The 288,358-nt window shown below is 43.7% G+C and overlaps 2 protein-coding genes across 2 annotated transcripts; one reads left to right on the top strand and one right to left on the bottom strand.

The window, feature by feature from the left end:
* The first annotated feature begins 158,392 nt into the window (after positions 1 to 158,392).
* Positions 158,393 to 219,660, top strand: LOC145361261 (scavenger receptor cysteine-rich domain-containing protein DMBT1-like). The gene is made up of 19 exons (XM_080216892.1): positions 158,393 to 158,430; positions 159,213 to 159,530; positions 159,758 to 160,072; positions 160,431 to 160,535; positions 161,443 to 161,613; positions 193,432 to 193,740; positions 194,208 to 194,516; positions 194,996 to 195,304; positions 198,981 to 199,295; positions 202,495 to 202,641; positions 205,013 to 205,318; positions 206,101 to 206,418; positions 206,504 to 206,560; positions 206,646 to 206,960; positions 207,319 to 207,423; positions 208,403 to 208,501; positions 212,330 to 212,434; positions 213,137 to 213,268; positions 219,563 to 219,660. The coding sequence occupies exons 1-19, from the start codon at positions 158,421 to 158,423 to the stop codon at positions 219,658 to 219,660; spliced, it is 3,843 nt and encodes a 1,280-aa protein (XP_080073018.1). The 5' UTR covers positions 158,393 to 158,420.
* Positions 219,661 to 228,815: 9,155 nt separating this feature from the next.
* Positions 228,816 to 283,077, bottom strand: tacr1a (tachykinin receptor 1a). Its single transcript, XM_080216982.1, has 5 exons — positions 282,435 to 283,077; positions 260,460 to 260,660; positions 237,277 to 237,427; positions 235,619 to 235,815; positions 228,816 to 232,431 (listed from the first exon to the last, which is right to left on the bottom strand). The coding sequence occupies exons 1-5, from the start codon at positions 282,824 to 282,826 to the stop codon at positions 232,137 to 232,139; spliced, it is 1,236 nt and encodes a 411-aa protein (XP_080073108.1). The 5' UTR covers positions 282,827 to 283,077; the 3' UTR covers positions 228,816 to 232,136.
* Between the last annotated feature and the right edge of the window lie 5,281 nt (positions 283,078 to 288,358).

Below are 288,358 nucleotides of genomic sequence, written 5' to 3'. Positions count from 1 at the left end.
GGTCATTTCATGAGATCTTCAAAATTGTTGCTGTCGCGCGACTTTGGTATAGAGCGTAGACTGAAGTTAAATATCTAACTGGTGTATTGATACTGCGTCTGGGATTAAGAGAGGACAGTCATTTAGATTACCGGTGCCTGCGGCCATTTTACGGAAAACCAACTACTTTATACAAACCTGTCGTTTATCGCGATCGAGTGAAGTGGATATTGAAACAGTTTAGTTAATTTGCAGAACCTCGTCTGATGCACCTTGTGATTGATCGGTTCAAATTTAAATTCTATCGTCCACAACTGGGGAAACATCTTCCTTTTCTTAAAAAGAATGCTGGCATTAATATCGCCTTTTAGATGTCACGATATGCCGAACAACTTGACTGTCAAATAGACGCGTCAAATACATTCAAGTCGCCGTATATACTTGAGCACAGTAGGGGACAAGACAATTGCATTAGTTTAGTTTATTTATTAGTGTCACATTTCGTCTTACATTCACATTGCAATGAGGTCACTGTCAAAGTGCCCGAGTCGCCACACTCTGGCACTTGTTCGGGGACACTGAGGAAGAATTAATCGTGCCGAATGCACTTTGCCAGTCTTTCGGACTGCGGAAGGCAGCCGGGGCAATAGGAGCAAACCGGTGCAGATAAGGGAGAAGATGCACCCTCAATGACCCAAAGCCCAACCCGATTCCCTGGTGCTATGAAGCAGCAGTGCTTATTCGCTGCGCCGCTCTAGCGACAGCAAGTTGCAACCACCAAGAACGTGATAATAACCAGACTCGTTTGTTTGTGATGTTGGTTGACAGGTTAATATTGGCGAGGGAAAGCACTCCAGCACTTCTTCGAAATATTGCACCTAGGAGGGCAATAAGGAGCCCATTCAGTAGAGAGAACATCTCCGACCGTGTGGTACGTTCTCAGTTGGTTTACAGGCAGACTTTAAGCTCAAGTCTTTGAAAGGGCACTCGAACACAGGACCTTTTGACCAACAGGGAAACTTTGAGCTTGAGCTGACAAGTAACATGCTTCGGAGAAACTTTTGAGTTTCTAATATTTCACGTTTAACTGTAATATATATTTATATTGACGGTTAAGAGCTGTGACAAACTTTGATTTAAAAGCGAAAGCAAATACAAGTAGCACAGCAGTTTGCTGTATTTTGTCCGCTGTCGCAATGTGCAGAAACACAGTCTCGAAATGAAATTCTCACTGATTATTTGAAGCGAGCATTCGAGGGGTAGTGCGCACTTTTTGGGAGATCAGAGTGCATTTCAGTCTGGGTGTAAGTTAGTGTAGAACACCAGTACGGACTACCGACTGATCTTACACAAATGATTCAATCATACATATTTCTCAGCACAAGCGTTGTCTGAACACCATGTGGTACATTTAATCCAATCAATTTATTTGCGTAACTTGAACAGCCTGGAGAGGTAGCAAGATTGTAGTTTAGCTCGTGACGCAACTTCTTATTCAAGTGCCTATTTAATATTCCTATCAAAACAAATTACTGTGGATGGTGGAATCTGAAACCAGAACGGGAAATGCTGGAAAATCTCGGCAGGTCTGGCAGCATCTGTCAGGAGAGAAAAGAGCTGACGTTTCGAGTCTAGATGACTCCTTGTCATCTGGACTCGCTTTGATGACCTTTATCGCTGTTTCATACATCCTTTCTCATTTATTTATACATACTGTGCCTCGTTTTAATTTGAACTTCCTCAATCGTTCATATTTTCCGCATACATATTTGTACATTATCAAATTCTGTGTTTAATTACACAGAAACATGTTCTTATTAAATTTCCACCGTCTGGATATGTCTTTTTAAGTTGCTCACTCCTTATTAGATTCCGGTCTTCTTTCCAATATGTGCACATTGAACCAATGTGTTTGGTAATGTTTGTTGAGTTTTATATTGTGAAATATGCTGGTGCCAGGAGTGTTCTGCTGCTGCTTCCTCACGCTTTGTGCAGTTATTTTGTCCGCTGTCGCTATGTGCAGAAACACAGTCCAGAAATGAAATTCTTCCTGATGATTTGAAGCGAGCATTCGAGAGGTAGTGTCTGGTTTTTGGAAGCTCAGAGTGCATTGTAGTCTGAATGCAAATGAACTCACTGAGTGTAGAACACCAGTCCGACATATGTGGTTTATTAAAGTACATTATCATCGACTGCCAGACGGTATCTCCCTCGGTTTGAGATTGCACCTCTATTGCTGAATATTGCAATAGAAAGGCTTCCTTGAGTTCAGTCGACTGCTTGTAATGCTGTTGTACACTCGCGGGGGTTAACCATCACGGCAGGCTCTGATACAAGATGAATGAGAAAGCTTAATTTAACGCAACGCAAGTATCAGATGAAATAGAATATATTAATCAATAATATGATCATTTTGAAGATCACTACTAACGAATCAAAAACTCGGAGTTCATCTCAGATGGGTTTATCTTCAATACATGTTGGACGCTATTTTATATTCAAGTGCACCAAATTAAGAAAAAGCAACTGTTCTTCATTTTTGTCACGGTCAGTAAAAATGTGCATTATAGTTGAGGTAATTGAATTTGCACATGAGATTTGCGTCATGTTTCGATTCCCTTTTGAAAGAAATCCCAAAGCGGTTTCTCTTGTTTTGCCTTCAAAAGCTCCGTAAAGGCGAAAGAGGCTGGAGTTAAAATTCCAACTGGCGGCTTAAAACCAGTTGCAAGGTGTGGCCGGCGTTGAAATATAGTGTATCAGAACCAGAAATATCAGGAATAATAGATCAGCACCGACATTACTGAACGATGGAGCAGCTGCACCGACTGCCGACTCAACCTGCATTGAGGATTCTTTCCCCGGAATTTCTCAGTGTGAGTTTAGTGTGAGACAAAGAAGGTACTGACAGAGTCTAAACAGTTTGCAAAGCTTGGAAAATCGCGACAAATATTGTATTGTCTTAACCAGGGGAAAAATATGGTTTCATATATTCGAATTATTCATCGAGTTGATATCAATGAAACGATCCAAAAATCCATTGATCTGATACGGATTTGCTGTATGTGTCTATCCTTTTACGTCAAATTAACTTTGGATGTCAAGCACAGTGTCTTTAGATAGTTCGCGCGTTTGGTCTCTTAAGATCGAAAATTTGTTCGCCAATTATTGGGAGAGGGAGGGCTGCAATGAAGATTTGGAACAGTGAAAAAGCAAGCACATTATTGAACCAGAGCTTGACGGGCCCTCAGGTCTATTCCTCGTCCAATTTAAGTTCTTTCAGCTTCGTTCACATGTTCCATGTTCTGGTCACTTTGTTAACAAATCTGTTTGCGTACTTACCTTTGACAGATAATAATCAGAACAATTTGCAAGGACCCTGTAAATCTTTGATATGTGTTTGGCTATTTTCTAACCATGTTAACGTTTGTGCAGGCACAAGCACAGGAACAAAAGCACAGGGATGTAGAAATGTGGAAAGTTACTGATCGCACTATTTACTTGATTTGATTTACTTTAATATTGGCATATGTATTAGCACACAGTGAAAAATATTGTTTCTTGCCCACTCTACACAGGCAGAACATACCATTCATAGCGTACATTGGGGTGAAGGAAAGGAGACGGTGCAGGAGAGACTGTTGCAGTCTCTAGGGTGGAGAGAAAGATTAACTTAATAGAAGATAGGTCCATTCATCACCCATTTAAAATAGAGTTTCCAAACTATGTAATGCAACAGAGAATATACAAGTTTGCAAATATCTAACCTCAGGGCAGAGCGCAAAAGGTGACAACTCTGAGAAGGAAGTTGGTCGCGCAGAACTGAGAGTCTTGAACCTAAATGCGTGCGGTATACAGAACGAGGAAAATGAGTTGTTGCGCACATTGAAATTGGCCGGTGGATGTTGTGGGCATCAGAGACGTGGTGTCAAGGGGATCAAGCTGGGATCTAAATGTACAAGGATATGTCTGCAATCGAAAGGACAGGTTGACGTGCAATGGGGGTGGGGTTGCATTGTCAGCGAGGAATGAAGTTAAACCAATTGCAAGAGGTGATATAGGATCAGAAGTCACAGAATCTCTGTGGTAGCGTTAGAGGAATGGCAAAGGGAAAAAGACCCAGATGGGAGTTATGTCCAGGCTCCCTAGCAATGGTCGATGTGGGCAACAATTCAGTCAGGAGATAGAAAAGGCAAATAAAAAATGCAATTTAACAAAAATCATGGGGGACTTCAATATCCAGGTGGATTGGAAGAATTCAGGTAGGCAGTGGATCCCAAGAAAAGGAATTTGTGGAGTTTCTAAGTGATGGCTTGTTTCTGACAGCCATTCAATAAGATCATGACTGATCTGGTAGTGGGTTCAATATCACTTCGCCACCTGCTCCCCATAACCCTTCATTCCCTCGTTGGTTAAAAACCTATCTATCTGTGACTTAAACACATTTAATGAGGCAGCCTCTCCTGATTCATTGGGCAGAGAATTCCAAAGATTCACAACCCTCTGGGAGAAGAAGTTCCTCCTTAACTCTGTTCTAAATTGGCTCCCCCGTATTTTGAAGCTATACCCCCAAGTTCTTGTTTCCATTATAAGTGGAAATAACTTCGCTGCTTCTACCCTATCTAGCCCCTTCATTATCTGATATGTCTCTATAAGATCTCCTCTCAACCTTCTAAACTCCAATGAGTACAGGCCCGGACGACTCAATCTCTTCTCATAAGCTAACCCCCTCATCTCCGGAATCAACCTGGTGAACCTTCTCTGCACCCCCTCCAAAGCTAATATATCCTTTCTTAAATGAGGGGACCAAAATTGTACACAGTACTCACCAGTACCTTGTACTATTGCAGCATGACTTCCGGCTTTTATTCTCCATCCCTCTCGCGATAAAGGCCAACATTTCATTTGCCATCTTGATTACATGCTGCACAGGCGAACTGAGTTTTTGTGATTCATGCACAAGGACCCCTAGGTCCCTCTGCACAGTAGAATGTTGTAATTTTTTCACCATTTATATAATAGTCCGTTTTACCATTATTCCTTCCAAGGTGGATAACTTTGGAAGCGCAGCAGAAAGTTATCCTAAGGAGGAGGAAACCTGATAAGGGGATGACGAGGCATCCATGGCTGACGAGTGGAGGCAAGGGCAGCATAAATGCAAAAAATGGATGCAATGAGGCAAGGATTAGTGCGAAGCCAGAGGTTTTTGAAGTATTTAAAACTGAGCAGAGGCCAACTAAATAAGCAATAATGATGGAAAATGAGCGTAAGCCACGTGGTAATATAAAAGAAGGTAGGAAGAGTATTTTTATATTTATATAAAGTAAGAGGCAAAAATAAACATTGGAGCACTGGAAAATGAGGCTGGAGAAATAATAATAGGAAACAAAGAAATAGTAGAGGAACTTTGCATCAGGCTTCATGGTGGAAGACACTGGTGGGATGCCAGAGTTCCAGGTGAATCAGGGGGCACAGATGAGCGTAGTGGCCATCATTAAAGAGACGGTTCTGGGGAAACTGAAAGAACCGAAGTTGGGTATATCACCTGCAGCGGATGGACTAAATCCCAGGGTTTAAAAATTGATAGCTGAAGAACTTGTGGAGTCATTGGTGGTGATTTTTCCGAAATACAGAATCCTGTGGAGCTCATGGAATCTGACCTGCAGTTTTCTCCTGGTCACCATCAAAACTGATTAAGTCATTTTAATTTATTTAGTAATTTTGCACAATTTTCTGTTTGTCAGATTTTGTTGTATCTTAGAAATTATATCTGTTAAAATTTTGATTCTTCTGAATGGACCTGCATTTTCCGATGCACTATTCTAGAACCATTCTGCCTATAAGTGAGGACATGCAAGTCTGGAGGCATTGACCAACTTGTATTCTCACTGGACTATTAATTCGGAAACTTCACTAATGTTCTGGGGACCGGGATTGAATTCCCGGATGGACGCACAGATAGAAATCACCAAACCTGACCTGAGAGTCAGGATAAGGAGGCCGAGGCCAAGACCTATATAGTGAAAAGTGCTTGACATTTTCAAGTGATAGGAAGCGAGGAAAATGGAATGAAATCACTCTGTTAATAAAGGGCATCATTGTTACAGTAACCAGAGAGCAGATGTCGAACCGTTTGAATGGAGATGATAAATAGTAACGGTTAAATATCAGACGTGGGAATGGTACGGAGGACCTTGAACAGTGGGTAGCAAAGGATGCACATAAAAATCAATTAGACTCGAAAAAGAAAGTGCTGCAATAACCATGAGTGAGTGAAATCGACACGTCGCTTGGGCGAATCATGTCATCAAATGTAGTCTGGACTAAGTTCATGGAGTGTTTATTCTAAAAGAACGAGGCCACATTTGGATTCATGTGCAGAATGTTGTCTTTCTTTGCAAAATATGTAACAGTTCGGAGAATGTTCACTCATTCCTGGGATGAGGGGCTTATTGAATGAAGGAAGCTTGGAGATTTTAGACCTATATCCATTTGGATTTAGAAGAGTGAGATGATCTTGAGAGGCTTGGATAGATTAGATGCCGAGAAGATATTCCACTTCGATTCTAACAAGGGGATGCGGTTTAAGAATAATAAGTCTGCCTGTTGAGGCGGAAATGAAGCGAATACTTCTCCTCTCAGAGGGTCGATACGCTACAGAATTCTCACCCAGAATACAGCGGAGGCTCTGTTTAGGCAGATTTCGGATGGGCAAGGCAGTGAAGGATTGTGGATGGTGGGGGTTGCAGACAACAAAATGCAGTTGAAACTCCAATCGTAACAGCCATGGACTTATTGAATGGCGGAGTAAGTTCGACAGGCTGAATGGTTTACTCCTGCTGTTAAGTCCAGTGTTCCTTTGCAACATACTAACAGCATTTTGAAATTGCAACAAACTGCAATCATTAAAGAATGATGATCAGACATCATTAGCATGTTGAAGAATAGGGCAGCTCAGTGGAGGATAGGTTACAAGAGCGACCTGACAGGAGGAATTAATAGGCAGGATTTTATATCTTCGCCCGAGCGAGACCAGAACCTTTCAGCCGAGGGTAACAGACACTTCCAGCACGCACTACGAATCTGTGGTGGGTGAGGTAGTAAAATTTCGGTGAATGATTGCAACCAGCGGAAAGGGAGTCGCGGTGAATCCATCTGATAGGCAACTCCTCTTGTTCACTTTGAGGAAGTTCTCAATTGCCTCACCCCAAGAGCTTCCTGTGTGCTCCATTGTAGAAACTTTCAGCTCCGATTTTACAATCTGGTTGAGCCCGTTTTCTAGCGCGAAAACTGGGTCAAGTCAGTCGAGAGGCGAGTAGCGAGATCCGCGTCTGCCGATGCTCCTGTTCCCTCTTTACTGAGACTCCAAAATGGCTGCGATCACGCCTGAAACCGGCGGAATACTCATGAAAAGGCATTTACATTAATTTCTATTGACTTAATGGGCTGCAGGCCCAACGTTACTGGCATTTCCCCCTTTAGCATTGTGTTCGCCCATCCAGAATTGGCAAAAAAATGAAATGCTGATAAAAATCCTATTGGGGTACTCTAGTTAGTAGGTGCCAAGGGTCCGACAGCTCTGTGCCTGAGATCTCTGCGGGGGTGAGTGGGGTCCGCTGCCACTCCGCCTGAGATCAGTGGAGTGGAAGGAGGGGTGGGCCTGTCGTCGGACTGGGTGGCGGGGTCATGGGATAAGGGGGTCAGTAATGTTGTGGGGTGAAGCAATTTCTGTTAGAACCAGGAGGTGGTATTATCCGGTCCGGAAGGGATGCGGCAGGGGAGTGGTAGTCTATCATGTTCTGTGCATGCACAGTTGGATGTGCCGAATCGAGCTGCACCGTTTAAGGGCGCATTAAGCCCCGCCCACAAGCTTCTGCAGAAAGATTCGGAATCGCTGGTCTTTTTGCAGGCAAAGTGCACCTGGCACTATGAATGAAAATGGTAAAATAGGGCCCCGTGAGTTCCAAGTGGAAAATTGCTGGCATCAAACTTTTTTTAAGTGAAAAGTCGCCAGTCAAAGTCAGAACATTTAATTTAACTTAAATCATGTTTCCATCCCTTCATGAAATTAGGATCGGGATGCTCCAATTGGCATTCACCAATGAACACAGGAACATAGGAATTCGGAACAGAAAATGGTAATTCAACCCTTGAAGCACGATCCGCCATTCAATCAGAGCATGGCTGATCTTCCCCTGCTCTCAAATCCACCTCCCTACCTGAAACCCATATCCACTTATCTTTTTTATTAGAGTAGTTACTGAGATTGCCATGGACACTGCACCGCCTTTAAAATGTACACTTATTTTTCAATGTTATTGGGCAGACTGAGATGGTAACACAGGGCCAATCCCTGGAAGATTACAAAAGGAACAGAACACAAGGACAGAAAGTACTCAGGTGTCATTGTGTATTTGTGATAGCAATTTGATTACATTTTGGCACATTGTCAATGTTGGATTGCCGGAGAAATTGTATTTGTGCTTTCTTAATATGGGGAATGCGAAGCTGATGCCATCATAGATCCCGATATAGTTTCTTCTGAAAAGTATCGGGAATTCACACCCCACATTTGTTACATTTGGATTTCTCTTTCATTTCCTGTCTCAGTGGATTATAATTCTGAACTTCGTATTTCAGGCAGACCTGGGAACAATCAGACTATCCAACCAGGTAAACGCTCTTTATGTTACTCGCTATTCCTGTTATTACTCCATCCCGTTAAACAATCTCAATGCCTTTTTGATCACAGATTAATCTGCTGTCTGGTTATCAATGGTGGGGACTGTGCCCCATTCACTCTTTCATTCCGACTCAGAGACTGCTGCTGTCTCCATACAGATAGATAAAAAATGGGACTCATTGAAGAGCAGAATGTGAAGGATCAGCTTCACTAGTGGGTCTGTTGAATTCACGACCACAGACATTTGTTGAGGCCAAAATGTTGTGCGATTTCACGAATAAATTAGATACAGCTCTTGCGGTGAATGGGAACAAAAGATATGGAGGGGGGAGGGCGGCGGTGTGATCAGGATATTGACTTTAATGCTCAGCCATGATCACAATGAATGGCAGAATAGGCTTGAAGGGCTGAGTGGCCTACTCCTGCTTCTAATTTCTGTGTTTCCAAGTATGTTTATGGAACAGAAAGAGGAGCATTTTCCCCCGATCTTCCCTCGGGAATCACACAGTTGTTGATCCAGTCAGCACTGAGCACAACATACAAGTGATCATTTCTCTCCGTCCATTTCCCAACCGCTGAGAATTCAAATATATTCTGAATCTGTTCCCACAGGTGCAGCTGTGGTGGTAGGATCGAAACTCTGAATCCAGTTTCCCTGTTTTCAGACACCGAACATTCAAATACCCCTCCCCTTCTTTACCAGGTTTAATATTCACTCCGGGGTTTTTTTTAGAGCGGGTGTGGGGTTTGTGTCTGGACACAGTCCAATATTCTCACTGATTCCTCTGTCCGGTGAACGGGATGGGAACGTGCGGTGGGACACTGCGGGTTTAATCCACTGTAACGCCTGACATTATTTCTGACATTTTACAGTGGAGCGGACGCTGAGACTGGTGAATGGGAGCAGTCGATGCGCTGGGAGAGTGGAGGTTAACTACAAGGGTCAGCAGGGGACTGTGCCGGATTATCTTTGGGGTGCGCGGGAAGCCGCTGTTGTGTGTCGGTATCTGGCCTGCGGGACGGCGATCTCCGCAGCGGGCAAGGCTCACTTTGGAGAAGGATCTGGATCAATTCTAACAAAGAGTATTGGGTGCAGCGGGCGTGAGTCCTCCTTGTGGGATTGTGCTTGGATTGACTATACTCCAAATTCAGACTCCAAAGCTGCCGGTGTCATCTGCTCAGGTAAAAATCTTACTGCAGTCTCTCATTTCCCGCCAGTTTCCTTCAAAGCCGGAGGTAAAATAATCATGGATTATTATATTGGGGACGGGACGGCGATGTAGCCTTCAGCACTGCTGCCTCACAGTGCCAGGGACCAGGGTTTGATTCCCGACTTCGTGCCGAGAAATTTTAAAGTAAAACAGACCAGACGAGTAAACTGTTAAATAAATACACACAATCCTCTGGAAATTCCTGGAATCTGACCCATAGTTTTCTGCTGGTCACCATCATTCGCATTCCCACCCCTTCTTCACCAGATTTAATATTCACTCCGGGTTCTTTTTTGGAGCGGGTGTGGGGGATGTGTCTGGACACAATCCAAAATTCTCACTGATTCCTCTGTCCGGTGAACGGGATGGGAACGTGCGGTGGGACGCTGCGGGTTTAATCCACTGGAACGCCTGACATTATTTCTGACATTTTGCAGGGGAGCGGATGCTGAGACTGGTGAATGGGAGCAGTCCATGCGCTGGGAGAGTGGAGATTAACTACAAGGGTCAGCAGGGGACTGTCCCGGATTATCTCTGGGATGCGCGGGAAGCCGCTGTTGTGTGTCGGTATCTGGCCTGCGGGACGGCGATCTCCGCACCGGGCAAGGCTCACTTTGGAGAAGGATCTGGACGAATTCTAACAAAGAGTATTGGATGCAGCGGGTTTGAGTCCTCCTTGTGGGATTGCACTTGGATTGACTATACTCCAGATTCAGACTCCAAAGCTGCCGGTGTCATCTGCTCAGGTAAAAATCCTACTGCAGTCTCTCATTTCCCGTCAGTTTCCTGAAAAGGCGGAGGGAAAATAATCTTGCATTATTATATTGAGGATGGGACGGTGGTTTAGCCTTTAGTACTGCTGCCTCACAGCGCCGGGGACCAGGGTTTGATTCCCGGCTTGGGCCACTGTCTGTTCGGAGACATTTTTATAGTAAAACAGACCAGGCGAGTAAACTGTTTAATAAATACACACAATCCTCTGGAAATTCCTGGAATCTGGCCCACAGATTTCTTCTGGTCACCATCATTCGCATTCGCATCCACTTCTTCACCAGATTTAATATTCACTCTGGGTTTTGTTTTGGAGTGGTGTGGGGGATGTGTCTGGACACAATCCAATATTCTCATTGATTCCTCTGTCCGGTGAACGGGATGGGAACGTGCGGTGGGACACTGCGGGTTTAATCCACTGGAACGCCTGACATTATTTCTGTCATTTTACAGAGGAGCGGACGCTGAGACTGGTGAATGGGAGCAGTCCATGCGCTGGGAGAGTGGAGGGTCACCACATGGGTCAGCGGTGGATTGTACCGGATTATCTCTGGGACTTGCGGGAAGCTGCTGTTGTGTGTCGGCATCTGGACTGTGGGATGGCGATCTCCGCACCGGGCAAGGCTCACTTTGGAGAAGGATCGGGATTAATTCCTCCTTTCAGTACGGAGTGCGGCGGTCACGAGTCCTCCTTGTGGGATTGCACTTGGATTGATTATACTCCAAATTCAGACTCCAAAGCTGCCGGTGTCATCTGCTCAGGTAAAAATCCTACTGCAGTCTGTCATTTCCCGTCAGTTTCCTGAAAAGGCGGAGGTAAAATAATCTTGGATTATTGGGGACGGGACGGCACTGCTGCCTCACAGCGCCGGGGACCAGGGTTTGATTCCCGGCTTGGGCCACTGTCTGTGCCGAGACATTTTTACAGTAAAACAGACCAGACGAGTAAATTGTTTAATAAATACACACAATCATCTGGAAATTCCTGGAATCTGACCCATAGTTTTCTACTAGTCACCATCACAACTGATCAAGTCATTTTAATCAATTCAGTCATTTTGCACTATTTTCTGTTTGTCAGGTTTTGCTGTCAGTCTCTTGGAAATCTGTTAAAAATGTTAGGTTTAAGTCTTGTAAATGGATGTTCATTTTCCAACGCACAATTCTAGAACAATTCTGCCTCTAAGTGACGACATGCGAGTGAGGCTGCATTGACCCAATTGTATCATCACTAGACTATTCAGAAACTCAGCTAATGTTCTGGGGATCCCGGATTGTATCCCGCCACGCCAGATGGTGGAATTTGAATTCAATAAAAATAGATATCTGGAATTAAGAATCTCCTGGCGACCATGAAACTATTGTTGATTGTCCGGAAAACCCATCCGGTTGACTGATTTGCCTTCCGGAAGTAAATCTGCCGTTTTTACCTGGTCTGGCCGACATGGACTCCAGAACCACAGCAATATGGTTGGCTCTAAACTGCTCTCGGGTAACTAATGATGGGCAATAAATGCTGGCAAGTCAGCGGCTCCCATTTCCAATGAATAAAAAAAAACAGACATTAAGGACTGAAATAATGTCTGGTTGCTTCCATGTGAGTTTCCTCAGCTCTTTCACCATATTCCCACTGAGTTTTCAGAAACTGATGACTTTGTGCCTCATGAGTAGTTGATAATCTGTTTTCCATCTCTGTGCTTAAGTTAAACGCCTAAACTTTCCACAGGAAACAGATGTCATTGTGTGTGATATTTTAATTCCAGCTCATTACATTCATCCAGGTCACAGTGACCCAGTGGTGAGCACTGCTGCCTCACAGCGCCAGGGAACTGGGTTCGATTCCCGGTTTTGGTCACTTCTGTGTCGAGTTTTCACATTCTTCCACCTCTGGATGGGTTTCCTCCACGTGTTGCGGTTTCCTCCCATAGTCCAAAAATGTGCCGGTTATTTGGATTGGCTATGCAAAATTGCCCTTTCATGTCAGAGAAGCAGCTCGGGTAAATACATGGGGCTGTGGAGAGAGGGCCTGGATGGTATTGTGTTTGGTGCAGACTCGATGAGCCAAATGGCTTCCTTCTGCACTGTAGGCTTCTACGACGCTTCTTAGTATAATAGTACTTTTTAGCACAACAGTACTGTGTTGTAGTAACTAGATTTTCAAATCAAACTCAAAAGATAAATTGGACTATTTTGACCAAAACGTTTAAAATGTATCTGACCAGATAAACGTGGCATGCTGGCACAGTGTCTAGCAAACTGCCTCACAGCAAGAGGGACCTGGGCTTGGGTCACTACATATGTGGAATCTCCATGCTCTCTCTGTGTCTGCGTGGGTTTCCTCCGGGTGCTCCAGTTTCTCCCACAGTCTGAAAGATGTACTGGTTCGGTGTATTGGCTGTGCTAAATTCTTCCTCAGCATTCCCGAACAGGCGCCTGAGTATGCCGACGAGCGGATTTTCACAGTAACCTCATTGCAGAGTTAATTTAAACCGACTTGTGTCACAATAAATAAACTTTAAAAAAATCAGGAGGCACAGCGTCACCTGCCTGGGAAATGATATGATTGATGAGATGATAGAAAATCTCCTAAACATGTTATTAGATATAAAGCACTTTATATCCTCACCACCTATTGAAATATAATTCTCAGGAAGTACGAAGGCCAGACTGGTGAATGGAAGCAGTCCCTGTGCAGGAAGAGTCGAGCTATATTGGAGTGGAACCTGGGCCACACTTTGCCCTGATAACTCCTCCTGGTTGTTGAAGGATGCGGAACATTTTTGTAAGCAGTTGCACTGTGGCTCTGCGGTAGCAGCGCCACTGAATTCTCACTTTGGAGAAGGATTGGGGCCTGTAATCGGACCGCCTGACTGTGGACACCAGCAGGTCGCTGGAGTTATCTGTTCAGGTACAAACTCAAAAATTACACGAACAAACCAGTTTCATCCGCAAATGTGTCTAGACAAATAGAAATAGATGAGATAGGTTTTCATCTTGACAAAGAGGAAGCGTTATTTAGGGGATATTAAAAGATGTAGTGGACGGCACCGTGTTCTACGCGTGTTCATCTGGACAAGCGTCCCCGATTGTTGGTACAGAGACCTTGCTGAACCTTTCTTCCTCCTCCTTCTGCTCACCGCCAATTGTGCTGCCGTAAATATCACACTGCCTTCAACTAACTGACTCAACACTGATTGGGATTGAAATTCTGACCACCCGCCAAAGGTGGAGAGAAACGGAGTGGATTGTTGTGGATCCTTTTGGAATGGGGATTTTGCACAAATTTCCAATTGAGGACGTTGGGCTGGGGAGAGGAAGGCAGTGAGGGTACCTGGGTGACAGCAGATTTTCAATGGGCATCACTCCAAATCATTGTGGTGAAGTGGCTTCAGAGGCTGTGTCAAGTTTTTGAGACTCTCTTCTGCGGAAAAAGAGAACAACTTATGCTTTCGGGACAGGTTCAATTGGACTTACAGGCTGTGAAATCTATTTTCTGAGAAAGCTGGTAGTTTCCCGTGGGGAAAGAGAGCTAAATGGGAGATTACATTTCAGCCTGTTGTCACAACGGAGACAGGGACACTTGGTAAAACAGTGTTTGTGTGTGTGTGTGTGTGTGTATCTGTGTGTCTGTGTGTGCTTTGACAGAGAATTAAACATACCATGAACGAAAGTGTTCTTGAATGTTCAAACTATTGTGCCTGTGGGAAAGGACCAGTGTGCAGAGATTCTTCCGAAGTTTACATTGTTGATGACAATTATATCTGCAGAGCTCGGTTGGTGTAGGCTGCTTGAAGATCAGATCCTGTTCAAGGAAGAGTAGTTGAAATTCATTGAACTGAATTGATTTATGGTTATCGCATGTATTTGGATAAAGTAGAAAGCATTTTTTTTGAGTGATGCAGAGACAAAACATGCCATTCATAAAGTACATAGGAGAAAAGGAAAAGAAAGGGTGCAGAATGTCGTAAAACAGTCATAACTAGGGTGTAGAGAAAGATTACCTTAATACACGATTGGAACTTTCAAAAGTCTGATGGCAGCAGGAAATTTGCTGTTCTTGCGTGAAGGAAGATAGCTTCTGAGAAAACAATGTGCTCAAAGTATTGCCTCTGAAATCTGTGATGTGTCAGCTATTTAAATTGTAATTTATAGTTGAAGTGGAAAATAATTTGCCAGTGGCTTCGTGTTCAGGTATTGTTGATTTTGGTATGATCGTCACAGCATAAGTTTTTAATGATGAGAGCTTCTCAAACAATTTCTTTCATTGTGTTCATTTGGAAAGTATGATTGTGAGCATAAATGCTGATGTTTCTTTTAAGCTGTAAAGACATCAATGGTGAATCAGTTTTATTTTCAGTTCAGCTACAGAAATTGTTGACATTATTGGCAATATTTAATATTCTCATTGTTGTGATTATAATTATTCAGACCACAAAGATCTCAGACTGGTATCTGGGGATGACCGATGTTCCGGACGGCTTGAAGTACAAGAGGGAGTGCAGTGGGGGACTTTGTGTGATAATTACTTTGGTTTCAAAGAAGCCAATGTGGTCTGTGAGCACCTTCGCTGCGGAGCGGCAATTGCGATACCGGGAGGATCTCACTTCGGAAAGGGAACCAGCCCATTGTGGAAAAAGAACTACAAATGCCGGGGTAGCGAGTTCAGCCTCTGGGATTGTTCTGTTTCATTCATGGAACAGTTTAGCTGCTCACATGAAAATGCTGTCAGTGTCATCTGCTCGGGTGAGTCCTAAAAGTTTATTTATTAGAGTACACCAGCTTTAGATATAGCCTTCGAAATGATTTGGGTTTTCAGAAAACATTTATTACGGTGCCACGTGGCAGGCTGGTTAGCAAATTAGATATGTTTGGAATTGATATATACTGGGCAGGATGGATTCGAAGTTAGCCAAGAGATTTGCAACAGAGGGTAGGTGTAGATGAGCAGTCTCAGACTGGAGACACATTGAAATTGGTGTTCCCAGGGATCGGTGTTGAGACCCTTCATTTTACTGATTTGTATAAATGGTAGAGATGAGTGTTGAGAGAAAGTTCTCTAAATTTGCAAATGATGCCAAGCTAGGGAAAATAATGAATTGTGGGAATGATGCTGGGCTCCTTCAGATCGACATTGATAAGTTGGCCAAATGGTCAGATACCAGGCAGTTGAATTTCAATGCAGTGAAATGTGAGCAAATATATTTTGGTAGAAGAAACGAGGGGAGACAAAACTGGCTTTCTGTTCCAACTTTAAGGGGAGGACAGGAGCAAAGAGATTCGGGGTTCAAGTGCATAATTCTCTGAAAATGCCCAGGCAAGTTGAAAGATGAAAGAAGACATTTCGCATTCTTGGGGTTGTTAATAGAGGCATATAATATAAAAACAAAGAAATGATGCTAAACCTCTCCAAATCAGAGCAGATTTGAATATTGTGTTCAGTTATGGGGGCCTTATTTAAGGAAGAAAGTTAAAGCCCTAGAAAGAGTGAGAAGAAGATTTACGAGAACGATATTAGGCATATTATACACAAGGAAAGACTGATGAAATTGGGCTTATTCCCTTTGGAACAGTATAAAAGGTGACCATATTGAGGTGTCTAAAATATTAACTCAGTTGACAGGGCAAAGAAGCCTATTTTATCTCCACTAGCTGGTATGTCAGCCACTGGACGGGAGTGGCGGGGGGTGGGGGGCGGGGTCGGAGTGGGGGGCGTGGTGGGTGGATAGACACAGTCTCAACATGGTTAGCAAGAGAGATAGGAGTGAGATGAGGACAAACCAGTTTCCTCAGTTGCTGCGATTTCAAATGTGCTGCCTTGGAGACTGTGGGAGGCGGATTCCATAGGAATCGAACGAGGCTGGATACATATTTGACAATAATTAATTTGGAGCACCACAGGGAGAGGGTTGGAGAATAGGAGTAGACAGGTGGCTCTGTCGGGAGCCAGTGGGCCGATTGGCCATCTTCTGTGCTATAAAATTCTGTAATTCTATGACGGTATGGTTAATCTTGTCTGGGTTGCGTTTGGCTGCGAATGATTCTCATTCTATTTAGTACTGAAAGAAATGTATTTATTGTGGCACATTGTTAACAAATTAATATCTGATCTTATGGTGATTTTCCCTATCTGACTGAATACAAAAAAAAGTCAGAATTCAGAGACAGGTTGAAACTGCACAATGGGGACTATGTAGCGCCAGTTCCCGGATATGGATGGGGCTGGCAAGAAAACGTTTTCTTGAGCCCCCAGTTTCTCTTCAATGTGCAGTGGTCAGAAACCTCATTAAATGGCTGCAGTCCATGTGGTTGTTGTCCATCCACAGTGCTGTTCCGAGGGGAATTGGTCAATTTTGATCCTTCAATGATGAACGAACAACAATGCATTGGGATGATTTGGAATTCCTGGGAAATTGGAAATGGCATTCCCATTCCCTTCATCCCTCTGTCAGATGCTTTCGAAGAGGTCTGAGCGAGCTGTTTCACCACATCTCATAGAGTGTATGTGTGACATCGACACTGTGTCAGTGATAGAGTGATTGAATGTTTAAAGGATGGCTTTCAAGTGGATTTCTTGATCCTGAGTGGAATCAAATTTATTATGGATATTGAAGATGCATCCATTCAAACATGGGAACTTCCATCACACCTCTGATTTGTGTCAGAGGGGGCACAGTTTCCAAATAAGGGGCGTATTTTCCACCCCCACCCCTCCCCCCCGAAAAAATAGCAAAGTGTCGTCATAGCCAGAATAGCAGAGAGATCCACACTAGTCTCTCAGGCTCAGTGCACACAGGAATCATGCAGCACTCATTCAGTTTAATGGAGAATGATGAGTTGTGCCCTGGTTCGAAGAATGTGTTTGAACAAGCTGGCGAGCTCAGTTTCAGAGAGCTTGCGCCCAATTTGTAATGGTGGCTGATCTCACAGTGCACTGGGGGAGCCCCCTCGCCGCTTCCCCGCCGTGGACATTAAATCCCCCTTCATTGGCGGCATGTTCCTCCACCCCATTCCCTAACACGGCCCACTGGCATCAGGGCATTGAAACATTCCAGGTGGGTTCCCCCACCATGATGCTTTGTAGAACATAAGAACATAAGAAATAGGAGCAGGAGTAGGCCATCTAGCCCTTCGAGCCTGCCCCGCCATTCAATAAGATCATGGCTGATCTGTCGTGGCTCAGTTCCACATTCCCGCCCTCTCTCCATTACCCTTAATCCCCTTGCCTATCGAAAACATATGTAGCCCATCATGACCTGCGACATGAACCCCCCATAGTCATGACCTTCTGCATGTTCCCTCGTTCATGGCATCTCCACCCCACCCCCCAACATCATAGCCGCCTTGCATAGCATCCCCCCTCCCCCGCCCTCGCCATAGCCCGTTGGCACTGCCCCTGACACACTGGTGGTGCCTAGATGGCACTGCTGGGGTTGTTCAGTGGCCACTGCCGGCATGTCCAGTTGCCAATGCCATTGTGCCGATAGGGCACTGCCAGTGTGCCAAGGATACTCTGCCTGATGGACAATGGCGGCCATGGCCTCGAGCCCCCGAGTCTTCAATGGCCGTTGTGCCTCTGAGCATCATCATTGCACCAGGTCTCTGCTAGTTAAGACAAATAGTGATTCACACCCAGTGTGACCTCCCGCCAGAGAGATGGAAACATTGCAGGACTGGGGGCATTTACATGCTGGAGACACAAATAAGATTGAAATGAATTTCTTGCTGATCAGCCTTGCGCTTCTCCTTGGGCATGATCCGATTTATGCAGGTTGAAAGGCGCCGGAAAGATTGCAAACTCTTCACCACCGGGCATTGAATTTTAGGCCTGCACACTATTTTCCAGGATGAGCAGGATCACTGGGGAGGAAATCGCCCTCAGTGTGTCGGCATTTTAAGATGCAGTAAATAGGATACTGTGGCTTAAGTTTAATCGTCGTCTCAATGTTCTTCACTTTGTAGATGAAAATTGGTTGCTGAGATTGACTGACGGAGAAAGCCGGTGTGATGGGCGAGTGGAGATTTATTACAATGGAACCTGGGGCAGAGTGCAGGACAACCTCTGGGACCTGAACGATGCTCACGTCGTCTGCAGGCAGCTGGGCTGCGGTAACGGGTTAGGCGCTTACAGTTCTTCAATGAGAGAAGAGAGTGTGAGATCAGTTTGGATAACTGATATCCAGTGTAACGGAAATGAAGCGCATCTCCGGAACTGCAGCTCATTGCCATTCAATTCATCTCTCAGTGACAACACGGTCGTCGGAGTTGTGTGTTCAGGTGAAAAAAAATTATTTCTCTTTTCCAGGGCCAATGTCAGAAAGTTTCTAATTTGCTGGTATTTTGGAATTGATCCTCAGTATTTCAGGATATTAAGAAATATGAGTTTCCTTTTTCAGATGTTTCTTTCTGTCAGATAATTTGCTTATTCGTCACAAGGAAGATTAACATCAACACTGCAATGAAGTTGCTGTGAAATTCCCCGAGTCGCCACACAACAGCGCCTGTTCGGATCAATGCCCCTAACCAGCAGGTCTTTCAGACTGTGGGAGGAAACCCACGCAGACACGGGGAGAACGTGCAGTCTCCACACAGACAGCGACCCAAGCCGGGAATTGAACCCCGGTCACTGGCGCTGTGAGGCAGCAGTACTGACCACTGTGCACGGTTCTGTCCCGGGAGTGTCGGTCAGCGAGCGTATGTGGTGTTGCTCAGTTGTCCTCGCTGCCGTTCAGGCAACAGTGTTGGGAGAATGTGATCGATACCATTCCAAGATTGTGATGAGAAGTGTGTTTCGACTCTAAGTGGGTGAATCATGCGTGGAATTCCCTTCCTCAGGAAGCAGTGGCGGCTGGCTCATTGCATTTATTTAAGGATGAGCTAGGCAGGTTGTTAAGAGAGTCAATGGCTGTAGAGGGTGTAGGGAAGGGGATTTGGCAAGACACGAAAGTGGAGTTGAAACTACAATCAGAGCAGTCATGATGTGAATGAACAGCACAGCAGGCTAGAATGGCCGAATGGCCTATTTCCGTTCTTCTCTCCAGATGATAGCAGTTATTCAGCCGAGGGACCACCAAGGGCCGGAATATAAAACCAAAGGACAAAGACAGATGGAAACAACAATGGGGTTTCTCAATTTTATAGCAATGTGAAAAAGGCAAAAGCAAAAAAGAACTGCGAAGGCGTGCAATGAAAGAAAACGGAAACAACAAGGAGTAGAAAACATATGATTAAAACTTCCTCATAGGGGCAGCAGAAAATTAAACATAGGTGATCAGATGTTTCGTGAGGCATTTCCATTCTTAGCTGCAGGGCAACTAAAGGTACGGATAAAAGCAAATTACTGCAGATGTCGTAACCTGAAACCAAAAGAGAAAATGCTGGAAAATCTCAGCAGGTCTGGCAGCATCTGTAAGGAGAGAAAAGAGATGACGTTTCGATTCCAGATGATCCTGTGTCAAAGCTTTTCCTTACAACTGCTGCTTGGCCTGCCAAAATTTTCCAATATTTTCTCTTTTGGAAACGAAAGATATGGCCTGGCTGATGTAGGAAATACCAGAAATTGGAAAAGTGGAAGCTTGCAAATGTTGGAACTGGTGCTGTTTATCCCCAGAGGATGGCCGTGCGAGGGTGGGGCCTGGAATATTAATGCCGCTGAACTTGATGATACTCCCAAACCGCAGGAATTGATGGAAAGGCAAACAATGTCGATCAGCGAGCACTGAGGTGTTGCGGAGTGGGCCTCGCTGCCGATTAGGCAGCAGTGTTTTGGAGTATGTGGTCTATCCTATTGGAAGTGTTGTTGTGCAGCATGTAAACTGAAACCGCCTTTCTGAGACTGAAACTGTCTCAGCTCCACTGGGCAGTATGTAACTCGAGACAGATGTGTTTGTTGTATGTGTAGACTGCTGTCCCATGCAAGAGCAGGGACACACGTAAATGTACTCGAAATTAAATCAGTTCCAATGGGATGAATACAAGATTAAATCGGGAAAAGTCAAAAGGCAGCACACAATGTGCCCAGCGTTCAGGGTGTGGATACGCCGGCGTTGGACTGGGGTAAACACAGTAACAAGTCTGACAACACCAGGTTTCAGTCCAACCGATTTATTTGATAGTAAATTCACTCGCTTTCGGGTTCGCCCCTTCGTCAGGTGAAAGGCTAACCTGAAAGCTAGTGAATTTACTATCAAATAAATTGGTTGGACTGAAACCTGGTGTTGCCAGACTTTTTACCCAGCATTCAGCACAAACATGGGGGGACTGGAATCCGGAAACCATGTCTTCAGATGTTGGAATATGTGAAACATTCATGCACTGTGTATTCGTTGTAGAAATAGAGGCTTTGACATATTGACTCATTAATATATCACAGACACGGTATTAAGGCAGATTTCCGTTCTCCTTCAGAGTATTGAATGGGAAGAAAGTGATGAGCTGAAAATCGATTCGAAATATAACTTGCCTGTATTATGTCCAACAGAACACATGCAGATAAGACTGTCTGGCGGTGAAAGCCCGTGCGCTGGCCGTGTGGAGATTTATTACAATCAGAGTTGGGGCTCAGTTTGTGACGATTCCTGGGATTTAACTGACGCTAACGTGGTTTGCAAACAGTTGGGCTGCGGAACTGCGTTGGAGATGTCACTTCCTGAACCGGGCTCAGGCCCAATTTGGTTGGATGATCTAAAGTGTTCCGGGAATGAGTCATTTCTCTGGGAATGTCCCTCAGCATCATGGGGTATCCACGACTGTAGCCACAAGGAAGATGTGAGCATCATGTGCTCAGGTAAGGATGTGCGGAATTCCTGAGGCTTCACAGGGATGATATTACACTGAATTAAACAGAAACCAGGGCTCAGAATCTGGCCTTTCCATCAGCTAGTCTGTGTGGTACTTGTACTGAACACGAGAATCATCCTGCAATACTCCATTCAAATCTGTCTGCCTGTGCTGACTTCCCTTCTAGTTTCCCCTTGAAGACATTGGTACTGTTCCACTCAACGATTGTAATTGGTCTGAGTTCCACCATCTCACCAATCTCTGGGAAAAGAAATGCGGGTGCCACTGACTTAAATGATTGTATATTTCTGATCCCAAGGATCGAGTCTCCCACTTTCCAAGTCATTAGGGCGTCTACATCACCAGTCCGCTTGACCACTTTCGAAAATCTACATACATTTCAGATGTATCTTTCTGCAACTCCTGAAACGAATGCACCAAATTTCCGAAGTATGACATTCCATGAGAAATCTGTGTTGATTTTTGGATCTCGTTGTTTTCTGTTACATTTCTGAAATAATTATCATAAATCAGTGGGCATAACCAGGACTCTATGTACGCTCAGTTGGCTGGACAACCGGCTTGTGATAGAGAGCAATGTCAACAGCGTAGGGTCAATCCCCGTAATAACTGAGGCTATTCATGAATCTCGCCCTGACCCTGAGGTGTGGAAATCCTAGCTTGAAACCAGCTGCACTCATACCGGATTATGGCGACTTTACCTTTTCCTTTGTGAAGATATAAATCTGGATATTTCTTACTTCTTTGACAGAGCACAGGGAATTAAGACTGGTGAACGGAGATCACCGCTGCGAGGGGAGAGTGGAAATCTTCTATAATGGCAGCTGGGGCACAGTGTGTTCGGACATACTGCGTGCAGATGATGCTAAAGTGATCTGTAAACAGTTGGAGTGCGGCAGCGTCGAATCAATACACTATGATGCTGGGAAGTTCGGAGAGGGATCTGGACCTGTCCGACTCAGCGAGCTGGGGTGCACTTCATTCGAGGCGACCATTTGGCAGTGTGGGCCAGATTCGCAGGGTGTCAAAGACTGCAACCACCATGATGATGCGGGTGTCGTTTGTTCAGGTAACACAGACCAAACCTCTCAATGTACTGCTGTCATTGCAAACATTGCTATCCAATGCACTCAGCAAATGTCTGTTCTCAACAGGGACGTCGGGGACGAAGGAACAGCCCCACAGTTCAATGAAAGGCAGTGAAGAATCAGGTAAATGCTGCTATCTCGATTATCTGATATGTTCCCCGTTCCTGGTAGATCAATTGTAATAACTAATTCTTTTGGACGGATTTAGGGCAGCGTTTGCGCCTGGTGGGAGGAGATACTAACTGCTCTGGGACAGTGGAGATATTGTACAATAACCGTTGGGGCACGATTTGTGATGATTCCTGGGATCTGGCCGATGCTAATGTTGTGTGCAGGCAGTTGGCTTGCGGCTCCGCTCTGTTGGCCCAAGGAGGGTCCCCTTTGCCCCAGGGTAACGGCGGTGATATCTGGCTGGGTGAGGTGAAATGCACCGGATTTGAATCGTTTCTGTCCGACTGTCCCTCCGCATCAGCAGCCCAATCTGACTGTGATCACAAGGAAGATGCCAGGGTGATTTGTTCCGGTAAGGACCGCTCAATATGTGGACATGACCAGTTTCCAAAAATTAGGAAACTCATTTGGCTTTTAAAGTAAATCACCAACATTTGAAGTTCATTAACGTTTGTCCAATATATCCCACAGGGCTCCATTTGTCACCGAATTCTCCTCAGGCCACACCTTCAGGTACTTCGTCTATAATACGTCATTAGAATTCGTGCTGATGTTACAATTCTTCCCAATGACATTGGTACTATTTACAATGATCCACTTCTGCTAATTTCTGAGTAAGGGGTGGTTTCTGATTGATGGCAAAATTGAAAGGGTGCAAGGGGACACTGTGTCTCTGTTAAATGTTTCTGTCATCTTATTATGACGAGCAGATGCCATTCCCATACCCGTGATCGTCTGCATGACCCTCGGAGTGCTGGCAATCTTGGAACTGATCACACTGCTGGCGGTAATACTGAGAAAGTTCAAAAGAAAAGGTGAGCCTCCAATCTTACCGACCAGCTAACACTGAAATACTGATATTGATTCATATCCTGGAGCTGCTGTTTATCCTTTCCAAAGGACGTCAGTTGAAGTCACGGAAAAAATTCTGAACCCATTTTTTGCAATTCTCATCCGCATTGGTAACTGTGAGACTAATTACAGAATCCACATAGTGCGCAAGGAACAATTCTTTTCACTGTATGCTAATGCATGTGACAATAATAAATCAAATCAAAATCTTTCACTACCCAATTTATCTGAGAGTCCAGAAAGACTCACTCGTTTTAATAATGGAAATGAAAGTTTAAATGAACTCTTTCTTAAATATTCTTTTATCTTCTATGTAGCTGTTTTTCTCTCTCATTATCATGAGCCTCATGTCTCGTCGCCAACACTTTTCACCAGATTTTGTGCCATGGTCTTCAGAGACTTGCTGCATTCTCCAGTAATTCTCCATCCGAACACAAATATTTCACACACAGTCCGACAAACAATGCACTGTTGATCTGCAGGTCACTTCTCCCTTGGAAACCATGGCCTGCTCAGTAGCACCTCCAAACTGATGTGACCACCGCAGAGGTCAGTCAATTTCTGCCTAGCTCCAATCCAGTTGAACTCTCCATGTGGCCCGTCAGGAACGGTCTGCTGGGATTCATTTTGTCTGACACTCTGCAGGATCCTACCCATACTCCCCCACCCCTCCCCCAAACTCTTCCTTCGTCTTTTCCGACTTTCTTGCAAATGGGTTCTGTTCTGCTGGAGGTGAACAAACGCCTATTACAAACACAAAAATGCACACTCAGGGATGCACCGATTCGCACAGATGCCACAGCATATCCACATTCAAACTAACTGGCTTTATCTTTGCGATCTCATCACATCTGTGGTTTGTTTTTCAGCCTCAGGCATTTTACTGTTAACCATCTTTGCAATGCAACAACATGCTGATCACCCTGCCCTCCCTTTAACAGGTCCTGTCGCTCACCACTTGGCTTCGCCTTCTGTGTCCGACCAAGGAATTTATGCAGAGATTGAGAATATTGAATCTGACCATAATTCCGGGGGTTCAGGTTTGTATTTCCCCGTCTCTTTTACTCAGTCTTCACAGAACAAACGTGGCTTCTACTTAAATTCCTATTTCAAATGGTCACATCATTTAATGGGGACAAGGGACAGTCCACTGACTTTCCAGTGTGAAATAGCCCCGTCATGTTGTGATTGTATCTGCCGTGAAATGATTCATTGGCCTGGGAGGACACTTTATTTCTCAGAGAATGTGTATATTCGAAAAGAGTGTGTATATCTCCATTTACAGATATTTACAGACATTTCTAGTATCTGAGTTAGTGAACAACAGTCTCATCAGTGGAGAGCTGTCATGTGCAAAGCACCCATTTCTAATCCAGTAGGGAATAAGTGCAACAGGTGAAGATTCACAACCGGATCTTGACAGAGAGAATGGACCAGAGGAGATAGAGGAGAAAATAGGGGAGCAACTAGGCAATGTCGAACTTAATGTCACACACTTAATGATAGTAACTCAGAACAGATTGGAGGAGTGCTGAATTTCAGGAACTGATAATGAACTTGGAAATATTTAATGGACCCTCTTCACAAACAATGATGCGTATCAACAATAGCTAATAATGCAACAGGTTAAAACAAATGAGAAGCCATGGATGCAATGAGACACCATGGAGGGAAAAGGGGAAAGTAAAAGTAGGCAATGCACAATGAAGCAAATATGTGGAAAAGCAGAGATGGGAGCTGGGGTGAGGTGGGGGTGCGGGGCAGTGAATAACATGCTTGGATTGTGCTGAGATATTAAGCAATTGATAATTCAATGAGATGACATTTTTTAAGGAGCATGTCATAAAATAGCTTAATGTTCTATTCGAATGAGAAAAAAGATGCTGAAAAGAAATATGATCAATTATTGAAGGACATGATAAAATCATAAAGTCTCCGCCTTTCCATAATAGGATGGCTGATCTGATTGTGGCCGTGCCTTTCCCATGCCTGTCACACAACACGTGAATTCATCATAGATCCAAAATCTATCTCAAACAGCAAGACAACAATCAATGTGCCTCTTACTAATCTTTGTCAAAGAAAGCTACAAAAACAGGCGATCGTTTGTGAGAGAAAAATCCTCCAAATTTCAAGCTGAAGTGAAGACTCAATACTTTAAAACTGTCCCACGAATAAATAACAAGCAACAAAAGTGAAATGATCAAAGTATTTAAGAATTGTTTCATTATTAATACTGCATAAAATAGCTGGACATGATATTGGAATTTAGATTGATCTAATTACATGAAATTAATACAAATTCAAATTGTAAACGAATAAAGCAGAGAGAATACATCTTCTGGTCTGGAAGGAATTCAACCATGTATTTTAAATGAATCAGAAGAGATAACAAAGGCTCCATGAGAGGTATTTGATAACTGATTGGAAATTAATAGATTGTCCATGTTCTCACAGATAGCTGCTTTTAAAACTCCATGTGAAAAAGGAGCTGTCGCCTATCCAGTTTAACATTCATGAGGGGTGGACGTGAGGGGTGGGGGTTTGGCAGGAATTAACCGAACAAATGCTAAAGGAGGAAGGAAAAAATCAATGAATGATAGAAACAAACAAATAATAATGCATAGTCAGCCTTCAAAATACAATGGCTTGTTTAACCAACATCATCAAAATCCCTGCGGAAGTAGCAGGTTAGATATAAATAACGGTGAAGGTGCAATTTATCATGATTTCTGAAAAGGCATCTCAGAATAGGCAATTGGAGAATGAGAGTTAATCTACAGCGACTGTAGCTTAGGTTGTAACATTCTAATTTCAATGTCCAAAATTTGGGTTGCAAGTCCCACTCCAGAAATAAACTGTAAAAACCAAGGCTGCCGTTTCAATGCAGTGCCGAGGGTTTGCTCCACAGCCAGATGTTCCAACTTGGAACGAGGGATCAAAGTGTGAGGATGACGGGTGAGGTGAGGAGAAATTTCTTCATCCACAAATTCTTGACCACAAGACGTAGTTCAAGCCAAAACATTGGGTGATTGCAAGAAGAAATTAGATATAGCTCTTGGGGTTAAACAATAGATATGGGGCAATGCGGGATCAGGATATTGAATTTGATGATCATCCATGATCTAAGTGAGTGGCGGAGCAGGCTCGGATAGCCAAATGTTCTATTCTTGTTTCTATTTTCTATATTTGGGTGAGACATTAAAGCGAGGACCTCTGTGCCTTCTCGTGTGAACAGAAACATCCCATGATACCATCTCACAGAAATGCACTGAGTATTTCACTGTGTCCTGGGCAATATCACAAAAGCAGGCAATTTGATAATTATCACATTTGTTTGTGAGAACTTACTGTGTGGAAACGGCTCATGGTTTCTACATTGCAACATCGACTACACCTCAAAAGTACTTAGATAGCGAGGAAATCTCTTTGAGACTTCTGGTAATCGTGAGATATATGGAGCTAGAAGGCAAGAAATCACATGACTAACTAGCGGCAAGAAAGCTGAAAGCACAGAGAAGGAGAAAGACTGATTGCTTGGAATGGCAGAAAAAGTAAAATGATGGCCTGCAACAACTAGTGCATAATCATAATTGAGTTTTGAGTCAAAAATTAAATTTTCTAAATTTGTCAAAACCACCAAATTGTGAGGGAGATGAGGAGGGATTTGGAACAGTTTAGTGAATACTGAGAAGAACTGAAACAAATTTCTCGAAAACATTAATAGAAATGTAAAATTGAAAATTGTTGGCAACTGTATTTCAACAACGGCAGCTGTGAAGGAGTATATATACCATGAAGTAAATTAAGGAGATGATAGATTACTCGGAATAAGAAACCATGTGGAATCTTTGAACAAAATGTCCAGAGAATACAAACACAAGGAACAATACAAATATGGGTGTAGGTTCTTCAAGCTATTCAGAACCACTGGCAACTACATCTCGAGAATTGGAATTGTAAAGTAAAGAACTTGTGCCAAATTTTTTTTTAGACATCGCATGTGGTGTAGAGTTTACCTTTCGTTTCAGCGTATCATCAAAAGGACACAGAAGTCAAGAGATTGTGCAAAATATTACCAGAGTTATGGGGTTACAGTTAGCAGAAGAATTAAACAGGCTGGCTCAGTTTCCCGAAAAAAGTGATTCAAGACAAATGCATTTCCAGTTTCTGTAATTGCTGTTGCCTGATTGTATGTTTCTGGGAGCTGGGATGGTGATTCTGGATCAGAGATTATTGTTCACTGTCTCCAAAGTACTGGATCTCGCATACTGTATTTAAGTTTATTTATTTTTCACAAGTAGGCTTGCATTAACATTGCAATGAAGTTACTGTGATAATCGTCTAGTCGCTACATGTTGGCGCCTGATCGGATACACTGAGGGAGAATTTGGCATGGCAAATCCACCTAACCAGCACATCTTAGGACTCTGGGGGGAAAACGGGGGATATCCACGCAGACACGGGGAGAACATGCAAACTCCACACCAGGGGACCCAAGCTAGGAATCAAACCCGGATCTATGGTGTTGTGAGGCAGCAGTGCTAATAACTGTGCCACCATGCACCCCACTGCTCTAATATGTGAGATATTACCAATAATAATAAGTTAAAATGGTGATTATTGTATCTGTGGAGGGCAGGAGCAACATCTATTTTTGCCTTGATTGGGGTGGTTTGAGGATTACAGTTTCCTTCTCCTTGAGCCATTTGTCCGCTTGATGAATGTCCTCCCACAATCGTGACAGATAATAAATTCTAAGTCATTGTCACAGGCACAGTTAAGGTATTATGCTCTTGTCTGCTACATCCAAACAATCTCTCCAATAACTGCCCATTTTTGTCTTCACAGTTTCCATTAACTCCCTCAATCAGATGGAATATTACACCAGTCATAGTTTGAATGACACAGAACCTGGATCAGAAAATTCTGAAGGGAAATTCTCCGGAATTCAATGTGGGTACAATTTCACTTGCTGCCTTCGCGCTTTTTGAACTTCACCCCCTTTAGTATAAAACCCACGTCACACCACCCCGACTTGGAAAAATATCACCGTTCTTTCACAATCCTGGAACTCTCTCCCTAATAGCACTGTGGATGTACCGACACCGTGTGGGCTGCAACATTTCAGTCAGGCGGCTCACCACCGCCTTATCAAGGGCAATTGGGGATGGAAAATACGTACCAGTAAATGGCCCAGACAGCGACACTCAGATTCCAAGAAATAATTTTATAAACTTACTTCCAAAAAAACCCGAAATAGAAAGGAACTATGAAATAACTCGAGCAAGGATCCACAGTATCTCAGAGTAGAGTTACCTTCAAAAAGGATTGAAATACTTCTGATTTGAAAGTCAGTAATATCGATAATAGTCGCTGGTACAAAGCAATGAAAATTCCACCCATTCTGTCTTCTCATAGGGCTTTCTTTACAGACAGTGAAATGGGTCTAGTTTGAATGGGCAAGTGGGAACAGGGGGTTGGGAAAGGTTGAATGTGATTTCAAAACTGGGAATAACCTAACCCAACATGACATGGTCCAGTTATTCCCTGTCCGCTCACCTCACCAAACCACAGTACGCCCAACAGAACCCGGGTAGATTGTCTCACGATAGTATAATCTTTATAATAGCGTTAGAGTTTGGTCTGAGTGAAAATCCTTATTTCCTCGCAGGTCCGGTGCCAGGTGATTATGACTATGTTGCGGCTGAACCCGTTGACGCTCAGGACAGTCACATATTGCTGGACAGTGTTCCTCAGGATCACTTCACATTGAGAGGTGCTGGCGGTGATCTCTCTCCACCCGGTGAGTCGAAATCCTGACACTCCCACAGCCTTACCATTCTCCTATTCACCGGAACCTGTTTGAATTCGATGCCAATCCGCGGAGAATATTGTCATTGCAGTACATCTCAACGCAACAAACAGGGATATCCATTTACTCGCTACAAATTGGCACTGCCAATGGTCCGTAGTACTAGAGAATGATGTTCATTACAAAATATTTGATTTACTATTGTCACATGTACTGGAGTACAATGAAAAGTGTTGTTTCTTGCGTGCTCCACCGACAAAACATACCGTTCATTGATTACACAAAGGAGCAGGAAAGAAAAAATGCAGAACATAACGTTGCTATTGAGATAGAGTGCAGAGAAAGATCGGGTTAATGTATGGAAAGTCCATTCAAATGTCCGATGGCAGCTATGAAGAAGCTGCCCTCAAGTCGGCTGGTATGTGTCCCTGATGAAAGGTGGAAGAGAGTATGTCCGGCATTCATGGGGTCCTTGAATATGCTGGCTGCTTGCCCGGGGCTACGGGAAGTGTAGATGGAGTCAATGGAAGGGAGGCTGGTTTGTGTGATGGACTGGTCTATATTCACAACCCATGGTAGTTTCCTGCAGTTTTGCTCAGAACAGGAGCCATACGAAGCTGTTCCATGGAACACTGGGGACACATACTTCAAAAACAAAATCTACAGTCGCAAGAGCTTCCCTCTCAGCTGGTTGATCAACATCATTGAACTCACACAGAGTCCTGAACGATGATGAGCCTCTCTGACCCTTCGTGCCAGAAGCTCATGGGTGTCTTCAACTGATCAGCTGCCCCGGCTATTTTCCTCTCTTGCAGAGACCATTTGTTCAAACGTCCTCCAAAATTCCCACTTTATTGAGTCTCTGACTTGTCTAATGCTCTTGTTTCTCCCCTTTTTCCCCTCACATTCTCTCTGAATTGAGCTGAATCTTGTTCATGAGATCCACCTGCTGCTCCCACGACATCATTGCTGTTAAAGCATTGATGACCCAATTATCCTTCTTCATCCCAATGCCGTCTGATATTGCAAACAGTTTCTTCTCCCTCTCCAGTTTATCAGCCCATTCTTTAAACTGCCGATGTGAGTCCTGTCGTCTAAAAACTTGCAAACTACTGCTCGATCACTAAGCTCCCTTTCCTCTCCAAAGTTCTCGTACGTCCTGTCACCTCACAAATCCATACCACGTCTTTCCTGCTACTCCATATTTAAATCACTTCAGTTAGGTTTGCGCCCTGCTACAGTACTGAAATATTTCAATTCATTGTCACAAATTTTAATCCTAATCTGTCTACGGCAAAGGTAAAATGTCCTTCCTCTTCCTTATTTTGCTGTGTCACAGACCCTATACAAACTGCTTCCCCAAGGTCACCCATGAACAATGTGTTTGTTGTACGTATGTGTGTGAAGCCTTTTTATTTATTAGGGACTGGAGAGATTGAATTCATTTCACATAATTGCTTTGGAAGTTATTGAAAAGATAAAGTTACTATCGTACATATGGGATACTGAGGGATCAGTGCTGGGACTTTTGTTGTTTGTAATCTGTGATGATTTGGAGGAAAATAAAACTGATTTGATGGTTAGTTTGTAGATGATACAAATGGTGGATTTGTGAATAGCAGTGAGAACCATCAGGGGATACTTCAGGACAGAGTTCATTTGGAGACTTGGATGGACAGATGGCAGATGAAGTTTAATTGGGACAAGTATGAGGGATTGCATTTTGGAAGGTCTAGTACAGATGGGAAATGTACAGTAATTGGCTGAACACTTAAATATATTGTCAGGCTGAGGGATCTGGATGTACTGGTACACAGATCACTAAAAGTGGCAACGCAGGTGGTGAAGATCGTCAAGTAGGCATACAGCATGCATGCTTTCATTGACCAGGGCAATGAGTTTAAAAATTGGCAAATCATGTTGTAACTTTAGAGAACATTAGTTGGGCCCCACTTGGAATATAGAGTTCAAATGTGGTCGCCACACTACCAGAAGAATGTGGAGGCTTTGGAGAGGGGACAGAAAAGATTTACCAGGATGTTGCCTGGTATGGAGATCATTAGCTATGAGGAGAGATTGGAGAAACTTGGTTTGATCTCACTTGAATGGTAAAGGTTGAGGCCCGACCTGCTAGAAGTCTACAAGATTATGAGGAGCATGAACAGAGTGGATAGTCAGAAGCTTCTTCCCAGGGTGGAAGAGTCAATTACAAGTGGCATAGGTTTAAGGTGCGAGGGGCAACGTTTAAGGAAATGTACGAGGCAGTTTTTTTAGACAGATAGTGGTGAGTGCCTAGAACTCATTGCCAGGGAATGTAGTGGAAGCAGACAAAACAGTGAGTTTTAAGGGGCGTCTTGACAAATACATGAATAGGATGGGAATAGAGGGACAGGGTCAGGGGTTTTAGTTCAATCGAGCAGCATGGTCAGTCCAGACTTGGAGGGCCGAAGAGCTTGTTCCTGTGCTGTAATATTCTTTGTTCATGCGTGTGTACATGCGTGCATACATGCTGCCAAAGATTTCTTACACATAAAGATAAAAGGATACTTCTAAACATGAAGCAAATTCACTCTGTCTTGTTCAATCCTGGCCTGATAGTTTCCAAAGTTGAAATATTTCATTGCCTGTATTTGAGGTTAAGGGGTTGCATGATTGTCCATGGATCTCTGATAGTTTCCAGTATTGAATTGCCAGTACTTGCTGTAACAGCTGAGCTCTGGAGATGGAATCAGTGTTCATATGGAGGAGAGAAGCTTTCTTACTGTAGCTCTGCTGGTGTGAAAGTTTTAGATGGCTACTGAGTTACGTTACAACAGACCAGTTGCTGCTTTTGGCAACTGTCTGGGCTAAAAAATGGTTTGAGAGGACTGTCTGAGAAGGCAAAGATGTGCAGGTGAGGTTGATTGGCCAGGCTAAATTACCCCTTAGTGTCGGGGGCTAGCAGGTTAAATAACTGGTGAGAGGGGAGTAGAGCCTGAGCGAGATTGTTGTCAGTGCAGGCTGGGTGGGCCAAATGGCCATCCTCTGCACTATGATTCTATGATTCTATGATGACCAGACTCCTTCACTGTGACTAAATTATCAGACTCGCTGCCGTTCAATAGCCAGAACTAGATGAGCAATCCTTCCCTCCAATCCAATATTGGGCTGACTGAAGACCTGTCCACTGAAAAACAATGTTTATTTTTTACTTACTGACTGCATCTCTCTCTCTCTCTCTGACAACTTTCTGAGCCCGTGCTCGTTGATTGCAACAATTGGTGTTACACTAGACCAAGGGATAATCTTTGAAGTACACATCATCAACATGTGAAAGACCAGCCATTTCCCCAACTGCACAATTGCCCGATTCCACCCTAACCTCAGCGAATTTGCTTTGAAACCTTCATCCTTGCCTCTGGAACCTCAGAAGCTGATTGTTCCAAATCTTCTTCCAATATTATTACTCTCTCCAACTCCTGCTCACCCATCATTCCTATGTTTTCTAACCTACATTGGATGCCACTGTTCATATTTTAAAATCCACATTCTTCCTTTCATATTGCAACAGCGTCTCATCCCAATCTCTGTAAATTTCTCCAGCCCTGCAGCGTTTCTCTGATTCTTGCTTGTTGAACAGACCCGATTGTAATCGCTCTGTTCGTGCTGGTTGCGACTTCAGTTTTTATCCTTAATGTTACAAATCCATTGCCCAGAATGGACGGGGCAAACCAGAATGCATTCCTTGCTTGCTCCAAGAACCAAATTCAAAATGCAATTGAATCCAATTCAGGGTCCCCACAAGGGAGAATAAGAAGATCCAAGCTGACAAGATGAGGCATTCGACCCCATCTTGGGCCGGACGTTTGATCTTAGCCAAAATATTTCTTTGACTCGCCATCCCTCTTCCCAGTTATAAGTCAAATGTTGCTTCAAGATAATCCCATAAAAGCTTGAAATATTGTATTATGTTTGCGGTGCGGTCGATCTACAAGATGATGTTATTGTCTCAGTCCCATCATTAATCCATTCTCCGTTTCTCCCCACAGAATACAGTTCTCAGTGTCACGCTGATCCCGGTTTACCATTGCCTCCCATGCCTGGAAATGATGAGGATTTTCACTCTGACACACTCACAGCTCCGGAGTTTCCGCTGCCAGTGGGCAATGACTCTGTAATAACATCTGCATCAAACTAGTAACTGTGTAATTTTATTTGCGTTCCAGTGTTTGCTATGCAGTGGTGAGAACAGTTTGTAACGTCGGGCGAAACGTTAGTAGTAGTGAAAATTATAAAAAAAAGTGAACACAAAGGTAGCTATTTCAGGTGGGAATTTCTGAGTCAGTGAGAAAAACCCCATTTGATAAGTCGACATGACGGCTGAAATTACTTCAATATGAAAAAAAGCATTTCTTTAACATGTTTGGCGACCATCTGATATCTGAAAACGCTTCACCGCAAAGAGCTGTTCGATTTGTTGTCACAATTCCAATTTAAGACACGGTCCAGCCAACATGTGTGGAGCAAACTCGCATAAACAGCTGATAATCTGTGGTGCGACTATTTTGTTTGAATGATGAATTTTGATCCGTATTCCAGGGGTAACACCATAATAATTCCTCTGTTTGCTTTCTAGATAGATGCATTTACAAACAGCAGAGCAGGGAGATAAGCTCTCAGTGCAACGTATCGTCTGAAAGACGGCGCTTTCGCCATTGTCGGACTTCCTCTGCCCTTCTCGTTTTTTTATTCAATCCCTGAGATCGGCGTTGAACCTGGAGACCCAGAGGTGATATTTCCACTGAGCGATTGTTAAGAACACCTTATTTTCAACGCTTTTCTTTTAAGTATAAACATCAGCAGGATGTAATAGCTGGAAGTATGTCACAGACTTGTTGGAAGCATTCTGTGAGATTGTCCATTCCAGCTGTGCGGAGCTGCGAAATAGGATTTTCTTCACATGAACTTCACTTTATCTAAATAAATTGAGATGTTATATTGTGAAATAATTAGGTTTCATTTCTCTCCATGTTTTATTTGAAACTGTCTGTATTCTATTGAATTAATAGCCGAAGATCGAATTTATTTCACATCATTCTCTGTTTCCAATGTATGCTGCAATGCATGGATGAATCAGCTGTGATCAACGTCAAGATCCAGTGCTTTTCAAGGAGTGGGTATTTTTGTAACCACTTTACGCTTTCATGTCCCGCTAAAGGATCAGAACCTGCGAGGAGTCAATTAATTGATTTGTCTGTTCTGTCGGTATTTACAGGAACTACTCCCTCCATCGCAATAGATTCGCTGTCCAGACACTGCTGCAGACAAGTGATAATGTACAATGTAGCGGGAGTTCATCAATATAAGTGCTTCAATATATACCTTAGCTGGAATTTGTGTCACTATCCGTGTCAATGTCTTCATTCAATCCAGGCATAATCATCAATTCCGACATCACAATACAATTATTTTTTACTGCTGCATTTGGGAGTATGGGCAGAACAATCTGATCAGAATTTAATTTATTTTCGCACTTTAATATGGGCTTATTACGGCCGTTTTTGGCCATTAGAGTAGTTGAGAGGAACATTTGCACCACAGACTGTGGCATCGATCCTTCTCATAATCAGATCAAGCGTTGAACTACCAGCATCAACCAGCAGAGGGAGTTCATTGTTTTAAACGCCGCAACTTCAGCGCAAGCCATTATGTTCCTTCCCTTTCACTAATTTTAAGAAGCACTCGACAACTCATAAGGGCTTCTACTGACTCAGAAAGAACACTTAGCAGTCCAGAGGAACTAACCTGAAATAAATGGACTCTTTCATATAACGCCGTTGATGGGACGCAGGTTTATCCTGCTGCTACTGGGCCGCAGTGACCTCAAAGACGATTTAAGATGTTGAGCCCTGAGCTGGTCTCAGGTAGACTTTAGTGACCCACACAGATTCAGGCACAAAAGCACAAGCAAGGAATGGGACCAATTAGACTCTGTCGGAAATTTCAGTGTAGTGCCCCATTTGTCAAACGGAAGTTTTGCAAGTCGCTTGGTTTCCATTTGGTGGTCTTCCAGCCAATGGACCGCACCCCCAACCCTACAATTCAGGGTAAACGCAAAGCAGGGAAGTCGTTCTTACTTCCACCATTGTCCAAAGAGACAGAGGTGAGAAAGAAACAGCAGGGAAATGAAAGCAAATTGCTGCACTGCTGGACATCAGTAAAATAAACAGAAAACACTGGGAAAACATGCACCCAGCAAGCCTTACAGCATCTGTGGAGAGAGAAACAGGATTAACGCTTCAACTCCATAAGACTTTCCCTTGGAGTTAAGGAAATTGAGCAATGTAATGGATTGTGGAGCGGGTGAAGAAAAGTAAATAGGCCAGGGATAGGTGAGAGGAAGGGTAGATTGGACAAATATGACTTCGGCATAAGACAAAGGACATGTTAATAGTAGTGTTAAATACAAAAGAAGATGCTGATAATGGCTTAGAAGCAATGGGTAAATAACAGAACAAAGGTCAGAGCCCTGTGTATTAACTTTGTATTAACTCCGTTCCGCTTGCCATAGATGCAACTCGTTCACTGAAACATAAAACACAGGTGCAGGAGTCGGTCACTCGGCCATTCGAGCCTGCACCACCATCCAATATGATCAGGACTGATTGTGTAGTTTCGGTATCACACTCCCACTTTCTCTGCATACCTCTTGATCCCTTGAGCCACAAGAGCCACGCTCAGCTCCGTCTTGATCATATCAAGCAAAACAATCCCAACAATCTTCTGCCCTAGATAATTCCACAGATTCACAGCTCTGAGTGAAGAAGTTCTCTTCATCTCTGTTCTGAATTGCTTCCTCTTATTCTTACACTGTGATTCCTAATTCTGCACTTCGCTAACTTCAGGAATTCTTCCCGCATCTCGCTATCTAGTCCCATCAGAATTTTATATGCTTCTCTGAGATCCTCTGTCATTCTTTTCAATTCCACTCAGTAGAAACCCAGTCAATCCAGTCTCTCTTCACATGTCAGCCTTGCCATTTCAGGAGTTAGCCTGGGTTCCCTTCTCTCGACTATCTCAACAGCAAAAATGTCCTTCCTCAGGATCGGAAAACAGAAGTGCGCAATACTCAAGGTGTGGCCTCACCAAATCCCTGTATAAATGCAGCGAGACAGGTGCTATTCTGATTAGCGGTTGGTGACCAGTGGAGTGCCGCAGGGATCGTTGCTGGGGCCTCAGCTATTTACCATTTATATAGATGATCTGGAGGAGGGGGCTGAGTGTAGGGGAACGAAATTTGCTGATGACACTAAGATGAGTGGAAAAGCATATTGCGTGGAGGATGTGGAAAGTCTGCAGAGGGATCTGGATAGGCTAAGCGAGTGGGCGAGGACCTGGCAGATGGAGTATAATGTTAGCAAGTGTGAGGTTATCCACTTTGGCAGAAATAATAGTAGGAGGGATTATTACTTAAAAGGTGAAAAGCTGCAGCATGCTACGGTGCAGAGGGACCTGGGGGTCCTTGTGCAAGAGTCGCAAAAACCCAGTCTGCAGGTGCGGCATGTGATCAAGAAGGCGAATGGAATGCTGGCCTTTACAGCGAGGGGGATCGAATATAAAAGCAGGGAGGTCTTGCTGCAGCCGTACAGAGTACTGGTGAGGCTGCAGCTGGAGTACTGTGCGCAGTTTTGGTCGCCGCACTTGCGGAAAGATATATTGGCCTTGGAGGGAGTGCAGAGGAGGTTCACTAGATACCGGAGATGAGGGGGGTTGGCCTATGAAGAGAGACTAAATAGACTGGGTCTGTACTCGTTGGAGTTTAGAACGCTGAGGTGGGATCTTATAGAGACGTATAAGATAATGAAGGGGATGGATAGGGTAGAGGTAGAGAGATTCTTCTCGCTTCGAATGGATAGCAGGACTAGAGGGCACAGCCTCAAGATAAGCAGCGGGGGCAGTTTAGATCAGAGTTGAGGAGGAACTTCTTCACTCAAAAGGTGGTGAATCTCTGGAAGTGTCTGCCCGTTGAAGTGGTGGAGGCTACCTCACTAAACATATTTGAGTCACAGGTGGATAGGTTTTTGATAGACAAGGGAATTAAGGGTTATGGGGAGAAAACGGCAAAGCGGAACTGATCCACTTCAGATCAGTCATGATCTTATTGAAAGGCGGGGCAGGCTTGAAGGGCTAGATGGCCTACTCCTGCTCCTATTTCTTATGTTCTTATCAGACAAGCTTACTCCTGTGGTCAAATCCTCTTGCTAAGAAGGCCAGCATACAATTAGCTTTCCTCACCACGTGCTGTAGCTGGATGCCAACTTCCACCATGACACCCAGGTCATATTGCAGTTCCCCTTTACCTAAACTGCTACCTTTTAGAAAATTTTTAATTCAACTTTATTTATTAATGTCACAAAAAGGCTTACATTTACACTTAAATGACGTCACTGTGAAAATCCTCCAGTCAGCACACTCCAGCGCCTGTTGGCGTACAGTGAAGAAGAATTTAGCAGAGCCAATGCACCGAATCAGCATTTCTTTGAACTATGGGAGCAAGTGGAGGAAACGCGTCCAAACACAGGAAGATCGTGCAGACTCCACACAGACAATCACACAAGCCGGGAATTGAACCCGGGTCCCTGGTGCTGTGAGACAGTAATGTTAACCACTGTGCCATCAGTAATAATCTCCCTTCTTGTTTTTTGCCATCAAAGTGGACAACCTCACATTTATCCAGATTGTATTATACTTGCCAAGTATTTGCTCACTCACCAGCCTGTCCAATTCACCCTGCACCCTCTTAGCATTGCCCTCCACAACACACACTGCCACCCAGATTAGTGTCATCTGAAAATTTGAAGATATTGCATTCAAGTCCAATGTCCAAATTGTTAATACATATCGTGAATAACTGGAGTCACAGCACTCAACACGATGGTACTCCGCGAGTACTGACTGCTACTCTGAAAAGGGCCCAAACACTCCCACTCCCTGCTTCCTGTCTGCCAACTAATTCTGTATCCACATCAATACATTTCCCCAGTACCATGCGGCATAATTTTCCTCACTAATCTCTTGTATGTGACTTTGTCAAAAGCCTTTTGCAAGTCCAGATGCAGCAAGTCCACTGGTTCACCTTGGCAATCAGCTGGTGACGAACACATCCTCAAAAATTCAAGCTTTGTCAAGCGCGAATTCCCTTTATTGAATCCATGCCAACTTGGACAAATCGTGTCACTGCTTTGCAAATGCTCAGTAACCATATCCTTGATAATTGTCTCCAGCATTTTCCCCACCACCAATGTCAGGCTAACCAGTCTATAATTCCCCAGTTTCTCTTTCCCTCCTTTTATAAAAAGTGGAGTTACATTAGCTACCCTTCAATCCATTGAAACTCCAGAGTCGATAGAATGCTGGAAAATTAATATTTCTAGGGGCACTTCCGAGATTATTCTGGGATGCAGAGCAGCAGGGCGTGGGATTTATCGGGTTTTAATCCCAGCAATTTCGCCAATTAAATTTCCTGAATAGTAAGGATTTCATTCAGGTCCTCCTTCATGCTAAACCCTCTGTCCTCTAGTATGTCTGAATGTTCAGTGAAGACAGATCCAAATTATTTGTTCAACTGGTCTGTCATCTCTACGTTGCGCATTATGAATTCACCGGATTCTTACTGGAAGGGACTGCTGAGTTTTTCCATCAATTTCTGTTTCAGTAATGTGCGCACTTGATTTAGTTTGCCTCAAGCTTGAGAGGGATCATACACAGCAAATTCATCGTCACCCATAGCCATTGACTCTGTCTCTCATTCCTGCCACTTATCAAAGGCAGCCACATAATCAAGGACCCCCAGGCATCCCAGACATAATCTCTTCCACCTTTTTCCGTCGGGAAAAAGATACAAAAGGCTGAGATCATGTACCAACCAACTCAGGAACAGTTTCTTCCTTGCTACCATCAGACTTTTCAATGGACCTACCTCATATTAAATTGATCTTTCTTTTCACCCGAGCTATGGCCACAACTTCATATTCTGCGTCATCTCCTTTCCTTCTCCCCGATGTACTCCATGAACGGTCCGCTTTGTCTGTAAAGCATGCAAGAGACATTACTTCTCACTGGATAAAAGTGACAATAATCAATTTAATCAAGTCATAGCCAGCAGGCAAAATTTCTTGTGATAATTCCGTTGCACAATCTCCACATTCTAAATGCCCAATGCAGCAGGACTGTTTGATTTCAGAAGACTACAGTGAAAGGGACATTGGAGGAATATAATATGCTGATTAGACCAGTTTTTTTTCTGAGCGCATTGCTTTGGTTCGTCATCTCGAAATCTCCCTCTTCATTCGTGAGCGCTGTGCGCCCTCGTCTGGCAAAAGGCTGAACTAACAGTGCAAGCTCAATACCGCAATGTCAACACATAACGTGTCCAGCACCGAAATCAACCATTGAATGCTGCTGGTCCATGCTTTAAATTCGCCCCCTCCTCATCATTTAATTCTGTCATCTTGTCCTTGTATTCGTTTCTCTCTAATGTGTTCATCTAATTTTCCTTTACATGCATCAATATTTGCCTCAATTACTCTTTGCGGAAAGTAAGTCTTGCAATGGATTTAACAGCGGCAATCTTACACTGATGTGGCCGAATTTTGGACTCCATCCGCACCCACCATTGGAATCATCTCCTACATATACCCGTCCATAATTTTTTTGAAAAATATCGATGTCAGGTCACTTTTTCTTTTCTGCAGGACACACCAGCAGAAAATACGATGAACACATTCCAGAAAGCATTGTAGAAAAAATTCGCAATGGAGAGGGAGTTATCACACTGACTGCCAAAGCCAATGACGGAAAGACTCAAGTAATTTTACAACAAAGAACTAGAATGCTTATTACCTCGGTAGCACTAATACTAATACTAAACTAAGCCTTCCGACCTTGGAAGGGCCGACAGTTGCTAAGCACGTGCTTATGTCTTTCATTTATTCTTCACGCCCTGACCCTCTCCAAGCACACGAGAGTCACAGTTAAAACCCTAAGATCTGGAATGCTGTCCTGTTTGGATAACAATGCAATTTTAAAGATTTATATTTGAATTGATAAACATCACAATTAAGGTATAATTTTAAGTGGATTCAGCTCCATGTTTCAGTGGAAGGAAGGGTAAAATCTATAGTTAGATTAATGATGGACAAAAGTAATTGTATGTGTGGAGATTGCTTTCAATTCCAACTATGACTCTCCTGTGCTTCGATCGGGTCATGGCATGAAGAATTAATGAAAGACATAAGCAAGTGGGAGTTGCTTTGCAACTGGAGGCCCTTTTACAGAACGGAGGCTCAAGCATTTTCCACCTTCTGAATTCAGGATCTGTTCTTGATTTTCCTTTCCTTTGGGCATGTCAATGCTCTTTAAAAATGACTGTGCATTTGCACTTGAACAGAATGAAGAGACTGAGGTTTGCTCGGAACATAAATATGGCTTTCATATCCATAGAAACACTTGAAGTCCGGCATTCAGCCTGAACCGGATATCCTAGCACATTTTTGAGAATAATCGGTGTGCAAAATACATTCTCTGACCTTTCCTTTCTGAATCAATGGCATCACAGTAGTAAATACATGGTCAAAAGGTGACCAAGTTCAATCAGGCTTTGTTGCTGCTCTATTTTTTCCTGTTATGTCATCAACGATCTGTACGATTTAAAAATAAGGTGTCCATCTTTTTGAATGTTCAGACCTTCTCTTTGTTTTCTTCTGGGTTTAACAGACTATGAAACACTCATGGGAGGTAATGCCAAGCAAACGAGAAGTGTTATTGATTAAAATCAACTGTTATTGTTTGCAACAAGTGAAAGGTATTCAATCTACGCTGGCAGTATTCTTGATACTATTCATCACCTCAGTTGTCAGCTCTGGGAGAAAGGAAGTTGAGAGTTCAACTGTAGACTCATGGAATAAAGACAGATCTTGGGCAACGTCGTTTAATCTTGAGACTGATTCGGCTTCAGGAATAGATACCTTATACTCAACTTGTTCCTAATTTGGGTGCCAGACTTCTCTGGTCTAATTGAAATTGTCATTGGAAATTTAATTAGAAGTAAAATTGGAATCGCAACAACTTCATACGAAAACTCTTGGTTGCGACCCGTCAAGGAGCAAGGACTATTCATTAATTTTGCTTTAGTTTTTCGCCCGTTTCTTTGGAAAGGCAGTGGGCACTTCCCCTGTTCGTTGTGGAATGTGATTTTGGACGTAATAGTTCATTGGCAATCTCAGAACTGAATATGCAACAAGATGGTCAGTAGAGACGGTAGAAACAGGTGGATTCTACATGAATACTACATTCTGACAATCCGACATCTGCAGGTTGAACTTGGCCCATTCATGTCAAACAGGACGGGAGTCCTGGCAAGTGACAGAACAGGTCAATTGGATCACAGGGCTACGGTCTTGTTGCTGCTGGTGTTGCAAGGTTCATACACGGGCTTCCACTTCTGGTGTCGGGTGCGTGGCAGCAAAGACGTTTAGAGGAAAGAGAAATGTTGGGCAGGGGACAGGATTGGCGGATATCAATTTGGAAGGGATTAGAAATCTTTAAAGAAAACAAGAAATGCCCGTGGAACAGTGGCAGATCATCGGTCAGACACAGCATCTTGGATCCCGGCATGTTGATAATTTTTGTTATATCCTTGGGGAAGTATGTACAGATGATGGTAATTTTGACCTGTGATTCAGTCCTTGTTGCCAAGGACAAGTATATTTGCAAGCATTAAGCTTGAATATATTTCCAGTGATATTAATGATGTTGCCCATATAGATACTGCACTGGTTGCTGCATTTCCCTGTTTCATTTTAGGCGACCTGATTTCACATCCAAGAAACGTCCAGCAACATCATACTAATATTATAGGGGAGCTGCCATCAAAACAAGAAACTGGAAATCCCCACAGCACCAGGTGTTTCCTGTGAGATCAACAGAACTCTGAAATACACAGTGACTGTTCTGAGGCTCTGCAGAATGTGAGCTGTTTTTTCAGATATTAGAATTTATGGGAATCTTTCTTGATTCCAGGTGAAGCCTCCTATAAACCGTGCCCCTGGATGTAAACAAGAGACACAGCAACTCTCGAACTCCGGTTTAACCATGGCGAAAATTCTAAACTTCAATTTACCAGTGAACGTGTCTGTGTGACTTGCTTCTCACTGAATGTTCACATGTTTGGCAAGCTGCCCGAAGAAGTGACGGAGCCCATAAATGTTGTGTAATTCTGCAGCACTTCTCAGGCCCGATTCTGTCTGGCTGCCACTCTACAATAAGCAATGAAGTCAAACTGGGCTACTTCGTCAGAGGTCCCTGAATTACTGGAAATGTTGACAGTTGTGATTGACCTCAACTTCACAGCAGTGTTTGGCCAATTCTGCCGCCAAGGAACCACCTACCAAATCTCATCATAATCTCAGTTACTAGCCTCTCCTTATTGCTATACACATTTCGTCTATGTCTTTTTATTCACCATCAGTTGCATGTCACTTCATAATTATTCATCATATCGCCTTCTTTAAAAGGCAAAATACTGTGGATGCTTGAATGTCAGGAGACAACACCGGCATTATTTATCAGGTCACGCAGAATTTGCAGAGTGATTAACAGACAGGGATAATACTACTCGGCGATAGAGTCATCCAGAAACTCGGCTAATGTTCTGGGGACTTTTTTTTAATGAAAGGAACACCTGGTTCACTCGTGTCCTTTAGGGAAGACAATCTCCTGTCCTAACCTGACCTGGCCTACATGTGACTCCAGAGCCACAGCAATGTGGTTGACTCTCAACTGTCTGCTGAAATGGCCTAGCAAGCCACTCCGATCAAAGACAACCAGGGATGGCCAATAAATGCTGGCCAGCCAGTGGCACCAGTGTCCCACAAATGAATAAAAAATAGAAAGGGATGACCATTTCAGGCCGTTTCCTGATATTTGGAGGAAATGATCCCCACTATTCAAGTCAGAATTTAGCCAGTGGAAGTGGAAACTAAGGGAGACATGAAATAACTAAATAAAAACTCTGGTGATAAATCTGCTCGTCAGAAGTGCATTCCGGCAGTAATAAAATGGATGCAGTGATCAGAACCTCATTTTTTTGAACTTGATTGAATTCCAAAATTAGCAAACTGTCTAATCGGATTATGAGGCGTTGTACCTCAAACTTCATCTGAGCTGAACTGTAACGGTGTTGGAGTTTGAGAGAGACAGATCATGGTGGGAAAGGACAGGGATTAAAGACTGACTGAAGGTCTGCACCTGGTATGCAACTTTGAGGGAGGCGCTCAACAAAGCAATGATGAAGTGTGTCAAGAATAGGGATGAGCAATTATACATTTCAAATTTTGTAAAGAGAGAGCAGATTAGGAATATGACACTGCAGGTGATGGGAGTGGCAGAATTTGATTCCATGAACGTGGAGGCTGTTGGCAGTGGATGTTGGTGAGAATGGAATCCACATTACAGTTAGCAGAGGGATGGGAAGGTGTTAAACTAGAAATGTGTGCAATGGGATAGATATGTTCGAGAGCCTCCAGTAACCATGGTGCAAATGAATCCTAAATTGAGGCAAAGGAAAGTGGATCAGAAACATCGTATGGAAGGCAGGATTGTCCGAATGATAATGGCAGAGATGCAGAATCTAAGAGAATGGAATAGAGTCCGTAGAAGTGTCAGGGTGTGAGAAAGTAGAACGAAGGGAACCACAGGAATCAAAGTTCTTGGAGGGTAATTGATTGACATGGTTATTACTGATTAGAATGAGCCACTGATTCAAAGGGCCAGAATCTTTATGTTTGGGAAATTGATCAATCGCTTGAAAGTGTGGTTCAATCATATTCATCTCCAGTTCGATATTTTATAAGTAGTTTTCAATACTAAGTTTCAGTGATCTCAATGAATTCGAGCAAATGCAATCAGAAACATTGTCCTGGCACTGTATCGGTTCGGCTGTTCAGGGAGACACAATGATTTCAGTTATTGATGTTCCAAGGGCTTCGATTTTCTGGAGAGTTGAAGACCTTCCTGGAGCATAGTTGTGGGATGAAAGAATATTCCTCGTTGGATTAAGGAAATTCGATGAAGAAAAGGCAAAACAAACATCAAAAAGACGTGGTTCCGAGATGAATACATGGCATGGTTAAGTCAACTCAAACTGGCAAAGTTTCAGGAAGTGAGTTGAAGATGAAAGAAGACAGAGGCCAATTTAATCCCTAGATTTAGAAAAATAAATTGGATAAAAGTAAATTACTGCGGATGTTGGAATCTGAAAGCAAAAGTAAAAATACTGGAAAATTTCGGCACATCTGCAGCATCAGTAACGAGAGAAAAGAGCTTACGTTCCGAGTCCAGATAACACTTTGTCAAAGCTGGCTTTGACGAATCCAGCAAAACCTGGAAAAGGGTCAGCTTTGACAAAGGGTCATCTGGATCCTGGAGGGGGCCCGGTAGGTACCAGGGGCAAAGGAATACCGTTACATGGAGGGATTTGTGTGTATCAAGTTGGAGCAGGAAAGCTTGGAGGCCATTCAACAGTTATTTAGAATTATAAGAGACGTTGATTAAAGCAAGAAGATGGAACTGCTTTGCTCCTGCAAGACAATCGGGAACCAGAGTTGGTAAATAGAATATAATTATTAGAAGGGTAAATCAATTCACACAGAAGGTTACTCAAATTTCCTAAGCACGAGCAGAAAGAGCAATGAAATCAGATTCCAGATGAACTTTTGAAAGACGGTTGAGCAAGTTTTTGGAGAGATCTGTATATTGATCTCGGGAAAAGCTGTGTACATGAGAATACTTCACACAGCTTTTTCGAAGAAACTGAACCAAGAAACCTGCTTGCGTACTTGTTTCAATCTGTAGTCTGGGTGCAAGATCGTTGACCCATTTTCATTTCAGATTCTTAACCGTCATTAGTCTCTCAGGATAAGCTGGTGCTTTGAACTTGGGCACAGCACAGTGCATCTCATTGGTGCATTTGACCTGGCTGCAATTGACGTTGTCAACTGTTAAATGTTATTGGTTACTTGGAAGGAAATATTGGTTTGTCTACACGCTGGTATCGAGGAGTTAACTTCCAGAACAGTCAGAAAGTTAAAAGGTGCTGCCCGGCCACTCGGCAACGCATTGGGTCAATCTTCAGATGTTATCTCTGTAATTGACAGCCCGAATGATGTTGTCGTCTTACCTGGCCTTAATTCTATTGCAGCTTTTGAACTGTAAGTTATTGAAAGTAATCACTTCTCTAATGATCATTGACCATTCCGGAATATGTGTGCACTATTGATACGTTGATTATTACTGAACCGTGTGCATTATTGATACATTGACCATGACTGAAATGCGTGCATTATTGATAGATTAACCATTACTGAAATGTGTGCATTGTTGATAGGTTGACCACGACTGAAATGTGTGTATTATTGATTCATTAATCATTACTGAAATATGTGCATTCATACAATATCTGCCTTCACCAACGGAACGTAACGAGCTGACGTGAAATGTAAATAATAATGCTTTCTTCGGTTTTCATTTTGTTGTGGGTCATTTAATGAGATCTCTAAAATTGTTGCTGTCGCTCGACTTTGGTATAGAGCGTAGACTGGAGTTAAATATCTAACTGGTGTATTGATACTGCGTCTGGGATTAAGAGAGTACAGTCATTTAGATTATCGGGCCTGCGGCCATTTTACGGAAACCCATCTACTTTATACAAACCTGTCGTTTATTGCGATCGAGCGAATTGGGTATTGAAATAGTTTAGTTAATTTGCAGAACCTCGTCTGATACATCTTGTGATTGATCGGTTCAAATTTAAATTCTATCGTCCACAACTGGGGAAATAGCTTCCTTTTCTGAAAAAGAATGCTGTCATTAATATCTCCTTTTCGATTTCAGGATATGCCAAAGAACTTGACTGTCAAATAGACGCGTCAAATACATTCAAGTAGCCGTATATACTTGAGCACAGCAGGGGACAAGACAATTGCATTAGTTTAATTTATTTATTAGTGTCACAAGTCGGCTTACATTAACATTGCAATGAGGTCGCTGTGAAAATGCCCGAGTCGCCAAACTCTGGCACTTGTTCGTGTACACTGAGGACGATTTAATCATGCCGAATGCACTTTGCCAGCTCGTCTTTCGGACTGCGGAAGGCAGCCGGGGCAATAGGAGCAAACCGGTGCAGATAGGGGAGAAGATACACACACAATGACCCAAAGCCGAACCAGATTCCCTGGTGCTATGAAGCAGCAGTGCTTATTCGCTGTGCCGATCTAGCTGCAGCAAGTTGCAACCACCAAGAACGTGGTAATAACCCGATTCGTTTGTTTGTGATGTTGGTTGACAGGTTAATATTGGCGAGGGAAAGCACCCCAGCACTTCTTCGAAATATTGCACCTAGGAGGGCAATAAGGAGCCCATTCAGTGGAGAACATCTCCGACCGTGTGGTACGTCCGAAGTAGGTTTACAGGCAGACTTTAAGCTCAAGTCTTTGAAAGGGCACTCGAACACAGGACCTTTTGACCAACAGGGAAACTTTGAGCTTGAGCTGACAAGTAACATGCTTCGGAGAATCTTTTGAGTTTCTAATATTTCACGTTTAACTGTAATATATATTTATATTGACGGTTAAGAGCTGTGACAAACTTTGATTTAAAAGCGAAAGCAAATACAAGTGGCACAGCAGTTTGCTGTATTTTGTCCGCTGTCGCTACGCGCAGAAACACAGTCTCGAAATGAAATTCTCACTGATTATTTGAAGCGAGCATTCGAGAGGTAGCGTCCAGTTTTCGGGAGATAAGAATGCATTTCAGTCTGGGTGTAAGTCAGTGTAGAATACCAGTACGGACTATCGACTGATCTTACACAAATGATTCTATCATATATATTTCTCAGCACAAGCGTTGTCTGAACACCATGTGGTACATTTAATCCAATCAATTTATTTGCGTAATTGGAACAGCCTGGAGAGGTAGCAAGATTGTAGCTTAGCTCGTGATGCAACTTTTTATTCAGGTGCCTATTTAATATTCATATCAAAACAAATTACTGTGGATGGTGGAATCTGAAACCAGAAGAGAAAATGCTGGAAAATCTCAGCAGGCCTGGCAGCATCTGTGAGGAGAGAAAAGAGCTGACGTTTCGAGTCTAGATGACTCCTTGTCATCTGGACTCGCTTTGATGACCTTTAACGTTGTTTAATATATTCTTTCTCATTTATTGATACATGCTGTGCCTTGTGTGAATTTGAACTTCCTCAATCGTTCATATTTTCCACATTTATATTTGTACATTATCAAATTCTGTGTTTAATTACACGGAAACATGTTCTTATTAAATTTCCACCGTCTGCATATGTCTTTTTCAGTTGCTCACTGCTTATTCGATTCAGGTCCTCTTTCCAACATGTGCACATTGAACCAGTGTGTTTGGTTACGTTTGATGAGTTTTATATTGTGAAATATGCTGGTGCCAGGAGTGTTCTGCTGCTGCTTCCTCACACTTTGTGCAGTTATTCTGTCCGCTGTCGCTATGTGCAGAAACACAGCCCAGAAATGAAATTCTCCCTGATTATTTGAAGCGAGCATTCGAGAGGTAGTACCTGGTTTTTGGAAGATCAGAGTGCATTGTACTCTGGATGCAAATTAACTCACCGAGCGTGGAACACCAGTCCGACATATGTGGTTTATTAAAGTACATTATCATGGAGTGCCAGACGGAATCTCCCTCGGTTTGACATTGCACCTATATTGCTGAATATTGCAATAGAAAGGCCTCCTTGAGTTCAGTCGACTGCTTGTAATGCTGTAGTACACTCGCGGGGGTTAACCATCACGGCAGGCTCTGATACAAGATGAATGAGAAAGTTTAATTTAACACAACGCAAGTAGAAGATGAAATAGAATATATTCACCAATAATATAGATGATCATTTTGAAGATCACTCCTAACGAATCAAAAACTCGTAGTTAATCTCAGATGGGTTTATCACTCAATACATGTTGGACGCTATTTTATATTTAAGTTCCACCGAATTAAAAAAAAGGCAACTGTTCTTCATTTTTGTCACGGTCAGTAAAAATGTGCATGATAGTAGAGGTAATTGAATTTGCACGTGAAATTTGCGTCATGTTAAGATTCCCAAAGAAATCCCAAAGCCGTTTCTCTTCTTTGTCTCCAAAAGCTCCGCAAAAGCGCAAGAGGCTGGAGTTAAAATCTCAACTGGCGGCTTAAAGCCAGTTGCAAGGTGTGGTCAGCGTTGAAATATAATGTATCAGAGCCAGAAATATCAGGGATTATCGATCAGCACCGACATTACTGAACGATGGAGAAGCTGCACCGACTGCCGACTCAACCTGCATTGAGAATTCTTTCCCCGGAATTTCTCAGTGTTAGTTTAGTGAGAGACAGAGAAGGCACTGTCAGAGTCTACAGAGTTTGCAAAGCTTGGAAAATGGCGACAAGTATTGTATTGTATTAAACAGGGGAAAATATTGCTTCATACATTCGAATTATTCATGAAGTTGATATCAATGACACGATCCAAAAATCCATTGATCTGATATGGATTTGCTGTTATGTGTCTATCCTTTCACGTCAAATTAACTTTGGATGCCATGCACAGTGTCTTTAGATAGTTCGCTCGTTTGGTCTCTTAAGATCGAAAATTTGTTTGCCATCTCTTGGGAGAGGGAGGGCTGCAATGAAGATTTGCAACAGTGAATAGGCAGGTACATTAGTGAACCAGAGCTTGACGGGCCCTCAGGTCTATTCCTCATCCAATTTATGTTCTTTCAGCTTCGTTCACATGTTCCGTGTTCTGGTCACTTTGTTAACAAATCTGTTTGCGTACTTACCTTTGACAGATAATAATCAGAACAATTTGCAAGGACCCTGTAAATCTTAGTTATGCGTTTGGCTATTTTCTAACCATGTTAACGTTTATTCAGGCACAAGCACAAGAACATAAGCACAGGGATGTCGAAATTTGGAAAGTTACTGATAGCAATATTTACTTGATTTGATTTACTTTAATATTGGCATATGTATTAGCACACAGTGAAAAATATTGTTTCTTGCCCACTCTACACAGGCAGAACATACCATTCATAGCGTACATTGGGAAGAAGGAAAGGAGACGGTGCAGGATAGACTGTTGCAGCCTTTACGGTGGAGAGAAAGGTTAACTTAATATAAGATAGGTCCATTCATCACCCACTTAAAATAGCCTTTCCAAACTATGTAATAGAACAGAGAATATACAAGTTTGCAAATATATAACCTCAGGCAGAGCGAAAAAGGTGACAACTCTGAGAAGGGAGTTGGTCACGCAGAACTGAGAGTCTTGAATCTAAATGCGTGCGGGAGACATAACGAGGAAAATGAGTTGTTGCGCACATTGAAATTGGCCGGTGGGTGTTGTGGGCATCAGAGACGTGGTGTCAAGGGGATCAAGCTGGGATCTAAATGTACGAGGATATGTCTGCTATCGAAGGGACAGGTTGACGTGCAAAGGGGGTGGGACTGCATTGTCAGTAAGGAATGAAGTTAAACCAATTGCAAGAGGTGATATCGGATCAGAAGTCATAGAATCTCTGTGGTAGCGTTAGAGGAAGAGCAAAGGTAAAAAGACCCAGATGGGAGTTATGTCCAGGCTTCCGAGCAATGGTCGATGTGGGCAACAATTCAGTCAGGAGATAGAAAAGGCAAATAAAATAGGCAATGTTACAAAAATCATGGGGAGTTCAATATCCAGGTGGATTGGAAGAATCAGGTAGGCAGTGGATCCCAAGAAAAGGAATTTGTGGAATCGCTAAGAGATGGCTTGTTTGTGACAGCCATACAATAAGATCATGACTGATCTGGTAGTGGGTTCAATATCACTTCCCCACCTGCTCCCCATAACCCTTAATTCCCTCGTTGGTTCAATCTCTATCTATCTGTGACTCAAACACATTTAATGAAGCAGCCTCTACTGCTTCATTGGGCAGAGAATTCCAAAGATTCACTACCCTCTGGGAGAAGAAGTTCCTCCTTAACTCTGTTCTTAATTGACTCCCCCGTATTTTGAGGCTATACCCCCAAGTTCTTGTTTCCATTCTAAGTGGAATAACCTTGCTGCTTCTACCCTGTCTCGCCCCTTCATTATCATATATGTCTCTATGAGATCTCCCCTCAACCTTCTAAACTCCAATGAGTACAGGCCCAGTCTATTCAATCTCTTCTCATAAGCTAACCCCCTCATCTCCAGAATCAACCTGGTGAACCTTCTCTGTACCCCCTCCAAAGCTAATATATCCTTTCTTAAACCAGGGGACCAAAATTGTACACAGTACTCACCAGGACCTTGTACTATTGCAGCAAGACTTCCGGCTTTTATTCTCCATCCCTCTGGCGATAAAGGCTAACATTCCATTTGCCTTCTTGATGACATGCTGCACCTGCAAACTGAGTTTTTGTGATTCATGCACAAGGGCCCCTAGGTGTCTCTGCACAGTAGAATGTTCTAATTTTTTCACCTTTTATATCATAGTCCATTTTACCATTATTCCTTCCAAAGTGGATAACTTTGGAAGCACAGCAGAAATTTATCCCAAGGAGGAGGAAACCTGATAAGGGGATGACGAGGCATCCATGGCTGACGAGTGAAGGCAAGGACAGCATAAATGCAAAAAATGGATGCAATGAGACAAGGATTAGTGGGAAGTCAGAGGTTTTGGAAGTATTTAAAAGTGAGCAGAGGCCAACTAAATAAGCAATAACGATGAAAAATGAGCGTAAGCCAGGTGGTAATATAAAAGAAGGTGGGAAGAGTATTTTTATATATATATAAAGTAAGAGGCAAAAATAAACATTGGGCCACTGGAAAATGAGGCTGGAGAAATAATAATAGGAAACAAAGAAATAGTAGAGGAACTTTGCATCAGGCTTCATGGTGGAAGACACTGGTGGGATGCCAGAGTTCCAGGTGAATCAGGGGGCACAGATGAGCGTAGTGGCCATCGTTAAAGAGAAGGTTCTGTGGAAACTGAAAGAACTGTAGTTGGGTATGTCACCTGGACCGGATGGACTAAATCCCAGGGTTTAAAAATTGATAGCTGAAGAACTTGTGGAGTCATTGGTGGTGATTTTTCAGAAAAACAGAATCCTGTGGAGCTCATGGAATCTGACCTACAGTTTTCTTCTGGTCACCATCACAACTGATTAAGTCATTTGAATTTATTCAGTAATTTTGCACAATTTTCTGTTTGTCAGATTTTGCTGTATCTTAGAAATTATATCTGTTAAAATAGTAGTTTTGAGTCTTCTGAATGGACTTGCATTTTCCGATGCACTATTCTAGAACCATTCTGCCTCTAAGTGAGGACATGCAAGTCTGGAGGCATTGACCAACTTGTATTCTCACTGGACTATTAATTCAGAGACTTCACTGATGTTCTGGGGACTGGGATTGAATTCCCGGATGGACGCATAGATAGAAATAACCATACCTGACCTGACAGTCAGTACAAGGAGGCCGAGGCCAAGACCTATATATTGAAAAGGACTTGACATTTTCAAGTGATAGGAAGCGAGGAAAATGGAATGAAATCACTCTGTTAATAAAGGACATCATTGCTACAGTAACCAGAGAGCAGATGTCGAACCGTTTGAATGGAGATGATAAATGGTAACGGTTAAATATCAGACGTGGGAATGGTACAGAGGACTTTGAACAGTGGGTAGCAAAGGATGCACATAAAAATCAATTAGACTCGAAAAAGAAAGTGCTGCAATAATCATGAGTGAGTGAAATCTACACGTCCCTTTGGCGAATCATATCATCAAATGTAGTCTGGACCATAAGTTTATGGAGTGCTTATTCTGAAAGAACGAGGCCACATCTGGATTCATGTGCAGAATGTTGGCTTTCTTTGCAAAATATATAACAGTTCGGAGAATGTTCACTCATTCCTGGGATGAGGGGCTTATCGAATGAAGGAAGCTTGGATATTTTAGACCTGTATCCATTTGGATTTAGAAGAGTAAGATGATCTTGAGAGGCTTGGATAGATTAGATAACGGGAAGATATTCCACTTCGATTCTAACAAGGGGATGCGGTTTAAGAATAATAAGTCTGCCTGTTGAGGCGGAAATGAAGCGAATACTTCTCCTCTCAGAGGGTCGAAACTCGACAGAATTCTCACCCAGAATACAGCGGAGGCTCTGTTTAGGAAGATTTCGAATGGGCAAGGCAGTGAAGGATTGTGGACGGAGGGGGTTGCAGACAACAAAATGGAGTTGAAACTGCAATCGTAACAGCCATGGACTTACTGAATGGCGGAGTAAATTCGACAGGCTGAATGGTTTACTCCTGCTGTTAAGTCCAATGTTCCTTTGCAACATACTACCAGCATTTTGAAATTGCAACAAACTGCAATCATTAAAGAATGATGATCAAACATCATTAAAGAATGATGATCAAACATCATTAGCATGTTGAAGAATAGGACAGTTCAGAGGAGGATAGGTTACAAGAGCGACCTGACAGTAGGAATTAATAGGCTGGATTTTATATCTTCGCCCGAGCGAGACCCGAACCTTTCAGCCGAGGGTAACAGACATTTCCAACACGCACTTCGAATCTGAGGTAGAAAAATTTCGGTGAATGATTGCTGATCTTCCCCTGCTCTCAAATCCACCTCCTTACCTGAAACCCATATCCACTTATCTGTTTTATTAGAGTAGTTAGTGAGATTGCCGTGGACACTGCACCGCGTTTAAAATGTACTTATTTTTCAATGTTATTGGGCAGACTGAGATGGTAACACAGGGCCGATCACTGGAAGATTACAAAAGAAACATAACATCGCCCACAAGGACAGAAAGTACTCAGGTGTCATTGTGTATGTGTGACAGCAATTTGGTTACATTTTGGCACATTGTCAATGTTGGATTGCCGGAGAAATTGTATTTGTGCTTTCTTAATATGGGGAATGCGAAGCTGATGCCATCATAGATCCCGATATAGTTTCTTCTGAAAAGTATTGGGTACCACATTTGTTACATTTGGATTTTTCTTTCATTTCCTGTCTCAGTGGATTATAATTCTGAACTTCTTATTTCAGGCAGACCTGGGGACAATCAGACTATCCAACCAGGTAAAAGCTCTTTATGTCACTCGCTATCCCTGTTATTACTCCATCCCGTTAAATTTAAAGGCTGGGTCACAATCTCAATGCCTTTTTGATCATAGATTCGTCTGCTGTCTGGTTATCAATGGTGGGGACTGTGCCCCATTCACTCTTTCATTCCAACTCAGAGGCTGCTGCTGTCTCCAGAGAGATAGATAAAAAAATGAGACTCATTGAAGAGCAGAATGTGAAGGATCAGCTTCACTCACACTGCTGCCGGTTCCAAAGGGACTCCCAATTTCCACCTCATCAATCAGCATTGAAGTCGAGATCACATGAATATTTTAGACAGGGGGATACAGAAAGAATGTCTCTGTTTGTGAGGGTGTCCAGAACTCGGGGTTAGAGTTTGACGATAAAGGGTAAGCCTTTTAGGACTGAGATGAGGAGAAATTCTTCGCCCAGGAAGTAGTGAGTCTGTTGAATTCACGACCACGGAAATTTGTTGAGGCCAAAATGTTGTGCGATTTCAAGAAGAAATTAGATACAGCTCTTGCGGTGAATGGAATCAAGGGATTTGGGAGGGCGGGCGAGGTGTGATCAGAATATTGAATTTGATCACAGCCATGATCACAATGAATGGCAGAATAGGCTTGAAGGGCTGAGTGGCCTACTCCTGCTTGTAATTTCTGTGTTTCCAAGTATGTTGATGTGACAGATAGAGGAGCATTTTCCCCCGATCTTCCCTCAGGAATCACACAGTTGTTGATCCAGTCAGTACTGAGCACAACATACAAGTGATCATTTCTCTCCGTCCATCTCCCAACCGCTGTGAATTCAAATATATTCTGAATCTGTTCCCACAGGTGCAGCTGTGGTGGTCGGATCTAAACTCTGAATCCAGTTTCCCTGTTTTCAGATACCGAACATTCAAATACCCTTATCCTTCTTTACCAGGTTTAATATTCACTCCGGGGTTTTTTTTTAGAGCGGGTGTGGGGATTGTGTCTGGACACAGTCCAATATTCTCACTGATTCCTCTGTCCGGTGAACGGGATGGGAACGTGCGGTGGGACACTGCGGGTTTAATCCACTGTAACGCCTGACATTATTTCTGACATTTTACAGAGGAGCGGACGCTGAGACTGGTGAATGGGAGCAGTCGATGCGCTGGGAGAGTGGAGGTTAACTACAAGGGTCAGCAGGGGACAGTGCCGGATTATCTTTGGGATGCGCTGGAAGCCGCTGTTGTGTGTCGGCATCTGGCCTGCGGGACGGCGATGTCCGCACCGAGCAAGGCTCACTTTGGAGAAGGATCTGGACTAATTCTAACAAAGAGTATTGGGTGCAGCGGGTTTGAGTCCTCCTTGTGGGATTGTACTTGGATTGACTATACTCCAAATTCAGACTCCAAAGCTGCCGGTGTCATCTGCTCAGGTAAAAATCCTACTGCAGTCTGTCATTTCCCGCCAGTTTTCTGAAAAGTCGGGGGTAAAATAATCATGGATTATTATTAACTGGGGACGGGACGGCGGTGTCGCCTTTAGTACTGCGGCCTCACAGCGCCAGGGATCAGAGTTTGATTCGCGACTTCGTGCCGAGAAATTTTAAAGTAAAACAGAGCAGACGAGTAAACTGTTTAATAAATACACACAATCCTCTGGAAATTCCTGGAATCTGACCCATAGTTTTCTTCTGGTCACCATCATTCGCATTCCCATCCCCTTCTTTGCGAGGTTTAATAGTCACTCCGGGTTCTTTTTTTGGAGCGGGTGTGGGGATTGTGTCTGGACACAGTCCAATATTCTCACTGATTCCTCTGTCCGCTGAACCGGATGGGAACGTGCGCTGGGACACTGCGGGTTTAATCCACTGGAACGCCTGACATTATTTCTGACATTTTGCAGGGGAGAGGATGCTGAGACTGGTCAATGGGAGCAGTCCATGCGCTGGGAGAGTGGAGATTAACTACAAAGGTCAGCGGTGGATTGTCCCGGATTATCTTTGGGGCTTGCGGGAAGCCGCTGTTGTGTGTCGGTATCTGGCCTGCGGGACGGCGATCTCCGCACCGGGCAAGGCTCACTTTGGAGAAGGTTCTGGATCATTTCTAACAAAGAGTATTGAGTGCAGCGGGAATGAGTCCTCCTTGTGGGATTGTACTTGGATTGACTCTTCTCCAAATTCAGACTCCAAAGCTGCCGGTGTCATCTGCTCAGGTAAAAATCCTACTGCAGTCTCTCATTTCCCGCCAGTTTCCTGAAAAGGCGGAGGTAAAATAACCTTGGATTCTCATTAATTGGGGACGGGACGGTGGGGTAGCCTTTAGCACTGCTGCCTCACAGCGTCAGGGACCAGGGTTTGATTCCCGGCTTGGGCCACTGTCTGTGCCGAGATATTTTTATAGTAAAACTGTTTAATAAATACATTGTTTCATAAACAGTGTATTTAAACTGTTTAATAAATACACACAATCCTCTGGAAATTCCTGGAATCTGACCCATAGTTTTCTTCTGGTCACCATCATTCGCATTCCCATCCCCTTCTTCACCAGATTTAATATTCACTCCGGGTCCTTTTTTTTTGGAGCGGGTGTGGGGATTGTGTCTGGACACAGTCCAATATTCTCATTGATTCCGCTGTCCGGTGAACGGGATGGGAACGTGCGCTGGGACACTGCGGGTTTAACCCACTGTAACGCCTGACATTATTTCTGACATTTTACAGAGGAGTATACACTGAGACTGGTGAATGGGAGCAGTCCATGCGCTGGGAGAGTGGAGGTTAACTACATGGGTCAGCACTGGATTGTCCCGGATTATCTCTGGGAATTGCGGGAAGCCGCTGTTGTGTGTCGGCATCTGGTCTGTGGGATGGCGATCTCCGCACCGGGCAAGGCTCACTTTGGAGATGGATCTGTACCAATTCTTCCTTGGAGTACGGAGTGCGGCGGGCACGAGTCCTCCTTGTGGGATTGCACTTGGATTGACTATACTCCAAATTCAGACTCCAAAGCTGCCGGTGCCGTCTGCTCAGGTAAAAATCCTACTCCAGTCTCTCATTTCCCGCCAGTTTCCTGAAAAGGCGGAGGTAAAATAATCATGGGTTATTGGGGACGGGACGATGGTGCAGCCTTTAGCGCTGCTGCCTCACAGCGCCGGGGACCAGAGTTTGATTCTCGGCTTGGGCCACTGTCTGTGCCGAGACATTTTTATAGTAAAGCAGACCAGACGAGTAAATTGTTTAATAAATACACACAATCCTCTGGAAATTCCTGGAATCTGACCCATAGTTTTCTACTGGTCACCATCACAACTGATCAAGTCATTTTAATTAATTCAGTCATTTTGCACAATTTTCTGTTTGTCAGGTTTTGCTGTCAATCTCTTGGAAATCTGTTAAAAATGTTAGGTTTAAGTCTTGTAAATGGATGTTCATTTTCCAACGCACAATTCTAGAACAATTCTGCCTCTAAGTGACGACATGCGAGTGAGGCTGCATTGACCCAATTGTATCATCACTAGACTATTCAGAAACTCAGCTAATGTTCTGGGGATCCCGGATTGTATCCCGCCACGCCAGATGGTGGAATTTGAATTCAATAAAAATAGATATCTGGAATTAAGAATCTACTGGCGACCATGAAACTATTGTTGATTGTCCGGAAAACCCATCCGGTTGACTGATCTGCCTTCCGGAACTAAATCTGCCGTTTTCACCTGGTCTGGCCGACATGGACTCCAGAACCACAGCAATATGGTTGGCTCTAAACTGCTCTCGGGTAACTAATGATGGGCAATAAATGCTGGCAAGTCAGCGACTCCCATTTCCAATGAATAAAAAAAAACAGACATTAAGGACTGAAATAATGTCTCGTTGCTTCCATGTGAGTTTCCTCAGCTCTTTCACCATATTGCCACTGAGTTTTCAGAAACTGATGACTTTGTGCCCCATGAGCAGTTGATCATTTGTTTTCCATCTCTGTGCTTAAGTTAAACGCCTAAACTTTCCACAGGAAACAGATGTCATTGTGTGTGATATTTTAATTCCAGCTCATTACATTCATCCAGGTCACAGTGACCCAGTGGTGAGCACTGCTGCCTCACAGCGCCAGGGAACTGGGTTCGATTCCCGGTTTTGGTCACTTCTGTGTCGAGTTTCCACATTCTTCCACCTCTGGATGGGTTTCCTCCACGTGTTGCGGTTTCCTCCCATAGTCCAAAAATGTGCCGGTTATTTGGATTCGCTATGCAAAATTGCCCTTTCATGTCAGAGAAGCAGCTCGGGTAAATACATGGGGCTGTGGAGAGAGGGCCTGGATGGTATTGTGGTTGGTGCAGACTCGATGAGCCAAATGGCTTCCTTCTGCACTGGAGGCTTCTGCGATCCTTCTTCGTATAATAGTACTTTTTAGTACAACAGTACTGTGTTGTAGTAACTAGATTTTCAAATCAAACTCAAAAGATAAATTGGACTATTTTGACCAAAACGTTTAAAATGTATCTGACCAGATAAACGTGGCATGCTGGCACAGTGTCTAGCAAACTGCCTCACAGCAAGAGGGACCTGCGCTTGGGTCACTGCATATGTGGAATCTCCATGCTCTCTCTGTGTCTGCGTGGGTTTCCTCCGGGTGCTCCAGTTTCTCCCACAGTCTGAAAGATGCACTGGTTAGGTGTATTGGCTGTGCTAAATTCTTCCTCAGCATTCCCGAACAGGCGCCTGAGTATGCCGACGAACGGATTTTCACAGTAACCTCATTGCAGAGTTAATTTAAACCTACTTGTGTCACAACAAATAGACTTTAAAAAAATCAGGAGGCACAGCGTCACCTGCCTGGGAAATGATATGATTGATGAGATGATAGAAAATCTCCTAAACATTTTATTAGATATAAAGCACTTTATATCCTCACCACCTCTTGAAATATAATTCTTAGGAAGTGCGAAGGCCAGACTGGTGAATGGAAGCAGTCCCTGTGCAGGAAGAGTCGAGCTATATTGGAGTGGAACCTGGGCCACACTTTGCCGTGATAACTCCTCCTGGTCGTTGAATGACGCAGAACATATCTGTAAGCAGTTGCACTGTGGCTCTGCGGTAGCAGCGCCACTGAATTCTCACTTTGGAGAAGGATTGGGGCCTGTAATCGGACCGCCTGACTGTGGACATCAGCAGGTCGCTGGAGTTATCTGTTCAGGTACAAACTCAAAAATTACACGAACAAACCAGTTTCATCCGCAAATGTGTCTAGACAAATAGAAATAGATGAGATAGGTTTTCATCTTGATCAAGAGGAAGCGTTATTCAGGGGGTATTAGCAAATGTAGTTGACGGCACCGTGTTCTACGCGTGTTCATCTGGACAAGCGTCCCTGATTGTTGGTACAGAGACCTTGCTGAACCTTTCTCCCTCCTCCTTCTGCTCACCGCCAATTGTGCTGCCGTAAATATCACACTGCCTTCAACTAACTGACTCAACACTGATAGGGATTGAAATTCTGACCACCCGCCAAAGGTGGAGAGAAACGGAGTGGATTCTTGTGGATCCTTTTGGAATGGGGATTTTGCACAAATTTCCAATTGAGGACGTTGGGCTGGGGAGAGGAAGGCAGTGAGGGTACCCTGGGTGACAGCAGATTTTCAATGGGCATCACTCCAAATCATTGTGGTGAAGTGGCTTCAGAGGCTGTGTCAAGTTTTTGAGACTCCCTCCAGCGGAAAAAGTGAACAACTTATGCTTTCGGGACAGGTTCAATTGGACTTACAGGCTGTGAAATCTATTTTCTGAGACAGCTGGTAGTTTCCCATGGGAAAAGAGAGCTAAATGGGAGATTACATTTCAGCCTGTTGTCACAACGGAGGCAGGGACACTTGGTAAAACTGTGTGTGTGTGTGTGTGTGTGTGTGTGTCTGTGTGTGCTTTGACAGAGAATTAAACATACCATGAACGAAAGTGTTCTTGAATGTTCCAACTATTGTGCCTGTGGGAAAGGACCAGTGTGCAGAGATTCTTCCGAAGTTTACGTTGTTGATGACAATTATATCTGCAGAGCTCGGTTGGTGTAAGCTGCTTGAAGATCAGATCCTGTTCAAGGAAGAGTAGTTGAAATTCATTGAACTGAATTGATTTATGGTTATCGCATGTATTGGGATAAAGTAGAAAGCATTTTTTTTGAGTGATGCAGAGACAAAACATGCCATTCATAAAGTACATAGGAGAAAAGGAAAAGAAAGGGTGCAGAATGTCGTAAAACAGTCATAACTAGGGTGTAGAGAAAGATTACCTTAATACACGATTGGAACTTTCAAAAGTCTGATGGCAGCAGGAAATTTGCTGTTCTTGCGTGAAGGAAGATAGCTTCTGAGAAAACAATGTGCTCAAAGTATTGCCTCTGAAATCTGTGATGTGTCAGCTATTTAAATTGTAATTTCTAGTTGAAGTGGAAAATAATTTGCCAGTGGTTTCGTGTTCAGGTATTGTTGACTTTGGTATGATCGTCACAGCATAAGTTTTTAATGATGAGAGCTTCTCCAACAATTTCTTTCATTGTGTTCATTTGGAAAGTATGATTGTGAGCATAAATGCTGATGTTTCTTTTAAGCTGTAAAGAGATCAATGGTGAATCAGTTTTATTTTCAGTTCAGCTATAGAAATTGTAGACACTATTGGCAATATTTAATATTCTCATTGTTGTGATTATAATTATTCAGACCACAAAGATCTCAGACTGGTATCTGGGGATGACCGATGTTCCGGACGGCTTGAAGTACAAGAGGGAGTGCAGTGGGGGACGTTGTGTGATAATTACTTTGGTTTCAAAGAAGCTAATGTGGTCTGTGAGTACCTTCGCTGCGGAGCGGCAATTGCGATACCGGGAGGATCTCACTTCGGAAAGGGAACCGGCCCATTGTGGAAAAAGAACTACAAATGCCGGGGTAGCGAGTTCAGCCTCTGGGATTGTTCTGTTTCATTCATGGAACAGTTTAGCTGCTCACATGAAAATGCTGTCAGTGTCATCTGCTCGGGTGAGTCCTAAAAGTTTATTTATTAGAGTACACCAGCTTTTGATATAGCCTTCTATCTTATTTGGGTTTTCAGAAAACATTTATTACGGGGCCACATGGCAGGCTGGTTAGCAAATTAGATATGTTTGGAATTGATATATACTGGGCAGGATGGATTCGAAGTTAGCCAAGAGATTTGCAACAGAGGGTAGGTGTAGATGAGCAGTCTCAGACTGGAGACACACTGAAATTGGTGTTCCCAGGGATTGGTATTGGGACCCTTCATTTTACTGATTTGTATAAATGGTTTAGAGATGAGTGTTGAGGGAAAGTTCTCTAAATTTGCAAATGATGCCAAGCTAGGGAAAATAATGAATTGTCGGAATGATGCTGGGCTCCTTCAGATCGACATTGATAAGTTGGCCAAATGGTCAGATACCAGGCAGTTGAATTTCAATGCAGTGAAATGTGAGCAAATATATTTTGGTTGAAGAAACGAGGGGAGACAAAACTGGCTTTCTGTTACAACTTTAAGGGGAGTACAGGAGCAAAGAACCTCGGGGTTCAAATGCATAATTCTCTGAAAATGCCCAGGCAAGTTGAAAGATGAAAGAAGACATTTCGCATCCTTGGGGTTGTTAATAGAGGCATATAATATAAAAACAAGAAAATGATGCTAAACCTCGACAAATCAGAGCAAATTGGAATATTGTGTTCAGTTCTGGGAGCCTTATTTAAGGAAGAAAGTTTAAGCCCTAGAAAGAGTGAGAAGAAGATTTACGAGAACGATATTAGGCATATTATACACAAGGAAAGACTGATGAAGTTGGGCTTATTCCCTTTGGAACAGTATAAAAGGTGACCATATTGAGGTGTCTAAAATATAAACTCAGTTGACAGGGCAAAGAAGCCTATTTTATCTCCACTAGCTGGTATGTCAGCTACTGGACGGGAGTGGCGGGGTGGGGGTGGGGGGTGCGGTGCGGGGTCGGAGTCGTGGGCGTGGTGGGTGGATAGACGCAGTCTCAACATGGTGAGCAAGAGAGTTAGGAGTGAGATGAGGACAAACCAGTTTCCTCAGTTGCTGCGATTTCAAATGTGCTGCCTTGGAGACTGTGCGAGGTGGGTCCCATAGGAATCGAACGAGGCTGGATACATATTTGACAATAATTAATTTGGAGCACCACAGGGAGAGGGTTGGAGAATAGGAGTAGACAGGTAGCTCTTTCGGGAGCCAGTGGGCCGATTGGCCATTTTCTGTGCTATAAAATTCTATAATTCTATGACGGTATGGTTAATCTTGTCTGGGTTGCGTTTGGCTGCGAATGATTCTCATTCTATTTAGTACTGAAAGAAATGTATTTATTGTGGCACATTGTTAACAAATTAATATCTGATCTTATGGTGATTTTCCCTATCTGACTGAATACAAAAAAAAGTCAGAATTCAGAGACAGGTTGAAACTGCACAATGGGGACTATGTAACACCAGTTCCCGGATATGGATGGGGCTGGCAAGAAAACGTTTTCTTGAGACCCCAGTTTCTCTTCAATGTGCAGTGGTTAGCCACCTCATTAAATGGCTGCAGTCCATGTGGTTGTTGTCCATCCACAGTGCTCTTCCGAGGGGAATTGGTCAATTTTGATCCTTCAATGATGAACGAACAACAATGCATTGGGATGATTTGGAATTCCTGGGAAATTGGAAATGGCATTCCCATTCCCCTCGTCCCTCTGTCAGATGCTTTCGAAGAGATCTGAGCGAGCTGTTACACCACATCTCATAGAGTGTATGTGTTACCTCGACACTGTATCAGTGAGAGAGTGATTCAATGTTTAAAGGATGGCTTTCAAGTGGATTTCTTGATCCTGAGTGGAATCAAATTTATTATGGATATTGAAGATGCATCCATTCAAACATGGGACCTTCCATCACACCTCTGATTTGTATCAGAGGGGGCACAGTTTCCAAATAAGGGGCGTATTTTCCACCACCACCCCCCCCCGAAAAAAAAAGCAAAGTGTTGTCATAGCCAGAATAGCAGAGAGATCCACACCAGTCTCTCAGGCTCAGTGCACACAGGAATCATGCAGCACTCATTCAGTTTAATGGACAATGATGAGTCGTGCCCTGGTTCGAAGAACGGGTTTGAACAAGCTGGCGATCCCAGTTTCAGAGAGCTTGCGCCCAATTTGTAATGGTGGCTGATCTCACAGTGCACTGGGGGAGCCCCCTCGCCGCTTCCCCGCCATGGACATTAATTCCCTCTTCATTGGCGGCATGTTCCCCGACCCCATTCCCAAACATGGGCCACTGGCATCAGGGCATTGAAACATTCCAGGTGGGTTCCCCCACCATGATGCTTTATAGAACATAAGAACATAAGAAATAGGAGCAGGAGTAGGCCATCTCGCCCTTCGAGCCTGCCCCGCCATTCAATAAGATCATGGCTGATCTGTCGTGGTTCAGTTCCACTTTCCCGCCCTCTCCCCATAACCCTTAATCCCCTTGCCTATCAAAAACATATGTAGCCCATCATGACCTGCGACATGAACCCCCCATAGTCATGACATTCTTCATGTTCCCTCCTTCATGGCATCTCCACCCCACCCCCCAACATCATAGCCGCCTTGCATAGCATCCCCCCTACCCCCGCCCTCGCCATAGCCCGTTGGCACTGCCCCTGGCACACTGGTGGTGCCTAGATGGCACTGCGGGGGTTGTTCAATGGCCACTGCCGGCATGTCCAGTTGCCAATGCCATTGTGCCGATTGGGCACTGCCAGTGTGCCAAGGATACTCTGCCTGATGGACAATGGCGGCCATGACCTCGAGCCCCCGGGTCTTCAATGGCCGTTGTGCCTCTGAGCATCATCATTGCACCAGGTCTCTGCTCGTTAAGACAAACAGTGATTCACACCCCGTGTGACCTCCCGCCAGAGAGATGGGAACATTGCAGGACTGGGGACAATTACATGCTAGAGACACAAAGAAGATTGAAATGAATTTCTTGCAGATCAGCCTTGCGCTTCTCCTTGGGCATGATCCGATTTATGCAGATAGAAAGGCACCGGAAAGATTGCAAACTCTTTCCCACCGGGCATTGAATTTTAGGCCTGCACACTATTTTCCAGGATGAGCAGGATCATTGGGGAGGAAATCGCCCTCAGTGTGTCGGCATTTTAAGATGCAGGAAATAGGATACTGTGGCTTAAGTTTAATCGTCGTCTCAATGTTCTTCACTTTGTAGATGAAAATTGGTTGCTAAGATTGACTGACGGAGAAAGCCGGTGTGATGGGCGAGTGGAGATTTACTACAATGGAACGTGGGGCAGAGTGCAGGACAACCTCTGGGACCTGAACGATGCTCACGTCGTCTGCAGACAGCTGGACTGCGGTAACGGGATAGGCGCTTACAGTTCTTCAATGAGAGAAGAGAGTGTGAGATCAGTTTGGATAACTGCTATCCAGTGTAATGGAAATGAAGCGCAGCTCCGGAACTGCAGCTCATTGCCATTCAATTCATCTCTCAGTGACAACACGGTCGTAGGAGTTGTGTGTTCAGGTGACAAAAAAGTTGTTCTCTTTTCCAGAGCCAAGTCAGAAAGTTTCTAATTTGCTGGTATTTTGGAGTTGATCCTCAGTATTTCAGTATATTAAGAAATATGAGTTTCCTTTTTAAGATGTTTATTTATGTATGATAATTTGCTTATTAGTCACAAGGAAGATTTACATCAACACTGCAATGAAGTTGCTGTGAAATTCCCCGAGTCGCCACACAACGGCGCCTGTTCGGATCAATGCCCCGAACGAGCACGTCTTTCAGACTGTGGGAAGAAACCCACGCAGACACGAGGAGAACGTGCAGACTCCACACAGACAGCGACCCAAGCCGGGAATTGAACCCCGGTTCAATTCAAAACCAAAGGACAAAGACAGATGAAAACAAGAGTGGGGTTTTAAAATTTTATAGCAATGTTTAAAAAGGCAAAAGTAAAAAAGAACTGAGTCGGCGTGCAATGAAAGAAAACGGAAACAACAAGGAGTAGAAAACATATGATTGAAACTTCCTCATAGGGGCAGCAGAAAATTAAACATAGGTGATCAGATGTTTAGTGAGGCATTTCCATTCTTAGCTGCAGGGCAACTAAAGGTACGGATAAAAGCAAATTACTGCAGATGTCGTAACCTGAAACCAAAAGAGAAAATGCTGGAAAATCTCAGCAGGTCTGGCAGCATCTGTGAGGAGAGAAAAGAGATGACGTTTCGTTTCCAGATGATCCTGTGTCAAAGCTTTTCCTTACAACTGCTGCTTGGCCTGCCAAAATTTTCCAATATTTTCTCTTTTGGAAACGAAAGATATGGCCGGGCTGATGTAGGAAATACCAGAAATTGGAAAAGTGGAAGCTTGCAAATGTTGGAACTGGTGCTGTTTATCCCCAGAGGATGGCCGTGCGAGGATGGGGCCTGGAATATTAATGCCGCTGAACTTGATGATATTTCCAAACCGCATGAATTGACAGAAGGGCAAACAATGTCGATCAGCGAGCACTGAGGTGTTGCGGAGTGGGCCTCGCTGCCGATTAGGCAGCAGTGTTTTGGAGTATGTGGTCTCTCCTATTGCAAGTGTTGTTGCGCAGCATGTAAACTGAAACCGCCTTTCTGAGACTGCAACTGTCGAAGCTCCATTGGGTAGTATGTAACTCGAGACAGATGTGTTTGTTGTATGTGTAGACTGATGTCCCATGCAAGAGCAGGGACACACGTAAATATACTAGAAATTAAAACAGTTCCAATAGGATGAATAGAAGATTAAATCGGGAAAAGTCAAAAGGCAGCACACAATGTGCCCAGCATTCAGCACAAACATGGGGGGAGTGGAATCCAGAAACCATGTCGTCAGATGTTGGAATATGTGAAACATTCACGCACTGTGTCTTCGTTGTAGAAGTAGAGGCTTTGACATATTGATTCATTAATATATCACAGACACGGTATAAATGCAGATTTCCGTTCTCCTTCAGAGTATTGAATGGGAAGAAAGTGATGAGCTGAAAATCTATTCGAAATATAACTCGCCTGTATTATGTCCAACAGAACACATGCAGATAAGACTGTCTGGCGGTGAAAGCCCGTGCGCTGGCCGTGTGGAGATTTATTACAATCAGAGTTGGGGCTCAGTTTGTGATGATTCCTGGGATTTAACTGACGCTAACGTGGTTTGCAAACAGTTGGGCTGCGGAACTGCGTTGGAAATGTCACTTCCTGAACCGGGCTCAGGCCCAATTTGGTTGGATGATCTAAAGTGTTCCGGGAACGAGTCATTTCTCTGGGAATGTCCCTCAGCATCATGGGGTATCCACGACTGTAGCCACAAGGAAGATGTGAGCATCATGTGCTCAGGTAAGGATGTGCGGAATTCCTGAGGCTTCACAGGGATGATATTACACTGAATTAAACAGAAACCAGGGCACGGAATCCGGCCTTTCCACTCAACTAGTCTGTGTGGTACTTGTACTGAACACGAGAATCATCCTGCAATACTCCATTCAAATCTGTCTGCCTGTGCTGACTTTCCTTTCCCTCCTGCACTCATCTAGTTTCCCCTTGAAGACATTGGTACTGTTCCACTCAACGATTGTAATTGGTCTGAGTTCCACCATCTCACCAATCTCTGGGAAAAGAAATGCGGGTTCCACTGTCTTAAATGATTGTATATTTCTGATCCCAAGGATCGAGTCTCCCACTTTCCAAGTCATTAGGGCGTCTACCTCACCAGTCCTCTTGACCACTTTCGAAAATCTACGTACATTTCAGATGTATCTTTCTGCAACTCCTGAAACGAATGCACCAAATTTCCAAAGTATGACATTCCATGAGAAATCTGTGTTGATTTCTGGGTCTAGTTGTTTTCTGTTACGTTTCTGAAACAATTATCACAAATCAGTGGGCATATCCAGGACTCTATGTACGCCCAGTTGGCTGGACAACCGGCTTGTGATAGAGAGCAATGTCAACAGCGCAGGGTCAATCCCCGTAATAGCTGAGGCTATTCATGAATATCGCCCTGACCCTGAGGTCTGGAGATCCTCAGTTTAAACCAACTGCGGTAATCCCGCATTATGGCGGCTTTACCTTTTTTTGTGAAGATATAAATCTGGATATTTCTTACTTCTTTGACAGAGCACAGGGAATTAAGACTGGAGAACGGAGATCACCGCTGCGAGGGGAGAGTGGAAATCTTCTATAATGGCAGCTGGGGCACAGTGTGTTCGGACATACTGCGTGCAGATGATGCTAAAGTGATCTGTAAACAGTTGGAGTGCGGCAGCGTCGAATCAATACACTATGATGCTGGGAAGTTCGGAGAGGGATCTGGACCTGTCCGACTCAGTGAGCTGGGGTGTACTTCATTCGAGGCGACCATTTGGCAGTGTGGGTCAGACTCGCAGGGTGACAAAGACTGCAGCCACCATGATGATGCGGGTGTCGTTTGTTCAGGTAACACACACCAAACCCCTCAATGTACTGCTGTCATTGCAAACATTGCTATCCAATGCACTCAGCAAATGTATGTTCTTAACAGGGACGTCGGGGACGAAGGAACAGCCCCACAGTTCAATGAAAGGCAGTGAAGAATCAGGTAAATGCTGCTATATTGAATATCTGATATGTTCCCTGTTCCTGGTAGATCAATTGTAATAACTAATTCTTTTGGACGGATTTAGGGCAGCGTTTGCGCCTGGTGGGAGGAGATACTAACTGCTCTGGGACAGTGGAGATATTGTACAATAACCGTTGGGGCACGATTTGTGATGATTCCTGGGATCTGGCCGATGCGAATGTTGTGTGCAGGCAGTTGGCTTGCGGCTCCGCTCTGTTGGCCCAAGGAGGGTCCCCTCTGCCCCAGGGTAACGGCGGTGATATCTGGCTGGGTGAGGTGAAATGCACCGGATTTGAATCGTTTCTGTCCGACTGTCCCTCCGCATCAGCAGCCCAATCTGACTGTGATCACAAGGAAGATGCCAGGGTGATTTGTTCCGGTAAGGACCGCTCGATGTGTGGACATGACCAATTTCCAAAAATTAGGAAACTCATTTGGCTTTTAAAGTAAATCACCAACATTTGAAGTTCATTAACGTTTGTCCAATATATCCCACAGGGCTCCATTTGTCACCGAATTCTTCTGAGGCCACATCTTCAGGTACTTAGTCTATAATACGTCATTAGAATTCGTGCTGATGTTACAATTCTTCCCAATGGTATTGGTATTATTTACAATGATCCACTTCTGCTAATTTCTGACTAAGGGGTGGTTTCTGATTGATGGCAACATTGAAAGGGTGCAAGGGGGCAGTGTGTCTCTGTTAAATGTTTCTGTCATCTTATTATGACGAGCAGATGCCATTCCCATACCCCTGGTCGTTTGCATGATCCTCGGAGTGCTGGCAATCTTGGAACTGATCACACTGCTGGCGGTAATACTCAGAAAGTTCAAAAGAAAAGGTGAGCCTCCAATCTTACCGTCCAACTAACATTGAAATACTGATATTATGAGAACATAAGAACATAAGAAATAGGAGCAGGAGTCGGCCATCTATCCCCTCGAGCCTGCCCCGCCATTCAATAAGATCATGGCTGATCTGTCGTGGCTCAGTTCCGCTTTCCCGCCCTCTCCCCATAACCCTTAATCCCCTCTCTTATCAAAAACCCATCAACCCGCTTCTTAAAAATATTTAGCGAGGCAGCCTCCACCACTTCAACGGGCAGAGAATTCCAGAGATTCACCACCCTTTGAGTGAAGAAGTTCCTCCTCAACTCCGTTCTAAACCGCTCCTCCTTTATCTTGAGGTTGTGCCCCCTAGTCCTACTGTCTTTTTTGAGCGGGAAGAGTCTCTCCACCTCTATCCTATCCATCCCATTCATCATCTTCTACGTCTCAATGAGATCTCCCCTCATTCTTCTAAACTCTCACGAGTACAAGCTTAGTTTATTCAGCCTCTCCTCATAGCTCAACCCCCTCAACTCCGGTATCAGCCGAGTAAACCTCCTCTGCACTCCCTCGAAGGCCAAAATATCATTGCGCAGGTGCGGCGCCCAAAACTGCACACAGTACTCCAGCTGCGGCCTCACCTATGCCCTATACAGCTGCAGCAAGACCTCCCTACTTTTATATTCAATCCCCCTCGCTATGAAGGCCAGCATCCCATTCGCCTTCCTGACCACCTGCTGCACCTGCAAGCTGGGTTTTTGCGACTCATGCACAAGGACCCCGAGGTCCCTCTGCACCGTCGCCTGCTGCAGTTTTTCGCCCCGTAAGTAATAGTCCTTCCTACCATTCTTCCTACCAAAGTGGACCACCTCACACTTGCCAACATTAAATTCCATTTGCCAGTTCCTGGCCCATTCGCCCAGCCTATCTAGATCCTTTTGCAGACTCTCCACACCCTCCGCACAATTTGCCGTTCCCCCAATCTTGGTGTCATCAGCAAATCTCGACACCCTGCACCCGGTTCCCTCCTCCAGATCATCTATATAAATGGTAAATAGGTGAGGCCCCAGCACCGACCCCTGGGGCACTTGGGCTGCTGTTTATCATTCCTTTCCAAAGGACGTCAGTTGAAGTAACGGAAAAAATTCTGGACCCCTTTTTGCAATTCTCATTCGCATTGGTACCTGTGAAACTAATTACAGAATCCACAGAGTGCGCTAGGAGCAATTCTTTTCACTGTATACTGATACATGTGTCAATAATAAATCAAATCAAAATCTTTCACTACCCAATTTATCTGTGACTTCAGAAATACTCACTCGTTTTAATAATGGAAATGAAAGTTTAAATGAACTCTTTCTTAAATATTCTTTTATCTGCTATGTAGCTGTTTTTCTCTCTCATTATCATAAGCCTCATGTCTCGTCGCCAACACTTTTCACCAGATTCTGTGCCATGCTCTTCAGAGACTTGCTGCATTCTCCAGTAATTCTCCATCCAAACACAAATATTTCACACACAGTCCGACAAACAATGCACTGTTGATCTGCAGGTCACTTCTCCCTTGGAAACCATGGCCTGCTCAGTAGCACCTCCAAACTGATGTGACCACTGCAGAGGTCAGTCAAATTTCTGCCTAGCTCCAATCCAGTTGAACTCTCCATGTGGCCCGTCAGGAACGGTCTGCTGGGATTCATTTTGACTGACACTCTACAGGATCCTACCCATACTCCCCCACCCCTCCCCCGAACTCTTCCTTCGTCTTTTCTGACTTTCTTGCAAATGGGTTCTGTTCTGCTGGAGGTGAACAAACGCCTATTACAAACTCAAAAAAGCACACTCAGGGATGCACCGATTCGCACAGATGCCACAGCATATCCACATTCAAACTAACTGGCTTTATCTTTGCGATCTCATCACATCTGTGGTTTGTTTTTCAGCCTCAGGCATTTTACTGTTAACCATCTTTGCAATGCAACAACATGCTGATCACCTTGCCCTCCCTTTAACAGGTCCTGTCGCTCACCACTTGGCTTCGCCTTCTGTGTCCAACCAAGGAATTTATGCAGAGATTGAGAATATTGAATCTGACCATAATTCAGGGGGTTCAGGTCTGTATTTCCACTTCTCTTTTACTCAGTCTTCACAGAACAAATGTGGCTTTTCGTTAAATTCCCATTTCAAATGGTCACATCATCAAATGGGGACAAGGGACAGTCCACTGACTTTCCAGTGTGAAATAGCCCCGTCATGTTGTGATTGTTTCTGCCGTGACATGATTCATTGGCCTGGGAAGACTCTTCATTTCTCAGTGAATGTGTATATTCGAAAAGAGTGAGTATATCTCCATTTACAGATATTTCTGGACATTTCTAGTGTCTGAGTTCGTCAACAACAATCTCATCAGTGGAGAGCTGTCATGTGCAAAGCACCCATTTCTAATCCAGTGGGGAAGAAGTGCAACAGGCAAGGATTCACAACTGGTTCTTGACAGGGAGAATGAACCAGAGGAGATAGAGGTGAAAATTGGGGAGCAACTCGGCAATATCGGACTTAATCTAATACACTTAATGATAATAACTCAGAACAGATTGGAGAAGTGCTGAATTTCAGGAACTGATTCTGAACTTGGAAATATTTAATGGACCACGTTGGCAAACAATGATGTTTATCAACAATGGCTCATAATGCAACAGGTTAAAGTAAATAAGAATCCATGGGTGGAATGAGACACCATGGAGGAAAAAGGGGAAAGTAAATGTGGGCAATGCACAATGAAGCAAATATATTGAAAAAGAGAGGTGGGGTGGGGGTGAGGTGCGGGCGGGGGTGGGGGGCAGTGAATAACATGATTGGATTGTGCTGAGATGTTAAGCAATTGATAATTCAATGAGATGACATTTTTAAGGAGCATGTCATAATATAGCTTAATGTTCTATTCGAATAAGAAAAACGATGCTGAAAAGAAATATGATCAATTATTGAAGGACATGATAAAATCATAAAATCTCCGCCATTCCATAATAGGATGGCTGATCTGATTGTGGCTGTGCCTTTCCCATGCCTGTCACACAACATGTTAATTCATTATAGATCCAAAATCTATCTCAAACAGCTGGACAACAATCAATGAGCCTCTAACTAATCTTTGTCAAAGGAAGTTACAAAAACAGACAATCTTTAGTGAGAGAAAAATTCTCCAAATTTCAAGCTGAAGTGAAGACTCAATACTTAAAAACTGCCCCATGAATAAATAACAAACAACAAAAGTGAAATGATCAAAGTATTAAAGAATTGTTTCATTATTAATACTGCATAAAATAGCTGGACATGATATTGGAATTTAGATTGATCTAATGACATGAAATTATACAAATTCAAATTGTAAACGAATAAAGCAGAGACAATACATCTTCTGGTCTGGAAGGAATTCAACCATATATTTTAAATGAATCAGAAGAGATAACAAAGGCTCCATGAGAGGTATTTGATAACTGATTGAAAATTAATAGATTGTCCATGTTCTCACAGATAGCTATTTTTCAAACTACATCTAAAAAAGGAACTGTCGCCTATCCGGTTTAACATTCATGAGTGGGGGACATGGCTGGTGGTGGAGGTGGGTGGGGATGTCGGCAGGAATTAATCGAACAAATGCGAGAGGAAGAAAAAAATCAATGAATGATCGAAACAAACAAATATTAATGCATAGTCAGCCTTCAGAATACAATGACTTGCTTAACCGACATCATCAAAATCCCTGCAGAAGTAGCAGGTTAGATATAAATAACGGTGAAGGTGCAATTTATCATGATTTCTGAAAGGTCCTTGATAAGGCATCACAGATTCGGCAATTGGAGAATGAGAGTTAATCTACAGGGACTGTAGCTTAGGTTGTAACATTCTAATTTCAATGTCCAAAATTTGGGTTGCAAGTCCCACTCCAGAAATGAAGTGTAAAAACCAAGGCTGCCATTACAATGCAGTGCCGAGGGTTTGCTTCACAGCCAGATGTTCCAACTTGGAACTAGGGGTCAAAGTGTGAGGATAACGGGTAAACCTTTTAGGATTGAGGCGAGGAGAAATTTCTTCATCCACAAATTCATGACTACAAAACGTAGTTCAAGCCAAAACATTGGGTGATTGCAAGAAGAAATTAGATATAGCTCTTGGGGTTAAACAATAGATATGGGGCAATGCGGGATCAGGATATTGAACTTGATGATCATCCACGATCTCAGTGAATGGCGGAGCAGGCTCGGATTGCGAAATGTTCTATTCTTGTTTCTATTTTCTATATTTGGGTGAGACATTAAAGCGAGGACCTTTGTGCCTTCTTGTGTGAACAGAAACATCCCATGATACCGTCTCACAGAAACGCAGTGAGTAATTCACTGTGTCCTCGGCAATATCACAAAAGCAGGCAATTTGATAATTATCACATTTGTTTGTGAGAACTTACTGTGTGGAAACGGCTCATGGTTTCTACATTGCAACATCGACGACACCTCAAAAGTACTTAGATAGCGAGGAAATATCTTTGAGACTTCTGGTAATCGTGAGATATCTGGAGCTGGAAAGCAAGAAATCACATGACTAAGTACTGGCAAGAAAGCTGAAAGCCCAGAGTGGGAGAAAGACTGATTGCTTGGAATGGCAGCAAAAGTAAAATGATGGCCTGCAACAACTAGTGCATGATCATAATTGAGTTTTGAGTCAAAAATTAAATTTTCTAAGTTTGTCAAAACCACCAAATTGTGAGGGAGATGAGGAGGGATTTGGAACAGTTTAGTGAATACTGAGAAGAACTGAAACAAATTTCTAGAAAACATTAATAGAAATGTAGAATTGAAAATTATTGGCAACTGTATTTCAACAAAAGCCGCTGTGAAGGAGCATCTTTACCATGAAGTTAATTAGGGAGATGATAGATTATTTGCAATAAGAAACCACGTGGAATCTTTGAACAAAATGTCCGGAGAACACAAACACAAGGAACAATACAAATATGGGTGTAGGTTCTTCAAGCTATTCAGAACCACTGGCAACTACATCTCGAGAATTGGAATTGTAAAGTAAAGAACTTGTGCCAAATTTTTTTTTAGACATCGCATGTGGTGTAGAGTTTATCTTTCGTTTCAGCATATCATCAAAAGGACACAGAAGTGCAAGACATTGTGCAAAATATTACCAGAGTTATGGGGTTACAGTTAGCAGAAGAATTAAACAGGCTGGCTCAGTTTCCCGAAAAAAAGTGATTCAAGACAAATGCACTTCCAGTTTCTGTAATTGCTGTTGCCTGATTGTAAGTTTCTGGGAGCTGGGATGGTGATTCTGGATCAGAGATTATCGTTCTCTGTCTGCAAAGTAACTGGATATAGCAAACCGTATTTAAGTTTATTTTTCACAAGTAGGCTTACATTAACATTGCAATGAAGTTACTGTGATAATCGTCTAGTCGCTACATGTTGGCGCCTGATCGGATACACTGAGGGAGAATTTGGCATGGCAAATCCACCTAACCAGCACATCTTAGGACTCTGGGGGGAAAACGGGGGATATCCACGCAGACACGGGCAGAACATGCAAACTCCACACAGGGACCAAGCTAGGAATCAAACCCGAATCTATGGTGTTGTGAGGTAGCAGTGCTAATAACTGTGCCACCATGCACCCCACTGCTCTAATATGTGAGATATTACCAAGAAGAATGAGTTAGAATGGTGATTATTGTATCTGTCGAGGGCAGGAGCAACATCTATTTTTGCCTTGATTGGGGTGGTTAGCGGACTACAGTTTCCTTCTCTTTGAGCCATTTGTCCGCTTGGTGAATGTCCGCCCACAATCGTGACAAATAATAAGTTCTAAGTCATTGTCACAGGCACAATTAAGGTATTATGCTCTTGTCTCCTACATTCCAAACAATCTCCCCAATAACTACCCATTTTTGTCTTCAACAGTTTCCATTAACTCCCTCAATCGGATGGAATATTACACCAGTCATAGTTTGAATGACACAGAACCTGGATCAGAAAACCCTGAAGGGAGCTTCTCCGGAATTCAATGTGGGTACAATTTCACTTGCTGCCTTCGCGCTTTTTGAACTTCACCCCTTTTGGTATAAAACCCACATCACTCGCCACCCCGACTTGGAAAAATATCGCCGTTCCTTCACAATCTTGGAACTCTCTCTCGAATAGCACTGTGGGTGTACCTACACCGTGTGGGCTGCAACATTTCAGTCAGGCGGCTCACCACCGCCTATCAAGGGCAATTGGGGATGGAAAATACGTACCAGTAAATGGCCCAGACAGCGGCACTCAGATTCCAAGAAAGAATTTGATAAACTTACTTACAAAAAGAAACGAAATAGAAAGGAACTATGAAATAATTCGAGCAAGGATCCATAGTATTTCAGAGTAGACTTATCTTCAAAGAGGATTGAAATACTTCTGATTTGAAAGTGAGTAATATCGATAATAGTCGCTGGTACAAAGCAATGAAAATTCCATCCATTGCGTCTTCTCACAGGGCTTCCTTTACAGACAGTGAAATGGGTCGAGTTTGAATGGGGAAGTGGGAGCAGGGGGTTGGGGGAGGTTGGATGTGATTTCAAAACTGGGAATTACCGAACCCAACATGACATGGCCCAATTATTCCCTGTCCGCTCACCTCGCCAAAGCAAAGAACGCCCTACAGAACCCGGAGAGATTGTTGCACGATAATATAATCTTGATAAGAGTGTTAGATTTTGGTGTGAGTGAAAATCCCTATTTCCTCGCAGGTCCGGTGCCAGGTGATTATGACTATGTTGAGGCTGAACCCGTTGACGCTCAGGACGGTGACATATTGCTGGACAGTATTCCTGAGGGTCACTTCACATTGAGAGCTGCTGGCGGTGATCTCTCTGCACTCGGTGAGTCGAGTTCCTGACACTCCCACAGCCTTACCATTCTCCTATTCACCGGAACCTGTTTGAATTCGATTCCAATCCGCGGAGAATGTTGTTCTTCCAGTAAATCGAAATGCAACATGCAAAGATATCCATTTACTCACTACAAATTGGCACTGCCAACGGTCCGGAGGACTGGAAAGTGATGCTCATTGCAAAATATTTGATTTACTATTGTCACCTGTACTGGAGTACAATGAAAAGTATTGTTTCTTGCGTGCTATACAGACAAAACATACTACTCATAGATTACATATAGGAGAAGGAAAGGAAAAAATGCGGAACATAACGTTGCTATTTGAGATAGAGTGTAAAGAAAGATCGGATAATGTTTGGAAGGTCCATTCAAAAATTTGATGGCAACTGTGAAGAAGCTGCTGTTAAGTCAGCTGGTATGTGTTCCTGATGAAAGGTGGAAGAGAGTATGTCCAGCGTGCATGGGGTCCTTGAATATGCTGGCTGCTTTTCCAAGGCAGCGGGAAGTGTAGATGGAGTCAATGGAAGGGAGGCTGGTTTGTGTGATGGACTGGTCTATATTCACAACCCATGGTAGTTTCCTGCAGTTTTGCTCGGAACAGGAGCCATATCAAGCTGTTCAATGGAACACTGGGGACACATGCTTCAAAAGCAAAATCTACAATCACAAGAGCTTTCCTTTCAGCTGGTTGGTCAGCATGATTGAACTCACACAGACTCCTGAAGGATGATGAGCCTCACTGACCCTTAGTGCCAGAAGCTCATGGGTGTCTTCACCTGATCAGCTGCCCCGGCTATTTTCCTCTCTTCCTGAGCCCATTTGTTCAAACGTCCTTCAAAGTTTCCACTTTATTGAGTCCCTAACTTGTTTCTCCTCTATTTCCCCTCACATTCTCTCTGAACTGAACTGAATCTTGTCCGTGAGATCCAACTGCTGCTCCCACGACATCATTACTGTTAAAACATTGATGACTCAATTCCCCTTGCTCCTCCCAATACCGTCTGATATTGCAAACAGTTTCTTCTCCCTCTCCAGTTTATCAGCCCATTCTTTAAACTGCCGATGTGAGCCCTGTCGTCTAAAAACTTGCAAACTACTGCTCAATCACTAAGCTCCCTTCCGTCTCCAAAGTTCTTTTATGTCCTGTCACCTCACAAATTTATCCCGCGTTTTCCTGCGACTCCACATTGAAATCACTTCAGTTCGGTTTGCGCCCTGATACAGTACTGAAATATTTCAATTCATTGTCACAAATTTTAATCCTAATGTGTCTACGACTAAAGTAAAATGTCCTTCCTCGTCCTTATTTTGCTGTGTCACAGACCCTGTAAAAAGTGCTTCCCCAAGGTCACCCATGAACAATGTATTTGTTGTGTATTTTTGTGTGAAGTCGTTTTATCTATTAGGGGCTGGGAAGATTGAATTCATTTCACGTAATTGCTTTGGAAGTTATTTAAAAGATAAAGTTACTACCATATATATGGGATCCTGAGGGATCAGTGCTGGGACTTTTACCGTTTGCAATATGTAATAATTTGGAGGTAAATAAAACTGGTTTGATGATTAGTTTGTGGATGATACAAATAGTGGATTTGCGAATAGCAATGAGGACCATCAGGGGATAGGTACTTCAAGATATACATCAGTTGGAGACTTGGACGGACAGATGGCAGGTGGAGTTTAATCGGGACACGTATGTGGGATTGCATTTTGGAAGGTCTGGTACAATGGGAAATATACAGTAAATGGCCGAACTCTTAAGTGTATTGTTAGGCAGAGGGATGTGGATATACTGGTCCACAGATCACTAAAAGTGGCATCACAGATGGTGAAATTAGTCAAGTAGGGATACAGCATGCATGTCTTCATTGGCCAGGCCATTAAGTTTAAAAATTGGCAATTCATGTTGCAGCTTTATAGAACCTTAGTTAGGCCCCACTTGGAATATAGTGTTCAAATCCTGTCGCCACACTACCAGGAGAATGTGGAGGCTTTGGACGGGGTACAGAAAAGATTTACCAGGATGTTGCCTGGTATGGAGGGCATGAGCTATGAGGAGAGATTGGAGAAACTTGGTTTGATCTCACTAGAATGACAAAGGTTGAGGCGCGACCTGCTAGAAGTCTACAAGTTTATGAGGAGCATGAACAGAGTGGATCGTCAGAAGCTTTTTCCCAGGGTGGAAGATTCAGTTACTCGTGGTCATAGGTTTAAGATGCGAGGGGCAACACTTAAGGAGATGTACGAGGCACTTTTTTTCGACATAGGGTGGAGACTGCCTAGAACCCGTTGCCAGGGGATGTAGTAGAAGCAGATAAAATAGTGACTTTTAAGGGGCGTCTTGACAAATACATGAATCGGATGGGAATAGGATAGTGTCAGGGGTTTTAGTTCAATCGAGCAGCATGGTCGGTGCAGGCTTGGACGGCCGAAGGGCCTGTTACTGCGCTGTAATATTCTTTGTTCGTATGTGTGTGCATGTGTGTCTATATGCTGCCAAAGATTTTTTATACATAAAGATAAAAGGACACTTCTAAACATGAAGCAAATTCATTCTGTCTTGTTCAATCTTGGCCTGATAGTTTCCAAAATTGAAATATTTCATTGCCTGAATTTGAGGTTAAGGGGTTGCATGATTGTCCATGGATCTCTGATAGCTTCCAGTATTGAATTGCCAGTACTTGCTGTAACAGCTGAGCTCTGTAGGTGGAATCAGTGTTCATATGGAGGAGAGAAGTTTTCTTACTGTAGCTCTGCTGGTGTGAAAGTTTTAGATGGCTACTGAGTTACATTACAACAGACCAATTGCTGCTTTTGGCAACTGTCTGAGCTAAAAGATGGCTTGAGGTGACTCTCTAAGAAGGCAGCCTCCAAATGTTTAAAGGACAACAGATGTTTATTTTCCACTTACTGACTGCATCTCCCTCCCTGACAACTTTCTGAGCCAAAGCTCGCTGATTGCAACATTTGGTGTTACACTGGACCAAGGGATAATCTTTGTCGCACACAACATCATCGACATGTGAAAGACCAGCCATTTTCCCAACTGCACAATTGCCCGATTCCACCCTAACCTCAGCTTAATTTGCTTTGAAACCTTCATCCTTGCCTCTGGAACCTCAGAAGCTGATTGTTACAAATCTTCTTCCAATATTATTACTCTCTCCAGCTCCTGCTCACCCATCATTCCTATCTTTTCTAACCTACATTGGATGCCACTGTTCATATTTTAAAATCCACACTCTTCCTTCCATTTCCCAAGAGCACCTCATCCCACTCTCTGTAAATTTCTCCAGCCCTGCAGCGTTTCTCTGATTCTTGCTTGTTGAACAGACCCGATTGTCACCGCTGTGTTAGCGCTGGCTGCGACTTCAGTTTTCATTCTTAATGTTACAAATCCATTGCTCTGAGTGGACCGGGCAAACCAAAATGCATTTCTTGCTTGCTCCAGGAACCAAATTCGAAATCCAATTGAATCCAATTCAGGGTCCCCACAAGGGAGAATAACAAGATCCAAGCTGACAAGATGAGGCATTCGACCCCACCTTGGGCCGGACGTTTGATCTTAGCCAAAATATTTCTTTGACTCGCCATCCTTCTTCCCAGTTATAACTCAAATGCTGCTTCAAGATGATCCTATAAAAGCTTGAAATATTGTATTATGTTTGCGGTGCGGTCGATCTCCAAGATGTTGTTATTGTCTCAGTTCCATCATTAATCCATTATCCGTTTCTCCCCACAGAATACAGTTCTCAGTGTCACGCTGATCCCGGTTTACCATTGCCTCCCATGCCTGGAAATGATGAGGATGTTCACCCTGACACACTCACAGCTCCGGAGTTTCCGCTGCCAGTGGGCAATGACTCTGTAATAACATCTGCATCAAACTAGTAAAAGCATTATTTTATTCGCTGTTCCAGTCTTTGCTATGCAGTGGTGAGAACAGTTTGTAACGTCGGGCGAAACGTTCGTAGTGGTGAAAATTATAAAAAAAGTGAACCCAAAGGTAGCTATTTCAGGTGGGAATTTCTGAGTCAGTGAGAAAAACTCCATTTGATAAGTCGACATGACGGCTGAAATTGCTTCAATGTGAAAAAAAGCATTTCTTTAACATGTTTGGCGACCATCTGATATCTGAAAACGCTTTACCGCAAAGAGCTGTTCGATTTGTTGTCACAATTGCAACTTAAGCCACGGTCCAGCCAACATGTATGGAGCAAACTCACACAAACAGCAGATAGTCTGTTGTGCGACAATTTTGTTTGAATGATGAATTTTGATCCGTATTCCAGGGATAACACCATAATAATTCCTTGTTTGTTTTCTAGATAGATGTATTTGCATACAGCAGAGCAGGGAGATCCGCTCTCAGTGCAACGTGTCGTCTGAAAGACGGCGCTTTCGCCATTGGAGGACTTCCTCTGTCCTTTTTTGTTAATTCAATCCCTGAGATGGGCGTTGAACCTGGAGACTCAGAGGTGACATTTCCACTGAGCGATAGTTAACAACACCTTACTTTCAACGCTTTTCTTTTAAGTGTAAACATCAGCAGGATGAAATCGCTGGAAGTATGTCACAGACTTGTTGGAAGCATTCTGTGAGATTTCCCATTCCAGCTGTGTGAAGCTGCTAAATAGGTTTTTCTCCATATGAACTTCACTTTATCTGAATAAAGTGAGATGTCACATAGTGAAATAATTAGTTTTCATTTCTCTCCATATTTTATTTGAAACTGTCTGTATTCTATTGAATTAATAGCCGAAGATAGAATTTATTTCTCATCATTCTCTGTTTCCAATGTATGCTGCAATGCATGGATGAATCAGCTGTGATCAACGTCAAGATCAGTGCTTTTCAAGGAGTGGGTATTTTTGTAACCACTTTACGCTTTCATGTCCCGCTAAAGGGTCAGAACCTGCGAGGAGTCAATTAATTGATTTGTCTGTTGTGTTCGTATTTACTGTACCTACTCCCTCCGTCGCAATAGATTCGCTGTCTCGACACTGCTGCAGACAAGTGATATGTACAATGTAGCAGAAGTTCATCAATACAAATGCTTGAATATATACCTTAGCTGGAATTTATGTCATTATCCGTGTCAATGTCTTCATTCAATCCAGGCATATTCATCAATTCGGACATCACAATACAATTATTTTGTACTGCTGCATTTGGGAGTATGGGCAGAATAATCTGATCAGAATTTAATTTATTTTCGCACTTTAATATGGGCTTATTATGGCCGTTTTTGGCCATTAGAGTAGTTGAGAGGAACATTTGCACCACAGACTGTCGTATCGATCCTTCTCATAATCAGATCAAGCGTTGAACTACCAGCATCAACCAGCAGAGGGAGTTCATTGTTTTAAACGCCGCAACTTCAGCGCAAGCCATCATGTTCCTTCCCTTTTACGAATTTTAAGAAGCACTTGACAACTCATAAGGGCTTCTACTGACTCAGAAAGAACACTTAGCAGTCCAAAGGAACTGACCTGAAATAAACTGATTCTTTTGTACAACGCTGTTGATGGGACGCAGGTTTATCCTGCTGTTACTGGGTCGCAGTGAGCACAAAGATGATTAAAGATGCTGAGCCCTGAGCTGGTCTCAGGAAGACTTTAGTGACCCACACAGATTCAGGCACAAAAGCACAAGCAATGAATGGGACCAATTAGACTATGTCGGAAATTTCAGTGTAGTGCCCCATTTGTCAAACGGAAGTTTTGCAAGTCGCTGGGTTTCGATTTGGTGGTCTTCCAGCCAATGGACCGCACCGCCAACCCTACAATTCAGGGTAAACGCAAAGCAGGGAAGTCGTTCTTACTTCCACCATTGTCCAAAGAGACAGAGGTGAGAAAGAAACAGCAGGGAAATGAAAGCAAATTGCTGCACTGCTGGACATCAGTAAAATAAACAGAAAACACTGGGAAAACATGCACCCAGCAAGCCTTACAGCATCTGTGGAGAGGGAAACAGTATTAACGTTTCAACTCCATAAGACTCTTCCTTGGAGTTCAGGAAATTGAGCAATGTAATGGACTGTGGAGCAGGTGGAGAAAAGGAAATAGGCCAGGGATAGGTGAGAGGAAGGGCAGATTGGGCAAATATGTCTTTGGCATAAGACAACGGACATGTTAATAGTAGTGTTTAAGACAACAGAAGATGCTGATAATGGCTCAGAAGTAATGGGTAAATAACAGAACAAAGGTCAACGCCCTGTGTATTAACTTTGTATTAACTCCGTTCCCCTTGCCATAGATGCAACTCGTTCACTGAAACATAAAACACAGGTGCAGGAGCCGGTCACTCGGCCATTCGAGCCTGCACCACCATTCAATATGATCAGGACTGATTGTGCAGTTTCACTATCCCACTCCCACTTTCTCTGCATACCTCTTGATCCCTTGAGCCACAAGAGCCACGCTCAGCTCCCTCTTGATCAAATCAAGCAAACCAATCCCAACAATCTTCTGCCCGAGATAATTCCACAGATTCACAGCTCTGAGTGAAGAAGTTCTCTTCATCTCTGTTCTGAATTGCTTCCCCTTATTCTTACACTGTGACTCCTAATTCTGCACTTCGCTAACTTCAGGAATGCTTCCCGCATCTCGCTACCGAGCCCCATCAGAATTTTATGTTTCTCTGAGATCCTCTGTCATTCTTTTCAATTCCACTCAGTAGAAACCCAGTCAATCCAGTCTCTCTTCCCATGTCAGCCTTGTCATTTCAGGAGTTAGCCTGGCTTCCCTTCTCTCGACTATCTCAACAGCAAAAATGTCCTTCCTCAGAATCAGAAAACAGAAGTGCGCAATACTCAAGGTGTGGCCTCACCAAATCCCTGTATAAATGCAGCCAGACAGGTGCTATTCTGATTAGCGGTTGGTGACCAGTGGAGTGCCGCAGGGATCGGTGCTGGGGCCTCAGCTATTTACCATTTATATAGATGATCTGGAGGAGGGGGCTGACTGTAGGGTGACGAAATTTGCTGATGACACGAAGATGAGTGGAAAATCAAATTTTGCGGAGGGTGTGAAAAGTCTGCAGAGGGATCTGGATAGGCTCAGCGAGTGGGCGAGGACCTGGCAGATAGAGTATAATGTTAGCAAGTGTGAGGTTATCCACTTGGGCAGAAATAATAGGAGGGATTATTATTTAAAAAGCGAAAAGCTGCAGCATGCTACGGTGCAGAGGGACCTGGGTCTCCTTGTGCACGAGTGGCAAAAACCCAGTCTGCAGGTGCAGCAGGTGATCAAGAAGGCGAATGGGATGCTGGCCTTTATAGCGAGGGGGATCGAATATAAAAGCAGGGAGGTCTTGCTGAAGCCGTACAGAGTACTGGTGAGGCTGCAGCTGGAGTACTGTGTGCCGTTTTGGTAGCTGCACTTGCGGAAGGATATATTGGCCTTGGAGGAGTGCAGAGGAGGTTCACTAGGCTGATACCGGAGATGGGGGCGGGGGGGCGGTGGGGTTGGACTATGAAGAGACTAAATAGACTCGGTCTGTACTCGTTGGAGTTTAGAAGGATGAGGGGGGATCTGATCGAGACGTGTAAGATAATGAAGGGGATGGATAGGGTAGAGGTAGAGAGATTCTTCCCACTTAGAAAGGATAGCAGGACTAGAGGGCACAGCCTCAAGATAAGGGGGGGTGTGCAGTTTAGATCAGAGTTGAGGAGTAACTTCTTCACTCAAAAGGTGGTGAATCTCTGGAATTCTCTGCCGGTTGAAGTGGTGGAGGCTACCTCGCTAAATATATTTAAGTCACGGGTAGATAGGTTTTTGACAGACAAGGGAATTAAGAGTTATGGGGAGAAAACGGCAAAGCGGAACTGATCCACTTCAGATCAGCCATCATCTTATTGAAAGGCGGGGCAGGCTTGAAGGGCTCGATGGCCTACTCCTGCTCCTATTTCTTATGTTCTTATGAGACAGGCTGACCCCTGTATTCAAATCCTCTTGCTAAGAAGGCCAGCATACAAATAGGTTTCCTCACCACGTGCTGCAGCTGGATGCCAACTTGCACCGTGGCACCCAGGTCATATTGCACTTACCCTTTGCCTAAACTGCTACCTTTCAGAAAAATTTTAATTCAACTTTATTTATTAATGTCACCAAAAGGCTTACATTTACACTTTTCTGACGTTATTCTGAAAATCCTCCAGTCAGCACACTCCAGTGCCTGTTGGCGTACACTGAAGAAGAATTTAGCAGAGCCAATGCACCTAATCAGCACTTCTTTGAACTGTGGGAGTAACTGGAGGAAACGCGTGCAAACACAGGAAGATCGTGCAGCCTCCACACAGACAATCACACAAGCCGATAATTGAACCCGGGTCCCTGGTGCTGTGAGACAGTAGTGTTAACCACTGTGCCATCAGTAATAATCTTCCTTCCTGTTTTTGCCATCAAACCTCACATTTATCCAGATTATATTGTACTTGCCAAGTATTTGCTCACTCACCAGCCTGTCCAAGTCACCCTGCAGCCTCTTAGCATTGCCCTCCACAACACACACTGCCACCCAGATTAGTGTCATCTGAAAATTTGAAGATATTGCATTCAAGTCCTGTGTCCAAATTGTTAATACATATCGTGAATAACTGGAGTCACAGCACTCAACACTGTGGTACTCCGCTAGTACTGACTGCTACTCTGAAAAGGGCCCACATACTCTCACTCCCTGCTTCCTGTCTGCCAACTAATTCTGTATCCACATCAATACATTTCCCCAGTACCATGCGGCAAAATTTTCCTCACTAATCTCTTGTATGTGACTTTGTCAAAAACCTTTTGAAAGTCCAGATGCAGAAAGTGCTTTGGTTCACCTGGGCAATCAGCTGGTGACGGACACATCCTCAAAAATTCAAGCTTTGTCACGCAAGAATTCCCTTTATTGAATCCATGCCAACTTGGACAAATCGTGTCACTGCTTTGCAAACGCTCAGTAACCATGTCCTTGATAATTGTCTCCAGCATTTTCCCCACCACCAATGTCAGGCTAACCAGTCTATAATTCCCCAGTTTCTCTTTCCCTCCTTTTATAAAAAGTGGAGTTACATTAGCTACTCTTCAATCCATTGGAACTCCAGAGTCTATAGAATGCTGGAAAATTAATATTTCTAGGGGCACTTCCGAGATTACTCTGGGACGCAGAGCAGCAGGGCCTGGGATTTGTCGGGTTTTAATCCCAGCAATTTCGCCAATTAAATTTCCTGAATAGTAAGGATTTCATTCAGGTCCTCCTTCATGCTAAACCCTCTGTGCTCTCGTATGTCTGAATGTTCAGTGAAGACAGATCCAAATCATTTGATCAACTGGTCTGTCATCTCTTCGTTGCCCATTATGAATTCATCGGATCTTACTGTAAGGGACTGCTGAGTTTTTCAAGCAATTTCTGTTTCAGTAATGTGCGCACTGGATTTAGTTTCCCTCAAGCATGAGAGGGGTCATACACAGCAAATACATAGTCACCCATATCCATTGACTCTGTCTCTAATTCCTGCCACTGAGAAAAGGCAGCCACATAATCAAGGACCCCCAGGCATCCCAGACATAATCTCTTCCACCTTTTTCCGTCGGGAAAAAGATACAAAAGGCTGAGATCATGAACCATCCAACTCAGGAACAGTTTCTTCCTTGCTACCATCAAACTTTTCAATGCACCTACCTCATATTAAATTGATCTTTCTTTTCACCCTAGCTATGGCCACAACTTTATATTCTGCGTCATCTCCTTTCCTTCTCCCCGATGTACTCCATGAACGGTCCGCTTTGTCTGTAAAGCACGCAAGAGACAATACTTTTCACTGGATAAAAGTGACAATAATCAATTAAATCAAGTCATATCCAGCAGGTAAAATTTCTTGTGATAATTCCGTTGCACAATTTACACATTCTAAATGCCCAATGCAGCAGGACTGTTTGATTTTAGAAGACTACAGTGAAAGGGGCATTGGAGGAATATAATATGCTGATTCGACCAGTTTTTTTTCTGAGCACATTGCTTTTGTTCATCACATCGAAATGTCCCTCTTCATTCGTGAGCGCTGTGCGCCCTCGTCTGGCAAAAGGCTGAAGTAACAGTGCAGGTTCAATCCTGCAATGTAAACACATGTCGTGTCCAGCACCGAAATCAACCATTGAATGCTGCTGATACGTGCTTTAAATTCGCCCCCTCCTCATCATTTAATTCTGTCATCTTGTCCTTGTATTCGTTTCTCTCTAATGTGTTCATCTAATTTTCCTTCACATGCATCAATATTTGCCTCAATTACTCTTTGCGGAAAGTCAGTCTCTCTTGCAATGGATTTAACAGCGGCAATCTTACACTGATGTGGCCGAATTTTGGACTCCATACGCACCCACCATCGGAATCATCTCCTACATATACCCGTCCATAATTTTTTTGAAAAATATCTATATCAGGTCACTTTTTCTTTTCTGCAGGACACACCAGCAGAAAATACAATCAACACATTCCAGAAAGCATTGTAGAAAAAATTCGCAATGGAGAGGGAGTTATCACACTGACTGCCAAAGCCAATGACTAAAAGACTCAAGTAATTTTACAACAACGAACCAGAATGCTTATTACCTCGGTAGCACTAATACTAATACTAAACTCAGCCTTCCTACCTTGGAAGGGCCGCCAGTTGCTGAGCAACACCCACGTGCTTATGTCTTTCATTTATCCTTCACGCCCTGACCCTCTCCAAGCGCACGAGAGTCACAGTTGAAATCCTAAGATCTGGAATGCTCTCCTTTTCGGATAACAATGCAGTTTTAAAGATTTGAATTGATAAACATCACAATTAAGGTATAATTTTAAGTGGGTTCAGTTCCATGTTTCAGTGGAAGGAAGGGTAAAATCTATAGTTAGATTAATGCTGGACAAAGGTAATTGTATGTGCGGAGATTGGTTTCAATTCCAACTGTGACTCCACTGTGCTTCGATCGGGTCAGGGTATGAAGAATAAATGAAAGACATAAGCATGTGGGAGTTGCTTTGCAATTGGAGGCGCTTTTACAGTCGGAAGGCTCAAGCATTTTCCACCTTCTGAATTAAGAATCTGTCCTTGATTTTCCTTTCCTTGGGGCATGCCAATGCTCTTTAAAAAATGACTGTGCAGTTGCTAGTGAACAGAATGAAGAGACTGAGGTTTGCTCGGAACATAAATACGGCTTTCATATCCATAGAAACACTTGGAGCCCGGCTTTCAGCCTGAACCAGATATCCTAGCACATTTTTGAGAATAATCGGTGTGCAAAATAAATTCTCTGACCTTTCTGAATCGATGGCATCAGAGTAGAAAATACATGGTCAAAAAGTCACCAAGTTCAATTAGGCTTTGTTGCTGTTCCATTTTTCCCTGTTATGTCATCAACGATCTGTACGTTTTAAAAAATAAGGTCTCCATCTTTTTCAATGTTCAGTGCTTCTCTTCGTTTTCTCCTTGCTTTAACAGACTATGAAACATCCATGGGAGGTAATGCCAAGCAAACGAGAAGTGTTATTGATTAAAATCAACTGTTATTGTTCGCAACAAGTGAAAGGTATTCAATCCATACTGGCAGTACTCATGAAACTATTCATCACCTCAGTTGTCAGCTCTGGGAGAAAGGAAGTTGAGAATTCAACTGTAGACTCATGGAATAAAGACAGATCTTGGGCAACGCAGTTTAATCTTGAGACTGAGTCGGTTTCAGGAATAGAAACCTTATACTCAACTTGTTCCTAATTTGGGTGCCAGGCTTCTCTGGTCGAACTGAAATTGTCATTGGAAATTTAATTAAAAATAAAATTGGAATCGCATCAACTCCATAGGAAAACTCTTGGTTGCTACCCGTCAAGGAGCAAGGATTATTCATTCATTTTGCTTTAGTTTTTCGCCTGTTTCTTTGGAAAGGCAGTGGGCACTTAGCATATTTGTTGAGGAATGTGATTTTGGACGTAATAGTTCGCTGGCAATCTCAGAACTGAATATACAACAAGATGGTCAGTAGAGACGGTAGAAACAGATGGATTCTACATGAACACTACATTCTGAGAATCCTACATCTGCAGTTTGAGCTTGGCCCATTCATGTCAAACGGGACTGGAGTCCTGGCAAGTGACAGAACACGTCCATTGGATCACAGGGCTACGGTCTTGTTGCTGCTGGTGTTGCAAGGTTGATAAACGGGCTTCCACTTCTGGTGACGGGTGCGTGGCAGCAAAGACTTTTAGAAGAAAGAGAAATGTTGGGCTGGGGACAGGATTGGCGGATATCAATTTGGAAGGGATTAGAAATCTTTAAAGAAAACAAGAAATGCCCGTGGAACAGTGGCAGATCACAGGTCAGACACGGCATCTTGGATCCCGGCATGTTGATCATTTTTGTTATATCCCTGGGAAAGTATGTACAGATGATGGTAATTTTGACCTGTGATTCAGTCCTTGTTGCCAAGGACAAGTATATTTGCAAGCATTAAGCTTGAATATATTTCCAGTGATATTAATGATGTTGCCCATATAGATAATGCACTGGTTGCTGCATTTCCCTGTTTCATTTTAGGCGACCTGATTTCACATCCAAGACGAAATGTCCAGCAACATCATACTTATATTATAGGGGAGCTGCCATCAAAACAAGAAACTGGAAATCCCCACAGCACCAGGTGTTTCCTGTGAGGTCAACAGAACTCTGAAATGCACAGTGACTGTTCTGAGGCTCTGCAGAATGTGAGCTGTTTTTTCAGGCATTAGAATTTCTGGGAATCGTTCTTGATTCCGGGTGAAGCCTCCAATAAACCGTGCCCCTGGATGTAAACAAGAGACACAGCAACTCTCGAACTCCGGTTTAACCATGGCGAAAATTCTAAACTTCAATTTACCAGTGAACGTGTCTGTGTGACTTGCTTCTCACTGAATGTTCACATGTTTGGCAAGCTGCCCTAAGAAGTGACGGAGCCCATAAATGTTGTGTAATTCTGCAGCACTTTTCAGGCCCGATTCTGACTGCCTGCCACTCTACAATAAGCAATGAAGTCAAACTGGGCTACTTCGTCAGAGGTCCCTGAATTACTGGAAATGTTGACAGTTGTGATTGGCCTCAACTTCATAGCAGTGTTTGGCCAATTCTGCCGCCAAGGAACCACCTACCAAATCTCATCATAATCTCAGTTACTAGCCTCTCCTTATTGTTATACACATTTATTCTATGTCTTTATATTCACCATCAATTGCATGTCGCTTCATAATTATCCACCATATCGCCTTCTTTAAAAGGCAAAATACTGTGGATGCTTGAATATCAGGAGACAACACCGGGATTATTTAGCAGATCAGGCAGAATTTGCAGAGTGATTAACAGACAGGGATAATACTACGAGGCGATGGATTAATCCAGAAACTCGGCTCATGTTCTGAGGACTTTTTTTCAAATAAAAAGGACCACCTGGTTCACTCGTGTCCTTAAGGGAAGGCAATCTCCTGTCCTAACCTGATCTGGCCTACATGTAACTCCAGAGCCACAGCAATGTGGTTGACTCTCAACTGTCTGCTGAAATGGCCAAGCAAGCCACTCCGATCAAAGACAACCAGGGATGGCCAATAAATGCTGGCCAGCCAGTGACACCAATGTCCTACAAATGAATAAAAAATAGAACGGGATTACCATTTCAGGCCGTTTCCGGATATTTGGAGGAAATGATCCCCAGTATTCAAGTCAGAATTTAGCCAGTGGAAGTGGAAACTGAGGGAGACATGAAATAACTAAATAAAAACTCTGGTGATAAATCTGCTAGTCAGAAGTGCATTCCGGCAGCAATAAAATGGATGCAGTGATCAGAACCTCATTCTTTTGAACTTGACTGAATTCCAAAATTAGCAAACTGTCTAATCGGATTTTGAGGCGTTGTACCTCGACCTTCATCTGAGCTGAACTGTAACGGTGTTGGAGACTGAGAGAGACAGATCATGGTGGGAAAGGGCAGGGATTGAAGACTGACTGAAGGTTAGCACCTGGTATGCAACTTTGAGGGAGGGGCTCAACAAAGCAATGATGAAGTGTGTCAAGAATAGGGATGAATAGGTGTGTCAAATTCTGTAAAGAGAGAGCAGATTAGGAACAGGACACTGCAGGTGATGGGAGTGGCAGAATTTGATTCCATTAACGTGAAGGCTGTTGACAGTGGATGTTGGTGAGAAAGGAATCCATATTACAGTCAGCAGAGGGATGGGAAGGTGTTAAACTAGAAATATGTGCAATGGGATAGATATGTTCGAAAGCCTCCAATAACCATAGTGCAAATCGATCCTAAATTAAGGCAAAGGAAAGTGGATCAGAAACATCGTATGGAAGGCAGTATTATCCGAATGATAATGACAGAGATGCAGAATCTAAGAGAATGGAATAGAGTCCGTAGAAGTGTCAGGATGTGAGAAAGTAGAACGAAGGGAACCACAGGAATGAAAGTTATTGGAGGGTAATTGATTGACATGGTTATTATTGATTAGAATGAGCCACTGTTTCAAAGGGCCAGAATCTTTATGTTTGGGGAATTGATCAATTGCTTGAAAGTGTGCTTCAATCATATTCATCTCCAGTTCGATATTTCATAAGTAGTTTTCAATACTAAGTTTCAGTGAGCACAATGAATTCGAGCAAATGCAATCAGAAACATTGTCCTGGCACTGTATCGGTTCGGCTGTTCAGGGAGACACAATGATTTCAGTTATTATTGTTCCAATGGCTTCGATTTTCTGGAGAGTTGAAGACCTTCCTGCAGCATAGTTGTGGGATGAAAGAATATTCCTCGTTGGATTCAGGAAATTCTACGAAGAAAAGGCAAAACAAACATCGAAAAGACGTGGTTCCGAGATGAATACATGGCATGGTTAAGTCAACTCAAACTGGCAAAGTTTCAGGAAGTGAGATGAAGGTGAAAGAAGACACTGGCCAATTTAATCCCTAGATTTAGAAAAATAAATTGGATAAAAGCAAATTACTGCGGATGCTGGAATCTGAAAGCAAAAGCAAAAATACTGGAAAATTTCAGCAGATCTGCAGCATCAGTCACGAGAGAAAAGAGCTAACGTTTCGAATCCAGATAGCACTTTGACAAAGCTGGCTTTGACAAATCCAGCAAAACCTGGAAAAGGGTCAGCTTTGACAAAGGGTCATCTGGATCCTGGAGAGGGCCCGGCAGATATCAGGGGCAAAGGAATACCGTTACATGGAGGAATTTGTGTGTATCAAGTTGGAGCAGGAAAGCTTAGAGACCATTCAACAGAGTTATTTAGAATTATAAGAGACGTTGATTAAAGCAAGAAGATGGAACTGCTTTGCTCCTGCAAGTCAATCGGGAACCAGAGTTGGTAAATAGAACATAGTTTTTAGAAGGACCAGAGGTAATGATGGAAATCAATTCACACAGGGGGTGATTCAAATTTGCAAAGCACGAGCGGAAAGAGCAATGAAATCAGATTCCAGATGAACTTTTTAAAGACAGCTGGGCAAGTTTTTGGAGAGATCTGTATATTAATCTCGGGAAAAGCTGTGTACATGAGAATACTTCACACAGCTTTTTCGAAGAAACTGAACTTGGTAACCTCCTTCCGTGCTTGTTGAAATCTGTAGTCTGGGTGCAAGATCGTTGACCCATTTTCATTTCAGACTCTTAACCGTCATTAGTCTCTCAGGATAAGCTGGTGCTTTGAACTTGGGCACAGCACAGTGCATCTCATTGGTGCATTTGACCAGGCTGCAATTGACGTTGTCAACTGTGAAATGTTATTGGTTACTTGGAAGGAAATATTGGTTTCTCCACACGCTGTTATTGAGGAGTTAACTTCCAGAGCAGTCAGAGAGTTAAAAGGTGCTGCCCGGCCACAACGCATCGGGTCAATCTTCAGATGTTATCTCTGTAATTGACAGCCCGAATGATGTTGTCGTCTTGCCTGACCTTAATTCTATTGCAGCTTTTGAACTGTAAGTTATTGAAAGTACTCACTTGTCTAATGATCATTGACCATTACTGAATATGTGTGCACTATTGATACGTTGATTATTACTGAACCGTGTGCATTATTGATACATTGACCATGTATGAAATGTGTGCATTATTGATAGATTAACCATTACTGAAATGTGTGCATTGTTGATAGGTTGACCATGACTGAAATGTGTGTATTATTGATTCATTAATCATTACTGAAATATGTGCATTCATACAATATCTGCCTTCACCAATGGAACGTAACGAGCTGACGTGAAATGTAAATAATAATGCTTTCTTCGGTTTTCATTTTGTTGTGGGTCATTTCATGAGATCTTCAAAATTGTTGCTGTCGCGCGACTTTGGTATAGAGCGTAGACTGAAGTTAAATATCTAACTGGTGTATTGATACTGCGTCTGGGATTAAGAGAGTACAGTCATTTAGATTACCGGTGCCTGCGGCCATTTTACGGAAAACCATCTACTTTATACAAACCTGTCGTTTATTGCGATCGAGTGAAGTGGATATTGAAACAGTTTAGTTAATTTGCAGAACCTCGTCTGATGCACCTTGTGATTGATCGGTTCAAATTTAAATTCTATTGTCCACAACTGGGGAAACATCTTCCTTTTCTTAAAAAGAATGCTGGCATTAATATCGCCTTTTAGATTTCACGATATGCCGAACAACTTGACTGTCAAATAGAGGCGTCAAATACATTCAAGTCGCCGTATATACTTGAGCACAGTAGGGGACAAGACAATTGCATTAGTTTAGTTTATTTATTAGTGTCACAAGTCGTCTTACATTCACATTGCAGTGAGGTCACTGTCAAAGTGCCCGAGTCGCCACACTCTGGCACTTGTTCGGGTACACTGAGGAAGAATTAATCACGCCGAATGCACTTTGCCAGTCTTTCGGACTGCGGAAGGCAGCCGGGGCAATAGGAGCAAACCGGTGCAGATAAGGGAGAAGATGCACCCTCAATGACCCAAAGCCGAACCCGATTCCCTGGTGCTGTGAAGCAGCAGTGCTTATTCGCTGCGCCGCTCAAGCTACAGCAAGTTGCAACCACCAAGAACGTGATAATAACCAGACTCGTTTGTTTGTGATGTTGGTTGACAGGTTAATATTGGCGAGGGAAAGCACCCCAGCACTTCTTCGAAATATTGCACATGGGAGGGCAATAAGGAGCCCATTCAGTAGAGAGAACATCTCCGACCGTGTGGTACGTTCTCAGTTGGTTTACAGGCAGACTTTAAGCTCAAGTCTTTGAAAGGGCACTCGAACACAGGACCTTTTGACCAACAGGGAAACTTTGAGCTTGAGCTGACAAGTAACATGCTTCGGAGAATCTTTTGAGTTTCTAATATTTCACGTTTAACTGTAATATATATTTATATTGACGGTTAAGAGCTGTGACAAACTTTGATTTAAAAGCGAAAGCAAATACAAGTAGCACAGCAGTTTGCTGTATTTTGTCCGCTGTCGCAATGTGCAGAAACACAGTCTCGAAATGAAATTCTCACTGATTATTTGAAGCGAGCATTCGAGGGGTAGTGTGCACTTTTTGGGAGATCAGAGTGCATTTCAGTCTGGGTGTAAGTTAGTGTAGAATACCAGTACGGACTACCGACTGATCTTACACAAATGATTCAATCATACATATTTCTCAGCACAAGCGTTGTCTGAACACCATGTGGTACATTTAATCCAATCAATTTATTTGCGTAACTTGAACAGCCTGGAGAGGTAGCAAGATTGTAGTTTAGCTCGTGACGCAACTGTTTATTCAAGTGCCTATTTAATATTCCTATCAAAACAAATTACTGTGGATGGTGGAATCTGAAACCAGAACGTGAAATGCTGGAAAATCTCGGCAGGTCTGGCAGCATCTGTCAGGAGAGAAAAGAGCTGACGTTTCGAGTCTCGATGACTCCTTGTCATCTGGACTCGCTTTGATGACCTTTATCGCTGTTTCATACATCCTTTCTCATTTATTTATACATACTGTGCCTCGTGTTAATTTGAACTTCCTCAATCGTTCATATTTTCCGCATACATATTTGTACATTATCAAATTCTGTGTTTAATTACACAGAAACATGTTCTTATTAAATTTCCACCGTCTGGATATGTCTTTTTAAGTTGCTCACTCCTTATTAGATTCAGGTCCTCTTTCCAATATGTGCACATTGAACCAATGTGTTTGGTTATGTTTGTTGAGTTTTATATTGTGAAATATGCTGGTGCCAGGAGTGTTCTGCTGCTGCTTCCTCACACTTTGTGCAGTTATTTTGTCCGCTGTCGCTATGTGCAGAAACACAGTCCAGAAATGAAATTCTCCCTGATTATTTGAAGCGAGCATTCGAGAGGTAGTGTCTGGTTTTTGGAAGCTCAGAGTGCATTGTAGTCTGAATGCAAATGAACTCACTGAGTGTAGAACACCAGTCCGACATATGTGGTTTATTAAAGTACATTATCATCGACTGCCAGACGGTATCTCCCTCGGTTTGAGATTGCACCTCTATTGCTGAATATTGCAATAGAAAGGCCTCCTTGAGTTCAGTCGACTGCTTGTAATGCTGTTGTACACTCGCGGGGGTTAACCATCACGGCAGGCTCTGATACAAGATGAATGAGAAAGTTTAATTTAACACAACGCAAGTATCAGATGAAACAGAATATATTAACCAATAATATGATCATTTTGAAGATCACTACTAACGAATCAAAAACTCGGAGTTCATCTCAGATGGGTTCATCTTCAATACATGTTGGACGCTATTTTATATTCAAGTGCACCAAATTAAAAAAAAGCAACTGTTCTTCATTTTTGTCACGGTCAGTAAAAATGTGCATTATAGTTGAGGTAATTGAATTTGCACATGAGATTTGCGTCATGTTTAGATTCCCTTTTGAAAGCAATCCCAAAGCGGTTTCTCTTGTTTTGCCTTCAAAAGCTCCGTAAAGGCGAAAGAGGCTGGAGTTAAAATTCCAACTGGCGGCTTAAAACCAGTTGCAAGGTGTGGCCGGCGTTGAAATATAGTGTATCAGAACCAGAAATATCAGGGATAATAGATCAGCACCGACATTACTGAACGATGGAGCAGCTGCACCGACTGCCGACTCAACCTGCATTGAGGATTCTTTCCCCGGAATTTCTCAGTGTGAGTTTAGTGTGAGACAAAGAAGGTACTGACAGAGTCTAAACAGTTTGCAAAGCTTGGAAAATCGCGACAAACATTGTATTGTCTTAACCAGGGGAAAAATATGGTTTCATATATTCGAATTATTCATCGAGTTGATATCAATCACACGATCCAAAAATCCATTGATCTGATACGGATTTGCTGTATGTATCTATCCTTTTACGTCAAATTAACTTTGGATGTCAAGCACAGTGTCTTTAGATAGTTCGCGCGTTTGGTCTCTTAAGATCGAAAATTTGTTCGCCAATTATTGGGAGAGGGAGGGCTGCAATGAAGATTTGGAACAGTGAAAAAGCAAGCACATTATTGAACCAGAGCTTGACGGGCCCTCAGGTCGATTCCTCGTCCAATTTAAGTTCTTTCAGCTTCGTTCACATGTTCCATGTTCCACTTTGTTAACAAATCTGTTTGCGTACTTACCTTTGACAGATAATAATCAGAACAATTTGCAAGGACCCTATAAATCTTTGATATGTGTTTGGCTATTTTCTAACCATGTTAACGTTTGTTCAGGCACAAGCACAGGAACAAAAGCACAGGGATGTAGAAATTTGGAAAGTTACTGATCGCACTATTTACTTCATTTGATTTACTTTAATATTGGCATATGTATTAGCACACAGGGAAAAATATTGTTTCTTGCCCACTCTACACAGGCAGAACATACCATTCATAGCGTACATTGGGGAGAAGGAAAGGAGACGGTGCAGGAGAGACTGTTGCAGTCTCTAGGGTGGAGAGAAAGAGTAACTTAATAGAAGATAGGTCCATTCATCACCCATTTAAAATAGAGTTTCCAAACTATGTAATGCAACAGAGAATATACAAGTTTGCAAATATCTAACCTCAGGGCAGAGCGCAAAAGGTGACAACTCTGAGAAGGGAGTTGGTCACGCAGAACTGAGAGTCTTGAACCTAAATGCGTGCGGTATACAGAACGAGGAAAATGAGTTGTTGCGCACATTGAAATTGGCCGGTGGATGTTGTGGGCATCAGAGACGTGGTGTCAAGGGGATCAAGCTGGGATCTAAATGTACAAGGATATGTCTGCAATCGAAAGGACAGGTTGATGTGCAAAGTGGGTGGGGTTGCATTGTCAGTGAGGAATGAAGTTAAACCAATTGCAAGAGGTGATATAGGATCAGAAGTCATAGAATCTCTGTGGTAGCGTCAGAGGAATGGCAAAGGGAAAAAGACCCAGATGGGAGTTATGTCCAGGCTCCCTAGCAATAGTCGATGTGGGCAACAATTCAGTCAGGAGATAGAAAAGGCAAATAAAAAATGCAATTTAACAAAAATCATGGGGGACTTCAATATCCAGGTGGATTAGAAGAATCAGGTAGGCAGTGGATCCCAAGAAAAGGAATTTGTGGAGTTTCTAAGTGATGGCTTGTTTGTGACAGCCATTCAATAAGATCATGACTGATCTGGTAGTGGGTTCAATAGCACTTCCCCACCTGCTCCCCATAACCCTTAATTCCCTCGTTGGTTAAAAACCTATCTATCTGTGACATAAACACATTTAATGAGGCAGCCTCTCCTGATTCATTGGGCAGAGAATTCCAAAGATTCACTACCCTCTGGGAGAAGAAGTTCCTCCTTAACTCTGTTCTAAATTGGCTCCCCCGTATTTTGAGGCTATACCCCCAAGTTCTTGTTTCCATTATAAGTGGAAATAACTTCGCTGCTTCTACCCTATCTCGCCCCTTCATTATCTTATATGTCTCTATAAGATCTCCCCTCAACCTTCTAAACTCCAGTGAGTACAGGCCCGGGCGACTCAATCTCTTCTCATAAGCCAACCTCCTCATCTCCGGAATCAACCTGGTGAACCTTCTCTGCACCCCCTCCAAAGCTAATATATCCTTTCTTAAATAAGGGGACCAAAATTGTACACAGGACTCAACAGTACCTTGTACTATTGCAGCATGACTTCTGGCTTTTATTCTCCATCCCTCTCGCGATAAAGGCCAACATTTCATTTGCCTTCTTGATTACATGCTGCACAAGCAAACTGAGTTTTTGTGATTCATGCACAAGGACCCCTAGGTCCCTCTGCACAGTAGAATGTTGTAATTTTTTCACCATTTATATAATTATTCCTTATTATTCCTTCCAAAGTGGATAACTTTGGAAGCACAGCAGAAATTTATCCCAAGGAGGAGGAAACCTGATAAGGGGATGACGAGGCATCCATGGCTGACGAGTGAAGGCAAGGACAGCATAAATGCAAAAAATGGATGCAATGAGGCAAGGATTAGTGGGAAGCCAGAGGTTTTTGAAGTATTTAAAACTGAGCAGAGGCCAACTAAATAAGCAATAATGATGAAAAATGAGCGTAAGCCACGTGGTAATATAAAAGAAGGTAGGAAGAGTATTTTTATATTTATATAAAGTAAGGGGCAAAAATAAACATTGGACCACTGGAAAATGAGGCTGGTGAAATAATAATAGGAAACAAAGAAATAGTAGAGGAACTTTGCATCAGGCTTCATGGTGGAAGACACTGGTGGGATGCCAGAGTTCCAGGTGAATCAGGGGGCACAGATGAGCGTAGTGGCCATCATTAAAGAGACGGTTCTGGGGAAACTGAAAGAACCGAAGTTGGGTATATCACCTGCAGCGGATGGACTAAATCCCAGGGTTTAAAAATTGATAGCTGAAGAACTTGTGGAGTCATTGGTGGTGATTTTTCCGAAATACAGAATCCTGTGGAGCTCATGGAATCTGACCTGCAGTTTTCTCCTGGTCACCATCACAACTGATTAAGTCATTTTAATTTATTTAGTAATTTTGCACAATTTTCTGTTTGTCAGATTTTGCTGTATCTTAGAAATTATATCTGTTAAAATTTTGAGTCTTCTGAATGGACCTGCATTTTCCGATGCACTATTCTAGAACCATTCTGCCTATAAGTGAGGACATGCAAGTCTGGAGGCATTGACCAACTTGTATTCTCACTGGACTATTAATTCAGAAACTTCACTAATGTTCTGGGGGCCGGGATTGAATTCCCGGATGGACGCATAGGTCGAAATCACCAAACCTGACCTGAGAGTCAGAATAAGGAGGTCGAGGCCAAGACCTATATAGTGAAAAGTGCTTGACATTTTCAAGTGATAGGAAGCGAGGAAAATGGAATGAAATCACTCTGTTGTTAAAGGACATCATTGTTACAGTAACCAGAGAGCAGATGTCGAACCGTTTGAATGGAGATGATAAATAGTAACGGTTAAATATCAGACGTGGGAATGGTACAGAGGACCTTGAACAGTGGGTAGCAAAGGATGCACATAAAAATCAATTAGACTCGAAAAAGAAAGTGCTGCAATAACCATGAGTGAGTGAAATCTACACGTCGCTTGGGCGAATCATATCATCAAATGTAGTCTGGACTAAGTTCATGGAGTGTTTATTCTAAAAGAACGAGGCCACATTTGGATTCATGTGCAGAATGTTGTCTTTCTTTGCAAAATATGTAACAGTTCGGAGAATGTTCACTCATTCCTGGGATGAGGGGCTTATTGAATGAAGGAAGCTTGGATATTTTAGACCTATATCCATTTGGATTTAGAAGAGTGAGATGATCTTGAGAGGCTTGGATAGATTAGATACCGGGAAGATGTTCCACTTCGATTCTCACAAGGGGATGCGGTTTAAGAATAATAAGTCTGCCTGTTGAGGCGGAAATGAAGCGAATACTTTTCCTCTCAGAGGGTCGATACTCTACAGAATTCTCACCCAGAATACAGTGGAGGCTCTGTTTAGGCAGATTTCGGATGGGCAAGGCAGTGAAGGGTTGTGGACGGAAGGGGTTGCAGACAACAAAATGGAGTTGAAACTACAATCGTAACAGCCATGGACTTATTGAATGGCGGAGTAAGCACGACAGGCTGAATGGTTTACTCCTGCTGTTAAGTCCAGTGTTCCTTTGCAACATACTAACAGCATTTTGAAATTGCAACAAACTGCAATCATTAAAGAATGATGATCAGACATCATTAGCATGTTGAAGAATAGGGCAGCTCAGTGGAGGATAGGTTACAAGAGCGACCTGACAGGAGGAATTAATAGGCAGGATTTTATATCTTCGCCCGAGCGAGACCAGAACCTTTCAGCCGAGGGTAACAGACACTTCCAGCACGCACTTCGAATCTGTGGTGGGTGAGGTAGTAAAATTTCGGTGAATGATTGCAACCAGCGGAAAGGGAGGAGCGGTGAATCCATCTGACAGGCAACTCCTCTTGTTCACTTTGAGGAAGTTCTCAATTGCCTCACCCCAAGAGCTTCTTGTGTGCTCCATTGTAGAAACTTTCAGCTCCGATTTTACAATCTGGTTGAGCCCGTTTTCTCGCGCGAAAACTGGGTCAAGTCAGTCGAGAGGCGAGTAGCGAGATCCGCGTCTGCCGATGCTCCTGTTCCCTCTTTACTGAGACTCCAAAATGGCGGCGATCACGCCTGAAACCGGCGGAATACTCATGAAAAGGCATTTACATTAATTTCTATTGACTTAATGGGCTGCAGGCCCAACGTTACTGGCATTTCCCCCTTTAGCATTGTGTTCGCCCATCCAGAATTGGCATAAAACTGAAATGCTGATAAAAGTCCTATTGGGGTACTCTAGTTAGTAGGTGCCAAGGGTCCGACAGCTCTCTGCTTGAGATCTGTGCGGGGGGAGGGGTGCGGGGGGTGAGTGGGGTCCGCTGCCACTCCGCCTGAGATCAGTTGGGTGGAAGGAAGGGTGGGCCTGTCGTCGGACTGGGTGGCGGGGTCATGGGGATAAGGGGGTCAGTAATGTTGTGGGGTGAGGCAATTTCTGTTAGAACCAGGAGGTGGTATTATTCGGTCCGGAAGGGATGCGGCGGGGGAGTGGTAGTATATCATGTTCTGTGCCGGCACAGTTGGATGTGCGGAATAGAGCTGCACCGTTTTAGGGCGCATTCAGCCCCGCCCACAGACCTCTGCAGTAAGATTCAAAATAGCTGGTATTTTTGCAGGCAAAGTGCGTATGGAGGCACCCAAGAAGGGGACGAAAAGTCGGATCTGAAACACTCCCTATTTCAAGTCCCTCAGCACTTTGAATGAAAGTGGCAAAATAGGACCTTATGAGTTCCAAGTGCAAAATTGCTTGCATCAAACTTTTTTTAAGTCAAAAGTCGCCAGTCAAAGTCAGAACATTTAATTTAACTTAAATCATGTTTCCATCCCTTCATGAAATTAGGATCGGGATGCTCTAATTGGCATTCGCCAATGAACACAGGAACATAGGAATTCGGAACAGAAAATGGTAATTCAACCCTTGGAGCACGCTCCGCCATTCAATCAGATCATGGCTGATCTTCCCCTGCTCTCAAATCCACCTCCCTACCTGAAACCCATTTCCACTTATCTTTTTTATTCGAGTAGTTACTGAGATTGCCATGGACACTGCTCCGCCTTTAAAATGTACACTTATTTTTCAATGTTATTGGGCAGACTGAGATGGTAACACAGGGCCAATCCCTGGAAGATTACAAAAGGAACAGGACACAAGGACAGAAAGTACTCAGGTGTCATTGTGTATGTGTGATAGCAATTTGATTACATTTTGGCACATTGTCAATGTTGGATTGCTGGAGAAATTGTATTTGTGCTTTCTTAATATGGGGAATGCGAAGCTGATGCCATCATAGATCCCGATATCGTTTCTTCTGAAAAGTATCGGGAATTCACACCCCACATTCGTTACATTTGGATTTTTCTTTCATTTCCTGTCTCAGTGGATTATAATTCTGAACTTCTTATTTCAGGCAGACCTGGGGACAATCAGACTATCCAACCAGGTAAAAGCTCTTTATGTTACTCGCTATCCCTGTTATTACTCCATCCCGTTAAATGTAAAGGCTGGGTCACAATCTCAATGCCTTTTTGATCATAGATTAAACTGCTGTCTGGTTATCAATGGTGGGGACTGTGCCCCATTCACTCTTTCATTCCAACTCAGAGACTGCTAATGTCTCCATACAGATAGATAAAAAATGAGACTCATTGAAGAGCAGAATGTGAAGGATCAGCTTCACACACTGCTGCCGGTTCCAAAGGGACTCCCAATTTCCACCTCATCAATCAGCATTGAATTCGAGATCACATGAATATTTTAGACAGGGGGATACAGAAAGAATGTCTCCGTTTGTCAGGGAGTCCAGAACTAGGGGTTAGAGTTTGACGATAAGGGGTAAGCCTTTTAGGACTGAGATGAGGAGAATTTCTTCGCCCAGGAAGTAGTGAGTATGTTGAATTCACGACCACAGAAATTTGTTGAGGCCAAAATGTTGTGCGATTTCAAGAAGAAATTAGATACAGCACTTGCGGTGAATGGAATCACGGGATATGGGAGGGCGGGCGAGGTGTGATCAGGATATTGAATTTGATCACAGCCATGATCACAATGAATGGCAGAATAGGCTTGAAGGGCTGAATGGCCTTCTCCTGCTTCTAAATTCTGTGTTTCCAAGCATGTTTATGTAACAGGTAGAGGAGCATTTTCCCCCGATCTTCCCTCGGGAATCGCACAGTTGTTGATCCAGTCACTACTGAGCACAACATACAAGGGAACATTTCTCTCCGTCCATCTCCCAACCGCTGAGAATTCAAATATATTCTGAATCTGTTCCCACAGGTGCAGCTGTGATGGTGGGATCTAAACTCTGAATCCAGTTTCCCTGTTTTCAGACACCGAACATTCAAATACCCATCCCCTTCTTTTCCAGGTTTAATATTCACTCCGGGTTTTTTTTTGGAGTAGGTGTGGGGGATGTGTCTGGACACAGTCCAACATTCTCATTGATTCCCCTGCCCGCTGAACGGGATGGGAACGTGCGGTGGGACACTGCGGGTTTAATCCACTGTAACGCCTGACATTATTTCTGACATTTTACAGAGGAGCGGACGCTGAGACTGGTGAATGGGAGCAGTCTATGCGCTGGGAGAGTGGAGGTTAACTACAAGGGTCAGCTGGGGACTGTGCCGGATTATCTTTGGGATGCGCGGGAAGCCGCTGTTGTGTGTCGGTATCTGGCCTGCGGGATGGCGATCTCCGCACCGGGCAAGGCTCACTTTGGAGAAGGATCTGGACTAATTCTAACAAAGAGTATTGAGTGCAACGGGCTTGAGTCCTCCTTGTGGGATTGTGCTTGGATTGACTATACTCCAAATTCAGACTCCAAAGCTGCCGGTGTCATCTGCTCAGGTAAAAATCCTACTGCAGTCTCTCATTTCCCGCCAGTTTCCTTAAAAGCCGGAGGTAAAATAATCATGGATTATTATTAATTGGGGGCGGGACGGCGATGTAGCCTTCAGCACTGCTGCCTCACAGCGTCAGGGACCAGGGTTTGATTCCCGACTTCGTGCCGAGAAATTTTAAAGTAAAACAGACCAGACGAGTAAACTGTTGAATAAATACACACAATCCTCTGGAAATTCCTGAAATCTGACCCATAGTTTTCTTCTGGTCACCATCAGTCGCATTCCCACCCCCTTCTTCACCAGATGTAATATTCACTCCGGGTTTTTTTTGGAGCGGGTGTCGGGGATGTGTCTGGACACAATCCAATATTTTCATTGATTCCCCTGCCTGCTGAACGGGATGGGAACGTGCGGTGGGACACTGCGGGTTTAATCCACTGGAACGACTGACATTATTTCTGACATTTTGCAGGGGAGCGGACGCTGAGACTGGTGAATGGGAGCAGTCCATGCGCTGGGAGAGTGGAGGTTAACTACAAGGGTCAGCAGGGGACTGTCCCGGATTATCTCTGGGACTTGCGGGAAGCCGCTGTTGTGTGTCGGCATCTGGCCTGCGGGATGGCGATCTCCGCACCGGGCAAGGCTCACTTTGGAGAAGGATCGGGATTAATTCTAACAAAGAGTATTGAGTGCAGCGGGCTTGAGTCCTCCTTGTGGGATTGCACTTGGATTGACTATACTCCAAATTCAGACTCCAAAGCTGCCGGTGTCATCTGCTCAGGTAAAAATCCTACTGCAGTCTGTCATTTCCCGTCAGTTTCCTGAAAAGGCGGAGGGAAAATAATCTTGCATTATTATATTGAGGATGGGACGGCGGTGTAGCCTTTAGTACTGCTGCCTCACAGTGCCAGGGACCGGGGTTTGATTCCCGGCTTGGGCCGCTGTCTGTGCGGAGACATTTTTATAGTAAAACAGACCAGGCGAGTAAACTGTTTAATAAATACACACAATCCTCTGGAAATTCCTGGAATCTGACCCGCAGATTTCTTCTGGTCACCATCATTCGCATTCCCATCCACTTCTTCACCAGATTTAATATTCACTCCGGATTTTTTTTTTGGAGCGGGTGTGGGGATTGTGTCTGGACACAGTCCAATGTTCTCACTGATTCCTCTGTCCGGTGAACGGGATGGGAACGTGCGCTGGGGCACTGCGGGTTTAATCCACTGGAACGCCTGACATTATTTCTGACATTTTACAGAGGAGCGGACAGTGAGACTGGTGAATGGGAGCAGTCCATGCGCTGGGAGAGTGGAGGGTCACCACATGGCTCAGCGGTGGATTGTACCGGATTATCTCTGGGACTTGCGGGAAGCCGCTGTTGTGTGTCGGCATCTGGACTGCGGGACGGCGATCCCCGCACCGGGCAAGGCTCACTTTGGAGAAGGATCGGGATTAATTCTTCCTTTGAGTATGGAGTGCGGCGGGCACGAGTCCTTCTGGTGGGATTGTGCTTGGACTGACTATACTCCAAATTCAGACTCCAAAGCTGCCGGTGTCATCTGCTCAGGTAAAAATCCTACTGCAGTCTCTCATTTCCCGTCAGTTTCCTGAAAAGGCGGAGGTAAAATAATCATGGATTATTGGGGACGGGACGGCACTGCTGCCTCACAGCGCCGGGGACCAGGGTTTGATTCCCGGCTTGGGCCACTGTCTGTGCCGAGACATTTTTATACTAAAACAGACCAGACGAGTAAATTGTTTAATAAATACACACAACCCTCTGGAAATTCCTGGAATCTGACCCTTACTTTTCTACTGGTCACCATCACAACTGATCAAGTCATTTTAATTAATTCAGTCATTTTGCACAATTTTCTGTTTGTCAGGTTTTGCTGTCAGTCTCTTGGAAATCTGTTAAAAATGTTAGGTTTAAGTCTTGTAAATGGATGTTCATTTTCCAACGCACAATTCTAGAACAATTCTGCCTCTAAGTGACGACATGCGAGTGAGGCTGCATTGACCCAATTGTATCATCACTAGACTATTCAGAAACTCAGCTAATGTTCTGGGGATCCCGGATTGTATCCCGCCACGCCAGATGGTGGAATTTGAATTCAATAAAAATAGATATCTGGAATTAAGAATCTCCTGGCGACCATGAAACTATTGTTGATTGTCCGGAAAACCCATCCGGGTGACTGATTTGCCTTCCGGAACTAAATCTGCCGTTTTTACCTGGTCTGGCCGACATGGACTCCAGAACCACAGCAACATGGTTGGCTCTAAACTGCTCTCGGGTAACTAATGATGGGCAATAAATGCTGGCCAGTCAGCGACTCCCATTTCCAATGAATAAAAAAAAACAGACATTCAGGACTGAAATAATGTCTCGTTGCTTCCATGTGAGTTTCCTCAGCTCTTTCACCATATTCCCACTGAGTTTTCAGAAACTGATGACTTTGTGTCTCATGAGCAGTTGATAATTTGTTTTCCATCTCTGTGCTTAAACGCCTAAACTTTCCGCAGGAAACAGATGTCATTGTGTGTGATATTTTAATTCCAGCTCATTACATTCATCCAGGTCACAGTGACCCAGTGGTGAGCACTGCTGCCTCACAGCGCCAGGGAACTGGGTTCGATTCCCGGTTTTGGTCATTTCTATGTCGAGTTTTCACATTCTTCCACCTCTGGATGGGTTTCCTCCACGTGTTGCGGTTTCCTCCCATAGTCCAAAAACGTGCCGGTTATTTGGATTCGCTATGCAAAATTGCCCTTTCATGTCAGAGAAGCAGCTCGGGTAAATACATGGGGCTGTGGAGAGAGGGCCTGGATGGTATTGTGGTTGGTGCAGACTCGATGAGCTAAATGGCTTCCTTCTGCACTGTAGGCTTCTACGATCCTTCTTCGTATAATAGTACTTTTTAGTACAACAGTACTGTGTTGCAGTAACTAGATTTTCAAATCAAACTCAAAAGATAAATTGGACTATTTTGACCAAAACGTTTAAAATGTATATGACCAGATAAACGTGGCATGCTGGCACAGTGTCTGGCATACTGCCTCACAGCGTCTGGCATACTGCCTCACAGCAAGAGGGACCTGGGCTTGGGTCACTGCATATGTGGAATCTCCATGCTCTCTCTGTGTCTGCGTGGGTTTCCTCCAGGTGCTCCAGTTTCTCCCACAGTCTGAAAGATGGACTGGTTCGGTGTATTGGCTCCGCTAAATTCTTCCTTAGCACCCCTGAACAGGCGCCTGAGTGTGGCGACGAGCGGATTTTCACAATGACCTCATTGCAGAGTTAATTTAAACCGACATGTGTCACAATAATTAAACTTTAAAAAAATCAGGAGGCACAGCGTCACCTGCCTGGGACATATGATTGATGAGATGATAGAAAATCTCCTAAACATTTTATTAGATATAAAGCACTTTATATCCTCACCACCTATTGAAATATAATTCTCAGGAAGTACGAAGGCCAGACTGGTGAATGGGAGCAGTCCCTGTGCAGGAAGAGTCGAGCTATATTGGAGTGGAACCTGGGCCACACTTTGCCGTGATAACTCCTCCTGGTTGTTGAAGGATGCGGAACATTTTTGTAAGCAGTTGCACTGTGGCTCTGCGGTAGCAGCGCCATTGAATTCTCACTTTGGAGAAGGATTGGGGCCTGTAATCGGACCGCCTGACTGTGGACACCAGCAGGTCGCTGGAGTTATCTGTTCAGGTACAAACTCTAAAATTACACGAACAAACCAGTTTCATCCGCAAATGTGTCTAGACAAATAGAAATAGATGAGATAGGTTTTCATCTTGACAAAGAGGAAGCGTTATTCAGGGGGTATGAGCCAATGTAGGAGACGGCACCGTGTTCTCCGCGTGAACATCTGGACAAGCGTCCCCGATTGTTGGTACAGAGATCTTGCTGAACCTTTGTTCCTGCTCCTTCTGCTCAACGCCAATTGTGCTGCCGTAAATATCACACTGCCTTCAACTAACTGACTCAACACTGATAGGGATTGAAATTCTGACCACCCACCAAAGGTGGAGAGAAACGGAGTAGATTGTTGTGGATCCTTTTGGAATGGGGGTTTTGCACAAATTTCCAATTGAGGACGTTGGGCTGGGGAGAGGAGGGCAGTGAGGGTACCCTGGGTGACAGCAGATTTTCAATGGGCATCACTCCAAATCATTGTGGTGAAGTGGCTTCAAAGGCTGTGTCAAGTTTTTGAGACTCTCTCCAGCGGAAAAAGAGAACAACTTACGCTTTCGGGACAGGTTCAATTGGACTTACAGGCTGTGAAATCTATTTTCTGAGAAAGTTGGTAGTTTCCCGTGGGAAAAGAGAGCTAAATGGGAGATTACATTTCAGCCTGTTGTCACAACGGAGACAGGGACACTTGGTAAAACAGTGTGTGTGTATGTGTGTGTGTGTGTGTGTGTGTATGTATCTGTGTGTCTGTGTGTGCTTTGACAGAGAATTAAACATACCATGAACGAAAGTGTTCTTGAATGTTCCAACTATTGTGCCTGTGGGAAAGGACCAGTGTGCAGAGATTCTTCTGAAGTTTACATTGTTGATGACAATTATATCTGCAGAGCTCGGTTGGCGTAGGCTGCTTGAAGATCAGATCCTGTTCAAGGAAGAGTAGTTGAAATTCATTGAACTGAATTGATTTATGGTTATCGCATGTATTGGGATAAAGTAGAAAGCATTTTTTTTGAGTGATATAGAGACAAAACATACCATTCATAAAGTAGATAGGAGAAAAGGGAAAGAAAGGGTGCAGAATGTCGTAAAACAGTCATAACTAGGGTGTAGAGAAAGATTACATTAATACACGATTGGAACTTTCAAAAGTCTGATGGCAGCAGGAAATTTGCTGTTCTTGCGTGAAGGAAGATAGCTTCTGAGAAAACAATGTGCTAAAGGTATTGCCTCTGAAATCTGTGATGTGTCAGCTATTTAAATTGTAATTTCTAGTTGAAGTGGAAAATAATTTGCCAGTGGTTTCGTGTTCAGGTATTGTTGACTTTGGTATGATCGTCACAGTATAAGTTTTTAATGATGAGAGCTTCTCCAACAATTTCTTTCATTGTGTTCATTTGCAAAGTATGATTGTGAGCATAAATGCTGATGTTTCTTTTAAGCTGTAAAGACATCAATGGTGAATCAGTTTTATTTTCAGTTCAGCTATAGAAATTGTAGACATTATTGGCAATATTTAATATTCTCATTGTTGTGATTATAATTATTCAGACCACAAAGATCTCAGACTGGTATCTGGGGATGACCGATGTTCCGGACGGCTTGAAGTACAAGAGGGAGTGCAGTGGGGGACGTTGTGTGATAATTACTTTGGTTTCAAAGAAGCCAATGTGGTCTGTGAGCACCTTCGCTGCGGAGCGGCAATTGCGATACCGGGAGGATCTCACTTCGGAAAGGGAACCGGCCCATTGTGGAAAAAGAACTACAAATGCCGGGGTAGCGAGTTCAGCCTCTGGGATTGTTCTGTTTCATTCATGGAACAGTTTAGCTGCTCACGTGGAAATGCTGTCAGTGTTATCTGCTCGGGTGAGTCCTAAAAGTTTATTAACCAGAGTACACCAGCTTTTGATATAGCCTTCTATATTATTTGGGTTTTCAGAAAATATCTATTCTGGTGCCACATGGCAGGCTGGTTAGCAAATTAGATATGTTTGGAATTGATATATACTGGGCAGGATGGATTCGAAGTTGGCCAAGAGATTTGCAACAGAGGGTAGGTGTAGATGAGCAGTCTCAGACTGGAGACACATTGAAATTGGTGTTCCCAGGGATCGGTGTTGAGACCCTTCATTTTACTGATTTGTATAAATGGTTTAGAGATGAGTGTTGAGGGAAAGTTCTCTAAATTTGCAAATGATGCCAAGCTAGGGAAAATAATGAATTGTGGGAATGATGCTGGGCTCCTTCAGAGCGACATGGATAAGTTGGCCAAATGGTCAGATACCAGGCAGATGAATTTCAATGCAGTGAAATGTGAGCAAATATACTTTGGTAGAAGAAACGAGGGGAGATAAAACTGGCTTTCTGTTACAACGTTAAGGGGAGGACAGGAGCAAAGAGCCTCGGCGTTCAAATGCATAATTCTCTGAAAATGCCCAGGCAAGTTGAAAGATGAAAGAAGACATTTCGCATCCTTGGGGTTGTTAATAGAGGCATATAATATAAAAACAAAGAAATGATGCTAAACCTCTACAACTCAGAGCAAATTGGAATATTGTGTTCAGTTCTGGGGGCCTTATTTAAGGAAGGAAGTTAAAGCCCTAGAAAGAGTGAGAACATTTACGAGAACGATATTAGGCATTTTATATACAAGGAAAGACTGATGAAATTGGACTTATTCCCTTTGGAACAGGATAAAAGGTGACCATATTGAGGTGTCTAAAATATAAACTCAGTTGACAGGGCAAAGAAGCCTATTTTATCTCCACTAGCTGGTATGTCAGCCACTGGACGGGAGTGGCGGGCGGTGGGGGGCGGCGGCGGAGTGGGGGGCGTGGTGGGTGGATAGACGCAGTCTCAACATGGTTAGCAAGAGAGTTAGGAGTGAGATGAGGACAAACCAGTTTCCTCAGTTGTTGCGATTTCAAATGTGCTGCCTTGGAGACTGTAGGAGGTGGATTCCATCGGAATCGAACGAGGCTGGATACATGTGTGACAATAATTAATTTGGAGCACCACAGGGAGAGGGTTGGAGAATAGGAGTAGACAGGTAGCTCTTTCGGGAGCCAGTGGGCCGATTGGCCATCTTCTGTGCTATAAAATTCTGTAATTCTATGACGGTATGGTTAATATTGTCTGGGTTGCGTTTGGCTGCGAATGATTCTCATTCTATTTAGCACTGAAAGAAATGTATTTATTGTGGCACGTTGTTAACAAATTAATATCTGATCTTCTGGTGATTTTCCCTATCTGACTGAATACAAAAAAAAGTCAGAATTCAGAGACAGGTTGAAACTACACAATGGGGACTATGTAACACCAGTTCCCGGATATGGATGGGGCTGGCAAGAAAACGTTTTCTTGAGTCCCCAGTTTCTCTTCAATGTGCAGTGGTCAGCCACTTCATTAAATGGCTGCAGTCCATGTGGTTGTTGTCCATCCACAGTGCTGTTCCGAGGGGAATTGGTCAATTTTGATCCTTCAATGATGAACGAACAACAATGCATTGGGATGATTTGGAATTCCTGGGAAATTGGAAATGGCATTCCCATTCCCTTCGTCCCTCTGTCAGATGCTTTCGAAGAGGTCTGAGCGAGCTGTTTCACCACATCTCATAGAGTGTATGTGTTACGTCGACACTGTATCAGTGAGAGAGTGATTGAATGTTTAAAGGATGGCTTTCAAGTGGATTTCTTGATCCTGAGTGGAATCAAATTTATTATGGATATTGAAGATGCATCCATTCAAACATGGGAACTTCCATCACACCTCTGATTTGTATCAGAGGGGGCACAGTTTCCAAATAAGGGGCGTATTTTCCACCACCACCCCTCCCCCCCGAAAAAAAAGCAGTGTCGTCATAGCCAGAATAGCAGAGAGATCCACACCAGTCTCTCAGGCTCAGTGCACACAGGAATCATGCAGCACTCATTCAGTTTAATGGAGAATGATGAGTTGTGCCCTGGTTCGAAGAATGGGTTTGAACAAGCTGGCGAGCTCAGTTTCAGAGAGCTTGCGCCCAATTTGTAATGGTGGCTGATCTCACAGTGCACTGGGGGAGCCCCCTCGCCGCTTCCCCGCCGTGGACATTAAATCCCCCTTCATTGGCGGCATGTTCCTCCACCCCATTCCCTAACACGGCCCACTGGCATCAGGGCATTGAAACATTCCAGGTGGGTTCCCCCACCATGATGCTTTGTAGAACATAAGAACATAAGAAATAGGAGCAGGAGTAGGCCATCTAGCCCTTCGAGCCTGCCCCGCCATTCAATAAGATCATGGCTGATCTGTCGTGGCTCAGTTCCACATTCCCGCCCTCTCTCCATTACCCTTAATCCCCTTGCCTATCAAAAACATATGTAGCCCATCATGACCTGCGACATGAACCCCCCATAGTCATGACCTTCTGCATGTTCCCTCCTTCATGGCATCTCCACCCCACCCCCCAACATCATAGCCGCCTTGCATAGCATCCCCCCTCCCCCGCCCTCGCCATAGCCCGTTGGCACTGCCCCTGACACACTGGTGGTGCCTAGATGGCACTGCTGGGGTTGTTCAGTAGCCATTGCCGGCTTGTCCAGTTGCCAATGCCATTGTGCCGATAGGGCACTGCCAGTGTGCCAAGGATACTCTGCCTGATGGACAATGGCGGCCATGGCCTCGAGCCCCCGAGTCTTCAATGGCCGTTGTGCCTCTGAGCATCATCATTGCACCAGGTCTCTGCTAGTTAAGACAAATAGTGATTCACACCCAGTGTGACCTCCCGCCAGAGAGATGGGAACATTGCAGGACTGGGGGCATTTACATGCTGGAGACACAAATAAGATTGAAATGAATTTCTTGCTGATCAGCCTTGCGCTTCTCCTTGGGCATGATCCGATTTATGCAGGTTGAAAGGCGCCGGAAAGATTGCAAACTCTTTCCCACCGGGCATTGAATTTTAGGCCTGCACACTATTTTCCAGGATGAGCAGGATCACTGGGGAGGAAATCGCCCTCAGTGTGTCGGCATTTTAAGATACAGTAAATAGGATGCTGTGGCTTAAGTTTAATCGTCGTCTCAATGTTTTTCACTTTGTAGATGAAAATTGGTTCCTGAGATTGACTGACGGAGAAAGCCGGTGTGATGGGCGAGTGGAGATTTATTACAATGGAACCTGGGGCAGAGTGCAGGACAACCTCTGGGACCTGAACGATGCTCACGTCGTCTGCAGGCAGCTGGGCTGCGGTAACGGGTTAGGCGCTTACAGTTCTTCAATGAGAGAAGAGAGTGTGAGATCAGTTTGGATAACTGATATCCAGTGTAACGGAAATGAAGCGCATCTCCGGAACTGCAGCTCATTGCCATTCAATTCATCTCTCAGTGACAACACGGTCGTAGGAGTTGTGTGTTCAGGTGAAAAAAAAGTAGTTCTCTTTTCCAGGGCCAATGTCAGAAAGTTTCTAATTTGCTGGTAATTTGGAATTGATCCTCAGTATTTCAGGATATTAAGAAATATGAGTTTCCTTTTTCAGATGTTTCTTTCTGTCAGATAATTTGCTTATTCGTCACAAGGAAGATTAACATCAACACTGCAATGAAGTTGCTGTGAAATTCCCCGAGTCGCCACACAACAGCGCCTGTTCGGATCAATGCCCCTAACCAGCACGTCTTTCAGACTGTGGGAGGAAACCCACGCAGACACGGGGAGAACGTGCAGACTCCACACAGACAGCGACCCAAGCCGGGAATTGAACCCCGGTCACTGGCGCTGTGAGGCAGCAGTACTGACCACTGTGCACGGTTCTGTCCCGGGAGTGTCGGTCAGCGAGCGTATGTGGTGTTGCTCAGTTGTCCTCGCTGCCGTTCAGGCAACAGTGTTGGGAGAATGTGATCGATACCATTCCAAGATTGTGATGAGAAGTGTGTTTCGACTCTAAGTGGGTGAATCATGCGTGGAATTCCCTTCCTCAGGAAGCAGTGGCGGCTGGCTCATTGCATTTATTTAAGGATGAGCTAGGCAGGTTGTTAAGAGAGTCAATGGCTGTAGAGGGTGTAGGGAAGGGGATTTGGCAAGACACGAAAGTGGAGTTGAAACTACAATCAGAGCAGTCATGATGTGAATGAACAGCACAGCAGGCTAGAATGGCCAAATGGCCTATTTCCGTTCTTCTCTCCAGATGATAGCAGTTATTCAGCCGAGGGACCACCAAGGGCCGGAATATAAAACCAAAGGACAAAGACAGATGGAAACAAGAATGGGTTTTTCAATTTTATAGCAATGTGAAAAAGGCAAAAGCAAAAAAGAACTGCGAAGGCGTGCAATGAAAGAAAACGGAAACAACAAGGAGTAGAAAACATATGATTAAAACTTCCTCATAGGGGCAGCAGAAAATTAAACATAGGTGATCAGATGTTTAGTGAGGCATTTCCATTCTTAGCTGCAGGGCAACTAAAGGTACGGATAAAAGCAAATTACTGCAGATGTCGTAACCTGAAACCAAAAGACAAAATGCTGGAAAATCTCAGCAGGTCTGGCAGCATCTGTGAGGAGAGAAAAGAGATGACGTTTCGATTCCAGATGATCCTGTGTCAAAGCTTTTCCTTACAACTGCTGCTTGGCCTGCCAAAATTTTCCAATATTTTCTCTTTTGGAAACGAAAGATATGGCCTGGCTGATGTAGGAAATACCAGAAATTGGAAAAGTGGAAGCTTGCAAATGTTGGAACTGGTGCTGTTCATCCCCAGAGGATGGCCGTGCGAGGGTGGGGCCTGGAATATTAATGCCGTTGAACTTGATGATACTCCCAAACCGCAGGAATTGATGGAAAGGCAAGCAATGTCGATCAGCGAGCACTGAGGTGTTGCGGAGTGGGCCTCGCTGCCGATTAGGCAGCAGTGTTTTGGAGGAAGTGGTCTACCCTATTGGAAGTGTTGTTGTGCAGCATGTAAACTGAAACCGCCTTTCTGAGACTGAAACTGTCTCAGCTCCACTGGGCAGTATGTAACTCGAGACAGATGTGTTTGTTGTATGTGTAGACTGATGTCCCATGCAAGAGCAGGGACACACGTAAATGTACTCGAAATTAAATCAGTTCCAATGGGATGAATACAAGATTAAATCGGGAAAAGTCAAAAGGCAGCACACAATGTGCCCAGCGTTCAGGGTGTGGATACGCCGGCGTTGGACTGGGGTAAACACAGTAACAAGTCTGACAACACCAGGTTTCAGTCCAACCGATTTATTTGATAGTACATTCACTCGCTTTCGGGTTCGCCCCTTCGTCAGGTGAAAGGCTAACCTGAAAGCTAGTGAATTTACTATCAAATAAATTGGTTGGACTGAAACCTGGTGTTGCCAGACTTTTTACCCAGCTTTCAGCACAAACTTGGGGGGACTGGAATCCGGAAACCATGTCGTCAGATGTTGGAATATGTGAAACATTCACGCACTGTGTCTTCGTTGTAGAAATAGAGGCTTTGACATATTGACTCATTAATATATCACAGACACGGTATTAAGGCAGATTTCCGTTCTCCTTCAGAGTATTGAATGGGAAGAAAGTGATGAGCTGAAAATCTATTCGAAATATAACTCGCCTGTATTATGTCCAACAGAACACATGCAGATAAGACTGTCTGGCGGTGAAAGCCCGTGCGCTGGCCGTGTGGAGATTTATTACAATCAGAGTTGGGGCTCAGTTTGTGACGATTCCTGGGATTTAACTGACGCTAACGTGGTTTGCAAACAGTTGGGCTGCGGAACTGCGTTGGAAATGTCACTTCCTGAACCGGGCTCAGGCCCAATTTGGTTGGATGATCTAAAGTGTTCCGGGAATGAGTCATTTCTCTGGGAATGTCCCTCAGCATCATGGGGTAACCACGACTGTAGCCACAAGGAAGATGTGAGCATCATGTGCTCAGGTAAGGATGTGCGGAATTCCTGAGGCTTCACAGGGATGATATTACACTGAATTAAACAGAAACCAGGGCTCAGAATCCGGCCTTTCCATCAGCTAGTCTGTGTGGTATTTGTACTGAACACGAGAATCATCCTGCAATACTCCATTCAAATCTGTCTGCCTGTGCTGACTTTCCTTCTACTTTCCCCTTGAAGACATTGGTACTGTTCCACTCAACGATTGTAATTGGTCTGAGTTCCACCATCTCACCAATCTCTGGGAAAAGAAATGCGGGTGCCACTGACTTAAATGATTGTATATTTCTGATCCCAAGGATCGAGTCTCCCACTTTCCAAGTCATTAGGGCGTCTACATCACCAGTCCTCTTGACCACTTTCGAAAATCTACATACATTTCAGATGTATCTTTCTGCAACTCCTGAAACGAATGCACCAAATTTCCTAAGTATGACATTCCATGAGAAATCTGTGTTGATTTTTGGATCTCGTTGTTTTCTGTTACATTTCTGAAATAATTATCATAAATCAGTGGGCATAACCAGGACTCTATGTACGCTCAGTTGGCTGGACAACCGGCTTGTGATAGAGAGCAATGTCAACAGCGTAGGGTCAATCCCCGTAATAACTGAGGCTATTCATGAATCTCGCCCTGACCCTGAGGTGTGGAGATCCTAGCTTGAAACCAGCTGCACTCATACCGGATTATGGCGACTTTACCTTTTCCTTTGTGAAGATATAAATCTGGATATTTCTTACTTCTTTGACAGAGCACAGGGAATTAAGACTGGTGAACGGAGATCACCGCTGCGAGGGGAGAGTGGAAATCTTCTATAATGGCAGCTGGGGCACAGTGTGTTCGGACATACTGCGTGCAGAGGATGCTAAAGTGATCTGTAAACAGTTGGAGTGCGGCAGCGTCGAATCAATACACTATGATGCTGGGAAGTTCGGAGAGGGATCTGGACCTGTCCGACTCAGCGAGCTGGGGTGCACTTCATTCGAGGCGACCATTTGGCAGTGTGGGCCAGATTCGCAGGGTGTCAAAGACTGCAACCACCTTGATGATGCGGGTGTCGTTTGTTCAGGTAACACACACCAAACCTCTCAATGTACTGCTGTCATTGCAAACATTGCTATCCAATGCACTCAGCAAATGTCTGTTCTCAACAGGGACGTCGGGGACGAAGGAACAGCCCCACAGTTCAATGAAAGGCAGTGAAGAATCAGGTAAATGCTGCTATCTCGATTATCTGATATGTTCCCCGTTCCTGGTAGATCAATTGTAATAACTAATTCTTTTGGACGGATTTAGGGCAGCGTTTGCGCCTGGTGGGAGGAGATACTAACTGCTCTGGGACAGTGGAGATATTGTACAATAACCGTTGGGGCACGATTTGTGATGATTCCTGGGATCTGGCCGATGCTAATGTTGTGTGCAGACAGTTGGCTTGCGGCTCCGCTCTGTTGGCCCAAGGAGGGTCCCCTTTGCCCCAGGGTAACGGCGGTGATATCTGGCTGGATGAGGTGAAATGCACCGGATTTGAATCGTTTCTGTCCGACTGTCCCTCCGCATCAGCAGCCCAATCTGACTGTGATCACAAGGAAGATGCCAGGGTGATTTGTTCCGGTAAGGACCGCTCGATGTGTGGACATGACCAGTTTCCAAAAATTAGGAAACTCATTTGGCTTTTAAAGTAAATCACCAACATTTGAAGTTCATTAACGTTTGTCCAATATATCCCACAGGGCTCCATTTGTCACCGAATTCTCCTCAGGCCACACCTTCAGGTACTTAGTCTATAATACGTCATTAGAATTCGTGCTGATGTTACAATTCTTCCCAATGACATTGGTACTATTTACAATGATCCACTTCTGCTAATTTCTGAGTAAGGGGTGGTTTCTGATTGATGGCAACATTGAAAGGGTGCAAGGGGACACTGTGTCTCTGTTAAATGTTTCTGTCATCTTATTATGACGAGCAGATGCCATTCCCATACCCGTGATCGTCTGCATGACCCTCGGAGTGCTGACAATCTTGGAACTGATCACACTGCTGGCGGTAATACTAAGAAAGTTCAAAAGAAAAGGTGAGCCTCCAATCTTACCGTCCAGCTAACACTGAAATACTGATATTGATTCATATCCTGGAGCTGCTGTTTATCCTTTCCAAAGGACGTCAGTTGAAGTCACGGAAAAAATTCTGAACCCATTTTTTGCAATTCTCATCCTCATTGGTAACTGTAAGACTAATTACAGAATCCACATAGTGCGTAAGGAACAATTCTTTTCACTGTATGCTAATACATGTGACAATAATAAATCAAATCAAAATCTTTCACTACCCAATTTATCTGAGAGTCCAGAAAGACTCACTCGTTTTAATAATGGAAATGAAAGTTTAAATGAACTCTTTCTTAAATATTCTTTTATCTGCTATGTAGCTGTTTTTCTCTCTCATTATCATAAGCCTCATGTCTCGTCGCCAACACTTTTCACCAGATTTTGTGCCATGGTCTTCAGAGACTTGCTGCATTCTTCAGTAATTCTCCATCCAAACACAAATATTTCACACATAGTCCAACAAACAATGCACTGTTGATCTGCAGGTCACTTCTCCCTTGGAAACCATGGCCTGCTCAGTAGCACCTCCAAACTGATGTGACCACCGCAGAGGTCAGTCAAATTTCTGCCTAGCTCCAATCCAGTTGAACTCTCCATGTGGCTGGTCAGGAACGGTCTGCTGGGATTCATTTTGTCTGACACTCTACAGGATCCTACCCATACTCCCCCACCCCTCCCCCAAACTCTTCCTTCGTCTTTTCCGACTTTCTTCCAAATGGGTTCTGTTCTGCTGGAGGTGAACAAACGCCTATTACAAACACAAAAATGCACACTCAGGGATGCACCGATTCGCACAGATGCCACAGCATATCCACATTCAAACTAACTGGCTTTATCTTTGCGATCTCATCACATCTGTGGTTTGTTTTTCAGCCTCAGGCATTTTACTGTTAACCATCTTCGCAATGCAACAACATGCTGATCACCTTGCCCTCCCTTTAACAGGTCCTGTCGCTCACCACTTGGCTTCGCCTTCTGTGTCCGACCAAGGAATTTATGCAGAGATTGAGAATATTGAATCTGACCATAATCCCGGTGGTTCAGGTTTGTATTTCCCCTTCTCTTTTACTCAGTCTTCACAGAACAAATGTGGCTTCTACTTAAATTCCTATTTCAAATGGTCACATCATTTAATGAGGACAAGGGACAGTCCACGGACTTTCCAGTGTGAAATAGTCCCGTCATGTTGTGATTGTTTCTGCCGTGAAATGATTCATTGGCCTGGGAAGACACTTTATTTCTCAGAGAATGTGTATATTCGAAAAGAGTGTGTATATCTCCATTTACAGATATTTACAGACATTTCTAGTATCTGAGTTAGTGAACAACAGTCTCATCAGTGGAGAGCTGTCATGTGCAAAGCACCCATTTCTAATCCAGTAGGGAATAAGTGCAACAGGTGAAGATTCACAACCGGATCTTGACAGAGAGAATGGACCAGAGGAGATAGAGGAGAAAATAGGGGAGCAACTAGGCAATGTCGAACTTAATGTCACACACTTAATGATAGTAACTCAGAACAGATTGGAGGAGTGCTGAATTTCAGGAACTGATAATGAACTTGGAAATATTTAATGGACCCTCTTCACAAACAATGATGCGTATCAACAATAGCTAATAATGCAACAGGTTAAAACAAATGAGAAGCCATGGATGCAATGAGACACCATGGAGGGAAAAGGGGAAAGTAAAAGTAGGCAATGCACAATGAAGCAAATATATGGAAAAGCAGAGATGGGAGCTGGGGTGAGGTGGGGGTGCGGGGCAGTGAATAACATGCTTGGATTGTGCTGAGATATTAAGCAATTGATAATTCAATGAGATGACATTTTTAAGGAGCATGTCATAAAATAGCTTAATGTTCCATTCGAATGAGAAAAAAGATTCTGAAAAGAAATATGATCAATTATTGAAGGACATGATAAAATCATAAAATCTCCGCCTTTCCATAATAGGATGGCTGATCTGATTGTGGCCGTGCCTTTCCCATGCCTGTCACACAACACGTGAATTCATCATAGATCCAAAATCTATCTCAAACAGCAAGACAACAATCAATGAGCCTCTTACTAATCTTTGTCAAAGAAAGTTACAAAAACAGGCGATCGTTCGTGAGAGAAAAATCCTCCAAATTTCAAGCTGAAGTGAAGACTCAATACTTTAAAACTGTCCCACGAATAAATAACAAGCAACAAAAGTGAAATGATCAAAGTATTTAAGAATTGTTTCATTATTAATACTGCATAAAATAGCTGGACATGATATTGGAATTTAGATTGATCTAATTACATGAAATTAATACAAATTCAAATTGTAAACGAATAAAGCAGAGAGAATACATCTTCTGGTCTGGAAGGAATTCAACCATGTATTTTAAATGAATCAGAAGAGATAACAAAGGCTCCATGAGAGGTATTTGATAACTGATTGGAAATTAATAGATTGTCCATGTTCTCACAGATAGCTGCTTTTAAAACTACATTTAAAAGAGGAGCTGTCGCCTATCCAGTTTAACATTCATGAGGGGTGGACGTGAGGGGTGGGGGTTTGGCAGGAATTAACCGAACAAATGCTAAAGGAGGAAGGAAAAAATCAATGAATGATAGAAACAAACAAATAATAATGCATAGTCAGCCTTCAAAATACAATGGCTTGTTTAACCAACATCATCAAAATCCCTGCGGAAGTAGCAGGTTAGATATAAATAACGGTGAAGGTGCAATTTATCATGATTTCTGAAAAGGCATCTCAGAATAGGCAATTGGAGAATGAGAGTTAATCTACAGCGACTGTAGCTTAGGTTGTAACATTCTAATTTCAATGTCCAAAATTTGGGTTGCAAGTCCCACTCCAGAAATAATCTGTAAAAACCAAGGCTGCCGTTTCAATGCAGTGCCGAGGGTTTGCTCCACAGCCAGATGTTACAACTTGGAACGAGGGATCAAAGTGTGAGGATGACGGGTGAGGTGAGGAGAAATTTCTTCATCCACAAATTCATGACCACAAGACGTAGTTCAAGCCAAAACATTGGGTGATTGCAAGAAGAAATTAGATATAGCTCTTGGGGTTAAAAAATAGATATGGGGCAATGCGGGATCAGGATATTGAATTTGATGATCATCCATGATCTAAGTGAGTGGCGGAGCAGGCTCGGATAGCCAAATGTTCTATTCTTGTTTCTATTTTCTATATTTGGGTGAGACATTAAAGCGAGGACCTCTGTGCCTTCTCGTGTGAACAGAAACATCCCATGATACCATCTCACAGAAATGCACTGAGTATTTCACTGTGTCCTGGGCAATATCACAAAAGCAGGCAATTTGATAATTATCACATTTGTTTGTGAGAACTTACTGTGTGGAAACGGCTCATGGTTTCTACATTGCAACATCGACTACACCTCAAAAGTACTTAGGTAGCGAGGAAATCTCTTTGAGACTTCTGGTAATCGTGAGATATATGGAGCTAGAAGGCAAGAAATCACATGACTAACTAGCGGCAAGAAAGCTGAAAGCACAGAGAAGGAGAAAGACTGATTGCTTGGAATGGCAGAAAAAGTAAAATGATGTGCTGCAACAACTAGTGCAAGATCATAATTGAGTTTTGAGTCAAAAATGAAATTTTCTAAATTTGTCAAAACCACCAAATTGTGAGGGAGATGAGGAGGGATTTGGAACAGTTTAGTGAATACTGAGAAGAACTGAAACAAATTTCTCGAAAACATTAATAGAAATGTAGAATTGAAAATTGTTGGCAACTGTATTTCAACAACGGCAGCTGTGAAGGAGTATATATACCATGAAGTAAATTAAGGAGATGATAGATTACTCGGAATAAGAAACCATGTGGAATCTTTGAACAAAATGTCCCGAGAATACAAACACAAGGAACAATACAAATATGGGTTTAGGTTCTTCAAGCTATTCAGAACCACTGGCAACTACATCTCGAGAATTGGAATTGTAAAGTAAAGAACTTGTGCCAAATTTTTTTTTAGACATCGCATGTGGTGTAGAGTTTACCTTTCGTTTCAGCGTATCATCAAAAGGACACAGAAGTCAAGAGATTGTGCAAAATATTACCAGAGTTATGGGGTTACAGTTAGCAGAAGAATTAAACAGGCTGGCTCAGTTTCCCGAAAAAAGTGATTCAAGACAAATGCATTTCCAGTTTCTGTAATTGCTGTTGCCTGATTGTATGTTTCTGGGAGCTGGGATGGTGATTCTGTATCAGAGATTATTGCTCACTGTCTCCAAAGTACTGGATATCGCATACTGTATTTAAGTTTATTTATTTTTCACAAGTAGGCTTACATGAACATTGCAATGAAGTTACTGTGATAATCGTCTAGTCGCTACATGTTGGCGCCTGATCGGATACACTGAGGGAGAATTTGGCATGGCAAATCCACCTAACCAGCACATCTTAGGACTCTGGGGGGAAAACGGGGGATATCCACGCAGACACGGGGAGAACATGCAAACTCCACACCAGGGGACCCAAGCTAGGAATCAAACCCGGATCTATGGTGTTGTGAGGCAGCAGTGCTAATAACTGTGCCACCATGCACCCCACTGCTCTAATATGTGAGATATTACCAATAATAATAAGTTAAAATGGTGATTATTGTATCTGTGGAGGGCAGGAGCAACATCTATTTTTGGATTGATTGGGGTGGTTTGAGGATTACAGTTTCCTTCTCCTTGAGCCATTTGTCCGCTTGATGAATGTCCTCCCACAATCGTGACAGATAATAAATTCTAAGTCATTGTCACAGGCACAGTTAAGGTATTATGCTCTTGTCTGCTACATCCAAACAATCTCTCCAATAACTGCCCATTTTTGTCTTCAACAGTTTCCATTAACTCCCTCAGTCAGATGGAATATTACACCAGTCATAGTTTGAATGACACAGAACCTGGATCAGAAAATTCTGAAGGGAAATTCTCCGGAATTCAATGTGGGTACAATTTCACTTGCTGCCTTCGCGCTTTTTGAACTTCACCCCCTTTAGTATAAAACCCACGTCACACCACCCCGACTTGGAAAAATATCGCCGTTCTTTCACAATCCTGGAACTCTCTCCCTAATAGCACTGTGGATGTACCGACACCGTGTGGGCTGCAACATTTCAGTCAGGCGGCTCACCACCGCCTTATCAAGGGCAATTGGGGATGGAAAATACGTACCAGTAAATGGCCCAGACAGCGACACTCAGATTCCAAGAAAGAATTTTATAAACTTACTTCCAAAAAAACCCGAAATAGAAAGGAACTATGAAATAACTCGAGCAAGGATCCACAGTATCTCAGAGTAGACTTACCTTCAAAAAGGATTGAAATACTTCTGATTTGAAAGTCGATAATAGTCGCTGGTACAAAGCAATGAAAATTCCATCCATTGTGTCTTCTCATAGGGCTTTCTTTACAGACAGTGAAATGGGTCTAGTTTGAATGGGCAAGTGGGAACAGGGGGTTGGGAAAGGTTGAATGTGATTTCAAAACTGGGAATAACCTAACCCAACATGACATGGTCCAGTAATTCCCTGTCCGCTCACCTCACCAAACCACAATACGCCCAACAGAACCCGGGTAGATTGTCTCACGATAGTATAATCTTTATAATAGCGTTAGAGTTTGGTCTGAGTGAAAATCCTTATTTCCTCGCAGGTCCGGTGCCAGGTGATTATGACTATGTTGAGGCTGAACCCGTTGACGCTCAGGACAGTCACATATTGCTGGACAGTGCTCCTCAGGATCACTTCACATTGAGAGGTGCTGGCGGTGATCTCTCTCCACCCGGTGAGTCGAAATCCTGACACTCCCACAGCCTTACCATTCTCCTATTCACCGGAACCTGTTTGAATTCGATGCCAATCCGCGGAGAATATTGTCATTGCAGTACATCTCAACGCAACAAACAGGGATATCCATTTACTCGCTACAAATTGGCACTGCCAATGGTCCGTAGTACTAGAGAATGATGTTCATTACAAAATATTTGATTTACTATTGTCACATGTACTGGAGTACAATGAAAAGTGTTGTTTCTTGCGTGCTCCACCGACAAAACATACCGTTCATTGATTACACAAAGGAGAAGGAAAGAAAAAATGCAGAACATGACGTTGCTATTGAGATAGAGTGCAGAGAAAGATCGGGTTAATGTATGGAAAGTCCATTCAAATGTCCGATGGCAGCTATGAAGAAGCTGCCCTCAAGTCGGCTGGTATGTGTCCCTGATGAAAGGTGGAAGAGAGTATGTCCGGCATTCATGGGGTCCTTGAATATGCTGGCTGCTTGCCCGGGGCTACGGGAAGTGTAGATGGAGTCAATGGAAGGGAGGCTGGTTTGTGTGATGGACTGGTCTATATTCACAACCCATGGTAGTTTCCTGCAGTTTTGCTCAGAACAGGAGCCATACGAAGCTGTTCCATGGAACACTGGGGACACATACTTCAAAAACAAAATCTACAATCGCAAGAGCTTCCCTCTCAGCTGGTTGATCAACATCATTGAACTCACACAGAGTCCTGAACGATGATGAGCCTCTCTGACCCTTCGTGCCAGAAGCTCATGGGTGTCTTCAACTGATCAGCTGCCCCGGCTATTTTCCTCTCTTGCAGAGACCATTTGTTCAAACGTCCTCCAAAATTCCCACTTTATTGAGTCTCTGACTTGTCTAATGCTCTTGTTTCTCCCCTTTTTCCCCTCACATTCTCTCTGAATTGAGCTGAATCTTGTTCACGAGATCCACCTGCTGCTCCCACGACATCATTGCTGTTAAAGCATTGATGACCCAATTATCCTTCTTCATCCCAATGCCGTCTGATATTGCAAACAGCTTCTTCTCCCTCTCCAGTTTATCAGCCCATTCTTTAAACTGCCGATGTGAGTCCTGTCGTCTAAAAACTTGCAAACTACTGCTCGATCACTAAGCTCCCTTTCCTCTCCAAAGTTCTCGTACGTCCTGTCACCTCACAAATCCATACCACGTCTTTCCTGCTACTCCATATTTAAATCACTTCAGTTAGGTTTGCGCCCTGCTACAGTACTGAAATATTTCAATTCATTGTCACAAATTTTAATCCTAATCTGTCTACGGCAAAGGTAAAATGTCCTTCCTCTTCCTTATTTTGCTGTGTCACAGACCCTATACAAACTGCTTCCCCAAGGTCACCCATGAACAATGTGTTTGTTGTACGTATGTGTGTGAAGCCTTTTTATTTATTAGGGGCTGGAGAGATTGAATTCATTTCACATAATTGCTTTGGAAGTTATTGAAAAGATAAAGTTACTATCATACATATGGGATACTGAGGGATCAGTGCTGGGACTTTTGTTGTTTGTAATCTGTGATGATTTGGAGGAAAATAAAACTGATTTGATGGTTAGTTTGTAGATGATACAAATGGTGGATTTGTGAATAGCAGTGAGAACCATCAGGGGATACTTCAGGACAGAGTTCATTTGGAGACTTGGATGGACAGATGGCAGATGAAGTTTAATTGGGACAAGTATGAGGGATTGCATTTTCTAAGGTCTAGTACAGATGGGAAATGTACAGTAATTGGCTGAACACTTAAATATATTGTCAGGCTGAGGGATCTGGATGTACTGGTACACAGATCACTAAAAGTGGCAACGCAGGTGGTGAAGATCGTCAAGTAGGCATACAGCATGCATGCTTTCATTGACCAGGGCAATGAGTTTAAAAATTGGCAAATCATGTTGTAACTTTAGAGAACATTAGTTGGGCCCCACTTGGAATATAGAGTTCAAATGTGGTCGCCACACTACCAGAAGAATGTGGAGGCTTTGGAGAGGGTACAGAAAAGATTTACCAGGATGTTGCCTGGTATGGAGATCATTAGCTATGAGGAGAGATTGGAGAAACTTGGTTTGATCTCACTAGAATGATAAAGGTTGAGGCCCGACCTGCTAGAAGTCTACAAGATTATGAAGAGCATGAACACAGTGGATAGTCAGAAGCTTTTCCCCAGGGTGGAAGAGTCAATTACAAGTGGCATAGGTTTAAGGTGCGAGGGGCAACGTTTAAGGAAATGTACGAGGCAGTTTTTTTAGACCGATAGTGGTGAGTGCCTAGAACTCATTGCCAGGGAATGTAGTGGAAGCAGATAAAACAGTGAGTTTTAAGGGGCGTCTTGACAAATACATGAATAGGATGGGAATCAAGTTCAGGGTCAGGGGTTTTAGTTCAATCGAGCAGCATGGTCAGTCCAGACTTGGAGGGCCGAAGAGCTTGTTCCTGTGCTGTAATATTCTTTGTTCATGCGTGTGTACATGCGTGCATACATGCTGCCAAAGATTTCTTACACATAAAGATAAAAGGATACTTCTAAACATGAAGCAAATTCACTCTGTCTTGTTCAATCCTGGCCTGATAGTTTCCAAAGTTGAAATATTTCATTGCCTGAATTTGAGGTTAAGGGGTTGCATGATTGTCCATGGATCTCTGATAGTTTCCAGTATTGAATTGCCAGTACTTGCTGTAACAGCTGAGCTCTGGAGATGGAATCAGTGTTCATATGGAGGAGAGAAGCTTTCTTACTGTAGCTCTGCTGGTGTGAAAGTTTTAGATGGCTACTGAGTTACGTTACAACAGACCAGTTGCTGCTTTTGGCAACTGTCTGGGCTAAAAAATGGTTTGAGAGGACTGTCTGAGAAGGCAGCCTCCAAAGATGTGCAGGTGAGGTTGATTGGCCAGGCTAAATTACCCCTTAGTGTCGGGGGCTAGCAGGTTAAATAACTGGTGAGAGGGGAGTAGGGCCTGAGCGGGATTGTTGTCAGTGCAGGCTGGGTGGGCCAAATGGCCATCCTCTGCACTATGATTCTATGATTCTATGATGACCAGACTCCTTCACTGTGACTAAATTATCAGACTCGCTGCCGTTCAATAGCCAGAACTAGGTGAGCAATCCTTCCCTCCAATCCAATATTGGGCTGACTGAAGACCTGTCCACTGAAAAACAAATGTTTATTTTTTCCTTACTGACTGCATCTCTCTCTCTCTCTGACAACTTTCTGAGCCCGTGCTCGTTGATTGCAACAATTGGTGTTACACTAGACCAAGGGATAATCTTTGAAGTACACATCATCAACATGTGAAAGGCCAGCCATTTTCCCAACTGCAACATTGCCCGATTCCACCCTAACCTCAGCTCAATTTGCTTTGAAACCTTCATCCTTGCCTCTGGAAGCTCAGAAGCTGATTGTTCCAAATCTTCTTCCAATATTATTACTCTCTCCAACTCCTGCTCACCCATCATTCCTATGTTTTCTAACCTACATTGGATGCCACTGTTCATATTTTAAAATCCACATCCTTCCTTTCATATTCCAACAGCACCTCATCCCAATCTCTGTAAATTTCTCCAGCCCTGCAGCGTTTCTCTGATTCTTGCTTGTTGAACAGACCCGATTGTAATCGCTGTGTTAGCGCTGGCTGCGACTTCAGTTTTCATTCTTAATGTTACAAATCCATTGCTCAGAATAGACCGGGCAAACCAAAATGCATTTCTTGCTTGCTCCAGGAACCAAATTCGAAATCCAATTGAATCCAATTCAGGATCCCCACAAGGGAGAATAACAAGATCCAAGCTGACAAGATGAGGCATTCGACCCCATCTTGGGCCGGACGTTTGATCTTAGCCAAAATATTTCTTTGACTCGCCATCCCTCTTCCCAGTTATAAGTCAAATGTTGCTTCAAGATAATCCCATAAAAGCTTGAAATATTGTATTATGTTTGCGGTGCGGTCGATCTCCAAGATGATGTTATTGTCTCAGTCCCATCATTAATCCATTCTCCGTTTCTCCCCACAGAATACAGTTCTCAGTGTCACGCTGATCCCGGTTTACCATTGCCTCCCATGCCTGGAAATGATGAGGATTTTCACTCTGACACACTCACAGCTCCGGAGTTTCCGCTGCCAGTGCGCAATGACTCTGTAATAACATATGCATCAAACTAGTAACTGTGTAATTTTATTTGCGTTCCAGTGTTTGCGATGCAGTGGTGAGAACAGTTTGTAACGTCGGGGGAAACGTGAGTAGTAGTGAAAATTATAAAAAAAAAAGTGAACACAAAGGTAGCTATTTCAGGTGGGAATTTCTGAGTCAGTGAGAAAAACTCCATTTGATAAGTCGACATGACGGCTGAAATTACTTCAATATGAAAAAAAGCATTTCTTTAACATGTTTGGCGACCATCTGATATCTGAAAACGCTTCACCGCAAAGAGCTGTTCGAGTTGTTGTCACAACTGCAATTTAAGACACGGTCCAGCCAACATGTGTGGAGCAAACTCACACAAACAGCTGATAGTCTGTTGTGCGACTATTTTGTTTGAATGATGAATTTTGATCCGTATTCCAGGGATAACACCATAATAATTCCTCTGTTTGCTTTCTAGGTAGATGCATTTACAAACAGCAGAGCAGGGAGATAAGCTCTCAGTGCAACGTATCATCTGAAAGACGGCGCTTTCGCCATTGTCGGACTTCCTCTGTCCTTCTCGTTTTTTAATTCAATCCCTGACATCGGCGTTGAACCTGGAGACTCAGAGGTGACATTTCCACTGAGCGATAGTTAAGAACACCTTATTTTCAACGCTTTTCTTTTAAGTATAAAGATCAGCAGGATGTAATAGCTGGAAGTATGTCACAGACTTGTTGGAAGCATTCTGTGAGATTGCCCATTCCAGCTGTGCGGAGCTGCGAAATAGGATTTTCTCCATATGAACTTCACTTTATCTAGATAAATTGAGATGCTATATTGTGAAATAATTAGGTTTCATTTCTCTCCATATTTTGTTTGAAACTGTCTGTATTCTATTGAATTAATAGCCGAAGATCGAATTTATTTCTCATCATTCTCTGTTTCCAATGTATGCTGCAATGCATGGATGAATCAGCTGTGATCAACGTCAAGATCCAGTGCTTTTCAAGGAGTGGGTATTTTTGTAACCACTTTACGCTTTCATGTCCCGCTAAAGGATCAGAACCTGCGAGGAGTCAATTAATTGATTGGTCTGTTGTGTTCGTATTTACTGTAACTAATCCCTCCATCGCAATCGATTCGCTGTCCAGACACTGCTGCAGACAAGTGATAATGTACAATGTAGCGGGAGTTCATCAATACAAGTGCTTCAATATATACCTTAGCTGGAATTTGTGTCATTATCCGTGTCAATGTCTTCATTCAATTCAGGCATATTCATCAATTCCGACATCACAATACAATTATTTTTTACTGCTGCATTTGGGAGTATGGGCAGAATAATCTGATCAGAATTTAATTTATTTTCGCACTTTAATATGGGCTTATTACGGCCGTTTTTGGCCATTAGAGTAGCTGAGAGGAACATTTGCACCACAGACTGTGGCATCGATCCTTCTCACAATCAGATCAAGCGTTGAACTACCAGCATCAACCAGCAGAGGGAGTTCATTGTTTTAAACGCCACAACTTCAGCGCAAGCCGTTATGTTCCTTCCCTTTTACTAATTTTATGAAGCACTCGACAACTCATAAGGGCTTCTACTGACTCAGAAAGAACACTTAGCAGTCCAGAGGAACTAACCTGAAATAAACGGACTCTTTCAGATAACGCCGTTGATGGGACGCAGGTTTATCCTGCTGCCACTGGGTCGCAGTGATCTCAAAGATGATTAAAGATGCTGAGCCCTGAGCTGGTCTCAGGAAGCCTTTAGTGACCCACACAGATTCAGGGACAAAAGCACAAGCAATGAATGGGACCAATTAGACTCTGTCGGAAATTTTAGTGTAGTGCCCCATTTGTCAAACGGAAGTTTTGCAAGTCGCTGGGTTTCCATTTGGTGGTCTTCCAGCCAAGGACCGCACTCCCAACCCTACAATTCAGGGTAAACACAAAGCAGGGAAGTGGTTCTTAGTTCCACCATTTTCCAAAGAGACAGAGGTGAGAAAGAAACAGCAGGGAAATGAAAGCAAATTGCTGCACTGCTGGACATCAGTAAAATAAACAGAAAACACTGGGAAAACATGCACCCAGCAAGCCTTACAGCATCTGTGGAGAGAGAAACAGGATTAGCGTTTCAACTCCATCAGACTCTTGCTTGGAGTTAAGGAAATTGAGCAATGTAATGGATTGTGGAGCGGGTGGAGAAAAGTAAATAGGCCAGGGATAGGTGAGAGGAAGGGCAGATTGGGCAAATATGTCTTTGGCATAAGACAACGGACATGTTAATAGTAGTGTTTAAGACAACAGAAGATGCTGATAATGGCTCAGAAGTAATGGGTAAATAACAGAACAAAGGTCAACGCCCTGTGTATTAACTTTGTATTAACTCCGTTCCCCTTGCCACAGATGCAACTCGTTCATTGAAACATAAAACACAGGTGCAGGAGTCGGTCACTCGGCCATTCGAGCCTGCACCACCATCCAATATCATCAGGACTGATTGTGCAGTTTCAGTATCCCACTCCCACTTTCTCTGCATACCTCTTGATCCCTTTCGCCACAAGAGCCACGCTCAGCTCCCTCTTGATCATATCAAGCAAACCAATCCCAACAATCTTCTGCCCTGGATAATTCCACAGATTCACAACTCTGAGTGAAGCAGTTCTCTTCATCTCTGTTCTGAATTGCTTCCTCTTATTCTTACACTGTGACTCCTAATTCTGCACTTCCCTAACTTCAGGAATTCTTCCCGCATCTCGCAATCGAGTCCCATCAGAATTTTATATGTTTCTCTGAGATCCTCTGTCATTCTTTTCAATTCCAGTCAGTCTAAACCCAGTCAATCCAGTCTCTCTTCACATGTCAGCCTTGCCATTTCAGGAATTAGCCTGGCTAACCTCCTCTCGACTATCTCAACAGCAAAAATGTCCTTCCTCAGTATCAGAAAACAGAAGTGCGCAATACTCAAGGTGTGGCCTCACCAAACCCCTGTATACATGCTGCCACAGTAAAAAGTCTGACAACACCAGGTTTTAGTCCAACCTATTTATTTGATAACATACTCACAAGCTTTCGAGGGGACTGCCTCTTCGTCAGGTGAATGGAGAGTTCTGGCCTCAGACAGAAGATATAAAGCACAGACAGTTTATATGCTCCGTCTGAGGCCAGAACTCTCCATTCACCTGACGAAGAGGCAGTCCCCTCGAAGCTTGTGAGTATGTTATCAAATAAATAGGTTGGACTAAAACCTGGTGTTGTCAGACTTTTTACTGTGTTTACGCCAGTCCAACGCCGGCATACCCACATCATAAATGCTGCCAGACAGGTGCTATTCTGATTAGCGGTTGGTGACTAGTGGAGTGCCGCAGCGATCGTTGCTGGGGCCTCAGCTATTTACCATTTATATAGATGATCTGGAGGAGGGGGCTGAGTGTAGGGGAACGAAATTTGCTGATGACACTAAGATGAGTGCAAAAGCATATTGCGTGGAGGATGTGGAAAGTCTGCAGAGGGATCTGGATAGGCTAAGCGAATGGGCGAGGACCTGGCAGATGGAGTATAATGTTAGCAAGTGTGAGGTTATCCACTTTGGCAGAAATAATAGTAGGAGGGATTATTATTTAAAAGGTGAAAAGCTGCAGCATGCTACGGTGCAGAGGGACCTGGGGGTCCTTGTGCAAGAGTCGCAAAAACCCAGTCTGCAGGTGCGGCATGTGATCAAGAAGGTGAATGGAATGCTGGCCTTTACAGCGAGGGGGATCGAATATAAAAGCAGGGAGGTCTTGCTGCAGCCGTACAGGGTACTGGTGAGGCCGCAGCTGGAGTACTGTGTGCAGTTTTGGTCGCCGCACTTGCGGAAAGATATATTGGCCTTGGAAGGAGCGCAGAGGTGGTTCACTAGATACCGGAGATGACGGGGTTGGCCTATGAAGAGAGACTAAATAGACTGGGTCTGTACTCGTTCGAGTTTAGAACGCTGTGGGGGGATCTTATAGAGACGTATAAGATAATGAAGGGGATGGATAGGGTAGAGGTAGAGAGATTCTTCCTGCTTCGAATGGATAGCAGGACTCGAGGGCACAGCCTCAAGATTAGCAGCGGGGGCAGTTTAGATCAGAGTTAAAGAGGAACTTCTTCACTCAAAAGGTGGTGAATCTCTGGAAGTCTCTGCCCATTGAACTGGTGGAGGCTACCTCACTAAATATATTTGAGTCACAGGTGGATAGGTTTTTGACAGACAAGGGAATTAAGGGTTATGGGGAGAAAACGGCAAAGCGGAACTGATCCACTTCAGATCAGTCATGATCTTATTGAAAGGCGGGGCAGGCTTGAAGGGCTAGATGGCCTACTCCTGCTCCTATTTCTTATGTTCTTATGAGACAGGCTTACTCCTGTGGTCAAATCCTCTTGCTAAGAAGGCCAGCATACAATTAGCTTTCCTCACCTCGTGCTGTAGCTGGATGCCAACTTCCACCATGACACCCAGGTCATATTGCAGTTCCCCTTCACCTAAACTGCTACCTTTTAGAAAATTTTTAATTCAACTTTATTTATTAATGTCACAAAAAGGCTTACATTTACACTTAAATGACGTTACCGTGAAAATCCTCCAGTCAGCACACTCCAGCGCCTGTTGGCGTACAGTGAAGAAGAATTTAGCAGAGCCAATGCACCGAATCAGCATTTCTTTGAACTATGGGAACAAGTGGAGGAAACGCGTGCAAACACAGGAAGATCGTGCAGACTCCACACACACAATTACCCAAGCCCGGAATTGAACCTGGACCCCTGGTGCTGTGAGACAGTAGTGTTAACCACTGTGCCATCAGTAATAATCTTCCTTCCTGTTTTTTGCCATCAAAGTGGATAACCTCACATTTATCCAGATTGTATTGTACTTGCCAAGTATTTGCTCAATCACCAGCCTGTCCAAGTCACCCTGCACCCTCTTAGCATTGCCCTCCACAACACACACTGCCACCCAGATTAGTGTCATCTGAAAATTTGAAGATATTGCATTCAAGTCCAATGTCCAAATTGTTAATGCATATCGTGAATAACTGGAGTCACAGCACTCAACACGATGGTACTCCGCGAGTACTGACTGCTACTCTGAAAAGGGCCCAAATACTCCCACTCCCTGCTTCCTGTCTGCCAACTAATTCTCTATCCACATCAATACATTTCCCCAGTACCATGCGGCATAATTTTCCTCACTAATCTCTTGTCTGCGACTTTGTCAAAATCCTTTTGAAAGTCCAGATGCAGAAAGTCCACTGGTTCACCTTGGCAATCAGCTGGTGACGGACACATCCTCAAAAATTCAAGCTTTGTCAAGCCTGAATTCCCTTTATCGAATCCATGCCAACTTGGACAAATCGTGTCACTGCTTTGCAAATGCTCAGTAACCATATCCTTGATAATTGTCTCCAGCATTTTCCCCACCACCAATGTCAGGCTAACCAGTCTATAATTCCCCAGTTTCTCTTTCCCTCCTTTTATAAAAAGTGGAGTTACATTAGCTACCCTTCAATCCATTGAAACTCCAGAGTCGATAGAATGCTGGAAAATTAATATTTCTAGGGGCACTTCCGAGATTACTCTGGGATGCAGAGCCGCAGGGCCTGGGATTTATCGGGTTTGAATCCCAGCAATTTCGCCAATTAAATTTCCTGAATATTAAGGATTTCATTCAGGTCCTCCTTCATGCTAAACCCTCTGTCCTCTGGTATGTCTGAATGTTCAGTGAAGACAGATCCAAATTATTTGTTCAACTGGTCTGTCATCTCTTCGTTGCCCATTATGAATTCACCGGATTCTTACTGGAAGGGACTGCTGAGTTTTTCCATCAATTTCTGTTTCAGTAATGTGCGCACTTGATTTAGTTTCCCTCGAGCTTGAGAGGGATCATACACAGCAAATTCATTGTCACCCATATCCATTGACTCTGTCTCGCATTCCTGCCACTTATAAAAGGCAGCCACATAATCAAGGACCCCCAGGCATCCCAGACATTATCTCTTCCACCTTTTTCCGTCGGGAAAAAGATACAAAAGGCTGAGATCATGTACCAACCAACTCAGGAACAGTTTCTTCCTTGCTACCATCAAACTTTTCAATGCACCTACCTCATATTAAATTGATCTTTCTTTTCACCCTAGCTATGGCCACAACTTTATATTCTGCGTCATCTCCTTTCCTTCTCCCCGATGTACTACATGAACGGTCCGCTTTGTCTGTAAAGCATGCAAGAGACATTACTTTTCACTGGATAAAAGTGACAATAATCAATTTAATCAAGTCATATCCAGCAGGCAAAATTTCTTGTGATAATTCCGTTGCACAATCTCCACATTCTAAATGCCCAATGCAGCAGGACTGTTTGATTTCAGAAGACTACAGTGAAAGGGACATTGGAGGAATATAATATGCTGATTAGACCAGTTTTTTTTCTGAGCGCATTGCTTTGGTTCGTCAGATCGACATCTCCCTCTTCATTCGTGAGCGCTGTGCGCCCTCGTCTGGCAAAAGGCTGAACTAACAGTGCAAGCTCAACACCGCAATGTAAATACATAACGTGTCCAGCACCGAAATCAACCATTGAATGCTGCTGATCCATGATTTAAATTCGCCCCCTCCTCATCATTTAATTCTGTCATCTTGCCCTTGTATTCGTTTCTCTCTAATGTGTTAATCTAATTTTCCTTTACATGCATCAATATTTGCCTCAATTACTCTTTGCGGAAAGTAAGTCTTGCAATGGATTTAACAGCGGCAATCTTACACTGATGTGGCTGAATTTTGGACTCCATCCGCACCCACCATTGGAATCATCTCCTACATATACCCGTCCATAATTTTTTTGAAAAATATCTGTGTCAGGTCACTTTTTCTTCTCTGCAGGACACACCAGCAGAAAATACAATAAACACATTCCAGAAAGCATTGTAGAAAAAATTCGCAATGGAGAGGGAATTATCACACTGACTGCCAAAGCCAATGACTAAAAGACTCAAGTAATTTTACAACAAAGAACCAGAATGCTGATTACTTCGGTAGCACTAATACTAATACTAAACTCAGCCTTCCTACCTTGGAAGGGCCGCCAGTTGCTAAGCAACACCCACGTGCTTATGTCTTTCATTTATTCTTCACGCCCTGACCCTCTCCAAGCACACGAGAGTCACAGTTAAAATCCTAAGATCTGGAATGCTCTCCTGTTTGGATAACAATGCAGTTTTAAAGATTTATATTTGAATTGATAAACATCACAATTAAGGTATAATTTAAAGTGGGTTCAGTTCCATGTTTCAGTGGAAGGAAGGGTAAAATCTATAGTTAGATTAATGCTGGACAAAGGTAATTGTATGTGTGGAGATTGGTTTCAATTCCAACTATGACTCTCCTGTGCTTCGATCGGGTCATGGCATGAAGAATAAATAAAAGACATAAGCAAGTGGGAGTTGCTTTGCAACTGGAGGCCCTTTTACAGAAGGGAGACTCAAGCATTTTCCACCTTCTGAATTCAGGATCTGTCCTTGATTTTCCTTTCCTTTGGGCATGCCAATGCTCTTTAAAAATGACTGTGCAGTTGCTAGTGAACAGAATGAAGAGACTGAGGTTTGCTCGGAACATAAATATGGCTTTCATATCCATAGAAACACTTGAAGTCCGGCATTCAGCCTGAACCAGATATCCTAGCACATTTTTGAGAATAATCGGTGTGCGAAATACATTCTCTGACCTTTCCTTTCTGAATCAATGGCATCACAGTAGTAAATACATGGTCAAAAGGTGACCAAGTTCAATCAGGCTTTGTTGCTGCTCTATTTTTTGCTGTTATGTCATCAACGATCTGTACGATTTAAAAATAAGGTCTGCATCTTTTTGAATGTTCAGACCGTCTCTTTATTTTCTTCTGGGTTTAACAGACTATGAAACACTCATGGGAGGTAATGCCAAGCAAACGAGAAGTGTTATTGATTAAAATCAACTTTTATTGTTTGCAACAAGTGAAAGGTATTCAATCTACCCTGGCAGTATTCCTGATACTGTTCATCACCTCAGTTGTCAGCTCTGGGAGAAAGGAAGTTGAGAGTTCAACTGTAGACTCATGGAATAAAGACAGATCTTGGGCAACGTCGTTTAATCTTGAGACTGATTCGGTTCAGGAATAGAAACCTTCCACTCAACTTGTTCCTAATTTGGGTGCCAGACTTCTCTGGTCTAATTGAAATTGTCATTGGAAATTTAATTAAAAGTAAAATTGGAATCGCATCAACTTCACAGGAAAACTCTTGGTTGCGACCCGCCAAGGAGCAAGGATTATTCATTAATTTTGCTTTAGTTTTTCGCCCGTTTCTTTGGAAAGGCAGTGGGCACTTCCCCTGTTTGTTGTGGAATGTGATTTTGGACGTAATAGTTCATTGGCAATCTCAGAACTGAATATGCAACAAGATGGTCAGTAGAGACGGTAGAAACAGATGGATTCTACATGAATACTACATTCTGACAATCCTACATCTGCAGGTTGAGCTTGGCCCATTCATGTCAAACAGGACGGGAGTCCTGGCAAGTGACAGAACAGGTCAATTGGATCACAGGGCTCCGGTCTTGTTGCTGCTGGTGTTGCAAGGTTGATAAACGGGCTTCCACTTCTGGTGTCGGGTGCGTGGCAGCAAAGACTTTTAGAAGAAAGAGAAATGTTGGGCTGGGGACAGGATTGGCGGATATCAATTTGGAAGGGATTAGAAATCTTTCAAGAAAACAAGAAATGCCCGTGGGACAGCGGCAGATCATAGGTCAGACACGTCATCTTGGATCCCGGCATGTTGATAATTTTTGTTATATCCCTGGGGAAGTATGTACAGATGATGGTAATTTTGACCTGTGATTCAGTCCTTGTTGCCAAGGACAAGTATATTTGCAAGCATTAAGCTTGAATATATTTCCAGTGATAGTAATGATGTTGCCAATGTACATTATGCACTGGTTGCTGCATTTCCCTGCTTCATTTTAGGGGACCTGATTTCACATCCAAGACGAAATGTCCAGCAACATCACACTTACATTATAGGGGAGCTGCCATCAAAACAAGAAACAGCACCAGGTGTTTCCTGTGAGATCAACAGAACTCTGAAATACACAGTGACTGTTCTGAGGCTCTGCAGAATGTGAGCTGTTTTTTCAGATATTAGAATTTATGGGAATCTTTCTTGATTCCGGGTGAAGCCTCCTATAAACCGTGCCCCTGGATGTAAACAAGAGACACAGCAACTCTCGAACTCCGGTTTAACCATGGCGAAAATTCTAAACTTCAATTTACCAGTGAACGTGTCTGTGTGACTTGCTTCTCACTGAATATTCACATGTTTGGCAAGCTGCCCTAAGAAGTGACGGAGCCCATAAATGTTGTGTAATTCTGCAGCACTTCTCAGGCCCGATTCTGTCTGGCTGCCACTCTACAATAAGCAATGAAGTGAAACTGGGCTACTTCGTCAGAGGTCCCTGAATTACTGGAAATGTTGACAGTTGTGATTGACCTCAACTTCACAGCAGTGTTTGGCCAATTCTGCCGCCAAGGAACCACCTACCAAATCTCATCATAATCTCAGTTACTAGCCTCTCCTTATTGCTATACACATTTCGTCTATGTCTTTTTATTCACCATCAGTTGCATGTCACTTCATAATTATTCATCATATCGCCTTCTTTAAAAGGCAAAATACTGTGGATGCTTGAATGTCAGGAGACAACACCGGCATTATTTAGCAGGTCAGGCAGAATTTGCAGAGTGATTAACAGACAGGGATAATACTACTCGGCGATAGAGTCATCCAGAAACTCGGCTAATGTTCTGGGGACTTTTTTTTAATGAAAGGAACACCTGGTTCACTCGTGTCCTTTAGGGAAGACAATCTCCTGTCCTAACCTGATCTGGCCTACATGTGACTCCAGAGCCACAGCAATGTGGTTGACTCTCAACTGTCTGCTGAAATGGCCAAGCAAGCCACTCCGATCAAAGACAACCAGGGATGGCCAATAAATGCTGGCCAGCCAGTGACACCGGTGTCCCACAAATGAATAAAAAATAGAAAGGGATGACCATTTCAGGCCGTTTCCTGATATTTGGAGGAAATGATCCCCACTATTCAAGTCAGAATTTAGCCAGTGGAAGTGGAAACTAAGGGAGACATGAAATAACTAAATAAAAACTCTGGTGATAAATCTGCTCGTCAGAAGTGCATTCCGGCAGCAATAAAATGGATGCAGTGATCAGAACCTCATTTTTTTGAACTTGATTGAATTCCAAAATTAGCAAACTGTCTAATCGGATTATGATGCGTTGTACCTCAAACTTCATCTGAGCTGAACTGTAACGGTGTTGGAGTTTGAGAGAGACAGATCATGGTGGGAAAGGACAGGGATTAAAGACTGACTGAAGGTCTGCACCTGGTATGCAACTTTGAGGGAGGCGCTCAACAAAGCAATGATGAAGTGTGTCAAGAATAGGGATGAGCAATTATACATTTCAAATTTTGTAAAGAGAGAGCAGATTAGGAATATGACACTGCAGGTGATGGGAGTGGCAGAATTTGATTCCATGAACGTGGAGGCTGTTGGCAGTGGATGTTGGTGAGAAAGGAATCCACATTACAGTTAGCAGAGGGATGGGAAGGTGTTAAACTAGAAATGTGTGCAATGGGATAGATATGTTCGAGAGCCTCCAGTAAGCATGGTGCAAATGAATCCTAAATTGAGGCAAAGGAAAGTGGATCAGAAACATCGTATGGAAGGCAGGATTGTCCGAATGATAATGGCAGAGATGCAGAATCTAAGAGAATGGAATAGAGTCCGTAGAAGTGTCAGGGTGTGAGAAAGTAGAACGAAGGGAACCACAGGAATCAAAGTTCTTGGAGGGTAATTGATTGACATGGTTATTATTGATTAGAATGAGCCACTGATTCAAAGGGCCAGAATCTTTATGTTTGGGAAATTGATCAATTGCTTGAAAGTGTGGTTCAATCATATTCATCTCCAGTTCGATATGTTATAAGTAGTTTTCAATACTAAGTTTCAGTGATCTCAATGAATTCGAGCAAATGCAATCAGAAACATTGTCCTGGCACTGTATCGGTTCGGCTGTTCAGGGAGACACAATGATTTCAGTTATTGATGGTCCAAGGGCTTCGATTTTCTGGAGAGTTGAAGACCTTCCTGGAGCATAGTTGTGGGATGAAAGAATATTCCTCGTTGGATTAAGGAAATTCGATGAAGAAAAGGCAAAACAAACATCAAAAAGACGTGGTTCCGAGATGAATACATGGCATGGTTAAGTCAACTCAAACTGGCAAAGTTTCAGGAAGTGAGTTGAAGATGAAAGAAGACAGAGGCCAATTTAATCCCTAGATTTAGAAAAATAAATTGGATAAAAGCAAATTACTGCGGATGTTGGAATCTGAAAGCAAAAGAAAAAATACTGGAAAATTTCAGCAGATCTGCAGCATCAGTAACGAGAGAAAAGAGCTTACGTTCCGAGTCCAGATAACACTTTGTCAAAGCTGGCTTTGACGAATCCAGCAAAACCTGGAAAAGGGTCAGCTTTGACAAAGGGTCATCTGGATCCTGGAGGGGGCCCGGTAGGTACCAGGGGCAAAGGAATACCGTTACATGGACGGATTTGTGTGTATCAAGTTGGAGCAGGAAAGCTTGGAGGCCATTCAACAGAGTTATTTAGAATTATAAGAGACGTTGATTAAAGCAAGAAGATGGAACTGCTTTGCTCCTACAAGTCAATCGGGAACCAGAGTTGGTAAATAGAATATAATTATTAGAAGGGTAAATCAATTCACACAGAAGGTTACTCAAATTTCCAAAGCACGAGCAGAAAGAGCAATGAAATCAGATTCCAGATGAACTTTTGAAAGACGGTTGAGCAAGTTTTTCGAGAGATCTGTATATTGATCTCGGGAAAAGCTGTGTACATGAGAATACTTCACACAGCTTTTTCGAAGAAACTGAACCAAGAAACCTGCTTGCGTACTTGTTTCAGTCTGTAGTCTGGGTGCAAGATCGTTGACCCATTTTCATTTCAGACTCTTAACCGTCATTAGTCTCTCAGGATAAGCTGGTGCTTTGAACTTGGGCACAGCACAGTGCATCTCATTGGTGCATTTGACCTGGCTGCAATTGACGTTGTCAACTGTTAAATGTTATTGGTTACTTGGAAGGAAATATTGGTTTGTCTACACGCTGGTATCGAGGAGTTAACTTCCAGAACAGTCAGAAAGTTAAAAGGTGCTGCCCGGCCACTCGGCAACGCATTGGGTCAATCTTCAGATGTTATCTCTGTAATTGACAGCCCGAATGATGTTGTCGTCTTACCTGGCCTTAATTCTATTGCAGCTTTTGAACTGTAAGTTATTGAAAGTAATCACTTCTCTAATTATCATTGACCATTACGGAATATGTGTGCACTGTTGATACGTTGATTATTACTGAACCGTGTGCGTTATTGATACATTGACCATGACTGAAATGCGTGCATTATTGATGGATTAACCATTACTGAAATGTGTGCATTGTTGATAGGTTGACCATGACAGAAATGTGTGTATTATTGATTCATTAATCATTACTGAAATATGTGCATTCATACAATATCTGCCTTCACCAACGGAACGTAACGAGCTGACGTGAAATGTAAATAATAATGCTTTCTTCGGTTTTCATTTTGTTGTGGGTCATTTAATGAGATCTCTAAAATTGTTGCTGTCGCTCGACTTTGGTATAGAGCGTAGACTGGAGTTAAATATCTAACTGGTGTATTGATACTGCGTCTGGGATTAAGAGAGTACAGTCATTTAGATTACCGGGCCTGCGGCCATTTTACGGAAACCCATCTACTTTATACAAACCTGTCGTTTATTGCGATCGAGCGAATTGGGTATTGAAATAGTTTAGTTAATTTGCAGAACCTCGTCTGATACATCTTGTGATTGATCGGTTCAAATTTAAATTCTATCGTCCACAACTGGGGAAATAGCTTCCTTTTCTGAAAAAGAATGCTGTCATTAATATCTCCTTTTCGATTTCAGGATATGCCAAAGAACTTGACTGTCAAATAGACGCGTCAAATACATTCAAGTAGCCGCATATACTTGAGCACAGTAGGGGACAAGACAATTGCATTAGTTTAATTTATTTATTAGTGTCACAAGTCGGCTTACATTAACATTGCAATGAGGTCGCTGTGAAAATGCCCGAGTCGCCACACTCTGGCACTTGTTCGTGTACACTGAGGACGATTTAATCATGCCGAATGCACTTTGCCAGCTCGTCTTTCGGACTGCGGAAGGCAGCCGGGGCAATAGGAGCAAACCGGTGCAGATAGGGGAGAAGATGCACACACAATGACCCAAAGCCGAACCAGATTCCCTGGTGCTATGAAGCAGCAGTGCTTATTCGCTGTGCCGATCTAGCTGCAGCAAGTTGCAACCACCAAGAACGTGGTAATAACCAGATTCGTTTGTTTGTGATGTTGGTTGACAGGTTAATATTGGCAAGGGAAAGCACCCCAGCACTTCTTCGAAATATTGCACCTAGGAGGGCAATAAGGAGCCCATTCAGTCGAGAACATCTCCGACCGTGTGGTACGTCCGAAGTAGGTTTACAGGCAGACTTTAAGCTCAAGTCTTTGAAAGGGCACTCGAACACAGGACCTTTTGACCAACAGGGAAACTTTGAGCTTGAGCTGACAAGTAACATGCTTCGGAGAATCTTTTGAGTTTCTAATATTTCACGTTTAACTGTAATATATATTTATATTGACGGTTAAGAGCTGTGACAAACTTTGATTTAAAAGCCAAAGCAAATACAAGTGGCATAGCAGTTTGCTGTATTTTGTCCGCTGTCGCTATGCGCAGAAACACAGTCTCGAAATGAAATTCTCACTGATTATTTGAAGCGAGCATTCGAGAGGTAGCGTCCAGTTTTCGGGAGATGAGAATGCATTTCAGTCTGGGTGTAAGTCAGTGTAGAATACCAGTACGGACTATCGACTGATCTTACACAAATGATTCTATCATATATATTTCTCAGCACAAGCGTTGTCTGAACACCATGTGGTACATTTAATCCAATCAATTTATTTGCGTAATTGGAACAGCCTGGAGAGGTAGCAAGATTGTAGCTTAGCTCGTGATGCAACTTTTTATTCAAGTGCCTATTTAATATTCATATCAAAACAAATTACTGTGGATGGTGGAATCTGAAACCAGAAGAGAAAATGCTGGAAAATCTCAGCAGGCCTGGCAGCATCTGTGAGGAGAGAAAAGAGCTGACGTTTCGAGTCTAGATGACTCCTTGTCATCTGGACTCGCTTTGATGACCTTTAACGTTGTTTAATATATTCTTTCTCATTTATTGATACATGCTGTGCCTTGTGTGAATTTGAACTTCCTCAATCGTTCATATTTTCCACATTTATATTTGTACATTATCAAATTCTGTGTTTAATTACACGGAAACATGTTCTTATTAAATTTCCACCGTCTGCATATGTCTTTTTCAGTTGCTCACTGCTTATTCGATTCAGGTCCTCTTTCCAACATGTGCACATTGAACCAGTGTGTTTGGTTACGTTTGATGAGTTTTATATTGTGAAATATGCTGGTGCCAGGAGTGTTCTGCTGCTGCTTCCTCACACTTTGTGCAGTTATTCTGTCCGCTGTCGCTATGTGCAGAAACACAGTCCAGAAATGAAATTCTCCCTGATTATTTGAAGCGAGCATTCGAGAGGTAGTACCTGGTTTTTGGAAGATCAGAGTGCATTGTACTCTGGATGCAAATTAACTCACCGAGTGTGGAACACCAGTCCGACATATGTGGTTTATTAAAGTACATTATCATGGAGTGCCAGACGGAATCTCCCTCGGTTTGACATTGCACCTCTATTGCTGAATATTGCAATAGAAAGGCCTCCTTGAGTTCAGTCGACTGCTTGTAATGCTGTTGTACACTCGCGGGGGTTAACCATCACGGCAGGCTCTGATACAAGATGAATGAGAAAGTTTAATTTAACACAACGCAAGTAGAAGATGAAATAGAATATATTAACCAATAATATAGATGATCATTTTGAAGATCACTCCTAACGAATCAAAAACTCGGAGTTAATCTCAGATGGGTTTATCACTCAATACATGTTGGACTCTATTTTATATTTAAGTTCCACCGAATTAAAAAAAAGGCAACTGTTCTTCATTTTTGTCACGGTCAGTAAAAATGTGCATGATAGTAGAGGTAATTGAATTTGCACATGAAATTTGCGTCATGTTTAGATTCCCAAAGAAATCCCAAAGCCGTTTCTCTTCTTTGTCTCCAAAAGCTCCGCAAAAGCGCAAGAGGCTGGAGTTAAAATCTCAACTGGCGGCTTAAAGCCAGTTGCAAGGTGTGGTCAGCGTTGAAATATAGTGTATCAGAGCCAGAAATATCAGGGATTATCGATCAGCACCGACATTACTGAACGATGGAGAAGCTGCACCGACTGCCGACTCAACCTGCATTGAGAATTCTTTCCCCGGAATTTCTCAGTGTTAGTTCAGTGAGAGACAGAGAAGGCACTGTCAGAGTCTACAGAGTTTGCAAAGCTTGGAAAATCGCGACAAGTATTGTATTGTATTAAACAGGGGAAAATATTGCTTCATACATTCGAATTATTCATGGAGTTGATATCAATGACACGATCCAAAAATCCATTGATCTGATATGGATTTGCTGTTATGTGTCTATCCTTTCACGTCAAATTAACTTTGGATGCCATGCACAGTGTCTTTAGATAGTTCGCTCGTTTGGTCTCTTAAGATCGAAAATTTGTTTGCCATCTCTTGGGAGAGGGAGGGCTGCAATGAAGATTTGCAACAGTGAATAGGCAGGTACATTAGTGAACCAGAGCTTGACGGGCCCTACGGTCTATTCCTCATCCAATTTATGTTCTTTCAGCTTCGTTCACATGTTCCGTGTTCTGGTCACTTTGTTAACAAATCTGTTTGCGTACTTACCTTTGACAGATAATAATCAGAACAATTTGCAAGGACCCTGTAAATCTTAGTTATGCGTTTGGCTATTTTCTAACCATGTTAACGTTTATTCAGGCACAAGCACAGGAACATAAGCACAGGGATGTCGAAATTTGGAAAGTTACTGATAGCACTATTTACTTGATTTGATTTACTTTAATATTGGCATATGTATTAGCACACAGTGAAAAATATTGTTTCTTCCCACTCTACACAGGCAGAACATACCATTCATAGCGTACATTGGGAAGAAGGAAAGGAGACGGTGCAGGATAGACTGTTGCAGCCTTTACGGTGGAGAGAAAGGTTAACTTAATATAAGATAGGTCCATTCATCACCCACTTAAAATAGCCTTTCCAAACTATGTAATAGAACAGAGAATATACAAGTTTGCAAATATCTAACCTCAGGCAGAGCGAAAAAGGTGACAACTCTGAGAAGGGAGTTGGTCACGCAGAACTGAGAGTCTTGAACCTAAATGCGTGCGGGAGACATAACGAGGAAAATGAGTTGTTGCGCACATTGAAATTGGCCGGTGGGTGTTGTGGGCATCAGAGACGTGGTGTCAAGGGGATCAAGCTGGGATCTAAATGTACGAGGATATGTCTGCTATCGAAGGGACAGGTTGACGTGCAAAGCGGGTGGGACTGCATTGTCAGTAAGGAATGAAGTTAAACCAATTGCAAGAGGTGATATCGGATCAGAAGTCATAGAATCTCTGTGGTAGCGTTAGAGGAATAGCAAAGGTAAAAAGACCCAGATGGGAGTTATGTCCAGGCTTCCGAGCAATGGTCGATGTGGGCAACAATTCAGTCAGGAGATAGAAAAGGCAAATAAAAAAGGCAATGTTACAAAAATCATGGGGAGTTCAATATCCAGGTGGATTGGAAGAATCAGGTAGGCAGTGGATCCCAAGAAAAGGAATTTGTGGAATCGCTAAGAGATGGCTTGTTTGTGACAGCCATACAATAAGATCATGACTGATCTGGTAGTGGGTTCAATATCACTTCCCCACCTGCTCCCCATAACCCTTAATTCCCTCGTTGGTTCAATCTCTATCTATCTGTGACTCAAACACATTTAATGAAGCAGCCTCTACTGCTTCATTGGGCAGAGAATTCCAAAGATTCACTACCCTCTGGGAGAAGAAGTTCCTCCTTAACTCCGTTCTAAATTGACTCCCCCGTATTTTGAGGCTATACCCCCAAGTTCTTGTTTCCATTCTAAGTGGAATAACCTCGCTGCTTCTACCCTGTCTCGCCCCTTCATTATCATATATGTCTCTATGAGATCTCCCCTCAACCTTCTAAACTCCAACGAGTACAGGCCCAGTCTATTCAATCTCTTCTCATAAGCTAACCCCCTCATCTCCAGAATCAACCTGATGAACCTTCTCTGTACCCCCTCCAAAGCTAATATATCCTTTCTTAAACCAGGGGACCAAAATTGTACACAGTACTCACCAGGACCTTGTACTATTGCAGCAAGACTTCCGGCTTTTATTCTCCATCCCTCTCGCGATAAAGGCCAACATTTCATTTGCCTTCTTGATGACATGCTGCACCTGCAAACTGAGTTTTTGTGATTCATGCACAAGGGCCCCTAGGTGTCTCTGCACAGTGGAATGTTCTAATTTTTTCACCTTTTATATCATAGTCCATTTTACCATTATTCCTTCCAAAGTGGATAACTTTGGAAGCACAGCAGAAATTTATCCCAAGGAGGAGGAAACCTGATAAGGGGATGACGAGGCATCCATGGCTGACGAGTGAAGGCAAGGACAGCATAAATGCAAAAAATGGATGCAATGAGACAAGGATTAGTGGGAAGTCAGAGGTTTTGGAAGTATTTAAAAGTGAGCAGAGGCCAACTAAATAAGCAATAACGATGAAAAATGAGCGTAAGCCAGGTGGTAATATAAAAGAAGGTGGGAAGAGTATTTTTATATATATATAAAGTAAGAGGCAAAAATAAACATTGGGCCACTGGAAAATGAAGCTGGAGAAATAATAATAGGAAACAAAGAAATAGTAGAGGAACTTTGCATCAGGCTTCATGGTGGAAGACACTGGTGGGATGCCAGAGTTCCAGGTGAATCAGGGGGCACAGATGAGCGTAGTGGCCATCGTTAAAGAGAAGGTTCTGTGGAAACTGAAAGAACTGTAGTTGGGTATGTCACCTGGACCGGATGGACTAAATCCCAGGGTTTAAAAATTGATAGCTGAAGAACTTGTGGAGTCATTGGTGGTGATTTTTCAGAAATACAGAATCCTGTGGAGCTCATGGAATCTGACCTACAGTTTTCTTCTGGTCACCATCACAACTGATTAAGTCATTTGAATTTATTCAGTAATTTTGCACAATTTTCTGTTTGTCAGATTTTGCTGTATCTTAGAAATTATATCCGTTAAAATAGTAGTTTTGAGTCTTCTGAATGGACTTGCATTTTCCGATGCACTATTCTAGAACCATTCTGCCTCTAAGTGAGGACATGCAAGTCTGGAGGCATTGACCAACTTGTATTCTCACTGGACTATTAATTCAGAGACTTCACTGATGTTCTGGGGACTGGGATTGAATTCCCGGATGGACGCATAGATAGAAATAACCATACCTGACCTGACAGTCAGTACAAGGAGGCCGAGGCCAAGACCTATATATTGAAAAGGACTTGACATTTTCAAGTGATAGGAAGCGAGGAAAATGGAATGAAATCACTCTGTTAATAAAGGACATCATTGTTACAGTAACCAGAGAGCAGATGTCGAACCGTCTGAATGGAGATGATAAATGGTAACGGTTAAATATCAGACGTGGGAATGGTACAGAGGACCTTGAACAGTGGGTAGCAAAGGATGCACATAAAAATCAATTAGACTCGAAAAAGAAAGTGCTGCAATAATCATGAGTGAGTGAAATCTACACGTCCCTTTGGCGAATCATATCATCAAATGTAGTCTGGACCATAAGTTTATGGAGTGCTTATTCTGAAAGAACGAGGCCACATCTGGATTCATGTGCAGAATGTTGGCTTTCTTTGCAAAATATATAACAGTTCGGAGAATGTTCACTCATTCCTGGGATGAGGGGCTTATCGAATGAAGGAAGCTTGGATATTTTAGACCTGTATCCATTTGGATTTAGAAGAGTAAGATGATCTTGAGAGGCTTGGATAGATTAGATAACGGGAAGGTATTCCACTTCGATTCTAACAAGGGGATGCGGTTTAAGAATAATAAGTCTGCCTGTTGAGGCGGAAATGAAGCGAATACTTTTCCTCTCAGAGGGTCGAAACTCGACAGAATTCTCACCCAGAATACAGCGGAGGCTCTGTTTAGGAAGATTTCGAATGGGCAAGGCAGTGAAGGATTGTGGACGGAGGGGGTTGCAGACAACAAAATGGAGTTGAAACTACAATCGTAACAGCCATGGACTTACTGAATGGCGAAGTAAATTCGACAGGCTGAATGGTTTACTCCTGCTGTTAAGTCCAATGTTCCTTTGCAACATACTAACAGCATTTTGAAATTGCAACAAACTGCAATCATTAAAGAATGATGATCAAACATCATTAAAGAATGATGATCAAACATCATTAGCATGTTGAAGAATAGGACAGTTCAGAGGAGGATAGGTTACAAGAGCGACCTGACAGTAGGAATTAATAGGCTGGATTTTATATCTTCGCCCGAGCGAGACCCGAACCTTTCAGCCGAGGGTAACAGACATTTCCAACACGCACTTCGAATCTGAGGTAGAAAAATTTCGGTGAATGATTGCTGATCTTCCCCTGCTCTCAAATCCACCTCCTTACCTGAAACCCATATCCACTTATCTGTTTTATTAGAGTAGTTAGTGAGATTGCCGGGACACTGCACCGCGTTTAAAATGTACTTATTTTTCAATGTTATTGGGCAGACTGAGATGGTAACACAGGGCCGATCACTGGAAGATTACAAAAGAAACATAACATCGCCCACAAGGACAGAAAGTACTCAGGTGTCATTGTGTATGTGTGACAGCAATTTGATTACATTTTGGCACATTGTCAATGTTGGATTGCTGGAGAAATTGTATTTGTGCTTTCTTAATATGGGGAATGCGAAGCTGATGCCATCATAGATCCCGATATCGTTTCTTCTGAAAAGTATTGGGTACCACATTTGTTACATTTGGATTTTTCTTTCATTTCCTGTCTCAGTGGATTATAATTCTGAACTTCTTATTTCAGGCAGACCTGGGGACAATCAGACTATCCAACCAGGTAAAAGCTCTTTATGTTACTCGCTATCCCTGTTATTACTCCATCCCGTTAAATATAAAGGCTGGGTCACAATCTCAATGCCTTTTTGATCATAGATTCGTCTGCTGTCTGGTTATCAATGGTGGGGACTGTGCCCCATTCACTCTTTCATTCCGACTCAGAGACTGCTGCTGTCTCCATACAGATAGATAAAAAATGAGACTCATTGAAGAGCAGAATGTGAAGGATCAGCTTCACTCACACTGCTGCCGGTTCCAAAGGGACTCCCAATTTCCACCTCATCAATCAGCATTGAAGTCGAGATCACATGAATATTTTAGACAGGGGGATACAGAAAGAATGTCTCTGTTTGTGAGGGTGTCCAGAACTCGGGGTTAGAGTTTGACGATAAAGGGTAAGCCTTTTAGGACTGAGATGAGGAGAAATTCTTCGCCCAGGAAGTAGTGAGTCTGTTGAATTCACGACCACGGAAATTTGTTGAGGCCAAAATGTTGTGCGATTTCAAGAAGAAATTAGATACAGCTCTTGCGGTGAATGGAATCAAGGGATTTGGGAGGGCGGGCGAGGTATGATCAGAATATTGAATTTGATCACAGCCATGATCACAATGAATGGCAGAATAGGCTTGAAGGGCTGAGTGGCCTACTCCTGCTTGTAATTTCTGTGTTTCCAAGTATGTTGATGTGACAGATAGAGGAGCATTTTCCCCCGATCTTCCCTCAGGAATCACACAGTTGTTGATCCAGTCAGCACTGAGCACAACATACAAGTGATCATTTCTCTCCGTCCATCTCCCAACCGCTGAGAATTCAAATATATTCTGAATCTGTTCCCACAGGTGCAGCTGTGATGGTCGGATCTAAACTCTGAATCCAGTTTCCCTGTTTTCAGATACCGAACATTCAAATACCCTTATCCTTCTTTACCAGGTTTAATATTCACTCCGGGGTTTTTTTTTAGAGCGGGTGTGGGGATTGTGTCTGGACACAGTCCAATATTCTCACTGATTCCTCTGTCCGGTGAACGGGATGGGAACGTGCGCTGGGACACTGCGGGTTTAATCCACTGTAACGCCTGACATTATTTCTGACATTTTACAGAGGAGCGGACGCTGAGACTGGTGAATGGGAGCAGTCGATGCGCTGGGAGAGTGGAGGTTAACTACAAGGGTCAGCAGGGGACTGTGCCGGATTATCTTTGGGATGCGCTGGAAGCCGCTGTTGTGTGTCGGCATCTGGCCTGCGGGACGGCGATGTCCGCACCGGGCAAGGCTCACTTTGGAGAAGGATCTGGACTAATTCTAACAAAGAGTATTGGGTGCAGCGGGTTTGAGTCCTCCTTGTGGGATTGTACTTGGATTGACTATACTCCAAATTCAGACTCCAAAGCTGCCGGTGTCATCTGCTCAGGTAAAAATCCTACTGCAGTCTGTCATTTCCCGCCAGTTTTCTGAAAAGTCGGGGGTAAAATAATCATGGATTATTATTAACTGGGGACGGGACGGCGGTGTAGCCTTTAGTACTGCTGCCTCACAGCGCCAGGGATCAGAGTTTGATTCGCGACTTCGTGCCGAGAAATTTTAAAGTAAAACAGACCAGACGAGTAAACTGTTTAATAAATACGCACAATCCTCTGGAAATTCCTGGAATCTGACCCATAGTTTTCTTCTGGTCACCATCATTCGCATTCCCATCCCCTTCTTTGCGAGGTTTAATAGTCACTCCGGGTTCTTTTTTTGGAGCGGGTGTGGGGATTGTGTCTGGACACAGTCCAATATTCTCACTGATTCCTCTGTCCGCTGAACCGGATGGGAACGTGCGCTGGGACACTGCGGGTTTAATCCACTGGAACGCCTGACATTATTTCTAACATTTTGCAGGGGAGCGGATGCTGAGACTGGTGAATGGGAGCAGTCCATGCGCTGGGAGAGTGGAGATTAACTACAAGGGTCAGCGGTGGATTGTCCCGGATTATCTTTGGGGCTTGCGGGAAGCCGCTGTTGTGTGTCGGTATCTGGCCTGCGGGACGGCGATCTCCGCACCGGGCAAGGCTTACTTTGGAGAAGGTTCTGGATCATTTCTAACAAAGAGTATTGAGTGCAGCGGGAATGAGTCCTCCTTGTGGGATTGTACTTGGATTGACTCTTCTCCAAATTCAGACTCCAAAGCTGCCGGTGTTATCTGCTCAGGTAAAAATCCTACTGCAGTCTCTCATTTCCCGCCAGTTTCCTGAAAAGGCGGAGGTAAAATAACCTTGGATTCTCATTAATTGGGGACGGGACGGTGGGGTAGCCTTTAGCACTGCTGCCTCACAGCGTCAGGGACCAGGGTTTGATTCCCGGCTTGGGCCACTGTCTGTGCCGAGATATTTTTACAGTAAAACTGTTTAATAAATACATTGTTTCATAAACAGTGTATTTAAACTGTTTAATAAATACACACAATCCTCTGGAAATTCCTGGAATCTGACCCATAGTTTTCTTCTGGTCACCATCATTCGCATTCCCATCCCCTTCTTCACCAGATTTAATATTCACTCCGGGTCCTTTTTTTTTGGAGCGGGTGTGGGGATTGTGTCTAGACACAGTCCAATATTCTCATTGATTCCGCTGTCCGGTGAACGGGATGGGAACGTGCGCTGGGACACTGCGGGTTTAATCCACTGTAACGCCTGACATTATTTCTGACATTTTACAGAGGAGTATACACTGAGACTGGTGAATGGGAGCAGTCCATGCGCTGGGAGAGTGGAGGTTAACTACATGGGTCAGCAGTGGATTCTCCCGGATTATCTCTGGGAATTGCGGGAAGCCGCTGTTGTGTGTCGGCATCTGGTCTGTGGGATGGCGATCTCCGCACCGGGCAAGGCTCACTTTGGAGAAGGATCTGTACCAATTCTTCCTTGGAGTACGGAGTGCGGCGGGCACGAGTCCTCCTTGTGGGATTGCACTTGGATTGACTATACTCCAAATTCAGACTCCAAAGCTGCCGGTGCCATCTGCTCAGGTAAAAATCCTACTCCAGTCTCTCATTTCCCGCCAGTTTCCTGAAAAGGCGGAGGTAAAATAATCATGGGTTATTGGGGACGGGACGGTGGTGCAGCCTTTAGCACTGCTGCCTCACAGCGCCGGGGACCAGAGTTTGATTCTCGGCTTGGGCCACTGTCTGTGCCGAGACATTTTTATAGTAAAGCAGACCAGACGAGTAAATTGTTTAATAAATACACACAATCGTCTGGAAATTCCTGGAATCTGACCCATAGTTTTCTACTGGTCACCATCACAACTGATCAAGTCATTTTAATTAATTCAGTCATTTTGCACAATTTTCTGTTTGTCAGGTTTTGCTGTCAATCTCTTGGAAATCTGTTAAAAATGTTAGGTTTAAGTCTTGTAAATGGATGTTCATTTTCCAACGCACAATTGTAGAGCAATTCTGCCTCTAAGTGACGACATGCGAGTGAGGCTGCATTGACCCAATTGTATCATCACTAGACTATTCAGAAACTCAGCTAATGTTCTGGGGATCCCGGATTGTATCCCGCCACGCCAGATGGTGGAATTTGAATTCAATAAAAATAGATATCTGGAATTAAGAATCTACTGGCGACCATGAAACTATTGTTGATTGTCCGGAAAACCCATCCGGTTGACTGATCTGCCTTCCGGAACTAAATCTGCCGTTTTCACCTGGTCTAGCCGACATGGACTCCAGAACCACAGCAATATGGTTGGCTCTAAACTGCTCTCGGGTAACTAATGATGGGCAATAAATGCTGGCAAGTCAGCGACTCCCATTTCCAATGAATAAAAAAAAAGACATTAAGGACTGAAATAATGTCTCGTTGCTTCCATGTGAGTTTCCTCAGCTCTTTCACCATATTGCCACTGAGTTTTCAGAAACTGATGACTTTGTGCCCCATGAGCAGTTGATAATTTGTTTTCCATCTCTGTGCTTAAGTTAAACGCCTAAACTTTCCACAGGAAACAGATGTCATTGTTTGTGATATTTTAATTCCAGCTCATTACATTCATCCAGGTCACAGTGACCCAGTGGTGAGCACTGCTGCCTCACAGCGCCAGGGAACTGGGTTCGATTCCCGGTTTTGGTCACTTCTGTGTCGAGTTTCCACATTCTTCCACCTCTGGATGGGTTTCCTCCACGTGTTGCGGTTTCCTCCCATAGTCCAAAAATGTGCCGGTTATTTGGATTCGCTATGCAAAATTGCCCTTTCATGTCAGAGAAGCAGCTCGGGTAAATACATGGGGCTGTGGAGAGAGGGCCTGGATGGTATTGTGGTTGGTGCAGACTCGATGAGCCAAATGGCTTCCTTCTGCACTGGAGGCTCCTGCGATCCTTCTTAGTATAATAGTACTTTTTAGTACAACAGTACTGTGTTGTAGTAACTAGATTTTCAAATCAAACTCAAAAGATAAATTGGACTATTTTGACCAAAACGTTTAAAATGTATCTGACCAGATAAACGTGGCATGCTGGCACAGTGTCTAGCAAACTGCCTCACAGCAAGAGGGACCTGGGCTTGGGTCACTGCATATATGGAATCTCCATGCTCTCTCTGTGTCTGCGTGGGTTTCCTCCGGGTGCTCCAGTTTCTCCCACAGTCTGAAAGATGCACTGGTTAGGTGTATTGGCTGTGCTAAATTCTTCCTCAGCGTTCCCGAACAGGCGCCTGAGTATGCCGACGAACGGATTTTCACAGTAACCTCATTGCAGAGTTAATTTAAACCTACATGTGTCACAATAAATAAACTTTAAAAAAATCAGGAGGCACAGCGTCACCTGCCTGGGAAATGATATGATTGATGAGATGATAGAAAATCTCCTAAACATTTTATTAGATATAAAGCACTTTATATCCTCACCACCTATTGAAATATAATTCTCAGGAAGTGCGAAGGCCAGACTGGTGAATGGAAGCAGTCCCTGTGCAGGAAGAGTCGAGCTATATTGGAGTGGAAGCTGGGCCACACTTTGCCGTGATAACTCCTCCTGGTCGTTGAATGACGCAGAACATATCTGTAAGCAGTTGCACTGTGGCTCTGCGGTAGCAGCGCCACTGAATTCTCACTTTGGAGAAGGATTGGGGCCTGTAATCGGACCGCCTGACTGTGGACATCAGCAGGTCGCTGGAGTTATCTGTTCAGGTACAAACTCTAAAATTACACGAACAAACCAGTTTCATCCGCAAATGTGTCTAGACAAATAGAAATAGATGAGATAGGTTTTCATCTTGACAAAGAGGAAGCGTTATTCAGGGGGTATTAGCAAATGTAGTAGACGGCACCGTGTTCTACGCGTGTTCATCTGGACAAGCGTCCCCGATTGTTGGTACAGAGACCTTGCTGAACCTTTCTTCCTCCTCCTTCTGCCCAACGCCAATTGTGCTGCCGTAAATATCACACTGCCTTCAACTAACTGACTCAACACTGATAGGGATTGAAATTCTGACCACCCGCCAAAGGTGGAGAGAAACGGAGTGGATTGTTGTGGATCCTTTTGGAATGGGGATTTTGCACAAATTTCCAATTGAGGACGTTGGGCTGGGGAGAGGAAGGCAGTGAGGGTACCCTGGGTGACAACAGATTTTCAATGGGCATCACTCCAAATCATTGTGGTGAAGTGGCTTCAAAGGCTGTGTCAAGTTTTTGAGACTCCCTCCAGCGGAAAAATGAAACAACTTATGCTTTCGGGACAGGTTCAATTGGACTTACAGGCTGTGAAATCTATTTTCTGAGACAGCTGGTAGTTTCCCATGGGAAAAGAGAGCTAAATGGGAGATTACATTTCAGCCTGTTGTCACAACGGAGGCAGGGACACTTGGTAAAACAGTGTGTGTGTGTGTGTGTGTGTGTGTGTCTGTGTGTGCTTTGACAGAGAATTAAACATACCATGAACGAAAGTGTTCTTGAATGTTCCAACTATTGTGCCTGTGGGAAAGGACCAGTGTGCAGAGATTCTTCCGAAGTTTACGTTGTTGATGACAATTATATCTGCAGAGCTCGGTTGGTGTAGGCTGCTTGAAGATCAGATCCTGTTCAAGGAAGAGTAGTTGAAATTCATTGAACTGAATTGATTTATGGTTATCGCATGTATTGGGATAAAGTAGAAAGCATTTTTTTTGAGTGATGCAGAGACAAAACATGCCATTCATAAAGTACATAGGAGAAAAGGAAAAGAAAGGGTGCAGAATGTCGTAAAACAGTCATAACTAGGGTGTAGAGAAAGATTACTTTAATACACGATTGGAACTTTCAAAAGTCTGATGGCAGCAGGAAATTTGCTGTTCTTGCGTGAAGGAAGATAGCTTCTGAGAAAACAATGTGCTAAAAGTATTGCCTCTGAAATCTGTGATGTATCAGCTATTTAAATTGTAATTTCTAGTTGAAGTGGAAAATAATTTGCCAGTGGTTTCGTGTTCAGGTATTGTTGACTTTGGTATGATCGTCACAGTATAAGTTTTTAATGATGAGAGCTTCTCCAACAATTTCTTTCATTGTGTTCATTTGGAAAGTATGATTGTGAGCATAAATGCTGATGTTTCTTTTAAGCTGTAAAGACATCAATGGTGAATCAGTTTTATTTTCAGTTCAGCTATAGAAATTGTTGACACTATTGGCAATATTTAATATTCTCATTGTTGTGATTATAATTATTCAGACCACAAAGATCTCAGACTGGTATCTGGGGATGGCCGATGTTCCGGACGGCTTGAAGTACAAGAGGGAGTGCAGTGGGGGACGTTGTGTGACAATTACTTTGGTTTCAAAGAAGCCAATGTGGTCTGTGAGCACCTTCGCTGTGGAGCAGCAATTGCGATACCGGGAGGATCTCACTTCGGAAAGGAACCGGCCCATTGTGGAAAAAGAACTACAAATGCCGGGGTAGCGAGTTCAGCCTCTGGGATTGTTCTGTTTCATTCATGGAACAGTTTAGCTGCTCACATGAAAATGCTGTCAGTGTCATCTGCTCGGGTGAGTCCTAAAAGTTTATTTATTAGAGTACACCAGCTTTTGATATAGCCTTCTATATTATTTGGGTTTTCAGAAAACATTTATTACGGTGCCACATGGCAGGCTGGTTAGCAAATTAGATATGTTTGGAATTGATATATGCTGGGCAGGATGGATTCGAAGTTAGCCAAGAGATTTGCAACAGAGGGTAGGTGTAGATGAGCAGTCTCAGACTGGAGACACATTGAAATTGGTGTTCCCAGGGATCGGTGTTGGGACCCTTCATTTTACTGATTTGTATAAATGGTTTAGAGATGAGTGTTGAGGGAAAGTTCTCTAAATTTGCAAATGATGCCAAGCTAGGGAAAATAATGAATTGTGGGAATGACGCTGGGCTCCTTCAGATCGACATTGATAAGTTGGCCAAATGGTCAGATACCAGGCAGTTGAATTTCAATGCAGTGAAATGTGAGCAAATATATTTTGGTTGAAGAAACGAGGGGAGACAAAACTGGCTTTCTGTTACAACTTTAAGGGGAGTACAGGAGCAAAGAACCTCGGGGTTCAAATGCATAATTCTCTGAAAATGCCCAGGCAAGTTGAAAGATGAAAGAAGACATTTCGCATCCTTGGGGTTGTTAATAGAGGCATATAATATAAAAACAAGAAAATGATGCTAAACCTCTACAAATCAGAGCAAATTGGAATATTCTGTTCAGTTCTGGGAGCCTTATTTAAGGAAGAAAGTTAAAGCCCTAGAAAGAGTGAGAAGAAGATTTACGAGAACGATATTAGGCATATTATACACAAGGAAAGACTGATGAAGTTGGGCTTATTCCCTTTGGAACAGTATAAAAGGTCACCATATTGAGGTGTCTAAAATATAAACTCAGTTGACAGGGCAAAGAAGCCTATTTTATCTCCACTAGCTGGTATGTCAGCTACTGGGCGGGAGTGGCGGGGTTGGGGTGGGGGGTGCGGTGCGGGGTCGGAGTCGGGGGCGTGGTGGGTGGATAGACGCAGTCTCAACATGGTGAGCAAGAGAGTTAGGAGTGAGATGAGGACAAACCAGTTTCCTCAGTTGCTGCGATTTCAAATGTGCTGCCTTGGAAACTGTGGGAGGCGGATTCCATAGGAATCGAACGAGGCTGGATACATATTTGACAATAATTAATTTGGAGCACCACAGGGAGACGGTTGGAGAATAGGAGTAGACAGGTAGCTCTTTCGGGAGCCAGTGGGCCGATTGGCCATCTTCTGTACTATAAAATTCTATAATTCTATGACGGTATGGTTAATCTTGTCTGGGTTGCGTTTGGCTGCGAATGATTCTCATTCTATTTAGTACTGAAAGAAATGTATTTATTGTGGCACATTGTTAACAAATTAATATCTGATCTTATGGTGATTTTCCCTATCTGACTGAATACAAAAAAAAGTCAGAATTCAGAGACAGGTTGAAACTGCACAATGGGGACTATGTAACACCAGTTCCCGGATATGGATGGGGCTGGCAAGAAAACGTTTTCTTGAGACCCCAGTTTCTCTTCAATGTGCAGTGGTTAGCCACCTCATTAAATGGCTGCAGTCCATGTGGTTGTTGTCCATCCACAGTGCTCTTCCGAGGGGAATTGGTCAATTTTGATCCTTCAATGATGAACGAACAACAATGCATTGGGATGATTTGGAATTCCTGGGAAATTGGAAATGGCATTCCCATTCCCCTCGTCCCTCTGTCAGATGCTTTCGAAGAGATCTGAGCGAGCTGTTACACCACATCTCATAGAGTGTATGTGTTACCTCGACACTGTATCAGTGAGAGAGTGATTGAATGTTTAAAGGGTGGCTTTCAAGAGTATTTCTTGATCCTGAGTGGAATCAAATTTATTATGGATATTGAAGATGCATCCATTCAAACATGGGACTTTCCATCAGACCTCTGATTTGTATCAGAGGGGGCACAGTTTCCAAATAAGGGGCGTATTTTCCACCCCCCCCCCCGAAAAAAAAAGCAAAGTGTTGTCATAGCCAGAACAGCAGAGAGATCCACACCAGTCTCTCAGGCTCAGTGCACACAGGAATCATGCAGCACTCATTCAGTTTAATGGACAATGATGAGTCGTGCCCTGGTTCGAAGAACGGGTTTGAACAAGCTGGCGATCCCAGTTTCAGAGAGCTTGCGCCCAATTTGTAATGGTGGCTGATCTCACAGTGCACTGGGGGAGCCCCCTCGCCGCTTCCCCGCCATGGGCATTAATTCCCTCTTCATTGGCGGCATGTTCCCCGACCCCATTCCCAAACATGGGCCACTGGCATCAGGGCATTGAAACATTCCAGGTGGGTTCCCCCACCATGATGCTTTATAGAACATAAGAAAATAAGAAATAGGAGCAGGAGTAGGCCATCTAGCCCTTCGAGCCTGCCCCGCCATTCAATAAGATCATGGCTGATCTGTCGTGGTTCAGTACCACTTTCCCGCCCTCTCCCCATAACCCTTAATCCCCTTGCCTATCAAAAACATATGTAGCCCATCATGACCTGCGACATGAACCCCCCATAGTCATGACCTTCTGCATGTTCCCTCCTTCATGGCATCTCCACCCCACCCCCCAACATCATAGCCGCCTTGCATAGCATCCCCCCTACCCCCGCCCTCGCCATAGCCCGTTGGCACTGCCCCTGGCACACTGGTGGTGCCTAGGTGGCACTGCGGGGGTTGTTCAATGACCACTGCCGGCATGTCCAGTTGCCAATGCCATTGTGCCGATTGGGCACTGCCAGTGTGCCAAGGACACTCTGCCTGATGGACAATGGCGGCCATGGCCTCGAGCCCCCGGGTCTTCAATGGCCGTTGTGCCTCTGAGCATCATCATTGCACCAGGTCTCTGCTCGTTAAGACAAACAGTGATTCACACCCCGTGTGACCTCCCGCCAGAGAGATGGAAACATTGCAGGACTGGGGACAATTACATGCTAGAGACACAAAGAAAATTGAAATGAATTTCTTGCAGATCAGCCTTGCGCTGCTCCTTGGGCATGATCCGATTTATGCAGATAGAAAGGCACCGGAAAGATTGCAAACTCTTTCCCACCGGGCATTGAATTTTAGGCCTGCACACTATTTTCCAGGATGAGCAGGATCATTGGGGAGGAAATCGCCCTCAGTGTGTCGGCATTTTAAGATGCAGGAAATAGGATACTGTGGCTTAAGTTTAATCGTCGTCTCAATGTTCTTCACTTTGTAGATGAAAATTGGTTGCTGAGATTGACTGACGGAGAAAGCCGGTGTGATGGGCGAGTGGAGATTCATTACAATGGAACCTGGGGCAGAGTGCAGGACAACCTCTGGGACCTGAACGATGCTCACGTCGTCTGCAGGCAGCTGGGCTGCGGTAACGGGTTAGGCGCTTACAGTTCTTCAATGAGAGAAGAGAGTGTGAGATCAGTTTGGATAACTGATACCCAGTGTAATGGAAATGAAGCGCATCTCCGGAACTGCAGCTCATTGCCATTCAATTCATCTCTCAGTGACAACACGGTCGTAGGAGTTGTGTGTTCAGGTGAAAAAAAACTAGTTCTCTTTTCCAGAGCCAATGTCAGAAAGTTTCTAATTTGCTGGTATTTTGGAATTGATCCTCAGTATTTCAGGATATTAAGAAATATGAGTTTCCTTTTTAAGATGTTTCTTTCTGTAAGATAATTTGCTTATTCGTCACAAGGAAGATTTACATCAACACTGCAATGAAGTTGCTGTGAAATTCCCCGAGTCGCCACACAACAGCGCCTGTTCGGATCAATGCCCCTAACCAGCACGTCTTTCAGACTGTGGGAGGAAACCCACGCAGACACGGGGAGAACGTGCAGACTCCACACAGACAGCGACCCAAGCCGGGAATTGAACCCCGGTCACTGGCGCTGTGAGGCAGCAGTACTGACCACTGTGCACGGTTCTGTCCCGTTAGTGTCGGTCAGCGAGCGTATGTGGTGTTGCTCAGTTGTCCTCGCTGCCGTTCAGGCAACAGTTTTGGGAGAATGTGATCGATACCATTCCAAGATTGTGATGAAGAGTGTGTTTCGACTCTAAGTGGGTGAATCATGCGTGGAATTCCCTTCCTCAGGAAGCAGTGGCGGTTGGCTCATTGCATTTATTTAAGGATGAGCTAGGCAGGTTGTTAAGAGAGTCAATGGCTGTAGAGGGTGTAGGGATGGGGATTTGGCAAGACACGAAAGTGGAGTTGAAACTACAATCAGAGCAGTCATGATCTGAATGAACAGCACAGCAGGCTAGAATGGCCGAATGGCCTATTTCCGTTCTTCTCTCCAGATGATAGCAGTTATTCAGCCGAGGGACAACCACGGACCGGAATATAAAACCAAAGGACAAAGACAGATGGAAACAAGAATGGGGTTTTTCAATTTTATAGCAATGTGAAAAAGGCAAAAGCAAAAAAGAAATGCGAAGGCGTGCAATGAAAGAAAACGGAAACAACAAGGAGTAGAAAACACATGATTAAAACTTCCTCATAGGGGCAGCAGAAAATTAAACATAGGTGATCAGATGTTTAGTGAGGCATTTCCATTCTTAGCTGCAGGGCAACTAAAGGTACGGATAAAAGCAAATTACTGCAGATGTCGTAACCTGAAACCAAAAGACAAAATGCTGGAAAATCTCAGCAGGTCTGGCAGCATCTGTGAGGAGAGAAAAGAGATGACGTTTCGATTCCAGATGATCCTGTGTCAAAGCTTTTCCTTACAACTGCTGCTTGGCCTGCCAAAATTTTCCACTATTTTCTCTTTTGGAAACGAAAGATATGGCCTGGCTGATGTAGGAAATACCAGAAATTGGGAAAGTGGAAGCTTGCAAATGTTCGAACTGGTGCTGTTTATCCCCAGAGGATGGCCGTGCGAGGGTGGGGCCTGGAATATTAATGCCGTTGAACTTGATGATACTCCCAAACCACAGGAATTGATGGAAAGGCAAGCAATGTCGATCAGCGAGCACTGAGGTGTTGCGGAGTGGGCCTCGCTGCCGAGTAGGCAGCAGTGTTTTGGAGTGTGTGGTCTATCCTATCGGAAGTGTTGTTGTGCAGCATGTAAACTGAAACCGCCTTTCTGAGACTGAAACTGTCTCAGTTCCATTGGGCAGTATGTAACTCGAGGCAGATGTGTTTGTTGTATGTGTAGACTGATGTCCCATGCAAGAGCAGGGACACACGTAAATGTACTCGAAATTAAATCAGTTCAAATGGGATGAATACAAGATTAAATCGGGATAAGTCAAAAGGCAGCACACAATGTGCCCAGCATTCAGGGTGTGGATACGCCGGCGTTGGACTGGGGTAAACACAGTAACAAGTCTGACAACACCAGGTTTCAGTCCAACCGATTTATTTGATAGTAAATTCACTCGCTTTCGGGTTCGCCCCTTCGTCAGGTGAAAGGCTAACCTGAAAGCTAGTGAATTTACTATCAAATACATCGGTTGGACTGAAACCTGGTGTTGTCAGACTTTTTACCCAGCTTTCAGCACAAACTTGGGGGGACTGGAATCCGGAAACCATGTCGTCAGATGTTGGAATATGTGAAACATTCACGCACTGTGTCTTCGTTGTAGAAGTAGAGGCTTTGACATATTGACTCATTAATATATCACAGACACGGTATAAAGGCAGATTTCCGTTCTCCTTCAGAGTATTGAATGGGAAGAAAGTGATGAGCTGAAAATCTATTCGAAATATAACTCGCCTGTATTATGTCCAACAGAACACATGCAGATAAGACTGTCTGGCGGTGAAAGCCCGTGCGCTGGCCGTGTGGAGATTTATTACAATCAGAGTTGGGGCTCAGTTTGTGACGATTCCTGGGATTTAACTGACGCTAACGTGGTTTGCAAACAGCTGGGCTGCGGAACTGCGTTGGAGATGTCACTTCCTGAACCGGGCTCAGGCCCAATTTGGTTGGATGATCTAAAGTGTTCCGGGAATGAGTCATTTCTCTGGGAATGTCCCTCAGCATCATGGGGTATCCACGACTGTAGCCACAAGGAAGATGTGAGCATCATGTGCTCAGGTAAGGATGTGCGGAATTCCTGAGGCTTCACAGGGATGATATTACACTGAATTAAACAGAAACTAGGGCACAGAATCCGGCCTTTCCATCAGCTAGTCTGTGTGGTACTTGTACTGAACACGAGAATCATCCTGCAATACTCCATTCAAATCTGTCTGCCTGTGCTGACTTTCCTTTCCCTCCTGTACTCATCTCGTTTCCCCTTGAAGACATTGGTACTGTTCCACTCAACGATTGTAATTGGTCTGAGTTCCACCATCTCACCAATCTCTGGGAAAAGAAATGCGGGTGCTACTGACTTAAATGATTGTATATTTCTGATCCCAAGGATCGAGTCTCCCACTTTCCAAATCATTAGGGCGTCTACATCACCAGTCCGCTTGACCACTTTCGAAAATCTACGTACATTTCAGATGTATCTTTCTGCAACTCCTGAAACGAATGCACCAAATTTCCTAAGTATGACATTCCATGAGAAATCTGTGTTGATTTTTGGATCTCGTTGTTTTCTGTTACATTTCTGAAATAATTATCATAAATCAGTGGGCATAACCAGGACTCTATGTACGCCCAGTTGGCTGGACAACCGGCTTGTGATAGAGAGCAATGTCAACAGCGTAGGGTCAATCCCCGTAATAACTGAGGCTATTCATGAATCTCGCCCTTACCCTGAAGTGTGGAGACCCAAGCTTTAAACCAGCTGTACTCATACCGGATTATGGCGACTTTACCTTTTTTCTTTGTGAAGATATAAATCTGGATATTTCTTACTTCTTTGACAGAGCACAGGGAATTAAGACTGGTGAACGGAGATCACCGCTGCGAGGGGAGAGTGGAAATCTTCTATAATGGCAGCTGGGGCACAGTGTGTTCGGACATACTGCGTGCAGATGATGCTAAAGTGATCTGTAAACAGTTGGAGTGCGGCAGCGTCGACTCAATACACTATGATGCTGGGAAGTTCGGAGAGGGATCTGGACCTGTCCGACTCAGTGAGCTGGGGTGCACTTCATTCGAGGCGACCATTTGGCAGTGTGGGTCAGACTCGCAGGGTGTCAAAGACTGCAGCCACCATGATGATGCGGGTGTCGTTTGTTCAGGTAACACACACCAAACCTCTCAATGTGCTGCTGTCATTGCAAACATTGCTATCGAATGCAATCAGCAAATGTCTGTTCTTAACAGGGACGTCGGGGACGAAGGAACAGCCCCACAGTTCAATGAAAGGCAGTGAAGAATCGGGTAAATGCTGCTATCTCGATTATCTGATATGTTCCCCGTTCCTGGTAGATCAATTGTAATAACTAATTCTTTTGGACGGATTTAGGGCAGCGTTTGCGCCTGGTGGGAGGAGATACTAACTGCTCTGGGACAGTGGAGATATTGTACAATAACCGTTGGGGCACGATTTGTGATGATTCCTGGGATCTGGCCGATGCTAATGTTGTGTGCAGGCAGATGGCTTGCGGCTCCGCTCTGTTGGCCCAAGGAGGGTCCCCTTTGCCCCAGGGTAACGGCGGTGATATCTGGCTGGGTGAGGTGAAATGCACCGGATTTGAATCGTTTCTGTCCGACTGTCCCTCCGCATCAGCAGCCCAATCTGACTGTGATCACAAGGAAGATGCCAGGGTGATTTGTTCCGGTAAGGACCGCTCGATGTGTGGACATGACCAATTTCCAAAAATTAGGAAACTCATTTGGCTTTTAAAGTAAATCACCAACATTTGAAGTTCATTAACGTTTGTCCAATATATCCCACAGGGCTCCATTTGTCACCGAATTCTCCTCAGGCCACACCTTCAGGTACTTAGTCTATAATACGTCATTAGAATTCGTGCTGATGTTACAATTCTTCCCAATGACATTGGTACTATTTACAATGATCCACTTCTGCTAATTTCTGAGTAAGGGGTGGTTTCTGATTGATGGCAACATTGAAAGGGTGCAAGGGGACACTGTGTCTCTGTTAAATGTTTCTGTCATCTTATTATGACGAGCAGATGCCATTCCCATACCCGTGATCGTCTGCATGACCCTCGGAGTGCTGACAATCTTGGAACTGATCACACTGCTGGCGGTAATACTGAGAAGGTTCAAAAGAAAAGGTGAGCCTCCAATCTTACCGACCAGCTAACACTGAAATACTGATATTGATTCATATCCTGGAGCTGCTGTTTATCCTTTCCAAAGGACGTCAGTTGAAGTCACGGAAAAAATTCTGAACCCATTTTTTGCAATTCTCATCCGCATTGGTAACTGTGAGACTAATTACAGAATCCACATAGTGCGCAAGGAACAATTCTTTTCACTGTATGCTAATGCATGTGACAATAATAAATCAAATCAAAATCTTTCACTACCCAATTTATCTGAGAGTCCAGAAAGACTCACTCGTTTTAATAATGGAAATGAAAGTTTAATTGAACTCTTTCTTAAATATTCTTTTATCTGCTGCGTAGCTGTTTTTCTCTCTCATTATCATAAGCCTCATGCCTCGTCGCCAACACTTTTCACCAGATTCTGTGCCATGTTCTTCAGTGACTTGCTGCATTCTCCAGTAATTCTACATCCAAACACAAATATTTCACACATAGTCCAACAAACAATGCACTGTTGATCTGCAGGTCACTTCTCCCTTGGAAACCATGGCCTGCTCAGTAGCACCTCCAAACTGATGTGACCACCGCAGAGGTCAGTCAAATTTCTGCCCAGCTCCAATCCAGTTGAACTCTCCATGTGGCCCGTCAGGAACGGTCTGCTGGGATTCATTTTGTCTGACACTCTACAGGATCCTACCCATACTCCCCCATTCCTCCCCCAAACTCTTCCTTCGTCTTTTTCGACTTTCTTGCAAATGGGTTCTGTTCTGCTGGAGGTGAACAAACGCCTATTACAAACACAAAAGTGCACACTCAGGGATGCACCGATTCGCACAGATGCCACAGCATATCCACATTCAAACTAACTGGCTTTATCTTTGCGATCTCATCACATCTGTGGCTTGTTTTTCAGCCTCAGGCATTTTACTGTTAACCATCTTTGCAATGCAACAACATGCTGATCACCCGGCCCTCCCTTTAACAGGTCCTGTCGCTCACCACTTGGCTTTGCCTTCTGTGTCCGACCAAGGAATTTATGCAGAGATTGAGAATATTGAATCTGACCATAATTCCGGGGGTTCAGGTTTGTATTTCCCCTTCTCTTTTACTCAGTCTTCACAGAACAAATGTGTCTTCTACTTAAATTCCTATTTCAAATGGTCACATCATCAAATGGAGACAAGGGACAGTCCGCTGACTTTCCAGTGTGAAATAGCCCCGTCGTGTTGTGATTGTTTCTGCCGTGATATGATTCATTGGCCTGGGAAGACACTTTATTTCTCAGAGAATGTGTATATTCGAAAAGAGTGTGTATATCTCCATTTACAGATATTTACAGACATTTCTAATCTCTGAGTTAGTGAACAACAGTCTCATCAGTGGAGAGCTGTCATGTGCAAAGCACCCATTTCTAATCCAGTAGGGAATAAGTGCAACAGGTGAAGATTCACAACCGGATCTTGACAGAGAGAATGGACCAGAGGAGATAGAGGAGAAAATAGGGGAGCAACTAGGCAATGTCGAACTTAATGTCACACACTTAATGATAGTAACTCAGAACAGATTGGAGGAGTGCTGAATTTCAGGAACTGATAATGAACTTGGAAATATTTAATGGACCCCCTTCACAAACAATGATGCGTATCAAAAATAGCTAATAACGCCACAGGTTAAAACGAATGAGAAGCCATGGATGCAATGAGACACCATGGAGGGAAAAGGGAAAGTAAAAGTAGGCAATGCACAATGAAGCAAATATATGGATAAGCAGAGATGGGAGCTGGGGTGAGGTGGGAGTGGGGGGCAGTGAATAACATGCTTGGATCGTGCAGAGATGTTAAGCAATTGATAATTCAATGAGATGACATTGTTAAGGAGCATGTCATAATATAGCTTAATGTTCTATTCGAATGAGAAAAAAGATTCTGAAAAGAAATATGATCAATTATTGAAGGACATGATAAAATCATAAAATCTCCGCCTTTCCATAATAGGATGGCTGATCTGATTGTGGCCGTGCCTTTCCCATGCCTGTCACACAACACGTGAATTCATCATAGATCCAAAATCTATCTCAAACAGCAAGACAACAATCAATGAGCCTCTTACTAATCTTTGTCAAAGAAAGTTACAAAAACAGGCGATCGTTCGTGAGAGAAAAATCCTCCAAATTTCAAGCTGAAGTGAAGACTCAATACTTTAAAACTGTCCCACGAATAAATAACAAGCAACAAAAGTGAAATGATCAAAGTATTAAAGAATTGTTTCATTATTAATACTGCATAAAATAGCTGGACATGATATTGGAATTTAGATTGATCTAATTACATGAAATTAATACAAATTCAAATTGTAAACGAATAAAGCAGAGACAATACACGTTCTGGTCTGGAAGGAATTCAACCATGTATTTTAAATGAATCAGAAGAGATAACAAAAGCTCCATGAGAGGTATTTGATAACTGATTGGAAATGAATAGATTGTCCATGTTCTCACAGATAGCTGCTTTTAAAACTACATGTAAAAAAGGAACTGTCGCCTATCCAGTTTAACATTCATGAGGGGTGGACGTGGGGGGTGGGGGTTTGGCAGGAATTAATCGAACAAATGCTAAAGGAGGAAGGAAAAAATCAATGAATGATAGAAACAAACAAATAATAATGCATAGTCAGCCTTCAAAATACAATGGCTTGCTTAACCAACATCATCAAAATCCCTGCGGAAGTAGCAGGTTAGATATAAATAACGGTGAAGGTGCAATTTATCATGATTTCTGAAAGGTCCTTGATAAGGCATCTCAGAATAGGCAATTGGAGAATGAGAGTTAACCTACAGCGACTGTAGCTTAGGTTGTAACATTCTAATTTCAATGTCCAAAATTTGGGTTGCAAGTCCCACTCCAGAAATAAAGTGTGAAAACCAAGGCTGCCGTTACAATGCAGTGCCGAGGGTTTGCTCCACAGCCAGATGTTCCAACTTGGAACGAGGGATCAAAGTGTGAGGATAACGGGTAAACCTTTTAGGATTGAGGTGAGGAGAAATTTCTTCATCCACAAATTCATGACCACAAGACGTAGTTCAAGCCAAAACATTGGGTGATTGCAAGAAGAAATTACATATAGCTCTTGGGGTTAAACAATAGATATGGGGCAATGCGGGATCAGGATATTGAATTTGATGATCATCCATGATCTCAGTGAGTGGCGGAGCAGGCTCGGATAGCCAAATGTTCTATTCTTGTTTCTATTTTCTATATTTGGGTGAGACATTAAAGCGAGGACCTCTGTGCCTTCTCGTGTGAACAGAAACATCCCATGATACCATCTCACAGAAATGCAGTGAGTATTTCACTGTGTCCTGGGCAATATCACAAAAGCAGGCAATTTGATAATTATCACATTTGTCTGTGAGAACTTACTGTGTGGAAACGGCTCATGGTTTCTACATTGCAACGTCGACTACACCTCAAAAGTACTTAGATAGCGAGGAAATCTCTTTGAGACTTCTGGTAATCGTGAGATATATGGAGCTAAAAGGCAAGAAATCACATGACTAACTACTGGCAAGAAAGCTGAAAGCACAGAGAAGGAGAAAGACTGATTGCTTGGAATGGCAGAAAAAGTAAAATGATGGCCTGCAACAACTAGTGCATAATCATAATTGAGTTTTGAGTCAAAAATGAAATTTTCTAAATTTGTCAAAACCACCAAATTGTGAGGGAGATGAGGAGGGATTTGGAACAGTTTAGTGAATACTGAGAAGAACTGAAACAAATTTCTCGAAAACATTAATAGAAATGTAGAATTGAAAATTGTTGGCAACTGTATTTCAACAACCGCAGCTGTAAAGGAGTATATATACCATGAAGTAAATTAAGGAGATGATAGATTACTCGGAATAAGAAACCATGTGGAATCTTTGAACAAAATGTCCCGAGAATACAAACACAAGGAACAATACAAATATGGGTGTAGGTTCTTCAAGCTATTCAGAACCACTGGCAACTATATTTCGAGAATTGGAATTGTAAAGAACTTGTACCAAATTTTTTTTTAGACATCGCATGTGGTGTAGAGTTTATCTTTCGTTTCAGCATATCATCAAAAGGACACAGAAGTGCAAGAGATTGTGCAAAATATTACCAGAGTTATGGGGTTACAGTTAGCAGAAGGATTAAACAGGCTGGCTCAGTTTCCCGAAAAAAGTGATTCAAGACAAATGCACTTCCAGTTTCTGTAATTGCTGTTGCCTGATTGTAAGTTTCTGGGAGCTGGGATGGTGATTCTGGATCAGAGATTATCGTTCACTGTCTGCAAAGTAACTGGATATAACATACCGTATTTAAGTTTATTTATTTTTCACAAGTAGGCTTACATGAACATTGCAATGAAGTTACTGTGATAATCGTCTAGTCGCTACATGTTGGCGCCTGATCGGATACACTGAGGGAGAATTTGGCACGGCAAATCCACCTAACCAGCACATCTTAGGGCTCTGGGGGGAAAACGGGGGATATCCACGCAGACACGGGGAGAACATGCAAACTCCACACAGGGACCAAGCTAGGAATCATACCCGGATCTATGGTGTTGTGAGGCAGCAGTGCCAATAACTGTGCCACCATGCACCCCACTGCTCTAATATGTGAGATATTACCAAGAAGAATGAGTTAGAATGGTGATTATTGTGTCTGTAGAGGGCAGGAGCAACATCTATTTTTGCCTTGATTGGGGTGGTTTGAGGATTACAGTTTCCTTCTCTTTGAGCCATTTGTCCGCTTGGTGAATGTCCTCCCACAATCGTGACAGATAATAAATTCGAAGTCATTGTCACAGGCACGGTTAAGGTATTATGCTCTTGTCTCCTACATTCCAAACAATCTCTCCAATAACTACCCATTTTTGTCTTCAACAGTTTCCATTAACTCCCTCAATCAGATGGAATATTACACCAGTCATAGTTTGAATGACACAGAACCTGGATCAGAAAATTCTGAAGGGAGCTTCTCCGGAATTCAATGTGGGTACAATTTCACTTGCTGCCTTCGCACTTTTTGAACTTCACCCCTTTTGGTATAAAACCCACGTCACTCACCACCCCGACTTGGAAAAATATCGCCGTTCCTTCACAATCTTGGAACTCTCTCTCTAATAGCACTGTGGGTGTACTTACACCGTGTGGGCTGCAACATTTCAGTCAGGCGGCTCACCGCCGCCTTATCAAGGGCAATTGGGGATGGAAAATACGTACCAGTAAATGGCCCAGACAGCGGCACTCAGATTCCAAGAAAGAATTTGATAAACTTACTTACAAAAAAAAACGTAATAGAAAGGAACTATGAAATAACTCGAGCAAGGATCCATAGTATTTCAGAGTAGACTTACCTTCAAAGAGGATTGAAATACTTCTGATTTGAAAGTGAGTAATATCGATAATAGTCGCTGGTACAAAGCAATGAAAATTCCATCCATTGTGTCTTCTCACAGGGCTTTCTTTACAGACAGTGAAATAGGTCTAGTTCGAATGGGGAAGTGGGAGCAGGGGGTTGGGGGAGGTTGAATGTGATTTCAAAACTGGGAATTACCGAACCCAACATGACATGGTACAGTTATTCCCTGTCCGCTCACCTCGCCAAACCACAGAACGTCCTACAGAACCCGGGGAGATTGTTGCACGATAATATAATCTTGATAAGGGTGTCAGATTTTGGTGTTAGTGAAAATCCCTATTTCCTCGCAGGTCCGGTGCCAGGTGATTATGACTATGTTGAGGCTGAACCCGTTGACGCTCAGGACGGTCACATATTGCTGGACAGTATTCCTGAGGATCACTTCACATTGAGAGCTGCTGGCGGTGATCTCTCTGCACTCGGTGAGTCGAATTCCTGACATTCCCACAGCCTTCCCATTCTACTACTCACCGGAACCTGTTTGAATTCGATTCCAATCCGCGGACAATGTTGTTCTTCCAGTAAATCTAAATGCAACATGCAAAGATATCCATTTACTCGCTACACATTGGCATTGCCAACGGTCCGGAGGACTGGAAAATGATGTTCATTGCAAAATATTTGATTTACTATTGTCACCTGTACTGGAGTACAATGAAAAGTATTGTTTCTTGCGTGCTATACAGACAAAACATACCACTCATAGATTACATATAGGAGAAGGAAAGGAAAAAATGCGGAACATAACGTTGCTATTTGAGATAGAGTGTAAAGAAAGATCGGATAATGTTTGGAAGGTCCATTCAAAAATTTGATGGCAACTGTGAAGAAGCTGCTCTTAAGTCAGCTGGTATGTGTTCCTGATGAAAGGTGGAAGAGAGTATGTCCGGCATGCATGGGGTCCTTGAATATGCTGGCTGCTTTTCCGAGGCAGCGGGAAGTGTAGGTCGAGTCAATGGAGGGAGGTTGGTTTGTGTGATGGACTGGTCTATATTCACAACCCATGGTAGTTTCCTGCAATTTTGCTCAGAACAGGAGCCATATCAAGCTCTTCAATGGAACACTGGTGACACATGCTTCAAAAACAAAATCTACAATCACAAGAGCTTTCCTTTCAGCTGGTTGGTCAGCATGATTGAACTCACACAGAGTCCTGAAGGATGATGAGCCTCTCTGACCCTTAGTGCCAGAAGCTCATGGGTGTCTTCAACTGATCAGCTGCCCCGGCTATTTTCCTCTCTTCCTGAGCCCATTTGTTCAAACGTCCTTCAAAGTTTCCACTTGAGTCCCTAACTTGTTTCTCCTCTATTTCCCCTCACATTCTCTCTGAACTGAACTGAATCTTGTCCGTGAGATCCAACTGCTGCTCCCACGACATCATTACTGTTAAAACATTGATGACTCAATTCCCCTTGCTCCTCCCAATACCGTCTGATATTGCAAACAGTTTCTTCTCCCTCTCCAGTTTATCAGCCCATTCTTTAAACTGCCGGTGTGAGCCCTGTCGTCTAAAAGCTTGCAAACCACTGCTCAATCACTAAGCTCCCTTCCGTCTCCAAAGTTCTTGTATGTCCTGTCACCTCACAAATCTATCCCGCGTTTTCCTGCTACTCCATATTGGAATCACTTCAGTTAGGTTTGCGCCCTGATACAGTACTGAAATATTTCAATTCATTGTCACAAATTTTAATCCGAATCTGTCTACGACCAAAGTAAAATGTCCTTCCTCGTCCTTATTTTGCTGTGTCACAGACCCTGTAAAAAGTGCTTCCCCAAGGTCACCCATGAACAATGTATTTGTTGGGTATATATGTGTGAAGTCGTTTTATTTATTAGGGGCTGGGAAGATTGAATTCATTTCACGTAATTGCTTTGGAAGTTATTTAAAAGATAAAGTTACTACCATATATATGGGATCCTGAGGGATCAGTGCTGGGACTTCTACCGTTTGTAATATGTAATAATTTGGAGGTCAATAAAACTGGTTTGATGATTAGTTTGTGGATGATACAAATAGTGGATTTGCGAATAGCAATGAGGACCATTAGGGGATAGATACTTCAAAATATACATCAGTTGGAGACTTGGACGGACAGATGGCAGATGGAGTTTAATCGGGACACGTATGTGGGATTGCATTTTGGAAGGTCTGGTACAATGGGAAATATCCAGGAAATGGCCGAACTCTTCAGTGTATTGTTAGGCAGAGGGATGTGGATATACTGGTCCACAGATCACTAAAAGTGGCATCACAGATGGTGAAATTAGTCAAGTAGGCATAGAGCATACATGTCTTCATTGGCCAGGCCATTATGTTTAAAAACTGGCAATTCATGTTGCAGCTTCACAGAACCTTAGTTAGGCCCCACTTGGAATATAGTGTTCAAATCCGGTCGCCACACTACCAGAAGAATGTGGAGGCTTTGGAGAGGGTACAGAAAAGATTTACCAGGATGTTGCCTGATATGGAGGGCATTAGCTATGAGGAGAGATTGGAGAAACTTGGTTTGATCTCACTAGAATGACAAAGGTTGAGGCGCGATCTGCTAGAAGTCTACAAGTTTATGAGGAGCATGAACAGAGTGGATAGTCAGAAGCTTTTTCCCAGGGTGGAAGAGTCAGTTACTCATGGGCATAGGTTTAAGGTGCGAGGGGCAACATTTAAGGAGATGTACGAGGCACTTTTTTTCGACATAGGGTGGAGAGTGCCTAGGACCCGTTGCCTGGGGATGTAGTCGAAGCAGATAAAATAGTGATTTTTAAGGGGCGTCTTGACAAATACATGAATCGGATGTGAATAGAAGGATAGTGTGAGGAGTTTTAGTTCAATCGAGCAGCATGGTCGGTGCAGGCTTGGAGGGCCGAAGGGCCTGTTACTGTGCTGTAATATTCTTTGTTCGTATGTGTGTGCATGTGTGTCTATATGCTGCCAAAGATTTTTCACACATAAAGATAAAAGGACACTTCTAAACATGAAGCAAATTCATTCTGTCTCGTTCAATCCTGGCCTGATAGTTTCCAAAATTGAAATATTTCATTGCCTGAATTTGAGGTTAAGGGGTTGCATGATTGTCCATGGATCTCTGATAGCTTCCAGTATTGAATTGCCAGTACTTGCTGTAACAGCTGAGCTCTGTAGGTGGAATCAGTGTTCATATGGAGGAGAGAAGCTTTCTTACTGTAGCTCTGCTGGTGTGAAAGTTTTAGACGGCTTCTGAGTTACATTCCAACAGACCAATTGCTGCTTTTGGCAACTGTCTGAGCTAAAAGATGGCTTGAGGTGACTCTCTAAGAAGGCAGCCTCCAAATGTTTAAAGGACAACAGATGTTTATTTTCCACTTACTGACTGCATCTCTCTCCCTGACAACTTTATGAGCCAAAGCTCGCTGGTTGCAACATTTGGTGTTACACTGGACCAAGGGATAATCTTTGTCGCACACAACATCATCAACATGTGGAAGACCAGCCATTTCCCGAACTGCACAATTGCCCGATTCCACCCTTACCTCAGCTTAATTTGCTTTGAAACCTTCATCCTTGCCTCTGGAAACTCAGAAGGTGATTGTTACAAATCTTCTTCCAATGTTAATACTCTCTCCAACTCCTGCTCACCCATCATTCCTGTGTTTTCTAACCTACATTGGATGCCATTGTTCATATTTTAAAATCCACATTCTTCCTTTCATATCCCAAGAGCACCTCATCCCACTCTCTGTAAATTTCTCCAGCCCTGCAGCGTTTCTCTGATTCTTGCTTGTTGAACAGACCCGATTGTCATCGCTGTGTTAGCGCTGGCTGCGACTTCAGTTTTCTTTCTTAATGTTACAAATGCATTGCTCAGAATGGACCGGGCAAACCAAAATGCATTTCTTGCTTGTTCCAAGAACCAAATTCGAAATCGAATTGAATCCAATTCAGGGTCCCCACAAGGGAGAATAACAAGATCCAAGCTGACAAGATGAGGCATTCGACCCCACCTTGGGCCGGACGTTTGATCTTAGCCAAAATATTTCTTTGACTCGCCATCCCTCTTTCCAATTTTAAGTCAAATGCTGCTTCAAGATGATCCTATAAAAGCCTGAAATATTGTATTATGTTTGCGGTGCGGTCGATCGACAAGATGTTGTTATTGTCTCAGTCCCATCATTAATCCATTCTCCGTTTCTCCCCACAGAATACAGTTCTCAGTGTCACGCTGATCCCGGTTTACCATTGCCTCCCATGCCTGGAAATGATGAGGATGTTCACCCTGACACACTCACAGCTCCGGAGTTTCCGCTGCCAGTGGGCAATGACTCTGTAATAACATCTGCATCAAACTAGTAAAAGCATTATTTTATTCGCTGTTCCAGTGTTTGCTATGCAGTGGTGAGAACAGTTTGTAACGTCGGGCGAAACGTTCGTAGTGGTGAAAATTATAAAAAAAGTGAACCCAAAGGTAGCTATTTCAGGTGAAAATTTCTGAGTCAGTGAGAAAAACTCCATTTGATAAGTCGACATGACGGCTGAAATTGCTTCAATATGAAAAAAAGCATTTCTTTAACATGTTTGGCGACCATCTGATATCTGAAAACGCTTTACCGCAAAGAGCTGTTCGATTTGTTGCCACAATTGCAATTTAAGACACGGTCCAGCCAACATGTATGGAGCAAACTCGCACAAACAGCAGATCGTCTGTTGTGCGACAATTTTGTTTGAATGATGAATTTTGATCCGTATTACAGGGATAACACCATAATAATTCCTTGTTTGTTTTCTAGATAGATGTATTTGCATACAGCAGAGCAGGGAGATCGGCTCTCAGTGCAATGTGTCGTCTGAAAGACGGCGCTTTCGCCATTGTAGGACTTCCTCTGTCCTTTTTTTTTAATTCAATCCCTGAGATGGGTGTTGAACCTGGAGACTCAGAGGTGACATTTCCACTGAGCGATAGTAAACAGCACCTTACTTTCAACGCTTTTCTTTTAAGTATAAACATCAGCAGGATGAAATCGCTGGAAGTATGTCACAGACTTGTTGGAAGCATTCTATGAGATTGCCCATTCCAGCTGTGTGAAGCTGCTGAATAGGTTTTTCTCCACATGAACTTCAGTTTATCTGAATAAATTGAGATGTTACATTGTGAAATAATTAGTTTTCATTTCTCTCCATATTTTATTTGAAACTGTCTATATTCTATTGAATTAATAGCCGAAGATAGAATTTATTTCTCATCATTCTCTGTTTCCAATGTCTGCTGCAATGCATGGATGAATCAGCTGTGATCAACGTCAAGATCCAGTGCTTTTCAAGGAGTGGGTATTTTTGGAACCACTTTACGCTTTCATGTCCCGCTAAAGGATCAGAACCTGCGAGGAGTCAATTAATTGATTTGTCTGTTGTGTCGGTATTTACTGTAACTACTCCCTCCATCGCAGTAGATTCGCTGTCTCGACACTGCTGCAGACAAGTGATATGTACAATGTAGCGGAAGTTCATCAATACAAATGCTTGAATATATACCTTAGCTGGAATTTATGTCATTATCCGTGTCAATGTCTTCATTCAATCCAGACATATTCATCAATTCGGACATCACAATACAATTATTTTTTACTGCTGCATTTGGGAGTATGGGCAGAATAATCTGATCAGAATTTAATTTATTTTCGCACTTTAATATGGGCTTATTATGGCCGTTTTTGGCCATTAGAGTAGTTGAGAGGAACATTTGCACCACAGACTGTTGTATCGATCCTTCTCATCATCAGATCAAGCGTTGAACTACCAGCATCAACCAGCAGAGGGAGTTCATTGTTTTAAACGCCGCAACTTCAGCGCAAGCCATGATGTTCCTTCCCTTTTACTAATTTTAAGAAGCACTCGACAACTCATAAGGGCTTCTACTGACTCAGAAAGAACACTTAGCAGTCCAGAGGAAGTAACCTGAAATAAACGGACTCTTTTATACAACGCTGTTGATGGGACGCAGGTTTATCCTGCTGCTACTGGGTCGCAGTGATCTCAAAGATGATTAAAGATGCTGAGCCCTGAGCTGGTCTCAGGAAGACTTTAGTGACCCACACAGATTCAGGCACAAAAGCACAAGCAATGAATGGGACCAATTAGACTCTGTCGGAAATTTTAGTGTAGTGCCCCATTTGTCAAACGGAAGTTTTGCAAGTCGCTGGGTTTCCATTTGGTGGTCTTCCAGCCAAGGACCGCACTCCCAACCCTACAATTCAGGGTAAACACAAAGCAGGGAAGTGGTTCTTAGTTCCACCATTTTCCAAAGAGACAGAGGTGAGAAAGAAACAGCAGGGAAATGAAAGCAAATTGCTGCACTGCTGGACATCTGAAAAATAAACAGAAAACACTGGGAAAACATGCACCCAGCAAGCCTTACAGCATTTGTGGAGAGAGAAACAGGATTAACGTTTCAACTCCATAAGACTTTTCCTTGGAGTTCAGGAAATTGAGCAATGTAATGGATTGTGGAGCGGGTGGAGAAAAGTAAATATGCCAGGGATAGGTGAGAGGAAGGGCAGATTGGACAAATATGTCTTTGGCATAAGACAACGGACATGTTAATAGTAGTGTTTAAGACAACAGAAGATGCTGATAATGGCTCAGAAGTAATGGGTAAATAACAGAACAAAAGTCAGCGCCCTGTGTATTAACTTTGTATTAACTCCGTTCCCCTTGCCACAGATGCAACTCGTTCATTGAAACATAAAACACAGGTGCCGGTGTAGGTCACTCGGCCAGTCGGGCCTGCACCACCATTCAATATCATCAGGACTGATTGTGCAGTTTCAGTATCCCACTCCCACTTTCTCTGCATACCTCTTGATCCCTTTAGCCACAAGAGCCACGCTCAGCTCCCTCTTGATCATATCAAGCAAACCAATCCCCACAATCTTCTGCCCCAGATAATTCCACAGATTCACAACTCTGAGTGAAGAAGTTCTCTTCATCTCTGTTCTGAATTGCTTCCCCTTATTCTTATTCTTATTCTTTCGGGGTAATTTTTTCACTCAGAGGGTGGTGAGTGAATGGAATCGGCTGCCGTCGGTGGTGGTGGAGGCGAACTCGCTGGGGTCTTTTAAAAGACTTCTGGATGAGTATATGGGATCTAATGGGATTGGGGGTTATAGATAGGTCTATAGCTTACTCGGTATAGAAGTGATCGGCGCAACTTATGGTCCGAAGGGCCTGTTTGTGCTGTAGTGTTCTATGTTCTACACTGTGACTTCTAGTTCTGCACTTCGCTGACTTCAGGAATTCTTCCCGCATCTCGCAATCGAGTCCCATCACAATTTTATATGTTTCTCTGAGATCCTCTGTCATTCTTTTCAATTCCACTCAGTAGAAACCCAGTTAATCCAGTCTCTCTTCACATGTCAGCCTTGCCATTTCAGGAGTTAGCCTGGCTTCCCTTCTCTCGACTATCTCAGCAGCAAAAATGTCCTTCCTCACAATCGGAAAACAGAAGTGCGCAATACTCAAGGTGTGGCCTCACCAAATCCCTGTATAAATGCAGCCAGACAGGTGCTATTCTGATTAGCGGTTGGTGACTAGTGGAGTGTCCCAGGGATCGTTGCTGGGGCCTCAGCTATTTACCATTTATATAGATGATCTGGAGGAGGGGTCTGAGTGAAGGGTGACGAAATTTGCTGATGACATGAAGATGAGTGGAAAAGCAAATTGCGTGGAGGGTGTGGAAAGTCTGCAGAGGGATCTGGATAGGCTAAGTGACTGGGCGAGGACCTGGCAGATGGAGCATCATGTTAGCAAGTGTGATGTTATCCACTTTGGCAGAAATTATAGTAGGAGGGATTATTATTGAAAAGACGAAAAGCTGCAGCATGCTACGGTGCAGAGGGACCTGGGGGTCCTTGTGCATGAGTGGCAAAAACCCAGTCTGCAAGTGCAGCAGGTGATCAAGAAGGCGAATGGAATGTTGGCCTTTATAGCGAGGGGGATAGAATATAAAAGCAGGGAGGTCTTGCTGCAGCCGTACAGAGTTCTGGTGAGGCTGCAGCTGGAGTACTGTGTGCAGTTTTGGTCGCTGCACTTGCGGAAGGATATATTGGCATTGGAGGGAGTGCAGAGGAGGTTCACTATTTTGATACCGGAGATGAGTGGGGTTGGACTATGAAGAGAGACTAAATAGATTAGGTCTGTACTCTTTCGCATTTAGAAGGATGAGGGGGGATCTTATAGAGACGTATGAGATAATGAAGGGGATGGATAGGGTAGAGGTAGAGAGATTCTTCCCACTTAGGAAGGATAGCAGGACTAGGGGGCACAGCCTCAAGATAAGGGGGTGGGGGGCAGTTTAGATCAGAGATGAGGAGGAACTTCTTCACTCAAAAGGTGGTGAATCTCTGGAATTCTCTGCCCGTTGAAGTGGTGGAGGCTACCTCGCTAAATATATTTAAGTCACGGGCAGATAGGTTTTTGATAGACAAGGGAATTAAAGTTTATGGGGATCAGCCATGATCTTATTGAAAGGTGGGGCAGGCTTGAAGGGCTAGATGGCCTACTCCTGCTCCTATTTCTTATGTTCTTATGAGACAGGCTTACTCCTGTATTCAAATCCTCTTGCTAAGAAGGCCAGCATACAATTAGCTTTCCTCACCACGTGCTGTAGCTGGATGCCAACTTCCACCATGACACCCAGGTCATATTGCACTTCCCCTTTACCAAACCTGCTACCTTTCAGAAAATTTTTAATTCACCTTTATTTACTAGTGTCACAAAAAGGCTTACATTTACACTTAAATGACGTTACTGTGAAAATCCTCCAGTCAGTACTCTCCAGCGCCTGTTGGCGTACAGTGAAGAAGAACTTAGCAGAGCCAATGCACCTAATCAGCACTTCTTTGAACTATGGGACCAACTGGAGGAAACGCGTGCAAACACAGGAAGATCGTGCAGACTCCACACAGACAATCACCCAAGCCGGGAATTGAACCCGGGTCCCTGGCGCTGTGAGACAGTAGTGTTAACCACTGTGCCATCAGTAATAATCTTCCTTCCTGTTTTTGCAATCAAAGTGGACAACCTCACATTTATCCAGATTGTATTATACTTGCCAAGTATTTGCTCAATCACCAGCCTGTCCAAGTCACCCTGCAGCCTCTTAGCATTGCCCTCCACAACACACACTGCCACCCAGATTAGTGTCATCTGAACATTTGAAGATATTGCATTCAAGTCCTGTGTCCAAATTGTTAACACATATCGTGAATAACTGGAGTCACAGCACTCAACACTGTGGTACTCCGCTAGTACTGACAGCTACTCTGAAAAGGGCCCATATACTCCCACTCCCTGCTTCCTGTCTGCCAACTAATTCTCTATCCACATCAATACATTTCCCCAGTACCATGCGGCATAATTTTCCTCACTAATCTCTTGTATGTGACTTTGTCAAAATCCTTTTGAAAGTCCAGATGCAGAAAGTCCACTGGTTCACCTTGGCAATCAGCTGGTGACGGACACATCCTCAAAAATTCAAGCTTTGTCAAGCACGAATTCCCTTTATCGAATCCATGCCAACTTGGACAAATCGTGTCACTGCTTTCCAAATGCTCAGTAACCATATCCTTGATAATTGTCTCCAGCATTTTCCCCACCACCAATGTCAGGCTAACCAGTCTATAATTCCCCAGTTTCTCTTTCCCTCCTTTTATAAAAAGTGGAGTTACGTTAGCTACCCTTCAATCCATTGGAACTCCAGAGTCTATAGAATGCTGGAAAATTAATATTTCTAGAGGCACTTCCGAGATTACTCTGGAATGCAGAGCAACAGGGCCTGGGATTTATCGGGTTTTAATCTCAGCAATTTCGCCAATTAAATCTCCTGAATAATCAGGATTTCATTCAGGTCCTCCTTCATGCTCAACCCTCTGTGCTCTCGTATGTCTGAATGTTCAGTGAAGACAGATCCAAATTATTTGATCAACTGGTCTGTCATCTCTTCGTTGCCCATTATGAATTCACCGGATCTTACTGTAAGGGACTGCTGAGTTTTTCAAGCCATTTCTGTTTCAGTAATGTGCGCACTTGATTTAGTTTCCCTCAAGCTTGAGAGAGGTCATACACAGCAAATACATAGTCACCCATATCCATTGACTCTGTCTCTAATTCCTGCCACTGAGAAAAGGCAGCCACATAATCAAGGACCCCCAGGCACCCCAGGCATAATCTCTTCCACCTTTTTCCGTCGGGAAAAAGATACAAAAGGCTGAGATCATGAACCATCCAACTCAGGAACAGTTTCTTCCTTGCTACCATCAAACTTTTCAATGGACCTACCTCATATTAAATTGATCTTTCTTTTCACCCGAGCTATGGCCACAACCTTATATTCTGCGTCATCTCCTTTCCTTCTCCCCGATGTACTCCATGAACGGTCCGCTTTGTCTGTAAAGCACGCAAGAGACAATACTTTTCACTGGATAAAAGTGACAATAATCAATTAAATCAAGTCATATCCAGCAGGTAAAATTTCTTGTGATAATTCCGTTGCACAATCTCCACATTCTAAATGCCCAATGCAGCAGGACTGTTTGATTTCGGAAGACTACAGTGAACGGGGCATTGGAGGAATATAATATGCTGATTAGACCAGTTTTTTTTCTGAGCACATTGCTTTTGTTCGTCATGTAGAAATCTCCCTCTTCATTCGTGAGCGCTGTGCGCCCTCGTCTGGCAAAAGGCTGAACTCAGTAAAAAGTCTGACAACACCAGGTTTTCGTCCAACCCATTTATTTGATAATATACTCGCAAGCTTTCGGGGTTAGCCCCTTCGTCAGGTGAATGGAGAGTTCTGGCCTCAGACAGAGCATATAAAGCACAGACAGTTTAGAGATTACTGATTAGAATGCGAATCCTTACACCTAACCTGCTGTTCAAGACCTGAAGTCGCTGATAATGTGAGTGGAAGGAGCACTGATCACTGTTTAAAGAGATGTGTATTGTCTCCAGACAGTACAGTAAGTGAGGTTTTGGAAACCCAGGCAAGTCACGGGGGTTACAGATAGTGCGACATGAACCCGCCTTTGGGTTCATGTCGCACTATCTGTAACCCCCGTGACTTGCCTGGGTTTGCAAAACCTCACTTACTGTACTGTCTGGAGACAATACACATCTCTTTAAACTGTGATCAGTGCTCCTTCCACTCACATTATCAGCCACTTCAGGTCTTGAACAGCAGGTTAGGTGTAAGGATTCGCATTCTAATCAGTAATCTCTGAACTGTCTGTGCTTTATATGCTCTGTCTGAGGCCAGAACTCTCCATTCACCTGACGAAGGGGCTAACCCCGAAAGCTTGCGAGTATATTATCAAATAAATAGGTTGGACTAAAACCTGGTGTTGTCAGACTTTTTACTGTGTTTACGCCAGTCCAACGCCGGCATACCCACATCAAAAGGCTGAACTAACAGCGCAGGTTCAATCCTGCAATGTAAACACTCAACGTGTGCAGCACCGAAATCAACCATTGAATGCTGCTGATACGTGCTTTAAATTCGCCCCCTCCTCATCATTTAATTCTGTCATCTTGCCCTTGTATTCGTTTCTCTCTAGTGTGTTAATCTAATTTTCCTTCACATGCATCAACATTTGCCTCAATTACTCTTTGCGGAAAGTAAGTCTCTCTTGCAATGGATTTAACAGCGGCAATCTTACACTGATGTGGCCGAATTTTGGACTCCATCCGCACCCACCATCGGAATCATCTCCTACATATACCCGTCCATAATTTTTTTCAAAAATATCTATATCAGGTCACTTTTTCTTTTCTGCAGGACACACCAGCAGAAAATACAATAAACACATTCCAGAAAGCATTGTAGAAAAAATTCGCAATGGAGAGGGAGTTATCACACTGACTGCCAAAGCCAATGACTAAAAGACTCAAGTAATTTTACAACAACGAACCAGAATGCTTATTACCTCGGTAGCACTAATACTAATACTAAACTCAGCCTTCCTTCCTTGGAAGGGCCGCCAGTTGCTGAGCAACACCCACGTGCTTATGTCTTTCATTTATTCTTCACGCCCTGACCCTCTCCAAGCACACGAGAGTCACACTTAAAATCCTAAGATCTGGAATGCTCTCCTGTTCGGATAACAATGCAGTTTTAAAGATTTGAATTGATAAACATCACAATTAAGGTATAATTTTAAGTGGGTTCAGTTCCATGTTTCAGTGGAAGGAAGGGTAAAATCTATATTTAGATTAATGCTGGACAAAGGTAATTGTATGTGTAGGGGTTGGTTTCAATTCCAACTGTGACTCTACTGTGCTTCGATCGGGTCAGGGCATGAAGAAGAAATAAAAGACATAAGCATGTGGGAGTTGCTTTGCAATTGGAGGCCCTTTTACAGTCGGAAGGCTCAAGCATTTTCCACCTTCTGAATTCAGAATCTGTCCTTGATTTCCCTTTCCTTGGGGCATGTCAATGCTCTTTAAAAAATGACTGTGCAGTTGCTAGTGAACAGAATGAAGAGACTGAGGTTTGCTCGGAACATAAATGTGGCTTTCATATCCATAGAAACACTTGGAGCCCGGCTTTCAGCCTGAACCAGATATCCTAGCACATTGTTGAGAATAATCGGTGTGCAAAATAAATTCTCTGACCTTTCCTTTCTGAATCGATGGCATCACAGTAGTAAATACATGGTCAAAAAGTGACCACGTTCAATTAGGCTTTGTTGCTGTTCTATTTTTTCCTGTTATGTCATCAACGATCTGTACGTTTTAAGAAATAAGGTCTCCATCTTTTTCAATGTTCAGTCCTTCTCTTCGTTTTCTTCTGGGTTTAACAGACTTTGAAACATTCATGGGAGGTAATGCCAAGCAAACGAGAAGTGTTATTGATTAAAATCAACTGTTACTGTTCGCAACAAGTGAAAGGTATTCAATCCACACTGGCAGTACTCTTGAAACTATTCATCAACTCAGTTGTCAGCTCTGGGAGAAAGGAAGTTGAGAATTCAACTGCAGACTCATGGAATAAAGACAGATCTTGGGCAACGCAGTTTAATCTTGAGACTGAGTCGGTTTCAGGAATAGAAACCTTATACTCAACTTGTTTCTAATTTGGGTACCAGGCTTCTCTGGTCGAATTGAAATTGTCATTGGAAATTTAATTAAAAATAAAATTGGAATCGCATCAACTCCATAGGAAAACTCTTGGTTGCTACCCGTCAAGGAGCAAGGATTATTCATTCATTTTGCTTTAGTTTTTCGCCTGTTTCTTTGGAAAGGCAGTGGGCACTTACCCTATTTGTTGTGGAATGTGATTTTGGACGTAATAGTTCGCTGGCAATCTCAGAACTGAATGTACAACAAGATGGTCAGTAGAGACGGTAGAAACAGATGGATTCTACATGAACACTACATTCTGACAATCCGACATCTGCAGTTTGAGCTTGGCCCATTCATGTCAAACGGGACTGGAGTCCTGGCAAGTGACAGAACAGGTAAATTGGATCACAGGGCTACGGTCTTGTTGCTGCTGGTGTTGCAAGGTTCATACACGGGCTTCCACTTCTGGTGACGGGTACGTGGCAGCAAAGACTTTTAGAAGAAAGAGAAATGTTGGGCAGGAGACAGGATTAGCGGATGTCAATTTGGAAGGGATTAGAAATCTTCAAAGAAAACTAGAAATGCCCGTGGAACAGTGGCAGATCACAGGTCAGACACAGCATCTTGGATCCCGGGCATGTTGATAATTTTTGTTATATCCCTGGGGAAGTATGTACAGATGATGGTAATTTTGACCTGTGATTCAGTCCTTGTTGCCAAGGACAAGTATATTTGCAAGCATTAAGCTTGAATATATTTCCAGTGATATTAATGATGTTGCCCATTTACATAATGCACTGGTTGCTGCATTTCCCTGTTTCATTTTAGGCGACCTGATTTCACATCCAAGACGAAATGTCCAGCAACATCATGCTTATATTATAGGGGAGCTGCCATCAAAACAAGAAACTGGAAATCCCCACAGCACCAGGTGTTTCCTGTGAGGTCAACAGAACACTGAAATACACAGTGACTGTTCTGAGGCTCTGCAGAATGTGAGCTGTTTTTTCAGACATTAGAATTTCTGGGAATCTTTCTTGATTCCGGGTGAAGCCTCCTATAAACCGTGCCCCTGGATGTAAACAAGAGACACAGCAACTCTCGAACTCCGGTTTAACCATGGCGAAAATTCTAAACTTCAATTTACCAGTGAACGTGTCTGTGTGACTTGCTTCTCACTGAATGTTCACATGTTTGGCAAGCTGCCCTAAGAAGTGACGGAGCCCATAAATGTTGTGTAATTCTGCAGCACTTCTCAGGCCCGATTCTGACTGCCTGCCACTCTACAATAAGCAATGAAGTCAAACTGGGCTACTGGGTCAGAGGTCCCTGAATTACTGGTAATGTTGACAGTTGTGATTGGTCTCAACTTCACAGCAGTGTTTGGCCAATTCTGCCGCCAAGGAACCACCTACCAAATCTCATCATAATCTCAGTTACTAGCCTCTCATTGTTATACACATTTATTCCATGTCTTTATATTCACCATCAATTATCCACCATATCGCCTTCTTTAAAAGGCAAAATACTGTGGATGCTTGAATATCAGGAGACAACATCGGGATTATTTAGCAGATCAGGTAGAATTTGCAGAGTGATTAACAGACAGGGATAATACTATGAGGCGATGGATTAATCCAGAAACTCGGCTCATGTTCTGAGGACTTTTTTTCAAAAAAAGAAGGAACTCCTGGTTCACTCGTGTCCTTTAGGGAAGACAATCTTCTGTCCTAACCTGATCTGGCCGACATGTGACTCCAGAGCCACAGCAATGTGGTTGACTCTCAACTGTCTGCTGAAATGGCCAAGCAAGGCACTCCGATCAAAGACAACCAGGGATAGCCAATAAATGCTGGCCAGCCAGTGACACCAATGTCCCACAAATTAATAAAAAATAGAACGGGATTACCATTTCAGGCCGTTTCCTGATATTTGGAGGAAATGATCCCCACTATTCAAGTCAGAATTTAGCCAGTGGAAGTGGAAACTGAGGGAGACCTGAAATAACTAAATAAAAACTGTGGTGATAAGTCTGCCAGTCAGAAGTGCATTCCGGCAGCAATAAAATGGATGCAGTGATCAGAACCTCATTCTTTTGAACTTGACTGAATTCCAAAATTTGCAAACTGTCTAATCGGATTTTGAGGCGTTGTACCTCGAACTTCATCTGAGCTGAACTGTAATGGTGTTGGAGACTGAGAGAGACAGATCATGGTGGGAAAGGGCAGGGATTAAAGACTGACTGAAGGTTAGCACCTGGTATGCAACTTTGAGGGAGGCGCTCAACAAAGCAATGATGAAGTGTGTCAAGAATAGGGATGAATAGGTGTGTCAAATTCTGGAAAGAGAGAGCAGATTAGGAATATGACACTGCAGGTGATGGGAGTGGCAGAATTTGATTCCATTAACGTGAAGGCTGTTGACAGTGGATGTTGGTGAGAAAGGAATCCATATTACAGTTAGCAGAGGGATGGGAAGGTGTTAAACTAGAAATGTGTGCAATGGGATAGATATGTTCGAAAGACTCCAATCACCATGGTGCAAATGGATCCTAAATTGAGGCAAAGGAAAGTGGATCAGAAACATCGTATGGAAGGCAGGATTGTCCGAATGATAATGGCAGAGATGCAGAAACTAAGAGAATGGAATAGAGTCCATAGAAGTGTCAGGATGTGAGAAAGTAGAACGAAGGGAACCACAGGAATCAAAGTTCTTGGAGGCTAATTGATTGACATGGTTATTATTGATTAGAATGAGCCACTGTTTCAAAGGGCCAGAATCTTTATGTTTGGGGAATTGATCAATTGCTTGAAAGTGTGCTTCAATCATATTCATCTCCAGTTCGATATTTCATAAGTAGTTTTCAATACTAAGTTTCAGTGAGCACAATGAATTCGAGCAAATGCAATCAGAAACATGGTCCTGGCACTGTATCGGTTCGGCTGTTCAGGGAGACACAATGATTTCAGTTATTATTGTTCTAATGGCTTCGATTTTCTGGAGAGTTGAAGACCTTCCTGCAGCATAGTTGTGGGATGAAAGAATATTCCTCGTTGGATTCAGGAAATTCTACGAAGAAAAGGCAAAACAAACATCGAAAAGACGTGGTTCCGAGATGAATACATGGCATGGTTAAGTCAACTCAAAACTGGCAAAGTTTCAGGAAGTGAGATGAAGATGAAAGAAGACATTGGCCAATTCAATCCCTAGATTTAGAAACATAAATTGGATAAAAGCAAATTACTGCGGATGCTGGAATCTGAAAGCAAAAGAAAAAATACTGGAAAATTTCAGCAGATCTGCAGCATCAGTAACGAGAGAAAAGAGCTAACGTTTCGAATCCAGATAGCACTTTGACAAAGCTGGCTTTGACAAATCCAGCAAAACCTGGAAAAGGGTCAGCTTTGACAAAGGGCCATCTGGATCCTGGAGGGGGCCCGGCAGATATCAGGGGCAAAGGAATACCGTTGCATGGAGGAATTTGTGTGTATCAAGTTGGAGCAGGAAAGCTTAGAGACCATTCAACAGAGTTATTTAGAATTATAAGAGACGTTGATTAAAGCAAGAAGATGGAACTGCTTTGCTCCTGCAAGTCAATCGGGAACCAGAGTTGGTAAATAGAACATAGTTTTTAGAAGGACCAGAGGTAATGATGGAAATCAATTCACACAGGGGGTGATTCAAATTTGCAAAGCACGAGCAGAAAGAGCAATGAAATCAGATTCCAGATGAACTTTTTAAAGACAGCTGGGCAAGTTTTTGGAGAGATCTGTATATTAATCTCGGGAAAAGCTGTGTACATGAGAATACTTCACACAGCTTTTTCGAAGAAACTGAACTTGGTAACCTCCTTCCGTGCTTGTTTAAATCTGTAGTCTGGGTGCAAGATCGTTGACCCATTTTCATTTCAGACTCTTAACCGTCATTAGTCTCTCAGGATAAGCTGGTGCTTTGAACTTGGGCACAGCACAGTGCATCTCATTGGTGCATTTGACCAGGCTGCAATTGACGTTGTCAACTGTGAAATGTTATTGGTTACTTGGAAGGAAATATTGGTTTCTCCACACGCTGTTATTGAGGAGTTAACTTCCAGAGCAGTCAGAGAGTTAAAAGGTGCTGCCCGGCCACAACGCATTGGGTCAATCTTCAGATGTTATCTCTGTAATTGACAGCCTGAATGATGTTGTGGTCTTGCCTGACCTTAATTCTATTGCAGCTTTTGAACTGTAAGTTATTGAAAGTACTCACTTCTCTAATGATCATTGACCATTACTGAATATGTGTGCACTATTGATACGTTGATTATTACTGAACCGTGGGCATTATTGATACATTGACCATGAATGAAATGTGTGCATTATTGATAGATTAACCATTACTGAAATGTGTGCATTGTTGATAGGTTGACCATGACTGAAATGTGTGTATTATTGATTCATTAATCATTACTGAAATATGTGCATTAATACAATATCTGCCTTCACCAATGGAACGTAACGAGCTGACGTGAAATGTAAATAATAATGCTTTCTTCGGTTTTCATTTTGTTGTGGGTCATTTCGTGAGCTCTCCAAAATTCTTGCTGCCGCGCGACTTTGGTATAGAGCGTAGACTGGAGTTAAATATCTAACTGGTGTATTGATACTGCGTCTGGGATTAAGAGAGTACAGTCATTTAGATAACCGGTGCCTGCGGCCATTTTACGGAAAACCATCTACTTTATACAAACCTGTCGTTTATTGCGATCGAGTGAAGTGGATATTGAAACAGTTTAGTTAATTTGCAGAACCTCGTCTGATGCACCTTGTGATTGATCGGTTCAAATTTAAATTCTATCGTCCACAACTGGGGAAAGATCTTCCTTTTCTGAAAAAGAATGCTGGCATCATTTCGCCTTTTAGATTTCAGGATATGCCAAACAACTTGACTGTCAAATAGACGCGTCAAATACATTCAAGTCGCCGTATATACTTGAGCACAGTAGGGGACAAGACAATTGCATTAGTTTAGTTTATTTATTAGTGTCACAAGTCGTCTTACATTCACATTGCAATGAGGTCACTGTCAAAGTGCCCGAGTCGCCACACTCTGGCACTTGTTCGGGTACACTGAGGAAGAATTAATCACGCCGAATGCACTTTGCCAGCTCGTCTTTCGGACTGCGAAGGCAGCCGGGGCAATAGGAGCAAACCGGTGCAGATAAGGGAGAAGATGCACCCTCAATGACCCAAAGCCGAACCCGATTCCCTGGTGCTGTGAAGCAGCAGTGCTTATTCGCTGCGCCGCTCTAGCTACAGCAAGTTGCAACCACCAAGAACGTGATAATAACCAGACTCGTTTGTTTGTGATGTTGGTTGACAGATTAATATTGGCGAGGGAAAGCACTCCAGCACTTCTTCGAGATATTGCACATAGGAGGGCAATAAGGAGCCCATTCAGTAGAGAGAACATCTCCGACCGTGTGGTACGTTCTCAGTTGGTTTACAGGCAGACTTTAAGCTCAAGTCTTTGAAAGGGCACTCGAACACAGGACTTTTTGACCAACAGGGAAACTTTGAGCTTGAGCTGACAAGTCACATGCTTCGGAGAATCTTTTGAGTTTCTAATATTTCACGTTTAACTGTAATATATATTTATATTGACGGTTAAGAGCTGTGACAAACTTTGATTTAAAAGCGAAAGCAAATACAAGTAGCACAGCAGTTTGCTGTACTTTGTCCGCTGTCGCAATGTGCAGAAACACAGTCTCGAAATGAAATTCTCACTGATGATTTGAAGCGAGCATTCGAGGGGTAGTGTGCAGTTTTTGGGAGATCAGAGTGCATTTCAGTCTGGGTGTAAGTTAGTGTAGAATACCAGTATGGACTACCGACTGATCTTACACAAATGATTCAATCATACATATTTCTCAGCACAAGCGTTGTCTGAACACCATGTGGTACATTTAATCCAATCAATTTATTTGCGTAATTGGAACAGCCTGGAGAGGTTGCAAGATTGTAGCTTAGCTCGTGACGCAACTTTTTATTCAAGTGACTATTTAATATTCCTATCAAAACAAATTACTGTGGATGGTGGAATCTGAAACCAGAAGGGGAAATGCTGGAAAATCTCGGCAGGTCTGGCAGCATCTGTCAGGAGAGAAAAGAGCTGACGTTTCGAGTCTAGATGACTCCTTGTCATCTGGACTCGCTTTGATGACCTTTATCGTTGTTTCATACATCCTTTCTCATTTATTTATACATACTGTGCCTTGTGTTAATTTGAACTTCCTCAATCGTTCATATTTTCCGCATACATATTTGTACATTATCAAATTCTGTGTTTAATTACACGGAAACATGTTGTTATTAAATTTCCACCGTCTGGATATGTCTTTTTAAGTTGCTCACTCCTTATTAGATTCAGGTCCTCTTTCCAATATGTGCACATTGAACCAATGTGTTTGGTTATGTTTGATGAGTTTTATATTGTGAAATATACTGGTGCCAGGAGTGTTCTGCTGCTGCTTCCTCACACTTTGTGCAGTTATTTTGTCCGCTGTCGCAATGTGCAGAAACACAGTCCAGAAATGAAATTCTCCCTGATTATTTGAAGCGAGCATTCGAGAGGTAGTGTCTGGTTTTTCGAAGCTCAGAGTGCATTGTAGTCTGAATGCAAATGAACTCACTGAGTGTAGAACACCAGTCCGACATATGTGGTTTATTAAAATACATTATCATCGAGTGCCAGACGGTATCTCCCTCGGTTTGAGATTGCACCTCTATTGCTGAATATTGCAATAGAAAGGTCTCCTTGAGTTCAGTCGACTGCTTGTAATGCTGTTGTACACTCGCGGGGGTGAACCATCACGGCAGGCTCTGATACAAGATGAATGAGAAAGTTTAATTTAACACAACGCAAGTATCAGATGAAATAGAATATATTAATCAATAATATGATCATTTTGAAGATCACTACTAACGAATCAAAAACACGGAGTTCATCTCAGATGGGTTTATCTTCAATACATGTTGGACGCTATTTTATATTCCAGTGCACCAAATTTAAAAAAAGTAACTGTTCTTCATTTTTGTCACGGTCAGTAAAAATGTGCATTATAGTTGAGGTAATTGAATTTGCACATGAGATTTGTGTCATGTTTAGATTCCCTTTTGAAAGAAATCCCAAAGCGGTTTCTTTTGTTTTGTCTTCAAAAGCTCCGTAAAGGCGAAAGAGGCTGGAGTTAAAATTCCAACTGGCGGCTTAAAACCAGTTGCAAGGTGTGGCCGGCGTTGAAATATAGTGTATCAGAGCCAGAAATATCAGGGATAATAGATCAGCACCGACATTACTGAACGATGGAGCAGCTGCACCGACTGCCGACTCAACCTGCATTGAGGATTCTTTCCCCGGAATTTCTCAGTGTTAGTTTAGTGTGAGACAAAGAAGGTACTGACAGAGTCTAAACAGTTTGCAAAGCTTGGAAAATCGCGACAAATATTGTATTGTCTTAACCAGGGGAAAAATATGGTTTCATATATTCGAATTATTCATCGAGTTGATATCAATCACACGATCCAAAAATCCATTGATCTGATACGGATTTGCTGTATGCGTCTATCCTTTTACGTCAAATTAACTTTGGATGTCAACCACAGTGTCTTTAGATAGTTCGCGCGTTTGGTCTCTTAAGATCAAAAATTTGTTCGCCAACTATTGGGAGAGGGAGGGCTGCAATGAAGATTTGGAACAGTGAAAAAGCAAGCACATTATTGAACCAGAGCTTGACGGGCCCTCAGGTCTATTCCTCGTCCAATTTAAGTTCTTTCAGCTTCGTTCACATGTTCCATGTTCTGGTCACTTTGTTAACAAATCTGTTTGCGTACTTACCTTTGACAGATAATAATCAGAACAATTTGCAAGGACCCTGTAAATCTTTGATATGTGTTTGGCTATTTTCTAACCATGTTAACGTTTCTTCAGGCACAAGCACAGGAACAAAAGCACAGGGATGTAGAAATTTGGAAAGTTACTGATCGCACTATTTACTTGATTTGATTTACTTTAATATTGGCATATGTATTAGCACACAGTGAAAAATATTGTTTCTTGCCCACTCTACACAGGCAGAACATACCATTCATAGCGTACATTGGGGAGAAGGAAAGGAGACGGTGCAGGAGAGACTGTTGCAGTCTCTAGGGTGGAGAGAAAGATTAACTTAATAGAAGATAGGTCCATTCATCACCCATTTAAAATAGAGTTTCCAAACTATGTAATGCAACAGAGAATATACAAGTTTGCAAATATCTAACCTCAGGGCAGAGCGCAGAAGGTGACAACTCTGAGAAGGGAGTTGGTCACGCAGAACTGAGAGTCTTGAACCTAAATGCGTGCGGTATACAGAACGAGGAAAATGAGTTGTTGCGCACATTGAAATTGGCCGGTGGATGTTGTGGGCATCAGAGACGTGGTGTCAAGGGGATCAAGCTGGGATCTAAATGTACAAGGATATGTCTGCAATCGAAAGGACAGGTTGATGTGCAAAGTGGGTGGGGTTGCATTGTCAGTGAGGAATGAAGTTAAACCAATTGCAAGAGGTGATATAGGATCAGAAGTCATAGAATCTCTGTGGTAGCGTTAGAGGAATGGCAAAGGGAAAAAGACCCAGATGGGAGTTATGTCCAGGCTCCCTAGCAATGGTCGATGTGGGCAACAATTCAGTCAGGAGATAGAAAAGGCAAATAAAAAATGCAATTTAACAAAAATCATGGAGGACTTCAATATCCAGGTGGATTAGAAGAATCAGGTAGGCAGTGGATCCCAAGAAAAGGAATTTGTGGAGTTTCTCAGTGATGGCTTGTTTGTGACAGCCATTCAATAAGATCATGACTGATCTGGTAGTGGGTTCAATAGCACTTCCCCACCTGCTCCCCATAACCCTTACTTCCCTCGTTGGTTAAAAACCTATCTATCTGTGACATAAACACATTTAATGAGGCAGCCTCTCCTGATTCATTGGGCAGAGAATTCCAAAGATTCACTACCCTCTGGGAGAAGAAGTTCCTCCTTAACTCTGTTCTAAATTGGCTCCCCCGTATTGCGGCTATACCCCCAAGTTCTTGTTTCCATTATAAGTGGAAATAACTTCGCTGCTTCTACCCTATCTAGCCCCTTCATTATCTTATATGTCTCTATAAGATCTCCCCTCAACCTTCTAAACTCCAGTGAGTACAGGCCCGGACGACTCAATCTCTTCTCATAAGCTAACCTCCTCATCTCTGGAATCAACCTGGTGAACCTTCTCTGCACCCCCTCCAAAGCTAATATATCCTTTCTTAAATAAGGGGACCGAAATTGTACACAGTACTCACCAGTACCTTGTACTATTGCAGCATGACTTCCGGCTTTTATTCTCCATCCCTCTCGCGATAAAGGCCAACATTTCATTTGCCTTCTTGATGACATGCTGCACAAGCAAACTGAGTTTTTGTGATTCATGCACAAGGACCCCTAGGTCCCTCTGCACAGTAGAATGTTGTAATTTTTTCACCATTTATATAATTATTCCTTATTATTCCTTCCAAAGTGGATAACTTTGGAAGCACAGCAGAAATTTATCCCAAGGAGGAGGAAACCTGATAAGGGGATGACGAGGCATCCATAGCTGACGAGTGAAGGCAAGGACAGCATAAATGCAAAAAATGGATGCAATGAGGCAAAGATTAGTGGGAAGCCAGAGGTTTTTGAAGTATTTAAAACTGAGCAGAGGCCAACTAAATAAGCAATAATGATGAAAAATGAGCGTAAGCCAGGTGGTAATATAAAAGAAGGTAGGAAGAGTATTTTTATATTTATATAAAGTAAGAGGCAAAAATAAACATTGGACCACTGGAAAATGAGGCTGGAGATATAATAATAGGAAACAGAGAAATAGTAGAGGAACTTTGCATCAGGCTTCATGGTGGAAGACACTGGTGGGATGCCAGAGTTCCAGGTGAATCAGGGGGCACAGATGAGCGTAGTGGCCATCATTAAAGAGACGGTTCTGGGGAAACTGAAAGAACCGAAGTTGGGTATATCACCTGCAGCGGATGGACTAAATCCCAGGGTTTAAAAATTGATAGCTGAAGAACTTGTGGAGTCATTGGTGGTGATTTTTCCGAAATACAGAATCCTGTGGAGCTCATGGAATCTGACCTGCAGTTTTCTCCTGGTCACCATCACAACTGATTATGTCATTTTAATTTATTTAGTAATTTTGCACAATTTTCTGTTTGTCAGATTTTGCTGTATCTTAGAAATTATATCTGTTAAAATTTTGATTCTTCTGAATGGACCTGCATTTTCCGATGCACTATTCTAGAACCATTCTGCCTATAAGTGAGGACATGCAAGTCTGGAGGCATTGACCAACTTGTATTCTCACTGGACTATTAATTCGGAAACTTCATTAATGTTCTGGGGACCGGGATTGAATTCCCGGATGGACGCATAGTTAGAAATCACCAAACCTGACCAGAGAGTCAGGATAAGGAGGCCGAGGCCAAGACCTATACAGTGAAAAATGCTTGACATTTTCAAGTGATAGGAAGCGAGGAAAATGGAATGAAATCACTCTGTTAATAAAGGACATCATTGTTACAGTAACCAGAGAGCAGATGTCGAACCGTTTGAATGGAGATGATAAATAGTAACGGTTAAATATCAGACGTGGGAATGGTACAGAGGACCTTGAACAGTCGGTAGCAAAGGATGCAAATAAAAATCAATTAGACTCGAAAAAGAAAGTGCTGCAATAACCATGAGTGAGTGAAATCTACACGTCGCTTGGGCGAATCATATCATCAAATGTAGTCTGGACTAAGTTCATGGAGTGTTTTTCTAAAAGAACGAGGCCACATTTGGATTCATGTGCAGAATGTTGTCTTTCTTTGCAAAATATGTAACAGTTCGGAGAATGTTCACTCATTCCTGGGATGAGGGGCTTATTGAATGAAGGAAGCTTGGATATTTTAGACCTATATCCATTTGGATTTAGAAGAGTGAGATGATCTTGAGAGGCTTGGATAGATTAGATACCGGGAAGATGTTCCACTTCGATTCTCACAAGGGGATGCGGTTTAAGAATAATAAGTCTGCCTGTTGAGGCGGAAATGAAGCGAATACTTTTCCTCTCAGAGGGTCGATACTCTACAGAATTCTCACCCAGAATACAGTGGAGGCTCTGTTTAGGCAGATTTCGGATGGGCAAGGCAGTGAAGGGTTGTGGACGGAAGGGGTTGCAGACAACAAAATGGAGTTGAAACTACAATCGTAACAGCCATGGACTTATTGAATGGCGGAGTAAGCACGACAGGCTGAATGGTTTACTCCTGCTGTTAAGTCCAGTGTTCCTTTGCAACATACTAACAGCATTTTGAAATTGCAACAAACTGCAATCATTAAAGAATGATGATCAGACATCATTAGCATGTTGAAGAATAGGGCAGCTCAGTGGAGGATAGGTTACAAGAGCGACCTGACAGGAGGAATTAATAGGCAGGATTTTATATCTTCGCCCGAGCGAGACCAGAACCTTTCAGCCGAGGGTAACAGACACTTCCAGCACGCACTTCGAATCTGTGGTGGGTGAGGTAGTAAAATTTCGGTGAATGATTGCAACCAGCGGAAAGGGAGGAGCGGTGCATCCATCTGATAGGCAACTCCTCTTGTTCACTTTGAGGAAGTTCTCAATTGCCTCACCCGAAGAGATTCCTGTGTGCTCCATTGTAGAAACTTTCAGCTCCGATTTTACAATCTGGTTGAGCCCGTTTTCTCGCGCGAAAACTGGGTCAAGTCAGTCGAGAGGCGAGTAGCGAGATCCGCGTCTGCCGATGCTCCTGTTCCCTCTTTACTGAGACTCCAAAATGGCTGCGATCGCGCCTGAAACCGGCGGAATACTCATGAAAAGGCATTTACATTAATTTCTACTGACTTAATGGGCTGCAGGCCCAACGTTACTGGCATTTCCCCCTTTAGCATTGTGTTCGCCCATCCAGAATTGGCATAAAACTGAAATGCTGATAAAAGTCCTATTGGGGTACTCTAGTTAGTAGGTGCCAAGGGTCCGACAGCTCTCTGCTTGAGATCTGTGCGGGGGGAGGGGTGCGGGGGGTGAGTGGGGTCCGCTGCCACTCCGCCTGAGATCCTTGGGGTGGAAGGAGGGGCGGGCCTGTCGTCGGGCTGGGTGGCGGGGTCATGGGGATAAGGGGGTCAGTAATGTTGTGGGGTGAGGCAATTTCTGTTAGGACCAGGAGGTGGTATTATCCGGTCCGGAAGGGATGCGGCAGGGGAGTGGTAGTATATCATGTTCTGTGCAAGCACAGTTGGATGTGCGGAATAGAGCTGCACCGTTTTAGGGCGCATTCAGCCCCGCCCACAGACCTCTGCAGTAAGATTCAAAATAGCTGGTATTTTTGCAGGCAAAGTGCGTATGGAGGCACCCAAGAAGGGGACGAAAAGTCGGATCTGAAACACTCCCTATTTCAAGTCCCTCAGCACTTTGAATGAAAGTGGTAAAATAGGACCTTATGAGTTCCAAGTGCAAAATTGCTTGCATCAAACATTTTTTAAGTCAAAAGTCGCCAGACAAAGTCAGAACATTTAATTTAACTTAAATCATGTTTCCATCCCTTCATGAAATTAGGATCGGGATGCTCCAATTGGCATTCACCAATGAACACAGGAACACAGGAATTAGGAACAGGAAATGGTAACTCAACCCTTGGAGCACGCTCCGCCATTCAATCAGATCATGGCTGATCTTCCCCTGCTCTCAAATCCACCTCCCTACCTGAAACCCATATCCACTTATCTTTTTTATTCGAGTAGTTACTGAGATTGCCATGGACACTGCTCCGCCTTTAAAATGTACACTTATTTTTCAATGTTATTGGGCAGACTGAGATGGTAACACAGGGCCGATCCCTGGAAGATTACAAAAGGAACAGGACACAAGGACAGAAAGTACTCAGGTGTCATTGTGTATGTGTGATAGCAATTTGATTACATTTTGGCACATTGTCAATGTTGGATTGCTGGAGAAATTGTATTTGTGCTTTCTTAATATGGGGAATGCGAAGCTGATGCCATCATAGATCCCGATATCGTTTCTTCTGAAAAGTATCGGGAATTCACACCCAACATTCGTTACATTTGGATTTTTCTTTCATTTCCTGTCTCAGTGGATTATAATTCTGAACTTCTTATTTCAGGCAGACCTGGGGACAATCAGACTATCCAACCAGGTAAACGCTCTTTATGTCACTCGCTATCCCTGTTATTACTCCATCCCGTTAAATATAAAGGCTGGGTCACAATCTCAATGCCTTTTTGATCATAGATTCGTCTGCTGTCTGGTTATCAATGGTGGGGACTGTGCCCCATTCACTCTTCCATTCCAACTCAGAGACTGCTGCTGTCTCCAGAGAGATAGATAAAAAATGAAACTCATTGAAGAGCAGAATGTGAAGGATCAGTTTCACTCACACTGGTGCCGGTTCCAAAGGAACTCCCAATTTCCACCTCATCAATCAGCATTGAATTCGAGATCACATGAATATTTTAGACAGGGGGATACAGAAAGAATGTCTCCGTTTGTCAGGGAGTCCAGAACTAGGGGTTGGAGTTTGACGATAAGGGGTAAACCTTTTAGGGCTAAGATGAGGAGAATTTCTTCGCCCAGGAAGTACTGATTCTGTTGAATTCACGACCACAGAAATTTGTTGAGGCCAAAATGTTGTGCGATTTCAAGAAGAAATTAGATACAGCTCTTGCGGTGAATGGAATCAAGGGATATGGGAGGGCGGGCGAGGTGTGATCAGGATATTGAATTTGATCACAGCCATGATCACAATGAATGGCAGAATAGGCTTGAAGGGCTGAATGGCCTTCTCCTGCTTCTAAATTCTGTGTTTCCAAGTATGTTTATGTAACAGAAAGAGGAGCATTTTCCCCCGATCTTCCCTCGGGAATCACACAGTTGTTGATCCAGTCAGTACTGAGCACAACATACAAGGGAACATTTCTCTCCCATCTCCCAACCGCTGAGAATTCAAATATATTCTGAATCTGTTCCCACAGGTGCAGCTGTGATGGTAGGATCTAAACTCTGAATCCAGTTTCCCTGTTTTCAGACACCGAACATTCAAATACCCCTCCCCGTCTTTACCAGTTTTAATATTCACTCCGATTTTTTTTGGAGTAGGTGTGGGGGATGTGTCTGGACACAGTCCAATATTCTCACTGATTCCTCTGTCCGGTGAACGGGATGGGAACGTGCGGTGGGACACTGTGGGTTTAATCCACTGTAACGCCTGATATTATTTCTGACATTTTACAGAGGAGCGGACGCTGAGACTGGTGAATGGGAGCAGTCCATGCGCTGGGAGAGTGGAGGTTAACTACAAGGGTCAGCAGGGGACTGTGCCGGATTATCTTTGGGATGCGCGGGAAGCCGCTGTTGTGTGTCGGTATCTGGCCTGCGGGATGGCGATCTCCGCACCGGGCAAGGCTCACTTTGGAGAAGGATCTGGACTAATTCTAACAAAGAGTATTGAGTGCGGCGGGCACGAGTCCTCCTTGTGGGATTGTGCTTGGATTGACTATACTCCAAATTCAGACTCCAAAGCTGCCGGTGTCATCTGCTCAGGTAAAAATCTTACTGCAGTCTCTCATTTCCCGCCAGTTTCCTTAAAAGCCGGAGGTAAAATAATCATGGATTATTATATTGGGGACGGGACGGCGGTGTAGCCTTCAGCACTGCTGCCTCGCAGCGTCTGGGACCAGGGTTTGATTCCCGACTTCGTGCCGAGAAATTTTAAAGTAAAACAGACCAGACGAGTAAACTGTTTAATAAATACACACAATCCTCTGGAAATTCCTGGAATCTGACCCACAGATTTCTTCTGGTCACCATCATTCGCATTCCCATCCCCTTCTTCACCAGATTTAATATTCACCCGGGGTTTTTTTTTGGAGCGGGTGTGGGGGATGTGTCTGGACACAGTCCAATATTCTCATTGATTCCCCTGCTCGGTGAACGGGATGGGAACGTGCGGTGGGACACTGCGGGTTTAATCCACTGGAACGCCTGACATTATTTCTGACATTTTACAGAGGAGCGGACGCTGAGACTGGTGAATGGGAGCAGTCCATGCGCTGGGAGAGTGGAGATTAACTACAAGGGTCAGCAGGGGACTGTCCCGGATTATCTCTGGGACTTGCGGGAAGCCGCTGTTGTGTGTCGGCATCTGGCCTGCGGGACGGCGATCTCCGCACCGGGCAAGGCTCACTTTGGAGAAGGATCTGGACTAATTCTAACAAAGAGTATTGAGTGCAGCGGGTATGAGTCCTCCTTGTGGGATTGCACTTGGATTGACTATACTCCAAATTCAGACTCCAAAGCAGCCGGTGTCATCTGCTCAGGTAAAAATCCTACTGAAGTCTCTCATTTCCCGTTAGTTTCCTGAAAAGGCGGAGGGAAAATAATCTTGCATTATTATATTGAGGATGGGACGGCGGTGTAGCCTTTAGTACTGCTGCCTCACAGTGCCAGGGACCAGGGTTTGATTCCCGGCTTGGGCCACTGTCTGTGCGGAGACATTTTTATAGTAAAACAGACCAGGCGAGTAAACTGTTCAATAAATACGCACAATCCTCTGGAAATTCCTGGAATCTGACCCACAGATTTCTTCTGGTCACCATCATTCGCATTCCCATCCCCTTCTTCACCAGATTTAATATTCACTCCGGGTTTTTTTTTGGAGCGGGTGTGGGGGATGTGTCTGCACACAATCCAATATTCTCATTGATACCTCTGTCCGGTGAACGGGATGGGAACGTGCGGTGGGACACTGCGGGTTTAATCCACTGGAACGCCTGACATTATTTCTGACATTTTACAGAGGAGCAGACGCTGAGACTGGTGAATGGGAGCAGTCCATGCGCTGGGAGAGTGGAGGGTCACCACATGGCTCAGCGGTGGATTGTACCGGATTATCTCTGGGACTTGCGGGAAGCCGCTGTTGTGTGTCGGCATCTGGACTGCGGGATGGCGATCTCCGCACCGGGCAAGGCTCACTTTGGAGAAGGATCGGGATTAATTCTTTCTTTGAGTATTCAGTGCGGCGGGCACGAGTCCTTCTGGTGGGAATGTGCTTGGATTGACTATACTCCAAATTCAGACTCCAAAGCTGCCGGTGTCATCTGCTCAGGTAAAAATCCTACTGCAGTCTCTCATTTCCCGTCAGTTTCCTGAAAAGGCGGAGGTAAAATAATCATGGATTATTGGGGACGGGACGGCACTGCTGCCTCACAGAGCCGGGGACCAGGGTTTGATTCCCGGCTTGGGCCACTGTCTGTGCGAAACATTTTTATAGTAAAACAGACCAGACGAGTAAACTGTTTAATAAATACACACAATCCTCTGGAAATTCCTGGAATCTGACCCATAGTTTTCTACTGGTCACCATCACAACTGATCAAGTCATTTTAATTAATTCAGTCATTTTGCACTATTTTCTGTTTGTCAGGTTTTGCTGTGAGTCTCTTGGAAATCTGTTAAAAATATTAGTTTTAAGTCTTGTAAATGGATGTTCATTTTCCTACGCACAATTCGAGAACAATTCTGCCTCTAAGTGACGACATGCGAGTGAGGCTGCATTGACCCAATTGTATCATCACTCGACTATTCAGAAACTCAGCTAATGTTCTGGGGATCCTGGATTGTATCCCGCCACGGCAGATGGTGGAATGTGAATTCAATAAAAATAGATATCTGGAATTAAGAATCTACTGGCGACCATGAAACTATTGTTGATTGTCCGGAAAACCCATCCGGTTGACTGATTTGCCTTCCGGAACTAAATCTGCCGTTATTACCTGGTCTGGCCGACATGGACTCCAGAACCACAGCAATATGGTTGGCTCTAAACTGCTCTCGGGTAACTAATGATGGGCAATAAATGCTGGCCAGTCAGCGACTCCAATTTCCAATGAATTAAAAAAAACAGACATTAAGGACTGAAATAATGTCTCGTTGCTTCCATATGAGTTTCCTCAGCTCTTTCACCATATTCCCACTGAGTTTTCAGAAACTGATGACTTTGTGTCTCATGAGCAGTTGATAATTTGTTTTCCATGTCTGTGCTTAAGTTAAACGCCTAAACTTTCCACAGGAAACAGATGTCATTGTTTGTGATATTTTAATTCCGGCTCCTCACATTCATCCAGGTCACAGTGACCCAGTGGTGAGCACTGCTACCTCACAGCGCCAGGGAACTAGGTTCGATTCCCGGTTTTGGTCATTTCTATGTCGAGTTTTCACATTCTCCCACCTCTGGATGGGTTTCCTCCACGTGTTGCGGTTTCCTCCCATAGTCCAAAAATGTGCCGGTTATTTGGATTCGCTATGCAAAATTGCCCTTTCATGTCAGAGAAGCAGCTCGGGTAAATACATGGGGCTGCGGAGAGAGGGCCTGGATGGTACTGTGGTTGGTGCAGACTCGATGAGCCAAATGGCTTCCTTCTGCACTGTAGGCTTCTACGATCCTTCTCAGTATAATAGTACTTTTTAGTACAACAGTACTGTGTTGTAGTAACTAGATTTTCAAATCAAACTCAAAAGATAAATTGGACTATTTTGACCAAAACGTTTAAAATGTATCTGACCAGATAAACGTGGCATGCTGGCACAGTGTCTGGCATACTGCCTCACAGCAAGAGGGACCTGGGCTTGGGTCACTGCACAGTGGAATCTCCATGCTCTCTCTGTGTCTGCGTGGGTTTCCTCCAGGTGCTCCAGTTTCTCCCACAGTCTGAAAGATGGACTGGTTCGGTGTATTGGCTCCGCTAAATTCTTCCTTAGCACCCCTGAACAGGCGCCTGAGTGTGGCGACGAGCGGATTTTTACAATGACCTTATTGCAGAGTTAATTTAAACCTACATGTGTCACAATAATTAAACTTTAAAAAAATCAGGAGGCACAGCGTCCCCTGCCTGGGACATGATATGATTGATGAGATGATAGAAAATCTCCTAAACATTTTATTAGATATAAAGCTCTTTATGTCCTCACCACCTATTGAAATATAATTCTCAGGAAGTGCGAAGGCCAGACTGGTGAATGGAAGCAGTCCCTGTGCAGGAAGAGTCGAGCTATATTGGAGTGGAACCTGGGCCACACTTTGCCGTGATAACTCCTCCTGGTTGTTGAAGGATGCGGGACATTTTTGTAAGCAGTTGCACTGTGGCTCTGCGGTAGCAGCGCCACTGAATTCTCACTTTGGAGAAGGATTGGGGCCTGTAATCGGACCGCCTGACTGTGGACACCAGCAGGTCGCTGGAGTTATCTGTTCAGGTACAAACTCTAAAATTACACGAACAAAGCAGTTTCATCCGCAAATATGTCGAGACAAATAGAAATAGATGAGATAGGTTTTCATCTTGACAAAGAGGAAGCGTTATTCAGGGGGTATTAGCAAATGTAGGAGACGGCACCGTGTTCTACGCGTGTTCATGTGGACAAGCGTTCCTGATTGTTGGTACAGAGATCTTGCTGAACCTTTCTTTCTGCTACTTCTGCTCAACGCCAATTGTGCTGCCGTAAATATCACACTGCCTTCAACTAACTGACTCAACACTGATTGGGATTGAAATTCTGACCACCCGCCAAAGGTGGAGAGAAACGGAGTGGATTGTTGTGGATCCTTTTGGAATGGGGATTTTGCACAAATTTCCAATTGAGGACGTTGGGCTGGGGAGAGGAAGGCAGTGAGGGTACCCTGGGTGACAGCAGATTTTCAATGGGCATCACTCCAAATCATTGTGGTGAAGTGGCTTCAAAGGCTGTGTCAAGTTTTTGAGACTCTCTCCAGCGGAAAAAGAGAACAACTTATGCTTTCGGGACAGGTTCAATTGGACTTAGAGGCTGTGAAATCTATTTTCTGAGAAAGCTGGTAGTTTCCCGTGGGAAAAGAGAGCTAAATGGGAGATTACATTTCAGCCTGTTGTCACAACGGAGACAGGGACACTTGGTAAAACAGTGCGTATGTATGTGTGTGTGTGTGTGTGTGTATATGTATCTGTGTGTCTGTGTGTGCTTTGACAGAGAATTAAACATACCATGAACGAAAGTGTTCTTGAATGTTCAAACTATTGTGCCTGTGGGAAAGGACCAGTGTGCAGAGATTCTTCCGAAGTTTACATTGTTGATGACAATTATATCTGCAGAGCTCGGTTGGTGTAGGCTGCTTGAAGATCAGATCCTGTTCAAGGAAGAGTAGTTGAAATTCATTGAACTGAATTGATTTATGGTTATCGCATGTATTGGGATAAAGTGGAAAGCATTTTTTTGAGTGATATAGAGACAAAACATGCCATTCATAAAGTACATAGGAGAAAAGGGAAAGAAAGGGTGCAGAATGTCGTAAAACAGTCATAACTAGGGTGTAGAGAAAGATTACCTCAATACACGATTGGAACTTTCAAAAGTCTGATGGCAGCAGGAAATTTGCTGTTCTTGCGTCAAGGAAGATAGCTTCTGAGAAAACAATGTGCTCAAAGTATTGCCTCTGAAATCTGTGATGTGTCAGCTATTTAAATTGTAATTTATAGTTGAAGTGGAAAATAATTTGCCAGTGGTTTCGTGTTCAGGTATTGTTGATTTTGGTATGATCGTCACAGCATAAGTTTTTAATGATGAGAGCTTCTCCAACAATTTCTTTCATTGTGTTCATTTGGAAAGTTTGATTGTGAGCAAAAATGCTGATGTTTCTTTTAAGCTGTAAAGAGATCAATGGTGAATCAGTTTTATTTTCAGTTCAGCTATAGAAATTGTAGACATTATTGGCAATATTTAATATTCTCATTGTTGTGATTATAATTATCCAGACCACAAAGATCTCAGACTGGTATCTGGGGATGACCGATGTTCCGGACGGCTTGAAGTACAAGAGGGAGTGCAGTGGGGGACGTTGTGTGATAATTACTTTGGTTTCAAAGAAGCTAATGTGGTCTGTGAGTACCTTCGCTGCGGAGCGGCAATTGCGATACCGGGAGGATCTCACTTCGGAAAGGGAACCGGCCCATTGTGGAAAAAGAACTACAAATGCCGGGGTAGCGAGTTCAGCCTCTGGGATTGTTCTGTTTCATTCATGGAACAGTTCAGCTGCTCACATGAAAATGCTGTCAGTGTCATCTGCTCGGGTGAGTCCTAAAAGTTTATTTACTAGAGTACACCAGCTTTTGATATAACCTTCTATATTATTTGGGTTTTCAGAAAACATTTATTACGGTGCCACATGGCAGGCTGGTTAGCAAATTAGATATGTTTGGAATTGATATATACTGGGCAGGATGGATTCGAAGTTGGCCAAGAGATTTGCAACAGAAGGTAGGTGTAGATGAGCAGTCTCAGACTGGAGACACATTGAAATTGGTGTTCCCAGGGATCGGTATTGAGACCCTTCATTTTACTGATTTGTATAAATGGTAGAGATGAGTGTTGAGAGAAAGTTCTCTAAATTTGCAAATGATGCCAAGCTAGGGAAAATAATGAATTGTGGGAATGATGCTGGGCTCCTTCAGATCGACATTGATAAGTTGGCCAAATGGTCAGATACCAGGCAGATGTATTTCAATGCAGTGAAATGTCAGCAAATATATTTTGGTAGAAGAAACGAGGGGAGACAAAACTGGCTTTCTGTTACAACTTTAAGGGGAGGACAGGAGCAAAGAGCCTCGGGGTTCAAGTGCATAATTCTCTGAAAATGCCCAGGCAAGTTGAAAGATGAAAGAAGACATTTCGCATTCTTGGGGTTGTTAATAGAGGCATATAATATAAAAACAAAGAAATTATGCTAAACCTCTCCAAATCAGAGCAAATTTGAATATTGTGTTCAGTTATGGGGGCCTTATTTAAGGAAGAAAGTTAAAGCCCTAGAAAGAGTGAGAAGAAGATTTACGAGAACGATATTAGGCATATTATATACAAGGAAAGACTGATGAAATTAGGCTTATTCCCTTTGGAACAGTATAAAAGGTGACCATATTGAGGTGTCTAAAATATAAACTCAGTTGACAGGGCAAAGAAGCCTATTTTATCTCCACTAGCTGGTATGTCAGCCACTGGACGGGAGTGGCGGGGTTGGGGGGGCGGGGTCGGAGTGGGGGGCGTGGTGGGTGGATAGACACAGTCTCAACATGGTTAGCAAGAGAGTTAGGAGTGAGATGAGGACAACCAGTCTCCTCAGTTGCTGCGATTTCAAATGTGCTGCCTTGGAGGTGGATTCCGTAGGAATCGAACGAGGCTGGATACATATTTGACAATAATTAATTTGGAGCACCACAGGGAGAGGGTTGGAGAATAGGAGTAGACAGGTAGCTCTGTCGGGAGCCAGTGGGCCGATTGGCCATCTTCTGTGCTATAAAATTCTATAATTCTATGACGGTATGGTAATCTTGTCTGGGTTGCGTTTGGCTGCGAATGATTCTCATTCTGTTTAGTACTGAAAGAAATGTATTTATTGTGGCACATTGTTAACAAATTAATATCTGATCTTATGGTCATTTTCCCTGTCTGACTGAATACAAAAAAAAGTCAGAATTCAGAGACAGGTTGAAACTGCACAATGGGGACTATGTAACACCAGTTCCCGGATATGGATGGGGCTGGCAAGAAAACGTTTTCTTGAGACCCCAGTTTCTCTTCAATGTGCAGTGGTCAGCCACTTCATTAAATGGCTGCAGTCCATGTGGTTGTTGTCCATCCACAGTGCTCTTCCGAGGGGAATTGGTCAATTTTGATCCTTCAATGATGAACGAACAACAATGCATTGGGATGATTTGGAATTCCTGGGAAATTGGAAATGACATTCCAATTCCCCTCGTCCCTCTGTCAGATGCTTTCGAAGAGATCTGAGCGAGCTGTTTCACCACATCTCATAGAGTGTATGTGTTACCTCGACACTGTATCAGTGAGAGAGTGATTGAATGTTTAAAGGATGGCTTTCAAGTGGGTTTCTTCATCCTGAGTGGAATCAAATTTATTATGGATATTGAAGATGCATCCATTCAAACATGGGACCTTCCATCACACCTCTGATTTGTATCAGAGGGGGCACAGTTTCCAAATAAGGGGCGTATTTTCCACCCCCCCCCCCGAAAAAAAAAGCAAAGTGTTGTCATAGCCAGAATAGCAGAGAGATCCACACCAGTCTCTCAGGCTCAGTGCACACAGGAATCATGCAGCACTCATTCAGTTTAATGGACAATGATGAGTTGTGCCCTGGTTCGAAGAACGGGTTTGAACAAGCTGGCGATCCCAGTTTCAGAGAGCTTGCGCCCAATTTGTAATGGTGGCTGATCTCACAGTGCACTGGGGGAGCCCCCTCGCCGCTTCCCCGCCATGGACATTAAATCCCCCTTCACTGGCGGCATGTTCCTCCACCCCATTCCCCAACACGGCCCACTGGCATCAGGGCATTGAAACATTCCAGGTGGGTTTCCCCACCATGATGCTTTATAGAACATAAGAACATAAGAAATAGGAGCAGGAGTAGGCCATCTAGCCCTTCGAGCCTGCCCCGCCATTCAATAAGATCATGGCTGATCTGTCGTGGCTCAGTTCCACATTCCCGCCCTCTCTCCATTACCCTTAATCTCCTTGCCTATCAAAAACATATGTAGCCCATCATGACCTGCGACATGAACCCCCCATAGTCATGACCTTCTGCATGTTCCCTCCTTCATGGCATCTCCACCCCACCCCCCAACATCATAGCCGCCTTGCATAGCATCCCCCCTACCCCCGCCCTCGCCATAGCCCGTTGGCACTGCCCCTGACACACTGGTGGTGCCTAGATGGCACTGCTGGGGTTGTTCAATGGCCACTGCCGGCATGTCCAGTTGCCAATGCCATTGTGCCGATTGGGCACTGCCAGTGTGCCAAGGATACTCTGCCTGATGGACAATGGCGGCCATGGCCTCGAGCCCCCGGGTCTTCAATGGCCGTTGTGCCTCTGAGCATCATCATTGCACCAGGTCTCTGCTCGTTAAGACAAATAGTGATTCACACCCAGTGTGACCTCCCGCCAGAGAGGTGGGAACATTGCAGGACTGGGGACAATTACATGCTAGAGACAGAAAGAAGATTGAAATGAATTTCTTGCTGATCAGCCTTGCGCTTCTCCTTGGGCATGATCCGATTTATGCAGATAAAAAGGCACCGGAAAGATTGCAAACTCTTTACCACCGGGCATTGAATTTTAGGCCTGCACACTATTTTCCAGGATGAGCAGGATCATTGGGGAGGAAATCGCCCACAGTGTGTCGGCATTTTAAGATGCAGGAAATAGGATACTGTGGCTTAAGTTTAATCGTCGTCTCAATGTTCTTCACTTTGTAGATGAAAATTGGTTGCTGAGATTGACTGACGGAGAAAGCCGGTGTGATGGGCGAGTGGAGATTTATTACAATGGAACCTGGGGCAGAGTGCAGGACAACCTCTGGGACCTGAACGATGCTCACGTCGTCTGCAGGCAGCTGGGCTGCGGTAACGGGTTAGGCGCTTACAGTTCTTCAGTGAGAGAAGAGAGTGTGAGATCAGTTTGGATAACTGATATCCAGTGTAACGGAAATGAAGCGCATCTCCGGAACTGCAGCTCATTGCCATTCAATTCATCTCTCAGTGACAACACGGTCGTAGGAGTTGTGTGTTCAGGTGAAAAAAAAGTAGTTCTCTTTTCCAGAGCCAATGTCAGAAAGTTTCTAATTTGCTGGTATTTTGGAATTGATCCTCAGTATTTCAGGATATTAAGAAATATGAGTTTCCTTTTTAAGATGTTTCTTTCTGTAAGATAATTTGCTTATTAGTCACAAGGAAGATTTACATCAACACTGCAATGAAGTTGCTGTGAAATTCCCCGAGTCGCCACACAACAGCGCCTGTTCGGATCAATGCCCCTAACCAGCAGGTCTTTCAGACTGTGGGAGGAAACCCACGCAGACACGGGGAGAACGTGCAGTCTCCACACAGACAGCGACCCAAGCCGGGAATTGAACCCCGGTCACTGGCGCTGTGAGGCAGCAGTACTGACCATTGTGCACGGTTCTGTCCCGGGAGTGTCGGTCAGCGAGCGTATGTGGTGTTGCTCAGTTGTCCTCGCTGCCGTTCAGGCAACAGTGTTGGGAGAATGTGATCGATACCATTCCAAGATTGTGAAGAGAAGTGTGTTTCGACTCTGAGTGGGTGAATCATGCGTGGAATTCCCTTCCTCAGGAAGCAGTGGCGGTTGGCTCATTGCATTTATTTAAGGATGAGCAAGGCAGGTTGTTAAGAGAGTCAATGGCTGTAGAGGGTGTAGGGAAGGGGATTTGGCAAGACACGAAAGTGGATTTGAAACTACAATCAGAGCAGTCATGATCTGAATGAACAGCACAGCAGGCTAGAATGGCCGAATGGCCTATTTCCGTTCTTCTCTCCAGATGATAGCAGTTATTCAGCCGAGGGACAACCACGGACCGGAATATAAAACCAAAGGACAAAGACAGATGGAAACAAGAATGGGGTTTTTCAATTTTATAGCAATGTGAAAAAGGCAAAAGCAAAAAAGAAATGCGAAGGCGTGCAATGAAAGAAAACGGAAACAACAAGGAGTAGAAAACATATGATTAAAACTTCCTCATAGGGGCAGCAGAAAATTAAACATAGGTGATCAGATGTTTAGTGAGGCATTTCCATTCTTAGCTGCAGGGCAACTAAAGGTACGGATAAAAGCAAATTACTGCAGATGTCGTAACCTGAAACCAAAAGACAAAATGCTGGAAAATCTCAGCAGGTCTGGCAGCATCTGTAAGGAGAGAAAAGAGATGACGTTTCGATTCCAGATGATCCTGTGTCAAAGCTTTTCCTTACAACTGCTGCTTGGCCTGCCAAAATTTTCCACTATTTTCTCTTTTGGAAACGAAAGATATGGCCTGGCTGATGTAGGAAATACCAGAAATTGGAAAAGTGGAAGCTTGCAAATGTTGGAACTGGTGCTGTTTATCCCCAGAGGATGGCCGTGCGAGGGTGGGGCCTGGAATATTAATGCCGTTGAACTTGATGATACTCCCAAACCACAGGAATTGATGGAAAGGCAAGCAATGTCGATCAGCGAGCACTGAGGTGTTGCGGAGTGGGCCTCGCTGCCGAGTAGGCAGCAGTGTTTTGGAGTGTGTGGTCTATCCTATTGGAAGTGTTGTTGTGCAGCATGTAAACTGAAACCGCCTTTCTGAGACTGAAACTGTCTCAGTTCCATTGGGCAGTATGTAACTCGAGACAGATGTGTTTGTTGTATGTGTAGACTGATGTCCCATGCAAGAGCAGGGACACACGTAAATGTACTGGAAATTAAATCAGTTCAAATGGGATGAATACAAGATTAAATCGGGAAAAGTCAAAAGGCAGCACACAATGTGCCCAGCATTCAGGGTGTGGATACGCCGGCGTTGGACTGGGGTAAACACAGTAACAAGTCTGACAACACCAGGTTTCAGTCCAACCGATTTATTTGATAGTAAATTCACTCGCTTTCGGGTTCGCCCCTTCGTCAGGTGAAAGGCTAACCTGAAAGCTAGTGAATTTACTATCAAATACATCGGTTGGACTGAAACCTGGTGTTGTCAGACTTTTTACCCAGCATTCAGCACAAACATGGGGGGACTGGAATCCGGAAACCATGTCGTCAGATGTTGGAATATGTGAAACATTCACGCACTGTGTCTTCGTTGTAGAAGTAGAGGCTTTGACATATTGACTCATTAATATATCACAGACACGGTATAAAGGCAGATTTCCGTTCTCCTTCAGAGTATTGAATGGGAAGAAAGTGATGAGCTGAAAATCTATTCGAAATATAACTCGCCTGTATTATGTCCAACAGAACACATGCAGATAAGACTGTCTGGCGGTGAAAGCCCGTGCGCTGGCCGTGTGGAGATTTATTACAATCAGAGTTGGGGCTCAGTTTGTGACGATTCCTGGGATTTAACTGACGCTAACGTGGTTTGCAAACAGTTGGGCTGCGGAACTGCGTTGGAGATGTCACTTCCTGAACCGGGCTCAGGCCCAATTTGGTTGGATGATCTAAAGTGTTCCGGGAATGAGTCATTTCTCTGGGAATGTCCCTCAGCATCATGGGGTATCCACGACTGTAGCCACAAGGAAGATGTGAGCATCATGTGCTCAGGTAAGGATGTGCGGAATTCCTGAGGCTTCACAGGGATGATATTACACTGAACTAAACAGAAACTAGGGCACAGAATCCGGCCTTTCCATCAGCTAGTCTGTGTGGTACTTGTACTGAACACGAGAATCATCCTGCAATACTCCATTCAAATCTGTCTGCCTGTGCTGACTTTCCTTTCCCTCCTGTACTCATCTCGTTTCCCCTTGAAGACATTGGTACTGTTCCACTCAACGATTGTAATTGGTCTGAGTTCCACCATCTCACCAATCTCTGGGAAAAGAAATGCGGGTGCTACTGACTTAAATGATTGTATATTTCTGATCCCAAGGATCGAGTCTCCCACTTTCCAAATCATTAGGGCGTCTACATCACCAGTCCGCTTGACCACTTTCGAAAATCTACGTACATTTCAGATGTATCTTTCTGCAACTCCTGAAACGAATGCACCAAATTTCCTAAGTATGACATTCCATGAGAAATCTGTGTTGATTTTTGGATCTCGTTGTTTTCTGTTACATTTCTGAAATAATTATCATAAATCAGTAGGCATAACCAGGACTCTATGTACGCCCAGTTGGCTGGACAACCGGCTTGTGATAGAGAGCAATGTCAACAGCGTAGGGTCAATCCCCGTAATAACTGAGGCTATTCATGAATCTCGCCCTTACCCTGAAGTGTGGAGACCCTAGCTTTAAACCAGCTGTACTCATACCGGATTATGGCGACTTTACCTTTTTTCTTTGTGAAGATATAAATCTGGATATTTCTTACTTCTTTGACAGAGCACAGGGAATTAAGACTGGTGAACGGAGATCACCGCTGCGAGGGGAGAGTGGAAATCTTCTATAATGGCAACTGGGGCACAGTGTGTTCGGACATACTGCGTGCAGATGATGCTAAAGTGATCTGTAAACAGTTGGAGTGCGGCAGCGTCGAATCAATACACTATGATGCTGGGAAGTTCGGAGAGGGATCTGGACCTGTCCGACTCAGTGAGCTGGGGTGCACTTCATTCGAGGCGACCATTTGGCAGTGTGGGTCAGACTCGCAGGGTGTCAAAGACTGCAGCCACCATGATGATGCGGGTGTCGTTTGTTCAGGTAACACACACCAAACCTCTCAATGTGCTGCTGTCATTGCAAACATTGCTATCGAATGCACTCAGCAAATGTCTGTTCTTAACAGGGACGTCGGGGACGAAGGAACAGCCCCACAGTTCAATGAAAGGCAGTGAAGAATCAGGTAAATGCTGCTATCTCGATTATCTGATATGTTCCCCGTTCCTGGTAGATCAATTGTAATAACTAATTCTTTTGGACGGATTTAGGGCAGCGTTTGCGCCTGGTGGGAGGAGATACTAACTGCTCTGGGACAGTGGAGATATTGTACAATAACCGTTGGGGCACGATTTGTGATGATTCCTGGGATCTGGCCGATGCTAATGTTGTGTGCAGGCAGTTGGCTTGCGGCTCCGCTCTGTTGGCCCAAGGAGGGTCCCCTTTGCCCCAGGGTAACGGCGGTGATATCTGGCTGGGTGAGGTGAAATGCACCGGATTTGAATCGTTTCTGTCCGACTGTCCCTCCGCATCAGCAGCCCAATCTGACTGTGATCACAAGGAAGATGCCAGGGTGATTTGTTCCGGTAAGGACCGCTCAGTATGTGGACATGACCAATTTCCAAAAATTAGGAAACTCATTTGGCTTTTAAAGTAAATCACCAACATTTGAAGTTCATTAACGTTTGTCCAATATATCCCACAGGGCTCCATTTGTCACCGAATTCTCTTCAGGCCACACCTTCAGGTACTTAGTCTATAATACGTCATTAGAATTCGTGCTGATGTTACAATTCTTCCCAATGGTATTGGTACTATTTACAATGATCCACTTCTGCTAATTTCTGAGTAAGGGGTGGTTTCTGATTGATGGCAACATTGAAAGGGTGCAAGGGGACACTGTGTCTCTGTTAAATGTTTCTATCATCTTATTATGACGAGCAGATGCCATTCCCATACCCGTGATCGTCTGCATGACCCTCGGAGTGCTGGCAATCTTGGAACTGATCACACTGCTGGCGGTAATACTGAGAAGGTTCAAAAGAAAAGGTGAGCCTCCAATCTTACCGTCCAGCTAACACTGAAATACTGATATTGATTCATATCCTGGAGCTGCTGTTTATCCTTTCCAAAGGACGTCAGTTGAAGTCACGGAAAAAATTCTGAACCCATTTTTTGCAATTCTCATCCGCATTGGTAACTGTGAGACTAATTACAGAATCCACATAGTGCGCAAGGAACAATTCTTTTCACTGTATGCTAATGCATGTGACAATAATAAATCAAATCAAAATCTTTCACTACCCAATTTATCTGAGAGTCCAGAAAGACTCACTCGTTTTAATAATGGAAATGAAAGTTTAATTGAACTCTTTCTTAAATATTCTTTTATCTGCTGTGTAGCTGTTTTTCTCTCTCATTATCATAAGCCTCATGTCTCGTCGCCAACACTTTTCACCAGATTCTGTGCCATGTTCTTCAGTGACTTGCTGCATTCTCCAGTAATTCTACATCCAAACACAAATATTTCACACATAGTCCAACAAACAATGCACTGTTGATCTGCAGGTCACTTCTCCCTTGGAAACCATGGCCTGCTCAGTAGCACCTCCAAACTGATGTGACCACCGCAGAGGTCAGTCAAATTTCTGCCTAGCTCCAATCCAGTTGAACTCTCCATGTGGCCCGTCAGGAACGGTCTGCTGGGATTCATTTTGTCTGACACTCTACAGGATCCTACCCATACTCCCCCACCCCTCCCCCAAACTCTTCCTTCGTCTTTTCCGACTTTCTTGCAAATGGGTTCTGTTCTGCTGGAGGTGAACAAACGCCTATTACAAACACAAAAATGCACACTCAGGGATGCACCGATTCGCACAGATGCCACAGCATATCCACATTCAAACTAACTGGCTTTATCTTTGCGATCTCATCACATCTGTGGTTTGTTTTTCAGCCTCAGGCATTTTACTGTTAACCATCTTTGCAATGCAACAACATGCTGATCACCTTGCCCTCCCTTTAACAGGTCCTGTCGCTCACCACTTGGCTTCGCCTTCTGTGTCCGACCAAGGAATTTATGCAGAGATTGAGAATATTGAATCTGACCATAATTCAGGGGGTTCAGGTTTGTATTTCCACTTCTCTTTTACTCAGTCTCCACAGAACAAATGTGGCTTCTACTTAAATTCCTATTTCAAATGGTTGCATCATTTAATGGGGACAAGGGACAGTCCACTGACTTTCCAGTGTGAAATAGCCCCAACATTTTGTGATTGTATCTGCCGTGAAATGATTCATTGGCCTGGGAAGACACTTTATTTCTCAGAGAATGTGTATATTCGAAAAGAGTGTGTATATCTCCATTTACAGATATTTACAGACATTTCTAGTATCTGAGTTAGTGAACAACAGTCTCATCAGTGGAGAGCTGTCATGTGCAAAGCACCCATTTCTAATCCAGTAGGGAATAAGTGCAACAGGTGAAGATTCACAACCGGATCTTGACAGAGAGAATGGACCAGAGGAGATAGAGGAGAAAATAGGGGAGCAACTAGGCAATGTCGAACTTAATGTCACACACTTAATGATAATAACTCAGAACAGATTGGAGGAGTGCTGAATTTCAGGAACTGATAATGAACTTGGAAATATTTAATGGACCCTCTTCACAAACAATGATGCGTATCAACAATAGCTAATAATGCAACAGGTTAAGACAAATGAGAAGCCATGGATGCAATGAGACACCATGGAGGGAAAAGGGGAAAGTAAAAGTAGGCAATGCACAATGAAGCAAATATATGGAAAAGCAGAGACGGGAGCTGGGGTGAGGTGGGGGTGGGGGGCAGTGAATAACATGCTTGGATTGTGCAGAGATGTTAAGCAATTGATAATTCAATGAGACGACATTTTTAAGGAGCATGTCATAATATAGCTTAATGTTCTATTCGAATGAGAAAAAAGATGCTGAAAAGAAATATGATCAATTATTGAAGGACATGATAAAATCATAAAATCTCCGCCTTTCCATAATAGGATGGCTGATCTGATTGTGGCCGTGCCTTTCCCATGCCTGTCACACAACACGTGAATTCATTATAGATCCAAAATCTATCTTAAACAGCTGGACAACAATCAATGAGCCTCTAACTCATCTTTGTCAAAGAAAGTTACAAAAACAGACGATCGTTAGTGAGAGAAAAAGCCTCCAAATTTCAAGCTGAAGTGAAGACTCAGTACTTTAAAACTGTCCCATGAATAAATAACAAGCAACAAAAGTGAAATGATCAAAGTATTAAAGAATTGTTTCATTATTAATACTGCATAAAATAGCTGGACATGATATTGGAATTTAGATTGATCTAATTACATGAAATTAATACAAATTCAAATTGTAAACGAATAAAGCAGAGAGAATACATCTTCTGGTCTGGAAGGAATTCAACCATGTATTTTAAATGAATCAGAAGAGATAACAAAGGCTCCATGAGAGGTATTTGATAACTGATTGGAAATTAATAGATTGTCCATGTTCTCACGGATAGCTGCTTTTAAAACTACATGTAAAAAAGGAACTGTCGCCTATCCAGTTTAACATTCATGAGGGGTGGACGTGGGGGGTGGGGGTTTGGCAGGAATTAATCGAACAAATGCTAAAGGAGGAAGGAAAAAATCAATGAATGATAGAAACAAACAAATATTAATGCATAGTCAGCCTTCAAAATACAATGGCTTGCTTAAGCAACATCATCAAAATCCCTGCGGAAGTAGCAGGTTAGATATAAATAACGGTGAAGGTGCAATTTATCATGATTTCTGAAAGGTCCTTGATAAGGCATCACACATTAGGCAATTGGAGAATGAGAGTTAATCTACAGCGACTGTAGCTTAGGTTGTAACATTCTAATTTCAATGTCCAAAATTTGGGTTCCAAGTCCCACTCCAGAAATAAAGTGTAAAAACCAAGGCTGCCGTTACAATGCAGTGCCGAGGGTTTGCTCCACAGCCAGATGTTCCAACTTGGAACGAGGGATCAAAGTGTGAGGATGACGGGTAAACCTTTCAGGATTGAGGTGAGGAGAAATTTCTTCATCCACAAATTCATGACCACAAGACGTAGTTCAAGCCAAAACATTGGGTGATTGCAAGAAGAAATTAGATATAGCTCTTGGGGTTAAACAATAGGTATGGGGCAATGCGGGATCAGAATATTGAATTTGATGATCATCCATGATCTAAGTGCGTGGCGGAGCAGGCTCGGATAGCCAAATGTTCTATTCTTGTTTCTATTTTCTATATTTGGGTGAGACATTAAAGCGAGGACCTCTGTGCCTTCTCGTGTGAACAGAAACATCCCATGATACCATCTCACACAAATGCAGTGAGTATTTCACTGTGTCCTGGGCAATATCACAAAAGCAGGCAATTTGATAATTATCACATTTGTTTGTGAGAACTTACTCGGCTCATGGTTTCTACATGGCAACATCGACGACACCTCAAAAGTACTTAGATAGCGAGGAAATCTCTTTGAGACTTCTGGTAATCGTGAGATATATGGAGCTAGAAGGCAAGAAATCACATGACTAACTAGCGGCAAGAAAGCTGAAAGCACAGAGAAGGAGAAAGACTGATTGCTTGGAATGGCAGAAAAAGTAAAATGATGGCCTGCAACAACTAGTGCATGATCATAATTGAGTTTTGAGTCAAAAATTAAATTTTCTAAATTTGTCAAAACCACCAAATTGTGAGGGAGATGAGGAGGGATTTGGAACAGTTTAGTGAATACTGAGAAGAACTGAAACAAATTTCTCGAAAACATTAATAGAAATGTAGAATTGAAAATTGTTGGCAACTGTATTTCAACAACGGCAGCTGTGAAGGAGTATATATACCATGAAGTAAATTAAGGAGATGATAGATTACTCGGAATAAGAAACCATGTGGAATCTTTGAACAAAATGTCCCGAGAATACAAACACAAGGAACAATACAAATATGGGTGTAGGTTCTTCAAGCTATTCAGAACCACTGGCAGCTACATCTCGAGAATTGGAATTGTAAAGTAAAGAACTTGTGCCAAATGTTTTTTTTAGACATCGCATGTGGTGTAGAGTTTACCTTTCGTTTCAGCATATCATCAAAAGGACACAGAAGTGCAAGAGATTGTGCAAAATATTACCAGAGTTGTGGGGTTACAGTTAGCAGAAGAATTAAACAGGCTGGCTCAGTTTCCCGAAAAAAGTGATTCAAGACAAATGCACTTCCAGTTTCTGTAATTGCTGTTGCCTGATTGTATGTTTCTGGGAGCTGGGATGGTGATTCTGTATCAGAGATTATTGTTCACTGTCTCCAAAGTACTGGATCTCGCATAGTGTATTTAAATTTATTTATTTTTCACAAGTAGGCTTACATTAACATTGCAATGAAGTTACTGTGATAATCGTCTAGTCGCTACATGTTGGCGCCTGATCGGATACACTGAGGGAGAATTTGGCATGGCAAATCCACCTAACCAGCACATCTTAGGACTCTGGGGAGAAAACGGGGGATATCCACGCAGACACGGGGAGAACATGCAAACTCCACACTAGGGGACGCAAGCGAGGAATCAAACCCGGATCTATGCTGTTGTGAGGCAGCAGTGCTAATAACTGTGCCACCATGCACCCCACTGCTCTAATATGTGAGATATTACCAATAATAATAAGTTAAAATGGTGATTATTGTATCTGTGGAGGGCAGGAGCAACATCTATTTTGGATTGATTGGGGTGGTTTGAGGATTACAGTTTCCTTCTCCTTGAGCCATTTGTCCGCTTGGTGAATGTCCTCCCACAATCGTGACAGATAATAAATTCGAAGTCATTGTCACAGGCACAGTTAAGGTATTATGCTCTTGTCTGCTACATCCAAACAATCTCTCCAATAACTACCCATTTTTGTCTTCACAGTTTCCATTAACTGCCTCAATCAGATGGAATATTACACCAGTCGTAGTTTGAATGACACAGAACCTGGATCAGAAAATTCTGAAGGGAGCTTCTCCGGAATTCAATGTGGGTACAATTTCACTTGCTGCCTTCGCGCTTTTTGAACTTCACCCCTTTTGGTATAAAACCCACGTCACTCACCACCCCGACTTGGAAAAATATTACCGTTCCTTCACAATCCCGAATAGCACTGTGAGTGTACCTGCACCGTGTGGGCTGCAACATTTCAGTCAGGCGGCTCACCACCGCCTTATCAAGGGCAATTGGGGATGGAAAATGCGTACCAGTAAATGGCCCAGACAGCGACACTCAGATTCCAAGAAAGAATTTGATAAACTTACTTACAAAAAAACCCGAAATAGAAAGGAACTATGAAATAACTCGAGCAAGGATCCACAGTTTTTCAGAGTAGACTTACCTTCGAAAAGGATTGAAATACTTCTGATTTGAAAGTGAGTAATATCGATAATAGTCGCTGGTACAAAGCAATGAAAATTCCATCCATTGTGTCTTCTCACAGGGCTTTCTTTACAGACAGTGAAATAGGTCTAGTTTGAATGGGGAAGTGGGAGCAGGGGGGAGGTTGAATGTGATTTCAAAACTGGGTATAACCCAACCCAACATGACATGGTACAGTTATTCCCTGTCCGCTCACCTCACCAAACCACAGAACGCCTTCCAGAACCCGGGTAGATTGTTGCACGATAATACCATCTTTTTAAATGGTGTTTGAGTTTGGTGTTAGTGAAAATCCCTATTTCCTCGCAGGTCCGGTGCCAGGTGATTATGACTATGTTGAGGCTGAACCCGTTGACGCTCAGGACAGTCACATATTGCTGGACAGTATTCCTGAGGATCACTTCACATTGAGAGCTGCTGGCGGTGATCTCTCTGCACTCGGTGAGTCGAATTCCTGACACTCCCACAGCCTTACCATTCTACTATTCACCGGAACCTGTTTGAATTCGATTCCAATCCGCGGAGAATGTTGTTATTACAGTAAATCTAAATGCAACATGCAAAGATATCCATTTACTCGCGACAAATTGGCACTGCCAACGGTCCGGAGTACTGGAGAATGATGTTCATTGCAAAATATTTGATTTACTATTGTCACATGTACTGGAGTACAATGAACATAAGAACATAAGAAATAGGAGCAGGAGTAGGCCATCTAGCCCTTCGAGCCTGCCCCGCCATTCAATAAGATCATGGCTGATCTGTCGTGGCTCAGTTCCACTTTCCCGCCCTCTCCCCATAACCCTTAATCCCCTCTCTTATCAAGAACCCATCAACCCGCTTCTTAAAAATATTTAGCAAGGCAGCCTCCACCACTTCAACGGGCAGAGAATTCCAGAGATTCACCATCCTTTGAGTGAAGAAGTTCCTCCTCAACTCCGTTCTAAACCGCCTTCCCTTTATCTTGAGGCTGTGCCCCCTAGTCCTACTGTCTTTTTTGAGCGGGAAGAGTCTCTCCACCTCTATCCTATCCATCCCATTCATCATCTTATACGTCTCAATGAGATCTCCCCTCATTCTTCTAAACTCTAACGAGTACAAGCCTAGTTTATTCAGCCTCTCCTCATAGCTCCATCCCCTCAACTCCGGTATCAGCCTAGTAAACCTCCTCTGCACTCCCTCCAGGGCCAAAATATCCTTGCGCAGGTGCGGCGCCCAAAACTGCACACAGTACTCCAGCTGCGGCCTCACCAATGCCCTATACAGCTGCAGCAAGACCTCCCTACTCTTATATTCAATCCCCCTCGCTATGAAGGCCAGCATCCCATTCGCCTTCCTGACCACCTGCTGCACCTGCAAGCTGGGTTTTTGCGACTCATGCACAAGGACCCCGAGGTCCCTCTGCACCGTCACCTGCTGCAGTTTTTCGCCTCGTAAGTGATAGTCCTTCCTACCATTTTTCCTACCAAAGTGGACCACCTCACACTTGCCAACATTAAATTCCATTTGCCAATTTGAAAAGAATTTCCATTTGAAAAGAATTGTTTCTTGCGTGCTTTACAGACAAAACATACCGTTCATAGACTTCATATAGGAGAAGGAAAGGGAAAAATGCGGAACATAACGTTGGTATTTGAGATAGAGTGTAGAGAAAGATCGGATAATGTTTGGAAGGTCCATTCAAAAATTTGATGGCAACTGTGAAGAAGCTGCTCTTAAGTCGGCTGGTATGTGTTCCTGATGAAAGGTGGAAGAGAGTATGTCCGGCATGCCTGGGGTCCTTGAATATGCTGGCTGCTTTTCCGAGGCAGCGGGAAGTGTAGGTCGAGTCAATGGAAGGGAGGCTGGTTTGTGTGATGGACTGGTCTATATTCACAACCCATGGTAGTTTCCTGCAGTTTTGCTCAGAACAGGAGCCATATCAAGCTGTTCAATGGAACACTGGGGACACATGCTTCAAAAACAAAATCTACGAACACAAGAGCTTTCCTTTCAGCTGGTTGATCAACATCATTGAACTCACACAGAGTCCTGAAGGATGATGAGCCTCTCTGACCCTTAGTGCCAGAAGCTCATAGGTGTCTTCAACTGATCAGCTGCCCCGGCTATTTTCCTCTCTTCCTGAGCCCATTTGTTCAAACGTCCTTCAAAGCTTCCACTTTATTGAGTCTCCGACTTGTCTAATACTCTTGTTTCTCCCCTTTTTCCCTTCACATTCTCTCTGAATTGAGCTGAATCTTGTCCGTGAGATCCACCTGCTGCTCCCATGACATCATTACTGTTGAAACATTGATGACTCAATTCCCCTTGCTCCTCCCAACACCGTCTGATATTGCAAACAGTTTCTTCTCCCTCTCCAGTTTATCAGATCATTCTTTAAACTGCCGGTGTGAGCCCTGTTGTCTAAAAGCTTGCAAACTACTGCTCAATCACTAAGCTCCCTTCCCTCTCCAAAGCTCTTGTATGTCCTGTCACCTCACAAATCCATACCACGTCTTTCCTGCTACTCCACATTTAAATCACTTCAGTTAGGTTTGCGCCCTGCTACAGTACTGAAATATTTCAATTCATTGTCACAAATTTTAATCCTAATGTGTCTACGACCAAAGTAAAATGTCCTTCCTCGTCCTTATTTTGGTGTGTCACAGACCCTGTAAAAAGTGCTTCCCCAAGGTCACCCATGAACAATGTATTTGTTGGGTATATATGTGTGAAACCTTTTTATTTATTAGGGGCTGGGAAGATTGAATTCATTTCACGTAGTTGCTTTGGAAGTTATTTAAAAGATAAAGTTACTACCATATATATGGGATCCTGAGGGATCAGTGCTGGGACTTTTACTGTTTGTAATATGTAATAATTTGGAGGTAAATAAAACTGGTTTGATGATTAGTTTGTGGATGATACAAATAGTGGATTTGCGAGTAGCAATGAGGACCATCAGGGGATACTTCAAGATGTACATCAGTTGGAGACTTGGACGGACAGACGGCAGATGGAGTTTAATCGGGACACATATGTGGAATTGCATTTTGGAAGGTCTAGTACAATGGGAAATATACAGTAAATGGCCGAACTCTTAAGTGTATTGTTAGGCAGAGGGATGTGGATATACTGGTCCACAGATCACTAAAAGTGGCATCACAGATGGTGAAATTAGTCAAGTAGGCATACAGCATGCATGTCTTCATTGGCCAGGCCATTAAGTTTAAAAATTGGCAAGTCATGTTGCAGCTTTATAGAACCTTAGTTAGGCCCCACTTGGAATATAGTGTTCAAATCCGGTCGCCACACTACCAGAAGAATGTGGAGGCTTTGGAGAGGGTACAGAAAAGATTGACCAGAATGTTGCCTGGTATGGAGGGCATTAGCTATGAGGAGAGATTGGAGAAATTTGGTTTGATCTCACTAGAATGACAAAGGTTGAGGCGCGATCTGCTAGAAGTCTACAAGTTTATGAGGAGCATGAACAGAGTGGATAGTCAGAAGCTTTTTCCCAGGGTGGAAGAGTCAATTACTCGTGGGCATAGGTTTAAGGTGCGAGGGGCAACATTTAAGGAGATGTACGAGGCACTTTTTTTCGACATAGGGTGGTGAGTGCATAGAGCCCATTGTCAGGGAATGTAGTAGAAGCAGATAAAATAGTGATTTTTAAGGGGAGTCTTGACAAATATATGAATCGGATGGGAATAGAAGGATAGTGTGAGGGGTTTTAGTTCAATCGAGCAGCATGGTCCGTGCAGGCTTGGAGGGCCGAAGGGCCTGTTACTGTGCTGTAATATTCTTTGTTCGTATGTGTGTGCATGTGTGTATATATACTGCCAAAGATTTCTTACACATAAAGATAAAAGGACACTTCTAAACATGAAGCAAATTCATTCTGTCTTGTTCAATCCTGGCCTGATAGTTTCCAAAGTTGAAATATTTCATTGACTGAATTTGAGGTTAAGGGGTTGCATGATTGTCCATGGATCTCTGATAGCTTCCAGTATTGAATTGCCAGTACTTGCTGTAACAGCTGAGCTCTGTAGGTGGAATCAGTGTTCATATGGAGGAGAGAAGCTTTCTTACTGTAGCTCTACTGGTGTGAAAGTTTTAGATGGCTACTAAGTTACATTACAACAGACCAGTTGCTGCTTTTGGCAACTGTCTGAGCTAAAAGATGGCTTGAGGTGACTCTCTAAGAAGGCAGCCTCCAAATGTTTAAAGGACAACAAATGTTTATTTTCTACTTACTGACTGCATCTCTCTCCCTGACAACTTTCTGAGCCAAAGCTCCCTGTTTGCCACATTTGGTGTTACACTGGACCAAGGGATAATCTTTGTAGCACACAACATCATCAACATGTGAAAGACCAGCCATTTTCCCAACTGCAACTTTGCCCGATTCCACCCTAACCTCAGCTTAATTTGCTTTGAAACCTTCATCCTTGCCTCTGGAACCTCAGAAGCTGATTGTTCCAAATCTTCTTCCAATATTATTACTCTCTCCAACTCCTGCTCACCCATCATTCCTATGTTTTCTAACCTACATTGGATGCTACTGTTCATATTTTAAAATCCATATTCTTCCTTTCATATTCCAACAGCACCTCATCCCAATCCCTGTAAATTTCTCCAGCCCTGCAGCGTTTCTCTGATTCTTGTTTGTTGAACAGACCCGATTGTAATCGCTCTGTTAGTGCTGGTTGCGACTTCAGTTTTTATCCTTAATGTTACAAATCCATTGCCCAGAATGGACGGGGCAAACCAAAATGCATTTCTTGCTTGCTCCAAGAACCAAATTCAAAATCCAATTGAATCCAATTCAGGGTCCCCACAAGGGAGAATAACAAGATCCAAGCTGACAAGATGAGGCATTCGACCCCATCTTGGGCCGGACGTTTGATCTTAGCCAAAATATTTCTTTGACTCGCCATCCCTCTTCCCAGTTATAAGTCAAATGTTGCTTCAAGATGATCCTACAAAAGCTTAAAATATTGTATTATCTTTGCGGTGCGGTCGATCTACAAGATGATGTTATTGTCTCAGTCCCATCACTAATCTATTCTCCGTTTCTCCCCACAGAATACAGTTCTCAGTGTCACGCTGATCCCGGTTTACCATTGCCTCCCATGCCTGGAAATGATGAGGATGTTCACCCTGACACACTCACAGCTCCGGAGTTTCCGCTGCCAGTGGGCAATGATTCTGTAATAACATCTGCATCAAACTAGTAACAGCGTTATTTTATTCGCTGTTCCAGTGTTTGCAATGCAGTGGTGAGAACAGTTTGTAACGTCGGGCGAAACGTTAATCGGAGTGAAGGGTATAAAAAAAAACCATGAACCCAAAGGTAGCCATTTCAGGTGGGAATATTCTGAGTCAATGGGAAAAACTCCATTTGATATGTCGGCATGACGGCTGAAATTGCTTCAACGTGAGAGAAGGCATTTCCTTAGCATTTTTAGCGACAATCTGATATCTCAAAACACTTTACCGCCAATAATTGCTCGATTTCTTTTCATTATTGCAATTTAAGATGATCCTATGGGCCACCTTAAATGGTCCAGCCAACATGTATGGAGCAAACTCTCACAGACAGCGGATAATCTGTTGTGCGACAATTTTGATTGAATCCGTATTCGAAGGATAACTCCATAATAATTCCTCTGTTTGTTTTCCAGGTAGATCATTTACATATAGCAGAGCAGGGAGATAGGCTCTCAGTACAGTGTGTTGTCTGAAAGACGGCGCTTTCGCCAATGTAGCACTTCCTCTGTCCTTCTTGTTTTTTTTCATTCAATCCCTGAGATGGGCGTTGAACCTGCAGACTCGGAGGTGACATTCCACTGAGCTATAGTTAACAATACCCTCACTTTCAATCCTTTCATTTTAAGTTTAAAATCCAGTGGGATGTAATAGCCGGAAATATGTAACAGACTTGTCGGAAGTATTCTGTCAAATTGCACATGAACCATTCCAACTGTGTGAACCTGCTAAATAGATTTTTCTGAACTTCACTTTAACTGAATAAATTGAGATGTTACATTGTGAAATAATTAGGTTTCATTTTTCTCCGTATTTTATTTGAAACTGTCTGTGTTCTATTGAATTAATAGCCCAAAATAGAATTTATTTCACATCATTCTCTGTTTCCAATGTATGCTGCAATGCATGGATGAATCAGCTGTGATCAACGTCAAGATCAGTGCTTTTCAAGGAGTGGGTATTTTTGTAACCACTTTACGTTTCCATGTCCCGCTAAAGGATCAGAACCTGCAAGGAGTCAATTAATTGATTTGTCTGTTGTGTCGGTATTTACTGTAACTACTCCCTCCATCGCAATACATTCGCTGTCTCGACACTGCTGCAGACAAGTGATAATGTACAATGTAGCGGAAGTTTATGAATACAAATACTTGATTAAACACCTTAGCTGGAATTTGTGTCATCACCCGTGTCAATGTCTTCATTCAATCCAGGCATAGTCATCAATTCCGACATCAATATAATTCCCTTTTACTGCGGCATTTGGGAGTATGGGCAGAATAATCTGATCAGAACTAAAATTATTTTCGCACTTTAATATGGGCCTTTTATGGCAGTTTTTGGCCATTAGAATGTCTGAGGAGAACGTTTGCACCAAGGACTGTAGTATCGATCAGCGCTGAAATACCAGCATCAACCATTTTTTAAGCGCTGGAACTTCAGCACAAGCAAATCTGTTCCTTCTCTTTCACTAATTTTAAACAGCACTGGAGAACACACAAGGACTTCTACTGACTCGGAAAGAATCCTTAGCAGTCCAGAGGAAACTAGCGCGAAAGAAGGAGATGGACCCTTTCACATAACGCTATTGATGGGAGGCAGTGAACTCAGAGACGATGAAAGATGCTGAGCCCTTACCTGGTCTCAGAGAGAAATTAGTGACTCATGCAGACTCAGGCACAAAAGCACAAGCAATTAATGGGACCAATTAGGCTGTGTCGGAGTCTTCAATGCAGCGCCCCATGTGTCAAACGGAAGTATTGCAAGTCGCTGGATTTCCATTTCATGGTCTTCCAGCTGTTGGACGTTACCCCCCAGCCCTATAATTCTGGGTTAGCGCAAAGCAGGAACTTTGTAACGTCCACCACTGTCCAAAGAGACAGAGGAGGTATTAGATATCAGTAATACTGCAGGGAAATGAAAGCAAAATGCTGCAGCTGCTCGAAATCTGAAATGAAAACTTTTACCCAGCAGGCCTGACAGCATTTGTGCAGAGAGAAACAGAGTTAAAGTTTGAAGTCCATGCCACTCTTCTTCGGAGTTAAAGAGAGGGACAACTGTGGAGTAGGTGAAGAAATGTAAATCGACCAGGGATAGGTGAGAGGCAGGAGAGACTGGACAAAGGTGTTTTGGGCCCAAGACAAAGGAAACGTTAGTAGTAGTGTTACAGACTAAAGAAGGTGCTGATAATGGCATAAAATCATGGGTAAATAGCAGAACGAAGGTCAGTGCTCTGTATATTAACTTTGTATTAGCCCTGTTCCCCTTGCCACAGATGCAACCAATTCATTGAAACGTAGAAAACAGGTGCAGTGGTAGGCCATATGGACCTTCGAGCCTGCATCACCATTCAGTATGATCAGGGCTGATCATGCACTTTCAGTATCCCACTCCCACTTTCTCTCCATAGCTCTTGATCCCTTTAGCCACAAGAGCCACGTCCAGCTTCCTCTTGAACATATCAAGTCCCAACAGCCCCTGTCGTAAATATTTCCACAGGTTCACAACTCTGAGTAAGAAGCTCTTCCTCATCTCTGTCCTGAATGGCTTCCCCTTATTCTTGGACTGTGACCCCTAATTCTGCACTTCCTTAACATCAGGAATTCTTACCGCATCTCGCCTATCCAATCCCATCAGAATTTTATGTTTCTCTGAGATCCCCTTTCTTTTTTTTAGAATTCCAGTCAGTAGAAACGCAGTCAATCCAGTCTCTCTTCATATGTCAGCCTTGCCATTTCAGGAATCAGTCTGGTGAACCTTCGCTCGACTGTCTCAATAGCAAGGATGACCTTCCTCAGAGTCAGAAAACACACCTGTGCAACGCTTAAGGTGTGGCCTCACCAAATCCGTATTTAACTGCAGCAAGATATCCTTACTGCTATACTCAAATCCTCTTGCTAAGAAGGCCAGCATACAATTAGCTTTCCTCACCACCTGCTGTAGCTGGATGCCAACTTCCACCATGACAACCAGGTCATGTTGCAGTTCCCCTTTTCCTGAACTGCCACCTTTCAGAAAATTTTTAATTCAACTTTATTTCTTAGTGTCACAAGAATGCTTCCATTAACATTGAAATGATGTTACTTTGAAAATCCTCCAGTCCGCACACTCTGGCGCCCGTTGGGATACACAGAAGGAGAATTTAGAATAGCCAACTGTGGGAGGAAACTGGAGCACCTGGAGGAAACCCCCATGCAAACACAGGGAGATCGTGCAGACTCCACACAAACAATGAACCAAGCCGGGAATTGAACCCTGGTGCTGTGAGACAGCAGTGTTAACCACTGTGCCACCATCAATAATAATCTTCCTTCTTGTTTTTGCCATCAAAGTGGATAACCACACATTTATGCAACATTTGCAAACATTTGCTCACTCAGCCAGCCTGTCCAAGTCACCCTGCAGCCTCTTAGCATCGTCCTCACACACACACTGCCACCCAACTTAGTGTCATCTGCAAATTTGGAGATATTGCATTCAAGTCTCATGTCCAAACTGTTAATATACATTGTGAATAACTGGGGTCACAGCACTCAACCCTGTTGTACCCGCTAGTCACTGCCAGCTACTCTGAAAAGGACCTATTTATTTCCATCCTCTGCTTCCTGTCTGCAAGCTAGTTCTCTATCCACGTCAATACATTTCCCCAATACCATGAGCTTTAATTTTGCTCACTAATCTCTTGTGTGGGATTTTGTCAAAAGCCTTTTGAAAGTCCAGATATACAACATCCACTGGTTCACCCTTGTCCACTCAACTGGTCACATCATCAAAAAAATTCCAGGTTTGTCAAGCATGAATCCATGCTGATTTGGACCAAACCTGTCACTGTTTTTTCCAAATGCTCAGTTATTATATCCTTAATCATTGACTCCAGTATTTTCCCCAGCATCAATGTCAGGCTAACCAGTCTATAAATCCCCATTTTCTCACTGCCTCCTTTTTTAAATAGTGGAATTACATTAGCTATCTTCCAATCCTCTGGAAGTCCAGAGTCTATAGAATACTGGGAAATGATCACCAATGCATCCACAATTTCAAGGTCCAACTCTTGAAGGTCCAAGGTCCAACGCTTACTCTTGAATGCAGAGCAGCAGAGCCTAGGATTTATCGGGTTTTAATCCCAGCAATTTCGCCAATATAATTTCCTGAATAATAAGGATTCCTTCAGTTCCTCCTTCATGCTAAGCCCTCTGTCCTCTAGTCTGTCTGGAAAGTTATCTGTGTCCTCCTTAGTGAAGACAGATCCAAATGATTTGTTCAGCTGGTCTGCCATCTCGACATTTCTCATTATGAATTCACCAGATTCTAATTGTAAGGAACTACTGCATTTTTCCAGCAATTTCTTTTTCAATAATGTGCAGACTTGATTTATTCTCCATCAGACACAAGCACTTTGACCGGGGGTTGGGGGAGGGGGAGGGGGTGTGGGGAGGTGGTGGTGGTGTCATACACAGCTCATACATCGTCACTCACATCCATTGACTCCATCTACAATTCCTGCTACTTTGAAAAATCAACCAGCATAATCAAGGACCCCGTGCACTCCAGACATACTCTCCTCCACCTTCTTCCATCGGGAAAATGATACAAAAGACTGAGGTTACGTACCAACAAACTTAAGAACAGTTTCTTACTTGCTGTCATTAAACATTTGAATGGACCTACCTTATCTAAGTTGATCTTTCTTTACAGCCGAGCTATGACTATAACTTTATATTCTGCATCATCTCCTTTCCTTCTCTAAGATGTAGATATGTTTTGTCTGTATAGCATGCAAAAAACAATATGTTTCATTGTATAAAAGTGACAATAATAAATTAAATCAAATCACATCTAGCAGGCAAAATGTCTTGTAATAATTCCATTGCACAGCCTCCACATTCTAAATGCCCAGTGCAGCGGGACTGTTTGGTTTTAGAAGACTACAGCGAAAGGGGCATTGGAAGAATATAATGTGCTGATTTGACCAGTTTTTTTCTGGGTACATTGCTTTGGTATGTCACATTGAAATTTCATTCTTCATTCGTGGGCGCTTGGCGCCCTCGTCTGGCAAAAGGCTGAAATAACCGTGCAGGTTCAATCCTGCAATAATATGCATAGCATGTCCAGCACGTAAATCAACCATTGAATGCTGCTGATCCATGCTTCACACTGGCTTCCTCCTCCTCATTTAATTCTGTCATCTTGTCCTTGTATTCGTCCCTCTCTCTAATGTATTAATCTAATTTTCCTTTGAATGCATCAATATTTGCCTCAATTACTCTTTGCGGAAAATAAGTCTGTCTTGCAATGGATTTAACAGCTGCAATCTTAGACTGACGGACCCGAATTTTGTACTCCATCCGCACCCTCAAGCGGAAACATCTCCTACATATACTCTTCCATCATCTTTTTGAAAAATATCTCTATCAGGTCACTTTTTCTTTTCTGCAGGACAGACCTGCAAAAAATACAATGAAACCATTCCAGAAAGCATTGTAGAAAGAATTTGCAATGGAGAGGGAGTTATCACACTCAATGCCAAAGGCAGTGTCTAAAAGACTCAAGTAATTTTACAATAAAGAAGAAGAATACTTATTACCTAGGTAGCAGTTATACTAAACTAAGCCTTTCTATCTTAAAAGGGCCGCCAGTTGCTAAGCACAGTAAAGTCACAGTTAGAATTCTAAGATCTGGAATGCTCTCCTATTTGGAGCACAAGTAGTTTTAAGGATTTATATTTGAATTGATAAATATTATAAATATGGAATAGTTTTAAGTGGGTTTAGTTCCATGTTTCAGTGGAAGGAAGGGTAAAATCTATAGTTAGATTAATGCTGGACAAAGGTATGTGTGGGGGTTGGTTTCAATTCCAACAGTGACTCTACTGTGCTGAGAGAGGGTCAGTGTGTGAAGAATAAATAAGACATAAGCACGTGGGTGTTGCTCAGCAACTGGAGGTCCATTTAAGGTACAAAGTGTTCGATTAGTTGATTTTGATCACGGTTGGGGACCAATGCCATTTCTCAACTCTGCCAGGAGAGGTTTAATTGCACAAGAGAGTTACAGGCTTCCTAAGGAACAAGATACTGTTCAGATAACCAGGGGACGAGGACAGAATGAAAGCCTTAAAATGACTGGAACTAAGAGAACAAGGACCAAGGTACTGTTCAGAAAAGTTCAAGGGAAAAGAATTCAAGGAAGAGTAAACAAAATGTTCTGAGTCGAAGGGACAATTACAAAAATCAGATTTAAAGTTGAACAGCAGACTTCAGAAGTCAATTACACAAACGTTTTTAAAGTTTATTTAGTAGTCACAAGTAAAGCATTGCAATGAAGTCACTGTTAAGTTCCCCTAGTCGCCACACTCCAGCACCTGTTCGGGTCAATGCACCTAACCAGCACATCTTTCAAACTGTGGGAGGAAACCGGAGCACCCAGAAGAAACCCACGCAGACATGGGAAGAATGTGCAAACTCCACACAGACAATGACCCAAACTGGGAATCAAACCCGTGTCCCTGGTGCTGTGAGACAGCAGTGCTAATCACTGTGTTCCCGTGCCACCCACACCAGGAGGCTGCCAGGCCCTTCAAGCCAGCTCACTATTCAATGAGATCATGGCTGAACTATATCAGCTACAACTCCTTTTCTGTGCCACTTTCCCGGCGTCCTCTGTTCCTTGATTGATCAAATATTTGTCCACCTTCACTTTAAATACTTCTAATGAGCCAGCCTCCATTCCCTTTTGGGACAGAGAATTCCAGGGGTTCACTGCCCTCTGAGAAAAGAAATTTCGACACAGCTCAGTTTAAACGATTAGCTCTTTATCTTGTAGCTCTGTCCCCTTGTTCGACACGCTCCCACTAGTGAAAACATCCTATCACCTAGCCTGTCAAGCTCCTTATTTTTGAATAAGGTCACCCCTTGCTCTTCTAACATCAAGGACTACAGACCCAGACTATTTATTCTTTCTTGATAAGACGACCCTCTTATCCCAGGAATTAGTCCGATACCACTTTTTTTGAAAGTGGACCAAAACTGTACGCAGTATTCCAGGTGAGGCCGCACAAACACCCTATAAAATTGCAAGAAAACCTCCCTATTTTTAAACTCCAATCCTCTTGCAACAAAGACCAAAATGTCATTTGCCTTCTTAACTACTTGTTGGACCTGCTTTCTGGCTTTTTGTGATCCATGAACTGCTCCCTCTGTGCTCCATTCACCTGCAGTCTTACTCCATCATAATTTGCCTTTTGATACATGACTTTACATTTCCCCACATTAAACTCCAATTGCCAGGTTTTTGCCCAATCTGTCCACATCCCATTGCAGTATCACAATATCCTCAGCCATGTTGGAAACTTTGCATTCTGTTCCTTCCATTAGGTCATTAATGTAAATAGTGAACACTGTGGGTCTCCACTTTTATATCAATCAAATGTTTGGTGCCATTTTGCTAGAATCTGAGAATCCAGGGTTAAAGTAATTGTGAACAGTTTGTGCAGCAGTCAAGACAAGAAATCCCAAAGGACTTTGTGTAAAACCTGGATTGGATCACTGTTAAGGATGGAGTGGAAGCTATGTTTTAAAAAAGTCACTTGGAAAGACTTTCCTAATGCAGATAGCTAATGTAGGCAGTATCGTGAAGGAAGGTTTCAAAGTGTGTTTTTTGGAATGGAGTTTGGAAACTCTCATGATAATTATGGGGGATTCTGAAGTGAAATCCAGAGACATTCACTTGAGGTTCAGAATGGAGAGTGTATTTGATCACAGCCATCTTATTTGCTTAAAGGGACTTTGTGTTAATTGAAGTTTAAGATATGCTTTGTAACCCCTGTTAATCATAGGATCTCTGTGTATTTATTAAGGTAAGAGTGGAACAAGTAAATGAGTATGTATAACAATTCAATTGTTCATCTTTAACCAACGTTCTTTTTTTCTTTTTTGTTAAAACATATGGATAGTCTTGTGACTCTTTTCCTCCAGGTTTTGGAAAAAAAGTAAGTTACAAGTCTTTTGAACTCAGGTTTCATTCTGGGATCTTCCCATCCAGTCATAACACCAACTGGGATTGTAATCCTCTCTAAACATCTCCATTGTTTTTTTCTCCTTTAGCAACCTCTTTGACCAATTGATTAAGCTTAATATTTCCCCTGTCCCAAAGAAGTCACATTGGACTCGTAACATTAACTCCGCTTCTCTTCCCACCGATGCTACCTGTGCTATCTGCTTTTATTGCAGATTTTCAGCATTCAGCACGATTTTGCTTTCACTGTCAAATTTTTTTTCTGTTTTTGATTGCTTACCTTCTATGAAGAGGGGTTGGTACACTGCGTTTGCATAGACAGTGGAAAACATGAAGTGTACTTGTCACCAAACTCCACTCAGCAGGAACCAAAGCAACTGATAAGGTGGGGGTGGCGGGGGGGGGCGGACTGATTAGCAGCAGAATCTTGTGTATAACTCATCCAAAGATGTAGATGCAATGCAACAAATTTTGTAGTTTATGGTACCATTGCAACTGAGAGAAGATTGAGAGATTTTCACTCTGGCTTATTCCAATGCCCTTAATGTGATTTTCCATGTGTATTCATGTCATTCAGAACTTTGACATCAGAAAATCAGTCAAGATGACCAAAAATGTCAAAAATAAGTGCTTGCGGCTTGGTTTATTTTCAAGGTCTATGAACAAACAAATATGTGGACAAGGAATGTGTTTGGAAGTTGCTGAGAGGCTTTTATGTAATCTTGTGTTTTATTTTATGTTATTACAATAAAACATTGGATAACAACTTTTTACCACAGGCACCAATATACAAAGCACAAAGAACAGATTGTTCATGGCAAAAATATAACCTGCACCATAGTCAAGTTCAGAGAAAGCAGATTCCATTTCACAACTCTGTACTTTAAGCATTTTCCACCTTCTGAATTAAGGATCTATCTTTGATTCTTCATTCCTTTGGGCATGTTAATGCTGTTTTAAAATGGCAATGCAGTTGCTAGGGAACACAACAAAGATACTGAGAGTTATTCGGAACTTAAATATGGCTTTCAGAGCCATAGCAACACTTGGAACCCAGCATTCAGGCTGACCAGCTACCCTAGCACATTATTGAGAATCATCGGAGTGCAAAATAAGTTCCCTGATCTTTCCTTTCTGAGCCAACGGCATCTTGTTGATTGATACATGGTCAAAAAGTGATCAATTTCAATCAGGCTTTGTTGCTGCTCTATTTTTCTTGATATGCACTTTTCAAGTAAAGAAGGTCTCCATCTTTTTGAATGTTCACTCCCTCTTTTTGTTGTCTTCTGGATTTACCATTCATGGGAGGTAACGTAAAGCAAACGAGAAGTTTCCTTTATTACAGTGGACAGTGTATTCTTAACAACAAGTAAAAAGGGTTCAATCCACACTGGCAGTACCCTTGGACCCATCCATCACCTCAGTTATCTGCTCTTGGAGCAAGGAAGCTGAGAATTCAACTGCAGACTGGGGGAATAAAGCCAGATCTTGGGCAACGTGGTTTCATATTGAAACTGAGTGGGCTTCAGAAATAGAAATCTCCCACTCAACATGTTCCTAAATTGAGCGCTCTGGCCAAATTGAAATTGTGATGTAGATCACCAGGCAAGACTGTTCCCTTCCTGTTGGCGAACACTTCAGTGGTCACGGGCGTTCGGCCTCTGGCCTTCGGGTAAGCATTCTCCAAGGCTGCCTTCACGACACATGTAAGCGCAGAGTCGCTGAGAAGAGACTGATAGCCAAGTTCCGCACACATGAGGACGGTCTCAACAGGGATCTTGGGTTCACTATCTGTAACCCCCGTGACTTGCCTGGGTTTGCAAAACCTCACTTACTGTACTGTCTGGAGACAACACACATCTCTTTAACCTGTGATCAGTGCTCCTTCCACTCACATTGTCGGCCACTTTAAGACTTGAATAGCAGGTTAGGTATAAAGATTCGCATTCTAATCAGTAATCTCTAAACTGTGCTTTATATGCTCTGTCTGAGGCCAGAACTCTCCATTCACCTGACGAAGAGGTTAACCTCGAAAGCTTGTGAGTTTACTATCAAATAAATCGGTTGGACTTAAACCTGGTGTTGTCAGACTTCTTACTGTACTTAATTGAAATTGTCATTAGAACTTTAATTTAAAAAAAACTGGAATCGCATCAACCCCTTAGATAAACGCTTGATTGCTACTTTTACGGAGCAAGGATTATTTTGCTTTAGTTTTTCACCTGTTACTGTGGTAATGCAGTGGGCACTTTCCCTGTTTGTTGTGGAATGTGATTTTGGATGTGTTTGTTCCCTGGCAACCTCAGAACTGAAAATACAACAAGATAATCAGTACAGACTGTACGAACAGATGGCTTCTACATGAATACTATATTCAGACATTGCAGCTTGAGCTTGGGCCATTCACATCAAACGGTCAGGGCGCCCTAGCAAGTGACAGATTGGATCACGGGGCACAGTTTTGTGGCTGCTGGTGTTGCGAAACGAGCTTCCACTTCTGGTGTCCGGTGCGTGGCAACAAAACATTTTAGAAGAAAGAGAAGCCAGGGGGCGGGTTTGGCGAATATCAACTTGGAAGGGATCAAAAGTCTATCCTCTTTGAAGAAAACAAGAAACGCCCGCGGGGCAGTGGCAGAGGAGCATAGGTCAGACACAGCATTGTCAAAATGCCGTGCGTAGAGAGGCGACGATTAGGAGACATTTCATCACAGCACAAGTTCCACATCGGGATCTTGATCGGTCATCACAGCTTGTCCATCGTGAGTTCAATCTTGATCAGTCTTTGGAAGCAGGCAGAGTTTGATCTCCTGCCCCCAGGGTAACACATCTCCTCATCGGAGTAATCTGGGCAAAACAACTCAAATGGAGAACGACACTGAAGTTTTGTTCGAACTTCTTGCCTGTGTGTATGATGTTAAAAAGCCCAAAGTTGCACTTTCAGCAACACCACAGGAGGGCAGTACAGTGTTACACTTGTGATTTAAGACTGCTCACCGTGGATTAGTCTCAGACTGGGTTATTAGCTCTGCTTACATTTCATGATATGCGGACACATTTAATCAATAATTTCTGCAGCTGAATTCTGAATTAAAGCAGCCCAGAATAATCAGTTTAGCGATCAGTTTCACTTTTTTAAGCTTTGAGGCGCAGGGAGCAGGGTGTCAGAAGAAAAACAAGTCAGTTGGAAATTAACGCAATGAATTATTCAACTTGATTCCAGTGAATTAGATAGAAAAGTACGAACTGATGATCAAACTTTTTACACACTGCAGCTATAAACTTTAAATCTCGCCCGATTTAGGGTTATGGAGTCTTACAACCCCGGAAGAGGCCATTCGGCCCATTGTGTCTATGCCAGCCCTTTAAAACCCACTCAATTAGTCCCATTCCCCTGTTTCCTTTCCCCAAAATGCTGCAAAATTAAAATTCTACTAGGAACAAGTTTCAAATCTCAACAACGAGATGGCAGAGTTAAGAAATATGTCAGTGCTGTCAAAACTGTGTCCAGAAAAGATATTTAAAATTCACATATAGAGAGATTTACATTTTTCTTTTACATTCAACGTTGTCCACAAGCAAAACACACGTTTTCACAATCACGACTTTGTACAAACGTTTAAATGAATCACTTTTGCTATCATGAACAGTGCCAAATAATGACTGTCCCTGATCCTTCTGGATACAAGGGATTCAGCTCCGTCATTGTTCCGGGGTCAAAGACCTGGATCACGCGACCTAACACAACTGTGAGATCAAGGGCTGGTCAATAAATTCTGGCCCACATCTCGAGAATGAATAAAAAGAATATAATATCGTTAGCCTCAAGTGTGATGCTGGTTGTGAGAATTCACTCACTCCTCTTGCATGAGGTTGCTGAAAGGTGTGGCCACGTGTCCCTTGGAAACTTGTGTCACCAGTAGACCATGTTTAGAATTTTTGGGGCAACACGGTGGCACAATGATTAGCACTGCTGTCTCACTGCCCAGGGGCCCAGGTTCAATTCCTGCCTTGGGTCTCCATCTGTGCGGAGTTCTCCCTGGTCTGCGTGGGTTTACTTCGGGTGCTCTGGTTTCCTCCCACACTCCAAAGATGTGCAGGCTGGGGAGATTAGTGGGATAAATAATTGGGGTTAGGGTGGTGGTGGGGTTTGATCCTAGGTGAGATGCTGTTTTGGAGAGTCAGTGCAGACTCGATGGGCGAAATGGCCTCCTTCTGCACTGTGAGGATTCAAGGACATGAGTTCTGTGCCTTTGGAGAGATTCACAAACAGTACAACAGCAGAGAATCCAGGAGACTTAGGCAATGTCACACAGTGAGGCATCCCGACCTTGATGCATTCTGCTGGAGTTCTAACCTGTAACCCCAACACATGTCACCAGATTTAATAGCACTAATGTGACACAACCACACATCCTTAATGACTCCCCCTTGAACAGTTACGTTTCTTGCACATATTGATCTGAACCCCATCCATCAATCCAGACTGGCACCATGTGAAAAAAAACAGTTGCTCTTATGAATACATCACCACCCACACCCACACCCATCAGTGTGATAAATGTAACGGGAAAGTCTTTTGACTGTGCTATTCTGTAGTGCAGCATAATGCATTATTACAGGGGCATAAGGGCTTGTAACCACATGAAATTGTTCACAGCCAGCCAAACGGTTGGAAAGAGTTAGCAATGCAAATAAGCAGAAACGTGTTGCATTGTAAGGTCAAGCTTTCAGAGCTTTGAACCTTGCTGAGTTACAGGAATAGGATTCACTCTGTCCTCTTCATTGGATTCAAGTAACCTTCTGGAAAGTGGTCTCTCAGACATAATAGAAGTTCACTCATACCTGCTAGTTTGTGACATGGGTTTAAATGTGAGTGCACACAGGGGTGTAATTTTGATGCACTCTGTAATAGAAGCATTGGCTATTGGCGTTTTTTTTCGCCTTCAGTCGCCCAGCTTCTAATGTCTGGAACCCCCATCCTCAACCTAATACCTCTCAAAATCTCACCTTAAAAATCTATCTCTCTTGTAAAACTGTGGTGATCCATCTATTTATCTATATCTCACGTTTCACATATCACATACTCTCCATGTGTAATATTTCCATATCTCACGTGCTCCATCTCACCTTCTCCCTGTCTTGCTTTCCCAAAATTTCGCAAAATCTCAGATTCTTTTTATCACAGATTCCTTGCATCTCACATTTCCCATATCTCATATTACCCATATCTCACATTTCCTATATCTTTCTTTCATCATATCTCACCTCCTCTGTGCCTCATCCAGTCTTGCCTTGACCAGGTACCATGTGATCATTGAAATGTCTCTGGATGTATTGAGGCAGCTTCCGCATTTCAATGTGGGGCATTTGAGTTACAATAAACTCTTGAGTCGATTCCATAGTTACATCATATCAGATTCCCACAAGGCACTGAGTGTGCCAGAATCCAATAATCTCATTGTCTTTTACCTTTCAGTTAGTAAATGTGAGTAGCTGCTTGGGAAGATGACCGGTGGGTCCTGCAATGATGAGAAATAACCTTCTGTGTTTCTCTGCATCATTTGGAGTGTCAATCTTAGAAGCAGGGAGTCATGAGGTTGTGTTGTTTTGTGTTATATTCTGTACCGAGTGCTGAGTGAGCAAGGTGGAATTTTACATGTTGGCTGGGTAGGAGAGGAAGGGTACAAATCTATTGCTTGAAGGAATTGGTGGTCTATCAAGAATTTTAGAAATATAGCACTTTCCAGATGAGGGGATGGTGTAAGCAAGCATTTACCAAACAAGCGTTCTCAGCATCAAGAGGCCAGTAATTTGAAAGGGATGTGGTCAAGGGGCATGCTGTGAGCTACAGGATTGAAGTGTTGGGCCTAATTTAATGTTTCCATTTTGATTTGGCATTTCCAGTTGCTAACTTTGAAGGGTCACCAAGCTGAGATGAATTGGAATAAGTTCATTAGGTGGTGACCTCCCAGTATCTGGACCCAGGCTGATGTCTGTTTAAAATAATTCACTCACTTTTGGATTGGGGTAATGGGTTGGATCTGACCATTTAATAAGGGTCTGGCCTGCAGTAGACAGTAGAGGACTCCAACCCAGTCTTTGAGATGCTGCGTGAAGACCCATTGGAGGTCAGGTCCAGTGTCAAGTGTGTGGTCTTGACAGTATCTTCAGCTTCATCCTCATTCTGGTTGATGACTGTGGAAACAGTGGTCTCCATCCGGCTAACCTTATACATGCTGCCCTGGGTTTGGAAATACTTGGTAGATTTCATCTCCAACCCCTCGTAATCATTGTTTTTGACAAAGGGACAACAGCGGAAAACGCGACGAAACCCAGCCCGGAACCTGAAACACAGAAACCCGTCACATCATCTCACCATTGTCTTTCAGAAACTCTTCAGGAGTTTGGCTGCAATTTGTACTAGTCACACTTGAGGGCCCAGTTGCACCAACGCTGGTGGAGTTATCTTTTACAAGGCAAATGACACCAAGAAAGCCAGAAATACTGGAGTAGACTTTTGGAATATTGTGTGTCGTTCCTATCAACACACTAAAGTTAAAGTTTATTTATTAGTCACAAGTGAGGCTTACAATAACACTGTAATGAAGTTACTGTGAAATTCCCTGAGTTGCCACACTCCGACGTCTGTTCGAGTCAATACACCTAACCAGCACATCTTTCAGATTGTGGGAGAAAACCCACGCAGATACGAGGAGAATGTGCAAAATCCACACAGAGAGTGACCCAAACTGGGAATCAAACCCAGGTCCCTGGCGCTGTGACACAGCAGTGCTAAACATTAGCACTATCGGAAGGACATGGAAGCTTTGGCGAGGGCAAAGAAGGTTCACCAGGATATTGCCTGAGGGTGTTGACTATGAGAAGCAGCCCAATAAACTAGGATTATTTTCACTGGAAAGACGGAGGCTGAGGGTAGACCCGATAGGGGTCTATAAAATTATGACAGGCGTCGACAGGGTGGATAGTCAGGGGCTTTTTCCCAGGGTGCAAATGTCAATTACAAGGGGGCACAGGTTCAAAGTGAGAAGGGGAAAGTTTAAGGGAGATGTGTGGGAAGTTTGTCACACAGAGAGTGGTCGGTGCCTGAAATGCACTGACAGAGGAGGTGGCGGAAGCAGGCACATTAGCACCATTTAGGAGGCATCTGGATGGGTACATGAATAAGGAGAGAATAGAGGGATGTGGACCAAGTAAGGGCAGAAGGTTTCTTTTAGTTTAGTTAGGGCATCATGATCAGCAGGGAATTGGAGGACTGAAGGGTCTGTTCCTGTTCTGTACTTTACTGTTTTCTTTATTCTTTGACTCTCAACTGCCCTCCAAGGGCAGCTAGGAATGGGCAACAGTGGCTGGCCAGGGTGCAGAGGAGGTTTACCAGGATGTTGCCTGGTATGGAGGGGAGGTCCTATGAGGAGAGACTGAGGGATTTGAGGTTGTTTTCATTAGAAAGAAGGCGGCTAAGAGGGGACCTTATTGAAACATATAAGATGATTAGAGGTTTAGATAGGGTGGACAGTGATAGCCTTTTTCCTCAGATGGAGAAAGCTAGCACGAGGGGGCATAGCTTTAAATTAAGGGGTGGTAGTTATAGGACGGATGTCAGAGGTAGGTTCTTTACCCAGAGGGTGGTGAGGGATTGGAATGCCCTGCCTGCTGCAGTTGTAAATGTGCCTAGTTTGGGGGCGTTTAAGAGTTCCGTGGATAGGTTTATGGATGGAAAGGGATTGGTTTAGGTTAGAGGGTCATTGCTTTTTAATTGGTCGGCGCAACATCGTGGACTGAAGGGCCTGTTCTGCGCTGTAATGTTCTATGTTCTATGTTCAGCGTCACCCACGTCCCACGAATGAATTAAAAAAAAGATGAGGTATACAAATCTCCAGAGGATGCAAGTGGACTCCTAAGAAAGCAATTTCCGAATTTTAAAAACAAAGTAACTAGCATCAGCCCTTCCCCACCACCTTGGGAGTGTTCTAAAGGGTGTTGGACATGGACGTCAGGGAGTTGGGCCTGTAGTGTAGACATGAGTACAATCATGTGCTCTCACACTGAAGCCACCAGTGACAATTTGGGAAGTAAAGGGTGAAAGCATCTCTGGCACTAGAAATACACGCCCAGTGAAAGAAACATTGCTGGTCTGTGAATTGGTACAGTCAGAATTCAGATAGGGACTGGAATTGGCAGTAAGTCCCTATGTTGTGAAGGCTTACACATGAAGGACAGTTTGCTTGGTAAGGTCCTAAGAAGGAACTAACACATGTCAATTTGTAATTCAATGGCATTCCGCAAATGTGAAGTCCTCATGGAACAACACTGGCATAATAGGAAGTCCCAACATAGGAATGTTATCAACAAGGCAAGGAGATATGAGTGTGGATGACCAAAAGCATAGTCACACTTCAAGGAACAGCAGCACATTGGCACAACGTGGTCTCATAATGCCGGGGACACGGATTTGATTCCCGGCTTAGGCCACTGTCTGTGTGGAGTTTGCACATTCTCCCTGTGTCTACTTGGGTTTCCTCCGGGTGCTCCAGTTTTCTCCCATACGATGTGCTGGTTAGGTGCATCAGCCATGCTAAATTCTCCCTCAGTATACCCAAACAGGAGTGTGGCGACAAGGGGATTTTCACAGTGACTTCATCGCCAGGATAATGTAAGCCTACTTGTGACACTAATAAATAAACTTCAAAAAATAAAGGAGATATTTCAGCAGGGAATATCAGAATTTAGGGCATTGACAGTTGACCACACAGTTAGCACTGGTGCAATGATTCAAATCAGGAATACCCCTGGATAAGTGTAGATATCTCAGGGGGTTAGAGGACTGGAGGCAATTATAAATAATGAGTTCAGGGGTGGACAAGATTGCAGAGAGATCAGGAAACAAGCATGAGTATTTGTAAATCAAGTTGCAGCCCTCACTCATTCAATGGGCACAGGAAGGATGGGTAAACAGGACTTAGTAAGAGTTAGGATGTGGGCAACAGAGGTGTCTATGGGCCTCAGGTTTACTAAGGACAGATTGGCTAGGAGTGTATTCAAATAGTCAAGTCTAGAGGTAATTAAGGCATAGATGCCAGGCGAAAGATGTGCAGGTTAGGTTGACTGGCCATACTAAATTGATCCTTAGTGTCAGGGGATTTGCAGGGTAAATATGTGGGTTATGGGAATAGGATCTGGTAGGATTGTGGTCTGTGCAGATTCGATGGGCCGAATGGTCTCCTTCTGCACAGTAGGATTCTATTCTATGATTTTATGCACGTTTCAACAGCAATTGATCTGAGGCAGGTGTGGATATTACAGTGATATTACAGAGGTGACAATCAGCAATGCCTAAGGTAGTGTGAATATGTGGTTGGAAATTCATCTCATAGTTAAGGTTGTGAACAGCCTGGTTCAGCCACTCACCCAGTTTGGCCGCTGCTGACCTTGGGGAATTTTAAAGTGCGCAGGTCATGACTTCGTTTGAAGTGGGTTTGGGAAAGGAGCTTCCTTTCCTCTGTCAGGACTTACCGGTCATTGAGGCAGCAGTAGATGATGGGGTTGTACATCGTAGAACTCATGGCAAGCCAGATGATGGCCAGGTACACTTGCTGGATGTACTTCTTCTGGTAGATCTCGGGATGGAAGAGGTAGAGCAGGAAGTAGATGTGGTAGGGAAGCCAGCACACAGCAAATGTGGACACCACCACAATCATCATTTTCACCACCTATGCCAGGGATAAAGGGTGGCCTTTAGATTAGTCAATTCTCTACAGCAGATATCCGATTCCCAATATAAGGTGGCACAGTGGTTAGCACTGTTGCCTCACAGCGCTAGGGGCCCAGGATCAATTCTGGCCTCAGGTACTGTCTGTGTGGAGTTTGCACGTTACCCCCATGTCTGCATGGTTTTCCTCCGGGTGCTCCAGTTTCCTCCCACAGTCCAAAGATGTGCAGGTTAGGCTGATTGGCCATACTAAATTGACCCTAGTGTCAGGGGATTAGCAGGGTAACTATGTGGACTAGGGCAATTGTCAGTGCAGACTTGATGGGCTGAATGGCCTCCTTCTACACTGTAGGGGTTCTCTGATGTAAAGTTAAAGTTGATTTATTAATGTCACAAGTAGGCTTACATTAACACTGCAATGAAGTAAATGTGAAAATCCCCCAGAGGCCACACTCCGGTGCCTGTTCAGGTACACTGAGGGAGAATTTAGCATGGTCAATGCAGCTAATCAGCACTTCTTTCAGACTGTGGGAGGGAACTGGAGCTTCTGGAGGAAACCCACGCAGACATGGGGACAACATGCAGACTCCACACAGACAGTGACCCAAGCCGGGAATTGAACCTGAGTCCCTGGTGCTGTGACGGGGCAGCGCTGACTCACTGTGACTCCAATATAGCCAGATGTCGAGGTGCTAAGGGGTGGGATGGGGAGTGTTGCTGATCGCAACAATCCACCAATAGAACTCAATTAAGGAATTACAAAGATCTCAGAAGCAAAGTTTACTTCGACTAATATTTTTTGAACTGTTTCAATTGAAATGTGTCATGAAAAAAAGTTAACTCTTGCTACTCTTGAGCTGCCCTTTCACCAGGAGCTGGGAGGTATGCGAATAACCCGGGTGTGGGGTGGGGGGGGCGTGGAGGAAGAAATTCAATACTAACAATCAAAACAGAATTGAAAAAGATGTTCTACAGCTATGGGGAAAGGAGAGGTGAATGGGGCTAATCGAAAGCTTGTCAAGAGAGCTTGTATATGCATAGTGGGTGGAACGGCTCTTTCTGCACCATCTGATTCAATAAGACAATGAAGAACACGTTCCTCAAAGTTTTTTTATGTTACCGGCTGAGCTCGGGCACACATTCCAAAGAGGTTTCACATTTCAAGGATCAGGAACCATGTGTTGTATTTGTTTTCTGATGGGGTTAAATTTAGTTAATCACAGTGATGCAGCTTACATGAAAGTATTGTGTAAATTGATTTACCCTGCTTATTTTATACATTAAACAAGAGGATGTTTTCTCACGTGGCATCACCTCGACTCCCCCGCACCGCCACCCCCCCCCACCCCACCCCCGCCACCCCCAGCACTTACCTGCACTGTTCCCAACATCCCTAAGAATCAGATGGCTACAGTCAAAACTGTGTCATTTCTGACACTCATTGGCCACAGGGCTCACTCACCTTCCTCTTGGCGTTCATCTGCTCCCTATATCTGTCTGAGGAATCCCCTGGAATCTCACTCGCCCACAATGTCGTTCCGACAACAGTGTAAGCGTAGCCCATCACCGTCAGAGGCAGAAAATAGACAAGGGCAGTTACACAGACATGATACCTGTTGGAGAGATTCATGAGCAGTCAGTGATAACAACCGTTCAATATTTCTGATCCCTGATAGATTATCAAGATCTTTAGGTCGCTGAGTTACATCACAGATCAAACAGAACTGCTTCAGAGGAGAAAACACCTCAGATACAAACATAATGCTGGCACATCAACTTACGTAAGCCGCCAGAAAAACATGAATAAATGGAACTAAGAAAAAAATATCCTATTTTCTGTTTCATTTACCTCTCTTATTTAACCCATTGGCACAGCAAGCTCCCACAAATAGATAAGATGATGTCTGGATAATCTGCTTAGTGATTCTGCCAGACTTTGCTCTGAGTATTACTATCATTTTTATTTCATATTTCTAGCATTGTTGTTTATAAACTGGATCATCCTCTCTTTATTATTGTTTTACTGAGGGATAAACATTGGCTAGGACATCTTTGATAATGTCTTTGCTTTTCTGGCCTTAGGTTCATTAATGTCTCCTTGGGCAGACTGGTGAAGCCTCTCTTCAATGTCTCAAACAAAAGCTGATATATCCAACAGTGCAACACTTCCCCCCACCCCCGCCCATACTGCACAGGGAATATCAGCTAGGTTTCACTCTAAGGGCCCTATTTTAAGAACACAAGAAACAGGAGCAGGAGTAGGCCATCTGGCCCTTCGCGCCTGCCCCGCCATTCAATAAGATCATGGCTGATCTGTCGTGGCTCAGTTCCACATTCCCGCCCTCTCCCCATAACTCTTAATCCCCTCTCTTATCAAAAACCCATCAACCCGCGTCTTAAAAATATTTAGCGAGGCAGCCTCCACCACTTCAACGGGCAGAGAATTCCAGAGATTCACCACCCTTTGAGTGAAGAAGTTCCTCCTCAACTCCGTTCTAAACCGCCCCCCCTTTATCTTGAGGCTGTGCCCCCTAGTCCTACTGTCTTTTTTGAGCGGGAAGAGTCTCTCCACCTCTATCCTATCCATCCCATTCATCATCTTATACGTCTCAATGAGATCTCCCCTCATTCTTCTAAACTCTAACGAGTACAAGCCTAATTTATTCAGCCTCTCCTCATAGCTCAATCCCCTCAACTCCGGTATCAGCCTAGTAAACCTCCTCTGCACTCCCTCCAAGGCCAAAATATCCTTGCGCAGGTGCGGCGCCCAAAACTGCACACAGTACTCCAGCTGCGGCCTCACCAATGCCCTATACAGCTGCAGCAAGACCTCCCTACTTTTATATTCAATCCCCCTCGCTATGAAGGCCAGCATCCCATTCGCCTTCCTGACCACCTGCTGCACCTGCAGGCTGGGTTTTTGCGACTCATGCACAAGGACCCCGAGGTCCCTCTGCACCGTCGCCTGCTGCAGTTTTTCGCCACATAAGTAATAGTCCTTCCTACCATTCTTCCTACCAAAGTGGACCACCTCACACTTGCCAACATTAAATTCCATTTGCCATTTCCTGGCCCATTCGCCCAGCCTATCTAGATCCTTCTGCAGACTCTCCACACCCTCCGCACAATTTGCCTTTCCCCCAATCTTGGTGTCATCAGCAAATTTCGACACCCTACACTCGGTTCCCTCCTCCAGATCATCTATATAAATGGTAAATAGCTGAGGCCCCAGCACCGACCCCTGGGGCACCCCACTAGTCACCAACCGCCAATCCGAATAGCACCCATTGACCCCCACTCTCTGCCTCCTATTTGACAACCAATCCTCTATCCACGCTAACACCCTACCCCCAACTCCATGTCCTCTGACCTTCTGCAGTAACCTCTTGTGAGGTACCTTATCAAACGCCTTCTGAAAATCCAGAAAGACCACATCCACCGGCTCTCCTCTATCCACCGCCCTAGACACATCCTCATAGAACTCCAGTAAATTTGTCAGACACGACTTCCCTTTAATGAAACCGTGTTGCGTCTGCCCTATCAAGCAATTCCCTTCAAGATGCCTCGCAATTTCCTCCTTAATGACGGATTCTAACATTTTACCTACCACAGAAGTTAAACTAACCGGCCTATAATTCCCCGCCTTTTGCCTGGCACCCTTCTTAAACAACGGCGTAACATTAGCCGTTTTCCAATCTTCCGGCACTTCCCCGGAATCCAGCGACGTCTGGAAAATAACCACCAAGGCATCCACTATAACCTCCGCCATTTCTTTCAGAACCCTCGGATGCATTCCATCCGGTCCTGGGGACTTGTCCACAATCAGCCCCTCCAGTCTGTCGCACACCACCTCTCTAGTAACAGTAATGTCATTAAGACCCTCCAGTCCTACCACCTTTCCATCGCTAACACCCGGCAAATTATTCACGTCCTCCTCCGTGAAGACAGAAACAAAAAAGTTATTCAAGACCTTAGCCATATCCCCATCCCCTACCACTAGGTCCCCTTTCTCGTCCTCTAAGGGACCAACGTTCACCCTAGCCAGCCTCTTCCTTTTTATATATTTATAAAAACTCTTGCTATCCTTTTTTATATTAAGCGCTAGCCCAGCTTCATAGCTTCTTCTACCCTCCTTTATCAACTTTTTTGTCAATCTTTGTTGACATTTAAACCTTTCCCAATCCTCTTCTCGCCCACTGCTCTTAGCTACTCTAAATTCCTCCGCTTTTAATTTAACACTTTCCTTCACCTCCTTCGTTATCCACGGCTTATTACATCTCCTCCTACGGTCCTTTTTGACCATCAGAATAAATTTCCGCTGAGCACCAAGAAAGATCTCCTTAAAGATCCTCCACTGCTCCTCAGCAGACCTACCTTCCAACGTGCTCCCCCAGTCCACATTCGCCAATTCTTCTCTCATCCTACCATACTCCCCTCTATTCAAACAAAGGACGCGTGTCCGGGAACCCACTTTCTCCTCCTCCATCTGCAACAGAAATTCCACCATACAATGATCACCCTACAGTGCTGGGCAGACTTGAAACTGGGAGTGTTTCAGATCCAACTTTTAGACCCGTCCCCATAGGCACTCTGCCTGAAAAAAAATCAGCAACTCCGAATTGCGCTCTCAAAGCCTGTGGGCAGGGCTTAAAGTTCATGAAATCCTGCAGCTCCGATCAGCACCTCCAACTGTGCATGCACAGAAAGAAAAAATTAGAGAATGCGGTTCCCTACCACGTCACTCCTAGGCCGGATAATGCCTCCCACTGACCCCACAGACACTGCCCCACCCTCACAACATTACTCACCCCTTTATCCCCCCCACTCATACACCACCCAGACCAATCGCGGCCCCCTCCCCTTCTTCCTCCTACTGATCTCAGGCAGAGTGGCAGTGGACCCTCCCTTCCCCCTCACTGATCACAGGCAGAGTGGCAGTGGAATCCCCGCTTTTTCCCCCACCCCCACCAATCTCAAGCAGAAAGCCATCAGACCCACCTTCGTCTATCCTCCCCCATCGGTCTCAAGCAGAGAGCCTTTGGATGCTCAGCACTTACCTCCCCACTCGCTGGAGTGCTTGAATCAGGCTTTTGTGGGCATGTCTGTTTTGTGCCGATTCTGGATGGGCGAAAGTGGTGGTAAAGGGGGAAGTGCTGGTAAGGTTGGGTGTGCAATCCATTAAGGCAACTTAGATGCGCGCAAATACGTTTAAATGGCCATCGCGCCCATTTCCAGGCCTTGGTAAAGGGGGAACCGGCACAGAGACAGGCGCGGATCGCGCTACTCGCCTTAACCCTGGCTTTACCAAGTTTTCAAAAACGGGCGCAGCTTGATGGTAAAATCAGGCCTTAATTCCCTAAAGTGTGTGAGACTTGAACCCACAACGTTCTGGCTAAGGATGAGCATACTGCAAACTGATCAGTACTGACAGTGCCGTACATAGGATGCACGTACAATCCCCATCTTCACCAAGTGTCTCCAACCTGAGTTGTTGGAAGGCACTCCAGAGGAAGGGAGATTGAACAAAACCATCAAAACCACTGAAGGCAAAGTCCAGCAATTCGAACATCTCCAAATCTGCAGCTGCTTATCATTACTCAGGGACATTACTGGATGGGGCCTCATATCGAGGTATCCCCTTGTAATATGATCTGAGTCATAAGAACATAAGAAATAGGAGCAGGACTAGGCCATCTAGCCCCTCGAGCCTGCCCCGCCATTCAATAAGATCATGGCTGATCTGTCGTGTCTCAGTTCCACATTCCCGCCCTCTCCCCATAACCCTTAATCCCCTTGCCTATCAAAAACCTATCAAACCGCGTCTTAAAAATATTTAGCGAGGCAGCCTCCACCGCTTCAAAGGGCAGAGAATTCCAGAGATTCATCACCCTTTGAGTGAAGAAGTTCCTCCTCAACTCCGTTCTAAACCACCCCCCCTCTATCTTGAGGCTGTGCCCTCTAGTCCTAATCATGATGTGGAGATGCTGGCGTTGGACTGGGGTAAACACAGTAAGAAGTCTCGCAACACCAGGTTAAAGTCCAACAGGTTTATTTGGTAGCAAAAGCCACTAGCTTTCGGAGAGCTGCTCCTTCGTCAGCTAAGTGCTGACTAACTCACCTAATGAAGGAGCAGCGCTCCGAAAGCTAGTGGCTTTTGCTACCAAATAAACCTGTTGGACTTTAACCTGGTGTTGTGAGACTTCTTACTGTATGATCTGAGACACAGGTTTGTTCAAAGCTTTTGACAGCAACCTTAACTCAGAGAGACCCTCACTGTATTTGGTTCTACTTATACATGCTCTGTGTTCATTGTGTCGTATTGTTTTAAACAAAAAATAAACTGGAATGCATATTATCAACTTCATTGTCAATAATGCTTTTCACCTTGCTTTGAGATCCAGATTCACAAGAGAGTTTTGTATCCCAGATGAATGCTGACCATAGTTTTGAGGCATGGGTGCAAGAACAAACCAGTTTTGCTGCATTTAAAACAGTAGTGTGAATGGAAAAGTAGCTGTTCTTAGTCATTTAGCCTGAAGGTGATTGTCGAGCTGCAGAACAACATCTCCCCTGTATACCCTGCAGTGTCTGTGTGAGGGTGAGATAACTTCCAAGCAAAGGAATACCCTTTATCTCCCCCACAGGCCCAGTCCCACATCAGGAGCGCTCCTTGTAACCGAGAGAATTTGTCTTCTCTTTAAACCTTACAGGAACAACTGCTGGTGGCAATGATGATGTGATCATTTCACCATTTTATCCAGCCTGTTAATGCCCCTTTAATATCTCTTGTAGGACTTTGTTGCCATGGTGACATTGTCCCTTTAAATGGAAATAAAACATGAGGTGAGCAAGTCCCATGAGTTCAGTAGTTCTATGGAAATAATGTCTCTGTCTCCCTTGACTGGTTTTGCTTGTTGGATCTGAGTGTATGTTGAGCTCACAGAACTCTATATTAGAGGTGCAAGCACTCAGCACCGCGCACCAATGGCATTTAGTGTCTTAAGTGTGCTATTGAATAGCAATTTGCATTGTGAATCAAGCGCTACTTCTAACTTTGAGTGCATTTCATTTAAACTCTCCAGCCTTATCGAAGACTTCCTCTTTTTGTTCTTCTCCACCCCCCACCCCAGCCCCCACCCCCTTCCCACCTCCTCTCCCTGCATCTTAAAACCTGGTTATGTAGCGCTGCTGCCTCACTGCGCCAGGGAGCTTGAGTCACTGTGTGGAGTCTGTATGTTCTCCCCGTGTCTGCATGGGTTTGCTCTGGGTGCTCTGGTTTCCTCCCACAGTCCAAAACACGTGCTAGTTAAATGCATTGGCCATGCTAAATTCTCCCTCAGTGTCCCCGAACAGGTGCCGGAGCATGACAACTAGGGGATTTTCACAGTAACTTCATTGCCGTGTTAACATAAGCCTAGTTGTGGCTAATAAATAAAATGTTAAACTTTATAATCAGCCATGATGAAAACTCATTGGTCTGAGTTTATTTTTCTTGTCACGGATGCTGCCTGATCCACTGAGTATTTCCAGCATTTCTGCTGCTTAAATAGCAGCACAGGCTCAAGAGACCAAATCATCCACTCCTGTTCATGTGTGTCTGCCTGTAAGTGCATGTGAGCACATGTACAACCTTTAAATCCCACTCTTCCTCTTTAATCTCCTATTTTGCTGTGAGGTACAGTTGCACTGTGGTTATGTGACTGGATTCGTAATGTAAAGACCTGGAATAATGATTGGAGGCAGCAGTTCAAATCCTACCGCTGCAACAATCCAGGCAATTAAACATATCTGGACAAAAATCTGGTGTCAGCTGAACCCGAAACCCCCCAAATTGTCATGAAAACCCATTAATTCTCTGGTGTCCTTTAGCAGAAAAAAAAACTGATGCCCTTAACTGATTTGGTTTATATGTGACTGCAGACCCATAGCAAGGAAATTGACTCTAATACTGTCCTCAGAAATGGTCTAGCAAATCACTCAGCTGTATTAAGGAAAGTGGCAGGCCATCACCTTCACAAGGGCAACTAGATTTGGTGATAAATCCTGCTAATAAACAATAAAGAAAGAGCTGCCCACTAGCCCCTTATCTCGAACCATGAAACAAAATGAGATGTTATCAATTTTATTTCATACCAGTTGTTGGCAGAGCTCGTAAAATAGCTTTTTCTCCCCGCTTGTAATTGCAAAAATTTCCTGTATCTTAAGTTCGGAGCAGCTGACAGTGATAGGGAAAGAGAGAAAAAAATCTCCAGGAAGTTATTTCCTGAAAGCCATTTTCCACCATTGAGTGGTCTTTTTACCCAAGGTGGGACTGTCACGTCTGCGGCAGTAGCTGTGAAGCCCATCCTCGGACTGGACTGCATGGATGGCGGAACTGTGTAAAACTGAAGAAAGATTCAAATATAGATTGTGGTGGCAGCCTATAAGCTGTAGCATTTGAAAGGGGAAACATAAGAACATAAGAACATAAGAAATAGGAGCAGGAGTAGGCCATCTAGCCCTTCGAGCCTGCCCCGCCATTCAATAAGATCATGGCTGATCTGTCGTGGCTCAGTTCCACTTTCCCGCTTTCTCCCCATAACCCTTAATCCCCTCTCTCATCAAAAACCCATCAACCCGCTTCTTAAAAATATTTAGCGAGGCAGCCTCCACCACTTCAACGGGCAGAGAATTCCAGAGATTCACCACCCTTTGAGTGAAGAAGTTCCTCCTCAACTCCGTTCTAAACCGCCTCCCCTTTATCTTGAGGCTGTGCCCCCTAGTCCTACTGTCTTTTTTGAGCGGGAAGAGTCTCTCCACCTCTATCCTATCCATCCCATTCATCATCTTATACGTCTCAATGAGATCTCCCCTCATTCTTCTAAACTCTAACGAGTACAAGCCTAGTTTATTCAGCCTCTCCTCATAGCTCAACCCCCTCAACTCCGGTATCAGCCTAGTAAACCTCCTCTGCACTCCCTCCAAGGCCAAAATATCCTTGCGCAGGTGCGGCGCCCAAAACTGCACACAGTACTCCAGCTGCGGCCTCACCAATGCCCTATACAGCTGCAGCAAGACCTCCCTACTTTTATATTCAATCCCCCTCGCTATGAAGGCCAGCATCCCATTCGCCTTCCTGACCACCTGCTGCACCTGCAGGCTGGGTTTTTGCGACTCATGCACAAGGACCCCGAGGTCCCTCTGCACCGTCGCCTGCTGCAGTTTTTCGCCACGTAAGTAATAGTCCTTCCTACCATTCTTCCTACCAAAGTGGACCACCTCGCACTTGCCAACATTAAATTCCATTTGCCATTTCCTGGCCCATTTGCCCAGCCTATCTAGATCCTTCTGCAGACTCTCCACACCCTCCGCACAATTTGCCTTTCCCCCAACCTTGGTGTCATCAGCAAATTTCGACACCCTGCACTCGGTTCCCTCCTCCAGATCATCTATATAAATGGTAAATAGCTGAGGCCCCAGCACCGACCCCTGGGGCACCCCACTAGTCACCAACCGCCAATCCGAATAGCACCCATTGACCCCCACTCTCTGCCTCCTATTTGACAACCAATCCTCTATCCACGCTAACACCCTACCCCCAACTCCATGTCCCCTGACCTTCTGCAATAACCTCTTGTGAGGTACCTTGTCAAACGCCTTCTGAAAATCCAGAAAGACCACATCCACCGGCTCTCCTCTATCCACTGCCCTAGACACATCCTCATAGAACTCCAGTAAATTTGTCAGGCACGACTTCCCTTTAATGAAACCGTGTTGCGTCTGCCTTATCAAGCAATTCCCTTCAAGATGCCTCGCAATTTCCTCCTTAATGACGGATTCTAACATTTTACCTACCACAGACGTTAAACTAACCGGCCTATAATTCCCCGCCTTTTGCCTGGCACCCTTCTTAAACAACGGCGTAACATTAGCCGTTTTCCAATCTTCCGGCACTTCCCGGAACGGTGCAAGGAGAAAGAAAAAGCTAACATGATCCTATAGATGGTGCCAAGAGAACACTGGGGTACCTAAATCCATGATGTGGAGATGCCGGCATTGGATTGAGGTAAGCAGGGTAAGAAGTTCAGCAGGTTGAAGTCCAACAGGATTATTTGGTGGCACAAACCACAAGTTTACAGAGCGCTGCTCCTTCATCAGGTGAGTGGGAGTTCTGTTCACAAATAGGGCATATAGAGATAGAAACTCAATTTATAAAATAATGGTTGGAATGTGAATCTTCACAAGTAATCAAATCTTAAAGGTACAGACAACGTGAGTGGAGAGACGCTTAAGGACAGGTCGAAGAGATGTGTATTGTCTCCAGCGAGGACAGTTAGTGAGATTTTGCAAGCCCAGGCAAGTCGTGGGGGTTACAGATACTGTGATATGAGCCCAAGATCCTGGTTGAGGCCGTCCTCATGTGTGCAAAACTTGGCTATCACTTTCTGCTCAGCATTTTTAAGTTCTCGTGTGTCTTGAAGGCCGCCTTGGAGAACACTTACCCGAGGATCAGAGGCCGAATGCCTGTGATTGCTGAAGTGTTCCCCAACAGGAACAGAACACTCCTGCCTGGTGATTGTTGAGCAGTGTTCATTCATCTGTTGTCTTAGTGTCTGCATGGTCTCCCCATTGTACCATGCCTCCATTGCACCATGTCGATGATCCGGCACTTCTTGCAGAGATTGCTGTGGCAGTGTTGTGTGATGTTGTGGTCACTGTTCTGAAGGCTGGGTAATTTGGCTGGTGCAAGACGTGCCAGATCATCAACATGGATGCCATCATCTCACATGAGAACACCATCCACCAGGTACATGGTACATACTCTTGCGACACAACCAACATTGTCTACCTGATACGCTGCAGGAAAGGATATCCTGAAGCATGGTACACTGGGGAGACCATGCAGACGCTACTACAACAGATGAATGAACACTGCTCGACAATCACCAGGCAGGAGTGTTCTCTTCATGTTGGGGAACACTTCAGCGGTCACAGGCATTCAGCCTTTAATCTTCAGGTAAGCGTTTTCCAAGGTGGCCTTTGCGACACACGACAGCGCAGAGTTGCTGAGCAGAGAAAGTTAGCCAAGTTTCGTACACATGACATCGGCCTCAACCAGGATCTTGGGTTCATATCTCACTATCTGTAACCCCCATGACTTGCCTGGGCCTGCAAAATCTCACTAACTGTCCTGGCTGGAGACAATACACATCTATTTAACCTGTGCTTAACCCTCTCTCCACTCACATTGTCTGCACCTTTAAGATTCGATTACCTGTGAAGACTCGCATTCCAACCATTATTTTGCAACTTGAGTTTGTATCTTTATATGCCCTGTTTGGGAACATGACTCCCACTCACCTGATGAAGGAGCAGCGCTCTGAAAGCTTGTGGCTTGTGCTACCAGATAATCCTGTTGGACTTTAACCTGGTGTTGTGAGACTACTTACTGTGCATACCTAAACCATACAGCAGTGACTTCAATCACTTCCAATTAAGTTCCTTGACATCAGGATCATGAGTCCAATTTCTATTTGATTATCGATGGACTGCGATCAATGGACTGCCAAGTTGAATTGCACCTAAAGTAATCTCCTGCCAGCATCGGAGCTCATTACTTCAGCACATCATTAACAAACACATCATGTAAATTCAACACTTACAAAGGACTGTGCAGATGTCAGAGTTCAGCACATTCTTTTACTATTTAACCCTTATATGTCAGTATGCAATTAAATGCCATAGGTTGTATCTGAAGGGTAACAATACGAGGAGTACAGAAAAACATGGAATTAGAGAAGAAAGGGAAAGATGTGGAGGACAAATGTAACGTTGCTCCATGGAACTGGACAATAACAAATTATCCACACATTGCTGCTGAACTAATGTTTTCTTCCGCGCACTTTAATAAAGAGGGAAACTGAGCACGGAACTTAGTGTGTGACTAATTTGGCATTTGCCTGCTCTGCAATCATCACTTTCACTCAAACCTATCCTTGGGAGCAGAGAGAGATACATGTGAAAGCAGAAGAGATTGGAGAAAAAACGAAAGGGAAGAACAGAGAGAGCAAAACGTAGGGAGAAAGAGAAATTGCTGTGGCTCCGGAGTCACATGTAGGCCAGACCTGGTAAGGACGGCAGATTTCCTTTCCTAATGTCCTTCAGGGGAGGAAATCTGCTGTCCTTGCCTGATCTGGCCTACATGTGACTTCAGAGTCTCAGCAATGTGATTGACTGTCAATTGAAATGGCCTAGCAAGCCAATCAGTACAAGAACAACTCGAGATAGGCAATAAATGCTGGACAGCGATGCCCACAAATGAATAAAAAAAGGAAAATGATGGAGGGAACTGAGTTCTTAGTAATTTTAAAGGTTCTTTTTAGGCATTTTGGACCCGTTCAGTTTTGACAGGCACTGACAATCTCAGAAATTGGAAAATCACAGGGCAAAAATCATTCTGTAATGAAATGCTTCTCAAGCACTTCATTGAACTGAAACAAGGATCTTTCTGTCTGTTTAAGACATCTCACAACACCAAGTTAAAGTCCAATAGGATTATTTGGTAACATGAGCTTTCGAAGCGCTGCTCCCTCATCAGGTGAGTGAAGAAGCAGCACTCTGAATGCTTGTGATAGCAAATAAACCTGTTGGAGTTGAACCTGGTATTGTGAGATGTCTTACTGTGCCCACATCAGTCCAATGCCAACATCTCCACACCATTTCTGTCTATTAGACAGCTAATGAGTTGAAGCTGGTGTGGGTCTCACTGCAAACATCTCTTCGACAGCAAAGACAGACCATTTATACAGCGAATAGTTTACTTGAACCTTCGCAAAGTCTACAGAATCTATTTAAAAAAGCATTCCCACGAATTACATCAAACAAAGCTCATGGTTTCGATCTACAGTAATGTTTTCAAATTAGAGTAGTGTGATCTCTCCAGACAAATGCATTGTGTGATGGTTGGTTACATAATACAAATAATGCACTTAAAATCCTGCTGCGGTTGATAAGAGAGGTGCAGTCATTTCCATTTTGTCCAGTTATCTCCTGTGGGGTGAGGTGAGAATTGGCAAGGGTGACTTGCAGTCAGGCTTGTGCCCAAGCGCAGACAGAAAATGGAATCAATCCCACTACTGCTGAGAAAACAATATCGTAAGGAGTATCACATTACCTACTCAACAAGACCAGATAACCAAATCGAAGGTTAAAGGAGCAGAATCTAATTCGATGTATACACATGGATGCGAGAAGAATTCAAAGGAAATTGGACTTCAGCCAATAGTGTCTAATGGAGAGTTACAAATACAAGAGATGCAGTTGAAATGCTGGATGTGAAAGGGAGGGAGATAAAGGATGTCACTGGTTTAAAGGACACCGGGGTGATTGATGAAGTCAATCCAGCCATATATCAACGCTACAATATGATGTTTCCAATGTTAATGGTGTACAATGTCAAAAGAGCTAGGACTCAATGTTCAGCCTGGAAGGTTCTTTCTCTTTGCTCTAACAAAGGGTCATCCAGACTCAAAACGTCTAAAACACGTGTTGGTTAGGGGCATCGGCCGTGCGGGGATTTTCACAATAACTTCATTGCAGAGTTAATATAAGCCTACCCGTGACACTAATAATTAATCACGATACAACATCAAGAGTTATCCATCAGCATCTGTGAAGAGAGAACAGACTCAGTGTTTTGAGTCTGGATGAGCCTTTTTCAGAGCTTAAGGAAAAAAGAAAGAGATTTATACTATGAGGGTTGGGGAGGTGGTGCTGTAATTGGACAAAGAAAATATAAATGATGATGAAGAAGGCAGAGAAAACTGTGAGAAATGTTCATTAGGTGATCAGAAAGTGTAAATGGTAGAACAGAGGTACAGATTGTCAAGGGACTGCCGGAGGAATGTGGCCCACAGTGTCTGTGCTGACCCTCGGAAAGAGCAATTCGTCAAGTGCCACTCCCTATCTTTTCCCCTTGGCCTTGCACATTCTTCATTTCCAGATAACAGTCCAATTACCCTTTAGATGTCTCAGCTGAACTTTTTTCCTGCTCAGGCAGCGCATTCCAGATCCTAACCATTTGCTGCATGAAAAAGTTTCTCTTCCTGTCCCCATTGCTTATTTTCCCATTGGTTCTCAGTCCTTCCACCATTGGAAACAGGTTCTTCCTATTGACTCTGTTCAGAGCCCTCACGATTTTGAACACCCCTGTTAGATCTCCCCTCAACATTCTCTCCTCCAAGAAGAACAGTTGCAACATTTCCAGTCTACTTACTTATTCAAAATTCCTCATCCCTGGAATCATCTTGGTGAATCTTTTCTGCACTCTCCCCAGTGCCTTTCTGAAGTATGGTGCCCAGAACTGATGTTTTATTGCAGTTGATGCCAAACCAGTGTTTGATACAAGTGTAACATCATTTACTTTCTTTTAGACTCTATGCCCCTGTTCACGAAGCCCAGGATATCATCTGTTTTATTGCTTTGCCACCTTCAATGATTCATGCACGTGACCAGGATCTTTTGCTCCTGCACTCCCTTTAGAATAGTATCCTTGATTTTCCATTATCTCTAGTGTTCCTCCTGTCACAATGAATAAATTTTGTCTGCCACTCATCCATCCATTCCACCAACCTATCCATGTACTTTTGAAGTTCTACATAATCCTTCTCACAATTCACAATATTCCCAAGTTTTGTATCGTCTGCACATTTTGAAATTGTGCTCCATACACCAAGATCTAAGAACACAGGGGCACGAGGAGGCCATTCAGGTATTTAGAAATCCATCAATTTCTTCTTCAAACATACTCAATGTTTAAAGTTTATTTTTTAGAGTCACAAGTAGGCTTACATTAACACTGCAATGAAGTTACTGTGAAAATCCCTTAGTCGCCACACTCCGGCACCTGTTCGGATACATTGGTGGCAAATCCACCTAAGCAGCACGTCTTCCAGACTGTGGGAGGAAACCAGAGCACCCGGAGGAAACCCATGCAGACACAGGGAGAACATGCAGACTACGAACAGACAATGACCCAAGCCAGGAATCGCATTCAAGTCCCTGGCACCGTGAGGCAACAGTGCTAACCACTGTACCAATGTAGCACCCTATTAGAGAGCTTCTAGATTATTAGGGTATGGCTTCCAACACCAAGCCCTGGGGAACTCGACCACAAACCTTCCCCTGTAAAACAACCATTAGCCACCACTCTCTGTCCCTGTCACTCTGTCAATTTTGTGTCCACGTTGCTACAGTTCCCTTTAATCCTGAGCTCTAAGTTTGCTGACAGGTCTGTTGTGTAACACTTTATCAGGAATAAGGCTGTATTGTACCTTATCCATTAACAACAATTGCTTAAAGGTTTTTTACAAATGATTTATTTTTAAGCATTGCATTCAGTGGGTGAGGGCTCTTTAAGATGGATTTTAACTTTTACTCTATCAGGTCATTGAAAGGTTAGCAGGCGTAGTTGTTCTGACAGAATTGGCCAACATTCCAGTAGGAAGGCTTTTTATTGCGAATTGTTGTGTGTGATATTTACTCTGTGTTTTTCTCTTTGTAAAACAGGAGGCTGTCGACATTGAGATCCAGTCCTGGGGCTTTGTTATGAATGTTTGTAGAGCATTATGTGTCAGGTCAGGCATTTGGTCACAGCATCATAATGTCCCACTATTTATAAATGAGAACATCTGCTTCAACTTCTCAATTTCACAAGATGACACCAGCAACCTTCACGTGCAACAGGCTCTTTCACAATTGCTGCCCTCTCCACCACCAGACACATCTTACCATCCCTATTCAATACTGTGAAGGGGCTGTTCCCTCTACAATGCCCCACTGGCCCCACTCTTCAATCATCCCTAATATACTCTCCTGGGACAACTTTTCCATCAAGAGAGCAGCTTACCATCGCCCCTTGATATTCAATGACATTACTGTCACTGAGTTCCCCCACTATCAACATCCTGGGGGTTACCATTGAGCAGAAACTGAACTGGATCAGCCATATAAGTACTATGACTCCCAGAGCAGGTTAGAGGCTGGGAATCCTGTGTTGAATAATTCACCTGTGACTTCCCAAAGTTTGACCACAATGAAGGGAATTGCTTGATAGGGCAGACGCAACACGGTTTCATTAAAGGCAAGTCGTGTCTGACAAATTTACTGGAGTTCTATGAGGATGTGTCTAGGGCGGTGGATAGAGGAGAGCCGGTGGATGTGGTCTTTCTGGAGTTTCAGAAGGCGTTTGACAAGGTACCTCACAAGAGGTTATTGCAGAAGGTCAGGGGACATGGAATTGGGGGTAGGGTGTTAGCGTGGATAGAGGATTGGTTGTCAAATAGGAGGCAGAGAGTGGGGGTCAATGGGTGCTATTCGGATTGGCGGTTGGTGACTAGTGGGGTGCCCCAGGGGTCGGCGCTGGGGCCTCAGCTATTTACCATTTATATAGATGATCTGGAGGAGGGAACCGAGTGCAGGGTGTCGAAATTTGCTGATGACACCAAGATTGGGGGAAAGGCAAATTGTGCGGAGGGTGTGGAGAGTCTGCAGAAGGATCTAGATAGGCTGGGCGAATGGGCCAGGAAATGGCAAATGGAATTTAATGTTGGCAAGTGTGAGGTGGTCCACTTTGGTAGGAAGAATGGTAGGAAGGACTATTACTTACGTGGCGAAAAACTGCAGCAGGCGACGGTGCAGAGGGACCTCGGGGTCCTTGTGCATGAGTCGCAAAAACCCAGCTTGCAGGTGCAGCAGGTGGTCAGGAAGGCGAATGGGATGCTGGCCTTCATAGCGAGGGGGATTGAATATAAAAGTAGGGAGGTCTTGCTGCAGCTGTATAGGGCATTGGTGAGGCCACAGCTGGAGTACTGTGTGCAGTTTTGGGCGCCGCACCTGCGCAAGGATATTTTGGCCCTGGAGGGAGTGCAGAGGAGGTTTACTAGGCTGATACCGGAGTTGAGGGGATTGAGCTATGAGGAGAGGCTGAATAAACTAGGCTTGTACTCGTTAGAGTTTAGAAGAATGAGGGGAGATCTCATTGAGACGTATAAGATGATGAATGGGATGGATAGGATAGAGGTGGAGAGACTCTTCCCGCTCAAAAAAGACAGTAGGACTAGGGGGCACAGCCTCAAGATAAAGGGGAGGCGGTTTAGAACGGAGTTGAGGAGGAACTTCTTCACTCAAAGGGTGGTGAATCTCTGGAATTCTCTGCCCGTTGATTTGGTGGAGGCTGCCTCGCTAAATATTTTTAAGAAGCGGGTTGATGGGTTCTTGATAAGAGAGGGGATTAAGGGTTATGGGGAGAGGGCGGGAAAGTGGAACTGAACCACGACAGATCAGCCATGATCTTATTGAATGGCGGGGCAGGCTCAAAGGGCTAGATGGCCTACTCCTGCTCCTATTTCTTATGTTCTTATGTTCTTACAATTCAGAAGAGTGATGAAACACTCCCCACTTGTCTGGATTAGCGCATGTCCAACAACACTCAAGAAGCTCGACACCATCCAAGGCAAAGCAGTTCCACTTGATTGACATCCCATCCGCAATCACTCACTCCCTTCACCACTGATACACAATAGCAGCACTGTGTGCTAGCTACATGATGCATTGCAGGAACTCACCAAGACTCCTTCGGCAGCACCTTCCAAACTCATGACCACCACCATCTAGAAAGACAAGTAGAGCAGACACATGGGCACACCACCACCTGGAGATTCCCCTCCAAGTCACGTACCACTGTAATTTGGAAATATATCGGCTGTGCCTTCATTGTCGCTGGGTCAAAATCCTGGCACTCCCTCCCTGCAGTGGTTCAAGATGGCAGCTCACCACCACCATGTCAAGGAGCAATTAGAGATGGGCAATAAGTGCGGGCCTAGTCAGGGAAGTCCATTTCCCTTTTTCAAAAAGTGCAGGAGAAACAACAACTGCCCATTTGCTTCCTCTCTTGCCATCTTCTACAATCCCAAATACTCCTTCCAGGTGAAACAGTGATTTACCAGAATGGCTTTCGATTTTCAAAATTCCATACAGTGTTCATCAATCTCCTGCTCCCTACACTGAGGAGGCCAGGGCGAGATTTTCCAGTCGCGTTCACCCTAGTGTTGGAATATCCCACCCAAGGTCATATTAATGGGATATTTGCATGGTTCATGTCCCGCTCACTACGGTTCCTAAAATTAGCAAGGCCTAAGGTCCAGTCTTGAAGATTGGCAGTTTTCTCATTGTATACATTTGGGACTGACAAGTTTAACATATGGACGCAGAGGTCAGAGGGAGAGCTTGGGTATTACAACAGGGGAGTAATGATCTCATGCATTCTACCCAATTCTGAGACTGGACTGACTGAATGCACAGTTCCTGAATTCTGCACTTACTTTATGGTGTTTCTAATATATTCATCTCTGAAAACCTATCTAAAATTGCACACCATTGCCCATCATGATATTATCTATTCCCAGGAGCCGAGCAGCACAGACAGTGTTTGTCTATAGCAGTTAGTCACAAGGCACTATTAATACAGGCGCTTGAAATCGCCATCACACATGGCAACATGTTCCAGTGAGTGTAGCTTCAATCTACACTGAGAAAGAGGGAGTCAGCCATATGTAGCAGAGGGCTAGCAGTAGAATGAATCCAACGGGAAGACAGCAGTCTGAGGTTTTGATGTAAAAACAGGATGCATCAGAGCCAATTCAAATCAACATGGAAATACTTCACAGTAACCAGCAGTTTTGAGTTGAGTTTGAAGTTTATTTATTCGTGTCACAGGTAGGTTTACATTAACACTGTGATGAAGTTAATGTGAAAATCTCTTACTCGCCACACTCCAGCACCTGTTCGGGTGCACTGAGGAAGAATTTAGCATGGTCAACGCATATCTTTGGGACTGTGGGAGGAAACCGGAACATCCGGAGGAAACCCACGCAGACAAGGGGAGAAAGTGCAGACTCCGCACAGACAGTGACCCAAGGCTGGAATTGAAACTGAGACCCTGTGAGGTATCAGTGATAACCACTGTGCCACCATGCCGTCCCACAATTTTACACTTCCCAGAAAGTTTCAGTGCACAAACTGATCAGAATCTCTGCTAAATTGGAGGCAGTTTAAAACATTTACTCTTGTCATTGGAATTGAGGTGAAGGCCAGATTAGAAATTGCCAAAGGAAATTGGGTAATGGGCGGCATATGGGCGGCACGTTAGTACAGCGGTCAGCACTGCTGCTTCACAGCTCCAGGGATCTGGGTTCGATTCCTGGCTTGGGTCACTGTCTGTGTGGAGTTTGCACATTCTTCTCGTGTCTGTGTGGGTTTCCTCCAGGTGCTCCGGTTTCCTCCCACAGTCCCAAAGATATGCGTTGACCATGCTAAATTCTTTCTCAGTGCACCCGAACAGGTGCTGGAGTGTGGTGAGTAAGAGATTTTCACATTAACTTCATCGCAGTGTTAATGTAAACCTACCTGTGACACTAATAAAGATGTGGGGGTTAGGTTGATTGGCCATGCTTAAATTGGCCTTCGTGTCCTGAGATGCATAGGTTAGAGGGATTAGTGGGTAAAATACGGGAAGTAGGGCCTGGGTGGGATTGTGGTTGGTGCAGACTCGATGGGCTGAATGGCCTTCTTCTGTACTGTAGGGTTTCGATGTTTCTATGAAACACCTTCTCAAGACCCTTCACCATATAATAAAGTGGCAACCACAGCAATGTGGTAGATTCTCAACTGCCCTCAGACAACTAAGGATGGAAAATAAATGCTAGCCAGCCAGTGACACCCATGCCCCACGAATAAATAAAAAGAAACATTTCACTCTCAGAGCCATTATGGTGACAATGAGTCTTGACGGTTGAGCAGGTGGGCAGAACACAGTGATCTGACATTGGCATTTATAAATGGAACAGAGATCTTGTGCCTCTGATTGACAGGAGCCACCTGGCAGTTCAAAACCATGAGAGCTCAACACAGATCCTCAGAGGATTTTACTCTGAGCTGAGGGACGGAAACCAGCAAATAAATAAAAATACACACAGGGCAAGTGAATGAACATAGACAGACAAGTCAGCTGAGAATCTCCAGGATCCATTCGGCACAGAACCCAGGAGATGAAAAGAGACCCATTCACACTGAGGCAACAGAAGTCAGCAGTCTGCCGTAGGATGTTGATAGACTGAGGCAAATGGTGTCAAGTATAAAGATTGCTGCCAAACCAGCATTGTAGGGCAGCAGACAGAGAGCAGGGACAGATGGAGCTGAACCAACTACATTGTACTTTCTGTTCTGAGATATATTCCTTTCTTCTCAAAGAAATTCTTGGAAACACAGCACCAGACTGACAGTATTAAGATTTTATCATAGAATCTACAGAGCAGAAGGAGGCCTTTTGGCCCATCAGTCTGTACCAGCAACTATCCCACCCAGGTCCTACTTCCATAACCCCACATACTTACCCTGCCAATCCCCCTGACACTAGGATCAATTTTATCATGGCCAATTAACCTCACTCACCTGATGAAGGAACAGCGTTTCGAAAGCTTGTGGTGTTTACTATCAAATAAAACTGTTGGACTTTAACCTGGTGTTGTGAGACTTCTTACTCTGTTTACCCCAGTCCAACACCAGCATCTCCACATCAATCAACCTAACCCATACATCTTTGGATGGTGGGAGGAAACCGGAGCCCCTGGGGGAAACCCACGCAGTCACGGGGAGAATGTGCCAACTCCACACAGACAGTGACCCCAGGCCGGAATTGAACCGGGGTCCCTGGCGCTGTGAGGCAGCAATGCTAACCACTGTGACACCGTGCTGCCCCAGCATAGACCCTTTGTCACAGCTGAAGTCGTGAGGAAGGGTGAACCAATTTTTCCTTTCTCATCCCGCCTCAAGGACTGCCATGCATTCCCGACATCTTTCTTCACTGTCCAAGAGGGTTCAAGCTTGGGCTAGGAGAATATCTTGACATTCTCATCCTGTTTCTAACTCTGCTTTCTCCTTTAATGTCTACAGTGGGGATTCCATCCTGTAATGTCTCCTAGGAAAACTTTTCTAATAATGATCCCTAATTTGGATGACCAGAGGTCCTCTGTCTCTCTGAATGATTCATGGACTTGTACCCTGAGGATGCCATCAGCCAGTGTCCCAGTCTGATTCAGATTCTTGAATTCAATATACTTTTTTATTTGTGTTGTGGAATGTGGGCATCGCTGACTGGGCCAACATTTACTGCCCACCCCTATCTGCCCTCCATTTCAGAGGTCAGACACATTGCAGGTCTGGAGTCACATGTAGGCCAGATTGGGTAGGGACATCCCTAAAGGACATTCGACAATTGACAATACTTCCATGGTCATCATTAGACTTTTAATTCCAGGTTTTTATTGAATTCAATTTCACCATCTGCCGCGATGAGATTCGAACACAGGTCCCCAGAACATTACCCTGGAACTCTAAGATTGCTAGTCCAATGACAATACTACTACAGCACAGAACCACTACCACCACCATTCTTTCTTTGGTGTATTTTGAATTGCAATCTCAAATCTCCAGGCATGATGCTGGTGAAGTAAGTCTGAACCCGACTCAATTCTTATGATCCAAGATACCACAGGCAATGAGTTGCTGAAAGCTAATGAACACAGGAGGGAGGAGGATGTCAGATTTGCCTGAATTCATAGAATCATGGCATTGCTACTGTACAGAAGGAGGCCATCCGGCCCATCGAGTCTGTACTGACCACAACTAACCCAGGCACTCTTCCCATTACCCCATGCATTGACCCCACTAATCCCCCTGATACGGATCAATTTAGCATGGCCAATCAACCTAACCCTCACATCTTTAGGCTGTGGGAGGAAACCAGAGCACCCGGAGGAAACTCACGCAGACACAGGCAGTATGTGCAAACTCCACACAGACAGTGACCCGAGGCCGGAAGTGAACCTGGGACCCTGGCACTGTGAGGCAGCAGTGCTAACCAAAGTACCACCGTGCCGCCCCACAAATCTACACTTCCCAGAAAGTTTCAGGCTGGAAACCGTGGCTTTTTTTCTGTTCCCCTCACACTCCCATGTCAGATTGTTGAGATCATTAAGTTCACAGATAGAGACAGACACATCTGAACAGTTTGAAACTTAACCGGGCCTGACACCTGCTTCTTGTTGGCTGTTGTCAATTAAGGGTCTTTCAACAGACCTCAGTTCCCTAATTTAAGTATTTAGGACAGCCTAAAGTAAAGTCCCCATAACTTCTGATTTAGTACTGGTGAAAATTGGACTGCAGGCTGTCCCTCGACTAAATGGCTCTGCTTTGTGCTTGAAGAATAGAGGTAATGCATATCAATTCATCTTCCAGCATGTTTAATTCCATTAGAGAAAAGAAATCAGGAGCAGCACAATCAGCAATAGTAAAAAAAACTCAAACTAATTGAGGGAAGAGATTGCTGGCTTTTTCCCTGGTCTCTAAATCTTTCATTTTAATAGCTTCATTCCCTGCTTGTTTTTTTTCTGATCTAATTCCTCTTGGCACTTGAACTGTAACATGAGTAATCTGTGCTTTCTCTTTAATTTATTGCTGCGGTTTTGGGAGTTGAAGGGGCTGAGCCCAGAGGGATGTGAAAACAACGGGAGCCAGGCTGGCGGTTTGGATGGCACTGCCCTTTGTATGTGATGGGCGGCATCCAGTACAGCAGAGTCCAATGGAAGGCCAGTGTGCTACTGAGAAGGCTGTTAGCCCTTTGAGGAAATGCCTGCATTCTCAGTCCTGCTGCTGAACGCTACATGACACGCCTTGGGGTTGGTTGAACATTCAATAATATAGTTAAGTTCAATGTTACGGGGTGTGAGGGTGAGGGGGGAGGGTGAAGGGGGGGAGGGTGAGAAGGGGAGGGGTGAGGGTGAGGGGGTGAGGAGGGGAGGGGGAGGGTGAGTTGGGGGAGGTGAAGGGGTGAGGGGAGGGAGGGGGGAGGATGAGGAGCGGGTGAGAGTGAGGGGAGAGGAGGGGTGACGGGAAGGGGCAAGGAGAGGGGAGGTGGTGGGGGAAGGGGGCAGGGAAGGGGTGGGGAAGAGAAGGCAGGGGGGTTGCAGAGTTGGGCAGGCAGGGGACAGGCGGGGATCTGTATTCCCATAGTTATCAAGCCGTACCAGCCAAGGACTGCAACGAACAAAGAAAATTACAGCACAGGAACAGGCCCTTCGGCTCTCCAAGCCTGCACTGACCATGCTGCCTGACTGAACTAAAACCCCCTACTCTTCAAAGAGCAAAGAAAATTATTTACTGCAGATCGGCACACTGTCAAATCTAACTGTGTTCAAAACAACACAGAAATAAACGCCCCTTATCGGGGAATCTCTGCCATGTACCTGCAGTCTGCTAACCTTCTACCCCACAAAATAACATGTAACCTGTGTCAGTTCCTATTTAAGAGTGAACTGGATAGGTTCTTGTTTCAGAGCAGGCTGAAGCATCTTGATGATGGTCTGACTTGTGTTCGCTTGGGTGCCAGTGCCATACAACTAATGGTATATGTGTCACTTGTGCCTGCCTGAGCCCAGTGGGTAGCACTCTCACTTCTGAGTCAGCTTTTGGATTCAAATCACACTCAGATCTCCTGGTCATTAGCACTTTGTTGTTTGTGGTAGCTTGCTGTGCACAAAGCGGCTGCCACATTTCCTGCATTACAGCAGTTGCTATACTTCAATAAAAATATTTCATTGGCTGGTAAAGTGCTATGAAACACCCTGTACAAACACACACACACACACACACACACACATCTTTTTTTATTTAACCCATTAGTTTTCTGATCCCAAAGGAATGTTGGAAAGCATCGTGAACTTTTTTATAGAGAAGTCACAACAAGAGACAAAATCCCTAAATGTGCTCTGACATTTACTTCTTTCTGACCATCAAATATGAACATAATATTTACATTTTAACAGGCAGGTGATGAGGTAGAAAACCAGATACTAATATTATACTTAATACTAGATTGTACATTAAATATTTGCCTTCTCCCCAGTCAACACCCAGTGTCCCAGATGTTTCCCTTTATATGTACTCAATGTATTTAATCTAACACTGCTCTCTGCCTGTATATCCTTAAGCTTAATACAATTAATATATCATTTCTATCTAAAAAAAACAAGGTGTAAGTTCCTTTACAGCACTGACAATTATTCTGACAGCAACTTGGGTCATTTTCTCTCCACTGAGTTAGAAGGAATGTGTTCACATCCCACTTCAGGAATTTGAACACATCAACCGGACTGACACTCCAGTGCAGTATTGAAGAGTGCTGCACAGTTGGAGATGCCGCTTCTCAGATGAGTCTTGAGCTAAGGTCCTGAACTCTGCTAAGCGCAACTTTTGAGGATGGGTAGAGAATTCTGTTGCTATCTAGGCCAACATTCTTCCCTTAACCAATGCCACAGAGAATAGGCTAACTACTGGTGTATCTCAATCTTATTTATGTCCTGGGTACAATCATAAATTTGAAAGCACTGCTTGAATTAACATGCCTTCAAAAGAGAACTCAATGGGGAGACACGCTGAGTAGGGCACAGACACCTCCTAATCACACATGTGGCACGTCTCTTCCTGGGTCAGGGTAGGATGGCAGCATATAACTGACAAGGCCTGAATAAGGCATATCAAAAGATAACTCACGTCGTTTCATGTCTTGTGCCATTCTCTGCATTCTCGGGCCAATCCACATAACATACCACCCTGCCGGGGAACTGCTCTGTCCTGGAATAATAGCACTGCGGAAAGGCCAGGGACAAGGCCACCACCCAGATAGCTCCAATCACGACTTTGGTGGCTGTTGCTGACAATCTTGGTTTCAGTGGATGAATGATAGCCATGTACCTGCATCATGGAACAGAAGCAGAATTTATAAACAGGTGAATTAAAGAGAGGTTCTCAATCTTTTCTCCTTCTCTTCAGAGAGTCTCGAGTTCAGCAACGCTTCAGGGGTCAGTCAGCGAATTCTATTCTAAAGTGTTTTTACCCCTGTTGATGGAGTATTCTGTGATGACGATATTTTAGATTGGTATCCCATATTCACTTGGTACCCACATTAATGCACTATGTCACAGGAATTCATTTCGAGTGGGATAGTCATGTGCTAGTCATGCCTGGTCGGGGGACACTGACATTAATACAGTAATATGAGCAGAAGCAAGTGTGATACAGTAACAAGTGAGATAGAGCAGTAAACAGAAGGTTCATGAAGAAAATGCTATTTTGTCCTTTGAAACTGCCCCACATTCAATTAGATCATGGCTGATCAGCATCTCAATGCCATTTCCTTGGGTTTTCATCCGTATCCCTTCCCTAACAATAATGCCAACTGTAATGCTCTCAAGCTGCAAAGGTAACATGAACCCATGGACTTGATGGAGAAGTTTGTTATTTTCCCTTTTGCTGGATTTGAAACCAGCACTGTAGGATTCTATGAGTCTATAATGTATCCCTTTCTGTGACTATTGATTTCCATTGCTTCTTGCTCCATATGCCTCTTGTACAGGGCCAGGTAAGGCATTCCACCGTTTATAAAGACACAAATAAAGAATCACACCTGGAAAGCTGGAAGATTGTGCAACACATAAACCCAAGCCACTTCAATTTGCGCTCTCAGCCGATTAATTGTAAATTGGCATCAAATGACGGTTCACCACCTTGATGTGTCATTCTCACACTGCACACTAACGATATGCATGATCAACATTAATGGCTGTTCCATCTCTGTCTCTTGCAGCATTATAAATACAAGGTCTTTTAATTAGATGGACTAATCCAGCAAGCGTGAGCTGATTTAAAATAAAATCTATGTTGGTGTCCTCATGGGTTACAAGTAATAATCGACTTGTTAACCTGATTGATTTATATCTGTGTCCCTGCTGAAATACCTGGCCCAGTGGGAATAACATGAGTTCAGTTCAACCTCAAGCTCTGCTCATTAAAGCCTTTTAATGCCTTTAGCTTACTGATTTATCTCACTTATTCTTGTTGTCACTTTTTCCTGGTGTCATCTATTCCTGTTTCTCACCTATTCCTGTTGTCTACAATGGCTGTTACTAACTCATTCTTGCATTTACTAATTGTTGTGTATTCTCTTGTGTGTTGGCAATTGTGTGAAAAATCATTATACATTGTAAGAATCCAAGCAAAATACCAGTGGTGATAAAAGAAGGTCCAGAGATCAGGGTTTACATTTCTTGACTTCACAACCAAAGAGATAATTCATACACAGAATCGAAACAGTAGGCCATCTAACTACAATGTGATGTGTAATTGGATTAACTAGCAATTGATCCATTTAAAGCATGTTCAAATGCTGGAGTAGCTGTCAATATAAATGTGGCATTTACTATTAATCAAGAACAAACAGAAGGAAATGTTTGCTGTTTTGTCCCAGGAAGACTTTGAGAAACATATTGTATAACTGCAAAGGTTTGAGAAGGTTTGAAGATTGGAAAAACGGTGGAATGCTTTACCTGGCCCTGTATTAGGGGCACATCGAGCAAGAAGCAATGGAAACCAAGAGTAGGCTCAAAAAGGACTTCTCACAGAAAGGGACACATTATAGAATCATAGAATCCTACATTGCAGAAGGAGGCCATTTGGTCCATTGAGTCTGCACCGACGACAATCCTACCCAGGCCCTACCCCCATAACCCATGCATTTAACTAGCTAGTCCCCTGACACTAAGCGGCAATTCAGCACGGCCAATCCGCACGTCTTTCAGACTGTGGGAGAAAACTGGAGCACCCGGAGGAAAGCCAGGCAGGCATGGAGAATGTGTAAACTCCACACAAACAGTGACCCAAGCTGGGAATATAACCCGGGTCCCTGGCGCTGTAAGGCCGCAGTGCTAATCACTGTGCTACCATGTCCCCCATAGAGATCACAGAAGTGGTTAAGAACCAACAAGAATGAATTATTCAGTCCCATTGTTACTGCAAATCTGATGGGTGAAATTGGATCTCACTGAATCTTACTGTTACCAAAGGAGTTTGGTATGGATTTTCCTCAATCATCCTTCGTTCCTCTGGGTTGCAAGTTTTGAAAAATCTGCATCTTATGTCATCTGTCAGAAAAGTCTGAGAGTGCCTCACAATAACAGGACATTACATTCATTGAATGTAATATACAAAGAATAAAGAAAAGTACAGCACAGGAACAAGCCCTTTGGCCCTCCAAGCCTGCACCAACCATGCTGCACCCTTCCAGAGATCATATTCCTCAATTCCCATCCTATTCATGTATATGTCAAGACGCCCCTTAAAAGTCCAATTGCATTTGCTTCCACTACTCCCCCAGTGAGTTTCAGGCATCCACCACTCTCAATATAAAAAACTTGCCTCATACACCTCTCTTAAACTTTACCCATCACACCTTAAACCTATGCCCCCTTGTAATTGACTCTTCCACCTTGGGAAAGAGCTTCTGACTATCCATTCTGTCCATGCCCCTCATAATCTTGTAAACATTTTAAGACGTTTCACTGGGGGTCATAAGACAATATTTGGCACTGAACGATGCACTGAGATGTTGAAACAAGTGAGCAAAAACTTGGTCAACGATGGGGACAGAGAAATCGAGAGGCAGAGAGGTTTATGGAGAGAATTCCAGAGCTTAGGTACCAGTCAGGTGAAGACAGAGTCAGGAATGTTGGAGCGATCCTGCAATGAATTTCCACCAATTGCAGCAACCGTTGTTAAGTGTCTGACTGTTCATTGAACTACTCCCTATAGATATGAAAATATGTGATACAGTGGCACAGTGGTTAGCACTGCGGTCTCACAGTGCCAGGATCTGGATTTGATTCCCGGCTTGGGTCACTGCTGTGCGGAGTTTGCACATTCTCCACATATCTGCATGGATTTGTTCCAGGTGCTCCGGTTTCCTGTCACAGTCCAAAAGATATGCTTGTTAGGTTCACTGTCTGTGGTAAATTCTCCCTAAATTTATCTGAACAGGTGCCGGAGTGTGGCGACCAGGGGGTTTTCACAGTAATTTCATTTCAGTGCATTGCAGTGATACTAATAAATAAACTATAAACTTTAAAATGAGAAAATCCCCCAATTTTGAGTTAAGTAGTTAGCAGAAATGTTTCAACATTACTTTAAAAGGCTCTTTTCTCACATTTCTCATTTGTTTTAAAAGAGTTTTTCATTGTCTAAAATGAAACAATTAGATAAGAAAATAAGACAATTCTAAAGGATGGCAACTTTTCAGAATCTGCTGATGACCATGAAATCATTGTTGATTGTCGGAATAACCCATCTAGTTTACTGATGTCCTTTAGGGAAGGAAATCTGCCATCCTGATCTGGTCTGGCCTACATGTGACACCAGAGCCACAGCAATGTGGTTGACTCTCAACTGCCCTCTGAATAATGGGAACTAGGGACGGACAATAAATGCTGGCCAGCCAGTGACACTGGATGAATAAAGAAAAAGAATGATTTTATATTGAACTAGAATACTTGTTTGGCATTAGATGGTTTAGGACGGTAACTCCTTATTTGCCCACATTATTTTCTCAGATTTTAGACAGCTGTCTATCTTCCAGATTAAATCAATTGTATTATACTGTACCAAGCCAGAGAAGTTAGAAAGGCTCCAGTTCAACCACTGGTCTGCACTAAGTTATCTCTTCACAACTGGATTTCAATAGGGGCCAAGAATAGCCCTCAATCTGCCCTAGCTCATAAGTTCATAATTTCATAAGATACAGGAGCTGAATTAGGCCATTCAACTCATCAAGTCCACTCCACCATTCGATCATGGCTGATATGTTCCTCATCCCCATAACCCTTCAACCCCATTACCTATTAAAAATCTAACTCCTCCTTAAATTTACTCACTGTCCCAGCATCCACTGCACTTTGGGGTAGCGAATTCCACAGATTCACATCCCTTTGGGAGAAGTAGTTTCTCCTCAACTCTGTTTTAAATTTGCTCCCCCTTATCCTAAGACTAGGACATAGGAAGCATCCGCTCCACGTCTACTTTATCCACACCTTTTATCGTCTTGTCGACCTCAATTTGATCTCCCATCATTCCTCTGAATTCCAGAGAGTAGAGGCCTAAACTGTTCAATCTCTCTTCATACAATAAGCTCCTCATCTCTGGAATCCATCCAGAGAACCTCCTCTGAACTGCCTCCAATGCCACTACATCTTTCCTCAAATACGGGGATCACCATGATGTGGCCTCACCAATGCCTTGTACAGTTGCAACAATACTTCCTTACTTTCATATTCCTTTTTTTAGCTATAAATACCAACATTCAATTCACTTTCTTTATTATCTACTGTACAATTATTATCTGCAGCTAAAGGCAGAAAGTCAGGTTACTGCTCTAGGTCTCATTCAGAATCCCTGTTGCAAATATATAGTGATAAGTCTGACAGTGTCTGTAAAAAAACATGTCAGGTTAACATTTCTATTGTCATTTATCAGGTGGAAAAGTGTGATTCTGTGCAAGAGCATGTGTGCATGAACGCATGTGTCCATGAACACATGTGTGCACATACATTTACCTTGAATCACTGCAATGCAGAAGGAGACCATTAGGCCCATTGAGTCTGCACTGACCCTCCGACAAAGCTTCTGACCCAGGCCCACCCCCACCTGCCCTATCCCCTTAACCCCACATATTTACCCTGCTAATCGCCCTAACCTACACCATTTTTGGACACAAAGGGACAATATAGCACAGCCAATGCCCCTAACCTGTACACCTTTTGGACTGTGGGAGCAAACCAGTGCACCCGGAGGAAACCCACACAGAATCACAGAATACTACAGTGCAGAAGAGGTCCTTTGGCCCATCAAGTCTGCGCCAAATCATGAAGGGCCCTGACCTGTCCTTTTAATCCCACTTTCCTGCACTTGGCCCATAGCCTTGTATGTTATAACGTGCCAAGTACTCATCCAGGTACTTTCTAAAGGATGTGAGGTATCCCGTCTCCACTGCCCTCCCAGGCAGTGCATTCCAGACCGCCACCACCCTCTCAGTGAAAAAGTTTTTCCTCAAATCCCCCTTAAACTTCCCAAGTCACCCACGGCTGGAATTAAACTCAGGTCTCTGATGCTGTCAGGCAGCAGTGCTAGCCACTGTGCCACCCCTGCTGGTGTACCATAGAATCCTGACATTGCAGAATGAGGTCAATCCACTTAACCTGCACATCTTTGGTACATATGTTGCTGTAATTGTATATGAGCACAAATATATGCATGTACATACACATGTGGACAATACTGTTGAGAAAGGTAAGTCTCAGTTGTGGCACCCTTGACAAGCATTCTGATGATTTCTGTGTTAAAGGTGAGACATGATGACTGTGCATTGTGTTTGAGATTCCACAGATCCAGACTTCAGCAGCAAGAGTCAATAGCTTAGGCAAAACAGAAAGCACAGCAAGGAAGGGGAAAACTTGTATTTGAGGAGTGCTGGCAGGGTTTGGAAAGTTAATGTCTGTGGCAGTGGAAAAACTGTGGCAGCAGTAATTTCTAACTTATTCCCCAACACTGATTAGAGTCCTGTCCTCCCAGGTCAATTTTATCAGCTCACCGGAATGTTCAGAATATGATGATTATGCCTAGAAGGGCCACGAAATACTAGCAAATGTACACAAAGGCTGGCCAAGTGTAGGATCAATCAGTGCCAGTTAGCTTAAACCGCAGTGCATAAACCTGGCTCTGTAACTCTAACACTCGCCCTCCCAAACACTATCAAACTGACGTGTAAAGAGAAGGTTCAAAATGAATTGATGATCCTGAAATGCCAAGTTCTTTATCATTCGGTGTGACCACAGTTGGAGCCTCACAGTTAGCTTCCCACACAGTCCATACACAAGCTCTTTCGGTGGACGGAGTGTGCCTTTGGACTGCTTCTGAAATCATTCTTCAAGCCATCCAACCAGCTGGTGTTTAACAATTTGAGGAGATGCATACTGAATGCCAGATAAGCTACGCATTAAATGTTTCTCAATATTCCCTGACCATCTGCAAAACCTGGACACTTCTCTCACGCTTAATGCTTGCCTCACAAATCCTTGCTACTTCCCATGTGAGCTCAGACACTGCTTGCTCCTGGTTATTCTTTCTTGCATGTGTTTATTCCCTGTGCGCACATAAAAAGTTTATTTATAAAGTTTATTTGTGCCACAAGTAGGCTCTCATTAGGCGGCGTGGTAGCACATTGGTTAGCACTGCTGCTCCACAAGGCCAGGGACCTGGGTTTGATTCCCCACTTGGGTCACTGTCTGTGTGGAGTCTGTACATTCTCCCCGTGTCTGCATGGGTTTCCTCCTACAGTCTGAAAGACATGCTAGTTAAGTGCATTGACCCAAACAGGCGCTGGACTGTGGCAAACTCGGGGAATTTCACAGTAACTTCATTGCAGTGTTACTGTAAACCCTACTTGTGACTGATAGATAAAACTTTAACTAATACTGCAATGAAGTTACTGTGAATATCCCCTCACTGCCATATTCTGGCAACTGTTCAGGTGTACTGAGGGAGAATTTAGCATGGCCAATGTACCCAACCAGCTTGTCATTCAGACTGTGGGAGGAAACCAGAGCAAATGGAGGAAACCCACACAGACACGGGGAGAACATGCAGACTCCACACAGACAGTGATCCAAGCCAGGAATCCAACTTGGGTCCCTGGCGCTGTGAGACAACAGTGCTAACCACTGTGACACCATGCTGCCCTGTAATTGGCTCCATGGGTCAGCTGACTCTTACCATTGGTAACATTACATCTGATACAAAGTTGTTACCACTTACAGTAACACTGCTGTCATCTCATTTCCACCTTCGAAAAATCTGAGCTCATTCAAAATTCTCCTACCAATGCACATTTATCCATCAACACTTTGCTCACTGTTGTTCACTGGCTCCCGTTCCAGGAAAGCCTCGATCTTCAAATTCTCCTCATTGTTTTCAAATCCCTCCATGATCCTGCTCCTTCATCCCTCCAGTGCCACAACACTCGTGATATCCGTGCTCCTCCAATTCTGGCCATCTTGCACATCTTCAATTTTAATCATTGCACTATTGAACTGTGCCTTCAGCTGCCAAGGTCCTTATCGCTGGAATTCATTCCATGAACCTTCCTATCCCTCTGGCTCTCTTTCTTCCTTGGATCCTCTTTAAAACCTACCTCTCTGACCAAGCTTTTGGTCATCTGCCCAAATATCTCCTGACGTAGTTTGGGTGGTATTTTATTTGACAGTGCACTTGTGAAAAATACTTGGGAGGTTTTACCACATTAAAGGCACTATAGGAATGGAAACCATTGCTGATATTGTTAAGATTATTTCCCCTGGTTGCTTTCCTACAATCGACCCAATCAAATCCTTTTAATCATTTTAAACATCTTGATCAGATCGCCTCTCAATCATCTAAAATTCAAGAATAGCCTTGGCTGTGCATAATACAATTCTGGCCAGGTACCATTGTGATGAATCTGTGTAGCCAATAGATCCTTGTTCATGTCAAACTCACAAGTTAATGCACAGAAATGGGAATCTTGGCAGAAAGTTTTCTTCCTGACTCCACAATTTAAAAGTTTATTTATTAGCATCACAAGCAGGCTTGTATTAACACTGTAGTGAAGTTACTGTGAAAATCCCCTCGTCACCCCCCACTCCAGCGCTTGTTGGGGTACACTAGGGAGAATTTAGCATGGTGAATGCCCCTAACCAGTACGTCTTTCAGACAGTGGAGGGAAACCAGAGCAGCCGGAGGAAGCCCAAGCAGACACGGGGAGAACGTGCAGACTCCACACAGACAGTGACCCAAGCGGGGAATCGAACCCGGGTCACTGGCGATGTGAGGTAGCAGCGCTAACCACTGTGCCACCATGCTGCCCTGCACTTGCATGCCACCTGTCTTACAGTTGCTGAAGCAGTAGAGGAAACAGGAATCAGTTAGAACATGCAGCATGCCAAGGCTCCAGCGATGGAAGACATCGCAGTTGGGCTTGCAAAGACTCTACTCTTACCATGTCCATTTGTTATTAACTGAGCTTCAACCACTAGCCCATAAGTAAAATCTATTCTTTCAAAGTACACAGCTTTAAAAGTTGTGAATACTAAATCAAAAGAGTTTGTCAGCTGCAGAATCGCTAAGGAGAGCTAGCAAGGAACATATTTACATTCTTCAAACAATGCTTGTTTGAGTGCTGCAGGGAATTAGAGTACTGGGCTGCCAATCACTACACTAATGCAAACATACTGGTGACCTTCATTCTGTCACATAGAAGGCGATGGGAAGTGACTTTAATTCCACTCTAAAATGAATGGGCCTGGAGGTATGGTGCCCTGTATCTGAGAGCCTTAAAGAACCTTGCCACATGGGGTCTGCTGCACGCAGTTCCGAAGACCCAATCCTAGCCATGCCAATAGGAGAAGGATGAAAGATGACCAAGTGTTCCTTGTACAGAGGGAGAATGTTTTTTTCCACAAATATATTCTCTTTATAATTTCACAACTGTTCACATTGGACAGAACTCAAAGTATAATACAATTCAAATTATGTCCATACAGGATGTGGCACTCTGCTGCACGTCAATAAACTTCCAATTCATGTGATGTTCAAAATATGTCTTCCAGGACAACGAGACGGGCAAATGGGTTTGACACAGTTTCCAGCCCCTTGTGTACTTTAGCAGGGGGACTCCAGACAATGTCATGGAATCATAAAGTCACAGAAGCCCCACAGTACAGAAGTAGACCATTTGGCCCATTAAGTCTGTACTGACCACAATCCCAACCAGATCCTTGAAAGCAAAGTTTATTTATTAGTCACAAGTAATGCTTACATTCACAGTGCAATCAAGTTACTGTGAAATTCCCCTAGCCACCGCACTCCAGGTCAATGCACTTAAGCAGCATGCCTTTCAGACTGTGTGAGGAAACCTGAGCAGCTGGAGGAAACCCACACAGACAAGGGGAGAACATGCAGACTTCACATAGACAGTGACCCAAGTCGGGAATTGAACCAGGGTCCCTGGTGCTGTGAGGCAGTAGTGCTCGCCACTGTGCCACCGTGCCATCCCTCCTCTGTTGAATCTTTGCAGCAGCTGCTGTGAGCTTTAGTGCATTCTTCAGCCTGTGGTCCTGTACCTTGGAATGTGGCTGGCTACAACTTGGCGCTGGAAGACTAACAAGTTTCAAGCGACCCGAAGTGCACCTTTCACCGAATAGATGGTCCTCCATCAAGAGTTAATGCTTGTACAGAGGCAGGAAATGGGATGTGAATTACCTGTGGGCACTTGTACACACATGGAGCAGTCCTCAGATAAATTACAAGTCTCACAGAACCTCCTTAAAGCCAAGGGTGTACCCTATGGTCTATAATCCATCATGTTCTCTGATGAAACCCTGCAGTTCTCCTGACGAGCACGGATTGAATTAACTATTCAAGGAGTGATTTTTTTTTTTGTCTGCTGACATATATTAATGAGCTTGATCATCTGCCTCAAACCGCCACTTCTGGATACATTTACATGCAAATCGAGTCTGGTATAAAATTGGCTTGCAATGAGTGTGACGAGATTATCAAGTGAAGTGCTGCACTATTTATGATGCCTTTTAATAAGCAAAGCTAAACCTCTTTGAAGCCAGAGACCTCAGTGCTTCAGACAGCTTGTGGACACTTGCAGAATACAATTACTGAACAATGGTAATCATCACTCAGAAATCAGAATTTATTTGATTAGTACTCAAAGCAAGGCTGAGACAAGTTTTATTTATTAGGTTAATTTAATTGAGAATTAAAGCTGAAGCAATTTTCTCCCTTCCTCTCTCTCTTCAGTGGCCACTTCCCTGGCAAACCCAGATAGTGCGATGAAGGCTTATTTAATTTTTGGGGTGTGGGAAGAAAGATTAACTTTTGCAGAAGATAGGAGGGACAAAAGTCTCAATCAAGAGGGCAAAAGAGATCAAGACTCATGCAGAACATACATTGAAGTCCAAGAGAGGAATTGGGTTGTGCACTCCAATCAGCGGAATGGCCTTTTATCATTTTAAACTGGTCTTAGCTTTCTCTGTGTGCTTTCATTTGATTTGAATGAGAGGGTGTGACAGGCCATAATCTACTCTGAGGTACACTCATACATACCCCAGGCAGGGATAATGTTGTTTAAGCAGCCTCGCACAAAGACAACAAGTTGTATTATGTGTATAAACAGTGCACATTTAATGATTTAGCACTTCAGTGCAATGATTTGTTTTAGCCTTAATCTGTGAAAAAAACTACTGTTCCTGCAGCAAAAAGCACTTCAGCCAATAACATTCAAATCACAGTAGTGTTGCGAATGATTTTGGAATTGGTTGAGCCCAGGACTGGTTAGAGTTGGGCAGTTTTCAGGCATATGTGAACAAAAGCTAGTCGAAGCCAACTTCCAACCTGTTGGCTTTAGAAATGGAACTTAGTTGTCATCCATGACATGTTGCTGGTACTCTCACTTCTGGGTCAGAAGGTTCAAGTGCCATTTGGAGGACTCCAACACACAATCTAAAGCCGACACTCAGTTGCAGTACTGGTGGAGTGCTGCATTGTCAGGGATGCCACCTTGTGATTGCAACGTTGGCTGGAATTTTACACCCCCCCCCCCCCCCTCCATGGGAAATGGAGCGGGCGAGGAACAGACAATGGGAAGGTCCATTGACCTCAGGCAGGATTTTACGGTTTCAGGACGATCACGACTGCAAAATCTACGTCTCTCTCGCAGGTGGGCGCAAAAGATCCCTTGGGCTTATTCAAAGTGCAACGTGGAATCCCCAATCGCCTGGGCAATATTTATCTCTCAACTAAGGACAGACTAATCTGGGTTATTATCATATGACTGTTCCTGGGATCTTGCTTGGTTCAATTTGGCTGCTGTGACTCCGATATTACAATGGCGTCTAAACATCACAAGTGCTTCATTGCCTGTGAAGGACTTTGGAGAGTTCTGATATATGCACGTTTTTCTTTCTTTCTATCTATCTGAATTTTACGCTATGAGACCCTATCTAATTGTACAGAATCCCGAAAGGAGACAAATTGCAGGCCCAGTTTAAATAGCTGACATATCAAATGTGAACCTCTGTCAAATACATTTCAAAATGTGAGCGTGCTTGACAAATCTAATCGAGTCTGTGTATAATTTATCACTTTGTTGAGTGTTTCCTGTAATTGCTATTTCTATTCCTGAATGGGCTGCGACACAAAGATTTTGACAACACACACACAAAAAATGTTTTTGGACTCATTTCATCAAAGTCATCACTAAGCTTCAGTTCTCATGCAAAGGCTCCGTCTCGCCCCTAAGGGCATCAATGTGTAGGTACGCTGAACCTATTCTCGTCATGTCTGGTCGCAAGCAACTAAATCCCCCTTCCGAATTTACTTCTGCTTCTGGCTACAATGCTAAGAAAATTACGTTCTCCACTTAATCAGAATAAAACGTTAATTGTGCCGTGTCCACCCACTCGAGAGACAGATGCGACAAAACAGGACCACATTCGCTGCCAGCAATCGGGCTTTGCAATACAAATTTTTCTGAGGCAGCTCAGGGGCTCAGCCGTCACGCTACACCTGCACTGATGTTTCCTTGCACGCTTCCCTGGCTGCTAACTGCCCTTTAGATAATTGTATGAAAAGGTAACCTTCTCTCACCCACTGAAATAAAAAGTAAAATGTGCTGAAAATGAGAGATAAGGACTGCTGGCGGATACTCAGCAGGTCGGGCAGCATCTGTGGAGAGAGAAACAGAGTTAAATATTTCAAATTTAAGATGAATCTACTGTCCAGTTGTTATCCAACAAGTGGCGCAACAGACATTTGGGGGTGAAATTTGGACAGACACGGAATTTTACTATCTCACTGGAATTTTAACGGGCGGGTTGTGGAGAATGTGAAACGCCGTTGTCAGTCGGATGGGAATTTCCAGTTTTTAGACCAGCGTGGCTGGAGGATCCGGACTCAGATGAGTGCCAAAGTGAGGCAAAGGCTGCACCTTTTTTTTCCCTGGTGTGCAGATGAAGTCGATGCCTGTAAGTTTGTCAGAGATTCAATAAATGAAAAAGTAATCCTCAGGTAGATGACTGAATGAAGTGGCATTTGTAAAATGCCAATAGGAAAAACATGTATTAGCCAGGGGGAGGGGGAGATTTCAGTATTGACCTGTTGGATTGATGGACGGGGAAACATAGCTTACGTATAGAAACATGGGGCTGCAACTCGTAAGATTTTGCTTCAAATTCCATTCAACATGCTCCAGAGAATGAACCATTGGAAAGGAATACACTCATCCTGCCTGACTTCCCATTTTATACTTCACGTCCCAAGATAGGGGACCAACTGTCCACTCAGGGGGAATGATAGGTTACTGAAGGAACAATTTCTCAGTGATTAAGGAAATGGGAAGTTATTGGAGTTTAGAGTGTTTGTGGAACATCTGATTTGTGCTATCACTGTGGCACAGTGGTTAGCACCACTGCCTCACAGCGTCAGGGACCCGGTTTTGATTCCCATCTTGGGTCACTGACTGTGTGGAGTTTGCATATTCTCCCCATGTCTGCGTGGGGTTCTTCCGGGTGCTCCAGTTTCCTCACACAGTCTGAAAGATGTACAGGTTAGGTACATTGGCCATGTTAAATGTTCCCTCAGTTTACCCGAACAGGTGCCAGAGTGTGATGACTAGGGAATTTTCACAGTAACTTCATTAGTGTGAGTGTGACTGATAAGTTTACTTTGCTTTTACCATCGTACATTCCAGGATAGCTTCATTTTTATACACAGACACGCTTCATAGCTTCTTGAAAGGAAAACAATACAAATGGAGGGGTGTACTTCAGTACGAGTGGAATGTCAGAGCGTGGACTCTGAGAGACTCTGAAAATGGTATTCAGAGAGTAGCTACATCACCCTGTCATCATAGGCATATGTATCATCTAACAGCCCGGATACTGACATCTTCTATCCATTATTTCATACTGAGGAGAGGTAGCACAGAATAGGGCTGCAGTTACTGATGCTGAAGGTCCGACAGAGTAATGATAGCTCGTGAAAGTAAGGAGTTCTTGCTGAGATGTCAGACGGTATAGATCGTTAAGAGAATGTAAAACTGCAATGGACACGCATTCGACCCCACACTTAAACCAGGGGAAGGGATTATTGAGTAGTTGGCTACAGCACATCTGATAGTGAACGAGGAACAACATAATGGAACAAGATTAGGCTCCAAAGTTAAGGCCCCACAGACAAAGCGGTCAGTCCTTCCTATCTCTGCAACCTCCCCAGACTGACAATCCTTGGAGATCGCTGCATGACTCCGACTTCTTGCACACACCCCAGTGGACAGCTATATTGGCTACTAAACTCTGCAATTCTCTCATTAAACTTTCCCTTCTCTCGTAGAATGCCTACAGTGCAGGAAGAGGCCACTTGGCCCATCGAGTCTGCACCGGCAACAATTCCACCCAGGCCCTATCCACATAATCCCATGTATTTACCCTGACAAGAAGGGGCAATTTAGCATGGCCAATCCACTTAACTCACTTCTTTGGAGTGTGGGAGGAAACCTGAGCACCCAGAGGAAACCCACGCAGACACGGGGAGAATGTGCAAACTCCACACAGGCAGCGACCCAAGGCTGGAAATGAACCACCTTTTATAACACCCCTTCAGAAAGCTACGGTCATGTAGAATTATAGAATCCCTACAGTGCAGAAGGCTCTAGGAAGTCCATCAAGTCACCTTTTTATCCGACTCAGGCTCTGTCCCCTTAACCCCATGTTTTACCCCGTGAATCCCTTTAACCTTGGGACACTAAAGGGCAACTTAGCCCAATCCATCTAACCTGCACATCTTTTGGAAGAAAACCGCAGACACGGGGAGAACGTGCAAACTCCACACAGACAGTGACCCCAAAGTTGGTGCTGTGAGGCAGCAGTGCTCACGGCTGTGCCACCGTCCTAATATCTCTCCATTTGACCTGTCTCAAATTGGGTTCGATTGTGTCTTTGGGACGTTTCACCGAGTTGTCAAAATGTTTTAGAATTAGATTGTGGTTCTGGGAGCGCATCACCAGACTGTTGAGGCTGCTGCAATTGTAGTTACGGGCTACAAAATCTCTTGCCTCATCTTTGATACTGCTAACAGATGACCATTACAGGAGCAATCCCCGAGGCCTCAAACATAGAGGGGCACAGAGCAGTTTCGGAATAGCACATTCCTCAGGAAACTATTAACATCACAGGACACGGCTGGCCTGACACCATTACTCATTGTCTAAGGCGGATTCTCAGAATCACAGGCAGCTTCTTTAGCTCAGTCACTCATGTTACCACCACAGCTGGCGAAAGAAGGCAGAGGCGCAAGCAATAATGTACAGCAGTATCAGAACCATACGGGGCAAACACTGGAACAATGCAGAGTGAAACAGAACCGTCCAGCTAAAATAACTCAGCGATTAAAATGAAAGATTGCAATGTGATGGACTGCAGTTACTCTACCCATGACTGAGCAGTATCCCCAGCGCTAACATCCCTCTAATTTCAAGGGGAACATTAATTGCTTTTTTAAACATGTGCAGGGAAGTTTCAACTGATTTGCATTCTTCTATTTGATCTCTCTTTCAGTCATTCCCACACCACACGCCATTCTCAGCGCGCGGGGCAGAGGTCTGCTCCCGACTCTTATTACTGAACACAAGGACATGACCCGGGAGTTAAGTCCGATTCTGTCCCCCTCCCACCCCATTCATGTCTCACCAGCTCTATGTGGAATCACGGGCTACATCCTGTAATGTGACTGCGTTCCTTAATCTAAAATCAGACCGAGGGAGATACGAATTACTCACACAACCACCAAAGTCCAAAAGCTCTGCTGTCCCACTGGTTTTACAACCACATTTATGTTCAAAAAATGAGCGTTGTTTTATGCTGATAAATGTTGCTCCAGTCAATCTAAACTACCTTGCAGATGCGATGGAAACTCAAAAACACCTGTATCCCTCAGCTCCTGGGTTGCCTTCCGTTTGGTTCGTGGGACCCTTTGCTGTTCGGTCCAGTTGAATAAGAATTGCAATGTCTGCTTTTGTTCCACGACTTTCGCCATCTAGGCCTTGAGCTGAATTGGAAACACTGCTAGCCAATAATATGTCAACCCCAACCATCACCCCCTGTGCTCCCAGTTGACCGACACCACCTCCGTTTTCAAAATTCACATCCCTGTGATCAAACTTCTCCACGGCCTTGCTTCACTATTCTCTGCAACCTCCTCAGGCCCACAGATGCACCATAGAAAGCATCCTTTCCTGATGTATCACAGCTTGGTATGGCTCCTGCTCTAACCAAGACCGTAAGAAACTACAAAAGGTCGTGAATGAAACCCTGTCCATCACGCAAACCAGTTTCCATCCATTGACTCTGTGGACACTTACCTCTGCCTCGCGAAAGCAGTTAGCATAATTAAGGAACCCCTTGCAACCTGGACGTCCTCTCTTCCATCTTCTTCCGTCAGGAAAAATATACAAAAGTCTGAGGTCATGTACCGACTAATTCAAGAACTGTTTCTTCCCTGCTGCCATCAGACTTTTGAATAGACCTACCATATATTAAGTTGATCTTTCTCTACACGCCAGCTATGACTGTAACACTATAATCTGCATCCTCTTCCTTCCTTCTCCCCTATGTGCTCTATGAACGGTATGTTTTGTCTGTATAGTATATGAAAAGACAATACTGCGACAATAACAAATCAAATCACGTTTCCGAGAATGTGGTCTTGTTTCAACGCTGTCCTCTTGTATGTTCACTCTTTCCTTCACACCACCATTGGGAGCTGCACCTTCTCAGTCCTGAGCTCTGGAATTCCCTCCTTAAATCTCCCTGCTTTTTCCACCTCTCCCTCTTTTAAGCATAAGTCCCTGGACAAAGTTAATCTTGGCCTGTCCCAGTATTTCCATTTTGGCTTGGAATCATGGAGTCTGACAATGCTCCATTTTTTACTGGCTAAGAAGTATGGTATCAATCCAAGTTGTTGTCCTTAAGGAAGCCTTCATATCATAAGGCTTTCACAACTAAAGGGACAACAGAACAATTAATCACTAGATAAGGGGCTAATTGTTCATTGAAACCCATCTCCCTGGCACCTTAATTTCTCAGCCGACTGTCTGCCCTCTGACCTGCTGCCCATATACCACGGCTACATTTGTGACCGGATGTCCCGGGAGAGGGAGCATGCAGTGTCTATGGGCAACACTGAGGCCTTCCATGCCCGTTGGGCTCCATCGAGACTGGAGTGTATTATTGACCCTTTTAATCACCTTTTGGTTTTAAGTTTCATTTCTGCTTTGGTTTTGCTTCGGGCATTTGCTCTTTAAGGGGCTGCCCATCCGGTTTTGACCCTCGGTTTATTTGATTTAGTTTCATTGCTTTTGCCTAACAGAATGGCAACTTAACTCTCCCATTACAGAACAACATCTCTACTGGCGCTTGTCACATTGAAATATTTTCCTTCTTGTTTTGTAGGGGCAAGCATTAAAGCGTCTACATTTTGCAAATACCCAAAAATTGCCGCCTGGGAGAATATTCCAGACATTTCTGATTCCCTAGAACACACATGCTCAGAATGCAGATAGACAGTGGGTGATTCGCGGTAAACCCGGCTGTCGAGAGCCCACACTTAGATATAAACCAATAGCCTTATTTAGCAAACACGTTCTTCCATCTATCCATGTTAAATTTACTTTTGACTAATTTAAATTGGTGTTTTCCTGACTCACTTTAAGAAACATAAAACTTTTCCTGTCTATGAGAAAAATATTTCTTAATCGTTTCCTTCGCCAATTTTTATTAGTATATTTTATTTGAATATTAACTGATGACATAGTGGATGGGGTGGGAAGGGACTGAGCAGTGTTTTTGAGTTTGACAATGTGTTGGGGAGGTGAAGGCACGGTGCTGATGAGTAGGTCCCGGAAGAGGGCCCGGTTAATGACTCAATCTCAATCTCAATGAATCCTCCAAGGCCGTTCCAATGGCATTTGGCGTCTGAAAGGACAATGCTTCCCAATAATAACTTTCAGGCAGAGCGGAAAGTATAATCATTGGCAGAAATATCATGGTTCTTCCCGATGCTTGATAAAGCTTGATGAATCCCGTTCTCTCCCCAAAAGAAAACTTTTGGCCAGGTTAAGTTTTGAGAACACTGTGGCCTGGATTACCTGTGGCGATAGCTCAATCTCTGTCTGAGGTTAAACCTCTGCCAACCCTCATGAATGTTTTCTAACGCTTTAACTGAAAAGACCAACATATAAGGGGACCGAGGTATGAATCATAGAAACCCTACAGTGCAGAAGGAGGCTGTTTGGCCCATCGAGTCTGCACCGACCACAATCCCACCCAGGCCCTACCCCCACATCCCCACACATTTACCCCCTAATCCCTCTAACCTCCGCATCTCAGGACACTAAGGGGTAATTTTAGCATGGCTAATCAACCTAACCCCCACATCTTTGGACTTTGGTTATGGGGAAAAGGCAGAAGAACGGGAATGAGAAAAAAATCAGCCCTGATTGAATGGCGGAGCAGGCTTAATGGGCCGAGTGACCTCATTCTGCTCCTTTGCCGTATGGTCTCAAATCAGTTCCACCTCCTCCCCGCCCCCAGTTCCCCCAATCTCGGGGGAACGTGTTTATTTCGCTAAAAAATAAAAAGATGTGCAAGATAATTGTCCAATGCTCAACACCTTCTCCAAGAATAAAAGCCTTACAACGCCAGGTTAAAGTCCAACAGGTTTATAAACACCAGGTTAAAGTCCAACAGGTTTATAAACATGTTAGACTTTAACATGGTGTTGTGAGACTTCTTACTGTGCCCACCGCAGTCCAACGCCGGCATCTCCACATCAAGAATAAATACCTAAGTGGCGACTGTTACCCAAAGGTTTTAATGCACATTTCAGCGAAGGAGGAAATAACCGAGTTCATTGAGAAAGGTACTAACTACACCTTTGAAAAGTAATCAATATTGGCTTCCTTTGGAAGGCTGAGCATTAAGGGCTGGCGAGCAAGTTACGCACTGTGTTATCACAGAGTGGGGAAATAACACATTTCCAATTTCTCCTTAATCTTCTTTCTAAAAACACACAGAGCGATTGTACTGTCAGGAATGGTCTGGAGGGTTTCACCAGAAATGTTACGGAAATTTCTCCCCCGGATACAGCCCAAGCATTTTTATTTTCTGTTTTTTTAGATTTTCAGCTTTGAACATTTCTGACAAACTCGCTGGCGAGTTTGGCATCCCGGCTGTGTGTCTGTGTGGCGTGTGTTTCTGAGAGAGATTGATTCGCCTGCAAGCAGTGAAGATTGAATGGTTGTCCGGGGGTTTGGGGGATTACAGGCTGAACAGTATTGTGACAGTCATGCCCTCCCTTTATTGAAGGAGGGGATTGTGTGGGGCACTGCACACAGGCAGTGTGTAGTCCTGCCACCGCAACCCGGCTCATTGGTGCCCATGTGTTCCTCAGTACATGAAGCATGGCCGGTTACCGAGAAGGGTGAAGCTCAGTTTCATGAGAGAGAGATTAGCGGAGATCAATCCTAACCTCACCCACTTCTCGTCCTTCCTGGAGCCGCCTGGTTGCTACATTTCACCGCGTCCCTGTTCGGAATGGTGTGAGAGCCCAATTTGTCCGTCCCCCTTTGAGAGGGTGAAGTGTGAGGTTCAGAAATGTATCCCTGGCTCTGCAACTCCACGGCACACAAGGACAAGATGTGGGTTTGTCGATGAGATTGGGCGCAGTTTCAGTGGCAAAGGAAGATGCAGAAAGGCACAGAGAGAGAGATAGGGAGACACAGAAAGAAAGACAGAGAGAAAGACAGGGTTAGACAGGGATACAGAGCGACAGAGTAAGGTGGGCAGAGATATATAGGGACAGAGTAAGACAGGGGAACGTAGAGACAAAGTCAGAGAGACATAGAAGAGCAGGAATACACAGACAGAAAGACGGAGAGAGGGAAAGACAGGAAGACGCAGAGGCACAAAGGGAGAGAGACTTAAAGGGATTCAGAAAGAAACAGAAAGACAAAGACAGAGAAATACAGAGGGACAGGGTAAGACAGATAAATAGTATTAGACAAACTAATGGGATTAAAGGCAAATAAGTCCCAAGGCATCCTTAGATCCTTAATATAGAGATGCTGGCACTGGCCTGGGGTGGACACAGTAAGAATTTTCACAACATCAGGTTAAATTCCAACAGGTTTATTTGGTATCACGAGCTCTCAGAGCGCTGCTTCTTCATCAGACTCACCTAATGAAGCAGCAACACTCCAAAAGCTCGTGATACCAAATAAACCTGTTGGACTTTAACCTGGTATTGTGAGACTTCTTACCAATCCTGTGATTCTAAAAAAGCTACAGAGATAGTGGGTGCATTAGTTATAATTTTCCAAAAATCTTTGGATTCTGGAAATGTATTGGAAGATTGGAAAACTGCCCATGTGACACCCCTATTCAAAAAGGGAGGGAGGCAAAAAGTGGGTAACTATAGGCCGATTAGCCTAACATCTATTGTTGGAAAAATTTGGATTCTTTAAGGAATTAATGATTAAGTTTAAGTTAAGTTTATTTATTTATTAGTGTCACAAGTAGGCTTACATTAAGTGAAGTGAGGTTCAAGTGACAATGAAGTCACTGTGGAAATCCCTGAGTCACACACTCCGGCACCTGTTCAGGTACACTGAGGGATAATTTAGCATGACCACTGCACCTAATCAACATGTCTTTTGAACTGTGGGAAGAAACCAGAGCACCCAGTGGAAAATCATACAGACATGAAGAGAACAAGCATACTCTGCACAGAAGTGACCCAAGCGAACCCGGGACCTGAAGGAAGGAAACAAATGTACTGTAGCCAAATTTGCAGATGACACAAAAATAATAGAAAGGTAGATTGCCAGAGGGATACAAACAGTTTACAAAGAGAATAGGTTAAGTAAGTAGGCAAACAGTATAATGGCGAACAATGTGGAAATGTGAGGTTGTTCATTTTGGAAGGGAGAGTAAAAGAATGGTATTATTTAAATGGAGAAAAGTTACAGAGTACTTCTGCATAAACACAGAAAGCTAGCACCTATTATAGCAAGTGATCAGAAGCCTCATGGAATTGTCCTTATTTCAAAGGGTTGGAATATAAAAGTATTGCTGCAACTCGACAAGGCACTGGCAAGACCACATCTAGTGTGCAGTTCTGGTCTCCTTACTTAAGGAAAGATATTATTTCATTGAACACAGTTCAGAAAAGGATCACAAGGATGATCCTGGTACGGAGAGATTGTCTAATGGGCAAAGATTAAACAGGTTAGGACTCTATTCATTGGAATTTAGAAGAATGAGAGGTGATCTCATTGAAACTCATATAATTCTCAAGGGGCTTGACAGGGTAAATGCTGAAAGGATATTTCCCCTAAGATCAGAGGGCATCATCTCAGAGTGAAGGGAAATGCAGAGGGACAGAGAGAAGGACAAAGAGACAGGGAGTTAGACAGGGAAACACAGAAAGACAGAGAAAGACAGTGAGACACAGAGGGCCAGAGAGAAAGACAAAGAGACAGGGAGTTACACAGAAAGTGAGACACAGAGGGACAGAGAGAAAGACAGAAAAACTGGGAGAAAGACAGAAGATACAAAGATTGAGAAAGACAGTGAGACATAGAGGGACAGAGAGAAAGACAGAAAGATAGTGATACACAAAGGGACAGAGAGAAAGACAAAGATACAGAGAAAGGCACAAAGAGAAAGAAAGACAGGGAGAGAAAAAGATCAGAAGACACACAGAGAGACAGGGTAAAACAGGAAGGCACAGATAGGTGGGAAGAGACAGTGACAGAGAAACAGACGGAAGAAACAGGGAGAGATAGGGAGACACACAGGGGCAGAGAGAGATACAGAGACACAGAAAAACAGAGGGAGAGAAAGACATACAGATAGAGAGAAAGACAGAGAAACAGAGAGGCAAGGAAATACAGAAAATTGGTGGGACACTGACAGAGAGATAGGGAGGCCACAGAGCATAGAGTGATGCAGAAAGACGGAGAGACACACGAGAAAGACACAGAGAGAAAGACAGGGGGATATAAGGACACAAGGGAGACAGGAAGATACAGCAAAATGTGTAGAGATAGAGAGAAATACAGGGAGAGACGGGGATACAGGGACTCAGAATAAAAACATACACAGAGACTGGGTGATACAGAAAGACGGGGAGGCAGAGCGACAGAGAGAGACATAGGCTTATAGGCACACACACACACACACACACACACACGGATAGGGACAGAAAGACAGATACAGAAAGACGGCGAGAAACGGAGACAGAGAAATATAGGAAAAGAGGGAAAGAGTCGGGGGACACGGGGACTCACAGAAAGACAGATACAGAGAGACAAGCTGATACAGAAAGACGGGGAGACACAGAGACCTGGTGAGAGATGGTAGGGGATAAAATTGGAGAAAGACACAGGGAGGAAAAGAGCGAAAGCGAGACGGAGAGAGATGTGAGAAGCGTTTGTGGGAACTGTTAAGAGTCAGGCTGGAAGGAAAATGCTAAGAAGCTCACCTGTCCAGGGCTATGGCTGTCATTGAGTAAATACTGGCGAACATGGCAGTGATGGGGAAAAAGTTGTGGAATCGGCAGTAGCCCAGGCCGAAGTACCACTCGTTGTGGATGGCGTAGACGAAGTTGATGACCGTATTAAAAGCGGCCATGGAGACCTCGGCGAAAGCCAGGTTGACCAAGAAGTAGTTGGTCACCGTCCTCATCCTCTTGTGGGCCAGGATAATCCACATGACCACCAGGTTGCCGCATACAGCCACCGCCACGATCAGGGAATAGGCGAGAGCCCACAGGGCAATCTGCCACTTGGGCTGCAGGAACTTGGTGTCCAGGGGTTCCGTGTCATTCCCTGTCCCAGAGTCATTGCGAGACACATTCAGGACAGTCAGGTCCATGGTGTTAGCACTGGGAAGCCACCCCGTCTGCCTCTGCCTGTAATCTGTCTTCGATCAGCCGATGGGGGGGAAAGAAAGCATCACACAACTGTAGCAGAGTTACAGGGGGAGTGACGAATAGACATCTTGGCTGGTGAACTTCAGGGGCATGTTTGCGCCGCTCGCCAGCGTTCTGCCGCGGCTCCTGAACAAAACTCTGCCCATTCTTCCCCTGTGTTGGGGGTGCGAGGGTTGGACACGCGTGTCGCGGCTCCTCCAGTCTGACACACTGGGAAATAGCAGGAGAGGCTGGCTGATATAACCACCAACACATGTGCTCGGTGCAGGAGACGTCAGTGCTCCGGGGAGGGCAGAAGAGGCAGCGAGACCACCCACCCCCCTCACCCTCTCAAAATATCCAGGAAGCGTAACTGCAGCACTCTTCGTAAACGCTGCTCATTTACTAAAGTGCATGCATGCTGTTGAGATCTAACAACAAGTGACAGTTTACAATGAGATTTGTATCATTGCCTCTCCCCTTCCCCCACCTTCACTGCCTGTTTCTGTGACGGTGATGATGTGGAGATGCCGGCTTTGGACTGGGGTAAACACAGTAAGAAGTCTGACAACACCAGGTTTAAGTCCAACCAATTTATTTGACAGTAAACACACACCCCGAATGCTTGTGAGTTTACTATCAAATACATTGGTTGGGCTTCAACCTGGTGTGGTCAGATTTCTTACTGTGTGGCGGTGGTCAGTACTCTGCAGAGGTTGCTGTTAGAGTTGAGGCTTCATTGCAATTCCCTCTATAAAATGTTTCATAATCCATTTGCTCTTCAGCCCCTGCTTTGTGTGTGTGTGTGTGTTCCATCTTCTGTCCGCTCTGGTCACTAAATAGTCTGGAATATAGTTTGAAGTTTTGAAATGTAATGACTGTAATTTTGTATAAATAAGATTGTATAGGACTGGAAAAATGACTTTTCCTGCACTATTTGTAATTTTAGACATGTCGGTTTGCAATGGTTTATTTGAGATTTTTTTATGAATAAAGTATATTTTTGAAATTAAAAAAATAGTCTGGAACAATGCTGCTTGGGACACGGTTGTTTGTCAGTGGCAAAGTTAGCAGCAAGAGGAAAGGTTGTGGGTTACCACACACACACACACACACACACACATACAAAGTGTAACAGGCAGAGAATGTACATTAAGAACTGTGAGACTGTGATTTTTATTCTGCACACAACGTGAAGGATTGAAGTGTTTCATTTCAGTGGAACTAAATGACTCGCCCTTGAATCAAATTCTTCAAGCAGAATTGAAAATGGTTAGAAACTTTTACCAGACACCCCCCCCCGCCCCACCTCCGAAACTAATGGACCACCCTGTCGGGGTTTGAGAGATCCGAGTTCCCTCAGCGTTCTGATAAAAACAGCGGCAAAAAATTTGTCCACTCATTCTTTTAAAATGTAGCTTTTAATTCTGATGCCGCACAAGCCTTCCAATTCTCCTAAATTTACTTTCAGTAAAGCACAGAGGTTAGCACTGCTGCCTCACAGTGTCAGGAACCCAGGTTCAATTCACCACTTGGGTCACTGTCTGTGCAGAGTTTGCACGTTGTCCCTGTGTCTGCGTGGGTTCCCTCCGGGTGTTCTGATTTCATAAGAACTAGGAGGAGGAGTAGGCCATCCGGCCCAAGATCATGGCTGATCTTTTCATGGACTCAACTCCACTGACCCGCCCACTCACCATAACACTTACTTCCTTTACTCTTCAAAGATTTATCCATCCATGCCTTAAAAAGCATTCAATGAGGTAAGCTCAAGTTCTTCACTGGGCAGAGAATTCCACAGATTGCACATACTAAATTGCCCTTTAGTGTTAGAGGGAGTAGCAGGGTAAATAAATGGGGTTACAGGGATAGGGCTTGGATGGGATTATTGTGAGTGCATACTCGATGGGCTGAATGGCCTCCTCCTGTGCTGCAGGAGTTCTATGATTCTATTCTTCGATTCTCTTGGAACCCACCTTTTGCAGCTTCACTTGTCCAGAAACCATAAAATCCCACTCGAGGTCACAGCACCTTTCCACTGTCCGCCCCCTCGCCCGTACCAATTCCTATGGTGAACAAGGGGGTGGACACTTTCAACACACAGGCCAACTGAGGGGAGAATGATCTGAGGGTTTCTCACTCTGTATGAAGCTGATTTACTTCATTGTTTAATTTGATGAAACTATCCCTCTATTACATTACAGCAAACAAGCTCCAGATTTAGTCATTTCCGTGTTAAAGACAGTCATGAGTAACCTCGGGTGTGAGACGGAGAAATCCAAATGTCACAGGTGATTGGGGTCATTTTTGGTCAGTGAGTTTTATATTCTAGATTTTGATGACACAACCTGCTCATTCTTCAAGGTGAGTGATGCTTCAGGGCCAAGAGGGAGACAGCTTGCCGTGCCACTGTTAAACTGTGCACTAAAGGTTTGCGAGAATAGGCTGGCTAAACTGTCCCTTTGTGTTCGGGGCTGTTGTACCAATTTGCTGCTGGAAATCGCAGAATGACAGCTTGAGATTTCTAGATCTTCTTGCCCTTCTGCTTCACATACTCTTGTTTCCTCATTTCACGTTCACTTAAATCTCTCAGCCACTTGCAGTTATCTCTCTCTCTCTATTTCCGCTCCTTTCTCTGTACTTACCTGGGTGTTAGGCTGCGTTTCCACACTTTCTCATACTCCCCCCCGCAGACTTTCTTTCATGAGTCCTCTTTTCCCCCTGCTTCTTATTTGGGATAATTTACTGGTGATCAGCAGAACAGTATTGTGCAATTCATCCAGCGTGGGTCTCGCTACTGTAAACATTTTTCTTCTTCATTCCTGGGCAAAAGTAGCTCAAATCATTACTTATCGGGCCTAAGGTACTCGAAGGCCAAAGGAAGTGTTTGCTGCTGTAGTACAGCTTTAATTTAAACACTGTCCAAGCATTCCAGTTTAATGAGACAAACAAGGGCAGTAATTCAATTATTTCTTTATTTAACACATCTAGTACCAACTCAAACATAACAGTGGCAACTCATTAACTCTTTACTGAGCTTTAACTCTAACTCAATATCAATTATAACTATTTAAAATAGATACTACGGAGTTAGAAAAGCCTTGGCCAAGAAATATTCTCACTGTGGAATCAATCTTCTTCTCTCTGAAGCATTCTTCAGGGTACAAGCTTTGTTGGTCTCTTCCGAGTTATTGCTGCCAAACAAAGAACTCATATCTCTTTTATCCACAATTCTCCACTTGCTTCTGGAAGATTATCTGTCACCCAACCTACTGCGTGACCAGAAACTAATCACATGACTCGAACATCCAGTGAAATTACTATTGCACGGTGCCATTACATTTAGTTCAAACTATGCACACTCCATACAAAGCAGCCATAAATCAGAACCACAGTGTCTCAGTTAATGTGAACAACTTCCCTGATGTAACCAACACAGGAAGCCTCAGATCACAGCTCCCAGACCAGAGCCTCCTTAAGACCTGCATCTGGTTTTAATCTATAAATTGACCAAAATTCTCCAGCATGCTTCACTCTCAGCCAGAATAGCCATTTCAAAGCCACTATTGCCATTATTGTTGTTAAATCATTGTTGCAGCTGTTCCTTCTCCGTCCATACTGCGGACACTCAAGTTGCCTTTGCCAAATAAATTTCTAGAGAAATCAATTATGCATCATTAATTAGACTCAGGGTAGTAGCTGCTGAATGTTGGATGCACAGAGCAGGAAGATGAAGATGGAGAGAAAACAATGGGATGGAATGAATGGAAGAAGGGCTGAAGTCTCCTTCATTCTACCTGTGAGACTGATCTGACGCCCCTCCCTTAAAGCCCCAAAGCATTTTCTTTTTTTTTCCCTTTGTGATCAGTGATGTTATTTTTGTAAGGAATAAATGAAGTAGAAATGGCAAAGATATTACACTCAGTTTCCAAAATAAATCAAGTCATTATATCGATTTGCAGTTATATGTTGCCTTGCATTTATATTAGGGTTGTTAAACCTGAAGGATTACCCTCGAGTCTACGCAAATTGAGGATTAATCTCTTTGATACTGTTGTGAGAAACCCAGGAGAAACATCACAGGGGCATTGAAAAATATTTGATTTTCTTTTCATATTCTTTGAGCAACCTCATTTATTAATTATAGAAATATTAGAAATGGTGGGGGGAGTGGGGTGCATTTGTCATGGTCGTCAGAGAGATGGGAGGATGTCTGATGAAACCCGAGGAATATATTGAAGAGAGTTGCCCATTCAAATTCATAAAACAGCTGTCGTGATCTCCCAAAGCAACTTATAACCAGTAAGGTGCTTTTCAAAGTGTGCTCACCTTTGTAAAGCAAGAGAAGTGGTAGTTAATTTGCACATAGCAGGATCCCCTGAACACTAATTTGACAGTGGCTAGAGCATTATTTGCTTTCCTGGTAATGTTGACTGAGAGATAAACATGGAACAAGGCACTCAGGGATTGTAATCTCCATGCAGGACAATCCATTTCAATTAAGAACAAGCTGAAACCCCTTTACTGCGTCAATAATTAATTTGTCTTTCATTCTATGATTAATATGAATTGAGGCATTATTTTCTTTAAAAATTGAGCAGTTACAAAAACTGCATAATTAATTTATCAGCTCTTATGCTTTCCTCCCTCTAATTGTCCATTTACTTTTGATATTTAACTTGCCTCTGAGCCGATCTTTGTGGGGAAATCCTAGACTGTTTCTGAGTTGGATGTCTGCTCGCTGTGCATAATCTCAGTATCAGCCTCTGTTAGTGGGGCCATGTTGTGAAATCTGCTTGGAGTTCCAGATCTCAGGCATGTTTCTGGACTGGGTCAGGTCCAAGCATCTCCAACTGCAAATTGGTGAGTTGAGTCAATGGCCCATTGCTCACGTATTCCCAGAGCAGGCTCACTGGCATAGCTCAAAACACAGGCCTAACTTTAACCATCTTTCATTTTAACTTTGTTCTCAGGATGAGGCATCGTCAGAGCAATGAATAAAATTGTTTCATCGGGAATGGTTTTGACTGCAATTTTCAGTGATTTGCTCCAATCCTATAATTCTGATACATGGATCCTTCATTTCCATAGGAACCCAGTTAGGCTGCTAATTCAAGTGTTACCAGATCCTGTCATATATCACATTGGGAGGCACGGTGGCACAGTGGTTAGCACTGCTGCCTCACAGTGCCAGGTACCTGCGTTTGATTCCTGGCTTGAGTTCCTGTCTGTGCAGAGTCTGCACATTCTCCCTGTATCTGTATGGGTTTACTCTGGTTTCCTCCCACAGTCCAAAAGATGTGTTGGTTAGGTGCATTTGCCATGTTAAATTCTCCCTCAGTGTACCTGAACAGGCACTGACGATTAGGAGATTTTCACAGTAACTTCATTGCAGTGTTAATGCAAGCCTACCTACAATAAAGAAGTGACATAATAAATACACTTCAATACACAATGATACTGCCAGACTTGAACCTCTTCAGAATTTTCTTCAGAAA

This window comes from Carcharhinus amblyrhynchos, chromosome 34 (genome assembly GCF_965287045.1).
Source record: "Carcharhinus amblyrhynchos chromosome 34, sCarAmb.v2.hapA, whole genome shotgun sequence".
Classification (NCBI taxonomy): domain Eukaryota; kingdom Metazoa; phylum Chordata; class Chondrichthyes; order Carcharhiniformes; family Carcharhinidae; genus Carcharhinus; species Carcharhinus amblyrhynchos.
The sequence above is the reverse complement of the archived record's forward strand: the minus strand, read 5'-3'. Positions and strand labels throughout refer to the sequence as shown.

Coding starts and splice junctions, on each gene's coding strand:
- LOC145361261 (XM_080216892.1), top strand. Junction 160,536..161,442: donor GAGAAGGTTCAAAAGAAAAG/GTGAGCCTCCAA, acceptor CTTGTTTTTCAG/CCTCAGGCATTTTACTGTTA. Junction 207,424..208,402: donor GAGAAGGTTCAAAAGAAAAG/GTGAGCCTCCAA, acceptor TCCCTTTAACAG/GTCCTGTCGCTCACCACTTG.
- tacr1a (XM_080216982.1), bottom strand. CDS start 282,826: ATGGACCTGACTGTCCTGAATGTGTCTCGCAATGACTCTGGGACAGGG. Junction 237,428..260,459: donor GGCACAAGACATGAAACGAC/GTGAGTTATCTT, acceptor TCTCTCCAACAG/GTATCATGTCTGTGTAACTG. Junction 235,816..237,276: donor AGATGAACGCCAAGAGGAAG/GTGAGTGAGCCC, acceptor TCCCTGGCATAG/GTGGTGAAAATGATGATTGT.